Raw genomic sequence first — 288,358 nt, forward strand, 5'->3', positions numbered from 1 at the left:
CACTGGGGCAGAATAGAGAACAATAACTTCCCTTGGCCTGCTGCCCACCCCTCTTCTGATGGAACCCAGGTTACTATTGGCCTTGCACACTGCAAACACACACTGCTCTCTCATGTTAAGTTTTCCATCAACCAGAAACCCTTCTCAGCAGGGCTACTCTCAAGGGCTTTTTCTCACAGTTTTTATACATATCTGGGGTTACCTCAAGTCAAGTGCAAAACCTTGCATTTTGCTTTGTTGAATGAACTTCATTAGGTTCCCAAGGGCTCACCTTTTGAGTTTCTCGGAGTCCCTCTGGATGGCATCCCTTACTTCTGCTGTATCAACCGCACCACTAAGCTTGGTGTAATCAGCAAACTTGCTGAGAGCACACTCACTCCCATCATCTATGTCACTGATAAAGATGTTACAGTATCAGATAGACTCCTGGGAGACACCTCTCATTACCAGCCTCCACCTGGACATAGAGCCATTGACAACAACCCTCTGGCTGTGGTCTTCCAACCAATTCTTTAACAGAACAGTCCCCCTTCTAATACATGTCTCACCAATTTAGAGATGCAGATGTGGTGGGGGACCATGTCAAAGGCTTTGTAGAAGTCCAAGTAGATGACATCAGTTGGTTTCCCTTTCTCCACCAGTGCTGTCACTCCACCATAGAAAGCCACCAGACTTGTCAGGTATGACCTTCCCTTTGTGAAGCCATGCTGGCTGTCTCAGTTCACCCTCTCGTCCCTCATATGCCTTAACAGGTCTTCCAGGTGGATCAGTTCCATGATCTTCACAGGCACTGATGTGAAGCTCACCAGCCTGTAGTTCCCTGGGTTCTCCTTCCCCCCTTTCTTGTAAATGGGAGTGATGTTTCCCCCTTTTTCAGTCCCCAGGAATTTTTCTTAACAGCCACAACTTTTACAAAACCGATGGAGTGTCTTGGTAATCAGCCAGCTCCCTTAGGACCCTGGTATGCATGTCATTCGACCCCATGGACTTCTACACATAGGTTTAAAGGTTTGTTTATTTGAAAGAAAGAGACAGTATATTAGTGGACAGTATAAAATGGTCAGAAGCTGACTGTCTCACTCTGATTCAGTGTCCTATCCTATATTTATAGGCAATTTTCAATGCATTCATAGCTTAAATGAGTAAATTTATTCCATTAAGATTAGTGGCTTATGGATGTTCCAAGTGTTACTGAAGAAAGTGATGTTTCCATGGCAAATGCACACACATTTTCTGTGCAGTAAACAAATAAAATCCAGGTAATCTTTTGTGCTTTGCTATTTCTTGAAGATTCAGAACTAGTACCAATGTTATTTCTAAATATACAGGAAAAAAGGTGCACACTACTCACATTAACATTTGAAATGACCAGTGATTAAAGTCATTTACATTTTACATGTCTCATTTTAAGAGCTTGACAGAGAGAAAATGCAGGAAATGGGTTCAGGGTTTAATACAAAATTTGTAATTATTTAAGAGTTTTGAGTAATGAAATTAGGTCCAGACAAATCAAGGGTATTCCAGTATTTTATTACAAATGTGATATTCCTGACCCCTGACTCTTTTCATATCAGTTCAATATTACTGATTTCAAAATAATCTGTATGTACAAGTTGTGGTTCAGATATTAAAAAGCATGAAGCTTTATTTTTGCATAATACAATAATAATTATATAAGACAACCAATATATGTATGATGTATGAAGGTGAGATTCAGTAATATCCTGTACATTTTAAGTATTATGTTCAGTATTCACCTACTCTTATGTACTTCTTTGCATCTGTTATATGTCTGTCTGATTGTCTAGACATTTTGCACAGACATTACATGCAATCTGTTTTATGACCACCAGAAATATTTGAGATATCTATATTAAAATTTGATTAATAACACAATGTTTTTCTTCAATAAATTTGAGAAGAGTGGGTGACTTATTCAAATATACACTTATTATTGTCCCTATTTGCAAATTATTAAACTCTATATTCACCCAAGCAACCTCATTATGTTTAATGATAAGAAAAGTACCAAATTTAAAACAACAAAATTTTGATATTAAATTTCTTCTTCATATAGCATTAAAATAATATTAGTTTTATGGTTTTCTTGTGATTAAATTCAGAAATTTTTTATGATTATTATGTATATTCTTAGATTCTCACATTTTAAAAAAATCTTCAATTTATTTTAGTCTTTTTTTAAATAGTAAAAGTAACATCAGAGAACAATTTCTTTGTATTCTAAAATAGTAGTTTTTTTGTTGGTGTCTTTAGGGTTTTACATTTTCTATGTAATGTATGTACAATATATATATAAGAAAGATACTTTTAATCAACCTGTGATGAGAACCTAGAAACAATACTTGTGCAACATTGCTAAAAAGTCAGGAATCGAAGAGAATCTCCCATCATTCCTCCCCGAGTTTTAGCACTCTAATTCACAACATGAATCCACACTGGAAAGCTTCAACTGGATACCTACTGTAGGAAACAAATCAAGAAGATGCACACCAGCAGCTAACAGGTCTTTAGACCATGGGAGGAGACCTGAGCTAAGCCAAAATAAAATCCTTGGTGCCGATCTTGTTTCTCTCTGCAGAGATATTCCTAATGCACTCAATAATTCCTAAAGTAGTCTTAGCTGGTGAGTCACTATATCACACATGAATATGACATAATGCTGTACTTTTGAACCATATCCTTGTCTTTAGTATATATGCATGATTTGAAGAATATCTTGGTGATTCCTGAAGAGATAGTACTACAGTTTTGCTTTACCATAGGTACAAAGACAGAAGCATATTATGAAATTTAGGAAGTATAATTCCTTATGAAATGATTATGAAATTTAATTCCTTTCCACATGTTTCACTGTGGTAGCATTTTCTTTTGTAAAAGAGTTTGGCAAGGGCTGTGTGTTTACTTCTAGCTTAATTAGACTGTGTAAATAGTTCAACCACTCATTATTTTGCCTCACTGTTTTCTTCAATTGATTAAGTTTCTACTAATCAAAAATGGTGTATTTTAGGCCTGCTTCTTACTTGACTACACTTCATTGTTAGGACTGATCATTTAATAAATACCAATTGGACAAGCTGCTCAGAATTCTATCTCTCATGCATAAAAATGTACTGAGATTAAAGTAGCTGTGTAAAATTCTGCCCCCAGAGAATAAATAGAAATTTGCAATCAGCCTTACAGGAAAAGAAGTAGGACAATCCCTACCAAGATTTTCTCAAAATGGTGATTGTTTTGTCTGTCAAAATGCAATAATCTTGAAAACTATTCTGTTAGAGTCACAGAGTTATGTGGTGAAAGAGAGAAAAGAGAATATAGTGTGGAAAGAACTCTGCAAGATGTACACTTGGAGAGCTTGCAATGGTTAATAAAAATGAAAAAAAAATAGGCTCTGTTAAATCTACTTGTTTAATTATACTAATAATAGGAAATAAGAGCATAATGCTGAAGTGCTGCAAGGCTCAAGATTTGTTTTCATAGGAGTGCCTCTCTAGGGAAGAAGAATATAATTAAAACTTTAGTTCTTATTGAAAGTGTCGAGACCTGAAGAAAAATAGAGGTTTGAAGAAAAGTCATTAGTCTCAACCAAAGTTATATGATAGAAAATGACATTCTTCCTTTTCTAAATGTTCCTGTCAACACTGTGAGGAAAATGACTATATTAATATTTAATTAGTCTTCTTTTTAAAGACAACCTTTGTGTCTGTTATTCACAATCAGATATTCTAAAATATTATTCTTGAAGGCAATTATCATTATTTTGGTGAATACACCTTTGTCTAGTAATGCCAGTCACTGTGAACATTGTAATGACAGCAGTCAGAATATTACCACCATTTGAAGATGCAGTAAGTCATCTGTCATGACTGCATCTACCCTCTTTTTGAGAGTTTGGACTTGACTCCACCATCTTTGCCTGGTACTGGCTCTGGTCTTTGAGAAAGAAAATGTGATTCAGGGCTTTTCTGTATTTCACAAGTAGTGTGTATGTTCCTAACGATTATCACCAAGGAGAACACAACTTTGAATTTTCCCTGAAGCAGAAATGACATTCATTGAAATGATGACATTTGCATGTTATGAGAAGAGTCATTTCTAAACGTAAGTCTTCTCTGGAGGCTCCAGAACAAGAAAAATTCAATTAGGAACTCAAAAATGAACACAGTATGAAATTGGACTATACTAGACTACAAATATGAGCAAAAGACTGTAAACATCAAGTGAGACCTGCCTGTGAGCTGTGCCTAAAGTTTTTGGATCAGAGGCAGCATGCAGAAAAGTATCAGCTTATTTGTCCTATTCTGAAAGCTACATAGTTAGCTTAAAGCTATCTATAATAACACTTGTGTGGCTGCAGTGTAGGCATACACTTTGATAGGAAGCCAGAAAGATTTCTTACATGAAGGAATTATCATAATTTTGATAGTGCTTTGAAGTGTTTCTCTGATCAAGCAGTGCTGCTCTTCCCATGAGATCACTAGCTACTGAAATTATTGCTGCTTTATCAAGACACTCTGGCCTGAAGCAGAGCACCAGAAGCCAGCAAGAGGTGCTCTGCTATTGGATTTCTTTGTCTCCATCTTACTCAAGGGAAAGTATGTGCAAATATTTGGTAGGACTCTTCCAAAATTGCACTGGACTCTCTTTCAGGCTGTTGTAATGGTCCAATAATTCCCGTGGCAAATCAGCAGTGTCAAGAGTTGGTAAGAGATGACTGTGTTAAGTATTTCCATTGTGGAAATAGATGTCAGCCAACTTTTACATTGAGATATTTGGCAAACTATGGCTGTCAAGCCTTGATGTTGGGAAATTAGGACACAAAACTGTAAACAGAACATAGCCCACCTCACCACAGAGCTCTGTGTCAAAGGAAGAAGTTGTCTCAGCTGTCTTCAGGACATACAGAGTCAAGGGCTCAGCAGCTGCTGTCATGGTCTGATGGAAGAAGGAGGGAGGACAGGGGTAGCAGCAGTTATGGCCTCTCCTATTGCACCCAGCAGCCATCTGTTAGTTGTCCTCTACTGTTCCAAGACTGCTATGAACCCCCTCCCAGGCAACCTGAAGTCCTCTCCTGCCCTCTGCCAGAGGACAAGTATCACAGCAGTGGTGTTTGTTCCCTACTTTGACTCTTCTGGAGATGTTGCTCAGGGTCCCCCTCCAACTTCTTTGTTAAGTGCCAAGATAATCCCTCACTTTAGAAGGCATCTGAGAAGGTCAGCTCTCCAAGTTAACTAAACAGCACCACAGTCAGCACAGCTATACATAGATTTTGTATGTTCCTTTTAAGTAGAGTTATATTCCCCAAGGTCAGCACCTCTGGCAGTGATCAAGTATCTGAATTATTTTCATTTTCTCTGGTGATTTCTATCACCCATTTTCAGAAAATATATTTCAGTATGAATTCTTGTTAAAATGCTATAGATCACAGGTCTTTCATAACAATATTTTGGAACTTTGATTCTAAATACTGCATTATTGTATAAAAATAAGGATGTAGATTTGCAAACCTAGTGAGGATCTTGTTGAATTCACTCACACATACCTCTCAGTCCAAACTTGATCAAAAATAAGAAATCTACAGAGTAGCAGCTATCCATTTATCCATCATTTTTCACATCTTTTAGCTTTCAAGTTATAAACAGAAGTTTTAACATTCATTGATAAAGACATCAAGAGTGTGATGGATGGAGTTCCAGAAACGTGTGCTGAGGGTATGACTGATGTCAGAGATTTACATATGTTAAGTAAAGAGGTTCTATTCAGACTAGTGAAGCCAGTGTCTTGATCTCTGTAGCCAAAGGAATCTCACTAAGCTATGAAGTCATTTATCAGATGATATGGTAATTCAAGGATTGTCAGCAAGTCATCTTGGCAGTCACTACTGAGTACACAGTTCATAAATTTTTGCAGAAATACAGTTGTTGTAGCCAGAATTGTTTGGATGATGGCTGGTGAGCAGAAATACATCTTCTGTTCAATCTTTTGATATAGTTGGAGGTAATCCCTAAGATTTCAGGCACAAAAGCCCTTCTTTAATTTTGAAACAGTACAACCCTCAGATAAATTGAGATTGCTGCACTGTTAGTCAGCGGAAACAGGACAAAAGAAGTTTGTTTCTGAAGAAGAGAAATGAGCAATAGATATCTAGCTGCATTTGAATAGAGTAGGCCTGAATCTGACAATCTGCTTGCAGTGGGGAAGTAGAACGGCAGCTGCTTCAGGCTGGGTGGTGAGCTTGGAGGTAGGGACCACAACGCTGTACTGTGTCCACAGGTGTACCCAGGGCACCTCAGAAGTCTGAGGATCTCATGAAATGCTCCCAAGATGAGCTGTGCTCCTGTTTAATTAAGACTGTTACATTCCTTTTGTAGAACAAATTGTTTTAGAATAACTAGTCTGGGGAGGTATTAACCTTTTGTTCCAGAGATGATATTAGTGATAGAAGTATAAGTGACAATCTTGACAGTACTCAGGGAAATTCATTAGCAGACAGGAGAAGGAAACAAGTATTAAGATTGGCAAGTAGCACGTCACCATCTTCTTTCCCACTACAGCTTGCAAAAACAAAGCGACTTCACACAACTTTCACCAAAGGCTCTCTCAACTTTTCTTCACCTTTCAATACTTACACCTCCCAGTATCCCTTGAGGGGAAAGTAATACTATGAAAAAACTAAATTACTTGCATTCTTCTAAGGACAAATGATTTGCCAACAGACACAGAGCAAATCAGTGGCTTTGATTTATAGCACTTATCTGGCCTGACTGTAGGGGAAGACTTTTTTCTGGATTTGCATGGAGCCCCACCAGAGAAAGAGCCTGTGCAGGGCCAGAATCCAGCAGTCTGAGTATTGGTATTCTTTCTACAAGAAGGCATTCACCCTTTTTCTCGCCCAAGGTATGGCTTTCAGGGTGATATCTGCAATGTCTTTGCATTATGTATTTGACAGAAGAAAATAGAATATAGTAAGGATATTATAACGTGATAATGTATGTTTATAGACACTGACACTCTTCTTAAAATTGTGTTTGAGCAATCTAGCTCTAATATTTCTTGTCTCTATAGAACTCTTCACCGGCTAATTTTGTAAGTGTGTCTGATCGGGCTCATTTAATTCATCATTTTCGTTTGACTCATTAATCTCTGCCTCTCCTTTGAAAGATAATCTGCATTTAATGGCTATGTTATGTAATATGCAGCAAGACAGGAATATCTTGCACACTTTCAGAGGGCAATATTGTAATGTGTCACTAGATTTATCTACGCATCAAAACCTCATTTTTAAGATACCCAAAGTACTTTCAATTACCTGTGGGGTGACTTCCTAAGCACTGCTATAATTTGTTTCTGAGAGAGTTTGAGGATTAGAAATCAGAGTCACGTAGCAGTTTTTCAAAGTACAACTGCAATCACATACACAAAAAACTAAAGGCTGGAACAAATTAAATTATATATTTTATATTTTCTTAACAATGACTACTAACTGCAAAGCCATCCCTTCTGACAATCACTGTACTAAGATTTTTCATAGAGAGATGTATGATTCAAGGCATTGGCAGGGGCAAGGTGAGCTCAAACCCTCACTTTCCCCACGCTCCTTGCAAGTCTTCTCAGGAGCACAAGTTGCTTGCAATCCTGCTGTCAGCAGGTAAGTAGAATTCATTTCTAGTGGCAGATGTCAGTCTGTACACCTTTTAACTTGTGAATGAAGGTGTTCAGTGTTCTTCAGGCATCTCTTAAAGACACAAACTGACAACAGCTGGAGAAATTTAAAGACATGGCAGGACAGTAAATCTGTCCCAGTATTGATTTCAATTCCTTCTTTGTAATATGTTCCCCAGACCGGAGAGTCTAAAGAAATGTTGAAAGAGCACTTGCAGACCTGGATGCTCATCTGGTTATGGTATTTCTTCTCTTAACTTCATCCTATTGCCCTTAATTGGAAGATTCATTGTGACCATTCTAGGAAATTTGAGATATCTACACTGGGATGTGTCTTCTTCCTCCTCTTGTGGCCTCTAAAGGCATGTATCAGTGAAGCTGACGGAAGAATCCCAATATTAAACATAAAATGATAGAAATAACTAAAGATGATATTGCACATACACTCCTAATGGCATTAGGACATATCTTAAGATACAATTTATTTTACTTGTTGATTAATCTATGAGACTGTCTTTCATGGATCCTCCATTTAAGATTTTCTCTGTTAACTTATATCCAGTGTACATTTACACACTGGACACATTTTATTTTCCTAACTACTTTGCTCAGGATTTTGTTCTATTAACAAATAGAGACACCTCATTAAAACAATCAAGCTCCATCTCTCTAAATCTTGTTTTGTTTCTCTTCTTGAATTCTTTCCTATTTTCAGATTCTGTTGGAGAATGAAAAACCGACTGTATTATTCCAATTGTAGTGAAACCAGAAATGGAAAAACATAGATTATAACTCATTGCTCAGTGACAATGTGTATTAGAGTAGTGATCCCAAAATGATGCTAGCTCTTTTTGCTACTGTAACTCATTGCAAATCTGTACCTGCTTTACCCTGCTAAGTCCTCCTGACTGTTTTACACTAGTGTTATTCAAGTCTCTCCATTCTACTGATTAATTGAATTTGTAAATTATTTTTTCCCAAGAGAACAACCTTGCATTTAGAGGTGAATCTTATTTCATTTTTTGCTCATTATTCAGCTCTCTAGGCTCTTGTAATTTTTTCCCCATTCTTAATGTTAACAAGTCCATCACACTGTAAATTTCATTAATGGGAACTTTTTTTTCCTTTCTGAGAAATCATTAATGAACATATAAAACTTGAGCAAACCCAGCTATTCACTAGCTATCTCACCCAAGTCTTACAAATTGCCACTTCTCATTATCTTTTGTTAATAGGTCTTCAGCCAGCTTTAGCCCATGTATGTGCTGAAGTTAGTTCCCTAGACAATTTGAATTAATTTTGAAAGCTGCTATCAAATGCTTTATTAAAATCCAAATAAAATGACAGCCACAGCTCTGAATTCATAAAAAAAACAGCGATATTTTGCATTAAAAAAAACAACCAATCCTGTCTCTCATTCATGCTTTGTAAATACACATTACTTGTTGCTGTTTCTTTCATCATACCCCAAAATTTTATAAAATCCTTTCCCCTAACGCTTCTTCTTTAGCATCCTAAAGATTAAAGTCAAATTTCTTACAGGGTAACATTCTGGTTGCATGTATATAACCACTATTTCTGGCTGCCTTCAACTTTCCAAAGCCCAGTAGTAGGTAATAATTGTTTAAAATTATTTTTCAATTTCTATTCTTCTATTTGTATACTATGTATTTGATAGTGATTTGAAATGCATGTGGAGGCTGTGATGCCTTAAAACTGCTTCTTGTCTGGTCAGAAGAAATATTTTGCTTTTATAGACAATTTCCAGATTATTGACACAACACTGTACTGTTTCATTTCCTTACTTTCCTCTCAATATATTTACTAACTGAGTTGCCTGGTGCTCTTTTTCTGTTCTAGTTTCCCAGTTAAAAGTACTATGCTAAATTAGTTTATTTTCATTGTCTTTATTCAAGGATATAACAGTTTGTGTTATTATTTTATTTTTCTGCAAACTAAATATTTTTACAGTCACCTCATTCATAACTTACTGCCAGTTGCCTTTGCTGTGAAGAAGACAACTGTGCCATCTTCCCTGTCTTATTACATAGTACTAAGACATTGCAAACCAAAAAGACCTGGAGAATATAAAGGCTATTAGACAAGAAGATTTTCCCTAGCATGGTGTCATGGTTTTATGATTTTTTTATCAGTATTCCATATCACAACATCATGTAGAACGCTGGTAGTTAAAGAGTTAATGTGCCAATTACGTGGATCATAGATAATTCTGGGTGTACCTGTCTCAGAAGAGAAGTACTACATACTCCAAAGGTATTTAGTTCTTTACATTTCCATTTTCTGTTCAGATGGAAAGATAAAACTGTTTGCATGTCATGAGAAACCCTCCTTTCCTTCCATTTCTGCTTGTCTACAGTGCACGCTTCCTAGCCATCTTGCCTTCAGCGTTAGAGTAAGGCCTTCTATTTTTGGACACTCTCTCTCTCTCATATTATTTGATTTATTAGCTTCAATTCCAATTATATTGTATTATACTGTGTTATTTTGCAATCCGATATCTTATTTAGTAAATTAATTTTTCTCCTCAGATTGTTGCTGCTATTTAGTTTTCAAGCCTATTTCCCTATCCTTTTCCCTTTAGCCCTTTCCCTTTTCCTGAGGCATGGGTACATGGGTCCCCTTGTCTCATTAGTCACAGAATCAGACCAAACTGGCCCATAAACCATAAACATACAGCATCAAAGACAGAAAGAAATAATATTATTCATGAATAAGGCAGAGATGATCCAAGACAGCCATCAAGTGCTTCACCAAGGGCAGGTCATGCTTGATCAATGTAGTGGTCTTCTATGATGACAACTGTGGATAAAGGGAAGGCAACTGATGTCATCTACCTGGACTTCTGCAAGGCCTTTGGCATGGTCCCCCACCACATCCTTATTTCTAAACTGGAGAGTTATGGGTTTGAAGTCTGGACTATTGAATGGATAGTGAGTTGGTTGGAAGGTCACAGCCAGAGGTGTTGTGGTCAGTACCGCTTTGTCCTAGAGGAGACTGGTCAATAGTGGCGTCCCCCAAGGGTCCATCTTGGAAACAGTGCTCTTTATCATCTTTATCAATGACCCAGACAATGGAATTTAATGCACCCTCAGCATGTTTGCAGAAGCTGAGTGGCACAGTTGATGTCATAGAAGGAATGAACAGCATTCTACACAATATGGACAGACTTGAGAAGTGGACCCATGTTAATCTAACAAGATTCAACAAGGTCAAGTGCAAGTTATTGCATTTGTGTCAGGGTAATCCCAGGTACAGGTACAGACTGGGAGGTAAACTCACTGAGAGATCTGCTGAGAAGAACTTGGGGATTCTGGTGGACAAAAAGCTGGACATAAGTCAGCAGCATGCTCTTGCAGTCCAGTAGGCAAACAGTATTCTGGGCTGCATCAAAAGAGGAGTGGCCAGCAGGGAAAGGGAGGTGATTGTCCACTTCTACTCTGCTCTTGTGAGGACCTTGTGAGTACTACACCCATGTCTAGGGCCTCCAGTACAGAAAGGATGCAGAGCTGCTGGAGTGAGCCCAGAGGAGGGCCAAAAATATTATTAGACAGCTGGAACACTCTTATGGAGAAAAATCGAGGGACCTGAGCTTGTTTAGCCTGGAGAAGAGAAGGCCTCATTGTGGCCTTCCAGTACTTAACAGGAGTTTATAATCAGGAGGGAGACTGAGTTTTACATGGTCTGATAGTGTTAGGACAAGGGAGAACAGTTTCAAACTAAAAGAGGGGAGATTAGGTTTAGATACTGGGGACAAATTTTTCACTTGGAGGGTGATGAAGCAGAAGCATATGGTTGCCTGGAGAAGCTGTGGATGCCCCATCCCTGGATGCGTTCAAGGACAGATTGAAGGGGGACTTGTGCAATCCTGATCTAGTGCCTGATTTAATGGATGACCCAGGGCAGGTGGATTGTGGCTTTGATCATTAGGGTCTCTTCCAACACAAGTCATCCTACGATTCTATGAATCAACAAACCAGAACCTTATACAGTATATAACTCGTATACGAGTTATATATACGTATATATACGTATAATCAGTTACGAGTATATACTCGTAACTGATTAGCATTAAATGGAACATATTGATGCAGAATAACCCTCTCTTTTTTTTTTCTTCCCTGTCTTAAAGTCAAAATGCATCTGCTCTCTGTCCTTCGAATATTTCAGGAACTACACTGGTTTTAGTCAAAATCACAGCTCTGTGCCTTTTTCTAAGTAATGTCATCGAGAAACAGTGGAACTCCAAATACTAACTTAGATATCAAAAGTTACTATTCTACATATCATATGGAAAAAAAATCTGCCTTCAAATCATTCATCAAATTTGCAGCAATGACGGACAATTATCTGCTATCTGTAAACTGTCATTATTAAGAACAGTGTATATGCATTATTACTCTTATTCTGGATCTCATGCATTTTGACAAATTAAGTCTACAAAGAAAAAAAAAGCCCTATTGACACCCCATTGGCTTGATGATTACTTTTTTAAATGCATGTTCTGATCTTCTCCCTTAGTTCATCTTCAATGACTAATTTCTTTTACTGTAAATGAGGTAACACTTTCCAAGAAGTGCATAAAACACCTTGGGTTATGCCTTAAAATTTCCTACTTACATTAACCTACTACTTAAATTAACTCCTGATCTTTTCTACTCACCTTACTGCATTAGTTGCATATTTTATGACAATACGTGATACATTGCTTTTACTCCATATTTACTAAGAGAACCTTGGTAACAAGCTCAGATATAGTCATCTATCCATTAGACATCTAAACTTAGCAAATCTGACATGCATTGTAGGTAACAGACTCTCTGGAAGTGGTGCATTGCACTCGTTTGTCTTAACTGTTCAAATCTCTGTAGCTCTGCTAAAATAGGACTGGATAGAACATTAATTGAATCACTGCTACCAGGACATATGGAAGTCCCAGTCCTGCTCTGCCTTCAGGCCAGTGTATACAATTCCTTTCTCACTGACCTCAGTACAAATTAGAAGTTGGTAGCACAACACAGAGAGAGTGGGTGTACTTACTCATTAAGAAGACAAACTACCTTGCCCAGCTGAAGGTGAGTCCATTCCACTTATTCAAGTCTATTCACATGCCTGCACTTACTCTGCTGCAGTTCATAGAGTCAGTTCTCAATTTCTTGGTTTTAGCAGATGTTATTTTTTAATTTAGTTCTTCAAATGTAACACAGTTAGTATTCTGTACATTTATGCTGTCAGGCTTGTATCTGGTCAGCATAAGCTGCTGGTATAATGTATGTAGGAAGGAAATAGCAGACTCCTGTCCTTTTGTAGCCTAAACAAATCACTTAGACATTGAAAATGTGTCCCACCATTTTATATCCTCTTACAAAGTACAATTGCTGAACACAAATGAAATGCTTTTAAAATCGTAACTGCAATTGCACACACAAGTTTGAAACTATCACCTTCATTTCCTCATTTATTATATGCATAATTTGGAGTACATAGCCTCCATAGAAGTTCCATGCAGATATAACAATTAAATGTTTGCTTATTTTAATTGTGTCATATACTTGCACACAAAAATAGTAAAATGCCTACCTCATATATGCCTTTGAAATTTTGGTATTGGACAAGGTCACAAAGGAATGAATTATGTGAAGAGAGAGACAGGGACAGTTTTTATGAACCATGATCCTTATTTTTTTTTTATTCATCTGACTGTTCTTCTCAGGCTGAACTGTGTTATTGAAAAATACCCTCAGTGATAAGGAGATTTAAACAGAACAAAAAAATTCCTGAGTCAACCATTTATCTGCCACTGAATTCTGTGAACTAATCTTAGCTCAAGCAGGAGCTCCCTTAAGCACTTTGTATATTTTAGTATGATACAATAACTCTGAATACAAGGTACAGCTTGTGGCTTACTCTGTTTCTAAACTAAAGGCAAAAATCTGTACTGCATGGCACATCTGATGAAATCCTCACCCAACTCCCATCCTAGACCAGTCACGGTAAGGCACTATTGAAGTCTTCAAATTTTACTGCTTCTCTACACTGTGAAATTTAGTGACAACCATCATCAGCTATTGATCTTAATTTAGACATAGCTTGTCTTACTGTCACTGATAAGTACAGAAGAATATCTTAAAATGCATGTTTCACTGATCATTGGCCAGTGAACAATGAAAACTTGAGCTCTCTCCTGTCACACTGGTCCCACTGGAGATAATCGTAACTGATTAGCATTAAATGGAACATATTGATGCAGAATAACCCTCTCTTTTTTTTTCTTCCCTGTCTTAAAGTCAAAATTTATCCTAAATCCTCTTTTTTATTAGCTTTTTTCCAGAGCCACGGTCCCGCTTCTCACTTGTGTCTTGTTCATTTGTTCCAGCTTCAGTGGTTGGGATTTTCCTCTGTCTGTCCTTTATAGCTGCACAGATCTTCAGAAAACAGTCAAGAAAGACATCCCTCTCCCTCTTTGCCTTTCCCCTGGTGTCTCTGCTTTCCAAGTTGATGCAATCTCCTTTGGAGTTACTTATTTGCCTTGAGGTTACTCATGTGCTTGGGTTAACCTATTGTGACATCAAATATCCTAAAGCTCATAGGCATTTTGAAAGGGACAGAACTGCTCTGATTTCGACTTGTACATATGGAAATACATGCTGATTTCTGTGTTAAGCCTTCTATTATGACACAATTATGCTAACTACAGAAATGTGTTTCAAATTCAATCTGCTAAGCAACTGAGTAGGATGGAAACAAATGGGTTACATCCATGATTGCAGAGCGGAAACAATACATAAAAATGCCATTTGGGATATTAACTATAAATAGTTAATGGATCTAAAAATGCATCTCTGAAAATGATACCATTTATTGAAATCATATTTGTGAGCTATTTCATCTTTTTAAGGGACCCTCACATTTGTGCTTGTGCTCATTGCAACCTTCTGACAGTTTTATCGTTGAAAAGTTCAAGGTACATCTCATAATTGCACCAGAAACATGCATTTATCACTGGCAACAGTTCTGTGGCACATGAAATGAATTAGTGTAATAGACATGTCATGTAATAGCATCTCATTATCCTCCCCCTCTTCCTCTTCTTTCTTAACCTTCTGCAATGAGCAGGTCAAAAATGATGGTAAGTATAACAAACGTGACTCCTGAGTAAGTTCTAGAAGCATTACTTTGCTAAAAGTAATGGTATAGCAGTGGAGTGAGTAATTAGCACCACTGAAAAAGTACAGAAAGTGCATTACTAGGATTTGAGCTGTAATGCTGCTGCTGATGCCTCTGTAGTTCCACAGATACCCAAGCCCTTCAGTGCAACAGGGACAGCACTGTGCAAGACCAGGGCCACTTAGAACCCCCTGCACTGGTTTCTTTCTTCCAGCCCTCTTAATTACTGCATGTACATGATTACATGCACAAAGTCCAAAACCACAGAATACACCCAGACTCTCTCAGCTGTTCCTAAAGTTGCTGCAGCCTGAGAAGGAGTGCAGCAGGACTGTGACAGAAAAAAGAAGTGATACTTGAGGAACACACCTGAGCCTTAACTTTCCCTATGGCCCTGTTAATGCATTTCTCATTCAGACTTGACAAATTAGCCCCTATTTTACTGTATGTCCAATTGGCATAGGCATACAGTACATAAACAGCTAGGTTCAGTACAGAAGAGTTTCTGTAATTTGACATCAGCCAAAGATACAAACAACAACCACTACAATCTCTTGTAGGCAAGAGATTTTCAGCAGTGTGCCTCTTTCTAACCATTCAGCAATTTGCTTGCTTTAATTAGATGGCGCAGTATATGCATCTGTGTATGTGGCTGTTAACTCAAAGACTAAGCTTCAACATAATGAGGCTTTAATTTCCCAAGCACATCCTCATTATTTCACATCAAATCAACCTTACCTTCCTTGCACTGTTTTGACAACTCTCTTTGTTCTCAGCTTCCCATCCTATCCGTGATACAGCTTTGTCCACCAAAATAGGTTATTCTCAATACTATTCCTCTAAAATGTGGTTTATGTGTTTCATTCACAGAACAGCCAGGATTATCACCAGTTAACAGGATGGTTTCTTTCATCTCATGAGGCATTGATCTTGCTCTGTTCCAGCATATAGGAGTCAAAGTATATCTAATAGCAGTTGTGCCCTGCATGATGGCTTCTATCTAGAAGGTGCTGATTAAAAGAAGCTAGATATTTTTTGCTAAGTATAGGAGGAAGCAGGGAATTAGTCAGGAAACACTGATTTTCCATTATTAAGATAGATCTGAATAAGCAAATACTCAAGTCAATTTACAAACTAAAGTCTCTAACTTCTCTCCCTCCAGCTCAGTTGCTAAGCTTTCAAAGCAAATGAATGTCTTTAAAGTTCTGCTCTGACTGAAGATACTGAGCTGAGAGCAAATAAACAGCTCTTCATTTGGTCTTGTATGAAAATGTTCAACTTGAAAGCAGTTCAGCCACTGACTGAAGTGCTGCTGATTGCCGTGGCTGCACTGGGGAAGAAAAAAAGCATGTTCTTTTTGAAGCTTGATTAGGAGATGTTCTGCCAGTGGGATTTCAGAGGGAAGTACCATTTCTCTCTCTTCACACCCTGCCTCCTCTCCTAAGGATGCTTCCAAGGTGGCTGAGCAGCTTGTCTCACCTGCTTCAACTCCCCCAGAGAGGGCTATGTAGTAGAAAAGGGAAGGATGAGGCCCCTTTTGGAGGCAGTACTCCCTAACCTTTCCCTGTTCATCTGACATATCAGGATCCCTCTTAATGTCAAGCCTCTCAAACCAGCTCCCAGCTCCCAAATCACCTCTTTGGGTCTCCTATATTTCTGCATCAGAACTGAAGTCAGGAGAAAAGACAAGGATACATTTCCACAGTTCAAAGACAGGTGCATATACAAAGGTCACAATTCTGGCCCCACTGTAACCCCATGAAGTGCTCTATGGGTAGGATGCTACATGCTCAAGTAGGACCCAGCTCTTCTTACCTGCGCTCAAAGCGTGTTATGCTTTGCAAAATCAGGTCTGTACAGATTCCTTTCTGTTTTTCAGTAGGCTAAGGTGTGCAAATATAGAAGAAAACATCTTTATTGATAAAGAAAAAAAGACATTCTGTTTTTGAAAGGCATATTCTGAAAAATACAGGGTTGGCTTTTACTGCCAGTGATGTCAGTGTCAAAGCTCCAATTGACTTCAGTGGGAACATGATTTTATCCAATGGGTAAATAATTGCACATATTTCACTTCTCATTGTTACTGAAAACTGTTCTTCAAAAAAGGAAAATAATAGCCTGAATTCAAGCACTCTATTAAAAAATAATTTGATTTGCATTCCAGTTGAAATCACTTTTAGCAAATGAAAAGATCTTTCTCCTTACTCAAAATTCACATAATTAGAAAACCACAAAAGACAGGCATTGCTCTCTATTCTGGTCTCAGCTTAAGAATATTTCCAAGCCCAAATTTTGTATTTTCTCTGCTTTTTACTAGTCTCAGCATTTTAATGCTTTGAAAAATTCCTCTTGTCAAAAAAATACATTTTCTTGCATGTTTTTTCTTTGTAAAACCTTGGTGTATCTATTCAGCATTATTAAACTGTTATCTCAACTGAAATGGGAACATAATCAAAAGGCTGGGTATTATTTATCTTAGCTGTGTCTCCACGTCAGAAAATTAAGACAGTGATGAATTACACATTACTGTACAAAATTTTATTATCAGAGACAAAATTCAAATTTGTTCTGCTTAAAATACAGAAGATAAAGCTTCTCATTAAAAAAAAAAAAAAAAAAGATCCATTTAGTCAGTTCTCGCCATGGAATAAAATTGTATGTTCAACACACTCTGGTCTCATATTTATGGAGTCATTTTTGAAGGCATATCATAGAAAAACACTTTTCTGGTAAACTGTAAAATAAATTCACATATTTTATCTTGTTAGTGGTTTAATTTGCTGATTAGTGTTGTATATTCATTATCTAACATTGTAAGAATAATTTTTGTTCATATTCCCAAATCCTAGGATGTTTCAAACAGTAAATGAAAAACCCTATTAAAATTGGCATTTTTAGATAACTGAGAATCAATTAATATCAATTTTTATGCAACATACATGTTTTCCTATAAAAATGAAAAGACAAGAGCAGTTAGCTCAATAAAAAAAAACTTGTGATTCAAAATTGAGCAAAACCACATTGCTATATTCTGCACTTGAAACCAGTGACTACATCACTTGCCAACTTTACATAATTAGAATGACATGATAACTCCACAGAAACCAGGGGTGCTGCCTACCTTTCTACATACATGGCTGAGTTGTGGTCAACTGCATTGCTGAGCTGAAACATTTGAGTGAGAGGTCTAAGTATGAATAAGCTATGAAAGCTTTGCTGAAGTAAATTGTCCAGAATTAGAAGCTATACATGTATATATATATATATATATACATATAACTGGTACATAAAAACAAAACTGACATAATGCAATGATCTGTGTTTCTTGTAAATGAAAATGGCATTCTGATCTTGTGAACTCTAGTTTGTGAGAAACCATCAGTGAATTGTATCTCAGCTGAGCCAGCTCCAACTATTTGGCAAAGAACTGAATTCCATAAGAGTACAGATTTGAGAAGTGAAAAATATGTTCTTCTAATTACAGTATTCACAATTAATCTAAGGCCGAGAAAGAATTAATAGAGGGATTCATCCATTATTACCAGCATTAATAGCTGCTGGACTTACTCTTTCTTCTTAAGGTGTGAAAAGATCTTACATGTGGAGTCTCTTGGGAAAAAATGCAATTTATTATCAAGCCTTTATTTTCAATATTATATACCATTATGTCACTGAAGTGTATGTAGTGGAATACACCATTACTTTTCAGGGAAATAGTTTATGTATATGTTTATCTTCTGCAAAAATATAGCAACCAAACACCTTTCAGTAAAACATCAGACGGGAGCTGCAATCTCTGTTTTTATAAGGCTGTATGTCTCATCCACACCAAAATCTATTGTCCCTCAAACATAAAAACAACATAGCAAAATTACATTTACACATATAATAAAGCTGTCTTTGTACACGGTAGTTATACAGTAATTACAATGATGTTTCCATTAGGAACTGCTCAGAATATTTTTCCACAGAATGTCCAGGGAACTTCATCGTTGCTGAAACCTACTGTTTGCAGGACAAAGAGAGGGTCACCACCACACTCTTCACAGTACAGTATTCTGCAGTTCTCCAAACATATTATTATAAAGCTTTATCACACTGGAATCAATCACAAAGTATTACTCTAAAAAAAAAAAAGCAAAACAAAACCCAAAAAATCTGTCATCAAATATGTGCTACTGAAACGTACATACAAACACATGAACCAGTCTGTACACCAGCCCAGGGCTGCTCTGACAGCAATGGGTTAGATCCTCAGCTGCAATTCACATCAGTCACTTCAAGGGATCTATCTCACACTGCACTGTCTGAGGAGCCGCGGCCACATGTGTGCCATCAGTTCAGCAAGACTTCATTTTGAAATCACAGAGATGAACAAATTAGCTGTATCAAAATGGATTGTGCAGAACAGAGACTGCATCTCAGTTCTTGGCCTCCTCCATTACACCACTGACATCGTTATCAGGCAAACCCACACAATGCCGAGCAGGAAACGGTGGGGCCTTCTGGCTTACAGCTCCTGCTGTATTTCACTCTCACACTGCTGTCCATCTGCATGCTCTTCTCCAACATCACTTCGTCATAAACAGTGTACATACAATGAGCAAAGTATTCAGCAGTACTTCTTTACCACTCCACACTTACTTGACTCCGTACAAATCAGCAATGTATAAACGCTGTTTTCTGAGAAAAGACACCTGGTCTGAATCCACAGCACTTGTGCAAGTGGGTGGTTCTCCTTAAACACAAGGTCTCCCTGAAATCCTTCCACACAGAAAGGGTTTTTTACAAACCAACCTCAACTGGCTTACAACGTAGGGTATTCTGAGGTGAAGCTGCCCTCCACTGCCAGCATGAAGACAGAAGATGGACTTCAGTTCTACCAGATTCTTCAAAATATACCTGACATTCAAATTCTGCTCCAACCAGGGCATATGGCCTTACTTCAGTAAAAAAAATCCTCATAAGTTCATAAGTTCATAAGGTTGGAAAGGACCTATAAAATCATCTAGTCCAACCATCCTCCTATCACTATCTCTACCCAACTACTAAATTAAGTCCTTTAGCACCTCATCTAAACGCTTCTTGAACAGCGTCCTTTTCTCTCCTTCCTTCTCTTTGAAAAATAAATTCCTCATGTCATCATGGTCTGCTCTCCCAACTCAGGAGTTTTTAATGGATTTCAGTATTGGTCTGAAGATAGACAGGAGCTCCCATAGTTGCATGAAAAACAAAATGGCTCATTTTTTACAGTTTTACACGTAAAAAGGGAACTTCACAGACGCCAGTGCCTCGCAGGTTTGCAAAGACACCTGAATTTCTTTGTATTATCAGTACAGTAAGTACTATTACTAGCACAGTAAATTTGCAGCGTCATCCTTCCAAACCCTTTGCTAGAAAACTGCCTGAACTCGTGGCACATTCTCAACATTAGGAAAAAATATCGTAAGGATTGTCTGCGATCTTATGCTTATTTGAAAACGTAACATATTTTTGAGTGTTTGAAATGATTTCTCAACCACAGACACTACAATATTTGAGACCTTTCCAAAGATTTTGGTCAAACAGTTTCCAGTTGCTGTGACTGCAGTGCAAAGATTTTGATTTTTCAGTTCAGTGGAGACTCGCTAGCTGGACCTGTTTCCAAGGTCGCACAAGGCAATGATGCTATCTCTGAAGACCATCCACAACCTGTAGCCAGCAGAGACATTCTGTCCCTGCCATCTAGCTGACAGAAACTTGGATGGAGAATCTTTGCACTCCAGCTGCCCTTCTGAAGCAAGCATGCTCATGGGCAGTGGATGACACAGCCTGCAGTTTTCAGACTGCTCCACCTAAGGCTGGCAGAACAGCCTGCATTTAGGCTGCTTAGCAGCAGGACAATGCTTTTACTCCTTTGTGCTCATATTGACATTGTGGTTATAAGCCCTGCTTTAGGGCAGGTGCCCTGATATGCTGAGTACTCATAACAGAAGTGGTGGTAAATTGATTATATACAGAAACAGTTTCCAAAGATGCATTGTTTTCCTCAAAGAGAAAGTTCCACATTTGACCCAAAGTCTATCTTCACTGACTGCAGTATCGGCTATGGTCATGTGGAAAACCATGACCTTATTACACAAAAGCCACCCTCATCATCAGTTAGCCACTCTATTCTATCCAAAGAACCAGACTGACTGACATTTTTTGGGAAAATTATCTCTACGGAGGACTTTTCACACACATATACATATGTACACATGACATTTTCCTCTTATTTTTTGCTATTTAGATTTAGGTTTATTTGTATGGTTCAAGATCCTTTCTGTGAAAATTCCTTTCTGTCATCAGTGATGTTATTTCCTTTGATACTCGAAAGCCCAGACAACGTCCAAAAAGCTACATAAATTTCACCTGCAGTTCCTACCATAGTATCAGAATTCTCACTACATTCACTGAAAAGACCATCAAAGGTCACAAGTTTGGAAGATCTTAATGACATACAAAGTTTTTTTCATCTAAATCAGTCAAACTTAATGTTCACAGTACTCTCAGTAATGGCAGAAGTGACATTTCATTTCAGAAGAAAATTTCCTCATTGTTCTGTTCTAGCCGCAATTAGCAGCAACTATCGTTTTAATAGATGTCAGCAGTGGATATAAGAATAGTACTTCTACTAGCTACAAAGTAATAGGTTGAGAATTATTTGAAGTGGACAGTGTTATAAAACTAGAATAGGTTGCCATTATTATGACAGCATAAAATTGTGTCTGTTCTTATGCCTTTCTATATGATCGAGTAAACCTCAGGAATAACAAGTGCAAGGAGTCTCAAGTCACGCAAAGGCTGATTAGAGAAAAAGCCCTCATCAAATCTCTATTGAATGACTTCTAAGATTGAATAAGGGCCACATGCACACAGGTTTCATATTTCACAGCATCTCCTCTTACTAAAAAAAGCAAATTTAAATACTGTATTTGAAAAGGCTAAAAAGTTTTGGATATTTGCTTTACTAATCCTAATCCAAATTATAAAAATGGGCCCACCTTTAAATGAGGACAAAGGAAGAAAAGGTCTGGTAAAGAAGAAAAAATATCAATAAGATAAGTAGATTTTTTTTTTCTTAAGAAGACTATTAAGAGTTTCCCATGAGGTATCAACTATATTTTTAACACACAGTTGTGTGAAAATTCTTATAAAAAAATTCTTAAGACATGCAATTAAATGCAGGGGGTTGAATACTGTAAAGAACAGCTACAATTTTGCTGGATTTAGTCCATTTAAATTTCATCCCAATTCACTGCGAAACAGCATTAAAAAATAAAAAGAATAGAGAATTACAATGGAAAGACTAAGTCAACCTTAAGTAGAGCAGAGTTACAAACATTATAATACAACAATTATAAGCAATATACCAATAGGTATGTATAATAGATACATGTAGGGCTTAAAATTTGTGGCAGACCAGTTGCTCTCTTCATTGTTCTAATGAAGAACAATGGAAATTTCTGTGCACTGTGCAGAATACACAGGCTGAATTAAATTTTCAACTTTGAAACATATTGTTAGTTTGCCCTTTATCAGTAGAAAGGCTAAAAATTTCTATGTGCAGCCTGGAGGTATGTGGTTTAATCTGTGGTGATGAAAAACAAAAGTCATGAAAGACAATCTTGAACAGAATTTGAAATGGGCAAACCATTATTCACCGTTCTCTTCTCTGAAATCCCCTAAGTAATTCATGTTTGAGGGCTCGGCTTTCTGCACAGTCTTTGGATATTGTAACTTTGGGCTTCATTAGAAATCTAAGGAATATTTGGCTTGTTTTTTTTTTTTTTTATAATAACAAATCCATATATGATATAATTCAGTAGAAATTAAAAATATGACACTACGTTGTGGCACTGAGGCTGAGTTTGATCAACCACATAAAATAATACTCCGCACTTCTAAAATTTTTTTTCTTTAGAGGATATTCAAGTGCTTTGCTAACATTAGTCAAGCCTCACACCGTCCCTGTGAGGTAGGTAAAACATAGGAGGAGAAGGAGGATTTCATTCAACATGGACACGAATAATGTCTCTGGGCACTAGGTTCACTAGTACTGCAACACAGCACAGTTCAGGGATTACTGTAAGGCAAAGAGTTAACAGTATAAAAGCACAGAATTACCCCTTCTTTTGGTTATACATAGTCAAGTTAACATACTCTGGAGCAGATGACTACCCAAGCATTTCAGTCTGCAAATAGTACCCTCTGCGCTCCAACAAACACAAAATAAGAGGTACAAAATGGGTGTCCATGATAGTGGTAGGACAGCTTAGTTATGAGATATTTACCAGTTCTTGAGGGAGAAAGTGCCATGAGAATGAGAGCCCAGAAATCAATACTGTCTCCACACAACTTTGATAATAACTGAAGATGGCAGGTTTTGGTTCTTCTTTGCACTAATATTTCAATTCACAAACAACTCACTGAAGATAAGAATCTGATGGTGTAAAGAATTTTGTTAATTCCTATGTCCTGTTGAAGGAACGGCAAGATGAAATGTGTGTCCTCTGATTTGTTTAAATACATGTTTCCAGTGTAAGAGCAATGATGGGATCAGATGGTTGAGATGGGCAGGGCTTGGATAAAGGAACACTTTTATACATCTATAACCTCCCTCTGAAATTGCTGCAACTTGCCTCCAGTAGACTTGATAGTTAAATTGTTTTTTGTTTGTCTTCCTCCATCATGAAGATGGGAGCATTTGACCCTAAGACAAATCAGTTTTATCTTATAGAATAGCAGCAGTGGTGCAGATGGGCATTGTACAACTAACGTTTCCACTGCAACACCAATCACTCTGATTAAAAACTGAGAAAAAAGAAACAAGTGAGTAAGAGAAGTACAACTTATTTAGAACACAGTCATGTGAAATACAAGGAAAGAGAAAAACCTGCTCATGGTATTATACTGTACAAATACATACACACACTCACATACACTTCATTCTCCATATTTCAAAGTTGCATAAATGGCACAATCTATATTTGCAAAAACACTGCCCACATGGAGAATATGATTTGTCTATTATTGTAAATCACTACAGAGGCTGGTCTACTGCATGCAAGACAGCTGTTGGTTAATTTTGTGTCTTTGAATGGAAGATATTATCCTCTTTTTCTAATTCCCATTTAAATCCTATGTCTACTTATAATATTTATACATTATCAGCTGCATAAGTGAATACTGCACAAGTTAGGTGACCCATCATGAACATCACTGCCTTGTAAATTTGCTCAGAAGAAGTGATTCATGGATTCTATAAAATCAGTGCAAAGTTCTCCTTATAAACGCTGACTATGTTCACATTTAAAGTTACACAGTTTCACTGATCAGCAGTGAATAAATTTATAATTATAGGGCATGAATGATGTCCTTCTCTCTCATTTTTTCTCTCTCTTCCCCTCCAACATTATAATTTAAATATGGTAATACAGAAACTGCAGCAACAACTGGCAACTCAAAAAATGATCTGGCACCTTTATAACAATCAAAAGACAATTTAAGTGGTGGACTAATTGGCAGCTAGTGGGAAAGCTGAATTCATATCTCATACTGCCCTAAGTTGTAATCCTTCTGCATTTCTTCTTCCTACACTTCCTTTTGTTCATTGCAACACTGATTGTCGTAGATAAGTCTTTGTGCTTTGTATAATGCCCATCTTTGATGTAACTGGAATTCACATACAAAATGTGGCTGTTATACATAAGCATGCTAGAATACAGGCAGAGACAGTACAAGCATGCACAAAATAGTCTTTGAAGGGTTTTTTGTTTGCTAGTTTTTCTTCAACATTTACATGCACCACTTAATATCATGTTTGGTTGTGTACATTGAGGATCAGATTTTGCAAGCATTCATGACCTCCTCTTCTGAAAAGCTTCTTGACAATTTCATAAGAGCTCAGTGTAAAAAAAAAAAAAAAAAAAAAAAAAAAAGAAAACAACCCATTATTAATAAAAAGGAAAAAGAAAACTCCCTGCAATTTGATCTTGTCCTCATGACTTGAATGCTGAACACTTCTTAAACTTCTTTTCCTTTTGTAGAGCTTCTGATAAAAAGTTCAGCTGGAAAGACAGATCAGTGTGTCAAGGATTTTCTTAACCACTGGAATAGTTCTTCCTTATAAAGTCTTTGCCACCGAACATTGGCTTCCACTGTTTCCACAGCACGAGAGAAAGAGGCAGCAGCTCCCTCCTCATAACTCTTTATAAAGTTCTTTAGCTGGAAACACAAGTTAAGAGGTTAAATTTGCAATAACTAGAGAAAGTAAATATTTCCAGTTCATACAAACAAGTCAGGTATTTAGGACAAATCTCCATGATCGCTATTGAAGTAAATGTACGATCATGTTGAAGTACTTAATAGGAAATGTAATGAGACAGAAGATAGTCAATTATGTATGATGTAAATGCTTCAAATTGCACTGGAAAGTATTGACATGTCAGTGTTGGATCACATTAATACAGTTTCCTCCTTCTCTCCTGTAGTCCCATTGCTGCACTGCACGGATAGCTGATCTGCTCTGAACTTTTATATTTACCTAGGAAACTTAGCTGAGAGCACTGTAAAAGATTCTAATTCAGGTTTATTTGTAAATGTCAGCAGAATGCAGCCTTGATGTCCTTTGGTCTAACCAAACTTTATACCAAATTTATTTGAGGAGTTTATTTACCAGATTGATTTGCAGAATCCTTTTGATAATATAAGTTGGTTGTTTAGAAAAGGAGCAGATGGTTACAGTAGGAAGAGAATGGCAAAAAAGGAAGTAGGTACACATTTAATGAATTCCTGAACCAGATTCTTTTCCTGATGATAAAACTTTGATCTTTTTTCAGCACGGTGAAAAGGCCTCTGCTCTGTTCTCATGTATACCACAAATTACAGCCCTAGCTTTTGGGCTATTATAGCTGATGGCACTGGTGTGCTTTGAATTACTGTTCTTTAAAAGTGAGAGATGCAAGGCTGATCTGCACAGTAGTTTGCCAGTTATATTGACTTGTATAAAATTAGGTAGGTTTAGTCACTGTCATTCACAATTAGTACATTTTTCTTTCCTGGTGATGCCAAATTCACCTTCTGTATTTAAATCTAATTTTCAACAGTTTTTCTATGGTTTAAAAATGAAAAAGCTGGTCCTTTTCACACGTTTTTTCAGCTTTTCTGACCTTAGCAGCTGCTGACACATTCTTGCTCCAGCCCTTTTTCATCCTTAAAATAAAAACAGCCTTATGGTCTGAAAGTCACTCAAAAATTACCTCTCTTAGTTCTTCTTCGGTATTGAGGAACTCTGTGACTCCACTGATAAGCTTCGAATTCATAAATAATGCTTCTCCATACCTGCAAGGGCAAAGAAGATGCACAAAGTTAGTGCAAGAGCTAGGCCAGATGAAAATGAGAAAGTAGTCTTCTATTTAAGCAAGGGAGAAAATGTGGGATCAATTCTGGAGATCCAGGACAATAATAGATAACTTTTGTCAGCCACTACTAAGCAGAATGGGCTTAACCACAGTCATAGATGAGATTTCCAAAGGAGGTAGAGGACCAACTGGAAGAACACCCCACATTTAGCAAAACAGCTTTCCACCTCATGACACTGAGTGGCTCAAAATACAAGCACCACAGAAAGAGAGGAACAGCAGCTATGGAGAAATATTCTGTGAAGCCCTCCAAGCTCTAACATCACAAAAGACTTTTTGAATTGCTGCAGTCATCCCTCTATTTTCGGTTTATTCACCTCATCTGCATTACAAATAGCTACTGGATAAGCAAACTGAATCAAATCCTCTTGTTCCAATACCAGATAATTAAAATAATATGTTGATAGAAAATACTCGTGCTAAAATATAATCCCCTGGGATATCATGTAACATCTTCAAAGAACCAACTTCTCAATGAAAATTCAAAAGTTTGGGCAAAGAATATTTAATAGCCAATATGTAACCCAGTAGGATGTTCAATAACAATCAGCAACAGCATTCTGTGGGCAGCTACTTTGAAACTGGTCATTCAAATGCTATTCTTCCATCTTGTTCTCCACAAGCTTTTCTCCTCTCCTCAAACAAAGCAACTCAAACAATATCGCACCTGAAGTTTTGCATCACATGTTGGAATAGTCTGTGGGATTTTTTTTTCCTAATGTCTTCAGTATGGTGAACACAATTTCATTGTAAAACGAAAGCAATTCTTTTCAAGTTAGCTGTCATTCAGCACAGCAAGAAGCACTTCACAAATAGTTATCTTTACCTTTATCTGCACATATATCCAAAGAAATATGTAGCTAATTTGAACATGACTGTTTTAAAGATATGGAATTCAGCTCTCCTGTCAGACATGCAGAAATAATGCCAATAGACCTCACTGCAATTTAGTTTATCTGAGGGAATAATTCAGTTCACACCCTGCTTTTACAAAATGACCGAATAGAGAAATTCAGAGTTCAAAATGAAATGAACTAGTACAGTCACAGCTTTCTGTTCTGCATCTATTAGCCTGAAACTAATTACTCTTAGATGCCTAGGTACTGTAAGACAGACAGTCTTTCCAAAAGAGAGAGGGACAGGCACAGGGAGAGGAAAAAGTGAGGGGCATAGAGGGGAAATGCTGGGGTTTTTTTGAGAAATTTCTGTTTTGGGGAAGGTATATACTGTGTTGCTCTCTATCTTAAACTTGTGCAAAGGGAAACGCTGCTACAGGAATAAAAAAGTCCTATTCTATGACCACTATTAAATTACTCATGGGTATTTCAGCAAGTACATGCCTCCTTCCAAAACCTCAGCCACACTGGCATATCCAGAGACAAACACCTCCTAGGGGAAGTATGGATTTCATGGTTCTTTAAGCAAGTTTAGGCTTCCTAACAGAGCCCTTTATTATTACATTCTCAGTTTAGAATCATAATTGACTCCTTGGAAAAACTGGGAGCTCCTCTTGATGGAGTCTTTTGACAAGGTTACCAACCCACTTTACAGAAATGACCTCATGAAAACCACTGGTGGGTTTTTATTTTTCTTCCATTCTACACTGTATCCACAGTGTGAACAAGTAGAAAAATTCCTTCCACTGAAAACTATAACTTCATGTAGAACTGCACTGGTTACTAACCATTACATATATATGCTAAAAAGTCAGACACTAATAGCAATTTTGAAATGGGCTCTTATGGCAAAAATTACAGTAAAGCTACACCATTTTGCAAGTATGAAACATAAAAATACATACACATATGTGAGAAATCTTGCAAATATCAGTCTTTACTCTTCACTGAAAAAACAGCAGAACTGTAGAAGCAAAATCTTAAACACTTTAGCTCCCCATAGTCAGGGGCTCTCCACCTGCTCCTTTAATTCTGCAGAAGTGATCCTGAGACTCCTTACAATTGTAGTGCTCTGCATTTGTGTGAATTGAGAGGCAGCGTATTCCATCCACTCTGGACAAATGGCTTCTCAATTACTGATAAATTCCACAAAATAGAGGAATGAATCAGCACATGGCACAAAGGAATGGAGGAATCCTTATAGGTTGCTGTCAAAGTAAATTTTCACATACAGACACTATGTGCACACATGATCAAAATAATTGGTAAGTCCAAGTACTGCATGCTCAGCTGATAGGAATTTCAGCATAATTTTTTCATTTTTCTTTTTCAAAATTTTTTAGAACCTAATTGTCTTAATCCCATTGACTTCTCCCAAAAGATGTACTAGGCATCATAATTTGTTAAGTAGTCTATGTAAAAGCAATATGAGTGATTTTAAAGACTTCAGACACTATTTGTATCTTCTGTGCAAAGTGAATACTGTATATATGTGAAGCATAATGTTTAAATAAGAAGGGATGACAATATCTGGTTGTCACTCCAATTCTTTGATATGTAGCATTTTAAAGTTAGAGGAAATACCATTACAGCATAATTCTATTGCCCTCAGCTATTTCCTATTATCTCATACATCAACATCTCCTCCAGTAAGTTCAATGGAAAATACCACAGAGATAACACCTTATTAAATTAATGCTTATTACAGAGTATTATAGTTTTACATAAAATTAAATGATTAATTATAATGGTAGAAAAAAATGTCTAGAGACAGAGTACACTTGAGCTATAATTCAGCAAAAAAGCTTGCATTTTAAAAGTGTAGTAGTGTAGCAAGCTTAAATCAGAAGCCTAATTCTGCATTTTATTATGTGTTTCTCTGGATGTTTTAAGGAGTGAGGTGTTAAAACAATTCCTCCTTCTGAAATTCTTTCATAGAAGATTTTAATCCATAATTACAAAAGGAAGTTATTTTCAATAAACACTGTATAAGTACAGCTTGTATTAAGTATTTTCATTTCACTTGCCCACACTGCCTAACTCTGACCATGCCTAACATCAGGGTGATAGCTAGGTTGTCAGATGAGCACACCTGTGGAGGCAGGACATGACCTTCTGCGTATGTATTTACAGCAATACAAATTTTGACAAGTTTGTGCCTGAATACTTTCAGCAAAAATCCCTATATAAATCCCTTGAGGAACAAAAAATACTAGCTGCTACCCTGAGCATAACAAATTGCACTGGGTTGCATAATAATAATGGTTTTACCATGAACTTTCTGAGTAAATGTTCAGTTCCAGAATTATCATACCAGAAGTGAAGCACTGTGAATGTTTAAACTTTTCAGTAGTCTTACAGCTTTCACAAAATATGCTCTTGCAATGTAAACTCCCCAAACCAAATTTCAGCTCTAACACATTTTCCTAGTTAAATTTCCTCTGTAACCTAAAAAATATACTATATTATCCAAAACAGCATGAACGATTTTTTTAATCTTTAGAAAAGTTGCAGAGTCTCTGAGTTTCCTTAAATCTTCTTTTGATGATGTGAAACATTGCAAGTTTGCACATCTAGTTAGTAAAGACAAGGATTTAGCTACTTAAAAACAGCATTTTAAATGTATCATTTAAAATATTATGTGGCACAATACAAAGGCTTTCCATGAGTCCAAAATGGAACAGTTCTCCTACTTTATCTGGTGTATCTACCAGTAACACCAGGGTGTCCTAGCCTGAGATCCTAACTTCCTGGACATCTGTTTTTGAGCACTTGAACCTCACTGGAGCCATGTTCCTTTCTAATCTGTCAGTATGAGATGTGGTGCTGTGAAATCTTTCAGACCATCTGGCTGTTCATAAATAACTAAAGAAACTTCTAATTCATTGAATTAATATCGAAATCTTTATAAAAAAATGATTTTCAAATGTTGACTATGAATCTGAGTAGCAGCATGCTGCGTAAGTTCAAAGGATCCGTGGTATTTGTGGTGTAAGGAGCAAACCTATCTTCTTCCTGCTTATTTATATTTAATTCCAAATGTTGTTCTTCAGTTACTTAGAACTCACCTGAAACACAGCATGGAAGGAAAGCACCAGAAATCCTTTTGAAGACTGAAATTTTCAAAAAGAGTTTGGCATTGTTCCCTACCCTCCATGCCCTCAATGGTAGTTGAAGTACTGCACTTGAAAAGAGTTTTTTTCTATCAGACTTAAAAGTGGCTAAATTCTTTTGTGAACTACTTCTTTTTTATGTATGTAGAGTAAAATTGCAGCATGTGACATACGGACAATTCATTAATTGAAGCACAGACACAGTACAGTAATAGATACATATACAGATGATTGTTAAGAGAGAAATGTTTCTAAGTGTGACAATAATTAGAATAAAGAATAACAATAATAAAAAAGAATAAGAATAAATGTATTTCTTACATGTATTTCATATTTAGATACATATCTATCTCTACATAGAAAAAGATAATGGATTTGGTTCAGGAACATACATTAATACATATCTATACAATACTTACACAGACTAGTTAAAAACAAGAAAATGAACATAAATTTAACACATTTTTTATCTTTACCTGGCATTTAATATTTTCCATTTTTCTCTGAAAAACTTCCAAGCAAGATCTCTTCCATGTGGATTTCGAGCTACGTGGATTATCACATCAATGGCATCCTGATCCAGGACAACTTCTGAGTTGAGAGACAAATTCAAAAGTCTGGTAGGAAAAAAAAGGGAAAAAGATAATCCTTTTTAGTTCAGCCAACACATGCTTTAACAACAGCACACCCAAAAACTCTCTCTCTCTCTCTCTCTCTCAAAAAAAAAAAAAAAAAAAGCCACTGCCAAATAGTTTGCTTAAGACTCCAAATAAGTTTTCTGGTTTAATTCCAAAGACTAGACACATCCATGAATTGTAAGTCTTGAGTTTTGGTACTGAATGCTGGTATTTCTAAAGGTAGCATAATGGCAGGGATGCAAAATATTTCAGTAAAAGCTAAGTGGAACCTTTCACGTATATTTTTATGAAATCAATAAGATCTGACTGGTCAATACATTTACAAAAAGAGAACACCAACAGAAAAAAGAAAAGATTATAAGATTTCATACATTCCTAATCAACATAAGGTAATTCAGAAGTGAAATACCGTATTTTTTCATGTTAATTAAAAAAAAAAAAACACATGAAAATTTAAATAGGAACATGTACATAATTTTTTGCACCTGTTAAGCAAATTTCTGTCATCACTGCAAGTTAAGGCTTCTAATAATATTTTCTTCTCAGACACTGCTATTGTAGAATGAAATTTCATCCAAATGAACTCCCATACATCTTCATCCATCAGTGAAACTCCTGTACAGTAGACAATGTCTCTCACATTAAGTGGGATTCTGAAAAAGAAATCAGCAATAGCAGTCTGGTAAATAAGTAGCCTCCTGACACTGGAAACTAAGGAAGAACAGCACTATTTTTAGGAGACTCCCAAATTAAACTGCAACTGTTTTTGTGCAAAACTACACTTACATCTCCTGCTTCCACCAAAATTTTCCCAGACATCTTGATAGATTTTCTAATAGTTAATGCATGCTTGCCGTTCCTTTCATAACCCTGTCATAGTGACAGAAGAATATAAATCATGGTTGTCCAGTTCATCAACATGTAATGTATCAGGCAACCTTCAGGACAGGTTAACATAAGCTCTGCAAATTAGTGGGATCTTACCAGCCTGCTGCTGGGCTCAGTGCCAAAACTCTTCCTTCTTCCCTTAGTACTGAGGTTTTAAAATGAGAGCTGATCAGCTCTCATGGTTTGTGCTGCAAAGTCCTCCAACCTCGTATAGTGACATACAAGTAAGGAAAAATTATACTTGTGTATAATTTTTAAAAATTATAAGTAAAAAATTATACTATGTTTTCAGGAGTAAAGAAATATAGAGATCTGTCCATTTACTCAGCTTATTAATACTAATACAGAAGCCACTATGCTATATGATGGTTGTAAAATGATATGCTACTCCAGTACTCTAAACTCTGACCATTCAGACAGGTTGGGATGTCTGTAGAGATCCCTTCCAACCTCTACATTTCTGTGACTCTGTGACTACAGTTCAACGAAATAACCTCTTGAAGCCAAGTTCAGAATTTGTATAGGATGTGCATTTGTACCATTTTCTTCTAACAAGATCTCAGCTTTCAATTTCCTACTTTGCTTACATTTCCTATAGAAGTATAGAAGTTGAAACATTTGCCAACTGAAGGGTGCTTCTACAGGTAAAACTAGCCCTTTCTCAGAGAAGTATGTCAATTGCAGAAAAATGTGCCCTTCCTTTGGTGGCAAAAACTGTTCCAAAATACTATTCTCTAGTTACTAATGACTGGCTTGAATCACTTATAAAACTTCACATGCAAGACCTCTTCAGAAAATCTAGAAGTACAAAACACTGCTGTCAGTATCTGGGCAGTACTATAGAGAGACAGAGAATGAAATTTCCTCTGTAAAATTTGATATTGAATCTTACACAGCACAAAAAGAATGTTTCATCACAATTTTAAAACTTTCACCTGTGTCTCACACCACAGACTATACCACACCACTCAAGAACCAAAAATCTATTCCTTCATCTATTTGACCTCCAGAAAAAAATCTTTTAACTGAAACTTTCTATTGTCGGCCTTCTTTAACAGCGTTTTTGTATTAAAAATAAAAATAAAAAATAAAACAAAGCCTCAGTTGTGCCTGATCCTTTTGATCACACTTGAATCCATGGAAAATGAAAACAACCTTGTATTTCAAAGATTTCAAAGTTTTGGTTGCTCATCTGTACTTCTGGAGAAAGGAGATCATATACTGGGGACTCTGAAAGGGTAAAGATTATTGGCTCTAAGGAATTAACCAGCCCTAACAACTATGACATTTCTTGAGAAAAAGAGAGTATGGAGCTAAATGAAAGCAAATTGGAAAGAAAAAGTGAACCCCCTTCCACTGGCTGAAAGCCTTGGGGCAATTAATGCCTACTCTTTTTCTGCTCGTCTTTTTTGGAGAAGCTACACTTTGAAGTTAAGACTTTATTCATGTTCTCTGGCAAGTGGTCATCCGAGCTACGGGCACATCTGCAGGTTCTGATGCAGACTGCCACACAAATTTTGCTTATGCAGAGCAGACAAAGCTCAACATAGAGATGCTTCTTGGAGAATATTTCCACAAAGGGCCATCTGTACTAGTACTGTTGAGGTATTTTAGACTTCACAAACTCAAATACTTGTTCAGGAGCAACCTCTCCAAAGAAAAGCTGAACGAGTAGGCAAGTGAAATGCAATATATGATAAAATTCCTAGTACTATGAAACATTTAATTATGCTTACCACATACTTGCAATTCTGTCTTCTAAGGTAAAATTGGAGGTGCAATGGCTCACTTATGCAATGAACCTATACCATCTAGCCAGGGCAGACTAGTGCAATAGTGCAGATCCTGGCATGGCTGAAGATTTGTTTCCTCTTCTCCCACCACCAAATCACCATGTGAGAACAGCCCCATCCCCAGCTGTCCCACATAATCACCATTGTTGGGATATTTCAAACATTAATGAGTCTCACCAGTTCGTTTTTCAAGAAGCAAATGCAGAAGAAACTGTTAATAACAGTCTATTATAGAAAATTAAGACTGTATGTTTAAACAAAAGAAATTGAGAAATACTAATACAGCATATATTTAGGTGCCACCATTGGCTATATTAGTAGAAATGACAGTTCAAATTTTCTTCAAAACTGCAACTCTGTCAAAACATTGGTTCAGCAGCTTCAGTAACATAAATGTGCAGCCACATACACATACACTGCATACAATGTGAAAGTGATAATTTTTATCATCTTCTGATTTTCAGACTCCCTAGCTTCTTTGTCCTTAAAGAACAACTTCTTTACCAGCTAATGCCTTTTTTTTTCTTTTGATTTGGGATTTAAGTTTTAATACACTGGAAAGAGACACAAAAGCAAATGCTAAATTAAAGAAAGCAGGGGACCAAACAACTGTTTGTCCCAAATCTGTCTTAACAAATGCTATCCTATATGAAGAACAACTGAACCCAGCCAAGCCTTATTTCACTGCCAGAAAGGCTTTATATCTTGACACGCAAACACTAAATCATTTTTTAAAAGCACATGTAGTTTTTGCTGAGCTTTGCCAGAAGAAGTACTTTCATTTACTGCAAGAGATGCAATTCAGCCAACGGATACTCCAAGGAACTATAAGGTACCTGGAAAAGGCAATTCCTTTTAGGTTGATTGTGCCGTTAATTCAGGAAGCTGGAAGGACTGCCACTCAGTTTTTGGGTACAGTCAGCAATACAGGTAACTCAAAGCAGATGCTGAACCCCAGAAAGGTTGGCATTCCTCGTAATGTTTACATTTTTTCAGCTTGCAACAAAATATATCAACTCTGTAGGCTTTCCCAGCAAGGCCATCTTAAAGGGATGTCCTTTATGTATATATATAAGGGATTTAAGCAGCACTGCACTCAGAGACCACCAGCTCATCTTCATACTCTGAGGAGGAAGAAGGATGTAGACAAGTGATGGCTCTGATTCCATGCCTGCAGTCTGGTCACCAGGTTTCTTGCTAAGAAAACTTTACTGTGACTGCAACTGAATTTGGGCATCATATTCTCAGCACTGCATTCACTCCAGGGAAAATTTTAGGTCTCTGTGAATAAGCTAAGTCATTAGAACAGTGTGAAAAATATCAACCCCTCACAAACCAAGATATAAAACCAAATATTGATTTTAGAAGTGCTACCTTTATTATGAAACTTACAGCTATGAAAAGCTACAAATTACTCCTCTGGGACTTTCATGATCAGAACTGTAGACAGTGGGTTCTTTTTTGTGGAAATGAAAATTGTTTATGAAAATGTGAATATCCGTAAAGTAATTTCTCCTTAACTATTGCCTCAACAGAGCACCTTCTAATTGAATTTTCTTCACTTGTAGAGATTTTTGCTCCCTCTCCTCTGAAATCATTATGGGCTGTTATTTCATCATTATCTAAACACGTGAAACCTCCCTAGTCTATAGTCCTTTTAAATTTTATAGCTTAATGGAAAATGTTTTTCCAAAACTGCAGTTCCATGGCATTGGATCAGCATGTGGAGCGTTAGTCCCCTGTATTAACTGAATCAAATGGATAAAAATAACTATTGTTTCAGTACCGCTTAAAAAGTAACACTGCAGAACATATCCCCTTGTTACATTAAAACTCATCTTGGCTTTCATTTTTAAAGAACTAATATGATTGATGGATACTTCAGAAGAATAAAAATAAAGATTAACTTTTGAAAGCATCACTTTAAATAGCTTTTATTTGAACAGTGATCCAATTTATTTAACTTTATTTTTCTTGCTTAAGAGATATGACTCTGAGAATGAAATATGTGGCTAGTAGAGCTCATGTTTAAAAATTAAATACTTGGAGAAAAAGAAGTGAAAATTTAAACAGCTAGAAAAAAAATTAATTAAAATCGTGCTGTGCCTTTACAGGGTTTTTTTTCAAGAGCAAATAATAAAGCCCTACAATGAGCTAAGAATAATCTTCTAAGTTAAAATTAATTGGTACACACTTGTTCCTATTTAAAGTATGTTCTAACAATTGGAGATACATTTATAAAATTGAACCATAATTATTTATCTTCTGGGCAAACTGTGTTCTAATTTTTTAAAATGTAATTGCACACATTTTAAGCTTCTTTGATTAAGAGACAAATTTCAATACTATTTAGGGTAATATTTGACAAAGAAAACTAATCAGAAACATTATTCTTTATTTTTGAAACTATTTAACTTTTTACTTAGGTCTATTTTTCTTGATGACTGTATTTATAGTCTTGTTTAACAGGTTACAATGCTCAGATAAGAAGTAACAATGGAACATTATTACTTTGTTTGTAGATATGTAATTCAGATTCTGTTACAAGTAGCAGCACCACACAGATTTTATTTTCAGAGAGAGCAAACCCAAAGTTTGTACTTATACTCACTGTTATAAACTGCATTAGTACCACTGTGTGCACAAAGGAGGGGAATGTCCTCTCCCACAGCACAAATCAAGCCTGAAAATCAAGGTCATAATTTTCCCCTGAAAACCAAAGCACTGGACCTGATATTCAATTGCTTGTCTGACATTGCATCCCTGGGATATTAACTGATGATTCCAGTTTGTTCAGGATACATTGCCCACAGAGACTGAAGCCTCCCTTCTTGGAAACATTCAACAGCCACCTGGTCCTTAGTAATCTGCCCTAGGTGGTCCTGCTTGAGCAGAGGTTGGACCAGATGACTTCCAGACATCCCTGCCAATCTAAAATATTTTGTGATTCTGTTATATGGCTGCTATGAATACCAGGTCTCCTCATTCCCAGTGTGCTTCAGACCTTCAGGAATCACATGGGTCTGACTGATGCCTGCAGAGAACATAATTCCTCAGGTGATGCTTACTGTTATTGGTCCTCTCCCTTTCCACAGCAGAAATCCCATGACTGAACATGGTGCTAGCACACTGAAGATATTCAACACCAATTTCAGTGATATAGCTGTGAGTTAAGCACTGCTTTGTGAGACTAAACAATGAACAAACAAATCTACTTTTGTCCTTTACAAAAAACATATTCTAACAAAAAAATATGGTCTTTTCTGTTAACTGCTTCATAGAATTATGGAGAGGTCATTCCTGAAAAGTTGGAGGAGAAACCGCATAGCTTCTAAGGTTCTCAGAGTAGTTACTGCTAATCCATAATTGAGATATATATATGGTCCTTTATATATATTTATATATTTTTTGTGTGTGTGTGTGATCACACACAGAAGTCTGATAAAAATGTTACCTGAAACAGCTGCCCCATAAAACTCAGTTCTGCCTTTCACAGGACTAAATCCTCCTGCTTTTCAGGCATCCTATGCAGATGGTCTTTCAGAGTGCTAACTTCTCAATTAACTTGTGCACTCGACATTCCTTTCTTCCTCCTTAAACAGTTCTATTGATTGGATTGCAAGATTCTACTCAAATGTAGTAACAAACTATTAATTAGCTAAATCATTTCAGCAACATCGGCTGACATTAGCTGGCAAAGCTCCAATAACTTTTCAAAATGCACGAATAGCTACCCCTAATTTTTTTTCAGTAATTAAAACTTGTAAGGGTTGAGAACACAGAAAAAGAAATGCATTTTATTGTTTTATATTTATCAGACATTCATGTGTGAAAAAAATTAAAATAAGGTTTTTTTTTCATGTTTGACGCTAATTATATCCAAAAATAACTGGTGGGGATCAAACCTGTGAAAAAAGCTAGTCCTTCTTCCAAGCAACTAACAAAAATAATTAACTTGCTGGCAACATTTTCACAAACATTTATATAGGTTGTTACACTTTGATATAAGTTGTTCCAGTATGGTAGCACTAATGCAACACAATTGCATGTCTCAAATCATTAGAGGAAGAAATAAGAGAGAAGGAATAGGAAAGAAAAAATGCTTTGTTTGGAAAAACATTTGATTTTCTATCACTTAAAGCAGACTTCATTGAAATTGATCTCAATTAATGACTGGCAATTTGCGTTATTTACCATTCCCTCAGATCTATGGATAGTATTATTTATAGACATGTTACAACCATTCCTGCAGTCTAATTTGCTTTTTTTTGGTGGCATTTCCATTGAGCAGTTAAAGGTCCATCCAAGTAAGCAGACTGTCAATTTAGGCAGCTGGATTAAGGTGAATCCATTGTCCCTTGCAGAGTAAATACATATTCTGCAGAGCAAGTGTGGGGATTTAGCATTCTCAAATAAGGCTCATTGGTCACTTCTGTCTTTGTTCAAATTATGTGAGGGAAGTTATCTTCATTACTTGCATCTTTCTTACGACTGATAAAGAATTAACTAATGTTCCAAACAATCACAGCAAGGTTTAATAAAAGCCTTTAAAATGGCAAACATAAACCACAGGAAAAACTCACACATGCACTATTACACCTAAAAAGACACTGATTTTATTAGTAACCAAAAAAAAAAAAAAAAGTTGATTTGCATTACATAAAGACACTTGTATGTTTTCTGACTTAGACCTCACAGATGGAACAAGAAAATTCAAGGCACATTCTCCTGTATCTCTAGGTCATCTCAGTACCTTAAAAGTCCTCAGAACTGAGTAGAGATCAGAATAGATTTGAAACATGTGGACTTGCATTCCACATTGTCTGGCTCACTCTGCTTTTCTTTAATCATTAAGACAGAAGAACGCAACTTTAATTGACATATGGTGTACAGAATGGATGCTGACTTCAGTTCATTCCTGTACAGCAGACAGTACTCCACCGCAAACATCGTCTATTCAGAAAGAACAGCTTTTATTTAAAAGAAAAAAAGAAAAAAAGATAAACTTTCTAGAAAGTGTACACTGAAAGTATACTCAGAACTGTAAAGAAGAAAAAAAGTATTAAAAAATGAGTATTGTACATTACCTCTGCTTATGAAATGACATGGTAGTCTTAGTTATGTTTACTGAGAATTAGTAGATTGTTATCAACCTGTCATGGTTTTATGATTTTTGGCATTGCTATTCCACATCATAACATCATGTAGTGCATTTAGAGTTAAAGAGTTAATGCTCTAGCTGCATGGATCATTGATAGTTCTGGGTATATCTGTCTCAGAAGAGAAGAACTACATTCCCCAGAGGACTGTGCGATGCTTTGCATTTTTACGTGTTTCCGATCAGAGGGAAAGAAAAACTGTCTGTGGTCACGGGACACTCTCTTTCCTTTGGGATCAACTCAGCAGTGGGTGCTCGCTGCCGTCCGCCTTCAGCGTTAGCGTAAGGCCTTCGGTTTATCGGACACTCTCTCTTGCTCATTTTATTTGATTTATTAGCTTCAATTCTAATTATATTGTATTATATTGTGTTGTTTTGCTTTCTGATATCTTATTTAGTAAATCAGCTTTCCTCCTCAGATTGTTGCCGCTGTTTCATTTCTAGGCCCATCTCCCTTTTTCCTTTTCTTTTTCCCCCTTCCCCTTTTCTGGGACATGGGTCTGCAGGTTCCCCGCACCAATCGTCATGGAACCGGGTCGAACCAGTCTGGTAAACCACTGACACAACCATAAGGTCAGCATAACAGATCCAAGGACAAGAGATACCAAACATGCAAAGATCAGAATTTCTTTCAATTCATTCAGGGTTAAAATATTGAATATTCCCAGTGTTTTTCACTGATTATATCTGCAAGGAAGTATTCTTAAGTTAAAAAAAAAAATCTGATCAGAGCACTTGTGATACAAGAACTGTAAAACATGTAAAAACTGCATTAAATCTAAAATCTCCCTAAGGTGACACAAAGTCCAGGTCAAAAACTTGAATCTATTAGAATTTTTTCAGGGGTATTAAGGGACCAGGGCAATTAACTATGGTAATTTCTTTCTATTTAGAAGACAGCAACCAGTAAATAGCAATTTTATAGCAAATTTATAACGAAGAAAATGTAAGAGAAAACCAAAGTGGCTCTGAATAGTTATGGGCCTTACAATGGCTTCAGTAGAGTCTTAGAAAAACATCAACATGTAATTCAGTCTGTTGCGATATGGTCATCTCCCACTGCTCACTGCTGCCAATTAGCAAAACAATAGCATCACCATAACCCTAGCAGAAAAAGAATTCAAGGTCATTAAGTGCTGAAAGCAAAATCAGACATTTCAGTCCAAAGCAGCTTTTTCATATGTCCACATATTCACACTAACCTGTCCATCCTCAATATAGAATATCTCCGCATTCCATTTTGCAAGCAGAAATACAGTTGTGGCAACTTGCAGCTAATGGTCGGTAACAACCACTGGATAAAAATCACACCTGCCACCCACGGAGAGGTCTGCAAAAACACGCTTGTGTCTATGGATAAGTTTTTATTTGAGACATCCTACTGCGTATTTGCATGTTAAAGCATTGTTCTGATATCGCCTGTCAGGAGTTTACAGATTGCAGCTCCCTACACATTCTTTCCTGAACCTCAGAAATACACATTTACTCAGTCTATCCAAGGCAGAAAGTCTGAAAATGCTAATCCTCTTAGAAATGTGTTTTTCTTTCAGAATAGAAATGCAGTGAAGGTTAAAGGGGTTAACAAGGATGATCCTCAAGCTCAGGCAGGCATTGTATGGTAATTTTGTTAATTTTTTAGGCTGAACCACAATGCTGTTATATCTAAGGAGTGTGAATAATGTATTTCTTCACACATGAAAGAGTTTCACAGGGATGAGCCCCGTTAAATGAAGGTAGAAGCAAACATCTTAATTTTCAGCCAACGGTAGATTCTCTTGTATAGCCTTCTGCTGTTGACTAAATTCCAGTAACCCTATATTCTCAAACTACCAAGGAAATTTTAATGTGCTTATATGTTTTGTTACTGAGATTATATTCTTCTAAATGTCAGCACAGAAGCTTCAAGTGTTTCCAGTGCATCAGTGCAGGAAGGGCATATATTCCAAGATGGCAGAGCAAAAATGTTAGTCTTTGTATTAAGTCAGAAGTCAATGCAGACTTTCAAGCAAAACGTTTCAGAGACTTCAGCCATTTTAGAAGGGAAAATTTAAATTCTATGACTAAAAAGACAATAGGCTATAACCTCAAATCTGATCACAGGTTTTCAGCTAAAAGAAATTACTGCATCTTTTTAACAACTGTAGGATTAAAATAGAAATTCTTAGACTGGTACAACCAGATGTCTTGTCTCATTAGAGCTACTTATATGATGTTGTATCTTTGGACTGCTGCCTCTAGAGCCAATTGTTTTTTTTTCAGTTATGTTTCTTATTTTCCCTTGTAAAATGGAAGTGAGCAATATCACCTAAAAACCTTAACATAATAAGAAATCTTGATATTTCAGGTGCTCAAAACTTATTCTGTTAGATGAACTCTAATCTTCAGACAGGAGAGCTGAATTATTTCTCTTGCTCGTTAAATAAATCACAGTGACAGAGCTTCAATTAGAGGAGCAAAATGTACTGTGGTACCTTAAGCCAGCCCCAGATATTGGTGGACCAAATGCTTGAGATGAGTCAGCACTGGGAGCTTGTGGCTGGAAGGTTGACTGCATCATGGGCTACATCACAAGTGGGATGGCAGCAGGGTGAGGGAGTGGATTATCCCCCCTTCTTTGCCCTCATAAGACTCCACCTTCACTGCTGCATCCAGGGCTGGGATATACAGCACAAGAAGGACAACAGAGCTGTTGGAGTGAGTCCAGGAGAGGCCATGAACATGATCAGAGCACCTCTCTTATGGAAACAGGCTGGGGGAGCTGGGCTTGTTCAGCTCAGAGAAGGTGCTGGGGAGACTCCATTGCAGTCTTCCAATACTTAAAAGGAGCTTGTAATCCAGAGACAGACTTTTTGCGTGGATACTGATAGGAGGGGTAACAGTTTTACACTAAAAGAGGGGAGATTTAGGTTATATGTTAGGCAGAAATTCCTTACTCAGAGGGTGATGAACAGGCTGCACAGAGAAGCTGTGGGTACCCCATCCCTGAAGGCATTCCAAGCACAGGCTGGGTGGTGCCCTGGGCAGCCTTATACAGTAGGTGGTAACCCTGCCCACCCAAGGGGCATGGAACTGCATGACTCTATGACTGGATGATCTCACAGAGAAGTGATGAGGGTGGTCTTCTGCATACAGCAAAGGTGAGGCTGAGGTATTATACCAAAGCTGTACTGCAGCCTGTTACTGCGTAATCACAGTACTGCTCCTCTTCTGGTGTGTTTGGAAAGCAAATGAGTTCATAGGTTCATAGGTTCATAAGGTTGGAAAGGACCTACAAGATCATCTAGTCCAATCATCGTCCTATCACTATCCCTACCCAACTACTAAATCAAATCCCTGTGGATCTTTAGTGACAATTTTGAAAGGTGTCTGTTGAAAGGACCCTCAACTCTATGATCACAGTTTACATATTAGTGCTGGACCCTAAAGAGGGCTTGTACTCTCTTCACACTCCCTTATTAGGACACTCTTCACTCAGCATACCAACTGCCACCAACCTCATTTAGAGGTTCATAAATCTCCTTGTAGGAAGAGTAAGTCCAAACATCTGATTCTACCCAGTGAGCCAGGCAGCCAAAAAAAAAAAGCACTGCAACACCTAAGCCACTTTACAAATTAAAGACTTTCAAGTCTCTCAGTTGATTTTCACTTTTGTGCACGGAGGCTAATATTGCAGATCATTTTTCTTTACTAACTCCTTAAGAAAAACGGAACTGCTATGGTTGGAATGGAAATATAATGGCCTTTTTTTCAAGTAATGCTGGAAATACAAAGAGGACTTTAGGCTCAGTGTTATAAATGACCACTATTTTACTTCATGAACAGTGGTAAATTATTTGCACAGTAAAGAACATGTAATTACAAAGTACAAACAGTAACTGATTATTATGATTATTTCAGTACCCTACAGTGAAGAGTACCTGGTAATTAATTTCTGGACCTACCAGACTGAATGTAATTACTAGGAACCACAGAAACTGTAGGCATATGCTGGTAAAACAGAATTAGACATCACTGTATTTTTCTATATTACCTAACACTTTATCCGTAATTAAATGATGCAAGTAAAATAAAGAAACATTTCATAAGAACTAAAAAATCTATAGATTAAAGACAGAGTAAAGCGTCATCAATTTTAGAATTTATACAGCATTAATAATTAGGCATTCTGTTCACTCAAAATTTGACTGCAGAAACAGCCAGAGAGTCAACAATCCCCTTCATGTGATTTACTACCTGTACATTTACATGAATATTTACACTCAATATTGTACTGATTTTTTATTGATTAGGATCTTGGGACACAAGCCTAATTCACTAGTCTCATTTTGGAGTCTGTTGTCTCATTCTGGAGTCTGTTGCTAGTGAATTACTTCATGGTATGAAGCTTCTTATTTCTCAGAAAAGGGTTTTGGAGGAAAGATAGGTGGAAAAGTTACAAATTAGTCTTTACTTTTGCTTTCATAGTCAAACTAAAATTATTCCTGCAAATAGAAATGCCATAATCTTGAAAATGTTTCTGGCTTCCTTTCTACATTTCTACACAAAACCTCTCCAACATTTCTTGCTGGAGAAAGTACCACCTAATTCTCTGCTTTATTTTCAGGTCAGTTTAAACTGAACAAAGGTGATACGTGGTACCTCTATTCAGAAGGAATCAGATCTCTGAAGAGTCTGTCCCCTTTCTTCCTGTAGCTTCTCTTTAGATACTGAAAAGCAGGTATCAGATCTCACCAGAGTCTTCTCCAGGCTGAACAGCCCCAGCTCTCTCAGCCTGTCCTCACACAAGTGGTGTTCCATTCCTCAGATCATTTTTTGTGGCCCTCCTCTAGATGTGCTCCAATAGGTCCATGTCTCTTCTGCACTAGGGACGCCACAGGTGGATTCTGTACTCCAGATGAGGCCTTACCACCACAGAGTAGAAGAGCAGGAACCCCCTCCTCATCCTGCTGGCTATCCTTCTTTTGATGCAGCCCAGGTTATGGTTGGCTTTCTGGGCTGCAAGGGCACACTGCTGTCTCATGTTAAGATTACCATCCATCAGTACCCCCGGGTCCTTTTCACCAGGGCTGTGTTCAATCCTCTCATCCTCCAGGGTGTGGAGGTTGCCTCAACCCAGGTGCAAGACCTTGCATCTGGATTTTTTGAACCTCATTAAATTCTCCTGGGCCCACTGCTCAAGCCTGTCTAGGTCTTTCTGGATGGCATTCCATCCCCAGGAGTGTCAACCACACCGCACAGCTTGGTGTCATCAGCAAACTTGCTGAGAAGTTGCACTCAACTCCACCATCCATGTCATTGAAGATATTTAAGAGTATCAGTCCCAGCACTGGCCCCTGTGAGACACCACTGATCTCCATCCACACACAGAGCCATTGACCACCACTCTCTGGATGCTACTACCCTTTGCAACAACTTTTCAATATATGTAGATACTAAATCAATCTGCTCATTTGTTAGTTACATTCAGTATGCGAAACTGCTCTGAGAATAGAATTTAGGTGGGGAATAGAACAAACACTATAATCTTAAAAAATAAATAAAAAACATGTTTCAGTCTTCTTTGCAGGTATTACTTCTATTTATCAGCTGAGTGTCAATCCATATGCTGTAATTACATTATTTGTTGCAGCTATTTTTCAAAAGCATGCAGTTCCTTTGGAGAAATGCACTGCTTTAGCTTAGTAGCTATTCTCTTCCTCTGCCCTGCTGTGATACTTTTATCATAATATTCGTCATATGCTGGCAGCCACAATCTTGTGCTCCTGAGAATGGCCTCATAGAAAGGCTAAGATGAATCTTCAGATGGCTCCTTAAATTTATGCCTTTCCTCTCTTGCTATTGTTAGCAAAGCAATAAGCGTTTTTTGTTTTTTTTTCTTATGACTCCTTCAATTCTCTTGGAAGGAATGAAGACACAGGGTGGGAGAAAGCTTTGCTGGGTGACAGCATCTTAACACTGAATAACCTACAGTTGTCTATGCTGATAGGCAGTGCTAGGTTTGATTATACAATTTTGTAAATGAATATCTAAGTAAATTACTTTTCCAGATTGCTCCCAATTATTCTTTCTCTATAATTTCCTATTTGAACAGTTTCTTATCATTGCTGTCCTAAGGTATATACACCCTACAGTATGTATTTCATAGTAAATATATCTTACATTACATCACACAAGAAAATATTAACCCAAACACACCCTGGTTAAAGGTACATAGTCAAAGTTTCAAGATTTCTTCAGATGTTTCAAGTTCTTAAAGAAATACAATGTCACACCCATTTCATGGCTGTTTTTAAAAAGTACTCAGGTACTCTCAAGTACTACATAACTGGGTTTGCCTGCAAAGGATTTTCAAAGATAGACATATTTTAACTGCAAATGAACACCTGATGGGCTCAGATGTCTTTGACAAATCCTAAATGCCTATATGTCTATCGAGATCCAATCCTTTTGCAGATCGAACACAAGATTAGGACTAAAAAAGTAATACTTTTTTTTTTTCTCATTTTTATGAAAGGGAAATAGTTTATTTTAAACCAAAATGTCAGGTGATTTATTTACATAAACACAAACCTCTACACCAGTATGTCATATAATGAGAAAATCCATTTTTCTTTCTCATGAACTCACAGTCTTAATCTACAGCTAAACACTTCCCATGGCCTGTGTTCCCTAGCCTCAGCTGAGTCAGAGCAGCCTAACAGATTTTCTGTCAGACAAGCACAATGCTCAACACATCAGCTATCATACTACCCTCTGTCAAGCCCTATATGAGCTTTTCCATCTATTTCTGAATCACAATTTACTTCAAAGTCTTCACCTTTAAGTAAAACATAGTATTTCCCTCAGATATATTGTTCTATCTCTTTTCTTACTCCCCAGTCCTTTTGCCTCTAGCCTCTCACACTTTTCCTATGATTTGGCACCTTCTGCTCTCTGCATTAGACAAAAGATCTGTATTTGTCTGCTGATGCAATGCTCTTTTATCTTTCTCCCTTTAAACTCCTCCTTAATATCCTGTTTTTTTGCCCTCTAGCATATCATTATCTGACAGCAAGTTATCAGGAGTGAGCAGAGGCTGTATTGGTGCCCCCTCTACCCAGTCATACATGTAAATCAAATTATTAATTTTGAAGCCCCCACAGATTTTTAATAAAGGCTGATGACCTCTTCATCATCCCATATCACAAAGTTGGGCACTATGGCAGGTCATGAAAGGAAGAGAAGGACAGCTATACTGCCTCTGAGCAGGAAAAGAGGGGAAAAAACATTTATATTCTACTTACCGGTTTCTATTGCTAGAAATCCAGTCTGAAATTAATGTTGCAGCCTGCTGGTGACAGTGCTTATTACCAAAGCTGCAGGCCAACATGATGACTTCCCGACGCAACTCTCTGCCCAAATTAAAGAAAGCAATAATGTTCCATTAATATATGCATTAAAAAAATTACAAATATGCATTTCTTATGACATAGTGGAAGCAGCTGATAGTTGAGTAACAAATCAAAGATAATAATCTAGTTATACAACCAAGCCTACAGCTGCTGGAACAGCTAAAGAAAGGTTATGTATCAAAATTAGATTTCATTTACATTTTTGCAGTCTTTCAAATCTCTTGTGGTCAAGAGTCCAAGCTCTTAAATATCCAGTGCAGGCAAATATTAAATTAATTCTTAACAAATAGTGTTCTTCAAACTCAGGAAGACAGAATTCATCTCACAGCATCTCACTGCTCTCCCTCTAACCCCAAAAGAAAAACCAGAAGGAAGAGAGAGCTAGAAAAAAAATGACACGCTGAAGATCGTTTTAGGAGAGTGCAATATTACAACTATATTCTGTAAAAATAATAGTGATAATTAAAAAAAAATAATAACAATAATAAATAACAAAGAAATGTAACAGTACTCATGTTGGTAGGATGCTTGAACAAGTGATTTGTTTAAATTATTCGTTGGCCATCCAAGCTTGAGATACATTGATGCGACTTGTCTTAAAATATACTCCTGAGGGGAAAAAGAATATTCAGAGTTAACATTTAGTTTTGATTTTTGGTTCAAACTTAAAATACAATTGACTACAGAGGCCTTGTCTGTCTTTTATTTACCCCCAAATAATGCCCCACTTATAAATATTTCGATTTGCAATTAGCAAAGTAGCATATCCACATATAAATTTCCCTTCATTGGTATATTGAGAAGCAATCTGCAGAAAAGCTAATTCATCAGATGCCTCATATTAGTCAGTTTATTGACATAATAAATATAACAACTTACAAAGGGTATCCTACCTCCTATTTTGAACTGACAATACATGACTGGAAAGTTGCAAGAATGTCAACAGCTTTGCATCTAATCTACTGTTAATCTCAACTACATCATGTATATTCGTTTTAAAAAGAATATTGTTTTTATAGCCTTAACCAGGGCAAAAATGGCTCATAGGTACAGGCAATTGACTTCAGAATATTGAATACGTGGCTCCAAATGAGCTTTGTACATTTAATGACACCATATTTTATGTTCAGGTTCTTGGTGTGCTTAAACAACAAAGCCAGCACAAGATGTATTTTAGCTTATTTTTTAAACAGGAGATGTATTTACATATTCTGACCAGTTGTGAAGAAAACAACTGTCATTGTATTCAGCGTAATCTGCCAGCGAAATTCACCAAGTTGAAAAACAGAGTTGAAATATAAGGAACAGCACAGAATAGCATCTGCTTTATTATTACGGATGCATAGGCACGTATATGTGATGTTAGGACAAAAAGAGATTCATACTGCCACTTTCTCTAGCAGATATGTTATTCTGTGACTAAAATGACTTTTTATTTCCTCTACTATCACCTCTGCTTTCAAAGCTCTCATCAGTAGTGATAAAACACAAGCCAGCTGTGAATTTTACTGTTTTTATTTATTAAAATTGTCCTTTCTTTACACAGGCATGTTTAAAAGTGTACCAATGGCAGTCTAGTAAGAACTTTTCTGTGTAGTTAATAACAGACTGAAAATGCAAATTAATTCAATATCATTTTATGATACGGCTCTGATTTGCATGTGGGCCTACAATGTAGAGAGCAGGTAGTTCTGTGTATATATTTATACATAAGCATGGAATTAAACATACTACATATGCCCAGTCACCTCTAGCTTCCTGCTTTCTGAGCATGTGTGAATAAACACATTTACACACACACAAATACATATCTAAGAAAAAAGCACAACTAAGCATTTCAAGCTTTAGAGTGTTCTTTCATTCAAATATCTTTACTAAATTACACAACATTCAAACTATGTAAACTACATACACTTCACTGTATCTTTATTAAACACATTTCAGCATAGCTAGGATTATTATTATTATTTTTTTTCCCCAGGTAAAATACTCGTCACGTCCATCTTAAATACCCATCATTAGTTGCTACTGTGGTCCCTTTGGACCCAATTATGAATGGGCTTCTGATTCAATGGTGAACTAATCCTTGTGAATTAAGGTAACTGCACTGAATTCACCATGGCTTTTTGGAGAAAATAATGACTACAAATCTTTACTTCAGTGGCGTGCATCCTATTAAGTTGTGCCTGCATTTGATGCTCTTGATGAGCTTCTGCATCAATTTAATGCAGCTGAGGGGCTCCACAAAAGATAAAAATCTGCAAATAGATTACTTTGTCTCTTTTAAGTAAAATATTTGTTGTAATATTCTATAGGATAAATAATTACTTGTCCTTCTATTTATCATATGTGTCTCAAACAAGTTCCTACTGTTCAAATGAAAATGAACCAAAGCTTGACAATTGGTATGTTCAAATAAGGAATCATTACAAAGAAAGTTAGTATCTATAGGCCACTTACAGAATCTAACTGGAGAACAGTCCAATTCTTGGTAATAAAAGGGAGTGAGGGAAGAGGGGAAGAGAGAGGGAGACTATGCATTTCTTACACTGAAGATGTTGTAGTTTTCTGTGCGGTCCAGTAATTTATCTAGAGGATAAAGAGCTTGGCTGGCTGCATGCCAAGGTAGAAAATCCTTCTCCTCTGAAAGGTATCTGATAATCTCCAACGGAATATTCTGAGGCAAATAACCAGCTCTGCACAATAAATGAAGTTAGTATTAAATTGATTTTGCTAGAGATACATTATAAGGCAAAAATGAGGGTTTTTTTTTTTTTCCAAATGAAATTAAAAGGCAGAAAAACATGATAAACTCATCACAGTATAAGGACATAAAAGTCAATCACATAGAAAACAGAACACACACACTCCCCCAACACAGGTGGAAACCTACTTACTGGATGAAGGAAGGTATGAAAACACATGAAGGAAAGCTAAATAAACTGCCCTTAATATATACAGATTTTAGTAGCTATAGAAATTATGAACAATGAAGTAACTGACTTTAAAAATAAACTGTCTTTTTTTTTTTTCAAAAAAGGTGCTGCTTTGTTGATGCGTAAGATAGAAAGTTTGTCTGCATAAAATCAACAAGCCAATGTATGTTGTTTCAGAAACTGTTTCAAATGTTCTCGGTCAGCTGGGAAAAACTAATAGCAAATAAGGTTAGTTTAGTTTCATAGTTTTCTTCCCCAAACTTTTCACTCTTCTTCATAGCTGCCTTGTCTTCTAACTGCAATCCATTTTAGAACAACTTTCTGTATTAAACTGAAGTAGCATCCAATGACATATTTTGGTTAGGAGTTTTTCAGCACTTTCCATGTAAGCAATTTTTTTTCACAGGTTTATCAATCAATCAGGTAGAATTTTGCCCTGTTCTTTTACTGACATAAAAAGCCTCTCCCTGAAAGGAAAAGAGTTTAGTAGGGTTTCAAGAACGTTGTTTTTTTTTTTTTTATATTAATAGCTTTAGATTTACAAGTAAAGTGCAATACAGCATTTGGAAGCTGCTTTTTAGATCTAAGTACTGGAAACATCACATTTTACGATTTGTACTCATTTTCCTTTTTCAAAACAGTATTTTTTTCTTAACTACCCAGATTGCAAAAACAAAGTGTAACCCTGTGGGTGTGAACTTGCCAGAACACACAGGTCTGTTCTTCTGCTGATGCATGTGTTTAAATCCCACAGGAGTTCTCTACCTGCCTAGAGAGGAGATAATGATTTTATTTTCATTAAACACTTAAACTCAGGAAGCTGGAGTCCACAAGCTTCAATTTAACATTGACTGCAGTATGATATATATATTTTGTCCTAGTTGGTCACCAACGGTCATCTTAATTTCCATCACATGGAGAAGATGAATACTTGAATGCTTGTTATAGCAAATGAAGAAATTTATAGGTCATAACAGAAAAGAATCTATACATACACGTGATCTTAGATCACGTGATCTATACATAAACTGATCTCAGTTGTAACATCAGTTATTTTAAGAACTACTTTGCTAAAACCTTTGAAATACACTGATCCAAAACCACAGTTTTCTTGTAACATGCAGCACATCCATGCAAATTACTGTGCTTCGTAATCCCCTACCCTACCAGTTCTTGTGGAAGAAATGAGCTCATGTATCATACTTTAAAATTGTCTATGCCGTGTCCTTATTACACACTCTCCAGTGTGCTGTCATCTGTGTTTCCATTTTGTCAGCAAGGCTCTTTTCTCAGCTCCAGTTACAGAGCAGACTCAACCAAGGAAGTTAAGATTTCTTGAGGAGTTCACCAAGACACTCAGTCACTGAACAGATGTGAAAGGAGAATGGGGCTCTCAGAACAGACAGTGGACAGAGTTCAATACATCTAAAACCGGAGAAAGCTTAATAGGCATTACTTCATTTTTACAGATCTTTCTTGCTTCTGAAGCAGGAAAATACCAAGATGAACTTTAGGTCTTAACGCTTCATAACGATGCATAACTATAATCACGGCGCCAGAAGCAAGCTTGATTTGACAACAGAGTTAAACATCTTGGAGGTAACATTAGCAAAGAGGTAAACTAGCTCAAAGTTCCATACACATAATTAGATCGTAACAGGATTTGTGATTATTGTTACTGATAATTTGATTGACATGAGAAAGTGTGGAGCAAAGAACAAGACAAATGTCTCTAGAAAATATGCTAAATAAGAAATAAACACATGAATGTTTATTATAGCTGCACTAATGGACATTTAGGATCATGCCTAAATTGAGTTTCTCTATGCTAATCACAAAAGGGAAATCATCACTGCCAAAGAAACAGATTATTTCCTCTTCTTTTTAAGTTTAACTTCTCCATGAAGAAACAAATTCATTGAACTCAGAGATCTATTACTTATTCAAGAGCTTTTGGCTTTCCTAATCAGCTTTAGAATTGTGATTCTAAGCTGATGCTACTCATCCCATTCACAATGGAAACTGCTGTTCTCATCATCTCACTGTTTCAAACATCCATACTTATCAGATTATGGCAAAGACTGAGCTTTTCCTATTTTGTCCTGAACATTCTCCTCCTCCTGCACGTGACACTTGAAAAACACCTATGCACAATTCAAAAAATCAACTTTCCAGATCAACAGAATCAATGCTAAGAGCAGGTCCTTGTGGAAGACATGTCAACACATTTCAAAGAACAAAAAACTGTGACAATCCCAACTTTTCAGCCTCCGTGACTAAGTCCTGTTCATGGACATTCTATTCTGAATACATTTATTTTCTACATTATTTGCCATTAAATAGTTTCTGCCAAGAAGAGATAAATGCACTAATTGTCTGGCTTTTTGTGTAAAATGTATGATATAACATACATGCTATAAAATCTTTGGTGTATAGTACAGCTTAAAAAGTTTGAGGAAGATTGACATACAAAAAAAAAAAAAGAAAAAAAAAAGGAAGGAGTTTAGTAACAGTCAGGCCAAATTCAAAGATTGCTAATTTTTGGCATTCACAGGATTAGAAAACGGGATAAAAGATTTTACTCTAAACTTAAAAAAAAAAACCCAAAATTTAAAAAGATAAACCATGAACCACAAAATTTCATATAATTCAGAAAACCTAAAATTTAAATCACAGATCTAGGAGCTGTGTAAGCTGTCCTAGTGGTAACAGGACTGTCACACCAACTTGCTCAGCAGAAGACATGAAACAGTCAAAGCAGAATGACTGAGCTCCAGTGATCAGCAGGTTGAGGGAGGTGATTCTGCCCCTCTACTCTGCTCTTGGGAAATCCCAGCTGGAGTACTGTGTCCAGTTCTGGACACTCCAACACAAGAAGGACATGGATTTGCTGGAGCAGGTCTAGAGGAGGGCCACTAAGATGAGCTGGAGCACCACCCCTATGGGGACAGGCTGAGAGAGCTGAGTCTTTTCAGCCTAGAGAACAGAAGGCTCTAGGGGGACCATATCACGGCCTTTTAGTACCTGAAGGGGCCTACAGGAAAGCCAGGGAGGGATTTTTTATAAGTAGCGATAAGACAAGGAAAAATGGTTTTAAACTGGAAGAGGGTAGATTTAAACTAGATATCAGGAAGAAATTTTTTACTGTGAGGGTGGTGAGACACTGGAACAGGTTGACCAGTGAGGCTGTGAATGCTCCCTTCCTGGAAGCATTCAAGGCCAGGCTGCATGGGGCTTTGAGCAACCTAGTGTAGGGGGAGGTGTCCCTGTCTACAACAGGGGGTTGGAACTACATGATTTTAAGGGACCCTTCCAACCCCGACCATTCTATGATTCTGTATCTTCACAAAACTGTGCAGTTATTTCCCAAGCTTAGCATTTTTGTATAATCATAATGCTTTCACTAAAACTCTGTCTGCTGATTTAAAGGCTCCCCTTCCCCTGGTGACACTGAATCCAGCAAGACAATCTGGCTCAGTTGAGCAATGGCAAATTTACCTATTAGCCAAGAAACAATGAGCCAAGGTGTCCTTATATGCTTCTAGGACACTCCTTCACTATCTGATAAGAAATAGTTTCAAAATGGTTACACAGAATGCAGTCAGCACAAGGAAAACATTTGTCCCTGGTAAAGTAGGAAGGAATGGTCAAAAGAATGAAAGTCACAAGAGTTGTGACAAAGACATACCACCAGCTGGCTGACAATTGCTAATTGAAACCACTTGTCTCATTTATGGAGCAGGATGACAACTAAGATGAAGTAAGAAGGCAGAATACAGAACGAGCCTGTTCTGCATTTCTCTGCAAACTCACATTCAGACCTGAAGAAAATTTTAACAGAATGCTTAACAGTTATCATTATGACAAAAAGAAAAGTAATATTAGCAACTTTCCCATCAAGAGGAAAAACATAAATTAATTTCCCTGTCACGTAATAGCCTGGTGTTACTTATTCAAAGGCAGCAAATACCCTACATCAAAGTTTTCACTTTATCCACGCTGCTTGATTTATTAGTCTTTTCCATCACTGTTAGTGAAACGTCAGTGACAAAAATCCATATTTTGGATTTCATTTTCTGTCCTTAAAGTCCAGCAGAAGTACCATCAAATACTGACTGATGTACCAGAGCAAAGAGACGAGGTTCTTTTCCAGCCTAGTCATGTCAGAAGAAAACTGAAGAATTGTCTGTCACTCAGGAAATAACTAATTATAAGCTATATCAAAACCATGTAACAAACATAAATACCACAGCCATATTGTGATGCAAAATCATATGACTGGTCTGAGACATAACTTTGTTCCTCCAGGTGTCTCAAGCAGCCATCTGAGAACAAGCAAGTATCTACAACCACAGTTCTGCAAAGAAATTTGGGATAGTCACTACATGCACACAGCATATAAAACAGACAAAAGTCACTGTTGACTTATAAACAGTGCCTGAATGCAAACTAATATTCAGGTTAAGCGTTTCTCAAGTGAGTGTTAAAAATTTTGTAAAACTACATCTGGAATGAATGTTGGAATAAACATCAGGAACTCATCTAGTCTCTTCTCTTCTGAGGCAGGTTCTTACCAATGCCATTCCTGAAAGCGATCTGACTTAGTTTTTATAGGCCACTAGAGACTGGTATCCTAGAAGCACTACAATTTTGGTGCTCCTCTTCCCAAGGGCATGGTGATATTTTAATTCTGGTACTTCTCTCGGTATTAGCAAATCCATGTACATGTTCTAAAATGAAATGTTATTAAAGTAACTTCACTGTAAAACATAAAAAGCAGGGGTCTTTTCTGCATTCTAGATTAGAAGTTTTTGATTGGCATTACTGGTCACACAGATAAGAGTCCATGTTTAGAAAAAAGCCTCTACAAGCTCTACACCAGCCTTCTTTGTACTGAGTCATTTAAAAAACATGCCTACAAAAGCAAAATTTAATGAAAATAATTACATTTGATACTCTTGGTTGTTTTGTTCCTCTTTATATAACTGTTCTTATCCAACAATTTACCAGTATGTCAACCTTTTGTAGCCACTGCTGTGCAAAACTTTAGCATCAGTTAGAAACACGGCAAAACATGAAGTTTATCTTTTCATCCATGTTCCCAGATTTCACTGTTGTCTAATGAACTAAAGAGGAGAACAAGAACACGGAGAAGCAAAGAGATCTGTTTTAGTCATTAGACAAATTATCTGTAGACTAGCATCCTGGCCCAGCAGGTTTTTCATGCCTAAAGAGGTTGCTGACAAACTGGTGAAAAGGTTATTCTCTATTTTTATGACAAGAGCAGAAACAGATGAAGACCTCTCAAAAGTAATATGCATACAAAGTTGTGTAGGATACTATACAATATCTTAAGCACTGACCCTTGAACAAGCTACTATTCTGCTTACACTGAAGAAACTGTTACAGTGATCATTGCTATAAAGAAAAAAAGACTGAATAGAAAACAACAAATGTGGAAATACTCATCATAAAAATATCCCACTAAAAATCCTATACTGATTCAAAATAATCTTTAAGTGACATGAGCTCTTAGCAAGTCAGATAAAAACTAGAGTTCTAGTCTATATTATGAAACATCAGTGCATTTTGACCTTGATTTGTTCTTTACACTGAGCTGCTGAACTTATGGACAGAACCCAGCACATTCGTTTTCCCCTTAGGGACAAAGTACCAAATGGTAGTGTAATTGCCAAGGGAAAATTACTCTGTTCTGAATTATTTCTACCATAAATCCAGCACCAGTCAAACAGACCCTGTCACAAAACGACAGTGTTGCCTTACAGTGATGAGAATCCCACATACACGTGTACCATCAATCCCTTAGTTCCATCACCAAACAAAGCCATGATAAATCATGTGTTTAAATCAAAATCAGAAAATCCAAGCTGGCAGCAAACTGGTCGATGTTGTTGAAACAATGGAAATGAAGTGATTTACTTGCCACTGGTTTAAAACTCACCCTGCATTATCTGTTTCTTATGAAACAACATATGACTAGCTTTCTGTTTGGATAAGTTTGAAGAGAAAAAATGCAGCTCTTCAGAACATAGATGTGCAACTCAGATTAACTTCAGTTACATTTCTGTGCATATGCAGTGTATGAATAACTGGATATATTCATTAACCCACAACGAGGTATTTTAAAATAAATCAGCATCTTATTCACTGACTCATTCCTTTACCTTTAAGGTCAAGTGTCTGGATTAGTTTAAGCCACTGAGAAACATAACTGTACTTGGCTTTTCCTAGCCTTATTCATTTCTTCTGGAAGCACCAAGGACTGGTGCCCCCATTGATGTATTCAGGACATATTTTCCCACACTACTTTAACAGCAGTTCTGAGGCAGCTCAGTAGAAACAGTATGGTGAATGCTAGCACAGAAGAAAAAGCTTTGAGCAAGACAACCTGTGCAAGAGTGAAATAAACTCCTGAAGTCACATATGTCATCTTCCACTTCTAAAAGTCTGGAAATTCAAATACTAAAACCTTAAGATGTCTGTCACCCATATTCAGGAAAGGAAGCTGGAAAAATAACACCTGCTCATAGAAAGTGGATGAACAACCTGCAAAATAGGCCCAAAGACCTTGAGTGTAAAATCATCACCTTCCACTCCCAGCACTGGACTGACTCAGGTCCAGATGAGGACTCTGCTTTTCTAAGACATCCAAAGTGTCATAATGGAGGCATTATTATTTGTTCCAGCTGTGGACTTCCACATAAACAGGACAGGAATGCACTTTGGTAAGTACAACAGGACCATTTAGCTTACGAGCTCATTGTAAGTGCTAAATTTAATCAGCATTCAACCTCTTTAACATCAAAGGATTCAGAAAGTATGACAATGTTAAGTGAAGCACGCTTATTATTATGTTTTCTTACACGCATAATATGTGAGGGCTTTTCAAGTGACGTTCAGCTCCACACAAGAGCATTTTAAGCATCCTGCACAAAATAGCTCAAATTCAATGCAATTATCAGTGTAATCACATGGTTTAAATTATTTTTCATAGATTTAGAGTTGCCACATAAGTGAAGGCTAGTGTTAATTTTAATTAATCGCCCTTGTTGAAAAGAGCGAGAAAACCCACCACTTTCAAAAAACAGCATTTGTAAAAATAAAACAATGAAAATTTCTCAGACTGGGCTTAGTATCTTTCCTTTCCTCTTTTTTTCCATATGGAAAAAAAAAAAACCAACACAGAACAACACACAAAGCAGAGGAGGAGTACAAGATAAAAAAAGAATGAGCTGAAAATTAACACTTTGCAGTAAGCTGGATAATGTCATGTTTTTCATCACTGCCAAACTCTGATTTTGTAGGTGTGTCTGTCACTTAAATTAATTGATGAAATTTGAATATATTTTGGGAGCTGGTAGAGGTCATTTTCAGATGTCTGGGCTATTAGAAGTGTTATTTATTTTATATCACAGTGATTTTTGAGAGGGGCAGAATAAAAGAGCCCTTCTACTCCTGAAGTTGACAATGAGCATTGATACCTATGAAAGCATGTTTGAGAATATTAAGAATTGAATTTATTGTTACGGGCCAAACATTTTCATATCCTTCTTTCCTTCCTTGTTCTAATGTTTGCAATTTTTGTATGAATCAGACAAGTGAATTTTATGTTTAAAAACTAGGAACTTCATATGCAAAGTACAAAAGTGAGATCTTGAAAACAAGTATACAATCTGAATTTTGTTTGACAGAATATCTACACAGCTAGATATTATTTCTGTAAAAGCAATTCTCTATAAACATATTTATAATAAAAGAGTCTCTGAAATTCTTATAACCCCTCACCTATTCCCTTATCTTCATTTTACAGAGGGAAAACTGACACACAAACAGTTTAAGTGATTTTACCAAGGTCACCTAACAATTCCATAGCAAAAACAGCACCTGAGATTTTTCTAGTCTCTGTCCAGCGCATTACTCCTTACACAGTCTTTCCATTTACTGTTTTACTTAGAGGAAAACACAATTCTAGCCAAATATGATGAAGCCAAACTCATACAACATTAATTCTAAGAGTTACATTTTATTGAGAAAAGAGACCTTACTCTTCTACACAAGCTACCAATAAATGCTAGCATACATTTTCAAAACTTGTTTTATAAAATCACCAAATGATGACCAAAAAACTTGAAAGTACAATCTGCACTTTCAGTTCAGAAGTGTATCCTGGCAGCTATTTGGGTCTCTTCTGCCAAGCAGACAGAACATATATTGCCAAAGATCAAACCTCTTCCAGATGACAACAATCCTGGCACAGTGCAACTGGGTGAGCCCAGAAAGTAGCATAGTTTCTGAGCTCCAAACTGCAGGCAGAGCAGTCAGCCTAAGGTGGCAGATTTTTGTTTATACTGATGTTAGTCCTTTCTAGCTAGAAAAGTTAGTTCTAATTCATACTGCCTTTGTTGGTGCTGTTAAAAAGGGAAAGGACAGGATGTTTAGAGCAGTATTTCCAGCCTCCCCGCTGCAAGGAGCAGCAGGGTTTCTTGTGTACTGTTCTGGTCCTGCCAGACTCTCAGAAAGTAATGGCATATTAGAAGAAGAAGGCGAAAAAAGCTATTTATTGTAAAAGCAGAAGAAAAGGAGGTGGGGAAACAGTGAACACAGCTGCAGGAAAGAAAAAGGGCATTATAGATGTGAGCAGAGCAGAGGGAACAAACATAACTAAGAAGAGGACAACAGAACCCTCATAGAATGGCAGAAGTTGTGAGGATGGACAAAGACTTCCCCTGCATCACAAATACAAACATTTTATTTGCATTTTTCAGCCCCCTTTCCACCCAAAGTTTCTAAGAAGCCTTCAATGAGCTCTACTAGTGCCACCTTCCTTGTTTAACCTGAAACACCAAGCTGAGCACCAAGGTGTAATTAAGCACTGTTTAGATTAACCCTCCCAAGGCAGATTTTACAGACCGTTCCTCTCTCCTGACATCATGCAACAGTCCACAGCATCTGCACTGCAACATGAATACACCCATATCAAGATAATTTCAGTAAGCATCTTGAACAGACCAAGAGCGTGAGTTGAAAAAACAACAGGCTGACAGCCAGCAGCTAAAAATAGCTCTGGCACTCCTGTAAAACTACTGTCATGTTTTCCTGAAAGAGTTTGTTCTTGTCTTCTGCTAAGGATTGAGTTAACATAGGTTACAGGACAAAATTATTGCTATAATCATACAAGGAATAATCAATACATAGGCAAATTTTGTGGGAATGTGGATTAACAACATCCATTTCTACAGGACAGACTCATGTTACACCCAGACCTATCCACTGCACTAAACTCCCTACAGAGAACTGAGATCTACAGCTTCTCTTTTGTGCATTCCAAAGACTCTTATTCAACTTCTTCAGCTGCTCTCAATAGGTTTTTCTATTCTCCAGAATATGCTCTTGCAGCACCAGTGATTCCCTGAAATGTGTTGTACAATTTGCTGCACTGCTCTTATCTACACAAGAAAATCAGATGAGAGAGTGATACATAACTCCAATAACAGAACTGACTTTTGGAATGCTTACTGTCAAGAATCAGTTTGATTCTTTTTTTATGAACATATGTAAACATAAGCTGAAAAAAATATATCTCCATGTAGAGCAGATATCAAGGCTGTGATATGTCGATGAACATATGGGTTGATACACAGCATATGGAATGAATGACGGCTACCTTAAAATATTTGTGGCTTTCTATTTTCTCTAAGACAGGTACAACTGCTGTGGCTCATTGAAAAAGTATTTATGTCAAAGGAAAACCAAAAACTCTTGTAGGAAAACATATCTAAGTCAATTGCTCATGTGTAGAACCATCACTAAAATTTTCATGACAGTGAAAAGTTACTATGGTATCTTCTTAAATAATTTTAATAAGGCCTTATTTATTAAAATGCTAAGACTATATCACTATTAATTAAGCATGATGTAAACTGTCAATCTGATACTTGCTCCAGTAGCTAGTACTCAGAGGCACTAATTAAGGGAGCTACTTAACGTATCTGTTGTTTTTCTGTGTTGAATTACCACCAAATGGTATCAGAAGTAGTAATAAGAGCTGGAGTTTAACTGCACAGTTTATGCATTTAAATGAATTAAATATGATTGTTTATGAATGACTCAAGACAAACACGGTCAACAACCCTGGATATGGCTGCTGAAAATTGAAAAAATTTGAAGGATAGTACCTAGGCTAGATGAGAACTTCTATCTTTGTCGCTTACTTGTTATCTAGACCCAGAGATTTAAATGGTGCCTCAAATGCCTTGACATCATTACACTGGACAGGACTTTAACTAACACAGTCAAGTGTAAATCGGAACTAATTATCCTAGACATGCTGGAAGACTTACTACAAATGCCACCATAAATGAAATCTTCCACTGTGGAAAACTACAATGAACAACACTTCATTAATTTTGACAAGCTCATATTTAATAGAATCACAGAATATCTTGAATTGGAAGTGATCCATAAGGACCATCAAATTCAACTCCTAGTTCCTCACAGGACAACTCAACAATCAAACTCTGTGTCTGAAAGCATTGTCCAAAAGCACCTTGAATTCCAGCACTTTGGGCCGTGGCCACTGCCCTGGGCAACCTGTTCCAGTGCCCAACCACCATCTGATGAAGAACAAGGGTTCTTCCCTTACACACAACCTGACCATCCCCTAACAGAGCTCCATGCCATTCCCTCAGGTCCTTTCACTGTCACCAGAGAGCAAAACTCAGCACTGACCCTCCACATCAGTAGGACACCATGTGTCCTCCCCTCACTTCCCCTTCTCTGGGCTGAGCAAACCAAAGGACCTCAGCTACTCCTCACACATCCTGCTCTCCAGACCTTTCACCATCTTTGTAGCCCTCCTTTGGACACACTACAATAGTTTATGTCCTTTTTGTACAGGGGTGCCCAAACTGCACACAGTGCTCAAAGAAAGGCTGTAACAGTACAGTGTACAGAAGAACAATCACTTCCCTCTTCAAGAAAATATTTTTCCAAATTTTCAAAGAATTCTAATTTCATATGCTTTCATATGAATCAGAGCATACAAATTAGAGATTAAGTTACAGGATAACTACAGTCAGGATTTCCACTGGTCAGCAGTTGCTTCTATATAGTACTGCCGTACTGTTTTTCTGCATTTTACTTCTGGAACCAACCTCACAGTCAACTACCTCACCTGTTAAACACAAATGTGTGTCAGTGTAAAGAATCTGGATTTATTTACTAAAATTCAGGTTGATACTGTCCTTTCCCTTACTCTCAGACTTTTGGTTTTCTAGAGCTAGCAGAACTTAGAACTTGGAAAGAAGAAATTGATTAAAGGCAGGAAAACAACCACTGTAACTTGTTACCTACCCATACCAGGCTCCTGATTTTGGTCTGGTGAATGAGATTTGGAGAGGAACTTATACAAAAGTCAATTGAAAAGGGAAGCTGCTCTTTAGTTTACAGGTAATTGTGAAGGTGTGTTTCTTTGCCATTGCTTATTTCTGACAGAACTGTCTGTAGTTCTGAAGTCAACAGGAGGTTTTGCTGTCCTAAAAAGAACTCAGACTGGAAAGACAACAACTCCCTCACCTCATAAGCTGTGAAATAGGCACTACTGCAACACGGTCAGGTTGCTTCTTCCTCTGCCAGTAAGAACAGCTTTTCCTCACTTGTACTTATTTACCCATCCACTTACTCAAACTCTGAGTCAATGTCACACTGTTTGTCATCCCTCAGTTAAATAGATACTAGGTTTTGTTTTCCTCTGCTCTGTGTTGATTAAGGTCATACAGACCTTTTCTCCTCCTAATACTCAAAAAGGGCTCTCAGAACTGAATGCCAGGAAAAGAGATTTATATGGGCAGTGAAGCATCCCTGCAATTGAACAATTAGTTAATAACACCACTTCATGATTTTTCATGAATCCACTTAAGAAATACTGATAGGAAATACGCAAAATCTACCACCAAATTTTATCTTTGCCTTTTGTTAATGTGTAATCAATGAGTTTATTCTTAGAATATTCCATACTGTCACTAGGCAATTTGAACTGTCTGAAAAATCTGAGAATCCAAAGTACTACACAATCTCTTCAGTGGCAGAACAGGAGGCAAGATATTGATCAATAGCAGTGCAGACTGTCAGCATCAGAGCTTCATTCCTGAAAAACTGTCCAGCAAACCAAGTAGCTATCACCTTAACATGACTGTGATGGAAGCAGGAAAGAGGGGCATTAGATACACTTTGGGTTTCAAGAGACAATATAGGTGCCTTCTTCCAGACAGGAAGGAACAATATGTAAAATGAGAGTAAAATAGGTATCCACACTCACATCTGATCATCTGATTCAACACTGATTAGCACTGAATAAAAACAGATGTATTTCTTTGACATAACATTGGATTAATTCAACCAGTTTAATGAGTGTAAGTGAATATGAAGATTTAGAGCTCTGCAAATAAGAATTACGGGTGGCACAAGGCTACAGACATCAGGAGGGTAATTTATTCAATTCTGTTATTAAGTCGCTTTGAGAGGTCAAGTGCACATTTCTCTCCATTATCTGCCAATATAGTGAAGGATGATGAGCTCAGATTTACAGGTCTACCTTCGGGATGTCTAAAGTAAAGTGAGAAGCATCCCATCTCACATATTCACTGATCCCCTACTCCAAGAAATGAGAAAAACAGGCAACCTGACAGCATTAGTCACACTCTCAAGTAACTATAGGATCTTTCCTCCTATAACTCTGCTTATTACAGCTCTCTGAACTACTTTTGCTCAATCAAAGCTTGAGGAAATATACAGTTCCATTTTGTCTTCTCCTGGCAATCTCAGTCTAATATCAATACACCCAGCTCATTTAATGGAATCAACATCATTTCAAACTGTTCTGAAATCTCACACAAAACATCCCAAAAAGATAAAGGATCGTCAATGAGAAGGAGAGTGCTAAGGTTCTGTTCTAGCTCAAGAATTTTTGGCATATATTACCCTAAGTGATGTCGCTGCCAAAGCTACAGCACTCCAGATCCTCAGGGGGCATGTATGCACTACAGCTGAGAACAGAATTATGTTTAAAAATTTTGAAAAAAACAAACAAGTTTCTGAGAATTCAAGCACAGTGGGCAAGCTGTAGTTTTTCTTTATTGTTACCATTCATTTCAACTCTGCTTGATTGATTTTATGGCACCAAAATACACCAAGAAGAAAGAAGGAATACATTTACACAGAAAATGGGTAAAGGTTTAGGAAATTAAACTCACAGAACTTAAAATATTCCTTGAACTTCTCAATTCTTTTTTTTTTTTTTAATCGTTATGCTGGACAATAATAGGATAATAAACATTTTGGAGGAATAAAATCAAACACATCTTTTGAAAAAGAAAAAAAAAGTTGCTCCAAAATAAATTACATTTTTTCAGCTTTCTCCGGATTTCAATATGTTATTGATGATAAGAAATGTACATGTTTCAGAAGCAAAATCAGTTTGCATTAATAGTATATAGAAATACCACATTAGGACTTATCATAGTAGGACACTGGAAAATTAGAGTTGAACCTTTCTGCTGTGGAGTGGACATTATCTGTATCAAGTTCAACATCTTATTAGGGGTTACTTTAGAAATCTCTAAGTAGAGTCCATTTTAAAGAAATACAGTATTTAATACAGTAAAAAACCTGCTTGCATTGGAAATTGTTTTTAAAAAGATATGTGTAAATTTAAGAAGTTATATTTTCATTTATACCTTATTTTATAACTGAAAATAATATCCTTGGATTAATGTAAAAGTATAAGCTCTAGAGCTCTCTCCTCTCTCAAAATGTCTGTGTTTATAGAGGTAGACAAGAAGATAACATATCAGTACCACTAGGGACTACATCAGAGGACAGAATTAGCCTTAAAAACAGCAGTCTTCTCCAAAGTCAGGTCTAAACTGCCAATTACTACTACTGTGCCTGGTCAATAAGGTTACTCACCTTTTCGTATGTTGCAGTCAGAGACAATTGTCTGTGTTTAATCTCCCTATCACATAACATTATATGGAGAGGGAGAAATACACTCCGTGGATCAGACACTAGATTGAATCAGCACTGCATTCAGGTAACATCCGCAGCACTGCTCTGGTAAAAAGCAAAGGAACTTTCTACGTAGTGTCTTACAGCCAAGAGTAAAAAGGTAGGCTGCTCTTAGGCTAATTGTGGCCTTCTGAACATGGACTTTCTGAGGAAACTGAGAGTGTCTGTGTCAGTGTCTGTGTCAGGTAGTCCTCAGAGCTTGTTCTGGAACACTGCCTTGCATCTGACACAGCAAGGCCACTGCACTGTATTGTAGGACAGCTTATGACTCCCCACCTCTTGCCCCCGCAAGAACTTCCAGACATGCTTTTGTATCCCCAGAGTTGCTCTGCTATCAAGGAGTGTCCCAAAACAATCCTAACACTCAAGTGCCTCTCCAGTCCTGCACATGATAAAGGAGCAGAGCAAGGAGTAGGCCTGCCCCTGGTCTTTCTTTGTCTCAGAGAGGACGAATACAAAAAATACTGAAGTCTTCTTACAAAGCTATACCAGGTAGCTGGCTAGACAATAAGAGTATCTTAAGCATGATTATAATCAGTTGTGAGTTTGTTTGTTTGTTTTCTTTAGGAAAAGTGATAGATGAGTGAAGTAAAAAAAGATTAACAATACAGACGACATGCCATGTTTATCCAGATCCTAACTTACTGCTACTCTTTGATTATAGCCTATAAATTTACTAGTTGCAAACAAGCACATTTCTACATCTTTATTTCAACGAATTCTGTCACAGCAAGACTGGATTGTAACATATATATTCAAGGTAGACAGGAGTCTGTCCAAAAATTTAAAATAAGCAGGAATCTATCTGTGTATCCCTGTTAAAAGAGTATTACTGTTTAATTACAGATAAAAATGGGTAGACAGTGCAAATATTTAGCACAACTACCTGAGAAAAAAAAAGTGGATCCAATATTATCATTAAAGTGCTTTGGAAAGCGGATTGGGAATGAGCTTCTTATCCGTGTCTGTGTTTTTAGGTAGGAAAGATTCGCCAGATTATTCAGGCTGTGACTTCAATCAAGACCTTGTCTTCATGTTTCATGACGAAGACATTCTAGAGCACTGGCTTGGTACTCAGAATAAAAACCCCAACCTACAAGAATCAGCTTCAGAAACAGTTTTTCAGTAAAGTCACATCTAACTGCATTCACTTCATGGAAAAAGAAGAAAGCTACACACTGATTCTGTACAACCATAAATTACTTCAGCTTTATTAGACAAAATGCAGTTCTAAGTAGACAAATAAATAAATAATAATAAAAAAGCTGGTAGTGATTGTTACATTGCAGAGCACATATTAGTTTATCCAGTGGTCTACATATTTTAGAATATTCTGCAGTATTCTTCTAGCCAAGGAGTACATAGGTCACAGTCCACTGAAAACTGAAATGGTGACCTACTTCTAATCACACAGCAATGCCAATGAGAAGAAACTACAAGACAAGAACAAAAAGCGGTGCAAAAAGGAAAAGGGTGTTCATCTCCCTGTGATGCCTTCTTCTCTACTACATCATGAGACTGTTAAATAAGGGCTAATTGCTAGTTTATGTCATATATTCAGGCCAACACTGGCAGCAGGAACAGAGTGGTAGGGCACACAACTCCAAAGAAGCTGGAACACTGCAGAGCCATAATTTGTGTGACATTGTGCCTGAATCTCAAAAATCTCTGATGACCACTTCTATTGAAATGTACCTCCATCCTACCAATTCTTTCAAACCCCTGCTCAACTATGGCTATAAATACATGGGTAAACGTAAAATCCAGTAATATCAGGAATTCTTCTCACAAAGACTTTGACATGACAGTGTTTTATTGATGCAGTGTTCCCAGAGATCTCAAAAATCTCAGTTTGAAAAGTTCCTCTACTTTTCTCAATTTTTTCTCTTTGACTACCAACGTAATGAATGTTTTGACTTCTAAACAGTGATAATTCAATTGCCCCAGTTCATAAAGAAAGCATGAACCAGCACTGAGTGTGTTAATTTACACATCTTTAGTCATAATAAAACACAAAAAGCTGCATAAATTCCAGAAACAATCAACAAAACTCAGACTTTCCATTCCATGTGAAGAACATAATGTAGAAAAATAGTCTCTTTTAAGATATTACAAAAAAAGAAAGGTATTGGAAAAATGATATAACACCATAAGTCAGGGCAAAAAAACCTCCTGGAGCTTGAAGGTGCTTTCCAGCACAAATAAAATATAGAAAAAGGGGTCGGTCCCCTAGAAGAAAAAGAAAAAAAAAGAGGGAGGAGGCTTTAGGGAGAAAAAGAAGAAAAAAGAACTTATTCCTTGTTCATTTGAGAAAGTGGAAAGCGATTATTTACTTCCAAAGTGTTAAATTGAACTCGGTGCAAAATTGATCAGACCTCTCCAGACTGGGAAATACCCTACAGCAATTATTGATCAAGAGCAGTGAATGTGCTACAGACCTTGTTTATGCACTACACACACATACACATACAAAAAAAAAAAAAAGGAAAAGAACAAAAGTGTATTTAAAACATATTTAGCTTCAAAACACACTCTACTGCTGAGTTAGGGATTGCATGAGTTGTTGCAGGAATGTGTATGAAGATAGATTATCTTCAAGCAAACATACCTGGCTAGATTGAATGCATCATCGATCAAGCCTGCTCGATCGCTGACAGAGATAACCTATGAGGAGCAACCAGAAAAATGGAACCATTTACAGTGATAAAATAATGAAAGTTCACATATCAAAGCAGATTTTAGGGTCGAGAAGAAGAGCTTACCTCATGGTTCCTTGTCAGCTGATTAATCAGCAGCCTCCAATTTCTGATATCATAATTAACTCTGAAGTAGCCAGTCTGGTTGATGTTCCCCAGCAACCAACTTGCCTCTTCCAAAGCAGGAATTCTGTGGTGTTCTGGAAACAAACAAGAACATGGGAATGGAATTTAATGTTATCTTTAAAAATTCTGAAGACATATTTGTTAAATTCTGTACTTCTTTAAATACCCATAAGTTAGTACAATTGACTTACTAAGTTAGTAAGATAAAACAAAATCATTGGTGTTAGTAATTTTTTTTAATCAGTACTCATGCAGAGACACCAATTGAGGTTCATATAGAGACCCTCCAACCACAAAACTCTACAAGGGCTCCTTTTTATTGGCTACTAATATTTATCAAAGACATGCCCACTTAAATCTTGTACCCTGATGCTAACCATGCTACAGTAGCTTTGTACAGTTCTAGTAATTCAATGGATTTGCTACACAGAGAAGATGGAACTTGTGATTAAAAAAATAAAGTTCTTAACTATTTCTGCATGTAGTCAATGAATCTTTTGTTATTGGATTTTCCAGTTTTATAGTTTCTAGCTATGAACTACTGAGAGGCTCTCCCCTAGAACTGTACCAATTAACCTTGCATTATTAACCTGCTCTTCCTTTTTCCCCTCTTCTTAAGCTATCACCTAGTGATTGAAAGCATAACTTTATTCCAGTACTTTTACAAGCAGGAATGCAGCCATTCCATCACTATTTGCAGAACTAAAGATGCCAACAACAAAAGCACCCTGAATTCACATCACATGCTTCTTTCACTATGGGAAGAGTCATTATGGAGTGAAACATCAGACATCTATGTCTCTTGAATAATCTCTCAATTCAGTAAATTATTCTGATAATACCTGATTGTGAAACAACTCTAAAAATTTAGCAACACCTTTTTCTACTATCATAAAACTAGCATGCACACTCTTGACAAAAGGAACAGTCTTGTCATGAATTTAAAAAAAATAAAAAAGGCAAATTTGTTTTCAATGCAATTCCAAAAGGAAATTGTTTAGTATGCTTCAGTTCTTTGAAAGTAACAAATGGAAAAAGAAAAGTTTACAATACGGTCTTAACAATTCAAATACACTATCTTATACCTAGTCTTACTAAAGAAATGGATTTGTTTACAGCCTTTCTTGGAAAAAAAGTAATTTTGGAGGAAATAATAGATGATTAGAACTACAGATAAAAGTTACGGTTCTCTCTTGACTAAATAACTGTATCAAACAGAAATAGCTATGGTATAAAGGTGCAAAAAATGCAAAAAGCAACGAGAACCAATTCTAAAAACACCAAATTATATGTTTATCTTTACATCCATGGAGCTGTTTTATGCATGTGATAAAAGGCTGAAAGATTAAAAATGGAAGTCCTCTAGGTTGTTCTGACATCATTAAAATCTCCTCAAAATGCCCTGATTAGAAATATTATACCTAGAATAACTCAGTTGTTGCCTGCTCAGTTTAATTTGTTACTGTTTTAGGGTTTGTTTAACTGATTTGCACTAGCTCAGTCTAATTATGCAAATGATTGAAGAAAAAAAAATATCAGATTCTTGTTTTTCATTAAAATATTGACTACATCCACTTAGTTATCTTAGATAAAGTACCAAAACACTCTTTATGTGCTGAAATAAGACTAGTTGAAACAAAAAACTGAACTAAGTCATAGAATGGCTTGAGTTGGAAGGGACCTTAAATCTCTTCTACATTCAACCCCTGTACAACCTCCCACTAACCCAGGTTGCTTGAAGTCCCATCCAGCCTGGCCCTGGTTGGCATCCTACAACTCTGTGTGATCACCAGCCTTGAAAAGGGCAAGCAGGGTTAGGTGGAAGAGACATGGCTGGCTAAGACTAAAAGGTACAGGGAAACTAAACTGTATGAGGACCTGTACCAGTTTACTAATGGGATATGCCAAGCTCCAGCCTTCCAGAAGTAACACGGCATCTAAATCCAAACTGTACACATATGGTTCTCCAGCTCAGAATTTATAACCCATGGCCCTGCAGACTCCTGGTTTCCAGAGTACAAAGTGTATAAATGCTAAGCTGCTACTGCAACAATCTGATTTGATGTCTTCCCTTTCTCAGAGGTTTGAACACTGGGCTGCAGCTCAGGTCTAAAAAAACCCAACTCTCTAAGACTGTTCTACTGAGGTTGTTCTTCTACTTAAATACACTGAATACTGGACCTGAAATCAGAATCACCAGCTGCTCATGTCCAGCCTCCTCACAAAAGACTCAAATCCTGGTTCCTGGTTAGATTTGTATAAGATTCAATTACTTTATACAAAGAAAAACATATGTAGAAATTCTGTAAAAAATTGTAACAATTTACACCATAGTGCTAAAAGTACTTCCTTTAAAGGACTTGTTTCAAATACCTGCTATAAAGCAGAGAGAGGAAAAGGAATTTGAATCTGGATCTACCCCCACTCTATTTATTATACGCAGAATGGTGCTGTGAATAGTCTATTACTGTTAAATCTCAGCTATGTCTTGAATCAAACTATTGGATTTCTTAAAAGCAACAGCAGAAATATTCACTTCTTTACCTTGGAGAGGCTGCTGAGGGATACAAAAACTTTTAGACTTTCCCTGGGTCTTCAGGGGTGTACTGTATTGCAGAGTTAAGAGGAGACTGCTCTAACATGGCAGAAATTCATCCTGTGCTAGTGTTGTGCTGCTTTCTGTCCAAGTTCTTCTACCACAAACTAGCCTTTAAATGCCACCACAGCTGAAAAGAGCTACTTGTAACTGGATAATCCTTGCACCTCCCTGACACCTAAAAACCCATCAAATGGGCTATGAGTGCACAATAATCCATTCTGGGTAAAAAGAAAAATAAACAAACAAACACAAAATATAGAATTTTCAAGATCAGATGAAATACAAAAACCACGTACTTATATTTCTTCTCATTGAGTGTGTGCATTGTTTTGCACTCTGCTGTGAGGAAATTACTTCTGCTTTAATACAGTACTGAATGATACTTGCCAGTCAAACATGAAAACTTTAAAATAAACTATCTTATAAATAACAGCTTGGAACTCCTCCAACACATACTGCTTTAATGGAGAATGGTATCATTTCAGAACCTGATGGCATTATTGCTGTTTTGGTCAGTTTAAATCCAACCATTACCACTTGCTATTATTTTTTGATAAGACCATTCAAGTGTCTCAAGTCTTACCCCCCAGAAATATGGGACAAATATCATTCATGCCTTTCCACTTCATGTAAGCAAGTAGTTATTTTAAGGGACTGTAGGATGCATGTACTTCACATAGTTCTATATAATTTACTGGAATTTGATGTTTCAATCTGCCAATCCTCATGCCTTCTTATAAAAAAAAAAATCTTTCTTTTGCTGATTACAGCACAGAAAACTTCTATACACCTGGGCAATTTCTCCATTTATCACAAACACATTTATTAGTTTCCCATTTAAAGTATCACTGTTAGGGAAAAGGTAGTCATTCAGTGTTAAACCCTATATTAAACCATTCATGACATTCTAGATAGTGACAAAGATTTCATTTGGGAAGAAATCTATTTTTGATGGCTTTAGTTCACCTTTTAAAATTTAATCTTAAATATATATACAGTATTTCAGTTTAAAGGGATTTGTTTTTAATCTTCTTCCATCAAAAAGTGTTTTCCCATGGCCATGTTTTGCGTGGATACCTCAGAAAACAGCACTGCTCTGAAACTTGCATTTTTGACTGATATGTGCATGAGATATTTAGACAGAAATAGTTAATTCTTACAATATTAGTTTTGAAATTAAAAAAAAATTGGTTAGGGTATGATTCTAATTTTTTCTGCTCTGGAAGTGTGAGACAGTGCTCCAGTGGGTGTTAACTTCAAGTTTGAGTTCTCACAGCACTCCAGCAACTTCCACTCCATTAAGAGCAGCAGGCGTGATGGAAGCCTGCTTCTTCAAACAGCAACACGAGGCAGCTCCGGGTGAAGGGCACCCTTCTGCAAGAAACTACTCCTGTGCTGACAAGAGCGTGGGCTAAACACTACCACTTCAACTGTTTAGACTTACAGTTGTTATTTTCTTTTAACTTTTCATTTTATATAACCCTTAGCACACTAGGAAATTGGTTTGTGCTGGTAGAATCACTATTGATGGAGCTGACTCCATTTTCTTGTAAAAATAGCTACACAAGAATAACACAATTTCATGCCAAGAACAGCAAGTGAAATTTTTCTGAGAAAATGTTCCATAAGGAATTTCATCACAATAACTTTATTTTATGTGTGAAGATACTGATACTAACTAAATTCTGCAAAACTTTTGGCAGAATTCATACAGAGGTTCATAGAGGATTCAACTTTTATTGGACAGAGAAGGCAAACAAGATGAGAATGTTCTTTCCATCTCAATTGCGACATTGCCTCAGTTCAATGTAGAAAAGAATATTTTAGTATACCAAACTTTATAGTAAATGGATTCTATCAGCAAATATGATCATGTTGTTTCACACAGTCTTACCTCAGACTATCCTTTCAATTTTTAACATTCCTATATAGTGGAACAGCTAACATCTAAGGCAGTGTTACAAAAGTGTAAGGAGCAGACTCCTGTTAGGATCTTCATTGTGATAAAGGGGGTAAAAGTTAGGATAAAGGGATTAATTTTTTCCTCATCCTGTCAAAGTTGAGCAAGGGTTGTAGGTAAGTTGATACTAGCTTATTGGAAGGTAAGAGTCCTGCTTAACGATCTTTCCCCTAGCTGCTGGCAATCCTGCACAGATAATCAGAGGAGTGTGAATGACTCATTTTACCAGAGGCAGAGAGGTCCATCAGAGAACTGCCTCCCTTGGACATTACAAATGAATCAAGGTACAGGAGGTGAGAATGGAAATTTTAGACAGTTCAGCAGCATCTCCTGAGTCTTATTTCCTAGCTGGAACCTGACTGCCAAAGCACTGATGGCCAGGAAACAGCAAGTAGTCCTTAGTCCACAGCTTTGCTTTCCTAATTGAAATGGATGCTAGCTAAGCCTCCTCACTTAAGACCACTGTCTATGCTTCTCTTGGATATGCAGAAATGTAATGGGTGGAACTGTTCTTTCACAGTTAGTACTCTTTCAAAAAAAAAACGTCCTGAATCTTTCCTTGATCCTGCAATGCAGTTGTCTTGCGGTGACAAGATCAAAGCTGATTCTTGATTTTTTACCTAATGTACATTATTACAGAGAACAGGAAAGAGGGCACTTACTTAGGGGAAACAGAAAAAGGCCCTAGATCTATGATAAGAAGTTCGTGTTGAGAAATTCTCCAAGTGAATTAGACAACAATAAATATAAGCAAGAGAACAACATCCTTGCTATACTCATAAGTTTACAGTCTCATTTTATATGAGACATAGCAAGTAAGGGAGAAAGTAACAACAAAAAACACAGGTAACAGCAAGAGATCACAATGGCATTGACCTGCTACACTGGAAACTGATGACTTAGAAAGTCTCCTCCTTAATTTCTATATAGCAGCCACACCAAAATGATTGCTCTCACTGGTCATCATTCTAATTGTTGATTTTTTTGAAGGCATTCCAATGGGAGTAAGTAGATCTTAAAAGAGTGGGTAGAGATTTTATGATCTTGTTCCTTCACAGCACTTCGAAAACAAAAGGCAACTGTGCGGATAATAGTGATATACTGAATTTTCAAGGCAGGAGTAAAGGGAAAGAGGCATCAAGGAGGCATCAAAAAGGAATCAAGGAGTCATCAGGAGTACAGTCTAACGAGATGAGTTGAGAAGATCAACCCTCTTTGAAGTCAATGGGAATCTTTCTATTAAATTCAATGAGAGTTCAGTCAAGTCCTAAAGGACAAGAATGGAACAGGTCACTAAGGTAGACTGTGAAAGTTCAAAGACGTTTTCAAGTATTCCTTGGGTGTTCATATAAAGAAGTATGGCCAATGCAATATACTTCTACAAAGCAGAACAGCGTCTAAGTATACTTTAACTAGAGAACGTTTCCCAGTTAAGAAAAGCAGCCTGGACCCAGACACATTTCTAGACCATTACATCAAACATGATACATTCGGATGGGCTGCAAGTGGTCAGGTCAAAGAAACACATACTTTATACCACTAGAAAATTGATTTATTCAGATTTTTATCAATCTTACACCATTCATTTCTGCTTCTGTTTGTTGCTAAGCACTATGTGACTACTACCTTTTGATGACTTTAAAAGGGAAAAAGGAAAAACACAGCCACACACAGGTTTGACTCATTCCTCCCTCCAGTTAGATATCTGTTGGAGGGAAAGCTTTACACCCTTCTAATTTTATAAGGAGGAGTATGTTCACCCTTTAGAATTCATGTGTCATGGGAACATATGGCTATTTCTTTTCCCATGCTTATCATACTCATTTTACTTAAGTTTCCACATTTGTTTCCTTATACATTCCAGTTCCAATCCAAAACTGTCAGCTGATGTAGCTGCTAAGGAAATAGAGAAATATTTCATGAAATTTTTACAGTGGGATTCCTTTTCTTAGATGACAAAAAAGAAACACTGGTACCCAGCCCTAGCTGTTCTCAGGACAGTAACCATTATGATCGTGTAAGAATAGAGAAGGGAGAGAATAAGCGGTAAGCAGAATAAGGCAATTTCAAGATCCAGTACGTGGTTATTTAATAAGAATACAAAACATTTTGGCAGATCAATATAGAAATTTTTTAGTGATAGTAACTATTTCTTAGCCCTGGTTCAGTCCATGGATTGGAGTTACAAAATGACAGAATTGTAAATATTTTGCATTCACTAAGTCATACTCATCAGATGCTTTGCTACGAAAACATTATATTTAACTGTCACAAATCAATAAATTGAATTGCATTCGTCAATAATTTGATACGTATTGCTAAATACAAAATATTTAGCATTGAAGTTCACATTTCTATGTAAAAACTTTGCACTATACTGTCTAATATCTGTGATAATATAAATCTTGCTTGCTGCTTATTCTTCATTCTTCCTCCCTCCCTTCCCAATACTTCCTTAGTAATTCATTTCACGCAGCTAAAATTGGGTGCAGAGCAACTGAACAATTATCTAGGATCAATTCCAAAGAAACAGTTGAGGAAAACACAAGTATGCTTTATGAGATTCCACTGGGAGGAAAGTTTAGTTTTACCTGATTTGTTAGACACCCATATAATTGCCTCTGATGAGATGTGGCTCGTATTTCCTACTGCAATTGTTAATGGAATCTGCCACAAGTAGCTGCAAGACAAAGGAGGGGGAATCTAAGAACAAAAATACTGAACTGATTCTTCTCACAGCAATCAGGGATCATGTCAAAGAAATCAAAACACAATTTCAGTAGCAGTGTAAAGATGTGGATTCTAACAAGTTATTTTGATTTTGAAATGCATTTGCTATTAGCAGTAAAACAATGAAAAAGTCATTCTTTTTTTTTTCTTTTAAAGGTATTTTACATTTTTCACACACTATCATTATATGAGGACTTTTTTGCAAGGCTTTCCTAATTTAACAAAAGACTTCACAGAAGAGGAAATAATGATATCCTATAGAATGAAGAAACCTTGTTATACTTGTTTAGAAAGAGAGAACTTCCAGATAAAACATCCTCGGATTTATAGGGACTTCAAAGTTTAAAAATAACATATATATTTAGCAATTTCTTAAATAGCTATGATGGGCATTCATAGCTGCTGGTTTATAAAAAAATAAACACAATTGATTCTTTGCTTCTGTGCACTGTTTGTTATCACTGATATGTTTGCAAGCTGGACAAAACATGCTAAATGTGGATTTGGAGATAAGCTGGTATAATCACAACCACAACTTCCATCCAGGGTATCAATTTTTTTCTCATTTGGAATAAATGTTATAATTTACCTTTTTTATAACATATTTATCTCAACAAACAGAAATTGACTGCAAGCAGTCAATCTTTTAAGGCTGATGGAAAAGAGGAACTCTTGCGTGTCTTCATCATTATCTCTGCTCCCGAACTACTGTGAAAGAACAAACACCTCCCTTACAGGGCTGCTTTGTCATTTGGTATACTGAAGGAAGACACTCAGTAATGGTTTGTATGATCCCTGTATCCAGGGAGTACATCTGCATTAGTAAGGCAGCACAGCAAGAAAATCATTCCAACTCAGATATCACTGTAGATTACTGCTTAGATACCAAATAAGTATATCACTTTAGCTTGACAATTATAATGTTGCAAAGACGAATGTGGGCAAGTTCTTAATGACTACATCAGCTTCTCTCTTGCCATTGCTGCAGATAGCCTACGGTAGCTAAAAAGTTGGGTTTGCTCACATCTGCTTCATTGAACTGTAAGCACTACCCAACTTTGCCATAATCAGAGCCAGAGTGCACTGGTCTCCAAGGATTGTGCCTCAAAGTACACCTGTTCATGGAAATGAAATGGGTCATTCAACATGAAACACTGAGCTCCTTCTGTGCAGATTCAAAGAGAAACAATAGACTACTACAACAACTGCTATTCTCTCCCAAATTTCATCAATAGCACAAGGATTATTCACTTGTGTTATTTCAAAGGCCAGAATCAGCATGAACTGTCATATATGGGTAACTGCACACTTCATGTGCACACCCTGAGAGCAGCTTTGTTCTGGGAGGTTTGGCTGTCAGATGTTGCGGTCAACGTCTTTTCCAGCCTGGTGTCATCTCCTTGGATCTGTCCAGTGACCTGGACTCCAGGATGAGCCTGGATGCCACTCCATGCCTGTCCTGCAGCCTTGCTGAGGTCCTGGTTCCCAAAGCCTTCACAAAGAGACAACCCTTACTGTGCCCTGATGCCTGACTCCTCATGCATAGGGTTTTGCAGCACGCAAAACTGGACTGTATATGTTGAGAAGCAGTTTTCAGTACAGCAGTGATTCAGCAGAGAGGGGAAGAAACATTTGGAAAACTGCACAGCTGAAAGAGATCTGAGTGACACAGGAAAGAAAAGATGGCATTTATTGCCATATGGGAGAAGAAAAAAGTTTCAAGTGATTCTGGGTTGTCTGAATATAAGTATCATGACACACTGGGAAAAGTAATAGATTGACTGATGCACCAAAGATGCTCTTTATGTAAGCACATCCTCTGGCAGATACTTCCTGGATAATTAAGCTGTGGCATCTGAAGATGCTATTGCCCACCCATCTCTTCTGCCAGAGATTATCAACTTCTATAGCAGAGCCAGCAGAAAAGGATGTCCATGGGTACATTCACTTCTCCAGTTCTCGATCTAGGGTCTTCATATAAAGTTAGCTTCATTGTTGGCCTAATATTTTGGACTCAGAACTGGACTAATAAAGCAAAAAACATACTCTGTTCTGATGCTTCTGTTACAGTAGTAATAGCTTCTGGGTTCAATAAGTGAAGGCAGTCAGAAGATGCTGTAAACTGTTGTAGTGGAGAATATGCACTACTCTCTTAAGCAGTTTATACCTTACTAGACACCTATATTATATTAAGAGTCCGTCTTTCCCAGAAGTATTTTAGGAAATACATCATCTTTAAAAGTACACAGAGTTCTCAACAGTTAGGTTTCCAGAATGAAAAAGATACTGACAGACTACGATCAAGAAAAATGAGGCAAGATTAAGCACAAAGCCAATAAATTGTTTGAAAGAAAAGAACTTTGGAATATGAGGAATTTGAAAGAACTGCATTTGCATGGTATTTTTATGACTCTTGAGATAAAACATACTGAAAAATTGTATACTACCAAATAAAAGATACTGAGAATTGCCTACATTGCTGATTTAAACACATATAAATATATACTGATACATGTGTATGAGTATATACACCGAAACTCATTATTTTTGAGAAGGAACATAATAAAAAAATATTTTTTGCACACTGTGGTAACTATGCAAAGAAGAATTTTAAACTACCTTAGACTACTGCGTTACCTCCAATTAAGGAAACTCCCAGAGAAATCTCTGGAAAGAGATTTTGCTATGGAACTGGTGTCATGCAAGCCACACGTTCTCAGAAAATGTGTGGAATTGGTTGGAAAGAATAGTGTTGGTAGATTTAACTTTTATATGCACCTCATCAAGATCTGGGAGCTCCTAATATTCTTGACACTCCCCAGAACATCCAAATCTCATCTTCTTAGTTACTGATTTAGCAGGGGAACCATAGATTTCCTTTCAATGGATCTCTCCAGGAGCCCATTTTTCCCTCCTGTAGTGCTGCTCTTCCCTGCATTTACCTTTTTTTTTCCTTCCATTCATATTCACTCCCAGAGAAACGTCTGCTGCTACAGAACAAGTCTCAACAAACTGTTTTATTTATATGTAACAGAGATGCATCTGGCTCATCTGTCAAGTATTCTTGTTAGGATAGCTTCTATATGCCATCTCTGAAGGATCTGTGTGGACTATTTTCTCCATACTTGGAAAAAGAATATTTTTTGCAGATTTACATTGGTATTCTTCTAATTTAAAGAGGGAAGAGGTCCATTCACCTCTTCTCATGGTTTGACTGGGAGTAGTAAACATCTTTTGATTCTGTCACATTCTGGGAGCACCACCAGTGTCCTCTATGTAGATATGAGAGCTGGTCTAAAAGTAATGCCTCCTATTTTAGTACATTGGACCACGACATCAGAGGCAGACATCAGATATGGCAGCAGAGGGGCAATCTGACAGAATGGAGTCTAACATGGAAGTATGTATCGAGCAAAGGTGTGTAATTGAATTCCTCTGTGAGGAAAAAATTGCACTCACCAGCATTCACTGTTACTTCTGAACATTTATGGAAGCCAAACAGTGAAAGTGAGCACAGTGAGGTGGTGGGAGGTACATTTAAGCAGTGACAACAGCAGTGTGAAAGACAAGCCACATTCTGGACAGCTATGCATATTTTTATGAGTGCAGCATGCAGGCTACTGATCACTGATGGTGAAAATGCATTGATAATGGTAGTGGCTATGTTTAAAAAATTGTGCTTTGTCACTGAGAATGTGTTCCATCAAACAGTTTCATTTTGCTCTATGTATCTGTTGTAGTTTCTATATAAAAAAAAATAGAAGGCATTACTTTAAGAGTAACTTACATATCTGACCGGGGAAAAAAAGATCAGTGTTCTCCATTTTGCTGCCTGCTCTGATAAGAATCCAGTCTTGATGTAGTGGGATTGAAAAAATCCATGTGGTCTTCCTAGCCTCAAAAGTACATCTGTAAGAATTGGATGTCTGTCAAAGTAGCACAGAGTCCCTGGGTGACATGAAGTTAAGAAATGATGCATTCAAACTGCCTGAGATATTGCACGGCTTCAGAGACATCTGTATATAATGTTCCTCAGGATACAAAGAGGATTGCCCTAACAGGGAACTCAGTGCAGATCTCCTAAATTTTGAGGAGTTAAGGGCTATTTCAGAAAATTAAGGAATTACTTCTAAGGGTGAAGGAGGCATTTTAAATTCTAATAGATACGGTCTATGAATTACGTTGTACATAATACTATTCAGCTATATATAAAGAGATGAAGGAGAGGGGAATGGTGTTAAAAGGCAGTATAAAGCTCGACATGGGATAACGATCACAATTAAAGGGAAAACATTGGTGTCTTTTATATTTTTGATGTATCATATCAATACATAACATCAAAGCATGTTAGTAATTTGTAAGTATTTTCATTAAGCTTACACAGTAATTCTGGGCAACTTGCTTCATTTAGCAATACAATCTTGCAGCTGCCAAGATGTACTTAATGTCAGAGGCTAAATAATTATGCGCTGCTTGGATTACAATAGCTTTCTTTTTTTTCTTTAGCTTTACATTGTGACAATATAGCCTGTACTGAGGTATCTTACCTGCATCAGAAAATGACCATATTTGTGACAAGTTATTGCTTATACCTCAACTTCCAACAGGTGAGAACTGCAATTCCTTTGCAGGTAAATTCTGAGTCCATGAAATATTAAGCAATCATGTTTCACACTCCTTCCTGTGATAACTGGCAGATTTTGATTTTCAGTAGAACATTTAGCTGGCTTCTTTGTAAGGAGTCATGCAAAGCTTAAAAGGGGCAGTAGTTCATTTCATCAGCCAACAAAACAAAGATCCTAGGTCATTAAAGAGGAAAATAGAAGGTTCCTGGAGTTTCAGATTTTACACATCTCTTCAACTACTTTTCCACTTTGACAAACGATTTTGCGGAGATGTAAACCCAGTATGTTTTCAAGAGACATCTTCCCAGTAGCAGGTCTCCACCCACTGCCTGTAACGAATGCTGCGTTTTTCTGATGACATTTCTCCTGCTTCCCCCAGACTCAAAGCTAATCACAGAAGTTCAGTTGCTCCTAGTCATTACTCACAGAAAAACAATAAAGGTATCCACTCAATATTCAGAAGCTTATTGTGACGGGCTGTATTATAAACTGTATACAAGTAATATGATTGCTATACATAAGCAGAACTTTGTATGATCTAAAATACTACCAGAGAGTTTAACTAACCTGTTTTTTGAGTTGGAGAGAAAGTGAACAATCACATCTTTCTTTATAACAGACTTCTACTCCCTAAAGCTATCTTCTTCTCTGGGTTAAATATTCCAGATTAAAGTCTATGGACCATCCATATCACCTGTGGATGATCCTGCCCATGTAAGAGGCAGCACAAAGTCAAAGTACCTCAGGGCTCCTCCAGTGGCACCAGTTACCTGTGCAAATAACTGAACTGGCCTCACCATCTGCTCAGTGTTGATAACTACACCTTCCACAACTAAATGTGAGTTTTCCTGAAAATGGCAAATTTTCAAAACAAAGCATTTAAGGAGAAAAAGAAGTCTTCAACATATATTTTCAATGATAACATTTAAAATAGACATCGCTCAAATGTAACTACTGTTTTAAATAAAAAATTCCAATTTGCTGATTCAAAATCTTGGTTTGAAATACATCAAAGAGGAAGATAAAATAAAACTGAAGTGTAAGGTACTGACATTACAGAATTGAAATGAATGTTCTAAACCATTTCTTTCCCTCAATCTTTGCTTTGATATTTGTCCTTATTCAATAGAGAGAAATGTTTTGATATGTTGAAAATTTCTGTGGGATGGGAATCCATTTCTCACTCATCTACAACACTAACCAATCTTTGTAAAGTATTTTGAGAACATAATAATCTAAGATTGAAAGACGTGATTAAAGTTATTTAACACAGAGATAAAGCAAGGCATAAAAATAATTTAGAAGTATAAAGGATAAGAAGAATATCTGAGAGTAAAACGGGTTGGTTAAGACTCCTGCCTCCTTAGTTTAACAACCAAAGCTTATTACCCCAAATGCCTACCCTGTCTCTTCAGATAAAGACAGAAGTGGAATATCCAGAGTGGCTGAAACTGAGAAATGAGGAGAAAAGTCTACTTGGCAGTCATTTTCCATTCTCTGCAGATGGAGAACGCTCAGATTTCATGTACACAGAGACATGACGATTGGGTAATCAGTGCTGAGTCTGAGAGGGCAACAACCTCTCATGGTGGTCTTTGCCAATAGTCTCAACAATTTGAGTACATTATGATGCTGACAAGGGCACTTCCTACAGAGGGAATACCTCCCTAGCCATCTACATGGACTGTTAGCATTTCAGAAATGAACACAAAAGCAAAGAAATGAGAAGATGTGACACTTTGAAAGCAAACAAGTGTTACAGAACAAATGGAAATCCAAGAATTAAAGATTTGTATTTTTGCTTCAGATGTATATTTGGCTGATTTGCAAGACAGGCACAGATAACAGCAGGAAGAAGAAGCATTCAACTGCAAAGCTGAGAAGTTTCTGACTAATAATCTTAAAACCTATTGTAAAACAAAGGACATGGAAAGTTGATAACTTGTGAAATAAAGGATAGCATGTAGTTTGGACATCACATTAGGGTAGTAAAAGCAGAGTAGAGATCTCTCATTTTTTCTCCTTTCCAACACCACTGCTGCTTCTATTAGAGAGGCAAAAGGTCTCAGTATTACACATATTTTGAATATTAAGATAATGGAAAATTGAAAGAAAAATTGGTTAAGGAAAAAAGTGAAAGTGCATTCAACTAATCTATGAAACTACGAGCCTTGTTGCTGTGAAACCTGGAGGCATTTATTACTAGGCTGACAGCATAAGTAGAGGCAAGGTGGTGAGTGAGAAACAACTAAAGCTGTTCAACAGCGTAACAGCTTTGGAGCTTCTGTATACAGAAGGAGATTATACATGAAGCAGAATTCAGCAGTACTGGGCTAAAATTTTGTAAAACACTTATTCTAGGCAGATAGTTTGGTGAAAGGCAGTTTAAAACATCAGAGTTTTTTAAAGTTGTTATACAGTAGAGCATCTAATTCAGTAAAGAGTATTTCAGGTTTCAGGGGAAGCTCATGTGAATATCACAAGAAATTCATGTACTTTTCTTAAGCGTGATTCTACACTGCGTTGGTTCTGTTTAATGGAAAAGGAGATGATGATACATTCATGCTGTGAATATCATTCTCAGAAGAATGCAAAGATTTCATTAGATTTAATATGTGCCAGCAAAGTAATTGTAGGCTGTGCCCAGAGGCACAACACAACAGAAAAGGATTTTATTCCCACTCACACAAGCATTACACATCCTACACTGTGCCAGAGTGTCAAGGGATTCCAAGAATTCAGCACAGATGATGGCAGATAGGAAGCGAAGGTAGCACTAACTTTGTAGGAAAGACAAATAAAAGATGAGAAATGGATACAGGATAACAATTGGAAAGAATTCAGTATACTTTAGAGCTTATTTACAAGTCATTTGGATATGTCCAGTGTTAACTCTTGTGTTCGCAGCAACAAGGAGTAGGTGAAAAATGCTGGCAAAAGTAACTGATTAAGATACATTCCCTTACAAGGCAGATGAAACAGCAGACAACAGTAAACATTTTAATCAAATAAGAAGTCACAATTAGCCAACTTGAATTCTGAAAGTACATAGGTTTTATTAACTGGAGAAAGCCTGCCGGTGTCTGAATTGAACAGGACTTCCGCAATACCAGTGAATGAAAAATTTATGTTTAAAACAACATCAATGAGGGAAAAGATATCATGACATGGTAATGGAACCAGACTAACTCTGGGATGCCTATGAATAATTTTATGGATTTGAAGAAAATTGGGAACACATGGTGCTAAGGCTGGGATTCTTTTCCAATTAGAAAAAGAATGCAATAAAAAGATTGTGGAAGTGTTCATTCCAGGATTATCCTAGGCCATGCTAGGCAGATACAATTCCAGCTCCTTTGCAAAAGCAAAGGATACTTGCTGCAAATCATAGGGCTGATGGATCTGTGTGGGCTTACCCACTCTCTGAGCTCAGAAGAGTTACAGACCTCACTTTTTCCAGAGAACCACAAGCTGTGAATTTTATTAGATGTGGAATTCTTTGATGCTTCACAGATGACCAGAAATCAGTAGCTAGGTCCAACTACTTTTTCCATTTAAATGGAAGTAAAACTTGAGGATTTGGATGGTATTCAAAATTGTGGGCCTGTTATCATTTTGAATATAAATTATACTTATCTCCATGCATGAAGGTGACTACGGATCATATTTGTAAGTTGGAGAAATATTAAAAATTGCATGACAGGATGAATAAGATGTTTATATTCTAGTCTTGAAAGACGCTAGCGCTTTCAAGAAGACTTACTTCTGCTGGTAAGCCTCTTTATTTGCAGTTCTGCCTCAATTCAGCAGCTAATTTTATATATTCTTCTATTATGCATGATTTCATTTAGAAGTTCATGTTTAAAAAGGCAATCATATTGGCACACTGTAGAATAAGGCTTGATTGTTGTTTCTAAAAGAAACTATTTCTAGGATAGATAATGGATTGTGTGCTTTTCCTTTCTGTGTAAGGATCTAAATACAAAAGTATGGAAGTAAAACAATTTTCACTGTCAATATAGTATTGCTGAAAGCACCAAACAGATCATGTATTTTAATACAATCATTGACACTAGAATTAATCTGTAGCTAGAGCAGTAATTAGTATGGCTAACAGCAACATATTAGAGATGCAGCTTTCGAGGTTCTCCTTCAGTCCACCATAGACATAATTATTCCCAGATTTTACAAGAATTTATGGAATATTTTTCATTCATAAAGTATTATGTATTATAGTTGGAACAGGGAAAGCAATTTACATTCTTCAGGATTTTTACGCCAAATATAATTCCCTTACCAATGCAGTGAAACCACTAATTCCCAGATATAAAGAAATGTTTCATTGCACCTTAACACAACCATAAAAGAGCCCATGTGTGTTCCTGTGCTGTAGGATTGCCTTGTGATGAAAGCACAAGTTAGAAAACAGCTGTTTGTCTTTGGCCATCCTAGATAAACCCTATTCTCCCTTGGTCTGATAACTTTTTAAGGGTCAAGGCAATTTAAATTAGTTAATTTCAATTGAACTATTTAATCTGAAAAGAATTATATTATCTGAAAATAATACACTGTCATATGATTATAATTACAATTTTTGAATCAAAAAAACACTGATTGGCTTAGGTTTGAAGGAAACTTAAAGCCCATCCAGCTCCAACCCTCTGCCATGGGCTGGTTGTCACTCACTGGACCAGGCTGCTCAGGGCCCCAACCGTCCTAGCCTTCAGTGCCTCCAGGGACAGGGCACCACAGCTCCTCTGGGCAGCCTGTGCCAGTATATCACAACACTGAGTAAAACATTTCCTCCTCTTTTAGTTTAAAACCATTTCCCCTTAACCTATCACTATCAGACTGTGTAAAAAGTCAGTGCCCCTCCTTAAGTAGTGAACAGCCACAGTGAGGTCTTCTCATAGCCTTCTCCAGGAAGAACAAGCCCAAATCCCTCAACCTGTCTTCATAGGAGAGGTGCTCCAGCCTTTTGAACATCTTTGTGGCCCTCCTCTGGGCCCTCCCCAACAGATGATCATCTTTCTTGTGCTGGGGCCCCAGGCTTGGATACAGTATTGCAGAAGAGGCCTCACGAGGACAGAGTAGAGGGGGAGAATCTTCTCAAAAACCTTCTGCAAAGGTTATCTGTAGTTTTAACTTAACATTTCATACCAAAACAAATTACAAACAAGATGGTTATAAATGTTAAGGGGCTCTTTAAAACTGACTCATTTCAGTGTCAGCACCAGTAGAGAACCTTGCTGAATTTAGAAAAATGTTGTGGGCAAAGAACAAATACTACAAATTCTTTCTCCTCCCTACATAACCTTTTTACATCAGAACACAAAAGACTTCATTTTTGAAAGTGACAAGCAATTTTGGGTGCTGAGTAAGAGAAGGATAGAAAAAAAGCTGGTTTTAAGCAGTTTTAAGTGTGTTCTCTAACAGCTGCCTCTTTACCCTCCAGTAAAAGCTCTTGATCTCTCTCTCCAGCACCCTGTGTTCTGTCTTGCACCAGTGTAAAATGTCCTTGCAGAACTGCACATGTGGTGCTGACCATGCAACTCCCTGTCTCCGTGCTGTACTTTACTCAAGAGCATACAGAGTGCAGATCTGAGACATCTGAACATAATTGTGAGTGGAAGGATGTTTTATGGGGTGAGTATGAACTGGTACTGCCTGTGATACCCTTGCCAGCTACAGGAATATGAGTATCTATGTCCATAGTCCTCCGATATGTTTTCAGAAAATGAAGTCCAAACACTTTCTAGTGTATTCAAATGTTTGGTTTTTATTTTTCCCCAGAACATTATAAATTGAACCAAGATTAAAATATTATTCCTATGGCAGTTTCTGCTTCCTTAGTAAATTTCCCTAACAGCCTAAATATCTTCTGAGATATCTCCTAAAATCTGAGATTCTATTATTGACACTGAGGGTTCAAACACAGAGATAAGTTCCTAATAACAGATTTTTTTTTACCCTTAAGACTGCAAAAGGAAGAAGTGGTAAAAAAGGAACAATACAAGTTATTTTATCCTGTGATGAGCTAAGAGGAATCTACATCTCTGATTTTACAAACTCAACGAAGTATTACATTTATCCACCTCCACCGTTCCCATTACCTTTCCAGCATCCAACTGCTGTCAGTGCTTTCCTCAATCTGTTCTTTGCTTCAGTAAAGCTACCATCTTGACTGCCTTCATTTCTCTGGTTCACTTTGCCTAGGGCAGCTCCACCATTTTAGTGCTCCAGGCTGTGCCTTGCCACACAGCATTCCCTTTTCTTCTCCTTGAATGTTGGGCAGCTCTCCACTAACAGTCACCTAATTCTTCAGTTCACCTCCCCATCTCACTCTGAATTAAAATACATGCTTGCACTTTGACTTACACTCCTTTTCTCACCATGAAATTGATCTAATTAATATGTGTTAATTAACTTGTTTGGGTACTAGCAATTCAAAGGAGTTCCTATAAGCAAATAAGATGAGAAAAAGGACATAGTCTGTGGCAGTAATAAAATACACTAGCAGCTTTTCACTGTCAGCCTAACTTCTGCAGGGATATAAGTGTTGCCACCAATGACACAATATCACAATTTTATCTTTTCTAACATTCAGCAAATTATAACACTGACTGCTGCCTATATCCTGCACATCAGAGCAGCTTGGATGCTTGCCTAGTGAAAGTGTTTCTCATAAATAGAAGCTGTGAAACAGTTTTGGAAATAAAAGTGTTAAATTAAAATTGGCATTTCTGAAATATTCACTAGCAGCAAAATCTTGCTTAAGATACATCAGCACAGAAAAAGACAGGAACAAATTTAAAAGCATCCTCTACTCTGATTTAATAATAATGCTACAAGAAGAGTCTCCAAGAAACAAAGGGGCAAGACACAACACTGAGAACCCTTCAGTAGCTGCCAAATGTAAATAAATAAATAAATAAATAGAAGAAATTTTGCAGCAGGCTAAGTGTGTGCTACGACTATTGGGCTAGCCACCACTCCCACAGGTACCCAAGACAGGTAGGGTTCCTCTGGGTACCTCACAGAAGCAGTGCTATGTCTGCTGGTTTTGAGGAGAAGGACTGCAAGCGCCATGCTCTGTCAGGCTGTTGAGGTTAAGGACTGTCCCTGCACATATTCAAAGACAAAATCTGCTGGTGTCATAGAGCTGTCCCCTACACTAGTGTACATGTAAAATGAAGAGCTCCCCATGCTTTTTCACTCTTCTGTAAGAATAAATATTTTCAAGTACCCGTTTTACCAGCAAAGAAAATGGTTAAATCAGTATCTGGCTGTGTTCATGGACAGTCCTGTGCTTCACTAAGGCCTGTTGATTCTTTAATCTTTTTTTGGTAATTCAATTTCCTCTGTCTCTACTATACAAAGTACCTTCTTCTCCCACAGCCCCATTCCCTTCATTGTTATTACAGCTGATAAAGAGACATTCAGGTTAGTCAAGATGAACCAGGGTACCACATCTACTCCCTAGGTAACAGCACTCAAGTGGTTTCTAGTAGAAATACTGATATAAGCTTATTTTTCAGGTATAGCAAAAAGGAAAGGTTCAACAAGAAAAGACTCAAAGAACATGAGAAAATGAAAGATTAGAGAATATTTCCCAGAGATGAGGAGGTCTTTCCACTTTAGAAAAATATTTGGTAAATGAATCCTCTGCTAATAAAACAATATGGGCCATACTTCTGTTCCTTTCTACTACATAATTAACATTACATATGTTACTTTATGATTGCTATAAGACCTCAAAGATACTTAGCACTTGCCTTGTGCTCCTAACATTTTACATTTAACCAACCCCTCAGCTGATAAATGGACAGAGTATTTTCCCCATTTCTGTTCACTATAATGGGATACCAATAAGAATACACACAGCAATACCTAAGCACATCTAGGCTTTCACTATTGAAATAAATATCAGTAAAGGGACAAGCACAGCCTTTTTCTGAAAAGCTTGCATATATGAGCTTTGTGCATGAAATTCAGAAGAGAATTGAAAGGAAGTAAATTCTGTAGTTTATCATTCATCTTGGAGTGGAGTGATTGCTAAGCAGCTCTGCTGCCAGCTATAATGCCTTTCAGTTATTATTACTACATGGTTCTAGACACAGGAGTCCAGTTTTGCTGGTTACATCCCTGTCTTGCACCATTCCACTAAATTTCCCCTTTTCCAACCACGTGGAGAAAGGCACCAAGGATTACTGCACTTCAGCAGGTATGACTCGGTACCTTATCATGAACAAGCAAAGATTGGCTACAGAAGTAGTGTGCATGATAAGAACTCTATATAAGTTAATATTAGCTTAGCAACGCAAATTATACTGATAATATTGAAAAGGTTATTTCTCCACTTTTGAGGAGACAAGCTCTTCATATTTTTAAAACACAAAACATATTCATTACTAAAAAGCTTTGGTCTGCTCTTCATTACAGTATATAAATGGCTTATGGATTTCATCAAAGCTGATTAGTTCATTGTCTAGACCATAGATTATTTTTCATAAGATTTCTTGTCATATCTGTGAGCCATTCTTGTAATGATGGATGAGTCTGGTGCCTTAAAATCATAACTTTCTCTGTCAGGAGGGAAAAGCACTGAACCCTGTCAGATGGAATATCACCTCACCCCCTGTAGCCTCCCATGATGTAAGAGAATAATCCATTCTCAGAGAGGTGTACATGGCTGCAGGATGGAACCTACACATACCAAAAGGATTTTTACTCAGGAGAAGTGTATGAACTATGTATCTGTTACTGGAGTTTTAATTTTTTGCCTATATAAACTGAAATTGCAACGAAATTGTTCTACTGCAGACTTCAACGTTTAAATAAAGCTCAGAGACCTTGCTCCTTCAGAGGAATGTTATTCCTAGAAATGGTGTCTGTCATTGTTAGCATTTTTCTTCACAAAATGAGAACACTTATGATGTAAAGGTATGAATGTCAAGAAAAATCTATGCTTAGTTTGCAAAGAAGTGAAGCTGTATACCTTCTGTAATCCTAAACTAAGCATTAGAGCTTGGAATGCCATACAGTCATTTCTAGGCACACAAATAAATCACAGTAGATGCCTATGTGTGTTATCTTGAAACACGCTTTTCTGCAGTTACAGAGAGATGACAATTTCAATTACACGCAACATGGAAAAATCAACTATATTTAACTATATTTTAAACTATATTTAATCATTCTCTTCCATAGTAAAATTAAAGACACTTGTACTAGTAAATTAGAGGTAAGACTCTGTCAAGGGTATCAACAGTTTTTATTTTAACTATTTCCCATTCAGAAAAAACTGCTTGTGTATGTGCCTCTATATGATTTTTCTGGCTTCACACAGGACCTCCCAAAATCCAAATCCTACACCAAGGGGTGTTCTCCAAACATTTCTTGAACTCCAGCAGCTTAGGGCTGTGCCCACTGCCCTCTGGCGTAGACCACTTCCCTGACCCCCAGCTGCCCTTGCTCTGACACAGCTCCATGCTGTTCCCTGTCCCAGTCACAGAGAGCAGAGCTCACCACTGCAATTCTGCTCCCTGTGAGAGCTGCAACCACCATGAGGCCTTCCTTTAGCTCCTCTGCTCTGGGTTGGACAAACCCTGGGATCTCAGCTGCTCCTCGTATGTCTTACTGTGCAGACCCTTCTCGAATTTTATATCCTTCATTGGATGCTCCTTAATAATTTTACATCCTTTTTTCATTGTGCTGCCTAAAGCTTTCTAAAGGAAGGCAAGGTTAGATTTCCCTAGAAAGGGACTTAACAGTATTGCTTTGAAGGTAATGGTACTGACAGAATCACAGAATCATGGGATCACAGAGGTTGGAAGGGACCACTAGAGATCACCAAGTCCAACCCCTCTGCCAAAGCAGGTACCTTACAATAGTTTGCACAGGTAGGCATCCAGATGGGTCATGAATATCTCCAAAGAATGAGACTCCATATCCTTTCTGGGCAACCTCTTCCAGTGTTCTGTCACCCTCATTGTAAAGAAGTTCTTCTGCATGTTTGTATTGAACTTCCTATGTTCAAGTTTTAGGCCACAGCTCCTTGTCCTATTACTACACATCACCAAGAAGAGTCTGGCTTCATCCATTTGCCTCCCTCCCCACTTCAGATATCTAAAAACATTAATCAGATCCCCTCTCAGTCTTCTTTTCTCCGTGCTGAACAGACCCAGGTTACTCAGCCTTTCCTCACATAGGAGACGCTCCAGACCCTTCATCATCTTTGTCACCTTCTGCTGGACTCCTTCTATGAGATCCCTGTCTTTAATGAACTGAGAAACCCCGAACTGGACAGTGTATTCTAAATGTACCCTCATCAAGAAAGAGCAGAGAGGAAGGATCCCCTCCCTCCATCTGCTGGCCATGCTCTTTTTAATGCACCCATTTATTGATGTGCCAAGCTTAACTACAGCCCCACCTCTGGATAATTTATGACTGCGTGGCAGATACACAACCTTAAGAGCCTTCCAAGGAATCCCTCAAGCCTTCCAATACATATCACATTGTCTGTTTAGATGATAAACTCCTGAAAAGGCTTGCAGCAGTACATTTTCTGTATTTTGTACAGTTTTACTATTTACATAGTTTAAAATTATAATTATGATTAATCCAGAGATAAACTATCCTAACAAAGCCATTGTCACATGCTCTGCAAGAGTAGGGCCCAAAATGTGGCATAGATGCAATCTGCTCCCCACTTTTTGCAGTGACTGTTATGGCTCCCCAGGAAGCCATGCATCTAAGACTGAATTCATGGATTGCTTAGGGAAGCTGAACACTGATTTTACTGGACTAAGAGGTAGGCTGCTGACACATAACTCCCGGGCTTGCAGTTTCACATTACATACATCTCTGTGCTTCCCGTAACACCCATCTGGGCTATCTAGTCCCACCAAATCCTTGCAGCTCCCTGACCATAATGACCAGCAGACTCAGCCAGAATGCTGCACTGAGTGTCCATCAAAGTCTTGTTTCAATTCCAGTTATTGACCCACATTGTGAACTTGCAGAAAAACTAGCCCCTTCTATCACTTCTCACGAGATCCAGTTCTTGCAAAATTAAAAAAACCACGGGGAATAATACATCATGAATTATCAAATGACATCCCATTAATGCGATTTTCTCTGTCTACCACTTTCACAAGAATCAAAAAAAGAGTGACTTATTCAATGAAAAAAAGAAAAAGAACAGCAACAACAGAAAGAACTGCTATTGTTGACAGAAAGATTAAATTTATGTTCAGTCTGTCAATCTTGCTTTTCTACTTAATTTCATGGTAGGAATGGACATTTAATGACACAAGGGCATTGTGCACATCAAATCACATGCACACCAGTAAATGGTAAGCTCATTTTTCTAACACCTTTGACTCTTCTATGTAACTAAGCTACAAAACTTTAATATAAAATGGTGAGTGATTTTTGAAAGATGAATGGAATGGGAAAGTTTCGTCTTTTGCTAAAAGCGTATGGCTTCTGCTATTTGGTATGTATATTTACACAAAATGACTTTCAAATAACTAACTGAGAGGTAGCAAACTAGCTCCATCATTTAACTGTCTGAAGTAAACATTTCATCGGCAAAGCCTTCCCTAGGCAAGGGACTTCCTCTCATTTGTGGTTAGAATACCATGGAAGCACAAAGAAAAATAAATCTGAGGCAGGAAAAGAACAGTAAACAGACTTGACAAAGAAGATACACATATGTATTGTCTGGTCTTCTTGGACAATAAACTCCTGGCAGAGCCCATTCTGATACCTTCATTTTCTGTGCTGTATATTGTACTGAAATTCACATTGTTTAGAACTCAATTGTAATACAATTTTTAGGCAAAATCAACTAAGAAACTCAGCTCACCTTTCTCTGTTAGTGCAAAACATTACCCATCCACATTATTTCCAAATACAGTCTGAAATTTCATAAAAAGAAACACCAGGTGGTTGTGGTGGGTGACTGTCTTTTAAAAGTGACCAAGGCTCCCCTCTGCCAGCCTGACAGGGAGACTCAAGATGTCTGCTGCCTCTCAGAGACAAGATTCAAAGCACTGCTGAAAGAGTGCCACAGTTCAACAACAGCACAGACTACTATCTCCTGTTGCTGTTCCATGCAGTACAAACAGCAGAGAAGAAGGTTATCAGTAGTCAGTGAGATGGGTTGAGAGCTGGTTGACTGGCATAGCTCAGAGAGTTGTGATCAGTGTCATAGAGTCTAGTTGAAGGCCTGTATCTAGTGGTGGTCCCAAGAGGCTGATGCTGTGTCCAGTCTTGTTCAACTTCTTCAACAGTGACCTGGATGATGGGATGGAGTCCACCCTCTGCAATTTTGCTGATGTTACACAGCTGGGAGGAGGCTGTGCTGCTGTTCAGCAGAACCTAGGCAGTCTGGAGAGCTGAGCAGAGAGGAATCTTACGAGGTTTAACAACAGCAAATGTAGAGTCCTGCACCTAGAGACAATTAACCACATGCAACAGTACAGGTTTGATGGTTGGACTAGATGATCTTGTAAGTCCTTTCCAACCTTATGAACCTATGAACCTAGGTTAGAGGATGGAGAGGAGCTCTGCAGAGAAGGACCTTGGAATCCTGGTGTATAACAAGTTGGACATGAGCTAGCAGTGTCACCTCGTTGGGGTGCATTAAAAAAAGTGAGGCCATCAGGTGCAGGGAGGTGACTTTCCCCCCTCTACTCTGCTCTGGTAAAGCTACATCTGGAATACTGTGTCCAGTTCTGGGCTCCTCAGTTCAAAAAGGCCAGGTCTCCAAGAAAAAGTCCAGCAGATGGCAAAGAAACTGGTAAAGGGCCTTGAGCATCTTCTATGCAAGGAAAGGCTGAGATACCTGAGTCTGTTCAGCCTACAGAAAAAGAGACTGAGAGGGGATCTGATTAATGTTTATAAATATTCAAAGTGCAGGAGGCAATTGGATGCCTCTATTCAGTGGCATGTAGTGATAGGACAGGGAGCAATGACCAAAATTTTGATGTTCCACGAAAATATGTGGAAGAACTTCTTTATAGTGAGGGTGACAGAGCATTGGAATAAGTTGCCCAGAGAGGTTCTGGAGTGTTCTACTGTGGAGATATTAAAGACCCATCTGTATGCTTACCTGTGCAAACTTTTGTAAGGTAACTGCTTTGGACTCAATGATCTCTAGCGGTCCCTTCCAACCCCTGCAATCCTGTGATTCTGTGAATTCTGAATTAATTTCACATGTGAAAATAAAACTATTAAGAGTCTACTTCTCACTCCTAATATTCTACCATATAAAACGCTTTCATGCCTGGTAGTGTTTACACATGAGTTACAGTAGCAGTTAATACAATCCATGCTGAATACCTAACAAATATATTTGAGAAAATCTCCACAATACTTAAGAGGCTTAACATCTCTGTTTTAAGATATCAAAAAATGTTAATATCTGTTTTTTCTGAGTAGTAAATCCACTAATATTTTATATGAAAATACACAGGTGCAGAAATTAAGTTCTTAAGTGAAGGGAGAATCGCTCTTATACTGCACTGAACCATGAGTCAAGTTCATTTCCAACTGTCTACAGTAACTTGTTTTATATAATATTGGAGGTCCCTTTCAGCCTCTACAATTCTGTAATAGTATTCACAAGCCAACTTGTTTCAGCCCAAGACTTAAACATATGCTTTATACCATACTAGATTGTTCCAATACAGCCAGGAAAAAGAAAAAAAATAAATAAATCCAAGTTACTGTTTCATGTTTGAGTTCTATAATATTTGTTTTATAAAAAAACCCAATGAGTTAGTTATAAATATTTCCCAGTATATGTAATTATAATTTTAGGCAGGAATATTCTATAAACTTCAGATGTGTCAAGCTAAATTCAGTATTAATGATTTAAATCTATAAGACAAACATGGAGAACACAAGGTTCAGAATATGCCTTCTTTCACACTAAGCAAGAAGCAGTGAATGTGTAAGCTTCTAAGGATGAAGTGTAATTTTCTACAAACATCTCTAAATGTTTGACACTAAATTATTACAGCAGAATTGCTTTAAACAAGATGAGGATTCCCCAGCACGATCAAGGAATATCAGTTTGTTCCTGGGACAAAGGAATTGGGTGGAGTTAGCTTGACAGTGGCAAGGAATCAATCTAGGAGGTGGAAAAAGGACACAGGTGGAGGTGTGTAAGTGCTTCCTGATTTTGGTCAGTGGAACAGTCCCTGCAGGACCAGTTCAACTGATTTAAAAAATGGAACAACCACAACTCCCTGCCTTCTATAGCAGTCCAGTGCAGCACTTGACTGCTTCCCAGATCAAGTGAGGTATCTAGCCAATATATGGTTACATCTTCCTACTTACTGTATGAGCATGGAGAGGTCTAGACCAAACAGTTGCTTAAAAAATATCAGACCTTCCAACCGCGTTCCAAGTTATTTCACAGAGTGTGACAAAATCAAAAGAGATGAAGAGGAAACAGATGCATGACATAAGACTGCTAAGTCAGAGATAGAGCTGTCAGAATGCAAATGGACACATTAAAGCTTTATCTTGTTCTATTTCTCTAATGATTTCGGTTAATTCTTTTAACTAGCCTAATCTTTAATAAAGTTCAAATGGAAGTGCCACAACATGTTATTGATTCCATGCAAAGCACAGAGTTTTCTGCAGAGGCAACTCTATAAAAATACACAAAAAAGCAGTTAAACTACTACACACTCTTGAAGATATTCATTGAGAAAAATAAGTACCTGTTGTCTCCAGGGCCAAAATCCTTGGTTTTAGTATCACTATCATAAACAAAACGCTCTTGGGTTATTACTATGACACTGTCCGTAGTTTCATTTCCCAAGATGGTGATAACAGGATAACCCATCTGTAGTGTCCACTGATCCATTACTTCTTGGATATTTACAGATTTTCCAACCCTTTTTAAAGCCTTCAAGAAAAAAACAGAAGTTTTGGTATGTTGAAGCAGTACCACAATCGAACACGTAAAACTGTTTTGTCTCCGTTTTTTGATTTTTTTCTGTCCTAGAAGAGCATAAATAATTTTAGTGGTCTAAATAACTATCATGCATGCACACACATTCACAGTTATATTCAGTAAATACACACGAACTACAAAATTACACCAACACTGTGTATATTAAATATTGAGCAATTTTCCATAGATAAGAGTCACAAAGTCAACATTTTTACAAATCACTCAAGCACTGTTGCTGTAAAGGAAGAAACAATCTACTTTTCAGGGTCTTTACACAGGAATCAAAGAAGTACTGGGTGGCTATTTCCAAAAGCTATTCCTGACCAGACAACATTAAAAAAACCCATGTATTTTTAACAGTATTAGTTGATTGCAGGTATTTGCAGTAAGGCACATTTCAAAATGCTTGATGTCTGAAAATATAAAGCTTCTCTTTTCTGAAAATCAAATGTCTGTCCTTATTTGAAAACCCTGTCCCTCCTGTCCAAAGTGAGACCATGCATACAACCATATACCCCTAGCTCCTTCAAAAAACTGTATGTCATGATACTGTAGGATTAACATGTTCATATTTGATAAAGTATGTCAATAAAATGTTGATTTAGAGTTGGAATCACATTTGAAATAAAAAGAGATGCTACAGCTTCACGGGAGATGAGACCAGATATGAGAATGACAGGCACCAGTTGCTATTCAAGTGACAGAAATATGTGTAGCTGCTGAATAGCCCTTGATCACAGATGAATTAACCTCAGTAGAACCCAGCAAGAAGTCTTCAGAAATGAAGAAGCAATTGCAGTGTATTAGGAACAAAAAGGCTGGCAACAAACAGGGTTATAGGTGAAAGAAAAAAGTAATTATTAGACTTCACAATAGAATTAAACATGCAATGTAGCCCTAGTGTTTAGGGTCCAGAATGAAGTCTTGTTTTTGTTCTATTAGTTATGGGTTCTTCTGTTCTTTCAAGGGTATGACCATCCCATTTCCCTCCCATTGCCCAGCATTTCCCAAAAGGCTTTACCACAGGAAGATACCAGGGCTCATTTTAAAGCAGCTGGTGGTTCAGGTTCAACATCTAGTGGCTAGTCAACTGAATCCTTGTCTATACTTTTCTGATTATACTGACTAGGTTTTTGGGACTCCAGTCATTCCTATTTAGCAAATGTCAGTTGAGATATCCTATAATATTCAACTGAGTCTAGAAACTAAGCATTGGTAAAGCAATGAAAGGGAACTTGGACATAAAAACTAGAATTCTCTGCAGGACACCTAATGTTACAATAAACGGTTATCCGTTTAGAGTAAACTTTTAAGCTTTTATAATTTTTTCTTTCACACAAATCAAACTCCATACAAAAATCAAGAACACACCTGATGTAAACGCCAGAGCACAGTATTTCCACGCACTTTCCAGCTTTTGGGCCTCAACCTTCTGCCCCTAAAGGCAATGATAGTATGTTCCACAAACTAACTTCTACTGCACATCAGTGACACAATGCAAGCAAAGAAATATATTTCAACATAATAAAGATCTGAATACTGAAAAAAAGACATGTTTCAGTTTTGCCACTCTGTTAACACTAATGGAATCTCCTTGCATCAATTTTTAAATTTGCTCTGGGGTCTGAGGATCTCATTATGCTCTATTCAGACTTAAGCTCACCAAGAAAATATACCACAGTACATTCCTGCTTCTTGTTCAGTGCAATAGATTAATGCATTTTACCTTTGACAACGTGTTCCAGAGATCATTTCTGGCTGCATTGCCATACTTGTGAATGGTTAAATAGTCCTACAGAAACAAAATGAAAATACAAATCAGCATTACACAAGCCAAACAACTACAGTCGTGAATCATTGCTAGTATAAGTTAAATCACATTAATGATTTCATTTGTCAGAAATCCAGAAATATACAATATGTCTATCCTAAGGGAATAAATAAACAGTTTCTTAAGCTAGTTTACAATGCAAAAATTGTTGCTACGAATTTCATTTACAGCATTCAATGTTCTTCTTTTTCGTTGCAAGTCACTCTATAAACTAAAACTTTTGAATATATTTATTTTAATAATTGCCTGTTCTCAGAATGGATTCCTAGGCAATTGACACAATGGAAAGGAGAAGCTTCTGAAACTTAGTTAGAATAGTTATTTTAGATGGGGACATTCTGTGTCTAGTATTAACAATATGCTCACTTTGATGACAGATTTGTAACAAAAGACTTAACTGAGCAATAGGTTATTATCAGAACTACAAACTCTTATGTAGAGAGACTCTGGTGTTTCAACATCAAAATACCTAATATTGGTAACTCAGGGTATAACAGTTTATCACAAAGGTTCTTCACCTTCACAGTGAAAAGATGTGGTGGAAAAGGGCTGGCTGGAACAAAACATAGGGATACATTCAGTGTTTTCACTGAATATACAACTGAAGGTCTGAAAGGAATACAAATTGAATGCTTTCACTTATTCACAGTTCCAATGGCTGAGGGTCCATTCTTCTCACATAGCAGTTAGAAATACAATGCTTGATAAGCCATAATTATAACAAATTAACTTACAAAATTAATAGTTTAAGCATATCACCAAGTTGAGTCTGGCTTATTCAGGCACAAGATGCCTGTATTTTTTTTACAGTCATCTGGAGAAACAACACTGTTTCTTACCTTCTTTTGTAATTAGAAAACAGCTCATTCAATTACAGTAGTGAAATTCAGCAATGATAGCTTGAATAACATATTTCCAGCATTTTGATTGGAAGGATTAAATGTAAAAAAAACCCACTTATCAGAAGTGGTAAATCAATGTATTCCACTGCACTTGAATTTTCACAATCTTCACTTTCAACAATGGTAGGAGACAAACCCTAATTTACAACACAATGATAAAACTGAGACAAATTTGCTGACTCTGTTATCTGTGTTTTGTGTGAAGTAAAACACTTTGGGAATAATTAGTGTTTGGAAAGCAAATTTTCTGATATACAAATTGTAGCACCTGTGACAGATTTAGCTTTTGTCAGACGACTCATAGTACAACAGGCAGCAACTCCCATTTAATCACAGACTAGGAAGGCTAAATGAGAACACTGACTCTCTAAATGCAGTGCCTAGTCTTCACAATGTCATGAGAATAACTTAGAAGAAAGACAATACAATACAGGCTGCACCTACAGCACGCTGTGCTTCCATTTTGTCTAAAAATACAGTAATCTGAGACATAGTGAAATATTCAATAGCTTTCAAAGCTGAAAAAGTTGAATTTCAAATTAAAAAGCTAAAATAGGAATAAACAAAAGTAGGGCAAGGTAAATAAATAACAACAACTGCACACGTGCACTCTAAGTTGTGCTAGAAAATGCAGCATGGATTGGTTCTTCTGAGAGTTGCTTTCAGAATTGTTACAAAGCAAAATAAAATGAGTGGGACACTTGAGTGGATCACTTTATGTGATACAGGCATTCATCCTTTTTACCAGTCTACCATTTAGACACTAAATATGACTTTCGCTTTTTGTATCTAGAGAAACTGCAAATGGATGAAATGCTTCCTTCCTTTTATTTTGCTTTTTAGCTATCAATACACCAGCTGCTAAGTTTAGATATAGATCAACACTGACTTTTAAAAATTCATTATCCGCCAATCTAACAAGTTGATTTTATTATGGAAAACAAAAATAACATTTATCACAATCAAAAACACAACGTAAGAATACACAGTCTTGATAAAGGACAACTTCACTGTAGATTTTTTATTTCAGTAAAAATACACTTAGATCATATGCATAACAACAACCTAGGAGTGGTACCTAATACATACTATACAAACAGCAACGTTAATGCATAAATCTCAATCACAGTGTGCAGTTTTGGATGCCATAACATAAGGACATAAAACTATTAGAGAGAGCATCCAAAGAAGGGCTACAAAGAAGATGAAGGGTCTGGAGGGCAAGATGTATGAGAAGTGGTTGACGTACAAGAGAAGAGGAGGCTGAGGAGAGGCCTTATGGTGGCCTACAGCTCCTCAAGAGTGGACCAGAGGGGCAGCACTGATCTGCTCTCTGGTGACAGCAACAGGATCTGAGGGAACAGCACGAACTGCATCAGGGAAGGGTGAGACTGGGGATCAGGAGAAGTTTTCTCACCACAGGGAAAGCTGGGCACTGGAACAGGCTCCCCAGGGCAGTGGTCATGACCCCAATCTGCTGGAGTTTAAGTTGCATTTGAACTCTCAGACATAGGGTTTAGATTTTAGGGGATCCTGTGTGGAACTGGAAGTTGAACTCAATGATCCTTCTGAGTCCCTTCCAAATCAGGATATTCTAACTATGATTCTGTGATTTTGCAAAGATACTGAAACAAGTAAAATCAAAAGTCTTCAGCTATTAGTCTTCTGCTTTCAATAATAACCAGTAGCAGACAGCAAGAAAGGGTATAAAACTGGACAAGCATCCAGTGATAGTTCACCAATATGCTCTGCCAGCATCTAGCATGTCATGGCACAAACAATTCTGCGTAGATTAATCTTTGGTTTTAAAATCATCTTTCATGAATTTGGCTAGTCACTTTCTGAACCCATATAAATGTTCAGCATTTGCAATATATTATTAAAAAAAAAAATCACACTGTAGTGGACTACTGTGTGAAGGTAGCTTTGTTTCAACCATCTACCAGTCTGCTGATTTCATCTGCTGCTGTCTAGCTTTGACACCAGAAGAGACAATGAACTGCTGTTTCCTATTCATTTCTCTCTGTATCATACTTGCTTTTACAGATCTCTGCTATAAGTGTTCTCGTACCAGAGTTTGATTTTAAATTGTGGACTCCATCAGGACTCTCAGCTACTTTCCACTACGCTGCCAATTTACAAGTCAAGCTAATGGCTTCCAACCTAGCTAGGGTTACCATGACCAGTCTTAACTTTCATTAACAAACTGGTAGCCCCTTTTACAGTACCTATCATAGATACTCCCTTAACATAAAATAAGAAGCTTAAACACATCTGCATCAAATACATTCCACAAAGTATTAAAATTGGAGTCAAAGTGCATACCCTACTTTTCTGTTCTAAGGATGGAACAAGCAGGAACATAATCCATTTTTCCTGCTGAGGATCCATATCTAAGTCTTAAGTAGCTTGCAAAGGGGCAGAAGACATTCTCATCCACTGTAATTCTCAAGGGCAAGAATACTTCAACTCTACATTGAATAGAAAAGACCTAAAGAACATGAAAAATTTGGCCACAGCTGTTTAAATATAAGCTGTGCTCAGCACAGCTCCAAAGGTAGTAAAGTTACTTAAAGCAACTTTTTAATATCCGCATTTGCCCAGAACCATCTGGGTGCAAGGCTGCTTCTCATCACAAAATTCCATGTCTATCACCTACAAAAGCTGTTCTATCAACTGGAGTATGCTGGAGTACGGAGAGATCCTTCAGCCACTTTCCTAACTTTCAGCTATAACCCTAGGGTGTACGTCAGAAGAAAAGATGGCACAAAAACCTCTTTTAACAACTCAAGATTCAAGACAGCTCTTCAATACATCCACCTTTCTCACTCATTGTAAGGCCTCCTCTAAATGTTTTCTTAGTCATGTGGAAAGTAGAAAGCTCCTAGACCCTGACACAATGTCACTTAACATGAAAATTAATCACACACACCCCCCAAAAAATATAAATCATAGAACACAATGCCTTCACCTCTATCATTAAAATCATAATTGGACAATGTGGGTTTGTGACACTAGTTTTATGACTTTTAATATCAGATAGCAAAAAGAAATCCAAAATCCATTGTGCCATGAAAACAAATTCCAACTATTACATAAGTAGAATCAAAGATCTATCAAAAAAAAGTCCCAACAGATTTAGACTATTATGTAATGTTTTGTCAAAGACTAATCTTAATCTTTCCCCAAAAAATAATTCAAATCTATTTTATTACCAGAATTTATTTTATTACTTGAATATTGAAGCAGATGGCTTGAACAGCAGTAAAAATGAGAACATACTGAAAAGTGCTGAAGGATTTTGAAAGATGTTTTCAGTAATATTTTATTGATTAAACTTACAGGCCCTTCCTTGCATCAGACTTATTTTAAGAAAAGGAGATTATTTTAAAGGAGAAGTTTTATCCCTTTGCAATCTTACTTCCCTCAGTACTCCTAGCATTGAGCTTGGTTTCAAGGAAATGAACTACCCCACCATCCAAATATGATAACACTCACAACTAATAAAAGGTAGTTACTGATAAATGTGAAGAGGTTACAAAACTGTAAGGGGGAAAAAAGCCTCCAAACATATATCATACTTTCAGGAAGACTTCAGATCTATAACTGGGACCAAATTCCTTTCTCAGCTTATCTGTATAAGGCTTATTATTTGACTGAACTAATCAATAGATCCTGACTTACATGAGTGGTGTTGAGATCTAAATCAGATTCACACTGAATAACGTTTTTTCTCCAAAAGATAACCGTGAAATTCTGCTTTACAACATGAATGAGGAAAACCAGCAACATATTTCATAGAACCATCCTTCTGAATGCCCTTGTTTTTCAAGGCTCAGGAAACAGTAGTCTTTCATGCCTACTCCTGGATCTGTATTTTCTTTCCTTCATACTACCATGTGCTCTTGTTGAACATTTTTATATCTATCTGCTGTATCTGACCAGAGATTTAGAGTAAACAATAAAAATGTTTAGTTCAGGTGGAAATCAGCCTTTAACATTATGGCTATCAAATCCTGTGAATTAGTTTTCTAGGAATTTCTGTTCTTAGGCCACCAGATGTCATCTAATGGATGTTGACAATTAGATGCCACTTTTTTTTCCCTCTGACCTCACACCACTAATATTGAAATTGCTATCTTATATTACCTTGACATCAACTAACATTCAGATAAAAAGCTTCAGCAAGGGACAGAGTAGAAGATACCACATATGATTTGATAATAGGAGACAACCAAGAGGACTTAAAAAACTACAGTAAAGCATTGATCAGTAAGCTACAAAGAAGTAAAGATTCCTGCAAGAGAGAAAGACCACCAATAGAAAAGCTACATAAACTACTAGTCTTGTAGTATTTTTGAACTGTACAGCAGACTAACCCTTGAGAAAGAGCCTGGTCGAAGAGACACCATCACTCTCATAGCTAAGTAGTCAGATAGGGATTACAAAATAAGGGGCATGTATGTTCACCTTACTGCTCCTGGCAAACACTGTATCAGGCAAATTAGACAGACTTTGACACTATTAGTGTCAAAGCTACCTATAAACCAAAAGAACAGGTGTAAAAAAAAAAACATGTATCAAAACAGCACTGAAAAGTCAACAACAACAACAAAAAACACTCGGAAACACATTTTTTCCAGGTCACATAATCAGAGTAACTCCTTCATTTCTACATCACTTATCAATGCACGAAACTTATTCCAGGTAGTCTTGTCAGAAACTCCTCGCCTACAGAACATTCTGGAGTCATAGAATGTATTTTAGATTTCAAGGGTGAATTCCATTGAAGGATCAAAAATGTTGACATCCTTCCTCCACTTTAATCTACTATTACATTAAAATGTGTTCCTCCAACAAAAAAAAATGTAGCTACTCTTTGGGCAACGATCCAATAATTAAATTAAATACACAAACAAACATAAAATGCATTTTAATCTATAGTAATAAAGGCAAGCATCAAAATGATACTGAAGTGGCAAGCATATAAGACCATGACTGTTTACACCTAGTACTAAAATTCTCACATATGTTTTATAAACAGACACATAATGAATTTTTTTTTTGCATTTCCCTCAAGCGACAGTTTGAAGACACTTCAGTAGAGTAGTAAGATCAAGTGCCTTCCACAACAGACTGCTTCTCCTTGCCCAAATCTCTCTGGTTGCAAGGCAATTTTGTAAACAAGGCCTCTGAAATGACCTGAATAGGAGGTAGCACTATCATTCCATGACAAGGACACTTACTTCCTTGACTAAGTTTACCAGAATGAACTACAAAGTCTTCCACCAGTACAAATTTAAGTGGCAATGAGTGATTTTACCAGGACTTACCAGTAACACTGATAAAAACAAAGAGAGTTACTTCATGAAGCTACTGTCCTATGAAACTACACTCTGAGTGTAATGAAAAAGATCAGACAAAGGAAATATGGTGGTGATTTTAGAAGACAGTTAAGAGAAAGATGATCAATGAAATAAGAGGCTTGCATCAACAGAGCTCTAATATTTAAAGGAAAATTTTACCTTAAAATGCCTTTCTCTAAAGATGTTCAGACATGCTTTTAATACTAATGGTTGATGTTACCATTCCATATCAATACAGCAATTTATACAAGTAAAAATTTAATGCATGTTAAACCTTATTTATAGACACTCTAATTTAGAACTGAAAATATCAAAACTCAGTAACATTGAGTCACATTGTTTTGCCTTCTCTTTGGGACAGTATCTCAGGCAATACATAAAAACCTAGAAATGGAAATCAGAGGAATCTCATCAATGTATGCCAGCTGAAATCCAAGTCCTTTATTTTTTCCACACGTAACCATGATAGAATGCTCACAGTCATCAGCAACTGGAAAACATCCACTGTTAATGTCGTATATACAATTAAATCATTATAAATCATTATAATTGTCATTATAATCATTATTCTGGGGTGTATTAAAAAGAGTGTGGCCAGCAGGTCAAGAGATGTGATCCTTCCCCTCTACTCTGCCCTGGTGAGGCTTCACCTGGAATATTGTGTCCAGTTCTGGGCTCCCCAGTACAAAAAAGGCCAGGATCTCCTGGAAAGAGTCCAGATGAGGGCTACAAAGATGATAAAGGGTGTGGAACACCTCTCTTATGAGGAAAGGCTGAAAAACCTGCATCTGTTCAGCCTTGAAAAAAGAAGACTCAGAGGGGATCTGATCCATGTCTATAAATATCTAAGGAGAGATAGGAAAAGGGATGAGGCTAGACTCTTCTCAGCAGAATCCTGCAGAAATGTGCATGGGAACTTCTTCACAGTGCAGGTGACAGAGCACTGGCAAGGGCTGCTCAGAGAGGTTGTGAAGTCTCCTGTAGAGACTTTCAAAACCCACCTGGATGCCTGTGCAACCTGGGCTGGGGAGCTGCTTTGGCAGGGGGGTTGGATGAGATGATCTCTAGAGGTCCTTTCCAATCACTACAATTCTGCATTTCTGTGATATGTGAACAGTAAGCTGTAACTACTAATCAGGAAGAGTGATACTGGAACCACAGACAGAAATAAAACTTAATTTTCTCTAGAACCAATGATGCTGAATATACCAGCATAATTATAGTATTTTTTTCTTTTTCTTTGTAGTTCATTATTCCTATGTGTTATAATAATAATCAGATCAGCAGAACTGACATTTTTAGAGCTATATGGGTCAGTGGGACTAATAGCATTAATTTCAGTGGGAAAAGAATTAGGGCAGTGTTGAGAATATTTCAGCCATGGTGTTGCAAATGTGACATTCATTTAAAGGATTAAGCCCTGTCCTAAACAGCTCCCTATTCAGGCTGAGACCCAAGAGAAATTAGTAAAAGAAAAGAGAAGTAAAAAAGCCATCATTAAATGATCGGGACTATTTGCTTTGCTCTGCTTCTTGTTGATAAGAGGAGGCCGGAATTGTAAATCAGAAGTAACCCAACTGAAATCAACATAGACTTGTCATTTCCATTCCAACAAACAGAAGAATCAAATCTCCAAATACCTTAAGATACATGGTTTTATAATTAATAAATCCCCTGCTTTACAATTCAGTGAATTCAATGTGAACGAGGCACGAAAATAAAAGATTCAAAATTTGCACTCAGGCAATTTTTCAGAGACAAAATTTATCCTGCCTTGCTTGGAATCCTTGCTTGGAATATTAAAAGATCATCATTATTATATGGGGAGCTTCATTCACCTTACTGAATTCAGCTTCACCTATTAGCTATTAACACAAAGAAGGAAGTTACATTTTGAAATACAGCAACAGCAATCACAATGCAGTGGCAAAACAATTTGCATTAGAAGTCTAAAGGGAACTGTTGGAAGGATTGCAGTTACTGCCTAGCAGAGTCTGAAAGTGTCTGCTACACAGTGAGACACCTGCTAGTATATTAAGCTTGGCTTTAAGAAGAAATGCATTTGATGTATTATTTGGTAGTAGTACTAAACTACTGAACTAAGGAAAAACCTTACAGGAATAAAGTACTCTGTGAAACTGAACTGCTTATATTTGTCTGAATCTGTTCATTCATTTTAGTTCTGCCTTGTTTGGTTGCACAATGCATTCGAACCTAAAGCCAGATATTGCTCAATAAGTATATTTACAATGAAAACAAACAATGATGGAACTTGTTCCAGAGATATTTGGATGGTACCTGCTAATTGTGACAAGTTGGCTGCTCATTCCTCTGCATTAACCTGAGATACACCCAGGGATTGCTAGCAATGCAAAAAGTCTGTGTTTTTTATTCCACAATATTCTTTTCCACAGAAACCCTCAAATCAGAAAGAAATCAATACTACATACTCCAGAGGAGTCACCATAACTCACTTGAGAAAACTTATTATAAACATGATTTGCACGTCACTGTATCTAGATCATAAGAACCTGCAACATTTGTACATTAACAGTGAATAACAGATGGGAAAGCAGTAAAAGCAAAGCTTCAACTTTGCTATGTTTCATGTTGTTTACGTTGATCTAGCAAACTTGGGACAAATGACTATGGTACAGTACAGCGACTAAAGCTGCATTTAATTTTGCAAAATGTAGACCCCTTTAAAAATCATTATAATTTACATCTGTTTACATGCTACTATGTCTACCAATTCTACTAATTCTATTTGCTTCTTTAAAAATCCACTTGGTAATCTTCATTGTTTAAGTAGAGTGCACTATAACAAGTAGTAAAAACTGCTACACTTCATTGTCATATTTTTATGTCTGTGGCCTTGTTACTTCAATTTACCTCAACAAATTTGGTCCTCAAAATGTAGTCAAAGCACATCTATAAACAAAACTCTGTTCCAGGTCAAGTCTGTGGGGGTCCTCAGGTAGAGAGCCAGACAACACAAGTACACTTGATACTGAAACCTCCTTTTCAGGACGCTGCTGAGTACACTGCTTAAAGATGCTAAGCTGGGAAGGAAAACAGCAAGATCCTGTCAGGAACACGGTCCTTGCTTTTTCTCACAAGTGTTCAAATCAAAATTCAGCAGATGACAGTGAGAGTGGAACATGAGCCTGGAGCAGCACAGGAACACAAGTGAAGGCACAGAGAGTACTTTCTGGCATGGTTTGGAGCGCTGCCCTTCCTTTCACTGGTTGGAGTACAGAAATTCCATCTAAGACTCATCCCTAGATTTCTCTTGCTGTGGCATAGATATATGATGGGCTACTACAGTAACTTAAGTGAGGGTAGAAAAAAGAATTTCAGTGACAGTCTCTTTTACCCAGTAGAGATTCAGCTTTATTTTGAATGTCTTCCATCGGGTTAAATAGATTTCATTTCTTCTGTGTACTAAATATTAACTTGGAGTTCAGTCCTGCAATCTTTGTGCTGGAAATATTCCCACTGACTTCTAAACAGCTAATGGAAATTTTGATTGCATGAGGGTGGCAGAATCACAGTAAAACATGTACTTTCAGCACTGTGTAAACTCCATTGTGCTGCTTCATAGCAACAGAGGCGAGGTTGCTAGTAAGCTTGTACTGGGAAAACAGTATAATTTTATTCCAAAAGAAAGCATTTTCTTAAGTAGCCACTCAGCCTGCTGATGTTATCTGAGAATTCATACCTGTAATTCTTTCTCTTAATAATTCCTATAATAAAAATGGAGAAAATAGCCATAATTGAATTTTCCACACAACAGGAAATAAAGCTTACTGAAAGCATACCGAATGGATATGTATGCATGACATGTAACATGGTTGATTGTAAAGTTGTAAAGGCTGATCAAATTCTGAGGAAACATTTACTAACTTAAGCTGTGTTTATATTAATTGTTCTTGTTTTTGGAAGAAGTTCTAACAATGGAGAAATAAAGAAACATTTTATGCTAGCTGAACAAAAGCATGATGTGCCCCTAATGAACATGACACATTACTATAACTTTGCTCTGACACTCAACACTGGGAACATCACCTGTTTCTGAGGTTTAGCAGCACTTGACATTAAAACTCTTTACATGTAGCACTCCCTGTTGTGACTTCCAATTTGGCCAAAACATAATTGCTTGAGCTGAAATCCTGTCTTCAAAATGTTTGTCCCAGATTGAATTCTCCAAAATTTCAACAGGAAGAAAGTATTGGAAAATAATTAGTTTTACCTTTTCTTGACACTTCCTTTTTTTTTTTTTTTTTTTTTTTAAAAAAAAGGTCTACCATCCCCATGCACTGGAGCCAAGAAGGAAAGTGATTTTATTTCACAGATGTGATTTTTCTTAACATGATCAACTTTAGATGATCTTGCAGCAAGAGAGAGTTCATATTCTCTCTTCATCAACAGTTCACATTTGTTTTAGCTTAGGATGAGGTTAGACCCTTTAAACAGAAACTGAAGAGCCTATCTCCCCCATCTTTTAGCAATTCTGTGGACTGAAGGCACTCTGACAGCCTGGGAAGAAAAACATATGATTCAAATGCACAGGAAATAAAAGGGAGATCAGAAAGTGGGTAACTGAGTTAATTATCAAAAGGGAATATTTTTATGATGTAGCATTTTAGGGAGCATTTTTCTCTGCACTGCACTTATGGGATACCTCTAGAGGGTGAGCTGTAGCCATATTGAGTTCCAGCAGCTGAAGATGAAACCAGTGAAAGATGCACTTTTACATAAACTGTTCTGATCTGTAAGTGATGAGGGAAGTAAGTGAGAAAATGCTGTTTTGGGCACCTCTTATTGAATATTCCACAGTTATGTACCCTTAAAGTTACATTTCTGTGGGCCTAGATCTCCTTTATAAGTAGGCATCTAGCAACACCCCACTCTTCATGCAAGGCTGAAGTCTTCTGTCCACTAACTGTTAGTGGTACACTATGAAACCATGCTGGATGGTTTCATAGTGTACCACTAACAGTTGGCATTTAAGAGAATCATAGAATCACAGGGGTTGGAAGGGACCTCAAGAGATCATCGAGTCCAACCCCCCTGCCAAAGCAGGTTCCCTACACCAGGTCGCACAGGTAGGCATCCAGGTGGGTCTGGGATATCTCCAGAGAAGGAGACTCCACAACCCCCCTGTGCAGCTGTGCCAGTGCTCCGTCACCCTCACCATAAAGAAGTTCTTGTGCATATTCATGCAAAACCTCCTGTGCTGCAGTTTCTGTCCGTTCCCCCTTGTCCTGTCTCCACACACTGCTGAAAAGAGTCTGGCCTCGACACTTTGTCCCCCACACCTCAGATATTTATAAACCTGGATCAGGTCCCCTCTCAGTCTTCTTTTCTCAAGGCTAAACAGACCCACTTCACTTAGCCTTTCTTCATAGGATATGCAAAATTGTATGCAGTAGTTACAAACAGGGACAGAGAGTGAAAAAAGTTGGGGAAAAGTAAGCATAGGACAATTAAGTTAGCATGGTCCACTTATAAGTTGTATCAGACACTGTCATCTGAAGAAAATACTAGGCAATTGCATAAATAGAAGCCCTGGCTAAGATGTAGAAAAAAGAGGAAGCAATTAACTTTAAATTAACTTTAGCATTTTTCAATAATTCTAATGTTTAATTATGCATCCTCAACTATAGTATTTCCTTAAATGGAATTATTTTGCTATATATGTGGAATACTATGAATCCTCCTGGAACTAGAGGAAGGACTTCAGTTTTCTGTAGAAATATGGGTTGGGCCCTTATTACTATGGTGCACATCTTAACGCTTTCAATGAAAAAAAAAACAATAAACAAAAAACAGAAACAAAAACAAACAAACAAACAAACAAAAAAAACCATAGTGACCTGCAACATACAAAAGATTCATTAGGTAAACTTTCACTGAGCTATTTAATTCATGGTGCAAAACACTACAGAAAAACTTCAGAGCACTGAATTCATTTAAAAATGTAAACCTGAAATCCAGAATAATGTAAAATAGAAGAACAATAGATGCTGAGGGGCCAGAAAAGGCAAAAGGTGTTATCAATCTCATATGATACTGCAGTGTAGAAAACAGTGATGTCAGCTCCTACGAGATTTCCTATGACTTCCTATGTCCTGCTTTCAACAAACTCAAGCTGTCAGTAAAAGTGAAAGAGTTTAAAAAATAAAGGGATCAGTAGCAACTTAAGTACAGGTCATAGCCAGTATGACCCATGATGTTTGTCAAAGTGCTCTTCTAAACCCAAGCAAATGGATGCTGAATTAGCTGAAAAGTACTTCACTCAACATCTATTAAATGCACCAGACAGCAGAACTGCAACATCTGAGGACTGCCATCTGTGTAGGTGCCTGGTAGCAAAAGTTGCATCTCCTCACTGAGATGAGGAAGACCGCAGAGAATTCCATGTTCACTGTTGTTCTAGGGAGAGCATCACAGAAGTCTACTTCATTGAACCTGATCCTAAGGTGCCTGACTTTCTGCTTTTACAAAGAACTCAATAAGTCTTTAATTATGTCTAATTTTAAACAGTCTACAGCTGAATTGGGTATAAAAGTGTAATAAATAGGCAAAATAAAATGGGTACCTTTAAGCCTGCTTAATCTACCATATAAAAGTACTAGGATTTTGGATAGAAGCAGTGAACAATACAGAAAGTATCACATTAGAGCTCTATTTTAAATCTAGAAAGTTTTAGATAGGCTTCCACATTAAACGCTGCAACAATTCAAAGAGTACAGGCACTCATAGAGGTGTCTAAAATGTAGGAAATACTAAGCAGTGTAAATGAAAGAAGCTCAGCCTAACTAGCCAGTTTTACAACAGTAAAAAGTGTCTGAAATTTGAACCTTGCTATATTTAACAGCCTACATGCCAGATTTCCCCAGTCAGCTCTTTTGAAAGGTTGACCAATTTGTTTCAATATAGTGACCACTCAACAGCACCAAAAAAAGACAGTGTCTCCTCAAAGAACTGCATGGAAATTTTTCTTCACAATGTGAAGCCTGAAGTACAAAAGCAGTTAATTTATCACAGAAGCAAGGATTCCTTTGGTAACTAATTCAAACTGCTGATGATGCACTAAATCAGAGTGAGTGATGAACACATACATAACAGCAAGTGAAGTTCAAAAGGATACAGATCTGCGTGATCAATGAGCTGCCACGTGGCAAATGAAATGCAGTGTTGACAAATACAGAGTAATAGAGATGAATCTCCAAAATAATCAACCTAATATAAAAAAAATGTAAATTAACTCCCGCAGAATGGTCTCTTTACAGTGTCGAGGGTGCTTCTCTCCATATATCCAAGTACCAGACCTTCAAATCTTTTTCTCTATATTTGATAAGAGAAAAAAAAAAAAACACTGATAACTTTAAGAGGTGTCTTGTAGTAAAGCAATAAAACTTTCCTAGAAACGTAATATAGTGATGCAAGTTAAGTAAGCAGTAATTAATTTCAAGCATGTAGATTAAGAAAAATAGCCTACAGATGAAAATCCCATACAAATCTAAAATTATATTGCATATTACTGCCCTGAGTGATGACTGAATGAAAAGACCAGCTTTGGTGCCTTCTGCTGACCTAGCCTCTCCATCCTCCAACACATATTCTAACTCATTAAATGGCCTTTTGATTGAAAAGCAACACTTTGTAAGAAGAGTACTGGTATTTAGTGACATTCACCCTTTCAGTTTCCCTGGAGCATAGCAAACTTGGCACATCAAGAAAGCTGTCAGGACTTTCAACAAGAAATATAACTCCCAGTACGAGAAGGAAGAGGTCATTAGATTTTTTTCTACAGAAAGGATAGCTGTGACTTCTTTGTTATTCAGTCATTAAATATAAACAGATCTCTCTTGGTTTTGTCTGCGGCGCGCTACCTGAAAACAGCGAAAGGATCTGTCCTATTTACTAAATCATGTGTATGATAATGTTGCATGATTGAAGACATCCTATGTTTTTGAAGGGCTTCCAGAAAACCATATCTTCACTAACATGTTCTTTTTGCTGCACTTCTAGATCGGAAGCTCTAACACAACATATTTATTGTATATTTACAGTGATAGAAATGGGCCACTTATCACAAATAGATATGAATCTCTCCAAACCATATATTCTATAAAAATGTAATTGCTAATATTTTATGTCCTCAGAGTCATCAATAAGATGGTTTGCTGAATTCTGGGCATCATGGGCACCTTTGTACACATTCTTCAGTTCAAGCTAACTATCAAACAATATCCAGCAATGAGCCATGCTTCCCTTCACCAACTTTTTAGTTTCCTTTTTAGCATGATTGTTTTCTTTGACAGGGTATCTTGACTTCTTTGTAATACCCACTTTCCAGGTGATAGCATGTAATTAGATTCAGAAAAATTTAAGTGGCAAGGAACAGAGAAGGTAGATACCCCACTAGCTTCTTGCTGTAAACTTTACCCTTTTCTCTCCTTAACCCAAAGGCTTGTTAGCATTGTATAAAACTCTAATTTTGCAACTCTTAATTAGATGATGAGTCACACCTTGACTTTTATGAAATTACCAGCATTCCATGCAAATGCATATAAAAGGTTACTCATTTTGGTTTATGACGGTGTAATAAGATGACACAAATAACTCTTCTTTATCATCTGTGAAACACTAAAGACATTAACTAATACAGAAGAAAGAACAGAAATAATGATAATATTAACACTGATTTGTTTTACATACTGGAAACTAATACCAAATAAGGTCAATAAGATAAGGTGAAGGTCATTTAGAATTTAGTTTCTCCGAAAGCCAATTAGAATAAGCAGGAATTAATCAGCTGTACATCTTTGTATTTTTGTATTTCTTACTTGAAGAGATTTCTAAATAATACTAATGATGCTTTTCTTTACATACAGCAGTATGTGAAAAATGTCATTTTGTTGAACACTGGAATTCCATAATAAAACTGGATTCAAGGGAACTTAATGCTAAATCTCAAGTAATTAAACTGGGGCTAAAGCAGTAAAAAGCCTTAAAAATGATAGAAAGGGTAAATCAGTTATCCAGTTTCCCTTACAATTAGCAAAGCTAGCATCTCAACTCTACAGAACATAGTGAATGCTATTTGGTTATATTCATAAGGAATCAAAGGAATTAAATGAATGACAGCAGTTTCCAATTACATAACTTGTAGCTTATGAACAAGCTCATGAACATTGTGCTTCATTTTGTTCAACTTGGAGTCAGACAAACAGAAAATCTCCATCTGGATTTCAAATAGTTTTTATAAACAGAAGTAAAATATCATCATACTGAACTGATGCCAAAACTTGCACTAGTTAGATTTTCCCAGATTTTTCTTTGGTAAAGGAAGAGTTTCTATTAGAGTAGAAACAGTGAAAAGGAAAAATAATTATTTTGTTTGATCTAAAGTATTTTTCTTTAATTGATTCCAGGACAACTTTAACACTGTTAAAGGCAAACAGAAAAAGGAGTTTTGAGATATATGTATTAAAGCATTCCCTTTCTCCAAACCTGACTGAAACATCCTTTTAGTAAAAGTGAATTTCCTTATAAAATGTAGTTGAATATAGAGTTTGCTACACTAATGACAGAAGTCTTACTGGATCAAATGAGATGAGAATTTCAACCTCTACGTATACAAGATTTTATGAAGAAAAGATCTGGATGAAATTAACTAAGGCTATAGGTAAGGACATGAGCTAAGTGGGTCCCATACAGAAGTTATCCACAAAACATGAACGTCCTACAGACTCTTCAAAAAACTGTATTTTTCCCCTTTCCTTTAATTGCCTATGGCAATGAAACACCTCTCTGCAATATAACTAATGCATTTATGGAACTTTGTTTTGTATTTTTGTCTTTCAATTCATTCTGGTTAGATGTAGAATTATTGTGTTAAAAAATGACCTGATCCCAGACATAGTTTATTTAAATTTCAAAATGAAAAGCTTACTAAGAACAGATAAGATTGATTGCTCTTTCCATCTTAGCATAATTGTATTTCAGGTGAACATCAATTTACTTTAAAGGACACTTCTAAGTAGCAGGCTGCATCATACATAATTCATCAATCACAGCTGCCTGGAACATGATTTACTCAAGCAGAATTCCATGAAATAGAGGGAGTTGAATTGTTTTTTAGGCTTTGGCCTGTTTGTTTTTAAATAGTTTATGAAACACTCATTTGAACTGAATTATTGCTGAAAAGAATTCATCCTTGTAATCAGCACGTTGCGTTTCTTCATACAAAATTGTTACCTCTTCAGATTTCTTTAAAAAGGTAAAGTGAGTTTTCAAAACATTAAGTTAGAGAGCACTCCATGTTTATCAAAGGTGAAAATAAAGCTCAAGGATTTTTTATGTGTAGGGCAGGGAAAAGCAAAAGTATTTATCTGAATAATATAAAATTCCATAAATTGAAAACCTTCACTAGTTTCAAGGGCTATGTATTTTCTAGCCGCCTTGACTTTCGTATCAGCATGCAAATGTAATTGAACAGTAGTAGCTCCATCCTCAGCTAGCCCTCCACACAGTTGTCATATGGCTAAAATGGCCTCTACCTGGCAATATACACTAACAAGACACAAAATAGCGTGCCAGCTAAAGTGCAAAATCTACATACACCATGAAATAGAGGTGAAGCTTTCATTTACAGGGGCAACACCTTGTACTCTATACTGCCCAGCATTTTCTATCAAAGTCAGCTTCAGGGATACGTTGGTGCCTCAGACAGACCTGAATTGAAGAAACATTTCCACAAATAGATAAGAATATAGTTTAAAAAGAAGAAAAAAAAGAGCAAGTGAGAGCAGCTGCTAGAAATACACACTTGCACAAAGACACAAATATCTTACTTACTTGCAAGCCCGTTTGAAACACTGAGTGACCCATAAAATTAGCCAACATTCGAATTAAAGCTGCACCCTGTGGGAAATAATTCAGAAAAGTAAGTTGTTATTGTTGTATAATATTGATGTGCAAAACTATTAACAACAATTTGAAGAATGCAATTGTATCTAACAATATAACCTTAGAAACTTGTGACTATTATAATCTTTAATTGCATCAGAATGAAGAAAAAGGAGAGAAAAGATAACACAAGGATTTACAAGGAAAAATGAATACATTGTATGCGCTTAGCACTACTGAACAGCTTTCAGTGAGGGCAAAACATAATGTTCATGATAAAATATAGAATAATAATCATTTATAATATTCTTATTTTAATTTAATTATTGTAAATCAGAATTTACTGATAATATTATCCTTCCAAAAAGCCTTCAAGATGTGGTGATCTAGAAGTGAATTTTTTCATTTTTATTTTCAAGATGTAGATATCCATCCTTGACTTCATTAACATTCAGTTTCTCTTTCACACCGTCTTCCAAAGATGTAAGTATTTGTATAATATGCTTACTGTACTTACATCAGTTCTTATCCCTTGTCCCTCAGGCAAAGGACTGAGATCTAAAAAACTTTTGTTTTACAGGTGATTCTTATTGTCAGTATTTATATCCAGAATTAGACACACACTTGCCAGACTAGCTTTCTTTAAGGCATCCCATGTGCTTTCTTACTCCCTCTCAGTATGACCACAATTTCTGTATATTTTCCCCTTGCACAAGTGTTCTATTTCAAGCAAAAATACCTTTGTAGATCAGCTGATTTAGCTATAATATCCCACTTTGCCATCAAATCATGAAAATCAGCTTCCCAATCCCATTAATCAAATGTTATACATAGGAATGATCACTATATGAGAGGGAGGACACTTTTGATTTAAAAACAGTGAATCAAAGGCTATGAGAAAACACAATATTAGAATTCACCAACCTCTGCTACAGATACAGGTTCAGGAATTAAGCTAATGCTAATTAGAAAAAAAAGTTACATTTCACAGATTCAAAAATTATCAGGTACTAAAGCCAAAAGGACTGTTCTAATAATATAATCTGACTTCCTGCATTAATAGAGGTCAAACAGCAATCTACGTGAAAACGTTATTGCTTCTCTTCACATAACAGCATCAAAGATTCAAGAAAAGAAAAATGTATCACGGTACTACAAAGCATGTGAAAACTAATGCTTACTCCAATGGTTAAAATCTGATTTATTTTCAAATTTGAATTTCTCTAGCTTCAACCTTCAAAACCCTATTTAATGTCTTTTTCTGTTAAAGTTCAGATTAGTTTTGGAATTCAACAGTTGTCAAACCTTTAAACTGTTTAACACATATTTTACAATTTTCTGTGCAGCGCCTACATCTGAAGTAATGAAGCACCTGTAATTATCAACATTTTAAATAACAGTATAAATCAAAAAGATTAGCAAATTGTTAGTAATCATATGTTCTACACATACATAGCAACAAATAATATGTAGCTCATAAAGTAAATGAAGGGGGAAACAAGGAATGAATTCAGGAAATGTTGGTAATTGCTTATTAGAAGTGAACACTGGATAAAGTCAAAGAATAAAAAAATAAAAAGATGCATCATTAACACTGTGCTTTGCTTTTATGGTGGTACCTAATCTTACTGAGAGAGCAATCATATCAGGAACACACAGCAGTATGGAAAATTCTTCCCATCCACACAGATTATTACCTGAACAGTCAAGACTATAGGTCAGGAAGTGTTATTACCCTCATTTTACCAAAGGAACTGAGTGAGTAAAGTTCTCCGAGATGCTTAAACAGATAAATTGCAGATAAATCTATGTAAGCAGATAAACAGTAGACAGAAAAAAAATCTAATAAATAGATAAATCCAATTTATTTGGTAAGTAACTTAGGAGTGCAACCCAAAATAACTGAAGCAGAAACAAAAAAACACAATATATAAAATATATCAGTCCAAGTCATTAACAACAAACACATCCTTTTTCCCCACTCATTTTTCAGTATTCTGGGGCCCTTCTGTTCATTTATCAGAATCTAAATTTTACGTAGTAATGGTTGATGGATATTCATATAGGCATCTTAGCTCTACCAATTTCTGTGAGAAGTAAGCAAACAAATACCTGTGATCTTTCCCATAGAGTCTTTTCTATCCAGAGAGAAAGAACTGTCAGAAAGACATAAAATAAATATACAATTGCTCTCATAGCTCTCATTTAGTCACATCATAGATGAAACTGTGACTGGCCTTTACACAGCAAATAAAGTAAAAAAGCGAATAAAGATTGAATAGGAGTTCTAAGATACAAAGACAGGACTACTCTCTCCAGATCTATTCATTTTCACAGATACTTGAGAATTTCTTTCTAATTACCTTCAGGAAACCCAGAAGTCCATTTATAACATCCAGAACAACAATGTGCTTGTCCCAGTTCTGCTATCTTCCCCACACAGCTTGCCTATCTGGATGACTTATTTGCTGAAGAACAATGTAGTAAACGAGAGAGAAAGGATAGAAATTCTAAAGGAAAGAAGAAAAAGAGAAAACCAGAGAACCAGAAAAGGGGAAAGAAACAGAAGAGCAAACGCAGTCCTTGGTGTGGAGTGAAAAGAGATGGGGTGAAGGAATGGGAAAAAACATTTTTCACCTTTTTTTTTTTTTTAACTTCAAAAGGAGGCAGAAGAGAGAATAGGGATACATTCCAAAGAACAGAAGCAATTGATACATTCCCAGATCCAAGAAGGAAAAGACAAAAAACACAGATACTGACTGGATAACAAAGAGAAGAAACAGACTTGCAGAAAGGATTAAAAGGTCAGAGTAAGTAAAATAAAGGACTTCCTAAAAGATGGGCATGGAGGATGATCCTAATTAGAGGGTCCTGAGGAGGGAAAGTACAGTATCTTCAGCTACAGGAGCAATTGAACAGGGTAGCCTTTGTATTATCTGAATGGCCCAAATGCTGGCATTTTCACTGTATATTCACCTAGCGGGCAGTAATTTGCATTTGCTTTCCCTCAAGGCAGTAGATGACTCAGTGCTCTGTCAAGAGGTAACGTGCGTTGGTTTTATCAGGTCCACTGGAAAGTAATTATTTCCTATTCACAAAATTTATCTATGTTCCTGACAATACAAAAGCTTACTCATGCCAGGGAAAAGCTATGTACCATGCTTTAATAAAAGTTCACTCAGTCAATGAGTAATGGAACTACCTGGTTCTGGTGAATTAGAAGATTTCAAAGTGCTTTGTGACACTCTGATATCAATATCCTTCCCATTACATAAATGGAAACCGAGCAACATCACAGTAAAATCATATCAGAAGGATCACCTAGCACGTTCATCCTACAAGCTGTGACACAGCTGGAGTTTCCTCATCTTCAGCATTGAGACAGATGCTATAGGGAAGGAAGGTTGAAGATCAGCTGTCCCACAGAAATTAACTGCATGTGCACTCCTTTTCTGCAAAGCACTCCTGGGTAAGCAGGCTCATGGGCAATTAGCCAACACTGGCTAAATTGCTGTAAGTTTGTGCAGCAAATGTTAAATAAATTTCTTTCTGTGAAGAAACTTGCTTGCAAACTTACACTATAGTAAAGATCATCCATTATTAAAATGAGGATCAAAATTAATATGTGAGCTGAATTTGTCTTTGATATCCAGAAAATGCAGACTCATAGTTAAGGCATTCAGTCTAATTCCCCCACATAAACAATAATAATAATATTCATAATTTGATTGCAACTTTGATCTCAGATTAAATGAATTTAACTTTTAAAGATTCACTCCAACATTTTGTGATCCTGTAGCATCACTATAGATCATAAATATTGTAAATCAATTCAGTCCTCTAATTAGGTGATCTGATTTTACTGAATCGGAATTCTTTAACTAATTATTTCACTTGTAATTTGCATCCTGTAATCACTTCTTATACAAAAGAAAATGATAAATGGAATTTTCTTCAGTAAGGAAAACGAAAGCAAAAAACAAAAAAAAACAACCATGTTTTAAGTTTGAAACCACAAAAATATCACTTGCTTACTAAAAAGTAGTAAGCCAAAGAGCATGGAATAGATCTGAGCAAATGCACATATCTTTAGTATCTCTGTCTACAGTTAGTTTAGTTGTTCAGACTTCTAGATGCTGTCAATTGACAGAACCAGTCAATTCTGGGTGTACTTTATCTCAAAACAGATGAGTTGTACCCTAAAGGCACTATCTCTTCCATTTAACTCCAGAATGACCCTTTGGTGACTAGCTTGGATGTATCAAACAGTGCTGCAGACTTTTAAAGTCAGGTGAGATTAATTCAACTGCACTGTTCAAAAAGGTCATACGTAGATTGATTCCCCATTCTTTTACAAGGGTTCTATACTAGTAAGTTGTTCCCAAGAATTCCTGAAGAATTAAGATATAAAACTGGTGGGATACCATCCTCTCACAGAGAGGCAAATAACAAATCATTTCTCAGTTTATCATACTTTCTCATAAGCAACCCACAGCCAGATATTCAAGAGAGTGCCCTGAAGATAGGGCAGAGTGCTTTTTAGCTGGAGGTGGATGTTCTTTACCAAACAGGCAGTGAATAAAAGTAATAAAAATAATGAACTAATGAAGTCATTCTGGACAAGCAGATACTATGAAAAGTCAGAAAACCAGTACACAGAACTATGCAGAAGCTAGGAGTCAAAGACAAGGGGCCACAAGTGAAAAGGTACAGAAAATTGTAAACTCATTCAGCATTATTACTTTAAGGACCAAAAATTATGTCAGTATTCTACAAAGAGAATACATGAGAGAAAAATGTCACCAACACAGAAAAGGAACTGTGAACTACACTTGAATCTCAGAAGAGTAAAATAATCTATCACTTCGTACATGAGCTCGAGTAGGGAAAGAGAGAGAGCATAAAAGGCTAACCAGCATAGCTTTTCCATCCTCATTCCCTCCAAATCTCATCATTTTTTTCTCTAGAATATCTTCTTTGCTTTCCTTCTTTCTGCTTCTGCTTTTGTGAGTTTTTTTGTTTCTTTTAAGAGTAGGATGGAGATTCATGTGACTGAACGCAGATGCCTACACTGTAGCTACCTAATGCTTACTCGGTTTTACACAGCTGAGCCAGCTGCATAGACTCCCTTTAAAGGCAATGGAAAGAGAAGCAAGCATTTCAGATACTTTTGATTCATCTCAACTGAAGAAATAAATCTGAAATAGCACAGATAAAGTGTAAACAGTGTAAAAACACCTCCCTGAGTTTGTAAAGTCTGAGACAGTATCTTGCAGCCTCACCTATTGATTTATTTCAAGTAACATCAGATATCAGCAATAACAATCATGCAGAACTCAGTATAAGTCTTTCTCATCAAATGTCCACCTTACCGTGTTTGTTTAGGGATAAAAGCCAAGCACTTTGACATAAATACTAAAATCAGGAAGTATCTCGTTATGGAAACCACCACCATAGTACCCATGGTATAAAAGTGGAGTAAGACACTGAGGAGAGGAGCACTGGGCCCCCAGCAAAAATTACATAACTGAATTTCAAAGAAAAAAATCTAATACACCAATTTTCTACAAAACCTCCAATGACTTTTTGCTTTTGCTTCTCTCATTAAAAAATAAAAATAAAAAAGTCATATTATGGTTAGAGCTTTTACTATCAATAATAATCTCTTGTACTCACCTTGATCTTAAGTGATATTAACAAAGCTCAGATCACACACAGGCACTAACAAATGTCCCATTCTTTCCTTAAGCTACTGATTTAAGATTAGAATCCATACAGTTTGATCACTTCTAATCTATACCTAGTATATACCAGTATTCTTTTTGTTTTTCTTTACATGAATCAGTTACTTTAAACATACACAAACATTTCCTTCCTTAAACTATTTACTCTGTGTTATACTACAACTGAATATAACTGAAAAAGTTTTGAAAACAAAGATTTGAAGGAATAGCATGGAAAGACACACCACATTTTGGAGAAAATGTTCTGTGAATAAGTAGATAGGTAGGAGAGAAGGCCAAAATCTGTATTTGTTCTGAATCATTTGCTCATTTCATTTCCAGTCTGTAGAAGACCTTCCTCCAATCTGCAGCAACACTGACTGCATTGCAGCTTCATGTAGGACAGTCAAAAGGCAAGGTGACTGGTCAAAGAATTCCTGAAAACCCAGTGTCTCCTAATTTCCTATAAAAACCAGAGCTGGACAGGGAGACAATCTCCTTTTGCAGAAGTTAACATTCAAGCAACATAGTTATAGATGTACTGAGTTACTTATCCTTTACATACTCTATAGATTGCACCTTGCTGGAGTAGGAAGCTGAACTCATCATTCTATAGAGAATAGGCTCTAGGAGAAATTCTAGGAACTAAATTGTCCCCAGGAACTCTCTGACAGAATCTGTTTGCAAGGACAGCCTACTCCCCCTTTCCAGAAGTTTTGCACTCCACACTTGGATACTTTCAGAACACGCAGATTGATGCAACTCCAATCTTCAGACTTTCTAACAACTAACTTAATTATTTGGATTAGTATTTCCCATATATCTACATCAAACTGATAGTTCTTGCAACCTGTTAGAAAGAATAAACCCAGCACGGGAATGAAGCAAGTCCAATACAACTAATTCATCACTCTGCTGTACCCCTAAAAATCTGACTTCTCCTTTTACATCTTGGCCATCAAGTGATCCCTCACCCAGTAACCCCGAGGCACGCCTGCCATCTGCACTCAAGGCATGAACAACCTTAACAAAATCAGTGAAGATCACACACAAACTGAAGAGGACACTTTCAAATTCTGACTAGTATAGTTTGCATACTGACCAAAACGCACCTCTTCTTCATGAAACATGCTGAAGAAAGAGATTATTTTTAGAACTCCAATTCTAATAAAAGCAGCATTTTATTTTCTTAAGAATGTTGAATATATTTTTACAGTGCTCTATCAAATGAAAGCCTAAGGATACCCACAATCAAATAGCTTTTTGAGAAAATGAGTATAATTTCATTTCACCTTGAAGTTCCTGAATTCATACACTATTTCATATTTTTCAAAATACAGAATAGATAACTCCATGATTCAAGGTTCATTTAAGATACTGAAAGAGCGTGTTACAAAGCACTCATACAAAGAATGTACATTTGCACATTACTTTTATAATCTGAACACTAGCCAACATGTAGTATCCAAGCCACGTTTTTCAAAACAATCATTCTTTGTTGGTACTAAGCAACCACAGCTGGATGCTCTATGAAATTTAGCTTATTGGGAAAAACACAGCATGAATTAAACTGAAAGAACAATGCACATCAGAACATGTAACAAGAGTGTGACATTTAAAAAAGAACCCTTACAAAAAACCCTTACAAACCCTTAAAATTAGGAGCCAAAATGAAGTCTGTCAAATGTCGCAGAATATCTGACATAAAAAATATGTTTTGACTAAGTCACATCTGCAGAATTTGTTCCATTAGAGATACAGAACAGTCTGCATTTGTGTAAACAACTTTTTAAAAACCTTCCAGTGAGGAAAGGAGATCAGTATAAGCAGAATATAATACAAGTACAAGATATGACAATGTGCATCTAACACTAGTGTTCTTAGTCCAGGCCATGGACACAATGAATTATCTTAAAAAGATAAGGAATTTAACTTAAATTCCACAGCTTACACACAAAATTAAACAACTACACAACTGTCTCAGTTTGAGTCTGATTGATTTCTATGATCTCAGTAATAATTAAAAAGTGTCGATCTTCACTGAAAGCTAAAAAACTACCTAACTTTTATGACACAAACTAAAAAAAAAAAGTATTTTGCTACTGCATAAAATATCATTTCCAATTGCTATTTGCTTATCAAGCAGTGCATATCCACAATTTAACATGCTGCCGATTTTCATCAATAGAACCAGGACAAATTTTAATAAGCAAGTTAATCTTAATCTGTTTTAAAATTTTACTTGCAGTCTAGTTGAGTCAGTACTTTTAAAACAAGCAACTATACCTATAAACCTGTAATTTACTGTACTAAATCATCTAAGATGCATAACAGTATCTTATGTTCTTTTTATAGATTGTAAGGCTGTTTATCTGATGTCAAAAGCAACATTATATTCAAGGAGAGCTTTTCACTGGGAAATCATAATCATTTTCTGTTCTGACAAACACAGCTGTTCTAGGCCTGGATAATATCAAAATGGTCAGATGGCAAGATGAGCTTTGGTGAAATGTTTGTCTTAGACAAAAATTCTCTTGTAAATTTTAGGGACATGACACGGTGGACAAAATTCAGGAGTAAATGACCATAACTAATCACGTTCTTCAGGTGTTGTCATATCACTTTCTTTGAATAATAAAATATACCAGTTGCCTAGACTGGGGCTCCATTTACAACTGCAGCTTTATTTAGCCTGGCCACCAAAATCTGTTCTATGTGTTGACGCTACCACCAAGGAAAAATAACTTCATCCTTTTTCATTAAGAATGAGGAAACCTTCAAGAAATTATAAGCACAAAAGGATGAAGACATTATTTACATAGACAGGCCATCATCATAATACAAGTAGGCAGTGAATAAACCAGTGAGTTTTAAAATTCACTGTATTAAGAATCTCTCCTAATGATAAAAACTGGCTCCACAGTTCCATATAATCCATTAGAAGTAATTTATGAAGATTTTCCCTTTTATAATGGAACATTCACAGAAACGTTTCTATAATCACTGTTGCTTTACTTTAAAGAAGAAACATATCACCATTTTGCCAAACAACTCCATTGAGAATCTAAAAGCAAATTAAGTAAAATAAAACTAAAAATTTGTGACAATTCTCTATCGGTTACTAATGTGGAGATCAGCATTATCAGATAGCTATCTATTAATCCAGACAATGTGTTCTGCAGTGATACCACATAGTACTATTTTTCTAGTAGAATATTTTGCTATAATAGAACGGAATTTAAAAATCTACGTCTCTACAAAATTTATCTTTACCAGCTGTACAATTAATCTTATCAAAGATTGAAATCAGGTCTGTTTGACCACGTTTATTTTTATAAAGCATGAAGATTGACATTCCTTCATATTTTTAGTTAAATAAATATCACCTAAGCATCTCAAACATTTGTCTAAAATGGACTGATTTGCAACTAACTATAATAAGGCACGCCATTCTACTTCTCCTTTTTCAGTACATCCTTCAGGCTTTAGAAGTTCTATAATACAACATTCCTTTAAAATAACAAGAACAAAACAGCAAGGCTAAGATTGTTCCAGACAGCTCCCTCCTGAATAGGGGTCCTCCAGGCCAGCAAAATCTACAAGTAGTCTGTCATATGCAAGTTGTTCCAATGGTAATTTCTTCCCATGGAAACTACAAAGAGCACAATAACACTATTTCATAGAGCAAATTCTCAGCTACAAATCACTATTTCTCAACACAATCACCACCTTTAGCTATGCATTTTTGCCAGCAATGACAGAGCACCTACATGTCGCACACGTAGAAGTCTGCATGGTGTCCAAAGCTTGACTTGTCTTTCATATCGTCACTACTGCTGAAACACACCACCCACCAGTTTGCTGCACTCATGTCCTCTATTTGGTCTCCACAGACGTTCAGCAAGCATAAATGAATGCCACTGGATGCCATTTTTCTGCACGGAGGAATTCAGTGACACACAATTTCTTCAAACACACTCCCATAACAGACAACATTCCATCAGACTGCCCCTCTGCTGCCATCCATCACATGGCAGCAAAATCTAACAGAATATTGGCAGGAAGGTGCAACCTCTACTTTCATTACCACTAACATCTGCCTCTGACATTATAAGCCAATATAATAAAATAGGAGGCATTATTTTCCGACAGCCCTCATATTTTTTGTTAAGTTTTTCTTTCTGTTTCTCTATGTAAGTTACCTACAATTTCTTTCCTCTTTCCAGGACTTACAATTTGTACCAGATTACTTCAACATTTGTAATTCTTGCCCCTTTTTTCACTAATCTGATCTGGGATGAGTATCTGCAAAACTTATCCTTTATCTTCACTGTGGAAATGGGTTTTTTTCTTTCTCTTTTTTGTCATTATCAGGGAAAAATACAAAAACTATCTGTGAAGGCTTAAGAAAGTACTACACTAAGCTTTCTGTTTTGCCCTTTGCTGAAAATTACCATTAAAAAGCAAAGCTGGGGAGACAGAAAATCTAAGTACACTTCAGGAACTCCAGTGTATAGGTGGGTACTTGGTGCAAGCCCACCTTCATCAGCACTTATGCCATGAAAACATCCACAGCTACACAGTTCCCCTCCTTAACTAATTCGGGACAAATGCATAACAAAAGATGGCAGAGTATGTCTTGAGACACTGATACAATTTTTTGCTTTGATCAGCTGCTCCAGGCCCTGAGACCTGTCACTTGCCATTGCCTTTGAGGATGAGCAAGCAGGAGACAGTCATGTACTAAAACAGTTTGGCTATTCCTGATTGCTCTGCTTTGCATTGGCCTAACTGAGCATCCTAGTAAAATGTGCTTTTCTTTAAAATAGTGTTTTGATTAACATTAATTTTCCATTGTTATTATTTCTTCTAAGATCCATGCATAATTTCCTCCAGCATGGAGAAACTAGAACTCATGAATCACTCTAGGTGCACAGCTATCCATATATATCATACAGTGGTTTCTATGGTTCTTCTTCAGAAAACACTACACAAGCATATGTTTGGCAATACTGTAGCTTACTGACTGTTTTGAGTTAGGAAGGTGCTCAAATGTACCTGCTTGGCTTTACACACCAGCACCTCATTGAGCTGGAGTAGGATCTCCTGTATACTTGAAGTCAGGCACTCTTGGAACTACCCTGAACCTGAAGACTTCACCAACTTCATATTTCAATGGCTTTCATACTGGAAGCTGTGAAGATCTACAACATTTTTATCTAAACAGAAAAATTGTTTTCTTTAAAAGATACATCCTCTAATGTAATACATTACCCTCAAATGTCTCTTGGAAACACCTCCTGCAGTCTGGCCACTGACCTTCTGAGTTAGCAAGTCAAGGGACAGTCACTACCATCAAACGTGCACAAATAGCTTCACGACATTCACGGGTGACATCACAGCTAAATTAGTCAGGAAGAACAAACCTTTACACTGTAGTAAGGGGATGGGTTGCAAAGTGACCTGAAATTTATTGTAAGAATTTTAACTAGCTAGCTGGATGCCATAGCATGTTCCTGATTTAGTTATGTGAATAATTAAAAATGTAATCTGTTTTATCATTTTATTATTTATTTGTTAGCATCTCCCTAGTATTTCTTAAGTGTTCATGAGCTGTTCTTTCTTTCAAGTAGTCACTAAAGATATATCTCACATCTATTTTGTTAGGCAAAGACTCACAATCTCATTTAAGAACTAAACATATTTCATGCCAATACTAATATTAGTTTCACTGGTCAGAACAGATGTTTGGGGTTTTGTTAATTGATTTCAGAGCCAGGATCCTTCCAGTTTTCTGAGGAATAGAAGTGAAAAGAATGAAGATTTTAGATTTTAGAACTGACTGTTCTTGCAAAACATGTTACACTGAATTTTCAGAGAGAAATATAGAGTAAGCCAGTCACTACTTTCAGTTTCTTAAATCCTCTTTTGCCCGAACTGTTTCTTGCAACATATGGGAAAACTGATCATTTTTCTTTGTGTGGATCACTTGCATAGTTCTTCTAACATTGCCCTTGGGAAGGTTGCCTCTCTCTTCCTTTATAACTATTAGAAATTATATCCTCCATACATCAGACTTTTGCAGAAAGCAGGTAAAAGCTTTTTTAAAGAAGCAGCACAGAGTTCCAAAAAAAAAAAAAAAAAAAAAAAAAAAAAAAAGAAATTATACAGACAAATGTTCAGGAAATAATTAATTACTTGGGTTGCAAAGTCTGGACCAGTAACTGATATCACTACAGAGTCTCATTTTACTGACAGAGAGGGAAAAAAAAAATGAATATTCTTCTCTATTCCAGCCACACTCTTCCTTGCTTTGATTATTACTTGTCACTTGCCAAGACGCATCCTGCTGGGAGTACACTTTGATAGTTACACTCCAGAATACTGGTCTTGCCTGCTCTGATTGCTACCAGGATCTGCAACCAGCACACTTTAAAGCATTCAGAAGCACGATGGAAACAACTTCAGATATTATCTAACTCTCTATACTGTCCTTGGTGCCCTTTCATCCCTTCTCTTATCTGGCTGTGACTGCTCATGTAGAGTATGACTTCTTTACTTCTATCTGGGATCTCTCTCTAACACTGTTCTGGGTCTGGTTGCTCCCTCTGTGATGCAGCTGTCTTGTTTCTCTGTTTCATTACAGCTGGTTCTTCCTTGCTGATTGTTGTTCTTCGTGTTATCCTTGTTGCACTCTCTCCTCTGTTGATGTAGCTCTCCAGGGCTATGATTCCTGCTGTCAGTTATTTCTGGTGTGGAAAGGCTGTCACGCTTTTTGCTTTGATTTAATAATTCTCAGATCCACTCTTGTGTTCAACAGGCTATATTTCCCGCTGCACTTGGGATATAACCACTTTTCCTGTCATTGTGGGAGGACACCCTCTTACTTCCAGCTGCACTAGGAAAATATATCCACTCTGATGTGAGCTGAGAGCCTTGAATCATCTACCACTATTGTTTGCTTATTAATGTACTATCAAGACTTCTTGTTTATTTCTACATATTTGTGGCCTTAGGGGAAGATGACATGCTCTTATGTGAAGGACTGCTATGATAGCATTTGGCTTTTGAAACAGACAAGCACCACTGTCAACAGCATAAGTGGAAATACTGTGTGCTGCAGTGCCTGTTTCATTCTGCTAATGGGATTACCTGAATACCATTCTTTGGGGGTTTAGTCATGAACCTTTTAACACATGCAATCATTGAGGACAAGAAAGTGGAAATGAAAAATATATTCAGCTCCAAGGCATTAAATAGCACAGTCTCGGTGGTTATCTCTGAGTATAGAAAGAATAATGACAGCTGAGTGTCTGTCTCGCAGACACAGGCATTTTAATGGTTTCTAATTGATTTATGCCATATTGATGACAGTAAAGATAATGAAATGACAATGACAATCTATGACTGTCATTTCACTGCAGAAAAATGAGATGGGAGAAAGTTTCACCATTTCAATTTCAGATAGAAAATAATAGAGAGAAAAGAGATCACATGGACAACCTAAGGTCCCAGGGAATAAAAGGTGGATATTTTGAAAAAAAAAAAAGATAATGCAATAAATAAATAAATAAATAAAGCCAACATATAGGGGAAAGATACTACATACATTGCTAGACTGTTTAAAAATTAACTTTTTAATAAAGACAGTAGAAAATACCTCACTAATGATCCTGACAAAAACTTTACTAGGGTCAAAATCAACAATTCCCAAGAACTTGGTATTTTTTAGTAATGTAAAAAATAAGTCAGCAATCAACTAAAAAGCCCTGCATGAAATACCAGCAATAAAATCCCTTGGTCAGGGCTCACTGTGTAAGGAGGTCTTTGACTCACTGGAAAATATTTGAACAAACACCTGACCAGGTACATTTTGGATTTTATTGACATGCTATTCATCACAGTATTGATATTGGCAGAGATTAGAGAGCTAAAAGGATAGCAGAACTTCTAGCTATCTCATAAAACAGTTCATTTCATCAACAAGAGAATTGATTTCAAGTGCAAGCTGTGCATGCTTGCATACAAGATTACATAGGAATGAAACAAGAATGCAAGATCTACAAAACTTTAAGTTTGTTCTAATTTATTCTCAGAAGGAAACAGTGTCAGATGCTTAGAGGAAAGTACAGAAACAAGGAAAAAAAGCAGCTATGAAGCCAGCAGTAAAGTTTCTTCCTATGCGAGACTGCTTGTATTCAAAACAAAAGGATGAATGGTTTGACAGAAAAGAAAATGGAAAACTTATTAGACAGCAAAACAAAGAATTCATTGGTAAAAGTGTCTGTGTTTCTATCTCCTCGCCTAAGAAAGTGCAAAAGTAAATTCTTCCATTGCCGTTTCTCAGGTTCATTGGCTAGATCAGGTAAATGAGTTAAAATTTGCAGGATCAGGCCCTGATATGAATACACTCAACATCACCTAAGAGTTCTGAGAGAGCTGGCTATCTGAAAAGCTGACTGGAGATGCTGCCATACCCACTGAACCTGGCCACTGTTACAGTAAAAATGAACCTTTAAATAGATACAATATGCAGACTACTCTAATTCACAGAGAAAACAGTGTGATCCCATTGGCCGGTACAAAATAGCTAACACTATACAGATGTGTCTTAGAATCCCATTCATCATTTCAATGTAAACAAAAAATTCCTGGTGTTTGTAAAATGTTCATATAATGAAAAGATTAGTGCTAAGTATTACAGTGTATTGTGTGATATTACTATTATCATATTAATTAGAAAAAAATAATTAGCTGGAGATATTAAGATACGGATGTGAGATAAACCTTTGAATCAACTGAGGTTCAGCTATCACCAGCAAACATGATTAAAATATTTAAACAATGAGAACACTTCAATAATGAAAAACATGCTGGTTATTATCACTTAATTGACCGAGAGTAATATTTTCTAAGGCAGCTAAAGTATTTTTGAAAATGTTATTTGTGCTCTTGAGCTACTTCAGTATTTTAGAGTATTTTCCTATGTATTTTATGTTCAAATATTAAATTCTATATCCATTAAACATTTATACACAGACACTCTCATCTGTCCACCCCTAAAGGAATAAGAACATCTAACAGAAGATGAACATCTTGAATTTGTTGCTGATGGGAATAACTGGTGACTCCAAGAGAGAATACACTCTCTTTTAGCCCTAAATATCTGCTAGATAAACTGGAAGCTCAGCAGGCAAGTCAGTGTTATGCTGCAACTGTCTTGTTACAGTCTGATGCTAGGCAGCTAATGATGCAGAAGGAAAATATTATCCACTACAAGGGTAACAGTCAAAAGACTTACTGTCTGGAGCAGAGAGTTTCAGTACAACCTTCCTAGTGGAAAGCTGCAGGAAACAGCATCTGCATACCACATCAAGCACATTTAGTCATGAAATGAAAGCACAGTATCAGACACCAAACCACACAGCAGAGAATCATCATGTGGTATGATGGAAGTCTCCAGCTTTTGGATCACAGGCTAACAGCAAGTCCAAAGGGATGAGGCTGAGCTCTACTCAGAGATGAGAGGTGACTGGATGAGGGAAATGGCCCCAAACTGATGCAAAGGAAGTTTCACACAAACGTGCATGAGAACTTCCCAGTGCAGTGACGGAGCAGTGGCACAGAGAGGTGGTGGAGTCTCCTTCTCTGGAGACATTGCAGACCCGCCTGGACGCCTACCTGTGCAACCTGGGCTAGGGAGCTGCTTTGGCAGAGAGATTGGACTCAACGATCTCTTTAGGTCCTTTCCAACCCCTACAATTCTGTGATTATGTGATTCGGTGAATTGTGCATCTCTCCCTCTCCTTCATAGAAGTCCCAAAGTTAGTTGAATCATTCCTATCACTGAAATACAACTTGAAATTGCCTGAATTAATACATACTCCTTCCCCACACCAGAATTCCAATCCTCTGCTCTTGCTCTTCCATAATGACTTGTTTTCACTGTTGATAAGAAAAAAAAAAATCTCATATGTCAAAAAAAAAAGGAAAAATATTAAATTCAGTACTTGAGAAATTTTCTGAAGAGTTCCAATAGGGTGAAGACTCCATATATTTTTGCTTTTTAAAGCATTTAACACGTTTCAGACACTGCCACAAAAGGAATAGTAATTAAAAGAACATTTAGTAACACTGTTCTATTGAATGTCATTGGATAAAATAACTGTAGTGATATGCTGTAGTATATCCCAAACATATCCCACATAAATTAAAGTAGCAGTAACCATTATGAATGTATCCTTGAGCATCTGTTTTACAGCCAGAATATGATTTTCTAATAGCTACTGACAAATCTATATAGAAATAGATAGGTTTAATTAGACCCACCTTTTTATATGCGATCCAGTCAAATACCCTGTCAATGTCTGTGGCTTGCTGCACCTCCTGGGATACTGGATGCGAACTGGCCAAACCATCCAGCAACATCACTTCATGTAGAACATCTGTCAGAAATCTCTGCTTTTCCTGAAATGCAGCATAAGCAATAGTGTCACATACACATTTACAATAATATAGAAATGACAACGGTTACCAGAGGCAGCCTCTATGTGACAGTTAACTAAAACCTGACCTTCTGGTTTGAACATAAGCCACCATCACATCTTAAAATCTTGAACAGGTCTGCAGAACAGACAGGAACTAACTCTAGCATCAGAGATCCCTCTGACTTGAAATCATTTGCAGAAATAAGTTAGTTGAAATACTGAAGACTATTAAGTGAATTGAAATGTATTTATAGGTGCAAACTGCAATTCTGATTACCATAACTCTTCACTCCCAATTACCAAGGCCAGGGACAAAGGAGAAAGCAGCAGTCTTCAATCACAAAAACCTATGGGTGCTACAGGTCAGCACTCAGGAAGCTTATTGCATACACAGATACAAATGATTTTGACAAAGATGAGTAAATACAATCATTAAGGCTTTATTGTTATGTCAAAGGTATAGTAAGATTTAACTAACTTGACTCAGTATCAAATTCACAGAGCAGGTCAGCATAGGACAGACTGATGAACAGAGCCCAGAGTGTCACAGCAAATACCTGCATCTTCCATAATTCATATTAAGAAACAATTTCTCCACAAGAGCTCATTTGCTCTACAAACATTATCTCCTTTATTTCACAGTTTCCAATCTAGAAAAAAATCACTACTATGTCTCTTTACAAGTGAGACTACAGCTACATGTAGAAGTCAAATGACATAGTCAAAATCACTGCTTCATCAGAGGCAGGTGCAAACCCAAACAATATCTAACATACTACTGATTCATTCCTATATCCTCTATAAATATGTATTGCAGAGGTACGTCAGAACTGCTGCATATTTACTCTGGCAGCAACATTAATTAAATGTTCAGATATACTCTATGAACTGTGGTGCATTCACTTTTATAGTACAAGTAGATGTGACTTTTTCAGTTGAGAAATGACATGCTGTAAAAAGTCCTCATACTGCATTCATATAGATGTCTCTACTCCAACATGCTGTGTCAGGAAATAAGAGCTTCATTTCCTTGGTCTTTAAAGGCACAAATAAATGCAAAGTGTGAATTAAAAAATTATGGAAGAATTTTTCACTCCCTGGAAATGATATATTTCTCAAACTTTATGTAAGTATAACATTTCCTGAATTAATGCTACCTTAGTGCCATACTGTACTCTACAAAATGGTGCTTTTTTTTCTGTTTTGCTTTTTTTCTGCTTTTTTTTTTTTCCTCAAAAGCTATTTGGATGTCCACAGATAGAATAGTCACACAATTACATAATAAACTATGTTTAATTTCTTGGGTACTAAGGTATCAATGTGTTAATTTAAATCATATTTATAAGAAGCTGAAGAGCTGTTTCAATGTTGATCCATCTGGAAATAAACCTCTACATTAAAATTCATTAGAGCACAAGAAATGTACCTTGAGTTGATTGTATATTTAGGCAATTAAAAACATAGGATGCAGGAAAACCAATTACCCAACACACATTTAGTGTTCTCAGCTGGCTGCATGAGGTAAGGTTTGTGAAGGGAAAAGTAATGTCTTGTTCATATTATTGTTCGTTACCAAATTTTCTCAGGCATGCACAGTTAGTAACTCCTTTTTTATGGGAAAACAAAAAGCATAGGGAAATAAGTATTATGACAGTCTCACTCAGGGGAAAACCACTGAGGTAGAAAGGATTGCAGATCCTTTGGTTACACCTCAGTCACGTTCTCTATTACTAGCAGAACACCTATTTCATCAGAAGGATAATATGTAACAGGTACGAAAACACACAGGTACAGATCCATCTCCAAAATTCATGTCTGAATATCATGGTTAATGAACAAGTGTACAAGTGTTGCTCTTCAGAATTTACTCAAAAGGATATTTGTTAATTACACAGGAATACTTTGAGTATAAAATGTGGAATCAAAAAAACGAGCATAATGTGAAGCTATAAAGAATATGTAAGATATTAAAAAACCAAAGGATATACTTTTGTTTTCTGTGGTGCCATCTTTTTTTCTTATGTTAGCCTTTGACGAGCAGGAAGGGAGCATTTTAGATTCATCACAGTTAATTCAAATTACCATAACTAGAAAGTTTTCCTTAAAATTTATGGCAGACCATATCACTGGCATACAACAGAGATATCAACTGTGTCTTCAAACATGTTTGCATGCATTTTAGCATGAATTAGGAAGATTTTTTGAGCTATAAAGCTAATTTCTTTGAAATAAAAATTTCTAAAGTATTCCCACCTTTTCCCTTCAATACACAGTCTCTGAGAGTAGGTTTCAAAAGAAGACTAACTGCAGAACTCCAGGGAGATACTGAGAGAAGAGTTTCCCAGTTGAGAGCAGGCATTCAGCTTGAAGAGACAACAGAAAACTGAACTGCAGAAACAAACTAAAACCACCTTAATCATTTTGTTGAAGAAACACCACTTCAGCTATTAGAGTCATATCAGAACATTAAGGGGAAAAGGGCAACACACATGACCAAATTGCTTATAATGATAGAAATGGGGCCTTTTATCCCCTAGTTATTTTACCTGATGCAGTACAGTGGAATTGATCTGATTTAGCATGATATCTACCAGACTAAAGAAACACATAGCACAGAAAAGAAAATCAATTTTGGAATGCATTTAATGAGGCCAGTGAGCTGTCAACCTGGTAGGTGACATGTTTGCAGCTAAACATGAAACAATTACAAAATGTTGTTCAAGATTGCTCTCCTCCAAGGGAGTTCAGCTGCAAGAGAAAAGCCAAAGACTGTGATTTGCCTGTAACAGAAAGAGGGCTTCAGATGAGTCTCTGGGGTTTTACCAGTAAACTGTCAGTAGCTGTAGATAAGCACAAGGCAGTGCACTGAGCAAGAGCTGGTAGGATAACAGCAGAATCCTAGTCTGAAATAAGACTGAAATAAGGACAGAAACACTTGCACTCAAGCCTGTGTCTTTCTTTAAAGGCAAGCAAAAAGCTACTCCACTTTTCCTGCCCACCTGGCATCCAGCCTCTTCATTTCCTGTTTTCAGCACCTTCCTGGAGCTGAGAGTAGCCAAAGTCTGGAAGGCCACATTCTCTTGCATTGAGAAAGAAAAGATATGCTCATTACTTCCTGTTCATTTCTTCCTTGAACTTCCGGATGCACAGACTGAAATGTTTCTCTGGGGAATGAAGTTCTTCTTCTCTTCTGAGACAGGTATACCTGGAACTATCGATGATCCACAGAGCTGGAGCATTAACTCTTTAACTCTAAATGCACTACATGATGTTATGATGTGGAATACCAGTACCAAAAATCATAAAACCATGACATTCCACCCCTTATTCCACATCACTACATCATGTTTGATATATACGTATAGAAGAACAATGATTAACATGCATTAAATACACACAACATATATATGTATATACATGGAATTAACGACCGCACTCCCCCAACATCAAATTCCCTTGTGGTACACATTGAACATCCCCATTCTTCTGCATCACCCACCAAGTGGACCCAGGTCCTTGAGCAAAAACAGTTCCACGGAGAGGTTTACCCTTTCCAGAAGCTGGAAGGACCCAAACTGTTTTTCCCAACATGTTCTTTACATGTACTACAGGGACCTTATCTCCCTCTACAGTAGGTAGAGATCTGGATTGGGCAGGACCATCGCGATTGATGGATCCTCGAGTGTTGACCAACCAGGTGGCTTCTGCCAAATGCTTCTCCCAGTGCTTAAATGTTCCGCCACCCATTGCTTTCAATATGGTTTTTAACAATCCATTGTACCTTTCAATTTTACCAGAAGCTGGTGCGTGATAGGGGATATGATAAATCCACTCAATGCCATGATCTTTGGCCCAAGTATTTACAAGAGAATTTTTGAAATGAGTTCCATTATCGGACTCAATTCTTTCTGGAGTGCCATGTCGCCATAGGACTTGTTTCTCAAGCCCTAAGATGGTGTTTCGGGCAGTAGCATGGGGTACTGCATATGTTTCAAGCCACCCAGTGGTTGCTTCCACCATGGTGAGCACATAACGCTTACCACTGCGAGATCGTGGCAAGGTGATATAATCAACCTGCCACGCCTCCCCATATTTATACTTTTGCCATCGCCCTTCTCCCCAAAGAGGTTTCATTCTCTTGGCTTGTTTAATTGTGGCGCATGTATCACAGTCATGGATAACCTGTGCAATAGCATCCATAGTTAAGTCCACCCCTCGGTCTCTAGCCCATTTATATGTTGCATCTCTTCCTTGATGGCCAGAGGTCTCATGGGCCCATCGAGCTAAAAATAATTCACTCTTGTGTTGCCAGTCCAAGTCTGCTTGAGCCACCTTAACTTCGGCAGCTCGATCTACCTGATGGTTATTTTGTTGTTCCTCAGTTGCCCGGCTCTTAGGAACATGAGCATCTACATGGCGCACCTTTACAACCATATTCTTTATTCGGGCAGCAATGTCTCTCCACAGTTCAGCAGCCCAAATAGGTTTACCCCTCCGTTGCCAACCATTTTGTTCCCATTGCTGTAACCACCCCCATAAAGCATTTGCCACCATCCATGAGTCAGTGTAAAGATAAAGCACTGGCCACCTCTCTCGTTCAGCAATATCTAAGGCCAGCTGGACAGCTTTTACCTCTGCAAATTGACTTGATTCTCTTTTTCCTTCAGTGGCCTCTGCAACTCGTCGTGTGGGGCTCCACACAGCAGATTTCCATCTGCGGTGCTTACCCACAATGCGACAGGATCCATCTGTGAACAGGGCATATCTCTTTTCATTGTCTGGTAGTTCATTATATGGTGGGGCCTCTTTAGCACGTGATACCTCCTCTGCTGGTATTGTTCCAAACTTTTTACCTTCAGGCCAGTCCATGATCACTTCTAGGATTCCTGGATGACTGAGGTTCCCCATCCGAGCTCGCTGTGTAATCAGCGCAACCCACTTACTCCAAGTGGCATCAGTAGCATGATGGGTAGAGGGAACCTTTCCCTTGAACATCCAGTTCAGCACTGGCAATCGAGGTGCCAGAAGGAGCTGCGCTTCAGTACCGATTACTTCGGAAGCAGCTCGAACCCCCTCGTACGCGGCTAAGATCTCCTTCTCAGTTGGAGTGTAGCGCTCCTCAGACCCCCTGTACGCCCGACTCCAGAATCCAAGGGGTCGGCCTCGGGTCTCTCCAGGAGCTCTTTGCCACAAACTCCAAGTGGGACCTTCCTTTCCAGCAGCAGTGTAGAGGATGTTCTTTACATCCTGTCCCGTCCGCACTGGCCCCAGGGCCACGGCACGGGCTATCTCCTGCTTAATTTGCTCAAAAGCCTGCTGCTGCTCAGGGCCCCACACAAAATCATTCTTCTTCCGCGTCACCCGATAGAGAGGGCTCACAATGAGACTAGTTTGGAACATGCATTCTCCAAAAGTCCACTACACCCAAAAAAGCTTGGGTCTCCGTCTTACTAGTGGGTGGAGACATGGCAGTGATTTTGTTAATCACATCTGTAGGGATGTGACGACATCCATCTTGCCACTTTATACCTAGGAACTGAATTTCCTGTGGAGGCCCTTTCACTTTGCTTCGCTTGATAGCAAAGCCAGCTTGCAGAAGGATCTGGATTATTCTCTCTCCTTTCTCAAAAACTTCTCCTGCTGTATTGCCCCACACAATGATATCATCAATGTATTGTAAGTGCTCAGGAGCACCACCCTGTTCCAATGCAGTTTGGACCAATCCATGACAAATGGTTGGGCTGTGCTTCCACCCCTGGGGCAAACGGTTCCAGGTGTATTGAACGCCCCTCCAGGTGAAAGCAAACTGTGGCCTGCATTCTGTGGCCAATGGAATTGAGAAGAAGGCATTAGCAATGTCAATGGTGGCATACCACTTGGCTGCTTTTGACTCCAGTTTGTACTGGAGTTGTAGCATGTCCGGCACAGCAGCACTCAGTGGGGGTGTGACTTCATTCAGGCCACGGTAATCTACCGTCAGCCTCCATTCTCCACTGGTTTTACGCACCGGCCATATGGGGCTGTTAAAAGGTGAGTGAGTTTTGCTGATCACTCCCTGGCTCTCTAGCTGACGAATCAGGTTATGAATGGGGAGCAAGGAATCCCTGTTGGTTCGGTACTGCCGTCTGTGCACCGTTTTTGTAGCAATCGGTACCTGTTGCTCCTCCACGTGGAGCAACCCCACAACAGACGGATCTTCTGATAGGCCAGGCAAAGCAGACAGCTGCTTAATGTTGTCTGCATCCACAGCAGCTATTCCAAAGGCCCATCGATACCCTTTGGGATCCTTAAAATATCCCCTTTTGAGGTAATCAATACCAAGTATACATGGAGCCCCTGGGCCAGTCACAATAGGATGTTTTTGCCAGTCTTTACCAGTGAGGCTTATTTCAGCCTCCAACATGGTTAACTCTTGGGAACCCCCAGTCACCCCAGAAATATAGATTAAGTCTGTCCCTTGGTGACTCGAGGGCATTAGAGTGCACTGTGCACCAGTGTCCACCACTGCCTTATATTTCTGTGGTTCTGATGTGCCAGGCCATCGAATCCACACAGTCCAATACACTCTATTATTCCTTTCCCCCACCTGGCTGGGGGGCAGGGGCTATTGTGGCTGGTAGGTACCTCGCTCAGTTCTGAAGGAGTACCGTTCAGACAGGAGGGTGTCTCGCTCAAACTGGAGGGTGTCTCTTTCAGGTTGAAGGGCGCCTCTCTCGGTCTGGAGGGCTTCTTGTTGAGACTGGAGGGTGTCTTTCTCAGTCTGGAGGGCATCTCTCTCAGTCTGGAGGGCATCCACACTGGATTGGAGAGCTTCTTGTTGAGACTGGAGGGTGTCTCTCTCAGTCTGGAGGGCGTCTCTCTCAGATTGGAGGGTGTCTCTCTCAGTCTGGAGGGTGTTTTTCTCGGTCTGGAGGGTGTCTCGATTGGACTGGAGAGTCTGATTGTCAGTTAAACGACTCTCTTTCTGGATCAGGAAACTGTCCCTTTCGGCTCGGAGACTCTCTCGCTCTATTTCAGAAACTCTATGCCTCTCTGGGATAGTATTGAATAAGGCCCGGTAAGCATAAGCCAGACCCCAAATAATTTGGGCCTCCTCAGATCTGTTTGAGCCGCAACATCCCTGTCTCAAATATCTGCTTAAGTTCTCAGGATCTTGCAGGTGTTCAGGAGAAAAGTTCCATGACACCGATGATGCCCATTTCTCTAAAGTCTCTCCTAAGTCCCTCCAAACTCCCTGCCAGTCAGTATTCTCTGGCTCTGGAGAAGGTTTTCTCAAAATATTATAAATACAAATACTGAGTAAAAGTACATTCAGGGAGACTGATACCACAATCATAACAAGCATTGGATGGGCATCCAGAAAACGCATAATGAATTCAAAGGAGTGGCCAGGAGTCTGTTTAAAAATCACAAGTTCCATAGAGTTAGCAACTTCATCTGGAGTTACTCCCTCTGGAACTGAATGCAACATTGAATACAAAAGCCAGGTAGGTATTTCCATCAGTGTTTTTAGTTTATCATACAGAGACCAAGCTCCATGGATCAGACTGGCAAACTTAATTAAGTCCCAGTACGTTCTGAGCATTACAAGGGAAAAACCAATGAAATGCAGTCCCTTTAAGACCAGTTTAAAAAGAGAAAGCATTTTTTTTTCTTTTCTAAAACTAGCTGGCAGTACCCAAAAAGTTTACAAATATCCCAGGACAACTGGCAGTACGCCCAGACTTCAAGGTCGTGTTTTGCCGTACAGCACCTGCAGTACAGATAAGCCTGCTAACGAGAGACAGATTCACTCTAAAAGTATGTCTCTGCTCGGCTAAGGCAGCTGGTCGTGCCCCACGTTGGGCGCCAAAAATGTCAACAGTTTACGGGCAGGTTTGGCCCGGTTCCGTGACAATTGGTGCGGGGGACCCACGGACCCACGCCCCAGGAAAGGGGAAGGGGGAAAGGGAGAAGGGAAAAAGGGAGATGAGCCTAGGAACAAAACAGCGGCAACGATCTGAGGAGGAAAGCTAATTTACTAAATAAGATATCAGAAAGCAAAATAACACAATATAATACAATATAATTGGAATTAAAGCTAATAAATCAAATAAAATGAGCAAGAGAGAGTGTCCGATAAACCGAAGGCCTTACGCTAACGCTGAAGGCGGACGGCAGCGAGCACCCACTGCTGAGTCGATCCCAAAGGAAAAGAGAATGTCCCGTGACTGCAGACAGTTTTTATCTTTCCCTCTGAGCGTAAACACGTAAGAACGCAAAGCATCGCAAAGTCCTCTGGGGAATGAAGTTCTTCTTCTCTTCTGAGACAGGTATACCTGGAACTATCGATGATCCACAGAGCTGGAGCATTAACTCTTTAACTCTAAATGCACTACATGATGTTATGATGTGGAATACCAGTACCAAAAATCATAAAACCATGACAGCAGATCAATGCACCTTTTGAAGAGTTACTCGTTCAGATTATTGCCCACACACCAGTGGTCACTAGATTCAAGTATCTGACTCTTCACAGGAATGACTTGTAATCTTGGCTGTACATGGTTGTGTTGAAACATCAAGTCCTTCCCTGCATTTTCCCTTCCTTAGCCAACTTTTAAACAATATGAATATTCAAATTGTACTACTGTGGGGGAAAATGAGATGGATAACATGGTCAGAAATTGTACCTACAGCAAGTATAGCAATAAGAAGAAGAAATAAGAGACTATTTAACCATTGTTTTGTTTTCATCTTGTTCCAAGGAGGAAGTTTTATGGAAAGGATTTGGTCACTCTTTGTGTACTACCCTCCCCAACAGGCTGACCACCATTCAAATAGTCCATCTCTAAATGGAAAGAAAGAAACTGTGAAATAACCTTTTTTTTTTTTTTTTTGACAGAAAAGACTATCTTCAAGAGCCAATACAAATGGATTGTGTGTAACAGGATAACAATGATGGAATGGAAAGAGATCGCTGTGAGTGATTTAACATTACTATATTGAGACATAATGTACAAGTTAGTTAGCAGGACAATAATGTAATACTTATTAGTCACAAAAGTAATTTCTAAAAATTAGTATGAAATAAAAGGGAAAATAATTAAAATGAAAAAAAAAAAAAAAGAAAAATAAGAAAACATCCAAGAGCGAAACAAAAGGAATAACACAATAAAAGCAAAAATTGATAACTACTATGCAGAAGAGATCAAAGGCCTCAATATTAAAGGCACTGCCTTTGTTCTGAGGCTGCCACTCAAATCATGTATGGACTGAGAAATCTACATGAATAAAGCTTAATAATGGTGTGCAAGCGTGCAAACAATTTCCCTGTCAAACTTGCTCAAAATATCTTACCCAAACTTTACTAGCCACCAGCGATACAAAGGAGATGAGTGATCTCTCATGCCTGACAAAAATCAGCATTTGCAAGATGTGGTACTTTGGTTTATAGGGAAAGTACACCCTTGGGAAAAAGAAATAGGGGCAAATATCGAAAGCAATCAAAGAATTCTAGCATACACAATACCAGGAAGTTGCAATTCTAATACAGTACATTTTAGGGCGAAGCTTAACAAGCTGCAAGGGAATATAATATGCAAGGAAGCCACAGGTTCAAAAAAATATCTTAAGGCCAGAAAAGATCCAGTGGGGGCCAAAATGAAGCTCTCCCTTGTCTATATATTTACAAATACTACATTGTCATAGTGGAGGATGTCTCCTGAGTACTTGCAAGTCTCTCTCTCTCTCTCCCCTCAACTGTATTTTGAGATTACAGACAACTTTTTTAATTTATATCTCTGCACGTGTGCCTCAATTATGTGCATAGTTTGTTGGAGGAGGCCTGCAGCACATTCTACCTTTATCAGCTATGAATATGTCACAGTTCTATGTCTATCTCTATAACTCTCTTACATTTCAAATTTTCTTTCCTGATATATTTTCTTTTTAATGAAATGCCAAACTAGATAATCATGACCCCAGGTGATATATTTATAGTATACTATTTATAGCATAAATAGTACAGATACATAACCTAGGAGTTTTTGTGCAATTTCACCAGCTACTTCAACTGCAATTCCTGTCACCACTCTGTTTTTCAGATATAACTTTAATTCAGTTGTATACCAGACTCATTTTGTCAAATATGGACCTACAGAAATGAAGGACACAGCTCAAAACAGTAAACACTATGAAAGGAAATATCCCCTTCTGACCCAAAATGCTTTAAGGAAAACTGCATTTACTCTTTCATTCAAAGAACCTGCTTTGCTATCTTGTATGTAGTTGCCTTTAAAGTAGTAAGAGTTGATCAAAAATAAGATATTAACACAGATTTACTTTATCTTCGTGTATTTGTCCCCATAGCATTTTAAAATGTTAGGCAACAAGGTACAGTTTGTCTTTCAGTGCAACATTGGGAGAATCTGTAAGAAAAAATCCTCTCACTCTTAAGCAGTGAATATTACCAAAATAAAACATCATTTTGAGATATGTTTGGTACGTTGAGGCAACTTCCAGCTACACCTGACAAAGGTAATAATTAATGAGAATATTTTTCAGGTGCTCTAAAATTTGCATGGCATGCCTAGATTTTACCATCCTGAAAGTGAGCTGAGCTTTGAAGGCACAAACCATCTTTTGGAGACACTCCAAAAAATATATATATTCATTTGTATTTCAAGTAACTGCATACTGCACACAATTTTAAAACAAAACGGGTAGCACGTTTACAACACATGAGAATTCAAAAAGCTGTCTTTCAACAAGGATGCCTCTTGCTATACATCTAATTGCTTAGCTACTGAACTTCCCACACCAACTATATTTCCTATTTTCCCTAAAGTGAGTCCTTGCCTTGATCTTCCTCCTATATGGAAGGTAAAAGTTATCAAAAACATTATTTCTCAAATTACTGATGACAAATTGGTTAAAAATTCAAAATTATGTGAAATACAGCAAGTTCACCGAAGTTTATTTCTGAAATCTGAATCTAAACCCTGAACTCAAGAGAATGAAAATCACATGACTTAAAAGATTTCATAATTATGTAGTTTCAACTGCTTTCTCAAGATGAGCCAATAACAACATGAAGAAGGGGCACTGACATTCTCCAAACCTGTACTCAACCTCTTGAATTAATGTTTCATCTAAATGTTGATATTCATTTATGTCTGATCTCTAAACGTTAAGAGTTTAACTATCTAAAGCTAAGAATTCCAAATACTAATGCACCTTGCCAGAGCATACAAAGAAAATTTAAGAAAGATCACTTGAAGATTAAAACTTATTTTCATTGTTATAAGCTAAATTTAGCATAAAGATTTCTGATCTCTTATACTTAAAAAGAACAGGTAATAAGTAGCCAGAACATCTTACAGTTTACCTTGACATACCTCTTTTTTTCCTTACAAAGTCAATTCTACTTGAGATACTACTTAATTTTACACTGAAACCTTCCCCTGTTCTGAGTTACAACAGAAGACTATACAACAATTGACTTCAATAAGTAGTTATTGGGGCCAAAACACTCCTCGTAATAATAAAATCTTACTTCTTACAGGCATTGGGAGCCTTTAACCAAAAAAAAAAAAAAAAAAGGAATGATAAAAGCAGTTTTAAAAACAACAGATTGAATCTCTCAATGCTGAGTCAGAATGATAGTTGAGTTAGAAGGGTCAAGCAGGCTCCAGCTCAGATCTGAATTGCCAAAATAATAATGAAATAAATCAAAAAGGTACGTCTTGAGTCTACTTCAAAACTGATAATGATTTTTTTGATTTTCTCCAATGTCTAAAAATTGTCAGGGAAAACAAATACTTTAGGAAGCAACATAGCACATTAAAGATAAGCACGTGTTTAATGACAATATATGCTTTCATTACTTCAATGCCAATAAGAAGGATAGGCAATTATGATCATTTATCGAGGATTTGGGCAGAGTGTTGCATGATATTCAAAGTACTTAATGAAATGAAGTTTAGTTAAATAGCTTTCTATTAACTTTCCAGGTACAGGAAATTTCTTGCATTTTAAAAGCAGAAATGTTGATATGCAACATTATTATTTTCAGCTGCCTGTAGAAATAGCAGGCAGCTAGAGTGTGGAACCTTTCAGTGTGAATGAAGTACAATTCATTATAAGAAAAGTGAAAGATGCCCCTCCAGACAGACAAAATTTTACTGTATTTTTAATCACAGTTGTTTAAGAAAATCTTTGGCAAACATGACCATCCTTGTCTGTAAAAGTAGTAAGCACACAAGAAAGTGGACAATCTTACCCCAGAATTTCAACTGACAGAGAAGGCAAGGGATTCAAAACAATCACAAATGTACTACATCATCACCCATCCAAGTAAAGTTTTCACCAAAGCCAACCTTCATTTAATAAAAATAAAAAATAAAAAAAATAGAAGGCAGTGAGGTTCTGTGAAGTGCTTTCTCAGCATCAAGCAGGGTACTGACTGCTAAGGTATTTGACACTCATTTGATGGATGAAAAGGAAAATTACATGTCAGTAATTCCTGCTGTCATAGTCCTCAATACCTAACCCTGTGCCAGAGTATTTCAAGGACAAACATGATGGTTCCTTCTACTAGTAAATAAGGAGGCAAAAGATCAGTCAATAAATTCATGGATCTGAAAGTCTCTGGTGAATTCCTTCCTTTACACAACCATATACAAAGGAGTTTAATATAACACCAGAAACAAGAGAGGAAGAAGGAATATATAGTTACAGTATGGCCTCTGAAAGGAGTAAGATGTATGATAAATGGCAGGTCTAAAAAGAGCAAATTGGCAGTGCATAATTTTTCATTTTAATTTCTCCTTTCTCTGATCCTAAAAAAGCAGAAGCACCTTTCACAAAGGTGGGGTTTTCTTTTTTGGACAAGTCAGAGGATCTCACACCTCAAGAACTTTATAGTCAGCTGCTACTCCTTTTTATGGCATGAAGAGATAACCAAAAAGTTATACAATATGCCTCCAACACAGAAACCTCATCTCTGAATTTTAAAGCCACGAAACAGCAACAGTCAAGACACTCTTAAAGACATGGTTAATTGATTAAGCAATATTCTCTAATCATTGGGGAAAACATCTTGCAGTGCAAACTTTCTTTATAAAACAGTCTTGACAACACAAAAACAATGTTTTAAAATTCAAAGACCTTGAAGAATGAGACTTTAGAATAAGATTTTGAAACAGTTGAGAAAAAAATTTCAAAAACCACTTCATTTAGGGGTACAGACAAGGTAAAAGGCTGAAATGGGAAGACTATTGCAAATGACTAATGACTAGGCAGTAGCAATACATCTCTTAGAAAATTGAAGGTACCTTCACCTTCAAGAAGTAAAAAGAAACATGCTGGGATTTTTTAGCTGAGGGAAGGAAGACTTTCTAGTTTTGACTTGAATTAACGTAAATTTTAAGAAGGACATTAAGACCCATGGTGAAATCATGAAATATCTCAGTACAGAAAGCTCACCTTTCTGTTTTGAAACTAGCAAAATTTTGTCCACTTCTTCAGGATAGTTCCGATGTACCTTACATTAACTGCACCAGATAACAGAAGCCTGTGTCAGAATGACCCTTCTCATTCTGTTCTTGAAACTGTTTACCCAAAATTTTAACACAATGTAAGAATGAAAAGAGTTTATTAGAAATTAGACTTCCCTTCTCATTATGATTACATATCCCAGTGAAGTATGTAAATGCTTGAGGACATTTCCGGAAGGCTCAATAAGGTGTAATAACTCATTCCATACCAACTCATTGGTAATTCTGCTATCTAATTATCTATCCTCTGATAAAAGAAGAGTTAATAAAACAATTGAGGGAAAAACAATAAAACTAAAAACCTTACAGAAAGAATCATTTAAGCAAGATAAAGAATGTAGAGAAGAAGAAAACGACACCAAAACCACAAATTTCACATAAGAAGCATGCTACAAAAATTACTTAGCTTCACTAAAGAGTTGCATCTTTAGACAAGTAGCAGCAAAATATTAGGAGCTATTAGTATTAGGACATTTCAACAGTAAAAACTTACGTGTCTTTGGCCTATAAGCCTCCTACAATTTAGTTAGAAAGCTGTTGATATTTACTTCAGATGTATCTATACTGTCCAGGTTGCATTCCTAAACAAAAGCCCTTTTTGGGGCTTGTAGGCTTCAGTGAAAATATGACAAATAATCTCTAATAAACAGAAATGAAATTGAATTTGACATTTCAGTTTATGGGCTTCTTTAAGAAAGTTCCAAGAGTAAAATTTCCAAACTGCAAGTCAAAAAAAATGAACTAGCTTTTCCCGCTGATTTGAAAGGAAAAGCATTTTGGCATAGCACTCTCCATTTTCTGTAAGCAAAGAGCTCTATTATCATACACCACAGCATCTTTTATTTTTATTTCACAAGTATGAATAACTGCTGACAAAACATGAACTAGAATGTTGGAATACTGTTCTGTTTAGTCAATATTATAGAAAACAAGCTTCGTAGTTCTTTTTGCAACTGAACTATGAAGCTTGTATCCTTCATTTTTGGAAAAAAAAGAAAAAAAAATAAGTTGCTTGGAACAGCTTTTCATTTTATAAACTCTCATTTTTTGTTTGTTCAACTTAATAAAAGTTTGTATGACCTAAACAGCAAATTCACTTTTATATCAGCTACAAAAACATCCAGCGAGCCAAATTCCAGTTACAGTAGATTTTGCTTCCTCTTCTTACAATCTGTTTAAGGCTGAAAGGCCAGAATATTGATTTCTGCAAAAGAATGCAGCATATTTAAATGTTTAACTCAACAAGTATTTCATCTTAGAACCATTTTTCTAATTACTTATTATGTCAGTATGGGTTTTTTGTTTGATTGTTTTGTTGTTTTTTTTACATCAAAGGTCAAGATAACCAAACTTATGAAAAGTTTATTTCTACCTTCTTTTTAATATGGGGGAAAAAAAAACAGTATTTTTTCAGGTACAGAATATTACTTGAGCTAATTCTAATTTATGCAGCATGTGTCTGATTTCCAAGTCTAACAGTCATACCTTGTTCAACCTATTCGTTTTGCCTGTATCCTGATAATATACAAGGACTTCAAATGATGGGCATGTCATTTACATAACAGTGAATATTACATTCATTCAACAGAAATCTCAAGAAAATATTCTACATTCCATATGACTTCTAAAACAGTTATTCTGCATTTGTTCAAGTGATTATGTGAAGAACAAATGATGGATGATTTGAAGATAAAATTTAGTGTATAAACATTGTCATCTGCGACATTTCACTATGCTAATAGCATAAAGGACTGCCAGATTCCATTGCATTCATAATTAGAATGATTACATTGTAATTCGGGATGTGTTTTTCATAAAGATTAAGAGAATGAGTTTTAATACAGCCAAAGAAAGTCAGGTCAACTAAGTTTACCTATACAAGACAGATGTCAGTTCAGATGAAGATTTATTTTCCTGTTTCCTACTTACACCTACAAGAAAATATTAAAATACTGCAAAGTATTTGAACTGCACAAAAAGCATATATAAACAAGATCACCCATCTACAACAAGGGTAAACTTAAAGAGAGAAGAACAGAATATTCTAAGAAAATATATTTCCAATTTCACAGTATGTTTTAGCCAAACATATATTATACATTTTTGTTCTGGTTTAAACTCAACATTCTGTCTATTCTCAAAAACCATCCACATTAAATCATAACTGCTTTAATCCAAAATGTTTCTCGGCAAAGAGACGAGAGTTATTTTAACACTGGGTTATGGGAGACATGACCTTACTTCTTTTGTAATAAATTGCAGATTACACTTTTGGAATGCTTTCAAATTATTTCACACCTTGTGATTTTGCTTTATTGGACATCTGATACTTTCATGCATCATTTCTTATTTTTCAGCAGTCCCTGTCTATAACAGGAGCAGGAGTATACCAGGAGAGAAACCGTGCAGTGGAGTTTCAGTATTAACAAAATAAAACAAACATACCATGTTCCATCCTGGGTAGAGGTAGTCTGTCCCGATAAATTCAAAATAGTGAGCAAAACCCTCTTTCAACCACACATCCTCCCACCAAACTGGAGTCACAAGGTCACCAAACCACTGCAAAGAAAGTTTAGATAAAAAAACTTTCAGAAAATCGTGTTTGCATATAACTCACTTCTACAGAGAAGGTTCTTCATAGGTTTCAATAAAAGCAGTAGTTTATATTTGCCATTCAGAGGACAAGCAGATTTTTTTTAATATACTGTTGTTATTACTACTATGAATTAAACCTTTTTACAGAATGTACATAATTTACTTCAATATAATATTTGAAAAGAACTAGTAAGGGAAAAGAAGCACTGAGGATAGTGTGCATGCTGTTACTTTACTTATCTAAAGTAGATGCTCACCTCAGTTTAAGGAACTAACCCACACAAAGAGAGAATAATGTTCCTAGATCAAGTAAGCTGATTCAACACCCGGAAATTTCATTATGTATTGGATAAATATATAAAAACTGGAACCATAACCTCCCTATTTGAGGTTCTAAATTTTAGCACTGCTTTCTCTGTAAGGTCTGCCCGTTAACGTTTACAACACTATTGATATTCATTGGCCAGTTTCCTAAGGAAAGCCATTTTATGCAACCCTCTCTGTGGGTAAGCCTCAGCCGTCTCAAAACAAAGAGTTCAGCTGAGGTGTAGCCACAAACCCAGCATGGCAGAGGACACAGATGTCATAAGGATTTTAGTCAGAGATAGGGTGATCACTGGGAATAGGGATGGGAACAAAAAAAAAAAGCAGGAAATCAGGCTTCATCAATTCTACTGCTCACAAATCACTCTGTATAAATGATTGTAATGACTCTGGGCAAACTGGAATATCTTAACACAAGTGACAAGAGCAGAAACACACACACTTATAATGGAAAGCTATTTCACAGACTCTCTAAAATCTTTCACCAAAAAGTAAACTTCTGTTCCTGGAAACAAACTTATTTTTAAATGTTATAAGAAGGGAGTAATTAATAATCAACAGAGATAATTTTGAGCTTATTTGTAGCTTTAAGTTGATAATAAACAGAAAGAGAGCAGAAAAGTATTCCAGAGGGAGGCAACATGTCTGAGGGCAGGCACTGCTGCTGACACTTGTGACAGAAGAAAAAGAAGGAACATGGGGTTGGCCAAATAAGCAGTTTCTTTTCATGATGATTGGCACATCTGAAGGTTTTGTCCCACATCTCAACGAAAGATCTTGCTTCTGTACACATCTTTGTTGAGGGAGAATAGTGCCCAGGGAGGATCAGTGTCATGACTACAATCCTTCATGAAATGAACACACACAGGAGCTCCAAAGAACAGACCACAGAAACAGAGATTATCAGACTGCCACACGACGTTCAGTAAATAGGATTTGAAGGAAAAATAAAGCGAAATGTGAAAATGAATGTCACTGGCAAGGAACTGAAGAATTTCAGGATAAAAGATAGGGTTGACAAAAGTCATATTCACATGGTAAGTGAAACAAACTTAATGGACAGTTGAACGTAACACAGTTAAAGGTTATTAAATTATTTCTCTACAGGACCAAACGAGATAGAAATTCAACTTAAGAATTTTATCTGTAAAGGACTACTGAAAATGTGTTTATGTATACAATGCACAATTTCAAAAGTTAAAGTAACGTTACCAGAGTAGTATGAAAATTATTCTAGAATACATCATCTAAATGATTTCTAATGCTAGAATGGTTAAACAGAACATCACAGTGTTTATGTCTTGAATTACCAGAAAACTGCTGAAGAGATTAGAAACCAGTAACAGTCAGGGTATACTATGACTATTAAGAGAGATTTAAACAAGAGAAGTTATTAAGTCCATAATACAATTCTTGCAAGTAAAAACAAATTATAAAATTATTTGTTCAACAGTGAAGTATTTTAAAGTTAGATATAAATAAACTTAGGAAGAAACCCAACTTTGGCATCTTAGCTGAAAAGTAGAAAATAAGAATTCTGCTGCATTCCCAATGCTTGATGTCACAATCAAGCATTTCCTTTATTCTTCTGGGAAGTTACCACGCTTAGTAATGATACAATTGAAAGTTTTCATTTAATCATCCATCTAAAGAAAAATCATTTAACAGGTATTAAAATAGTATACGATACCAGAATGAAAACATAACAAATTTGCCTAACTAGTCTTGAAAATCATTGAGAATATTACTTAGAGAATAGACTCAGAGATCACAATTAATGAAGACCAATATTCAAGCAGAATTGTACAATTATCTTCCTAGGTGTTACACATCTGAAAGGGAAATGTTAAGTGAAGTGTTTCATTTAAGTAATTGCTCATTTATTTATTTATTTGAATGTTTGAAGAGGGACACTATTTGACCTGAGTGATGATGACTATTTCTTTTCATTTTTGAAAAGAAAAATGAAGTGTATTGATTACATAAATTGCTCATTTCCCTCAGCTACTGTGTTCATCCTGACATAAAAGACACTAATCTTCATTATAGAAAAGGTACTCCTTCCCATGCATTTTACTAAAACAAAAAAAAAAAAAAAGAAAAAAAAAAAGGTGGCTTCAGGTTTTTTAATTTTCCTTCTGCAACGCAAGTTTTGTGCTTGGGAAAGGGAGGATGGGGTGTGGAGAACTAACAAAAAATTATGGTGATTGAATTCAAACAACTTTTTCTTCAAAGGCTGTAGGTGGGGTTGATCTATGATATGCAAATAAAATGCATTGCTACTTTAACAGAATTATTTTAATAAATTATGGTAATTATTTAGAGCTATTAAGATGCTATAAATATACGTGTATTGAGTAATACATCATTTGTGTTCTGGGGCTCAGAGGGAAGACTTTAATGCTGAAATATTCCACCTTCTGCCAATTATTAATTTTTTAATTAAATACTTGAAGTGTTCTAAAACATTCAAGCTGTAATATCAAGCACTACTAGCCTAAAAATAATCAAACTAAAGCTAGCTGCATTAAATATGTCCTTCCTAAAACTTGTAACTAAAATAACAATCTAGTCAAGCATTGCAAAGTCACCTGTAAAGAAATCTGGCATAAAATTCTTTCTTTCATGCTTTGCACGCATACTTTGACAACCACAGAATTTCTTAATCATTCTGCAATGATGCCTCTCTGTACTTCACTTCACAACCAAATGCACATAAAACGCTCAATAGGTTTGGGAATTCCAATTTTAAACAGTCACATTAACAATCCCAATTCTTAATATTTATCCAGTTCTTTGAATCTCGGGTATACCATTAGTAAAACAATTGCTTTGTTACTCTAAAGGACAAAGGTCTCATATGGGACAGTTTTATACTGTACTAAGATATTTAAACTCAACTTGGAGACATACAGAGTATATCAAGGGACAACAATACTTATTATACTTATTTCTAGAAATAAATAAGTAAATTATTTCCTCTTACTTGAAATCTTCAAAAAATATATTAAATCTAGAGATGTGGAATGCCAGTAGAGATTTTCATTAGTCTCTGTTTTTCAACATGTAAAAAGGAGTGAAGCAATATTCCTGTACCACAAAAGTTTAGAAACTTGGCTATGCACTAGAGAACAAAAAATAAATTGAATAATTAACAATTAAATAGCAGAGCCAAGAGATCTTGGATCCAATCTGGCCTAAGTTCAATATACTTTCAGCTAAGGTAATATCACTTATACTCCTGTTCTATGCGAGCCAGAGTTATAGTTTGCTTCAAGAAACTGCAGTAGAAAAAATATATATACTGTCTTGGCAACATCAGTGTTCTGTGGCATGTATTTTTGGAAGGTTTCTTCCTTTAAAGTTTATTTGCAAATGAATGATCCATATTCTCTGTAACTCAATCGTTCATCTAAAAGTGTAGAAATAGTACTTATACCCTTTGAGTATTAACTATTGTGTCAATTTATCCAGTAAAGTAGCTGAGCAAGGCCTTGATATGCACGGTACGAAAACAGAAACTGCAGCAACAAAAACAGAGGAAGATACTTCTAATTAAGTGAACATTACAGGAAGTAATACGAGAACAGACGACAAGTAAGCTTCTCATTTGCACTTTTAAGGTCACTTAAGAGCACATAGCTACCATAAAATGAACTCAAATAAAGCTTTCACCAACTTTAATATCTCCTGATATTCCCAAAGCAATGTAAGAGAGGCTCAACAAGAATCAGTTTCAATGAAAATCAAACAAATAAGCTTGGCAAGGTATTGACATTATAATTGCCCACATACGATGCATAAATTGCTCTGGAAGGAGAGGAAATTATTTCAGCAGTGCAAAGCATAACTGGAAAAAGGAAGACTTATGCAGAATGCAAGGAAAAGGTTATAAATTGTTGGATTTAATCAGTTAAAGAAAAGGTTGAGGGAATCAGCAGAAACCCTGCAATCAGGAACACTGAACCCAGCACTAGAAAAAAAACACTATATGGAAGAATGTAATGCTAACTAGAGTTGGGATTTGATGACCTAATATGTATTTTCCACACCTGATTCCTAAGGCACTGTGATTTTTCTAGCTGAACAGTGTGCTACCCTATTTTACTGCACAATAAAGAGCATATAACAAAATAAGATGATCACACTGAGAACAAACCAGCAATAACTTTCAATTAAAATGTCATGTTTTAGTTGAGGATTTAATATTCATCTGCAGATTTAATGTGAAACATGAATATGAACCAAGCATTATTATTTCCAGGTTCATCTACCGTAACTCCATTATGAAGGCTCCCTTTTATATGGTTCTTTTTATTTGCAGAAAGTGTTAAGAATATGCACTGCATTTTAAAGAACACTGTGTAAAGTCACAGATGTAAGCCATGCTGATTACACAGTTGGATTTTAACCTGAAGGCTATGATTATGCCTGCTATGAGTTTAAGAAAGGGTTTACTGGCCCTCTAGCACATTCCTTCAATAACATTTGCATTCAACCCAGTATTACTAAACATTTGTAATGTGTTTAGTTGGAGATAAGATGGAAGAAATGTGATACAAATTGTAATATAGATTTATTACGAAGGGTTTTTTATTTTTTATAAAAAGGTTTCTAATCCATATAAAGACTCAATTGTCCATCATGAGTGAGTGAACAAAGGGTTAATAACAAATTTAAAAAAAAAGGAAAAGGGAAGTGTGTGTGTATGTGAGAGGAGTAAGACTATCAAATTGATTTTAGTCAAAGCATTTTTTGACATGAACATGCAATTTAGTGCAACTCTGCTATAGCTCTGTAATAAATTCTTTTCTATAGTTATTTATGTTTAAAATCTATCAAACACCACAAAAATACATAGGTCAAGATCATACAGAAGATAAAATTAGTAACAAAGAACTTGCTTATTTTTTATCCTTATTCTGACTTCCTTGTTTTTGCATTCTAGCTACGTATCTCACAGATCCTTGTATTATTTGGACTACACTCATAATAAAAGTTACAACTGTTAGTGCAAATTCATTTCAGTTTTGAAAAGGAATTCATGGTTTCTGATATATAGTATTTATATCTGAACACTTCTAATACCTGATGACACAGCTCATGTACAATGACCATGGTGACATCCAGCAGGTATGATATAGAAGAAATGCTTGGATCCAGTAGTATCCTTTGTTCCACAAAAACACTCAGTCCCCAGTTCTCCATAGCAGCATAGGGATGTTTAGGCACAGCTAACAGATCTGAAAATAAAGAAAAAATACATTAACGTCCTGTGAAAGTTATTTTGCTGAAGAGCTTTTATAGACAAAGCCTTAAGCTATTATTAAAAACATTTTAAATAACAAATGTAAAAATAGGACTGTTCATTTCAGCTTTCTAGCATTTCTACTTAGGAAATGTTAATAAAATAATAATGTAAGAACAAAAATTGCTATCTGTTAATTATTGTTATTTCTGCAACAGTATTTGGTATTTTTAATTGAAGTCATCTATACAGAATATAGATTTTAAAATACCTTGATGCTGATTTACTGCTGAGCTTGATGCTACTTTTCATGTTTACTACACCATGATCAAAGCAGTAACACAGATTTTAACAAAAATATTGTTTACCTTTTCATTACAGAGACTCTTGTATGAACATCTTACAAGTCAAACTATACAAAAGGATTTACATAAGGGGTGAGAACTGAAGAAATCCTGTTTCATAACAACCAGAAAGTTCACAGATGGTTCAGAATCCCCTTGCAAAAACAAGGCATCTTTTAGTACACAGTATTGCTAGCAGCCCTTCTGAGGTTGGAGCTGCTGACAGCCCTGTTTCAGCTCCACAGGCTGGAATAATGGTTCTGCATGCAATCAAAGATGAAATACTTTGGCTTAATATCCAGTAAGAGATAAAGAGGACCTTCCCATCATCTTCATACTGTCTATCTTATTAAAAAAAAAAAAAAAAATAGAACGACAGGAAGTTACTCTCAGTGCCAAGAGGTTCAAGAAGACAATATTACCCATGGCTATCCAGGTGCTAGTAAAATCTTACAGAAGGTGGCTGAGAAGAAACTCAAACTGACCAGTCTGGAAATAAAACAGTAAATTTACATAAGGAATAAACAAATACACAGTACTGCTCCATTGCAAAAATATCTGAAAGAGCCTAGGAGCAGCTTGTAAGTCTACAAGAAGCTCAGTGCAACCTGTGTACAAACCAGCTAGAAATTTGGAAGCTATACTGTCACATCAGCATGGTGCTCTCTTCCAGTTGAATTAATTAGCCTGGCTTCTTAATTAATTAGCCTGGCTGTTGTACTCCTCTCATTTGGCTATGTTACTTCTGGTTGTAAAGTATGTTCATTCATAATCAGCGTAAGCAGATTTAGGTGGTACTACACTGGGTGGGATGAATGGTGTCTGGATTGACTTCTCCCAAAGAAGAAAAATTCAGACTTGCTTATAGACAGCAATTCTATTACAGCACACACATCTCCTACATCTTCCTGATCACTGATACACGAGGTAGGGTTAGCTTGGAGAACAACCTGACAGCAGTAACTCTACTTCAGGATTCACAGAAAGCAGCCACAGAACTATAAGGAGCAAATAAAGAACTCATACATATTTCAGTACCTGTCAAAAGGGGAATAGAAAAAAAAATTTTGCAATTAGTAAAAAAAAAAAAACCAAAACCAAACAAACAAAAACAAGCAAAAAAAAAAAAAATCAAGCAAAAATCCAAAGCATGGTGATCAAGAGAAGACTGCCAGTTAATTCAAAATTACATGCTTTAATTTTCTTCTTCAGTTGAAGCTTGCATCATACTACTCTTATAGAATAACTGCAATTTATTATTACTAACATGAAAAATTCCTGTCTGCCATACAAAAGAAGGATGAGCATTATAAGAAGACACAAAGGCTACAAGGTGAAACCACTGAACTTAATGGGAAATATTCATTAAATTTAAACAGTGATCTTTCCTATTCTTAGCTCCGTAAAGAAAGCCATGACTTTTCCTGCAGTGACTAAACTTTCATTTAAAGAAGTATCTTCAGAAGAAAACAGCAAGACTGATTCTAATTTACACCAAGTTTTCAACAACTCCTTTCAAATCAGCAAAGCGACACCAAAATAAAGCTACCACAAAAGAAAAACGATTTCATACTTGTACTGATTGTTTTGTTTCTTTTCTCTCTTTTGCATTCATTTGAAGTTCCTGGTCTTCCCTCTCAGCCATAACAGACACATTTTGTTAGTGTCTGTCAATAATAAAATGAAATAACTCTGTGGCACTGGGAAACTGAGGTATCGCGCTGTTCAGAAAAGGAGTTCATCCCCACCTAAATACCAAGGCATTTATTTATCTTGTTAGAGACTATTTCAGTATTTGTTTCATTGGTATTGGTCTGCTGGCTTAGATGGATGCTTGCTAGCATTGACATACCAGTAAAACCCTCCAGTCTGACGGATGGCTAGCTGCCCTCCAGGCAGACAACAGAAGAGAAATATTCTATATCTCCTTCCTCCTGCACAGTGCTATTGCTCTGCAAGCCTTGACATTCCTTTCACACATCAGCTAATGCACTGTAATGCCAAGAAGACAACTTTCTTAATCTCCAACAACTGACAAAATGGACTCAAATATACTTGTTACTACAGCATGATAATTCCTTTTCTTCTCATTGTCCACGTCTAAAATGAGAATCTCCATTCTACGTGTTAAGTTAGAAACAAAATTTTTCAGAAGTCAATCTTGACTGCTGCTCAGATTTCTATCACCTTTAAGCAAAAACAATAATTTTGATCCAAGACATAATTAGTAATTACTAAAAAAAAGTAGTAAAAAATATTTGATTTCAGAGGAACAATGTTTGATGTTCCAAGTCTTGTCAAAGGAATTTGTATTTCTCTCTGCCTACCACACTACTGAAGAACTGAGGAAGGATTCTAATGATCCTTGAGGTGACACCCACTGTGGTTTTAAGGTAATTTTTGAGGAGCAAGATACAAAAGGAGGGGTGATGATGAACATTTTGATATAAATATTATTCACACATTGTATTGCTCAAAAGCATTCTATACCAACTGCAAAAATGTGAACTACTGAATGTACAACAGCTTGTGCACATGCTGCATCCAGTTATTCTGCACACTATTTAATTAAATTCTTTGTAAAGCACTTGTGAATGTTTGATTATGTAGATATTGCAGAGGAAATAGAAGTGCTTGTTATTGCTTTCAGAGAATAATATCCTCATACATCATAAAAGCGTTACTTGAGATTTCCTGATACAGCAGTGCAGAGTCCTGTGTACCACTGGAGTAATAGAAGGCTTCCACCTCTTGGCTTTCATGGAGTTTAAATTCATGACTCTGAAGTAAAATCTTAACAGCTAAAATAAAATAACCACAAAAGCCATCCAGAGACATCGGAACGTCACATTAATGTATGTAAGTGGTACAATTACTCACATTCAAATTATTGAAATACATACGGATTTTCTGAAATATGCTCCTGTACGAAACTCATTTTTCAGCATTTCAGGTTACAAGAACTGTAAACAGCTCAGCAGCTCCTTTTACATCCAAACATTCAATTAAGGCATCATAACTATGTGAGTTTAAATCAAAATATAATTGTCTAACATTATTAGCAAGTATCATCATAGTGCAAAATAGAAATTACCAATTCATCACCTAACTTGGTTACAAAGAAAATCCACTTTCAACATGACTACCTATTAATTTAGTATTAGTGTAATTTGAAGAAATGATGCTGTTTTTTCCCTTTTTCTACTCTTTTACAGTATTAAATTACTTAGCTTTAACATTAAATTAGAACTGAATATGCAAATCAAGATCTCAGAGTACCCTGAACTTCTGACACATTTACATAATAAAATTAGGAAGCATACAGAGATTAACTGTTCATTTAGTGAACTCCATAATTTTCCTTTCTAATTCTCATACTTATTTAAAAAATTATACTAAAACACATCTGAATTTACATACTTGCCTCTCAGAACATTGTTTTCACACCTTTCCTCAAGATATCAGACAGAATTCTTGACACTAGGCATTACATTTTTCTGATAGTGACTTAAGGGAATGTTTGTCTAATATCAGGCAATTTTAACCTTGACAGATGAAAATCTCAAGTATGTTTTTGCCCTTTCATAATTCTGCATAATGCAATCAACAGATTTATTAAATCTCCCTAAAGGTCTTCTGCAAATGAATGCTGTTGAACAAAAATACGAACTATTTAGTAAAAGTTTATATTTATGCCACTCAGATTCCTTAGTCAAAGGCATTTCTTTTATTAATAGTAAGTAGAATGTGCTTTTCTGAAACAGAATACTATTCAATGATCTAAGGAAATTCAGTGCTTTTAAGGAAAAAGCCAACTACCAGAAGTAACAGTATGGGTTAAAAATCATTACACCAAACAGTAGATAGCGTAAAGAAATACACAAATCGGTGACTCAGAAAGAACTACTGATAATAGCTCTCATAAGAAATGAGAAAATTCACTACTCAAAAGCTTTCTTTTCTGTATTGTTTTCTTGGTATACGACAGAAATTTGTACCAGAGAAAGAAGGTTTTCCTTATATACGTTCTCTAAAGACCTTTTAAAGGAGTGAAAGTAAAAAAAAAAAAAGAGCCATTCCAGGCCTAGACAAAATCTCTCCGAAGGCAGTAGGAGGGTCTCCGTCTGACTTCAACTGCAGAACAAAGCACAACTAATGGATTCCAATGTGTACTTCAAGACACTTTAAGGAGACTGATTTGAGGATATGCTAAGTATATGTTTCCTGAAAACTAGACCACTTTCATTATGCACTTTGAGCACTTAGGAGCTGGATACCTTAAACAAGCTGTCTTTTTATTTTTGTTTAAATTACTACTTAATAGTATTCCAATACTTTCTCTCTGTAGGTGAATTATTCAAATACACAGAAGTTGCAGACCACCTGGATGACAGGTGACATGGGAACTTTTTAAGCAACACTTTGGTATGCCCAAATGTTTTTCCTGGCACTGATTTTATCTACAGGGCTGCAGCACTGATGCCCTTCTGCAAGCATGACACTTACCAGGTGGATGTGAGCCCGCAGAGTTAATGCAAAGGTCTAAATATGTTTGCCATTATTTCAGTCAAATCAAATGGCTTGTTGTAGACCCTGAGGAGAAATCACTGACACACAGCAGTTTATTGCTGGTATTTTTATTGCTTCATACTGTTGTACAAAGTATTACTTAATGTTAAGTGACATAAACAAAGGATGGATTTCCAGAGTGGTTGATGTGAATAGCGGATGGTTAATAAAAAGTGAATACCAAAGGTTCCAAGAGGGAAAAATTAAGTGGGAGAGAAGGGAAGAATAAGCAGAAATATAAAAAGAAAACTGCTATTTCTCAAGCAATGGAGCCTTGACTCTGTTTGATGGCTGGTATACGGTTCAAGAAAATAAAATAGAAACTCGTTGATTTTATTTGACATGCATATTATTAAATTGCTTTCAATTTTCATAATCTCAATCTATAGATCATTGCTTTGTTATTTCAAAGTGTATCAAATGGTTCAATGTTGAAATGAAATATGAATGCAATAGCCCATTGAGGCTGAATTATGTATCATCTTGGTTGTATCGATCTCTACATGAACGGTGCCTTTCGTCTAAATAATACCTAGACAGATCATTATGAATTGCTGCACAATAACAAACAAGAACAAAATATATATATATATTTAACGAAGTTTCTAGTAAGGAACAAAACAACATCTTATATAAACCTTTATTTTTTTTTCTCCTCTTCTCAGCCCTCAGCCAGATGTGGACATACTAAACTCCCCTCATACATACACTGGAAAAAAAGGGTTAAAGAGAACTAAGAGACAGAAACAAACTCAGTAACTCAGTGTTCTGTTTCTCTAAGTCACTGTTCTAGGTACATAACATATACTACATATGAAAAAACACATTCCTATTCTCAACACCAGAATATTTGGAAAGAGAGAGGAAAAAAAAAAGACAGACTTCTGTTGCCTTCATAAATACTATTTCTAACGTAAATACTAAAAGCATTGACATGATGGAAAATTGCCAACAGCCATTTTCCTAACACCACAGTTAATAGAGCATGAGAACTCTATAGCTGAAAACAACACACTGCTGATTACTGAACACTTACAGTATGAATACTGCTGCAAAGAAAATGATCAAATGCTGCTGCTTTATTCTTGTCATCGCAAAACCAAGGTGCAAATACACAGAAAACTCCAGAAATTCTTATTACTTGAGAATTATAACAGTGATGCAAAAAAAATTTTCATCTGCCATAAATGACATAAAACTGATTTGCATCACAATGATAAGGACACCAGTATTTTCATTAGTAACATACTTTCTATACATAGGTTTACTTCTCCTGTTTGCTTCCAAGTGAGATCATATTCACAGACAATGGGCACATTTTAACAAAAAAAAAATGTGTATTTATATGTATATGAATAGGGATTTGGTGAAGATAAGCAGGTGTGTTGCATTACCATTGTCTCAAAATATGTATCACAACATACCACTTAGAGAGCAAATTACAGTGTATCTGATCATATGCACTACATCTGAAGGCAACGTTTTTGTGGATAATGTGTATCATTTCTCTTCTCCCCTACTCTGGAAGAAGACGAAGAAATAAGAATGGATGACCTGGGACAAAAACCTCAAGGATAGCTACTCAGATACTGATTTTGATCTTGGTGTTTCTCATCAACTCTAAAGTAAATTTTATCTTATATTCCTACACAAATTCTTTAGACAATATATCATCACAATAAATTTCCACAATAAAAATATTTGCTTTACTCTTGCTGAATAGTTAAAGCATTGAATGTATTATTAGAAAACTTTTATTTTTAAAGCAAGCATGTGTCTACCTACTCACCAGTTTAATACAAGAATCAATACCTTTCTGCAAATTATCACACAAAAACATTATCCTGAAGTCTAAAGAAATACCAGTAACAGAGGACCAAATCATTCTGTTCTCATGCAAACCCACACCATCTCCTCCTTTCTTCTGCCTTAGGATGTAACCACTTACATTAAGAATTGGGGTAGAGTTGATATTCACCCTTACAAGAGGTTCACAGGAACACCCCAGTGAGCTAGTAGGACCAAAAAATAAAAGTCAAAGCTGAATTTCTTGGTGAATTTAGATTTCCTGAATGCGTTTATTCATCCATTCTCTTCCAGATCAGCATGAACACAGGCTACTAGCAACATGCTGTGTGCACTGATACACATCACACACACAAAATCATGGTGAAAAGCAGCAGTAAAAGAGTCTAACAGAAAAAAAACAAGAACAACATTCTCCACACAGTTGTTTGAGATTTCTCACAGCTCTTGAAGGGTTAGAACCTGAACTTTCAAAAAATGTAGCTTCACTGATGCAGCAAATGCAAAGAAATAAGCAGAATGGGGAAGGAGGAGGGGAACAACAACAAAAAAAAAAAAAAAACAAAAAAAACCACAAAGTACCTGAACTATCATTTGGGTCTGAAAATCTAACAATGGAAAACAATGGTAAGAGATTTAAATGGTACCTCATTCCATGCTTGGAATCAATAGGTAAAGAGAAAGAAGAGAAAGACAGTTGTGGTTTCAGATATACACAATGCATTTAATAGTTTCAATTAACTCAGTGTAGAATTGAAATATGAAAAGTGAAAACTCATTACAAAAATGAAAGGATACTGCAATCCATATGAAAACTAAGATCTAGAAGGAACACATTTCAATCCAGAGTTCTAAGTGAAAATATGCTATAGAGAAGCTGGTGACTAATACAATCTTAAGTGTGCTAATGAAGCGTAGCAAGGAGCTAATAACACCTGAGAACAGAAGAGGCTGTATTAGAACTTGAAATGAGGACACAGAAATAAGGAAATGTTGAGCCTGCCATCAACAGGAGTCATATGAATAAAGTATATAGAGATGAGAGACTTCTGACACAGTGAATAAGACTGATAACCCAGTAACCCACCAGAAAAGAAATCCAAGACAGAAAATCATGCAGAGCACAGAGAACACAGGATCTGTGCACAGTGACATACACAGCAACAGTCTGGATTGTAAGCCAGAATTGCAATCAGTTTGAGTGAAGAAATATCTGAAAGATTATAGGTTAAGTCATTTCATGGATGAAACGAATATGTACTGTTGACAAATGGTGATGATGACAGCAACACCAACTAGCCTTTCCTGGGTACTTCCTTGATACCTAAATGCCCTAGGGTATGAAACTGTTACACTTCATCATAAGATAATGCCCTGCTAGTTCCATTAAATCATATTTAAGCCAAATTAAGGTCAAAAGCAAGTAAAATTTTTCAATAACATTCAAAACAGACAACACTGTAACAAATACTTATGATAGGCTCAAGCCTGTTCTCTTTAATATCTTTATTGATAACCTGGACAAGGACATTGAGTGCACCCTCAGTAAGCTTGCAGATGACACTAAGTTGTCCAGAAGCATCAATCTGCCTGGGAGTAGCAAGGCGATTCAGAGGATTCTGGACAGGCTGGATCACCAGGCTGAGGCCATTGGGATGAAGTTCAACAAGACTAAGTGTCAGGTCCTGCATTTTGGCCATAGCAACCCCAGGCAACACTTCCAGCCACTATACCTCAAGCCTGTAGACTATGAAGAGGAAATGGATCTGGAAGTATCAGCGAATGTTTGAGTGAACATGAGCCAGCAGTGTGCCCAGGTGGCCAATGGCATTCTGGCTTGTATCAGAAATAACACTGCCAGTAGAAGCAGGGAAATGCTCATCTTTCTGTACTCAATCTTAGTGAGAGCACACCTTGAGTACTGTGTTCAGTTTTGGGCCTCTCACTGCAGGAAAGACATTGAGGCTTCAGAGCACATCCAGAGAAGGCAACAAAGCTGGTGAGAGGTCTGGAGCACAGACCTTATGAGGAGAGGTTGAGGAAGCTGAGATCACTCAGTCTGGAGAAGAGAAGGCTCAGGCGTGTCTTCACATTCCTCTATGTTTTTTGGTTAAACCACAACAGGCTTTTAGCTAATTTTATATTAGAAATGTTTCCAGGATACAAATAGAAGGACTTGAGATGAAAGATTGCCCATTTCTCAAACTTCCAAGACACAGTATGTCCATTCTTCTTAAACATACTTATTTACTTCCAGAGATATGTGAATACCTGCTTGTTAGACTAAAAATTATCTTCTATAAACTGATTATTAAGTAGCTTTTAAATTCAGCAACTTCCATGAAGGCATAAAAACACTGCATCCTTCCTTCCCTAATTCATTTGCATTTTTCAGGATATAACATGATTTTCACTGGAGCTAACATTCCACATCAATCTCTATATTATGCAAAGATCTAAAAAAAAAAAAAAAAAGTATGCAGCTCATTACTGGCTGTTAACTGAGACCATAAGCAACAGTAACGAAGAACTCTGGGACAGCAGCAGGCTTGCAGCAACTATCCCCAAGCAAGCCCATTGCTCTCAGTATTGGAGAGTTCAGTGAGAAAACTGCAGGATCTAATAAGTAAGACAACAAAAAATAATGTTTCTTTGCTTCACGTCTAGTCCACAAAAAAGATACTGTTATTCCTTGGAAGGATGTTACAGCTGACCAGATATGTGCAAAATATTTTAAAAAACCACAACTATTAGTACCAGTAAATCTCACGTATGGAATTGAGAATCACAGAACTGTCAGGGTTGGAAAGGACCTAAAGAGATCACGGAGTCCAACCCCCCGCCAAAGCAGCTCCCTAGCCCAGGTTGCACAGATAGGTGTCCAGGCAGGTCTTGAACATCTCCAGAGAAGGAGACTCCACCACCTCTCTGTGCAGCTGTGCCACTGCTCCATCACTGCACTGGGAAGGAGTTCCCACACACATTTGTGCAGAACTTCCTATCCCTCAGTTAGTAGCTATTTCCCCTCATCCTATTGCCACACACTGGAGAGTTCAGCATTGTCCCTTTGCCTCCCACTCCTTAGATATTTATAGACACAGGTCAGATCCCCTCTGATTCTTCTCTTTCAGGCTGAACAGACCCAGATCTCTGCCTCTCCTCATAAGAGAAGTGTTCCACATCCTTGATCATCATTGTAGCCCTCTGCTTAACTCTTTCAAGGAGATCCCGGTCTTTTTTGTACTAGGGAGCTCAGAACTGGACACAACAGAAAAGCCCAAGATAAGGCAACAAGAATTGAAAGTGCTAAATAGAGGTCTCCATGAATTCCAGCAGCCAGATCAGAAACTGTATGACAGGAAACAAAACTAAATTGGTCAAGTACACTTAATGGAATATCAATAAAATGGTCTAATAAAATACCTGAGGTTGGAAGGGATCTCTGGACCATATGGTGACCTCTTGTCATGGCACTGGGCTCCAATGAAAAATAAAGTCATCTCTTAGCCATTCCTTATATGAGAGATGCTCTAACCTCTTAATTTCAGTGGCCCCTTAATGAACATTCTCCAGTATCTATCATGAACAGGAAAGCCCAAAACTGAACACAGCCTTCAGGTACAGTCAATCTGATAGCACTACTCTTTCCATGCTTAAGATACAACTAACTTTCTTTGGTACAAGGAGACAGTGTTTGTTCATTCAGCTTAGTGTTCACTCTGCATATCACTTCTGCAAAGCTTCCTTCCAGCTGGGCAATCCACCACAACATGTGTACACCATGGTTTTGCTTATCTACAGGTGAAGGGCTTTGCACTTCTCCCTTGCCAAACTTCACGAGGTTCCTGTCAGCCCAATTCCCATATCTAGATTTTTTTCCCCAGAACTTTATCTGTACATGGACCTGCTTCCCAGAGAAAATTATCACATGGCAGCATTCACTCAATGTCCATTTTCTAGTGAGAACAGCAAGTTTTAGACACATATGAAATTAAGGCATCCTAGATTTAAAAAGATACACACAACAGATGCTTTCAAATTTCAACTTATTGGCCAAAGTTCTTCCTCTAAGACATCTTTTGGTTAATAAATACTGGAGGCTATATGCCTCCTAGCTGGAGTCCAAGTAGTTGAAAAAGCAAATACTAGCTCACCAGAAAACTATCGGTTTTTAATCAGCAGCTATTTCTCTGTTATTCTTCCAAGCCAAGGTGCATATTCTGAATTTTTATACCTTTAACCTTTGGAAGGGGAGACAGCAGGCAAGGGAGTGGCAGAGATGAGATTTATCTGAAGCGTGAAAGAGGAAATGAAGGCAGATGACATGAGAGTGCCAGAAGTATTTTCCTGCAAGTTGCTTGCAAGCCTGGGTTTCTCTAGACAATTGCCTCCCCATAGAGGTATTTCTTCCAGCTATCTAAGAGAATGCATTCTGAGTATGTATAAGATACAGACGCACAGTGAAGAGATTACAGGACTGACCTCTGTCCTACCATTGCAATTCCCAAAATCATTACAAGTTCGAGAGGTTGTACTTTCACATTTTTAAGGAGAAAGTACTCAAACTTCCACAAAGAGGAAGTCGTATGGTTTCTCTGATCAAATCAATCCTATTTGTATCCTTCTTCCAACTAAAATTTTTGCAGCTTGAGAAATTTCTATCCAGAGTAATATTTTCTTTAAAAGCAATTATGTAAGAAATGCTGAATAACATATTATTTACCAGATGATACACAGTTATTTTAGTTTTGTTTCAGTTTTTTCTTTTATTTTTATGTTTTCTATTTAATTGGCTTTGAATAGATCGGGAAAAAAACCTTAAAATGCAGGGAAATAACACAGCATGAGTTTAATAAAACAACTTTAAGTATGATATAGACAAGGAGAAAAAATAATACTGTACTCATTTAATAAGCACTCTATTATCTAAAGTACTACTTATTACAGATGTGTAACGACATCTCAAAATTTTCCTATATTGAGAATTTTAGAAGGATCACAGAGCTATTAAAAATTTGAGGAAGTAAGAAGTATGTTTGAACAAGGCTACAAATAGAGCCAGGGTCTCTCGTCACTGTTAAGGCTCTTTCTCCTCCACAATCTCATTTTCCCACAGCTGAGACATGGCCCGCAGGAAATCCACCCTATGCTAGAGACTTCAGCACAAGTTCACTTTGCAATCTGTGGCTATGGCCCTCTTCTCCTGACCTCTTTCTTCCAGCACAGTTTCCAAACCCAACATTTACTTCTGGGGAACTGATTCCAAATATGCAGGAAGGGAACAGACTTGGAGGAAGGTCAAGTAAGGTACAATTATAAAGACACAGAGATAAGATCATTGTAACTAAAGTAGCTTCAGCAACTATGAATAATAATTTGGAATATGGAATTACCTACATCTGGAGATGCAATACAGTCACACTATTGATGAAGCACCCATCACTGCTATCTACAGGATATAGATTAAACAGGTTTCTTCAGTCAGCATGTTCTTCTTGATTTCTGAACTAATAAATCTCACCCCCTCATAATTTTTTTCTTCAACAAAAATTGAAAAAGGAGAGTCAGCTTTCCTGTTTTTTTTTCAGCTCCAAGTTGAACAGAGTATGTCAACACAAATAAAACTTCTTTCTTCCAATAGTACAAGAAGCTCTGACTACCCGAAACTGATATAGCACTTCAACAATCTCTATTTTATGGGGTTTCTCTAACTATCTTCCCATATTTAGTACTCCAATATTCTTTAAAACGTCAAAGGCAATACTAAGCTGTTATTATTTTGTAATAATTAATATACTTCTAATTTAAAACAGCAAGAAAGGAAAGAACATAAGTCAGTCAGGCACTGACTAACTTATGATCAGTTAAAATGTCATGACAATATTTTGTTTGAAATTCAGAATTTGAAAATTAAATGTAATGCTTTAGATTATAGCACTTTATTCACTTGTACTGCATCTTTGTTGTAAAAGAATTTTGTTGCTGAGCATGTTTTATTCAGAACATTATTTTGGACAGTATACAAACTTCTGTAAGGTTCATATTAAATTACCTTTTTCTGTATGCAACATCCATAACAATTGCAAAGAGGCTATTCTTGCATCTTCTCCAATTAATCTGTGTTTCAAACATTTTTAAGCCACAACCATAGAGATGAGAAGGTAGCTTGGAACACCAGAGAACACCAGTTTGAGCCACTAATCATTTAGTTGATAACAAGTTCTGACTGCGTGAAGATTTTAAAAGAGGCAAAATTCAAGAGTACCTGAATTGCCACAGAGAAGTTCTCAGGAACTCTGGGAATCAGTATAACCTTGGAAGGATGGTAGCCTGAGGATTACTGAAGGAACAGCTTTACACAGTGAAGTTATATTTGAGGGAAAATTTGTATATACAAAAGGCAGTGACAGAGAATGCAATGATCACGTGAGCAAAGATGTCAAACGAAATATTGACAGTTAAATTAGCATGACTAGCAAAAGAAGCCAAAAAATAATAAAAAATAAAAGCAACTAAAGTAAAGCAGACAAATTCGATACTACCAACTGCATCTACCAGATAACAGAAGCTGAAAAGCCTTCTGATCAGTTCTTTTAGTTACAAGAAAGACACTAACACGTATGTTATTCCCCTGAAAGAGCATTCCAAGTTCAATCTTGTCCATGTTCAATGTTATACTACTGAGTTACAAAGACCAGGAGATAAATACCTTCTCTCAGTACCAGTAGCTCACTGAGTGCATAAACTTTTCCAATCATACAGAAATCACAGTGGTTTCTCTGAGTAGAATTTCATTCCATGCAACATAGACTTAAACATTAAAGTTATATTAAAATTATATTAAAGAACTATGACAAAATTAGGTTCACAAACCTCATCTAGATTTGATAACCTATGAATAATTTACATGAAAATAATAGTTTTCATTTTAAAGTGTTTCCTTTATGAAGATGTTTTTCTTTCAGAATCTGTTTTTTCATACCACCTTGCATCATTATTATTTACAGAAGAGACAGTTTCTCAACATTCCACTTAGAATAAAAATTATCCAATTAAAGATTTCCCTGCATCACCAGTATTTGAATGAAAACTATTGAAGAGCAGAGCTGTCTTTATTTCCAGACAATATAAGAATAACTTGCATGATGAAATTATTGTAAAATCTATTAGGAGATACAAGAACAACTTGCTAGATCTTCAATAAAATGACACTAGGCAGCTCACTGTCCATTTAAAGTGTGACTTCAAGTCTTTACATAACAAGTCTTTACACAAGAGTCACACATGCAAGAGTTCAAACAGGGTACCTAAAGGAGTAGCCTCTTGAAGGCCACTTGCATTTCCAGGCAGCCATTATATTAACACATTTTGTTAACACAAAAAAATATATATATTATGATCACAGTATCACCATTATTAAGACTCTTCTGAAACTACAAATTCCATCTGTCAGCACAGCTGCAGGCCCTTCTGACATATGAAAGGCAGCTAAAGAATTAGAGCAACAAAACATAACAGAAGACACCAGAGTCATTTATGACTTTTAAGTGAAGATTAAGAACTTGCAGCAAGTTTTATCCACACAATTAATTAAGAGAAGTCTGTTAATATAATGTTTTTGGATTTCAGCAAAGTCTTCAGTACTATTTCTGACAGTATTCTCCTGGACAAAATGTCCAGCATACAGCTAGGCAAAAAGATAACACAATGAATGAACAATTGGATAGCAGCTCAGATGCAAAGAGTTACAGTACATGGGGCTACATCAGGCTGGCAGTGGGGTTCCATAGGGCTACATTACAGGGCCAGTTCTCTTCAATGCTTTCGTCAATAACTTGGTTACAGGACCTGAATGTATACTAAGGAAGTTTTTGGACAATGCTAAACTGTGAGGAGCTGATGATGCCTTCAAGGGTAGACAGAAGTTGAAAAGACTTCTTCAAAGATTAGTTCTGGGCAATTACCAGACACACAAATTTTAACAAGAGCAATATCAGATTCTGCACCTTGGACAAAGCAATCTTGGCTCTATCCACAAATTGAGAACAAGAGGCTGGAGAGTATCCCCACAGAAAGGCATCTAGGGGTTCAAGTCAAAAGCAAGTTAAAATATGAGTCCATAGTTAGCCCTGGCAGTTGAAAGGGCCAACCATACATTGGGGTGAACCAGGCCCAGCACTGCCAGGCAGGTAAGAGAAGGGGTTGTACTGCTCAGCACTGTGCAGCCTCACCTCGAACACATAGGTTCATAAGGTTGGAAAGGACCTACAAGATCATCTAGTCCAACCATCCTCCTATCACTATCCCTACCCAACTACTAAATCAAATCCCTTAGCACCTCATCTAAACGCTTCTTGAACAGCGCTAGGGATGGTGCCTCAACCGCCTCCCTAGGCAGGCCATTCCAGTGCCTGACCACTCTTTCAGAAAAAAAATGTCTCCTCAGGTCTAATCTAAATCTTCCCCGGCGCAACTTGTGGCCATTCCCTCTCGTCCTGTCATTATTTATCAGGGAGAAGAGGCCCACCCCCTCCTCACCACAACCCCCCTTCAGGAAGTGGTAGAGTGCAATAAGGTCTCCTCTGAGCCTCCTCTTCTCCAGACTAAACAATCCCAGCTCCCTCAGCCGCTCCTCATAAGACTTGTGCTCCAGACCCCTCACCAGTTTTGTTGCCCTTCTCTGAACACGCTCCAGGGCCTCAATGTCCTTCTTGTAGTGAGGGGCCCAAAACTGAACACAGTACTCGAGGTGCGGCCGTACCAGAGCTGAGTACAGGGGGATGATCATATTAAGCATATGGAAGATCAAAGCCTAGTACTTTAGTGGGAGCACAAATAAGACAAACAAAGATGTATGAAGACAAACCAGGATACTTTCTTATGATTTAAAAATCTACAGGTTTAAGTGATACAATTATATCAGTTGAAAAGACATATCACCTCACAGTTTTATTTGATGGAAGTAATATTACAGTATTTCCATAGAAGAGTTTGTTTTGGTTTCATTTTTTCCCTGCTATTATTTAGGCACTCCCCAAGAAGATATTTTACTCTTAAAGTCAATTTTGCTCTCTCTCATTTAGAGAACATTGATTTTTTTTCCTGTTCACATTTCAGATAGGCCTAAAACAAGATGGGCTGGTTTTGTTTAATACTTTCAAAGACTCTGAAACTCCTCTGGCTATATGACATATAAATTCACAGCTGTGATTTGTTCTTTTTGAGGATTCCAACTTCATTCCACCACCCTCTCCACATCTCCAAATGCGTCAACAGCTATTTAAAATAAGTACAATGCATTCTTCTTCTAAGACAATAGATACATACTGCATTTTGCATTACCATACATGACCCCAGTGCTTTCCCTGCTGCCTGCTCTGCCTTAGAGTTCAGCTTGACATCATCCCACAGGTATTGCAAGGATGAGCAAAGACAGTCACCCACAAAGATAAACTACTAAAGACTTCAAGAAAACCAGCTACTCTGACAGAAAAAAATAAAAATAAAAATAAATAAATACAAATACTCACTTAATAACACAAGTTTCAATGGATTTAGTTATATACTTGACAGTGTTGAAGAAAAGATTTAATTTGTTCTTTCAAACTTCGCCACTTGAAGTTACAAGTGAAAAATTTCAGAAGCTTCAGGCAAAAGATGAACAGTCCCTACCATCACTTCCCAAAGATCACATTCATTCATTTAGTGTTCAGTAATGAACAGAAACACACACTGTATTGCAATGGAAAGCGTACCAATGACACCAGAGCAACAGGGTCCTAGGATACAACAAGTGAGAATTTACTCAAACACAACAGCCAATAAGCACAGAAACAAAGGAAAGAAGCCACTTACCTTTAGAAGACCTCAGGCATACAGTGATCTTATTGGAGAACTCTGCCAACCTTTAAATGAGGTCTGGGATGGGATGGATCCTGGCTCCACCCCTTACAGTCACTCATGTGCATTGCATGCACCTGAGCTCCGCTGGGTTGGCCCTGCATTCTCACCAGGTGCTCAGTCACTGATTCAGGCCCTGACATAGCATTTCCACTATACACGGATTAAAGAAATACATTCTAGCAATTAATGAAGACAAGGAACCCTCATGTAAACAAAAGTTATCACAATAACTTGCTACTTAGGCCATACAATAGTATTCCCTCAGTGGCGATAATAGCTGTTGTTCCTACAGATACCAGCTATTCAAATATTTTTTTTTCAGAGTCAAAGAAATGTCTTTATTTGTCTATAGGCATATCCATTTTTCTACTACACCTGCAGAAACTACAAGCTTTTCTGGATATTCTGGCCTCCTCATGACTCTCATTGTCAATTCCAGCATCTCTCTTCCAGTTCATTTTCTTTTTTAATTCCTCTCATTTTCTAGTACTTCGATTATGCTTCCCTATTGATCGAAATTCTGTATTACCTTTTTGTTTGCTACCTTTCACATCCTTAGGTGTTTTTTCACTATTTCAATTTACTATGTCTGGATGCTAGCAGAGAATGAAGAGAAAACTGAAAGAAGAACTGAACCTTGTGAAAAGCAGTTGCATCACCAGCAGGCTTTCTTCCATCAAGATGGGCTTTCCTGCACTGCCATAAATTGTCACCACCTATTTAATGACAGCTCCTCTTATTGAGGGAGAGATCTGCATATGAAGCCTTAGCAAATGTTAGGGATTGTTTTGTAATAAAATAGCATGGCATTGTCTCTGTGAATTTACCATCAGCTAAGATATAAGACGTATGCACACAGGACTGATGAATCAACTTACCTTCTTAAATAGTTTCTTGGAGCGAGTTTCAACTGAGATAAGGAAGAAAGAGCAGGAGGGTCATTTGTCCTTAATTTCAGCCACATTTATGCAATCATACACATGAAATATGTGTACGAAAAAGAAATGAAGTATACTGCAAGCAGCTGGGAGGTATTTAGTGGTTTCTTATGGATTAAAAAGCTATTAAGTAGTTACCCATAATTACAGGTGACTAAATTCATTTGTTTGATTGGTTTCTTTAGGATCTGATAATTTTCTAACTCTTGCTCTATTTCCAGTCAGGATATGAAAAAACCATAGATATGTATATGATGAGATTTGAGGTTGAAGGTTACACACTGGCATCAATGTAAGACTGCCACTTTCTTGGCTTTATACACTGTTAAGGTCTACTTTTTTCAGTGGGCTACTAGATTTGCAGGAGTCTGTGTGTTCCTTCAGTTGAAGCAGAACCACTGATCTTTATTCCTCCATGGCAAGTCTAAAAGAGCCATCCAGTTGCAATTTGCTTTTTCCTTACTCTTTATGTCAAGGCTCTGTACAGGTACACGAACAAAGACACTGTTGGTGAAGTAGAAGAGATTAACCTAAGGTATTCAGGAAATGCACCAATTAAGCACATACTTGAAGCAGCATCTGCCTGCACGGTTCCAGGCTGTATCAATCCTTCCTTGCCAGTGAAGCCACTTGATGTAGAGCTATGCCTGCCAGCCCACATATAAAATGTGTTGGAGGTGATTGAATGGCTCACCCAAATATGCTGAACTGGCAGGCATCGCCATCTCATTGTAATTTTGCATGAATAAATCAACAGTTAAAAGGCATATAATACGAGGTGACTTGAAGTGGTGGTCATTAATTATGTTCTACCTTTTGCTTAGTAACCACCACAACACAGTCTTCAATAAAACTAATCCTAATTATGGTTTGACAAGTTTCCCAAATTATGCTTATGATTTACTTTACCATGACAATTTTGGAAACTACAAGAGCTGCTCATTTCTTGTTTATTTCATAAGTATATCGAGTAGAGTTACAGTCAGAGATAAACAAAAACATAAAATGTGCTGTTTGAACCAACCAGAAAACCAGCAAAATCACTGTTAGAAGACACTAGTATACCATGAAAATGTTAAAAATTGTATAACTACAATCTCCATTTCAGAAACTAATAAAATAGTGGAACTCCTGATTTCATATTGGAGTAAATTAAACAAATTCTCTTATAATTCACTAGCAATTTTGTAAAAAAAAGTATTTTATCTGTTTTAAATCAATCTCCTATCACTTTCAAAGACCATCGCAAGTAGTAATTCCCCATGTAGGACCTGAAGGCTGCATGACTTAATTTACAGCCTTATTCTTCCCTTTAATATACTCAGTGAAGGGCCCCCTTTAATAATACAGTTAATACTCTCAAAGTCAAAACAGTTTTGGATAAAATTAGTGAAGACTGGAAAGAATGGAGAAAGAGAATTTAAGCATCTTTTTTTTTCATTTTTAATTCCTTCTCTTAGAACAATTCTTATTTTGCAACACTTTCCCCCTCAAAAAAATAAAATAAAATAAAATAAAATAATAATAATAATAATAATAATAATAATAATAATAATAATAATAAAGAGGTTCTGGAGTCAGTGCTGAAAGGTGCAGCCAAACTTGGAATGCTGTGTTTATGTAACACAGTTCTACAAACCCTGAAAAGACAGCATATCAATTAGCTTTCTAAACTCATGTCGATAGGAAATAAACCTTCACTCTCTAAAGCGGTTTTCCTGAATAGAAGTCATTGGAATAAAAACATTAGATTCCTATGCTACAAGAAGAATTTCATAATCACATTTGAAATTCCTGAGTATGTAGCTAATGAAGGAAGTGGAACATCTCTCATATTCTCTGGTCATCCATACCTGGCTCTGCTCTGTGCCTTGAATTTACACACACTTGATTGCCCTTCTGCTCTCAACTCCAGTAGAAAATGGCATAATTTAAAAAAAAACAAAAGATTCTATTTCTGAATTTTGAAGTATACACATTCTAACCTCTTCTATACATTTTTGCCTTTATCTTGTCATTTGTCTTAGTGTGGAATATACTGGGGAAAAAAATATACAGGACTTTAATTCATAACTTCAACTCTAAGATTGATTCCTAAGTGGTATCAGCCTCAGAAAACACTGATATTCTTAATGGCTTACTGGGAGGTTGCAAGAAAGTTGTGTGATTGGGCTTTTTTTCTCAGCAGCCTGCTCACACCAGTGCAGTGGTTCTGAGTGTTTGCTCTGCTTGTATTGATCGTCTGCTGCTACCTAATTTGGGATATCACAGATAATGCCAATTACACAGGCCTCAGACTCCTGCAACATTTGTTGAAAAGCCTTTGCTTGATCTGATCCCCAGCACAAGAAGGCTGGCACAACTTGTGATCCACAGTGAAGCAACAGATGGAAAGGAGGAGAGAAGAAACAGAGTCAAAGCTGCTCCATGTTGTTTAATCAGAGGTTGCCAAAATAGGCACTGACAATAAGTAGCCATAGGGAACTGAGGGTAGCTTAAGTTCTACGTTCTCAACAGGTACAAAGCACAGAGATAGCATTTGAAAACACCCCTCTAGGAAATCCTCCATTTTTCCCCTTTCTGTTCCTTTTTTTCCCTTTCTTCTTACACAATTTCATTCCCGGACAAAATTGCCAGAGGCTTTCAATTTACAGTAACAACCTGGAGGCAACAAATGAGTACTCTGTCAACAAAGCTAATCCTTAAGCCAAAGAGAAAATACGTCAATTTACAGCTGTGATTGTTATTCATTGGTATTGGGGTTTTAGTATCGTTTTTGTTGCCGTTTTTTTTTTGTTTGTTTGTTTCTAAGTAGCTGATTTCCCGCAAAGTAGGCCGAGGAAATGTAAACAGATGCAATCAGACTTCTGAGGTCTACAAGAACCTAGAGTTCTACATTTGCTCCAGCAATGCAGATATCTTTGTCTCACTCTGCCCGCCATGTGTACACATTATGCTTGGGATGCATCTCACAAAAATCAGAGAATCACTCTTTGTGCTTCAGTATGCAGACATCTTCCCTCATTATCACTCATCAGTAGTAGATATTACTCCCAAATCAATTATTCAAAATTATCCAATGCATTGAAGAGAAGAAACAGCTTATTCAATGCCCTTGAATACAGAAGGTAGATATTTTATTGATAGGGTACTCCAGTATCCAATTTTTAAGAAAAGTTACATGCAGTAGGGAGTTCTATATTGATGTTACCCAGCTATCTTTAAATCAGCTTTATAAGAAGTTAAAAGAAAATAAAAATACTTATTTTCTAGATTCAAGCACCAGTTCACAGTTTGTATATATATATATATACTCACACATACATATATAAAAAATGATAACTTAGAAGAAACAGACTCACCTCTGCTTTGCGTTTTAATCATCTTGAGAATTTCTCCCACATTATGATTCAGTTAGTAAGTGACTGTATTTTCTGGCTGAATAGTGTGGTTTTCATGTCTCCCATTTTCTAGAGTAGTTTTCATTCCTCTCCAGAAAAGAGCCTAAATAACAAGATCCATTCATACCTCTATAACAAAAATTTAACTTTGGAATCATTACCATTCCAGATCCTGCTCTCAACTCCTTATTTTGCCAGGAAATGTAATACTTGTTCACTTAAAGCCAGGCAGGAAAAAACAGTATCTCCTCTTCTCGTTGTGCTATGTCCTACATTGGAAGTTCGACAAGTGTTAGCTGCCTGGACTGACAGTGAGTGAACCCTGAACAAATAATTTGCTTTGAGGACTAAGACTACTTCCACTTGAGCAGGAACCACTCCATACTCATACCCTGACACTAATGGAAACATGTTGATCTCTCTTATTTTAAGGAAATAGACGCCAAGGAGACATCTACTGTCTACACAAAAGTGTGTCTTCTTACTGAAAAGCTCTTATTGAGCTGTGGCAGTAACAAGTCCCTTTCAGATGACAATGAGCTTAGGATGTATTGATTCTAATTCAGCCAGGAAGGGCACAGTAATACCCTAAAATATATCTTACACCAATTTTGCACCCAAACTGAAATCAGTCATCATTGGAAGTGACTACTTAACTCTCACATCTTGCTTTAGCCAAATGTCTCAATGAATAACACCACTGGGAATAAATCACTGTAAAAAATACAGCAAAAGCTTTTCCCTTTTCACAACTGCCATCCTCTCTCTCCTTTCCACCCTTCCTTCCCTGTCAATCAGCAGTTGTGTTATGTGCTGAAGCAGGAAGGTTTACATCTTACAAAGTCTCAGACAATCTACGGTAAATTAATGCTCATATGACTATTCCTTTTCAAAGTGCCTGTAAGGTTCTGGCCTTGATGAGAACTGGAAGCACCAGGTTTTATAAATGATTCTGCCTCTCCAGCTAGAGCATAATTTTTCTCAGACCCAGCCTGTAGTAGTGCTGGCCATGGCCTCAACCAATATATAACGAAGAAAGAACTGAATGGATTTGGAAAAGATACAGAGCTTCCTAGTTTGAAAAGGAGAAAGAACATAGTACCTAGAGAATATACACTTAAATCAACATTCTAGTATTCCACAAAACAGAAAAACATCACTGATACAGTTACTATTACTTCCAGACATGAGTTGCAATATCTAATTTAAGTGCCAAAAGTAGGACATCTGGATTTTGTCTTTCAAGTTTTTTAAGCATCTTGTAGTCCTGGGAAGAAATAGGTTACAATATCATACCTATATTCTTGGACTTCCCCTTTTTCACTGACTTGTTTCTCATTTTAGCTCCAGTGAGTCAAAAGGACTCACTTCAAATCAGTGAATTACTACATCAGGGCTAGGTTCAGTCTTTCCTAGTCCTTACAGACTAGTGATGGCTATTGATTCAAAATACTAAACAATTTACTTGCACAGTTCTGCCATTCCATTCAGAATACATTTTCTGTGATAGGAAAATATTATCTTCTCAAATACATACTCACTGGTTCAAAATAATTGTTTAATTTTTCTTCCAAGATGATCTATAAAATTAAACATTTAAGACCATAATGAATTTTGGAGAAACCAGACAAAGAATCCTATTGGCCACTGCAATAGTGTCTACATAAAACTAGAATTTAGACTCCACAGTATTCAATTCTGTCAAGCAATTGTAAATCCACATTATACCTCCAGTGAGATATCAGAAGCAAAAAACTCATAGAAGTCATACATAAAGTGGAGTTTGAAGAGTTGCTGAAATGTATTTTGCAGTTAGACACAAAAAAAGGACAGACCTCAATGACCCAAGGGGTCCCTTCACATACTCTACCCTTATTATGCAGTTTATCAGTCTGGTCTTCACAGTCCTTGCATGTTCTCTGCAATCTGAGGTGGTCTCACAGCAAGCCCATTTCTACTGCTTTGAAAATAAGCCTACCTAATTGTAACTGGTGTACAAGCGATCTCTCTAGGGCTATTGCCCAAAAGAATTTTAGAAGTATTAATATTGAAGAGGAGAGGAGAGAAAAATAAATAAAAAAGGAAAAAAATACAACCACAGTGGTATTCAGAGATAAAAAGCTATTTCTGTTTGTTTATGCAGTCTTCCCAGTCATTTACCTGATGGATGCCAGTAGTACGTATATGCCAAGAAGAGTCAACTGAAGTAATCTGTAGCCTGTTGGGAAATCTGATACCAAAAGGTCTGTTTTACATTTTTTGTTTAACACACAGAGCAAAAAATAACAGCATTGATCCTCAATATCCTGACCCATAAATTTAACCACTGATAAAAGCCACTTTTCTACATGGAAAGCAGGCAAACATTATTAACACTTGTTTCCACCACTTGACATTTCCCACAATTTGCAACTGTCCCCCATCCTTGACAGCTGTAGTCTGGATGCTTACATAAACACTGCAAAAATGATATATTAACAGGTGATGTGAACTCTACTTTTATCTTTTTCAGTTCTTTTAATGCCTTTTGAAAAGATACTGCACTAGAGAACATGAACATACTACTTGATGTTCAGAAGGAAGTGACAGATAGGAGGAAGCACTCACTCAGCATTTCCCCAGATAAAATAACCTTTGACCAAAGAATCTACTAGAAATACCAATTCACAGAGCAGCATGACAATCTAGCAGCAGCAGCAATGTATGTATGGCACTGGCTTTGCATCATAGCTCAAGAAGGCTCTTGTCAGTTTGGCTCACAATAGCTTGACAGCAGCACCCGAACAGTAAATAATCTGTCCTGCAAAGAGACTTTTAAGCATATACTCTCCGTTCTGTAGCCCATGCAGAAATCCCTAAGCTACTTCCCCAGTTCAGAAAGGAATTCATATTCACCGATAGCAACTACAAAATTAAAGCTGGAGCCAAATTTGCAGTAAACTAGGATTCAGCAAAGTCTGATGAGGCTTCATGATTTATGCCATGTGGTCTCTCCGTGTTCTATAAACTGCCTCTATCAATATTTGGAAGTACAATATTAGTGTATCCCAGGGCAGCCCATCAGGCACTTCATTTTCACAATGCCCATCTAGAACACAAAAGTTCAGTAGAGTTATTGCACATGAGCAACACAAGCAGCTGAGGCGGCCTACCTACCAGGAGCCCAGCACGGGGACCTGCTCACACACTGTCACACTGTGGTCTTAAGAATCCTTTTCCCTGGTCTAACACAAAAAGATAAAAAAATCAATAATTACATAAAAATAGTCTCTTTCTAGGGACTTTTGTAATGTTCCCCTGCAGTAGTGTTTTTAACCATAGAAAAAGTAACAAAAGCAAAGCAACATTCTTTGGTCCAGATCCAGATTTCTTCTTGTGAAGAAATTCTGAATTTGAAACATTACTTAATGGAAGAAGAGTGTGGGTTTTTTCACAACAGAACTGTTGCAAGAAATTGGCTTGTTTCTTCTGCCAGCCTTAAGCTTTGAAATGATGATGTCTGTGGATTCCATTTCAGGTTTTTCCCGCTGACTCCACTGGGCATGCAATCACACGTCAAACAGCCTGTATAGCTAAAGCTCTAATTATCTGGCTGTACCTGAAGATTATCCCTTGGGCTTTTCTCTGCAATTGTTTCCTCCAGATGCTTTTATTCTACTCTAGAAATCATTTAACAAAATAACACAAATTCTCCACAACACTACAGAAGAGACAATTTGCTTTCTCAGACAGTAAAAAGTCAATGGCAAATCATTCTCTCTCTTTTCACATAGATTACTTGGCATGCAGTAACTTTTGATGTACAGGAGAATATAGCAATTCTCCAGGGGACTACAGCCATATCCTTCTCAACAACCTTTCTCACTGTTATCTTGTCAACACCGACTTGAAGAAAGATCTTGCAAACAGAGAGAAAAAAATCACAGAGAAGGAACATTTCTCAGCTGATAACAACTTTGTACCAACAACAACTTATCCCGTTCCTACCCCAGCTACTTTAACATCACCTCAGACGCACCAGAAAGAAGTGACTCACTTCAGGCTAATTTTCAAAAGGAAACAGAATTTTCAACTCTTTTTTTTTTTTTTCTTTTGCAAAGAAATAACAAGTTACATAGGACAAAAACAAAAAGCCAATATAATACCTTTTTTTTTTCTTGGCAGAAAGCAAAACAAAATTCACAGGAAAAAGCTGACTTGTGGAAAAAGGGCTGTCAAAGAACCACAACATATTTATATAAGTAGTTTAGATAAAAGCTGACTTCTGTCCCTTTTTTTCCATTCTGAAATAACAGACTGCAGACACTCCTTCATGAAATATTGTCCCATGTTAAGGTGCAAATTATTGGGGGAGGTTAATTATTTCCTCTAAGGTAATTTTTTCTTCATGTATCTTCAAAAAGTGAAGGTGTAAGTGTATCCTTTAAAAAATGCAAATGTCAAAGGGAATATTTCCAGACAGCTTCTTTTAACCTGTGTCGTTTCAACATGCTGATTTACAGCAATATCCAATTAACGGTGTTAATGGCCCACGTGGGGGAAAAGCAGCAAACAGTAATGGACCGAACAGCTTTGTAAGCCAGTACACTGAAGCCAATACATGATAGAAATACAGTCTGAAATAAACTGAGAGGACACAACAGGGAAAGTTTCCTGGACCATAGATTCAACAACTCAACTAAAAGTCCTTTAGTCTGGAAATTAAACTGATTTTTAATTAATTATCATCTGTATTTGAGAAACATAAGATTTGGTCCTCAAGCCAGTAATTTCAAGGAAATCCATGTGGCACTGAAAAGGCCTGCTGGTCTGTTACTCATGCAGCTAATATATGTATTTCTAGGGAGGGAAAATCCTAACAGCCAGACTACAGTAAGAGCCATGAAACGTAGGATAAGCTTCAGTGTAGTCAGAGCCAAGGAAGGTAAACACATCCATTTCTTCAAAAATGAAATCTCTTGCAAGTAAACAAATGTTCTGTTTCAAGTTCCTCTTCATTTGTATTTTGTTTTTTGAATTTTAAACATTTCTTCTTAACATCTTTTAGCTACCAAACTTCTGTAAATTTAATACCACTAGTGGTAGAAGTCAACTGTTGGATTCTACCAGCTACGCATTTAAAAGCTTAGGGGCGGTTACATTTTCAAACATGTTAGTAAAAATAATCATGTACTTATTATAGTCAGTCAAATACATGGCTTGTTGAAATAGCTCCCAAATTGAAACTTCCATTGCCAAATCATTCAGCACAACACAACTTCTTTTCTTCTATAACAGGCAAAAGTAGCTATTTCATATGTCCATTGAGGGTATGCCTGTTAACTGGTCCAAAGAAAACACTAGATACATTTTAAAACTGCCTTTCTTCCAAAAAAAAGAAACAAAACAACCTGACATTTGAAAAACTAAAATTAAGTATTATTTTCAATTATAAAATAGAACATTTATTCAATCATTATTCAATAGGGATGTTTTAAATATATTTAGATATCAATCTTCACTTCGTTATCCATTCCAGAAAATCACTCAAATCACTTCTTATAAATCAAATTTGCGATAAAAGCTATAAAAGTTACAAAACCTACAACCTCAGAGTCATCACACTTCTTTGTGATCGGGAATATCTGACATTATGAAGTTCTTCCAGAATTACCCATAACTGTATGAAAATATATATGGGGTATAATTTTTTTCCTGTCAATTTTAGTATGACATAAGACTTTCATTTTGTAAATATATACTTCATATATACTCAGTAGATAATATACAGGAAAAAAAATCTGTGAACCCAATTATGCAATTTAATTGAAGAAAAAATGAGCACAAATTAAATTGTATAAAATTTAGTTTAGGTAATAGTGAGTGATGACAGATTTTATGACAATTCAATGCTAACTTAATCGTTTCACTTACTATTTTGAAGCCAGTTTGGATTAGAGTGGTTTTAGAAGTTGAAGATTTATATATAATACAAACACAACTTACAGTATGCTGGAATTTGACCATTTCAATTCCTCCCAAAGTGTACAATTATTTTAAAGCATGATGTGTTGAAGGATTTATTTCACTTGCATTTCATCCAATGGCAACAGAATAATTGAGCTGATCAGAAGCAGAACATCACCTACTGAAATAAAAAGACTATCTTGCCAATAGGACAGCCTCCATGCAAATTTTGATCTTCCTAGTCCTATTTGATTTATAATAGCTGATGGGATTACAGCCTAGCTGAGGAAACCCACTATACATAAATGTGCTGCTAGTAGCTATGGTACATTAATCAATGGTGATGACTGTAAAAGTTTAAAATACTCTGATGTTATGCTTTTGCTCAGTTTCAGTACACAATAATGGGCAATTTAAGCACAAACCCATGTGCACCAATTATGTATCTTACCTGTACTGCAATACAGTACTTCACAAAGCTCTATATCTACATACAATGCAGGAAATGAATGCTCTCCAGTCTCAACTCCAAAAACTGTATAGCATTTTTGCTTTGGATTGTTAATAAAAGCATAAGAAATTAACTTTTATTAGTAATATCAAGATTTAAAAGAAATATAAAGGAAATGAATGAAGTCTCACTAAATTGAATAGACATCTTTAAATGAAAAATTCCAAATATGTACGATAACCCCAAAGCCTAAATGAGACATCATCCTTTAAAGATCAAGCAGAAAAAACATTATCTTCATGTCAGAAGTCATTTAAGTTTTTGTACAATCCCTTTTAAAAACATCAACCCGGTATGTATACTGAGGACCAAGAACAACCAGCTGGCAGATCACAAGCAAAGTCAGGTGTTTCATATTGATTTTCAAACCTGCAAGCTGCTGGCAGCTCTCCAGCCATGTGCTGAATTTCTAGTCTAACCTCATCTGGGACTTCCAATCTCACTACTGATCACCATGCATAAAAACACAAAGCAAAGATGTCAAGTAAAAATTGCTGTCATGGAAAAGAGCTGCACATTCAAGTTTAAAGACAGATGAGTTCAACATTAAACCAGCTCCAGTGACACAAAGATAACATTGAGAGCAGAATAGGTAAACAAAAGGTTATTTATATGCTGTTTAGTTTTTCAGCTATGCTGCCATCACGATCATGTTGGCAGGGATGCAGAACTTTACACAGTAACACAGAAGCTAGTATTATCCACCAACCATTCAGTCTACCTGCAACAAACTAAACATTCAAGGTAAGATTCAACTAAGTTCATAAGCCTATGTGTCAAAAGCTAAGACTTCAGGTGAAATAAATAAAGGAAGATTAAAAAAAAAAGAAAAACCCACAAGCTATTTAAACTCTATTTTAATTACTAATGAAAAAATCTTTCTAAGGAATAAAAATTATCTTCTGAAATCAATCAAAATGTTTTTATGTTTTGTGTGTATACAAATTTCAAATCTCAAGTAAATCTCAGATGGTAGCCTCCAACAACTGGGAAAAGGATTTAGATTCAGCTTCCTATCGGCAGAGTTTAAAAACCACAGTACACCACAGGAAAGCATCACATACAAATGACAAAAAAAAATCAGCTCAGAGCTGGTTACCATCCTGAAATGTCACTCACATAAAGACCAGAGAAAGTCTATAATAAAGACCAGCAACCAGTCTCTACAGTCAATCCTTCTCAGGAAAGCAGAGGGAAAAGTACTGCATTTTGAGTAAAACTCAGCAATCGGCATAAAGACAAATGTAAGCTGGGTGTCTAATATTCATTATAAAACCCAATTTATGCAACTGTCATTTAATTTTCACTACCTCTGCTAAGGAAAGAATCTTCACTGGTACAACTTTGAAATGTAAATGATAGAAAAAATGCAATCAATTCGAACTGAATTCTTCATGAATGAAGTCTTCATTTGAGAATGTATTCCTTGTAACTGATATGTGAGAATGAAGAGGATACGTTCCCCTTTTTTTGTGCACTCTATTTACACATCTGGGAAATGTCAATCAGAAGACAAGAAGAAAATGCATCTGAAGGGAATACACAATGCATCATCTCCAAAAAACAGCAAGAGATAGAAGCTACTGATCTAACTGTGAGAAACTTCAAGAAATACCACCAGCAAATTAAATTCATTACCTTTCCATGGCACAGCATGCTTAATTTAAGGAGGAACACACAGCTAGAGTACTAGGACAGAGAAAAGACATTCCTACATTTGCAATATGCAGTAGCTATTTATGTAAATCCTATTTTATAAGGGTCTATATGAGAGATGAGTTTTTAGTAACCTGAAGACAAGAAAAGCACCATTCCATATAAGTGATAATAGATCTAAGACATCCAAAAAGCCTTTACATAAACCTACATGCAGTTTTGTATTTTAATCGCATGAACTAATTCAGATATTACAGATATTTCCATCTTCACACAAAGAAGGAGTAATACTGCACTGCCTGGACTTGTTTATAATCCTCAGGTCAAAATGCCTTGATCCTGGATGTGCAGCAAAGGCAAATTCCTAGCTAGGAGTGTTAAAATGAGTTTCAGCAAAGCTCACCAGTCTTAGAGATCAAAGAATATGCTGTCACAAAACTGGTTCTACATGGAATTACCTTCCAAAATATAAAATAGCTTGGTTGTCAAGTCAGAAGTTTTGATATGGAGAGAGACATTTATATTATCTTCAGTCCTATTATCTCCCTGTGGGAGCCCTCTTTGTAAACATGATCATTGAAGTGAAACAAGTTTACAGCTTCTGCATCTGTCGACTTTTACTTACAGGCTACCCAAATATAGGAAGCAAACTGGTGGCACAGTATGAGACGGTTCTTCACATCAGTTGATTCGGACATCTTTACTTTGTTATCAGGTAGCAACCAGGGAATATGGTGATGAGGTCCCCTGATTTTTCTAACACGCACATCACACACATATTATTTACAAATGAATTTTGGAATTAAACTTATTCATCTGTGACTATAATTTTCCTGAAGTTTTTGTGAACGTTCACAGCAAAGCTGTTTTAAGAATTTCCAGATTACACCCTCAGCCCAGTCACTATCTTTGCACTGTAGTTCACTTCTGCTCAGCAGTGCAGTTTAAACTGAAGGACCAGCCTGAAAAATAGATCTCCGGAAAGAGTTACATATAATCTTGTAAAAATACAAGGAAAGAAGATAAGTTTATACCACTGAAGTAGCAGCTCTATGAAACTCCCCATGTAAAACAGAGACTTAGACAGACTGCTTGCCTCATATTTCTTGGATCTGATGTGACAGTAATCCAAGGACAGGCTATATGTGGAAGGGGCAGCTAGGAAAAGGTAACAGGCAAAAGGAAAGACTACAGCCACAGCTGTAAACAGGATCCATCTTCCTCATGTGACTTCCAGATAAGGGCCTGCAAGAGGTCACACTCACTATTGACTCAGTTCTTAATTATCCACGGCTCCAAACTCATCTCATGATTAGAAATGAGATTCTCTGTTCCCAGACCCTACTACGCAACCACATCTGGCTGTGGAATTAGAATCCCCCCAACACGTTCGATTTTGATCACGTGGCAGCAGGAAGATAGGAACTGTGACCCAGGAGAGCCTCCAGAAATGTGTGGTTACCTGCTGGTTGGAATATCATCAACAAAACAGTATTTATATAATCTTAATTAACAGGACTAATCATATTATATACAAACAGAGCCGAGATAATGAGTATTTCTTTGCATCTATCTATATATACATATAAGCATGGTTGGAAAGATAGATTAATGTTGAAATAGCACTCAGACAAATGTATATATAGAGTTCTTGAGAGACAAGAACTACTTGTAGGGATATTTTTATTGTTTAAAGCTGCATAATATTCGTATGTACTGTTTTACTTCTTCACTTTACAATTGTAACATTAATTTTCCCTTTGGCTTTTACCATTTTATATTTTTTATATTATTTTTATACTTTTTATATATTATTATATTATTTTTATATTTTACCATTTTATATTCCATATTCACAAATAATAAGAGTTGCCACACAACAATGGCATTTTGACTACAAAGAAAAAGATCTTTAGTTTTACATTATTTTACTTAAGAAATGGACTGGTGAAAATAAAATACAGTGAGTTTTGGGATTAGACCTTTATCCAGCTGTCTCCTAATGCAATACAGGCATTAGAGGAAGCTGTCTGATCACTGTTCCTCTGAATGACTTGCAGAAATTCCTGATATACTTTGGCGTCATCCGACAATATTCTTACCTGTGGAAGGTTTAATTAAGAGCTCCAATATAACATTCTGCTATCAATCATAGTGTGTACAATTCAAATCCTCTTAATCACTTTTAAACTGACAGAATTTCTACAGAAATACCCAGAGAGATGTCATGCACCATAAGACTGCATTCCTGGTGTATACGGTTATTATTCAGTAACAGCTATGCTTCTTCACAAAACTGTTACCTGTAATTACCTTAAGACAGAACTGAAACTTGAACCATTTCAAGAATATGGATAAGAAATGCCTAGGAAATAATTTATCAATTAACAGTTAAAAGACACATAATTTGCTATTGGTATTTTGCTATGTATGTCAGTTGCAGTTCTGACAGTCTTATGAAATTTTATGTATTTCCACACCTGACAGTTAGCACCCTATGAAGAAAAACTCTCAGACTAGTTTTAAGGTAGGAAATACTGGAGCCACATTTATGTCCCTCTCATGAAACTAAATAATCAATAATTAAAAGAATTGAAAGAATGTTAAATTCCAACTACCTTCTGATTCTTTTCTCTTGCAATATACACTCAAATCTTGTCTGACAAGTTAACCATATGATGGTCTGATCAACAAAAAACATATGACAGCCTTCAACTCTCAGCACTATGGCTTTCCAGTGCGTCTCTCAATAGTACAACTGATCCAAAAAGTGACAAAGCCATAGACTCAGGAACTATTCTGACATGGTTTCTAAAAGTTTACCTGCCATCAAAGAGATAGCAGTAGCTGCAGACATTTGTGACAGCAGAGGTCTTCAGAATACATTTTTAGGTTCTTGTCTTTCATGTGTCCTTGTGTAACTTTCCCCTTTCCTTCTCCTTCCACTTTCTCTGGGATACAACCATCCCACAGTGTAAAATAGGGCAATTGTGTATAGCCATGCCAAAGTGGAGCACGCCATGAGAAAAAAGTGACTCAATATCTCCAGTCTAAAATATTTTCTAAGTTTAATTTCCGTGAGGAGTAGCATATGACAAGGAACATATTTTTGAGCTGAACAGTGGGAGTTGCTTTAGCTTAACACACTTTCTGAAGTGTGTTATCACTATGACAAATATATATCTTCATGAGGACAGCTTCACTAGAAAGTATTACTGATAAGAATCACAGAGAGAGGGAAGGAAAATGCAGCCTTCGCAGACCTGATCCTGAAATCCTGAATCTGGAAATGTTATGTTTTAAATACGCGAGCAGATGGAATTTGAATATATTAGATGCAAAGAAAGGGGGAAAATTATATATACAGGCAGGGAAAACAGGAGAGGTAAGCTTAGCAATATCTGCCAGGGACCTCCACAGCTTTTTTTTTTTTTTTTTTACTCAAGTGATTCTTCTAATGTCCATATACCATTTTAAGAAGCTTTCTGCATGCATTAAAAAAAAAAGTATCTGCAGCGACAGTTCACTTGTTTTAATGAAAGTTGTTCAGCCAGCTTAATATTTTCATCTTTATGCTGAAAATCATTGGTTTCTTTAATGCGAAAATGAAGTTGCTTCAGGCAAGGTGCTGCAAACGTAGCATACTTGATTGCATTAGGATATCTTTTCAGTTACAATATCCTTAGCGAAAGCAATAAAAGGTGAGCACATACATCCCTTTGAATTTCTGTAGCGTACAGAAACTACCTAGTACAGGTGGAAGGTTCATAACTAAGCCAACAGAATCTAGGCAGCAGCGATAGGTTTATTCAGCTCAGTAGTTACACAATTCTTCACATCTTTTGTACAGACAGAAATCTGTGGCCTATTTAAGTCCCATTTTAATGTGCTATAATCTTTTCCATGACACTGTCATAATCTCTTGAAAGAAACCCCTTATGCCCTTTGATGATATATGAAAATATCTGCTTTACGTCTGAATCTATGCTTTTTTACAGCACAGAAGAAAGATGTGAAAGCTCATTTTATACATCTGCATACAGACTTTTAACTATTTCTAACATTCAGGATATCAGTTACTTTCTTGTGACTCTCGCTGCACTAATACTGCATAACTCTTAAAAAAATAAAAATAAAAATAGTAATTGTATAGAATTTTTTGTGTGCTCCCCTCACTTATTTTCTTTGCGGCACATAATATTCTCAGTGAAGAAGAATGATTGCTCTTGGTAGGACAATTAAGGACCTTGGTGTTGCAGTAAGCGTGAATAATGTCAAAATTTTAAAATATATATGCAAATCTAAAGCTAGGCATAAAAAAATGAACAAATGAAAATGCAAGTCAGATTAAGTGAGTCAATGGACAAAGTGCTTTCTCATCCATTTTGCCTAGTGAAACTTCTGTTTCTCAAAGTGTTAAGTCTAATGCCTTCAAATCAGCATCTAATGGAAAGCAAACTTTGTCACAATACCATATGGAGAGCGTAACAAATCCCAAAGATCAATCCTTCTAACACTGAAAACATAGAGAGCTACCAGGAATGCTTCTCTGGTGCTGCAGGAAAAAATAATAATAATAATAATAAAAGTAACTTGTTTTTTATTTTTATTTATAAATGAGATTGATTATAAAAATAATTAAAATCACACATTCTTACAAATCCTAATCAGCATGACAATGATGGTAGTGTTTTCAAAATTGCTGTGAAATAAAAAAATAAAAGGATACAGTGCAAGTATTGCTGTAATCTCTTTTTGCTCTTATCTTTTAGTCTTTCTGCATGGAAGTTGTCATTCCAGCCACTAAGGGCCTCTGAATAAGTAGAAGTTACAGAGCATCTTTTAAAATACAGCAGAGCTCTAAAACACACAGCTAATGACTCTTCAAATGTTAGATCTACCCTAGGAGAAGGAAGATGGAGCCAGGAAACTATTAACAGCTGTGAGTACTGGGAGTGAGGGGAAAAGGCAAACAGAAAACTCCTCAAAGCCTCTCTAGCCTGAGTGAACTAAGAAAGTAGTCTATACTTGTGTTCCTCTGTGAGTTTTAATCTAAATAAATTGTGCATCTTAAATAAGATTCTGAACAGGCTTTGGCATGGCATTAACACTTTCAGGTTTGGACAGCCAGTGCAGTAACCTACAGCATTCAGCAAGCACTGACACCAGACAGAGCTGAAACAAGTATGGAACAAACCTGTTTAAATGAGACTGAATTTCAGAAAGACTTCATTGCAAAAATTTATAACTCCTGATAGACGCATTTGAACTTTTTTCCATTTCTGGCCTGAAACTTGGTCTTCTTCACTTTCCAAATGAAATGCAGGAGGCCTGATAACCATTACCACAATGCTGAAAGAAAAGACAATACCACTGAAACAGACTGCTGCAACCAGACTGCTGCAACTACCCATTCCAATCAATTCACAACAAAAAGCTCAAGAAAGAAAAAAAGGAAAATCTGCATTAAAACTGAAGATATTTAAAATGTCTGACTGAGATGTTTTGGTGTTGGATGTGGACCAGTATGAAACAGCAACATAATCTGACGTAGCTTTTCTTATTTATTTTACTTCGTCGAAATACTTTGATATCACTGATCTTCATTTCTGATGCAGGAAAGACTCTATATATAGTGCAGAAAAACCCCAACTTGTCTAACTCAGCCTAATAGTCTTGGTTTATCCCCACATTTGTGATTGCTGGTTTATATGTAAACTGGAACTCTCCAGACATTAAGCTTTTTTTATTTAAAATTTATCATATGATTTTTCCAAGTTACAGCAAGGGAAGTAATTCCTCAGAAAACTTTTGTGTTTACTCAAACAGCGCCACTGCAAACATGCTTCTGTTAGTCTGTTAGCTGTGTTATACAGTTATTCTGTTGTGGATACACAGCCATCTTGCTTTTTAAACGCTATTCACTGCAAAAGACTGCAAAAGTGAACCATTTGTTTCATTAGGTCAACAACAGTCTTTTCCCTTTTCCACCGGCAGACAATACACTCAAACACATTGTATAACACTTCTGCAACATATTCCACATGTAGACTGTCATGCATCTAACCCTCACATCAGACTAATTCCGAGAAAATAGACCACTATGTTCTTTTACATTCTCCTCACTGCTCTAATTAACTGATCTAGACCAACTGTGTTATCTACTTCTATTCAAACTATTATAGCTATGATTTTTAAAAAGAAAGTCCTAGTTTAGCACTTCCTACTGCAAATTCAGTCTTCCTGCATACTAACCAGGAATCCATATGCAAACCTTCATGAATGTCTTCTGATTCAATCACATCCCCGTTATATCATTTTCTCTTTCTTCCAAACACTCCTATACTTGTTTTTTCCTCCACACATCTCTGATCTCTACATCCTATTTTTCGAAGCACCATGCTATGCCCATAAAGTAGCTCTCCTGGTCCTAGGAATACACAGTCCCTATTCCATTATAAAAACTGCAGCTCCCAGTGCCTATACAAACTTAAACCCATTGTGAGGCCACAGCCTAAGCTTCTTTTCTGAAAGTTTCTTTAAAATATAGCAAAGTTACTGGTAAAAAAAAAGGTTGTAGTTGCTGGTGAATGCCTGATGAACTCTCAACTCTCAGATTTAGCGTTATTAACAATCTTCAGTGGGCCCTTATTAAAAAATAAAAAAATAAAAAAACTTTGTGTTGGACACGGTCAAGAGGGTTCCTGTTCCAACAATGCTATCTTACAGCAGAAAACACAATTACCCTTGAAAATCTGATATTCATAAGTGAACATCTCTGGTGAAGAACAGTATGATTAAGCTAACAATCATTTGCAGCCCTGGAGAAGACAATCACAGATGACAGCTCTGCTGTAGCAGAGTGAAAAGAGCAATAATGAAAACTACTTCAGCCACGGCTATCTGAAAAGTATTTTAGATTCCTGAGTTTTTAGACAGTTAACTCTCTCTTACCAAGCTGAAGTTCACACCATTTCCTGTGAGTTGACACAATTTCTGTAGAGTTTCTGCATCTATCAAACACCTTTTCACGTTTTATAACTTCTGTGAAAGGATTCATCCCATCTTTCAGCCATCTAAAAATCAGACATCAGATTTAAACTAGCCAGATTTCCTCACTCTGCAGCTAGCGGAGATACCTCCACTGGTACCTCTGCACAGATGATTCATTTCTGCTAATTTGGGAGGAAAAATAGCATCTTTTTTCTGAAGGCGTCTATATTTCCCACAAGGTACAGTACTTAGAGTAGACACTGCCTTCAGATGGCTAAAGTTCAGTCCACTTGTACATAGTTGCCAACTGCTCGAACGCTTTAATTATAAGAAACACAGGAAAAAGTCTCTTTAAATGTACATGAAGTATTGAGCATGATGCATTCTCATAACTCAAATAGCTCTGCCATTTCCATAAAGTCTCCAACAACGCCACATTCTGTAGCAATCTCATAACAGCACCACCTTCTCCTATTTTTTTAATTAAGCATTTGAAAGTCAACTGATTTCATAAGATGATTTAGCTTAGTAGCCAATGGGGATGCTACCAGACTTGGTCACCCTTTTTTTTAAAACTGAACAGCATTACTGGCTATAATGATACTACTGAGCATTTTCCTTTTTGAGAGGTTTGGATTCTATTTATGTCCTAATCAAGAGGGGAGGGCAATATCTACATAATGAAAAGAAATCAATTCCCTAGAAGAGGATTATTTCCACCAATGCCTATTCATCTTATTCTATATAAAGCTGCTTTATTTCTCTACACCATTTTTCTTGTCTCCCGCAAACTGTATCAGATTCAGGCTTGCATCATGTCAAGTCATGGAAGAGAGATCAGCTCCCTCTTAATAAACTTCTAAAACCATTTTCAATGCCCATTATGATCTGAACTGTACTAATTACTGGAAGGCATTGGCTTACCATTTATCATAGTTTATAGCAATACAGTACGACGAAGTTCTATTATTTTTTCCCTTTTTCTCTTAACATCATACTGTGGTGATGTTTGTTTGTTTCAGTTTAGTAACTCGCAGGTCCTTTTCATACTTCAAAGCACTGTTCAGAGAAAAACACGTTATTTTGCTAAGGCTGGAACAGGAATTTTTCCCTCTGGAGAGCTGACCAGTTGCTGCTTTGAAGCACTCAGAGTTTAGCAATGTTAAAAAAGAAAACCAGTTTCAAAACAGAAGCTGCAAAGGTCAAGGTAAAAGTGACATAGTTTGTTCTGTGTACGAAACCTCTATATCAACCAAAATGTGAGCAGAGCCACCAGACATGTTTCAAATAGCCAGTCAAAGAAGGTTCTGACTCTACTGCTTAAATGTGGATGACAACCCCATTAGAGATGCTTAAAGGTATTAAAAATATCCATGTGGAGCTGTCAGGCATGAAACTGCCATGGACCAACAGCATCTCATTTGGAGTCCATTAGGAGCAGGAACTAGAGGTATTCAGGATATTTCAAGGCATTTTAAGCATTGCCAGATAACTATGTTTAGGTACGTGAATCAAGTACTTAGTGCCTGCCCTCCCACCTTTCTCATTCCAGAAATCAAATGTCCCACTTACAGGGCATCGCTCTTTCACTTCTTCCTCCAGGATTCAGAACACTCATTCAGACTTTATTAAGTTTACTGTTCCTTTCTCTTTCTCCTGCAGGGTTGTGATGGATTGTCTCTCAGTGAAAGACTGGAAATATTTCAAAAAGATTATGTGCAGCTCAGATAGAAACTGTAACCCTGATCTCATAAGAATGCCATGAAACTCCAGAAGCCCTTGGCTGGAGGTTAGATCAGATCAGCATTTCGTAAGTTTTCAGGTTGGCAACCTCTCAATCAAAAGGGAACCAAACAAATAACTGACGATCATTTTCAACTACCGCTAAAACAAGACCAGAGAAGTATTGCTTACTGTTTTCATTTTATAGATAGAAAAAGAAAAATTAGCTATCTTACTTGGTGTAATACAGCAATTCCACATCAGAGCTGGACAGGTGGTAGGAAGAGGCTCTCTTGTTAGGGACAAAGACAAGGGCAGGAATTGTGCAGCTCAGTAGAACTAACACAAAGAATGAAGGCAAGAACATGGAGGTAGGTTCACCCAAAAAGAAGCAAGAGACAGGAGGAAGGATAAATAAAGGAACGTCAGAGAGCAGTAACAGCAGAAAAGAGAGAAGATGAAGGGGACAGTAGGGCAGAAAGCAATATTCCAATGAACAGGTTGGGAAAACATCAGTCAAGGTAATAGTAAAGCAATCAAATAAAAATAATCACTTGGCCACTCTACAGCAGCATCCCAACATTTTATTCTGGATCTCCAATGCATCACACTGCAAGAGGCAACATCACTTTCTTTCACCAATATATTCACTGTCAGCAATCAGAGAACGAGGAGATATACATGAATTTCAAAACGGTTCCCCTTTAAAACTCTTCCTTACATGGCTGACCAATTTCTTACATCACAGGAAACAGTATAAATTCTTCCATAATACACTTCAGAATCTGAACTGTGTTCTTCAAAAATATTCAAAGACTAAACATTAATGGCCCAATCTTATCTTCCTCTGTGCATCATATTCACTGAACTTCTTGGAAAAGCATTTCCTGAGATTGCATTCAAAAGTTTAAAGTGTTTCGTGCTGTATAACGAAAACAAGACTGTATCATCTTTACACAAATAAGGTAATTAGTGCCTTGAACATACCTATTAAAAAAAAATTAAATTACCCTAAATAACCTCAAAGCTGTCATGAAGCAATTCTGAAGAGAGATTTCCTCAACTTCTGAAAATATATCATTGTTTTAAGACATATTTTAACTCACACACCATATTATACCATCGATAGATTAAATACTGATTTATCTCGACAACCCTCAAGTCAAAACAGCAAAATTATTCACCTTCTTCTAGACTTTTTTTGTATCTGAAACTTGATTCATCGTTTATCCTTCCACTTGTCAAGACTCATACAAAGGCTGCTCCGAAAGTAATGCCTCCTGTGTTTTTATATTAGCCTAAGATGTCAGAGGTGGATGCTGTAGGTATGTCAGCTGAAGTTGAACCTTCACACCAATATTCTGTTACATTTTGTTGCTGCTTGACAGATGGTAGCAGAGGGGCAGTCTGGCAGAATGGCATCTGACATGGAAGTGTATAGAAAGCAAAGGTGTGCCACTGAATTCCTCAAAGTGAAAAAGTGGCACCCACTGACATTCATTGCATACTTGCTGAATATCTGTGGAAACCAAGGAGTGGATGTGAGCATAGTGAGGCAGTGGGTGGTCTGTTACAGCTGTAGCAACAGCAACATGAAAGAGGAGCAATGCAGATAGATGGCCATGCAGATTTTTACCAGTGCAGCATGTAGGCTTTTATTCACTGCTGGCAAAAAATACATAGCTAATGGTGGTGGCTATGCTGAAAAAATAGTGTTTTGTAGCTGAGAATTTGCTCTATCAAATAGAATTATCACTTTGAATCTAATGCAGTTTTCACTTAAATAAATAGGAGGCATTACTTTCAGAGCAACCTATGTACTTGTTCATGTTTTCCTTTGGACCTGTGGATTACATCTACAATATATTTTGATAAGTTTTAGAAATCTACCACATGCCTCAGTAACTGCAATCTTTTTGTGTTCTCTGTACCTGCCTCCTGCCAACCCCTCTGCATGGCCCTTTATTCTTCCCTGGAAGAGACAGTCGGCCACTTCACCCCATATCATTCACAGCTTAAAGAGTCACAACTGTCCAAGCGTGAAAAGCTTCTGCTTACCTAATCATTCCCCAAAGGAAAACTATCCCAGTCTCAAAGATCCCTGCAAGAAAAAGCTGTGCACATATGAAGAAAATGTTTTGTGTATGGCAAACTGGATTAAAACTAAATATGTGACACAAATACAGAAATGTATTTTATATTCAATATCCATAGAAACACAATTAAAAACCCAACAGCATATCTTTTCAGAATTAAGTAAAATCCAATCCCTTATCCACCCCTCATTTTAACTACTGTTTATAATTATATTATATTGGAAATATCTGTTGGGGTTTTAAAGACTTGAATTATTTTTCAGAAATGAAATTAATACAAGAACTATTAGTTTAAAACCCTACATGATCTTTTTCAAGTTCAGAGTATGAAGAAAAGCGCATATCTACAAGCTAAGTAGAACTCTAAATGTGAAAACCGGTTATCCAAATGAGAAAGAAAAAAAAAACAAAAACATTTCACATTCACTACCAGAATTTACATCAGTTGGCAAACAAATCTACTGTCCCAGCATATTCAAAAGTCAGCAGAGTTCAGAGAAGTCACAGTCAGAGTAAGTCCTAGATATGTCTGTCAATGGGTGACAAAATATTTTGCCTAGATTCTCCAGTTTTAATAATCATAAACGCTGCCAAGAACTCAGAGAAGCCCACAGCAGACAACAGCAACCACAAATATCTGACAGCAAATAAGTTCAGCAAAAAAAGCCTGGTCAAAGGACAGGCAAGTAGTCAGAATTGGCAGGACAAAATGGTTCCTCTGTACAGAATCCTAGCTAGTTTACTACAATCAGAGATGATGGGCAATAGCTTTATATGCCAAGTGACTGTGGGAAAGGACCTCAACGACATAAATTTACAAATGAACACAGGTGCCTCTGATAAAGCAACATTTTCAAAGCCCAAAGGGCCTCAGATATGCCCTGTAGACAGAAAACTTGAAGGACACAATACTTTGACAGAAGTATACCAGGTGACAGTCCTGAAGTTCTTTGCTGCAGAAAGTACAGGCATGTTTTCTGTATCAAAGCGTTCTCCCAATGAGCAATCCCTCAACAGCTGTAGACAATGTTTTTTTTTGCCTTGTTTGACCCCTCAAATGAACTTCTAAAAATTACCTAATACTACTGTAAAATCTCTATTGTGGAAATACTGCAGTATTTTCATCTTCTATTCATCTGCCATACTATTGCCTCCACACCTCCATTTTCCAGTAGAAATAAGTAATTAAATATCAGCACTCAATTGTGTTACAGACAGTAGTATATTCTTAAATTTAGTGATCTTACCATTCTCCTGAACTGGGAACAAAGTACTCTATATTCAATTCAAATTTTCAAAAATATTTACATCAGTGAGAGTGTGTTAAAATTTTTCGTATTTTACATCACATTCCTTTTCATTAAGTAAATTTCACTCTACTGTAGCATAATAAATTTTGCCAACTATTTTGTAGTGATACTATATGATAGCTCAAATTTTCAAGCAGTACTTTGTATTAACACAATTTTACTATGAACACGAGAGAAAAGAATATTTTCACTTGTGATTGCTATTCTCCTGTGCCATTACAAAAAGATCCAAACTTGAACATACTCATTTCCAATGAGATAGTTTTAAAGAAATGCAACAGCATAAAGATAACCTATAAAGCACGCTGAGTAGAAAGGACATATGCTGTTATTGTGAAAGACGTTCTCAAACAGATACAGACACTACTGCCTGCTGTTACCTGGAGTCCACAGTAAACTATCTGAAGTAATGATCGGAGTCCCACTGCTCTTCATTTATATTCAGAGAAAAGTTTCTGTTTATACCTTTCCTTTCAAATTTTTGGTACCAGTAAGTCCATAACTTACAGTATGAAGTTACCATTACATACCTGAAACTGTGTATGAAGGGATACACAGGAAATCTAATGCACTTGCCATGTTTAAATCTGTTTGCATATACCACCAGGAAACCACTGCCTGTAACCCATCATTTAAAGAGAACAAGAAACAAATGCCAAAGCATCCCTATAAAAAATTCATGCAACGCCCTCATCTAGCAACATCAATTACTTTATCTATCTCCTGCATTGTTAGTTGTAAGTCTAATAACACTACTCAGCAGGCAAAGGATTTAATGAAATAGACCCTGAGCTCCTGGGAGGATCACCTGTGGTTCCAACTCTAACACTTCTGATCAAATACAGGTTTCCTTCCTGCTGTTGAGCAATAGGCTTTCCTGGATCTTGATCAAACATGCCCCTAAGTAGAGCAGGTGTAATAGTACAGCATAAAATATTCAAGTGTATCAAGGAATACATGACTGTGGTGAAAGGGAGGAAGAGAGGAAACTATTTAAAAAATAAGATAAATTGACAGCTTCTACTTTCGGTAACTTGAGCTACAAAACCAGCTTACACCAATTATTTCAGCAAGCTACAACACAATTAAACATATGTTAACCATAAAAAACAAATTACGTGAACAAGCATAGCAAATACTTTTTTACACACTTAGAGGTTCCCAATTTCCACAAATACTCTCAATTCTGTTCCCTATCTAAAACAAAGACATCAAGATATAAATATTACAGAATAAACGACTCTCAATGGCTTCCTAATGAAAGTAAGGCTCAAAATAAACAACATTCAGGGGAAAAAAAAGAAAGAAAAAGAAAAAACTCATCAGTGAAAGTCGGCAAGTACTCTTCCCAGTGCTTCACTGCATAACAAGTACAAGTCACTGCATAACAAGTACAAGTGATGTCTGCTTCCTGCTCCTTTCAGTGCAAGACCACAGAGGGGACAATTTGACCTCTTTTCCACTCCAGGAAAGAGAGAAAAATTCCTTACTTACTGTTCTTTCTGTATTAGCCCAAATATTCCTTACTTTGAAATCTAGTGCATTCCAGTCATTAATTTCCTTTAAATAAGCAGACATCTTCCTGGGCTCTAAGTGAACTTCACATTCTAGGGAAAATCTTACCTAATTTCGGCAGGGAATAGGGTACTTTAAAATAATCTTCATAAAATTCAATGAGTCGTCTTGTAATATTTAGGGCATAGTCTCCTGATCCTCTTCGGATTGCATCAGGCCTTGCATACAGTCGTACCTGTTAAGGAGCAAAGTGAAAGACTGATCATCTCAATGCCTACAGAGGAAAGTTAAGCTACCTGCAGAGGTGAACAATTCTAAGGTTGTTGTGAGGTGGCAGGTTTATTTACCTATCTCCAAATGTTACTGTCATACATTTGTCAAAACATTCTGCAGCTGAAAATCATAATGTATACAACTAAGGTTAAAAAGTTTAGAAGTCAAAATCTCCTGCTTGTTTATGTTGCCAAATAAAAGAATTAGCACTTCTTGCATCAAAATACTCAAAGAAAACACTTACATGTGTTTGCTAGAGATATGATGGTAGAGTGGATTAGTATAATGGTTCTCTGCCTACACTGAATGTAGGCAAGATGCAGTGGCTCAGTAGGAGAGAAGTTCATGGTTTGTTAAAGACACATTATATCAAACTCTGAAAGTATTAGCAGACTGTGAATGAAAAAAAAAATCATTCTCCTTTCTCTTCTCTGGCAGTGACACAGCTAACCTCGATGAGCTACATAAGATTGCAAAAACAACTATTTATAAGCTCATTCAGGTACACAAATAATTAAAATTCCCCAATCTTACATGACTGCTTCAGGTCTCTGCCTTTCAGAGAGCAGTAAGTTAAAGCTGCTTATACAAGCCACATCCAGCTGTGTTCAGTACAGAATTGCTCACACAATGGTGCACCAAATGTGCTGATCAGCTCATGTTCAATGAACAAGGTAACACAAAGCATCACAAGGCTATCCATTATTCCCAGTCTTTCTGTTGTTTAATGCTTCCTTATGGCAAAGACAACATATAGCTTATGACAAGTGTTAACCAAAAAGGCTCAGAAAGGAGGGCCGCTTTTGATACTCCTCCCTCACACACAGCCCAACCATCTCAGCAATGATGGGGGGAAGAGCACTTTGTCTGTGCTGGCTGGGGCAGAAGGCCTCTCCCTGCAGTTCATAATGACCAGACAAAAATGAGCCTCTACAAAATGACAGTTCTAATAAAAATACGAGTCTCTATTACTTCCCTTGGCAGGATTAAATCCCACCCAGGGTTCCAAGGAAAGCAGCAGGGCAGATATGAGAAAATACCAGTGCAAACATGAAGTGGAAATATCAGTTTTGAAATATTTCTAAATGCTCTATTCTAGACCAAGAAAAACCTATGGGATTTTCAGCTTCAGTGAAAAGCATTACTAAACAATTCTTTACTGCTCATTTTCTGAACCAATTCAGTTAGCCAAGTAGGAATCAGATGTCAAACCTCAATGCACTGTACCTGTCAATTCTGCTTTAATCCATGCTCTCTTTTTGGGGGTATTCAGACACATCACTCTTTGCTGCTAACTATCTCCATCATTATATTTCTACCTTTGTTCATATTACAGAGCTAGTGCACAATCAGCCATACATAGTTATGATTTGTAAGGTAAAATGGATAACACTATGTAACTTAATGAGACATGTAATAACACAGACTTCTCATAATCACCACCTGAAAGCACATAAAACATTACCAGAACTCCTCCAAGTCACTACTTCCATTTATTGCTTCCTTACAAAGTTTGCAGTGGCTTTATTTTAGACATTCTCTGTCTGCTAAAGCATATTTTCTGAAAAGAGGGATTAACCACGGTTACAAATTAAACCTTGAAGCCTTTAGATTACGAAAAGATGGTAAGAACTGCAATTAGACTTGTGATGAACACTGTCTTGTATCATTAAACCTTTATACACATTTTTGCATAATTGCTTTACTGGCACAGTTGACTATCAGTGTATTAGAAAAAGAAGATTCAGTCAACCAAGTATGCAAAAAATCATTCAATTTGACAGTGGCCAAATGTGTCCATTATGAAAAATAGGACAACAGAAGGGAATCAAAAAAATAAGGACACACAAGAAAAAACAAAATTCACCGTACTGCATTACAATGTGTGGCAAATGCAGAAAAGGCATTTAAAGATGTTTAAGATACAGCCAAATACCAAAACTCAACACAATGTTGCAAATTTTCATTTTCTATCTACTTAATGTTGAGCATAGTTTTATTTTTCCTGTAAAGTTTCCTCGTGCCTCTTTGCCTGCCTAACACAGCTCCAGACTGACAATGCTGCACTGTTGAACACAGAGATCACACCTAAGCTTGAACACAGTTCAGAAATTATCTGTATCTTTGCCCAGGTCTCTCAGGGGCATTCCCAAGGCATGCCAGCTATCTTCTAATGCCAGGAGAGCTCCACACACAAAATGCAGTTAATGCTGATACTTTCCCGTACAACACATCTTCTTTGGCTCCTTCACAGGACAGTTATTAGTTTGCTTGCCTAGAACCAGAAGAGGCCTGATTTTAACTTCTCTCACTTTCTTAAAAAATTCAAAATTGCATATCCCAAGACAATACCCTAAGCACCTCTGTACAGGCTTTTCTGAACAACGGGGATACATGATGGTCTAGTCTTCATTTAACACATCTGATGGGTGGCATTACCAAGAAAATAATTCAAAATTCTGCCTGAACAAGTGTGAAAGGAAATGAAGGAGTGAAAGGCAACCAGGCAGTGAGGATACTCATGCCAGAAGGGCCCTCACTCTACCAGGAGCTGGTTACTCTTCTTCCTTCCACCCTATTGCCTCTGAACACAACATGTATGAAGGAACCCTAGACTCACCATGGTCGCAGAAAATTACCTGTGTTAGCAGAGTGAATAGAGACATTCTAGAGAATTAAGCAGTAGACTGTAGTGTGTTCAGATACTGCTCTAACAAGAAGTTTCAGCAGATAAAACAGAACAAAGATTAAGACACTCGATTTGTGTTTAGCATACTTTTTTTTGTTTGTTTGTTTACTGCCTTCATTTCAGAAGGCAGATAAGCTGCACTACTTTTTAAGTCCGTTGGACTGAACAACAATGCATAATTATTACATATTTTCCCACAGGCTGTTTGATCATTATGCTAAGAATTTGATTTTACATTAATTTAAATAATAAACAAGAAATTTTTCTGCAGGGTCAAACCTAAACATGAATAAACGTAGCATGTTTCCTGCTAGGAAAGATAAAGAGGATTCTGGCCTAGCTGCATAATTCATCAAATATTGCAATGGCACAAGTAAGAGTATAAGGACCATTTAAAAAGAAAGGGTTCACAGCACTGATATGTCCCTAGAAATGTTATTTTCTGATTTCTTCAGCTTTCTTCTGTATTTTGGTTCCCTTAACCAGACCTCACACACATTCTTACACATGTAAATCTGAACATCATTTAAGACTTGATACAAAGAAGTCTAGTCCATTTGTCAATCCAAGCTGGTGCTCTGGATGCATGCTCTATTTTTCCTTCCAAAGAGTACATGTGCACTCTGTGAGTAAAGAGTGAAAGATTCCCTAGAAGACTCGCAAAGACTCTTTCACAGTAAGGGTGGTCATCCAAACTAAACTAGCAAAGTCTCTTCTTGAGTGCTTCAAAGGCATCTTTTTATCTTCCTAACCTGTAGTAGAAACTCAGTCACTCAATTTAAAAGACCATTTTAGTAGAGACCTAAGACAAAGGTACAAATTAGCTGTCTATGTTAAATATACTCACTTTCTGTTAGTGACCTTCTCTTCTACCAAAATTAGTAGAATTAACTCACTTAAATCTGACTACAGATCATAATGAAAGTCTACACAGTGCTACAAACTTTTCAGTGCTCCCAGCTTTCTGGAGCTTGGAAATGTATGGGCAATGTTATGAATAATTTTTCATGCCATTAATAACTACAAAACACAACTGTAGAAAGCTACAGCTGTGAAGTTAAAGACTTTAAAAAGTTTATAAAGGTTCATTGTAAGACAATCCACACAACTAATTTTCTCTTGCATACCTGTGCAGTCCTTGGTTACATCATCACAGTATCTTTTACTACATGACATTTGGCTCTTTCAAGAATAGTTATTTGATTTCCTTTATTACCCTTTTTATGTGGTAACCTTTGAGTGTGCTACAACCTTGCAAATATTACTGAAGCTCTTTTCCACAAGCTCTGCAAGATTAAGTGATATTATTACTTTCATGTAAGAAAGCGAAGAACAAAGGAAGACAGAGTTATACTGGGTACCCATCTTGACACCTCTCAATGTCAAGTATACTTAACATTTTTATTGCACACACTTAAAGCACTGTTCTCATTGCATCTTACTGCAGTAGTGAACACTACACAGCTCTGAGTCTGGTCACGGGTGTCTTCATTCAGGTATTCAGAGAATTAATAACACATGATTTGTGACTAAATGAGACTGTGTCAGTTTATGTAATTCACTCAGAAGCAGAGAGAGCAAGGAAATTCAAAGACAGTACTCAGCATACCGACCAACTGACAGTCTGCACCAAGCTCCTTCCAAGCGTGGTGATGACTAAGTTGAGGACGACTGATGCAACATGCATAGTCACTACTCAGTGCTGCATTGCTCCTCCTGTGTGTAAATGAGGTAAATGTAAGAAAGATTTTATAGGGGACCATTTTAGTAATGGTACCATCGTGATATTGTGATTATGTGGACAAACCAAAGTTTACATGGTCAATTTTTTCTTATCTCTTCTCCATCTATATTTGCCACCACTAGCAATTTTTTAACTGAACTTTTGACTATTATGAAAAAATTCCAACCCCCTTATAAATATCTTGAATGGAACCACAGTTTCCCCCCTTCCCAACGCCAGTTTGATTAACTAGGTTTGCATCTTCAGCTCTACAGTCTTTCTAGCATTTATAATATGCTGTTGTTTTTAAGCAGCACAGCCCTGAATGAAAGATGTGACACATTTTCATTTCTGTGAATAGCAGAGCAAGAAGTTAAGAGTTCATAAATAAAATTGCTGCACTGCATATCCTCCCATTCTTTTCTAGATTGAGCAAAACAGCATTGCTTCCTCTAGTTTCCTTTCAGGAAACTCCAGGCTAAACTCATTAGAACTTCAAATAATGACAGTGAAACAGCCACAATCAGATACCACCATGGAAAAATCATCCTTGAAGATTAAATTTAAAATATCAGTTACCTAACTAAGGTTTTTTGAATGACTTCGGTAGTATTATCAGTCAAAATATAAAATTTTCCTGAAACTTAGATGGCAAATTTCATACAACTGTTGTCAGCACTCAATAGTCTCCACCTCTGTTCTTATTCAAAAGTGTTTGTTGTATAAAAACTTCACTTTCAGAAATAATTTCTATATATTATGACACATTACACAGTGTCTTTTAATATTTCAACATTTGATACTTCAAATATATCAAAGCAGTTTAAAAATATCTGTAATGCAGGGTCATCAAATTAGATAAATTTGGTTGTAAAATGAGAGTTGTTTCCCAGAGTGATGAGCAGTTGTGATATATGCTAAGAAACATGTAACAGATTTAGAACAAACCACATCTAACCAAAGTTAGGCTATTAACTACTCTACTGTGTATGAGAAAAATCTTCCTGTCTGCTGCAGAATTATTCATCAAAAAGAAAGTCGCCACTTAAAAAAGACTTGTTCTTGTCTTATCATTTCATAGAATTTCAAAGAAGACGTGAATTACTAACTACGTACACGGTACAATGGACAAATTCTTACAAGTACAAATTGTAAATAGCAATGAATATTTTTCTGGTGAATAGTGTGTTCACTAAAAAATGTTTCCAATGTACCAAAGACTAGTGATAAATTCAGTACATAATAAACAGAGGAAGGTATTCAGATGAAGTGGAACTGTTCTGTTTTGACATTTAAAAAATGCAACTCTGCTCTTTTTCTTTTTTTTTTCATTACAATTGAAGTATGTTAAGAAATAAAAGGATGAAAGGGATGAAGAATGGTAAGGAAAAAAAAATTCCCAACTCTGTAGAATATTTTAGGTCAAACTGAAGGCTTTGTTCAACATGGAATACATTCATCATTTTAGCCACACAAACAGAGAATCAAAATATATTATTTACAGATATCTAATTGAAAAGGGACTGTTGTTCAACCTCCTGCCTTTATAAGAATCACCAAAGATGAAGGATGATCAGAAAGAATCTAATTATGTTTCTCCTCTGGCTCTAGTGGAAGACACAACCAACCGTCGCTAGAGGTGCCAAAAGACTGAATCTGTTCCCCCAGGGAATTAAGGAAGCTCTCAGCTTGACAGAAATCAGGATGCTACAGGAAGATGTATGCAGGCCTGAAGTGTGCCACCAGAGCCCAATGCTTACTTTAGAATCAAATATCCACTTTTACATTTAAAGCCTGCTCTTAAATATGTCATTTTTTCATTCTGTGTGCATTTCTTTTGAAAAAATTTCACTCTCGCAGTGGTATTACCTCCCAACTGGAGTTGCACCTTTCTTGATTTCAAGATAGACTGGTTGTTCTGTTGGGTTTTTTATTATTATTATTTAATTTATTGTAACAGTATGGAAATTGTGCAATGAGGAAAACAGCTCTCTGCTGCTTGTAAGTATCCTGACATAGAAGTGACATAGTGATAAGCATCGCTACATCTTTGTCACAGCAGTGTACAAGCTTACAAATCACAATAATACCACATATTAGTTGCTCCAAAAGCTTCTAGATTCAGTTTTCAAGATCTACAAACCCTGAAATAATTCTGAAATTCATCTTCTCTTTAAAATTTTATCCATCTTTTCTGTGATTTAAAACTACTCCAGTTGCCATCACTGTCTTCTCTGATGCCCCGGGGGAGAGTTACAGCTCACTCAATGAGAAATAATGCTCCAAGGGAACAAGATGCACCTCTGTTTTAACAAGGGAAGGCTTGTGAGAGCAGATGGCTCATTGGGCTCTAATGACCTAACACAACACCTGTGGAACTCAATGGAACTACTTCCATTAACTACAGAGGTTCTAAATCAGGAGGAGACAAGGCATGACCAACTCAATCTCTGAGGTATGGATGCTTTCTCCAAGACAATCTTCACCAACAGCAGATGCCCTGTTTGCAGTTCATGTTTCCAGATCATGGGAGAGAAAGAGAAAAAAAGAAAAAAAAAAAAGAAAAAACACAGCCCATCTTTGAAATGCCAGAGATTGCTTAGGCAAACTTGACACCCAGAAGGCCATAGACCCTGATGGGATGTACCCAGGAGTACTGCAGGAGCTGGTGGATGTTACTGCTAGGCCACTCTGCACTAGCTCTGAGAAGTAATGGAAAAGAGAAGAGATATCCAAAGACTGGAAGGAAGCCAATGTCACTCCAGTCTTCCAAGAGAGCATGGAGGAGAAAACTGAAGGCCAGCCAGCCTTACCTCCATCCCAGGAAATGTGACAGTACAGCTCACTTTGGATGTCATCCCTAAGCATGTGGTGCAAAATAAGGTGATCAGGAGTAAATGAGATAGATTTACCAAGGGGAAGTCATGCTTAATCAACTTGATAGCCCTCTATGATGGAAAGACTGACTGAACAGATGAAAAAAAGTAGAAATTGCCTGTACTGACTTCAGTGAGGCTTTTGACACTGTCTTCCCTAACATCCACATAGATAAGCTCAGGAAACATGGGTTCAATGAGAGCATCCTGTGTGACGTGCTCTAGGTGACTCTGCTTAGGCAAGGTGGTTGGATCTCATAGCCTCCAGAGGTCCCCGCCAACCTCAACAATCCTGTGTGTCTGAGTGCTAGTTCTCTGGTCATGAACACTGATCATTCAGATCATGGGAAACACGATCACTGGTAGATATTATGTTTATATCGCACATTACATGAGGAAAATAGCTCTCTGCTGCTTGTAAGCATCCTGACACAGAACTTACAAACAGCCATTGATTTGTCTCTGCTACGGTATCAGGTACAACAAGACTAGCTTTGATGCCAGCAAGGGGAATAAAGATATCTAAAATCCCATCACACCATCTGATTCCCTAGACATTGCCACACAAGGAACTACACAAAAACACTTCCTATAATACTCTCACACACAGCTTTTGCCTACATCACATCGCATAAGGCTATGGGTCCACATGTTATCTGAATTTCCATCTTTCTCCTTTAACCTGGCAACATTACAGTGCCTTTCCTAGTGAACATGGCTGATTTTCCAAGGATGGAAACCATTTTGCTGTCTTGTATAATTCTCCCATTTTTTTTACCTTTGCTCTGAATGGACTGAGAACAAATGGAAGTAAGAAAGTTGAGCGGAGGTCAGATATCAGCCTTAAATCTTGTTTTCTCAGACAAACATAGATTAGGCAACTTAGTATCAATGTGAAAATCCACAGTTAAGGATAGTTTCCCCTCCCACCAACTTCAGGCAGAATTAAAAGTAACTTTGTCAGGTGTTTTAAGCAGTTCATAGTGCTTTCACATTACAAAACAGATGTTTCTGCACATCAGCTGGTATCAGCAGTACCATCCTGGGAATAATGTTAGTTCTTTAATCTCTTCCTCAAAGCTAGCAGACTACACATAAAGCACAGCTTCTTGGAAGGCCTCTCCAAACTCACTCTCATCATCTGTGTGGCTATACCCACAGGCTTAGACCAGCACTTGTACATCTGGGGTGTAACTCACAATGATTTAAAAAATCTCAGTTCAGGAAAGTACTTACGCATATGTTAAACTTTAAATGGGTCTTTAACCTTAAGCATACACTTAAGTAACTCAGCACGTTCTAACATTTCAATAGAGCAGCAGCTTACAAATTTTATAAAGGGGGAGGAAATAGTCTTATACTCTTTACCTGAAGATCTGCAGTACCACTGTAGCAAGGGAAAGCTGCAAACATGCAATTCCTCTGTACTTAAAAGCCTTTATCAATTCCTAATTTGAGATCCCTTATTTTGCTCACTGGTAAAGGTATTGTTTATATAAATGTTACAGAGAAAAATGTTTACATTTATACATTTAACATAACAAATCTCACAGAACCACAGAATCTTAGAGGGGTTGGAAATGACCTCTAGAGATCATTGAGTCCAGCCCCCCTGCCAAAGCAGCTCCCTAGCCCAGGTTGCACAGGTAGGTGTCCAGGAGGGTCTTGAACATCTCCAGTGAAGGAGACACCACCACCTCTCTGTGCAGCTGTGCCACTGCTCCGTCACCTGCACCATGAAGTTCCCACACACATTTGTGTGGAACTTCCTATTTCCCTGTTTTCCTTTCTACCTTCTTCACTGGGTCACTTCTGCAAACTTAGCACTGCATTCAAGTGAGTTCTAAAATCTGATAAATTCAATAGAATTAACACATTGATATCATCTTCTCTACATAAGCAAACAAGCTACAAGCCAAGTTCCACCAAGAAAGTATGAGTTATTTCACTTTCATAACTCCATGAATTTTGTGTGTTCAAATGCAATAAATTTTACAATGGAGCACGGATAAACTGATGAGTGAAGGAGAAAATGAGAGAGGTAGCTGTAGTGAACATATTTAAACTTGATAATGGGGAAAAAAAATGACAGGAAAAAAAAATGCCTTGTTTCAATCTCTCATTCATTATTCATCATGGACAATACCCAAAAGAGACTGTATAGTAATGAAATGTGTTCTCTGAATACCAAAGGGACAGATCATCTTTATATGATCTTCCTCCAAACTCAGAGTAGACACACTCATAACTACTCTGAGCCTTCTCAGATAAAATATTTGTAGTTATAAGTATACTACCTCTATGGGGTTTTTTTTATTTTATTTTTTAAATCTAGGTGGAAACCATGACCTGTTGCTTTCTAAGGAAACACCATTTTGCTGGAGTCTGGATGCAACTGTTTTGAAGTAGACAAACATCATCTCTACATCATCATTCAAGGCAGCTTTAAATGGCGTAATAAGCCAACAGAATTGATCTCTAAAAACAATGTTTGTATGAGAGATACAATCATAGCTGGAGTTATAGTAGTAAAGAGGTTTTTCTGGAAACTAAATGCAATCACAGAGATGCCTGAACATTGCTGCAGGACAAAAGAACGGAGGCACTGAGCAAATGTGACCCTGAAAGAGAAAGAAGCAAAAGAAATTCCTGAAACAGCTCAGCTGCTGCTGAGAAAATTAGAACAATTAAGCAAAGAAATTGCCATGCATTTTCATAGTAAAAAAGACTTTTGTGCATCTCCTTTTCAAATAAACACAAGTGTATGGGAGAAGCATCTAGCTGCCTCATCAATTTCTCATCTGAAGACAACAAACCCAAGTGTTTGTTGACTCTTAGCACCAAAGGTGCAACAATATATTCCCCTAGAAGGCAAAACTGTCATGCAGACATGCTACAATTTCTAACTTGAGAAGAGATCATAAAATACTTTCAGAAGTTAATGAGCTGCACTCGTATATAAATCCAACCAATGCTCAACTGGCATAAAATAAAATACTGACTATGTCACTGACCACAGTGTCATTAGATTAATTTAGAGCACTCAGGGTCTGTATCGTACTGTTGAAATGGCTCAGGGACAGAAAGAGAACATGTTAACAACTAACGTGTAGCAAATGTAATTACAGGTGCCATTTCAGAGAAATTTAAGTCAACCAAGACTGCCACTATCCCACCTCTTCCCGTAGTCATTCAGCCTTGTCTCTTCCTACACATATATATCAGCACTCATTTCATCACAGAGTAAGCTTTCAGCCAGATGATGATTTTTCATTGGTTATTTTATACTCAAAGAACTGACATCATACATCATTCATAAGTAATATCTCATCTGCCTTGTGAAAAAAAAAAAAAGCAGAGTTAGAAAAGCACACAAGTTTAGCAGAAGTACTAAAAAGTGACCTACAACACCGAACAAGCTATAAAGTATAACCAATCACACCTTTTTAGATATTGCAATTCCATTTGAAATTATAATCTGCAACTATTATAACTACTGATTTACATTTTGGTATTGTCTGAAGGCCATCAACATGACAGCAAGCCTCCACTGTGCTAATCTAGTTACATAAATAAGAGCAAGCATTGACTGCTATTCTCTGTCTAAAGAGAGGTTCCCTGATTGGTATAAAATCCATGACAAAAGCAAAACCAGTTGACATCAATAAGAGCAGCAACCATATTAAAGCAAGAGGTTCTTCAAGCTAAAAAACTTGTCAGAGCAGAGACACAAAATTTGCCAGTAAAAGCAAAATCTATAGATCATGAAATAGGGAATTTTTTTTTCATATGACTATCCACTAAAATTTACTTTTAAACAACTTTTGAAACACTCTCCTTCTCCATGGAAAAATATAATTTAAAAAAAAGGAGAAATAAAAAAAGAATATGAAAATCTGGCTGTGTTAGTAGCATCCAAATATTTTTACACAGCTAGCCTCTGACAAAGCCACAGGCAGAACAAGCACTTCAGCCACAGAAGATAAATTGGTAGAGGTGGTTATCTATTAATAATGTCTCAAGTCACAGTTAGAAGGATTCCAGCCATATTCTGGGCACACCAATCTCAGGGTAAAACACAGGAATTAGGGAAGGAAAAAAAAATAAAGGAAAAAAAAAAAGAAGCAAATTATACTTGTAAATAGAGAAAGCAGAATAGATGGCCTGAATGAATTAGAATACTATTACTATTTGAGGACTCCCATTTGAGAAAGATCAAGGCCACAACCAGGGATCAAAGTGATTAACCACCTAGCCAGCAGAGACACAGATGAGAAGCGGCAGATCATACACAAAGAATGTGAATTGGGAAATAGATTATTTTCTCTGCTTAAGAGTGAAGCTGCAAAATCCAAGTACTCTGACATATGCAAACTTGGACAAAGATGATAAAGATGGCTAAGATCTACAGAATACATAACAACATAGTGTTTATATTAACATGAAAACAACATAAAATATTTAACTGCGGAGTTAATCAAATCCCTTCCAGTATATGAAAAGGTCAGATATTTATGACTATGAAATATCACTTTTGCACATTTTGTCATTCAAGTTATATTCTCCATCTCAAAACGTCCATTACTTGAGTGGTATATTTCCTATTAGAAAGACGGTAATTAATCATTGTTATCACATTCATATCAGTTGATTACTGATTTCCTAATAATTTCTGATTAGATATAGCACAAGTGCCACTCCTGGCTTACACCTGGACAACTACCAGTCAGCTCACCAGCTGACATCTTTATTCATAGTGAACTGTTAGTTAACACTAGATGAATAAAGTTACAAATAAACAGGATAATGTCTAAGGAAAAAAATAAAAAATATATTTAAAAAGAAAAAGAAAAAACAGTATTAGAACCACTTTTTGTGATCCCTGAGTTATTCCTTCTTGAGAAAGCTAAATTGCACAAAATGGGGTCCAACAGATCATAGTAAGATGGAATGAAGAAAAATGCTTCCCAAACTAGTGTTTCCAAACTTGCTGCAAGCAAGGCAGACACTGTACTGGTCAAACCTGTAAACCGATCAAAGTGTTAAAGAGTTAATCAGGCAAACAGGAAGCCAGAATTGTGTGGAATTTTTTGCTACAGTCATTCCTTTACTTCCAGTACAACAAAACAGACTGCACAGATACTTTCCTTTGCTGGCACTGGAGCAGATTGCTCTTGTTTAGAAGTCCTTCCTTCCCTTTTCTCAGCTGCATCAGAAAGCTATTCCCCTGCTTAGCTTCCAGCTGACACTCACATCAATGTAACAGCTTCATTAGTCTTTCTTTTTAACACTTGCTTTGAGCCTAAGGTAACATTGCCTCTCAGGAGACATACCCTAACCACACAGTACAAAGCAAACCTTTAAAATGGCAGGCTTTGTTTGCTCTCATATCTGCACCCACAGATTAAACAGTGTTTACAGCCAGAGGATTTGCACCTCCAGGTATCCATATTAAAAAAAACTTTAAAGCGAGTTATTACAGGCAATACCAAGAGTGTATGAGCAGAAAGCAAAAGCATTTCCACACTTGACCAACTACTGACATGGACAAATGCAAAATAATTTGGAAGCTTTCATGGAATATAAGCACTGTAAAGGATAAAGTGGGGACTTCATAAGAAGGCTTTCGCCAGGTTTAGGGTGCATTTCAGAGTAAAACTCCAGTAGATTTTTTCTAAGTTTCTTGTGCTCAGCTGCCGACGGCAGGACAGCTGGTGAGAAGGGCAAGTGGTCTGACCTATACCTCACACTCTATACTCTATAACTATTTGCTTCAAAGTATCAGTGAGGAGCAGGAGCTTGCTCTTGAAAATTTGATTTCTCTAAGACTCAAACTGCAACTAATGCACTGGGATGGGGGAAGGTTATTAAAAAGAGAACAGGGACTGAAGGAGTTCGGCAGAGAAAGTATAAACTAACATGCAATTGAGAGGCTTCAGATCAGCCACTGAAGTGAAGGAAACTGCTACCAGAAGCTTCTAAGGAAAACATCTGCATAAATACCACTGACTAATATTCAGCTGCCAGTTTTGCCTAAAGCTCTCAAGCATTTTAGAGGCAGTAACAAGAAGCTATCTACTGTGCTTTTCCCAGGAGGGTCTTTGAAGCCACAGTCTCCTATTAGACAGAGCAAAGAAAGAAAAAAAAAAAATGATGAGGGAGCAAAAAAGAAATCCCATGGAAAAGCATTGCTGCTGATTTCAGTGCTCATAGTGCTGAGTGATTCCTTCTTAAATGAAAGGGCAAAGTGGAAAGCTCTCCCTGGTTCAAAAACCAGACAACCTCACTGTGAGTGCCCCAAAGGATGAAGATGAAGCCTATGAGCTTGATGCTGCAGTTGGCATCCAGCTGTGGTACTTCAGGGACTCCCAGCCAGCTGCTGCTCCCAAGTGTCTCCATGCATTACCCTTTCAAATCCAAGCAGGCCTCCAGACTTTTACTGCATTTGATCTTTGCCCAGCTTACTCATGAAAAAAAATCAGCAGGTTAGTAGGTCAGAGATAATGTTAAACGACTGCCTGGATACTTTACCTCTGATTTTCTTCCCAGCAAAATGAAAAGGCCTCAGTAATGGCAAAAAAAAAAAAAAAAAACCATGAATCATTCTGGATCTGTAGATGGTGAGCTTGGTCTCAGAAACCAATAAGCTTTCGGAACAGAGGGCACTTGGACACATGAGCAACTGCTGCACAGCAAGGTGCAGAGGAGTAGGCAGGCAGGCTGCCACTGCTGCATCACACAGCACTGCACTGCACAGACATGCAAGTGCAAGGGTAGATCTGCGTCAGAGCTAATGAGCCTCGACACACAGCATAGCAAATGGCCTAGGATGTGTCGCTCTGCTGACATTGCTATCCCACTCTGTTTCAGAGGCAGCTAAATCAGTGCCAATTAAGGGATCACTGTGCTGTACTTGAGCTGTATTCTGATGAGGATTACTTATCATCCCCTACAAGAACAGATGTGCTTTATTCATTTTACACCAACACAAGAATGGGGTCAAATATGAGCTATACAACAGCTGCAAGTCAGCTCAACAGACATAATTCTCCACATTCTTTTCCATCACTTTAGCATCACTGTAGCATCTCTATATGATATCACAAACTCTGAAGCATCAGAAAACACCGCTCCATTGGTCCTCCCCAAAGCAAGTTTCACTGATGCATTTACACACTTTACCAAGCACACTCACATCAGACCCCGAGAAGCAGCTCTGAATTATGATTTTCACTTGGTTGTTACTGTTGAGATTGCTAAGACTTTTTCAGATTCTCAAGAAATAGGCATTCTGAAATCTCTAGGATGGTATCAAATATCAGTTTAATAGCTGGCCTTTGAGCTCATAAAAAATGAAGTATCTTCATACATTAGAAAATGTGGGTATTTTGGAACGAACTTCTAGGTCACAAATTACAGAAATAAGTCACTAGGTCACCCACATAAATGAGCCAGTAGTAAGCATATCAATGAAAATGTTTTATATCCTTCAATCCCTTTTAGTCCTAAAGCTTAGAAAGATGAGCCAGAAAAGCAAGTATAACGTGAAGGAATTGTCTGCACTGGACACCGCAATGTTTAAAACTTGATCTGTAATGTGTTTACTCCTTTACTTTATGCAGAATGATCATAATTGTACAGACTCTACAATTACATGAGTGGTGTTTCTGCACCTCACCTTAGTGGGTACATTACCTACCCCTGCTGGTTTTATATACCAATAACTCTTCTAGCTGTGCTTTGCACTGCATTCATACAGCTGTATTCAAAGATTTAAGATCTAGAACAATCATTATCAACTCAAGTATTTAAGAAGAACAGGAATGGATAGAAGAATGTGACAATTCTGTCTGAACTGTAACTCCCATGGTAGAGTTAGTGGTGTTACTATTATTAGTGGTTATTTCATTCTATGGTCATGGAATGAATGCCTCTGACAGGTTTGTACATTTCAGTCTAATCAGTTAAAAAGAAGGGAACAACAACTCTGGTTCCGAAGTTTCTTGTACACTTGTCAATTTGGAGACTTGTTTACTAAAATGAAAAAGCCAAAAGGAGCAACTCAGCAAACAAGTGTATTTCCAGTTGTATATGGGGTTTGGAGGCCATTCACAGTTTTATGTGAGCCATGATAAACAATATAGTACATTATACTACTATGAAATGCTATCCAGAACGCTGAATTTTAACTGGGAAGGGACTTCATTATTGCTATTATTATGATTATTGTATTACTATATTGCAAATAGGTACTGTGGAGACACAGCATCAGTGATTATAGAGTCTGATTCCACAGTCAGCTACTCAAACAGAAAATCCCAGCTTGCAAACAGTTTGCAGATGTTCAAGACTGAATTCATTAAAAATACACAGTCAGATTCAATCAGGAACAAAATGCAAGTTTGCAAAACTCTTTCAAAGTTGTTGAGGATTCCTTTTTGTGCTTTGACTCCAGTATAACCACATTCTTGAATGAATTACGTTTCCATTGTGTATTTCCTACAAACAGTGTAGCAATTTGAACTATGAAAATTATTTGCAAATAACACAGAGAATGTATTATTAAGTATTTTGATAAAATCAAATTGATAATAAATCCGTTCAAATAATTTTACACTAGAAATACAATACAAATGTAGCTTGGCCATGTGAATACTACCACTATAACCCTCACTAGTAACTACTTTCACCATCCAGGTATTAAGCTGCCTGCAAGCCAAGGTCCAGCTCTGATACCGCCTACCTTGTGTTACTAATGAAGAAGAGCTACAAGAAAGTCTGTAGGCCGATAAAAACTGAAACTTACGGACAGAGGTAAGATTATCCAGACATACTGTTAGTAGATGAGGGACTCATGAAGAAAACACCAACACATGATGGCATAAAACGGTAAGAGTTAAAATAAGAAGAGAAGATATCTGGCCCTATTGGGAATCAACATCTCAAGCTTTCAGTGCCATCAGAGCTGGTAGAAGATGGCAGTTCAGCAACACTTACAGTCTGCTGAAAGGAGCAATGCAGGACAGCCCTTCCCTTGCTGCTGCCTGCCTGCCCTGCAAAGACTCATTAGGTACCTGTCAGCAACGGTGAGCTTTTCTAATAACTCATTAGCTCCTAAGTATCTCCTTGTGCTTTCTCAAATTAATAATTCTTCTACATTTTTAAGATATCTCCTATTTGCAGAATACCCAGTTAACCATGCCCAAACAAACCAAAGAGGGGCTATAACAGGCCTTGTATTTACAACAAGAAATTCTATTATTCACAAAGCTGAAAACTGAACAGACACTAAACACTGTCACACAATTTTCTCACTACTTTACAGAATCAGGACCTCTATTTTCACTGCTATCAACTAATAAAAAAGTCGTTTATCTTTGTATGAATATGAGAATAAAATATGAAATACATATATTTCACTTAAAACCTTGTCTGGGGTTAGCCATACTGGGCAACTGCACATTGCCAAGCACTGATTTGATTTTCATTATGCTGCACTGACAGGAAAGTCATTTATCTTTTTTCAGCTCCCAGTCTGCTTTTATCTCTCTTTCTTATGTTTCTGTATTTTTCCTCTATCCTGCAGGGTTGCTGAATACTGATGAGCAAAAAATGGTACAAAACCACAGACAGACTCTTTCAGATGAGAAGTTCAGGTATGGAAGGTCCAACTTTTTTCCATTTTGGAGTTCTCACAGAAGCTGCATATTTTGCATTGTCCATATACATAGGGATTGGTTAAATACTTCACTAGCTCTCCTACTCCAGACTAGAAAGACTTTCAGACAAAGATAAGACATTTCTTTCATAGTTTCATAGTTCTAACATGCTCTCTGTTAAGAAAAATCTTCCTCACTGTGTAGCTGATGTTGTAACAAAAAAAAAGGAGGGAGGGATCAATACAAAAATTTTATACACTTCAAAAACATACTTTTTTTTCTTTTTTTGCCCTCTACTTGATATATTTGTAAATCACTAGTGTTTTCTAAAATCATGAAAATAAAAAAAAATATAAGAACAGGAATCCTCCTAGTGTGATAGCATCTCACTAGGGATGTGCAGACAACTAACTTTTCAGTTCACCAACCACATGTGCCATTCTTAATTTGTCATGACTGAATTCAATTTAGTAGTGCTGCTTCCCACCAAAACAAAGGAAAAGCATGTCATGTCAGGCATCCCTTCTTGAAATAAATGAGATTATTTCATTTCTTAGGATTGGTTCAAAAAACAAATGTGACAATTATAGTCACGACATTACAACTTATGGTTAAAGTGAAGTTTCACAAAGTGAAACCCTCAGATGTCTTTCAGGTCCTAAAGGACTCTGTGATGTCTGCATACAAGATGATGTTGTACCACAATACATCAACACAGAGAGAAAATTTGATTCAGAATATTCCAAAGCACCTGCATCTGGGCAGTTGAATCTGACTAAAAAACGCTCAACAAAGTACTACAGATTTCAGTTACAGCAATTGTCTTGCAACTGCTAATGTTACTACACTTGGTACAAGGCAGTGATGTGAAACAATAACTTCCAGTAGCAAACTTTTCAAGGCCATGTAGTATTACGCTGTCAAAATCTTTCTCAGCAAGACTTCAGTAAGGTTGTCTGAAAGCTTCTTGCCACAAAACAGAATTCACAACTGGCATTTTCTTGCTAGTCACAAACTCTTCTGCCACACCATCAGAGATAAGCAATAAGGAATGCATCCAGAATTGGCTCAGACGTATAATCAGAAAAGTGTGCAGCCAATACAGAGTGACTTAGAATAGTCATAGGTACAAAATAGTACAGGTGGACCTCATGATACTGAGTGACTGGCTGATAAAATGGCATATGAAATTCAACATTGGTAAGTGCAGAGAAATGCAAATGGGGGAAAAATAGCCATAACTTTACATACACAATAATGGAGACTAGATTAGCTATAATTCAGGGAATAATTATTTGAGTAACTCCCTGAAAATGTCAACTCAGTGTTCAGAAGATATTCAGTAGGCAAACAGACTGTTACAAATGATTAAGAAAAGAATAAAAAAAGAAACATCATTATGCCACAGTACAAACTTAAATCTATAAACCTTGAGCACTGCAAGCAGTTGTGGCACCACCCCACTCTCTTGTTCAGCATATCAAAACAGACACTGTAGAACTTAAAAGGCAAAGAGAAGGATGATAAGAATAAGAAGAGATGGGAAATGAATCCCATACAAAGCCAGATGAAATATTTTTGAGATCTGAAAAATGACAGCTAAACCATTTATAAAATCAGGACTGGTACACAAGAAGCAAATGAAGAATGACCAAACACAGATCTTCATAATGAAAGAAGAGGGTAGCCAAGGAGTAAGTGGAATAAATGCGCTTAAGTAAATGAGACGTGTATGTAAATTACACACCTTGTCGCCACCATCTGTCACAGAATGTAAAGTGCAATAGCTTCCAAAACATGTAACATACATGCATAGAAAGCAGGTCCTTTGGCAGCCCATGTATAACAACACCAGGTCAAGGCCATTGGTAGCCGGGATCTACTCAACTGGTTGTCATCTCCAAACTGGCCTCCACTCAGGGTGTGACAAAATACAATCCTGTGTGGCTGTTTTTAAAATAAGAATGTTTTTGAAAAGACTGAAAACAATCTCTCCGTGTGATCTAACAAATGACTTGAAGGCCAGCTCTATCTGTGGATCCTTGCACAATACCTCCTTGTAGTGAAGAATAAGGGTTTTTTCCCCAACTAACAAGACCAAGGCAACTAGATTCCAGGAAATAACTCTAGTGGGCTCTTCATAAACAAGAATGTGAGGTACAAGCAAAGAAAGTTGAAGAAACACTTCACTCCTCTGGAGGGTCTCAGTTGTATTCAACACACACCAAGCATCTGGCATTAACTTCTTGAATAGAGTAATAACAGGAGCAGCCTGCACGTGAAAGGATGACACCTCGAGTCAGATTCCCCAGATAACTTCATAAGCAGTTTTATGTTGCAATTACTCTCCAGTTATGATAGCACATCACTAAAAAAGACATTCACACATTTCCACCTCTTCACAAGTTGGGTCCGTGGGCTACCTACACACTCAATAAGAGGGTTAAGTCAAAAGGTTATTAAACTATGGCTAGTTCCTAAAATTCAGAAGAGAAACTTCTGGCTGCTCAGGGAACTGCTGGATGGGATCTCCTGGGAAACTGTCCTTAAGGGCGTAGGAATAGAACAGAGCTGGCAGCTATATAAGGACAACCAGTGCAAGAGGTCTCTATACCCCAGCAAAAGAAACTGAGCAGAGGAGGCAGTCAAGTGGCATAGCTGAGCAAGGACCCGCACTCCCCGTGTCTTTCAGGACCATAATCTCTAGGTGTGGGTGAGAGAAGTGGATTCCAACCCACTGTAACAGTGGAACAAGTCTGAGACCTCCTCATGAAACTGAATGTATGCAAGTCCATGGGGCCAGATGATTTGCATCCCAGGGTTCTGAGAGAGATGGCTAAGGTGGTTGCTGAGCCACCCTCATATTTGAAAAATCATGGCTGTTGGACGAAATCCCCTGAGACTGGAAAAAGAGAAACACTACTCCCATTTTTACGAAAGGATGACCTGGAGAACTATAGGCTGGTGAGCCTCACCTCTGTGCTTGGGAAGATCATGGAGCAGATCCTTCAGGGTACCATGTTAAGGCACATATGAAACAAAGAGGTGACCCAAGACAGCCAGCACAGCTTCACCAAAGGCAGACCTTGCTGACCAATCTGGTGGCCTGCTATGATGGAGTGATGGCACCAGTGGACAGGGGCAGGGCAATGGATGTCATCTACCTGGACTTCTTCAAAGCCTTTGACATGGTCCCTCATCATATCTTTCTCTCTAAATTGGAGAGGTTTGAAGAATAGACTGTTCAATGGATTTGGAACTGGTTGGCTGGTCACAGCCAAAGGGTTGTGATCAATGGTTCTGTGTCTGGGTGGAGGTGGGTCACGAGTGGTATGCCCCAAGGGTCAGTCTTGTGACCAGTGCTCTTCAACATCTTTGTCAATTATATAGACAATGGAATCAAGTGCACCCTCAGCAAGTTTGCAGAAGACAACAAGCTGAGTGGTGCAGTCAATACATTGGAAGGAAGTAAAGCCATCCAGAGGGACCTGGACAAGCTGGAGAAGTGGGCCTGTATGATCCTAATGAGGTTCAACAACGCCAAGTGCAAGGTGGTGCACTTTGGCTGGTGCAATCCCAGGTATTTATACAGACTGGAGGAAGAACTCCTGGAGAGCAGCCCTGTGGAGAAAGACTTGGGGGTCCTTGTGGACAAGAAGTTAAACATGAGTCACCACTGTATGCTTGAAGCCTGGAGAGCCAACTATATCCTGGGTTGCATTAAAGAAGGGGTGACCAGTATGAGGAGGAAGGTGATCATCCCCCTCTGCTTAGCTCCTCAGCTCTTGTGAAGCCCCATCTGGAGCACTGCATCCAGGCCTGGGGCACCCAACACAAGGAAGGTACAGAGCACTTGGAATGGGTCCAGAGGAAGGCCACCAAAATGATCAGTGGGCTGGAGCACTTCTCCAATGAGGAAAGGTTGAGGGAACTGGGCTTGTGTAGCTTGGAGAAGAGAAAGTTCCAGGGAGACCTCATTGAGGTCTTCCAATACTTGAAGGGAGTGTATAAACAGGAGGGGGAATGACTTTTACACAGGTTGATAGTGATAGGACAAGGGGGAATGGTTTTAAACTAAGACAGGGGAGATTCAGGTTGGATGATAGGAAGTTTTTTACTCAGAGGGTGGTGATACATTAGAACAGACTGCCCATAGAGATTGTGGATGCCCCATCCCTGGAGACATTCAAGGCAAGGCTGGATGTGGCTCCGAGCAGCCTGGTCTAGTGGTTGGTGACCCTGCCAATGGCAGGGGGGTCAAAACTAGATGAACATTGAGGTTCTTTTCACCCCACACAATTCTATTACTCCCTTTGGATTAGTGAACTGAAAAAGCTTGCTATTCAGCCACTGATCATTAGATTACAAACTATACAATAAAAGCGTGCAGGGTAAGGTAAGGACAGAAACTCCTCATTGTGTTACAGCATGAAGCTACAACCTAAGGTTCAACAATACTACTTTAACTTGTTCTGCTTTACAGAAAACACAGGAGTACTTGGACTTGAAGGACAGAGAAGCTGAAGTGACTAGATACTACAAGGCAGCCATAGAAGAAGACAGACAAGCAAGTGAAAATCTGTGGTTAAGGGTTAGGTGGTAGAGAAGAGTTTGTCCAAGTTTAGCTGAAAAAGCTCAACAATCACAGGAAAGCACTTAAACTTGTAAATGCATACTGAAACTGTTATAGCAATTCAGCTTTATGAAAACACTGCGGCATTGATAAATATCCTCTGAATTTTAGAGGAAGCATTTTTCAGAACAGACAGATTTTCTACAGAAATTAATTTTGTTCCTTTCTAGACTTCCTCACAGAGGTATTTCAAGGTACTGTTGACTTCAATTACAGAGTAGACTGAATAATTAAACGTGTTTAAATACGTCAAATGCTACTGAAGCACACGTGAATGTACAAAACAGTACTCAAGATATTTCTTCTCACCCATCAAACCCTGAATAACAGAACTATGAAACTATGCAACTCTACCAGCTGCACTATGATTCACTGATCCTTTTTATCCTCACAGTACTTCATGGTAGTATAATCATTTCCAGTCATGTGTGACTCATCGAAGTATTTTGTAGTAAAGACAAGTGTTAATAATATGCCCTATTGTAACCACACAAATTACAAATCCTCATTTCCATACCTAAATTATGCTTTCCCTGAATTTTTTCTGCTGTTCAAGCAGCAATTAGGTACAAGCTAGTTAGGTGTTTTAAAATTCTTTCATAGCAAGGAGAAGCTGAGAAAGGTTGGGACTTTCTCAGAATAGGCTCTCTTTATCCTTTCTCACTTTTTCAAGTCTTGTCATGCTATCCACATGAAAGTTCTGAAAAGGTTCATACTAGGTTTTTAACTCCAAGCTACCACCTTATCTCCTCTGCATGCCTTACAGATTTCTTGTGCCAGAAATCAATGCAACTTCATTTGGCAGACAACTTATACAATACATCCCATATCAACCCAAAATAACTCTCTGTAGATCATCACAAGCCATATAACAGACAGAAATAAGGAAAAGAATAGATGTTAAATGTTGGTGGGTTTGTTTTACTATTATATTTCTGTTTATTTTATTTCTTTTTATGTGTTTTTATTCTGTTTGTTTGGTATTTTTAAATCAAGCATAAAAAGCAAATAGCATTCCACATTTTGTGATAGGTGAAACAGCCAACCACAATAATGCTTACTACTACTGACCACAACCCCGTGGGGAGCATTAACTACAGAGAATTTGAGAGAAGTCTTTGACAGTAGATAAGAAATGTATGCACAAACACAATTTTCACACAACCTGAGCATGGGATCTTAGCAAGACTTTGAAATATAGGCAGACTGCTACTATTAACTTTGCTGTTGCCTATTTCAAAAAGGTATCTAGTAAAACTCTGTGGTCTGAACCATATCTGATATTACCTGCAATTCCTCTGTTATCTTGCTCTAGAAACTGCATTCTTAACACATTTTAAACACATGGAAATGACAAGGAATAAAAAGATTAATGAAGAAAGGAAAACCAAGGCTGGGCATCACTCACTTTCCATCACCAGAATTCAGTTAGTAGACCTGCATTAAGATGAGGAAAATCCTTAGGTCTGGGGAAAAAAAGTCTGACAGCAGCAGCCACCAAAAACATAAGTACTTGTTTTATGAATGCATATACACTCACACATATGACTTTTCATGAAGCAGTACACGTTATCACTCATTGACATCCCAACACACAGACTTAGGCTTCTATCTGAATTATTCAGGTAAGACCAAAAAAGTAAAGTTTTCTCTCTGCGTATAGATCAGCCTCCTTTTTCTTCCCATGGTATTTAAAAGGAAACAATGAATTTACTGCAAAACAACATTATAAAATATTTAGCATATAGGAACAATCTTCAGTAAAAAAGTCGGCATGATCTACTGCTGTTCAACCATGAACTGTGATCTAATTAGCTAGGGGAATGGATTGCTACAAGAAACACATATGAAGCACACAAATGATTCAGTAAGTATACTTCTTTTTTTATATACCATTCCATAAGAATCCACTTTCTTTCTTCTTCTTCCACCTTTTATTTCCTTCTTTTATCTTTACTAACCAAGGTATTGGTTGCTGTCCTAGGGAGATGAACTGTAATTGAGGTTCCAAGCTGCTGTGACTTGTGACTACCAAACTACTCACTGCTCTTGGGGAAGTAGGATGGGAGGGGAGAAAGTGCAGGTACTCCCAGAGGTGCCCAATGAATGCTAATAACTACCTTTTGCTTCTTAGGCCCTCCCTAACTGAAGTCATTTCAAATAATACATTAGCCTTCACACCCTGTCCTAAACTGCCACACAGCTCTGCTGCATGCTGTTAAACAAAACGTGCCGCTAAATATTTTTCAGGATAATCCACTGAGGGATAACTTTTTTAATACACATTAGGTCATTTACCCTTCAAAGAGAAACATAATCTGCTTTCAAATTATGCTGCTCCAAGTAAGAAGATAACGGGCTCGGTTCTCAACTCTCACTGCTCTTGCTATGTCTCAACAGCACAGAGCAGCCAGAAAGCTGCCAGAAAGGAGCAATCGAGGATTTCCTAAGGGCATCGTTCGGTGGAACCAAGCCAACGCAGCTGGTTCTCTGCCACCTGTCCTCATCCCACTGCTCAGGAACGGTGCCAGGGGAAGGGGCTGCATGCAGTACTCTGGCAATTCAGCAGTCACCACAAGATGTAATAGACTCAATAATAAAAACAACTATCTACAAGGTAAGCAGGAGTCACCACAGCTATTCCCACAGTGGTAGAGCTTAGCCCATGTAAATGACTCCCTTAGAGAATAGCAGGTGGAAAAACGGGAACAGCTGCAGCCAGTCTACTCCAATTCTGCTCTATGAAGTCTTGCCATTATGGCATCTGATAAAAATCTTCCAAATGGGTACCTGAAGTGTTAAAGCACCCAACTGGAAGAAGCAGAGTACTGTTAATGCTATGGACACCTTTATGTAAAGTCAAATGTACTGACTGGATCCTCTATCAGCACAAAATCACAAACTAGAGAGATATTCCCATACTCCAGGCAGAAAAAAAAAAAAAAACAAAAAAAAAGCAAAGATGACCTTTGTGGAAATTTTCTAACACAAAAACAAACAACAAAAAAAAAAGTCAGGTAAAGGCAAACCTAGAAAGTAAATGTTACAGATACTTGACTGTCAGAAAATTAGGGGTTAGACTGGCGAGAGTTATGAATCTCTGAAATGAGTGGTTATTTTCCCACCACTGGCTATAAAAACTGGAAATAAACAGGCTAAATTTCTGGTTTCTGTAGGAAAAAAAATACATTTAAAACTTAGCTAAACCCTGGAGGAGAGTCTGGTCTATAAATAAATAAAAGTGCACATCACTCTCCTCCTTCACAAATGCTGTATCTGTCACTCAACTAGACGTCAACTAAGACACCTGCCTCAGTAATCCTTTTTCACTCCACAGAGCAGTTACTATGGTGGGTATATAGGATAACACTGGTTTGACTGACAGATGCTCAGGCTGGTGCTGGAATGTATGCACCTTTACGCTGTCCTGCAGTGAGATCCTACAGATTATCTGGCACTTCGTTTTTGCTCTTCTGAAAAGGGTAGGACTCTTAGAGTAACATGCTAATAGAGTCTTACTACTTTGATGAATGTCAGAAAGAAGAACTGATGTTGATGACAAGGACAGAGATCTTAACGAATAAGTTAATGAAGTCAAATATGACAGCAGAACATAAGAGTCATAAGGAAACATGAAAGAACATCATACAGAGCAGAGCACAGCTAGAGTGCTAAGGCTTCACACAATACATGCTACTACACATATGCTCATTAGGACATGGAAAGAAAATAGTCTTTCCTTCTCCACCTCCTTGCTTCCCCTGCTTACAATACGGGAAATGTAAGGAATTGCAGAGACTCTGAACTATTCCTATAAGGACATAGCAAAGGAGTGGAAAGTACCAAGAGTCCTGGATGTTTCTTTACATTAGCCAGAACAGACCCTAGACAAAGCAATGTTCTTGAATTGCAATCAAGCTCCCAGGCTGATGCTCGCCACAAGAGCAATCACATGAGCTACCTCTCTCTCCTCTCCTTGTTATTGCTAGACTAAGAATTAGTCATGAATTAAGAAACTAATTTGTGCTTTTCAATTAAGCCCTCTTGCTGTACATATGAAGTACATCACTATCACAAGATACTTGATCTTGTTAGCAAAAAAAAAAAAAAAAAACAAGACATTCCCAAACTCAAGCTTTGCAACTCAATAATATTATCTACAGAGTATAGCTGAGTTTGTTAATGAAATAAATATCACATTTAAATATTGCATGTACTACAAGTGCTGACCAAGAGTATTTTTTTAAAGCAGTAAGCACAATACATATACAGTATTTTCCTAGGGCATTCGACTTGCAAATTCAACCAGAAATCAATAACAATGGACTGCAAGTTTGCAATTTATGTTTTTAACAGATTGCCTGGCATATTCAGTTTAGCACGGATGCTGATCGCACAGGTTTTTGTTTGTAGTATATTTTGTAGCTACAGTATTTAAAAATTAATAAAGAAAAAGTCATTTTCAATATACAAGAAACAGAATAGGCAAACAAATATTGATGTGGTGAACCTGGAAAGGCTACAGTTTCTGTGGATTAGTAATGTACGAGAGCTTCCCACTTAACTAAAACAATTCACAATAATAAGCACCGAATTGAGCAGAAAAGCACATGTAGAACTAACCTTTACTGATGTTACTACAGAGAAAATTTCACACAAGCAGAAGAAAGCACAATTAATCTGTTCATATTTGTATATTTTTCTAGCTCAATACTCCTATCTCCAATAATATTCTTTGTGACATACTTTTCTTTTTTTATAATTGTTGATGAAAGCTGCTTGGGGTATGCAAGGGTAAGATATTTGTAGTGACAAAAAGAAAAATTAATGAGTATCATCATATCACTATCACAGCAGCATTTCAGGACATTAAATGATACAATTTGGCATCAGGGTTTAGAAATATGTCCGGTGATTCCTGCATTGGCTGCTTATCAGATACATGTGTGGCCTCCCAGTGGTGAGTGGTGGGCTAACAAAAGTTAATTTTTACATATAGGTAAGTTTAGAAAGTAAGGCTCAACCCTGAAGCCAGGCAAAACTCAGGCTGCAGAGGAAGAAAATTTTAATTGAGGAGTAATTCTACTTTTGATAGTTAAATCGGTCTGCTGTAACCAATTTGCTCATTCACAAAGAACTATCTGGTGTATAATTGCTTCAATACTGATTAATAAATAATAACTGACGGAGAGACTATTTGCTAACAGTTAATAACCAGCAGCAGAAGAGAGGACCTAAGGCACAGCCTCAGGCCTTTAACCCAGGCAATCATTAACTGACAGAAAATGCCTGGTCTTGAGGTCATTACTGCTATTACATACAAATATTAATACATTTTTCAAATGCGGAATAATATTCTAAAATCTACAGGCTAGGATGTACAATAAGTATGAATTTATTTTAGAGAGAACTGATGGGTTTTTTTTAGCATCTTATAAGTTCATAAGTTCATAAGTTCATAAGGTTGGAAAGGACCTATAAGATCATCTAGTCCAACCATCCTCCTATCACTATCTCTACCCAACTACTAAATTAAGTCCTTAAGCACCTCATCTAAACGCTTCTTGAACAGCGCTAGGGATGGTGCCTCAACCACCTCCCTAGGCAGGCCATTCCAGTGCCTGACCACTCTTTCAGAAAAGAAATGCTTCCTGAGGTCTAATCTAAATCTTCCCTGGCGCAACTTGTGGCCATTCCCTCTCGTCCTGAACAAATCTAACAAATGACAGAATGAACAAATCTAACAAATGACAGAATCCACTGGGGAGAAAGTTATTCTGAATAGCTGTTCAACCTGATTTTTTTTTCCTTTTCAAACTATTAATGAAAGTCAGCTCTTCAGTCTCGTCAGACTGATCGCACAAACTGCAAGGAAAACTGCACTGCAGATAAGGAACTGCCCAGCATCACATGGCTGGTCAGAAGCGTGATTCTGTTTCCAGTCTTTCTGACCATGCTCACATGGTGCTGAACCTAAACTATCAATTCTTGTGTGATGCTGGCTGATTGTGATCTATATCTACTGATGCAACTCCATTCACTAGCCCCTCCTAGGTAAAAAGGATTTTTTACATTTGCAGAACCAAGTGTCTATCAGTGCACTGATCCCGTTTTAAGATCTCCCTCTGTATTTGTCTGATGCCAAGCCAAACTGATGGGGGCTCCCAAACACAAGCCTAACAGAATTCAATGCAAGGACATTGATTCAGGCTCCCTAGTTAGCACTACAGAAGCAGTAATTATCTTATTTTCCTTTAGCCAGATTTTTGCATCACCTTCTCACTGGCCAGGATAAGACTAAGCTATGCAAAAGTACTGAATTAAGATCTTTAGTAACTGGGAGCTTGTGATCCCTGATTATGTCTTAGAAAAAGTAATAACAAAATAACAGCAGTGCAATAAAGGTTGCTCTTATTCTGCTATAACTCTTCTCATAAGATCTTTCTCAGCCTGAAGCTAAGAAAGGTCTTTCTCTGTATCATGACAAATTACTCAGCCCTGATGACTGCTAAGTAATGTTTAATAAAACTAAAACCAAGATCCACCCAGCACTAGAGCTCTCCTTAAGATGTAATGTGCATGGATTCCAATACTCAGTGGAGGTCTTGCCCCACACAGTTGACCAAGCTCTAGGTTGCCCCACATGCTGCCATGTTCTTCAGTTCATGCCACCTCCATTTTGGAACAGGAGCAGGAGTAGCCAAATTGAAACCACACAAAATTCTTACAGCACCATCCTCTGTCAGCATCCTTCTACCCATTCATCACCATGTATTCAGCTAGCTGCTTTCTACTACTATTCCTCATTCTCACGAGCTCCAGCACTGCCTGCAACATTCTTCTAACCTGTTCACCCAGAACTTTTCCTGAAACCACACCTTTACACACCCTTTTCCTTTCTAGCAGGTATTTGCCCTGACAAGAGTCATATACTTTAACGTTGCAAGTTGTTTCTTCATTTCTGTAGTTATATCCACATCCCATCCCCGCCGAGAAAAAGATAGAAGATGAATCTCCCTGAAACATCTCTTCCTGGCAATACATTCATCTCCACTGATAGACTCTGTCCCCGAGCATTCACTCCTTTTACTAACTGAAAGAATAAGCTGGGATAAAAGCAAGGAAGAAAAATAACCTGAGACAGAGGTGAAGGAGATAGTAAGTTTCCATGTCCACCTGACAAAGGAACAACAAGAAACAGAGGGTTTGAAGAATAGAAGCACTGCTAAACATGAAGTAGAGTAAACACCAATCCAGATAGGGGAAAAATGAGTAAAAGGCCTGATGAATGGGAAAGACAAATAGAGACAACAAAGAAGGAAAGAGACACAGAGGTGGTGTGACAGATATTACAATACAGACAGCTATATTTTGCTTTTAAAAATTACTGACAAAAACATACATATGAGGTATGATTAGCAAACACAATATGTGAGTAAAAGCCAGTAAGCATGTGAAAGTGGATTTGCTGTGATCATTTTACTGTGCAAAAAATGACAATACACAGATTCTATGAGTTCCACTGACTAAAGCTTGCACTGCTGCAGTGCAGTATAGAGCCATACAGAGATCAGCTAAACCTGCCTGTGAGGGTGTCCCTGCTCCTTCAATATAACATTACCTCAGGGAACACCCTGGTAGAACTGTACTGCTCCCCAGTCCACAGTGGTAGAAGTATCTGCACCATAGTCTCTTCTTCAGGAATCAAGCTGCACTCACACACAATGGCAGTACTAACGATTTGAATCATTCCCTGTAATCCCAATGAATCTGAGCAACAAATTATACTCTTGTAATGCACCTAAGAAGGCAATTCTGCTTTTAAATTACCTGCTCTGGAAGGGATTCTGATCAGACCCATACAGACTAAAGAGTTATGCAAATGATTCACAGCCACTGAACTGTGCTCCTACAAAAGCACTTCTTAATTCCTCTTTCAAATTGATTGTAATGTATGAAATATACATCTCCATGTCTGCAAGAATAACACAGGATATATCAATATTATTATTTGATTGGCTACCTCAGTTCTCCAAGTCAGTTTCTATTTTTAACTTGGTATGTATTTGAATCTCATGCATGGATTAAAATTAATTTTGAGGTCAACGCCATTCTTTGACAAAAACTGAACAGCTAAAAGGTAACCATTTTTTAAGAACAAACCTGCTTTTAAACTGTTTTGTCTACTCCACAGAAGGTTTATCTACCCTTGACCACAACAGTTCACTAAGAGTGGTCACCCAGGAGAGAGATGAGATCTGAAAATCTGAAAGGGTATCTTTAAACATTTTGTGAACCAAAATCAAGTTTGTGAAAGTACAAAAGCAAAAGTACATGCAAGCTGAAGTCTTTCAGGGGTCTATTACATCCCATTAATTGAAGGAAGGCCCTTTAATCATAGAATGGCTTAGATTGAAGGGTACCTCTTCATCTAGTTTTAATCCCCTTGCCACAGGCAGGACTGCCAACTGCTAGATCAGGTTGCCCAGGATCCCATCCAACTTGGCCTTGAACACCTCCAGGGATGGGAGCATCCACAACATCTCTGGGCAACCTGTTCTAGCACCTCAGTACCTTCTGAGTAAAAAATTTTTCCCTAACATCTAAACTAAATCTCCTCTCTTCTAGCCTAAATTCATTCCCCCTTGTCCTATCACTATCAGACCATGTACAAAGTTGGTCCCTCTCCTGCTTTTAAGCTCCCTGCAGATACTGGAAAGCTGCAATGAGACCACTCCAGAGCCTTCTCTTCTCCAAGCTAAACAAGCCCAACTCCCTCAGCCTCTGTTCATAGGAGAGGTACTCTAGTCACTTGATTATCTTCGTGGTCCTCCTCTGGACCTCTTCCAACAGCTCCACATCCTTACTGTGCTGGGGGCCCCAGATCTGCATGTAGTATTCCAGATAGGACTTCACAAAGGCTAAGTAGAGGTGGGCAATTGCTTCCCTCTTCCTGCTGGCCACACCTCTTTTTGATGCAGCCCGGGATACCACTGACCCCCAAGGCTGCAAGAGCACAGTGCTGGCTCACATCCAGCTTTCCATCTATCAAGACCCACAAGTCCTTCTCTGCAGGGATGCTCTCAATGTGTTCTTCTCTCAGCCTGTACTCATATCTGGAATTGCCTTGACTCAAGAGCAACACCTTGCCCTCGGTCTTGTTAAATTTTATTAGATCTTCATGAGCCCACTTTTTGAGCCTGTCCAGGCCCCTCTGGATGGCATCGTTTCTTTATATTGCATCGGCTCACCCCTCAGCTTGGTGTCAACAGCAAACTTGCTGAGGATGCATTTGATTCCACTGTCTACGTTGTTGATAAAGGTCTTAAAGAGCACGGGTCCCATGACACGTCTGAGGGACACCAGTCATGACCAACCTCCACCTGGACATAGAGACATTGACCACAACCCTCTAGCTAAAACTATTCAATCAATACCCAACACAGTGTTTCATCACAGAGGTTAGGTTAATTTTCTTCAACATTCATTTATTTCTAGAAGTTAACTTCATTTTATGTCGACCAGCTTACAACTCTTGAGGGTGTTTTTTGATGAATAGAGGACCTGTCAGAGTGAGATAATTTAGCAGTAATACACATGATGAACTTGCAAATATTACATCGTATTAGAGCGGAAAGAACATGAGACTCAGTTACTACAGTATATAGCAAAAACTTCCACCTTATAAGAGCTACAGGAGAAATACAAGTAACTGCTGCTTTCTGAAGCAGGAAAATATGAGATCATTCTAAGCTTAAGACCAAATCCTTCACTAGGAAGGACTACAACGAAGAAACATTACAATGAAGATCATCAACTCCAACATGGATAGAAGTCTGTTTCAGTACTGATTGATAAGAAGAAAGAAATGGCCTGAAATCTCAGCCTGTTCTACTTAGGTCAGTCTTGCAACTATTACAACAGCCTGAGGCAGCCAATTACTCATCCCAAGAGCAATGCTTCTTGTACAGACAATCAATCTAAAGGTAGCAGCACTAAGAACTAGGCATCAGATCCACCATTCTCCCCTTCTTACTTTTTTTCACGGGCACTTATGCAGTCCTTTTCCAAATTAACTCAACTCAACTCACTTAAATGACAGGAAAATATCTTTGCTAAAAATGAAGAAAAGTAAAAAGGAGAGAGTAAGATTTCATTTTTCAAGCTAGTGAGTGAAATAACTAATAGCTCAGCTAGCCCCATAGCACAGAGCTGTTGCACATGGAGAAATATCTGGTCAGAGCCAGAAAAAGCAGGGCTTCCTCTTTCATTAACATTGAGCTTCACAAGCAGCACAGACACCATAGGTAACCAGTGAGACTACAAGCACAGCCTCAGCATTTCCAACATTATTACACTCCTTAGGGGAAATTATCTCAGAGAGCCAATGTCCTTCCCTTCAGTTAAGCCAAATGACAGTGTCTTACATATGTTGGCCATTAAATGACAGGGCTGAAGAGGAATGAAAGCCTCTCCAGCGTCCTCCCCAACAGTCCCAGTGCAAAAAAAAATAAAAATAAAAATAAAAATAAAAATAAAAATAAAAATAAAAATAAAAATAAAAATAAAAATAAAAATAAAAATAAAAATAAAAATAAAAATAAAAATAAAAATAAAAATAAAAATAAAAATAAAAATAAAAATAAAAAAGTAGACTAATTTCCTCATGAATTCAGTATGGCAGAGCGGTTGGACTAGATGATCTCTAGAGGTCACTTCCAACCCCTACAATTCTGTGATTCTGTGACCCAGGTGAAGGCCACCAACAAAGAGGGCTGGGTCTACATTCCTTCATCTTCAGGACAGCCTTGAATCCTTACTATGTCTCAGGCAGTCACACAAAAGGATGGATCAAAGAACCAATTTGACTGAAAACACATTCACACATTTTTATTTATCTTTTCAGGTCAGTTCTCAGAGAATTGCATAGGGTTGTGCAGAGGTGAACGCTGGCACAAGAAACCAAAGAAAACTTCTGGCTCAGAGAAGGTGGGATCAGCTGTTTCTGCAGCAGCTCAATGCTCAGACTAGCTAAAAGTGATTACCGAGACATTCCATGTCTTGATCAACAGCAGAAAAGAGGCAGGTGGTTCTTCCTCACGTTGCCAGACTACAGCATAAGTAATTGAGCATTTGCAGAAGCATAAAGGTAAAAATGCACTTTGCTCAGGCACACAGTTAGAACTCCAGCCTAGCCCTCAGCTTCCAAAAGTAGATCAATTTTGTTATTCACAGAAACTAAAAAGAAAGTGTTTCTCTGAACATACACCTGAAAAATCAAGATGACAGCACTGTGAAATACTCTATTAAGCTGACAGCATTTCTTGTGTATGTTTTGGCTTGTTACACAGTTCTGTGTTTGATATTTGTAAACAAAAACAGAACTGACATAAATAAAGGACTTCCTTTTCTTTTTTTTTTTCTTCTCCTCCCTCCACAGCATAACTGCTGGAATCACTGAATTTGGAAACAAGTGCTCCAGGAAGTCAGTGCTTTCACCAACAAGAAACTCCACAGGAACCTGATAGAGTGTAAAGTCCTGCTTCTAAACAAGTTCTAAGATGAAATACTTAACCAGCCCCTCAAGCTAGCACACAGCACACCAAGGGGTATGTCAGTACTAAAAGGAGACTAGAAACCCTTCCAGTATTACTGTACCACAAACACTGGTACTGAATAGGCTGTAGGATGTTTTCTCTTCCTTGTCCTATGAAAACAAAAGTGAATTGAAAAAGATACCCAAAAGTTTAACCTTTCATCACGCAGTACAACCTACTAAGCTTAACAATTAAAAAAGTATTGGGAGAAGAAGAAAAAAATAAGGTAAATCTTTAGAAAATGCTCCAAACAATGCACACCACTGTTAAATAAGCCGGCAAATTTTAGAAATGCTAAGCAAGAAAATTCTTAAAGTACTTGACATTACAATCCTCTGCAATATAAATAAATAAATAAATATTCTTTAAAAAAAAAAAGATTTTCAAAGTAGCAAAATGTGTCTGGTAATCAGAAATACTTACAACTACTCCACTCTTGGTGACAGTTTCCCGATAGGTAAAATTGCACACTGCCCAAGCAAGGTAATATGTGGACATGAGAGGGGTTTGTGAAAAGTGATCTGTAACCCATCCATCTTCTTCAAAAACAGAAGTTTCAACTGGCATGTTGGACAAAGATATATAAGTTGCTTGATGCTTGATGCTGATTTTGAAAGTGGCCTTGTAGATGGGCTCATCAAAGCAAGGAAAGGCTTTTCTGGCATGAGTAGGAGAAAACTGCGTAACACCAAGAAACCTGGAAAAGAAGCAAACAAAAACCAACACAGCAGTTACTGACTGTGACCAGCACTCTATTCATGGGCATAGTAAATAAGACATTGCTTGACTATTGTGGTTTAACAACAACAACAAATGTAACAGTACAAGTATATGGCATTTGAACACTGCTTTATCACTGTGGCCTTTCCTTCTTGACGTGAATTCTTACTACCTGCACTGTAACACACTCAACATAAAATAATGGCCTATAAATTTTGTACAAATTTGCTGGCATCACACTGATGTTAAATAACCCCTTGTCTTCTATCAGACTTCAGGATCTCGCGGAAGTTTAGTTCTATATATGAAAAAAAAAGTTGGCCAATATTGGTCATAAGCAAGCACTGCCTCAGTTAAAGCCAGGATTTAGTAGCCTTCAGGGAGCTTGCTCTGCCCTGAGACATTGACAGCACGCTTTGCCTTTCTTTGGACATTAGAACTTACACCCACACACTGTACTCAAGGGGGTCATTGCTTTCTGCTGCTGATTACTTCTCTGAAAGTGGCATGCAGGTCTGAGACACGCTGTGCTACAATACAGCAATATTCCTACTGTGTAAGACCAAAAAATAAAAATAAAAAATTCAGGGACCTTTGCAAAATCACAAATATAACCTAACAATTACACAAGCACAGAGTTGTTTACACTTTTTCTACACATGCTTTTCTTATGTGGTGTATTTTATAGAGAGCAAATATATATCAGTTCATATGTCAAAATATTTGAAGATCACTGAAGAAGACATTTATTAAGGCATTGTGTAAAATGGGAAAGCTTTAGTTCAATTCAATCACAATAAAAAATATTGATAATAATAATAACAACTGTGGTCCTTTTCTTTATAACTAAGCAAATTTTAATGCAGATACAGAAGAGGAACCTTCGCAGGTACAGGCTTTCTCCCAATTTACACCATTTGGAGAAAACCCCACATATGATGATCGCTTTGCAGGAAGAAGGAGCTGTACTTAAAAGGCTGAACTGTAGAGTTCAATAGAATATTTTCTGAGGCACACAGAAAATGACTACAACTTAACTACATAACCAAGTGTGGAGGCTTTTAGAGAAGTATTGAATCATGTCTCAATTTTCAAGATTCCATCAGTGGAACTCACCATGCAATTTTAGATAGCTGGTAAACATTTATCACAATTTTAGAGGTCGAATAATCATCTGCTACTCCTCTGGGGGAAGAGGGCAGGTGGAAACATTTGATAAAATGAAAATGGTGGCACTTATTATTCATCAGTCCACAAGCACTATTCTACAATACAATCATATCATATTCTGCGATATCTGATGCTCTCAAACACTGAGCAAGGAAACAAAAAAAAAATAGGAAACCTTTAAAGATAATTATTTTTTTTAAAAACTGATTGGGTTTTTAGAAATATTTAGCATTATTTTATAAAATTCATAAAGAAAAAATCGTTGAAATGTTGCATCTATCTCCACAGAACCAGATATAAATTTTTAGGTGAAACAATCAACTCTTTATGAAAGAGTTTTTCATAAAGATTTTTCATAAAGATTTTTTTCCACCACTGAAGATTTTAAAATTTGTTTTTTTGTCTACAACAAAAAGCTTTATTAAGCAAATCATTACCGAAGTATTTCATCACATTGCATTTGTCTTGCTTCATTATAAAACATGGATTAGTTACATTGTAACTCTGAGTAAGGTTGTTCAATGCAACGTAAAAAGCTGGTGCCAGGTATTCCAGTGTTAATCCAGGAAAATTCCATTATTATCAGTGGATTTGCACTAGTGCAACAAAGCCAAATCAGCCAATTAAATGAAGCAAAGCAACTTAATTTATATGCAAAGTACTTCAAGTGGTCCTGATTCTGCATTCTAGGCACATGTTGGAGAGCTATAGACACCAACAGTAGCTTCAAGTGGGCATGGAAACCTGCATCAGCCTGTTATTAATAAAGCCAGAATGATGAACTTTCATCTGCAACTAACAATCTTGATGAGCTCAGATATACATGTAAATGCATAATTAGGGAATTCTGCATATATACTGTCACTTTCTAAAAGGAAGCACTTTTCCACTTTTTGGGTATTCTACCCATAGTCTTGTTAGGTGCTAGGCCATTGAAACAACCTCTTCACCAGTGACAAAACCCAGTGAAGTCTGCATCCTCTGTATTCACACAAAGGAATAGATACGTCCACATAGACATAACTTGGCAAACACTGGATGGTCAATATTCCATACTAAAAATACATCAGCTACCAATAACAGTGGCATTTATAACACACGCATTACTATCAAATATCGATTTGCTTACTGTGCCATGAAGTAAAACAAACATAGTTAAAAACTTCTTCCCAAAGACTAAACTGTTTAAAATAAAATAGTCTACGATCTTCTATTCCCCTAAGGAAAAGAACAATCAGTGAATCTTCCACCTCATACCAAAAATAAAGAGCAGGTTGAGTAATTCAGCCTTCTCTTTAGATACTTCTCTGGGCACTGACATTTTTACTGCCAATTCCCAAGTATATCACCACAAAAAGTTGTACTTCTGGGAATGACAGCCTTGCAGCCTGTCTGCTTAGCATACCCACAGCAGTAATTTGCAGGTATTTTAATTCCACCTCATCTGTTAAAGGAAGACATGTGTTTCCTCAACAAGCTATCTATTTTGACATTTTAGTAGCAATGAGATGGAAGAATGTGTCTGTTTGTTTTGTCTGAATAATGTAAGATTTTCTTCTCTTTTTCATTTATGCCCAAGGTGGATGTTCATTTAAATTATGTGTGCATATTACCATGGTACTCTACGGGAGCTCTGTATTAAATGTTTGTTGATTCAGTAATCAGCAAATTCTAGCACATAATGAAGAATAAGTTTGTAGCTTATCACTTGAATTTCAGTTTTCAATTAAAGTCGTGCAGATTGCAGTAAGAAAATGAATACTTCATGCTACTGTGAACACTTTAGGCTAATTTATGACTTTCACCTATGAAGGCCACTGTAAACAAACTAACTTTACAAAGAATTATGAAGTGATGGCACAGTTAACTTGTTACTCACTCCTCACATACAATGAAAGTGAAAAATGATCTTCTAGACCCTTTTACAGCAACTACTTCTCCAGCAAAGTCACAGTATTTTAATCCAATATAAAGATGTCAGAAAGCTGAAATTCTGCTGGAACATCAAGGTCCCTAAGAGCAGGAGAAAAACCTTGCTGTCTGTCATAGCAGAAATCATCCACATTTCAGGACTGAAAATGATCATTTGAATTACACTAAAATTGGGACATTAATCAAAATGCAAATTGCTACATTGCAAGTGGATGCTTTTAATGAAAAAGTTTCGTGGTTTAGAATGTGTATTACTTGTTTTATATCACAGTGAGTCATTAAGTTTCTGACAGTTCAAGAGGAAAAAAGAGTGCTTCTATTAAACACCTGAAACTGCAACCCTGAAGCGATTTCAGTTTTAAGAACAGCATTTTACCGAAGGAAACATGTGAGCTGGTGTAAAGAAAAACAACAACAATGCTACAATAAAGAAGGTAAAGGTCTTGCTGAACATAACTTATATAAGAGTGCACTAAATACAAAATATATCCCAAAAGTGACACACACAGTTGTGGAAATCACATTTTACCACCGCCCTCCACTCCTGTGCCTTAAACTCTCCTAATGACTCTGAAAGCAAACAGATTTTCCTCTCATTTTTTTCCAAATCACAACTGGAGCTTTGGCATAGAAACACAGGACAGTAACTTTGAAGAACTGTCACAGCAGAAGCGGCTACTTGGCAGCTCAACTATTTCCATGGGATGTTTAAACAGGCAGCAACAGTAACTGCTTAAATAACTTCTTGCTGCTTTTGCAAAGCGAATTATCCCCCCTGCTGTCAGCAGCCTTGTCGCGATCTATACACAGGTCTGTAGAAACTCTGCATCCTTTCCTACAGCCGTGCATTGTCCAAACTTTCCCTTTATTTCACTGCAATGACACATGGCTCAGCCAATTTCAATCCCACTCTCAGCTCCAGCATATGACGGGTGAATACCGCCAATAATCGCAAGCAGCAAGAGCACGCTCTAACTAACGCAGGGACTGTCGATGGGAAGTGGCGAGTGCTCTTTTTCCGCCTGACTTACTTTTTCGGCCAATTCGCAGCCTTCCTCTCGGCTGCGCTGACCGATAAATGCTTACTTCGGGAATGAAAGAACCCCCACTGCCCCCACCACCACCACCGCACACCCACAACCCGACCGCCGGCCGCCGTCGGCCCCATCCAACTCCGTCAGCTCCGCCCCCCAGCGCCAGCTCTCAGCGCGACTCCTGCCGGGTCCTAGCGCCGCCCCGCGCCGCCCGAAGTTGTGCACGGGCCGCCGCCGAGGGGCGCGGATTGAGGCGTGCCGCCCTCCGGGCTCCTCCCGCCGTACCTGCGCTCGCCGTGCAGGACGTAGGAGCTGCGGAAGAAGCCGAGCAGCTCGTTCTCGATGAGCGCGTTGTAGATGATCTTGAGGTTGTAACTCCGTTGCACCTCCAGGCTGCGGTTGAGGACGACGACCAGGACCTGGGTCTGGGGGTAGAGGAAGGACCGTGCCACCCGCACGGCGCCCGCCAGCTTGTCCTCGGCCACGCGCACCGCCTCGATGTGCATGCGGTGGGCGTGCAGCACGATGTAGCGGCTGGCGTTGCGCACCTCCAGCTGCACGTTCACCTCCCCGCAGAAGGTGAAGTTCTCCATGAAGGCGCTCAGCATCAGGTTGTAGTGCAGCGGCCGCAGGTGCCGCGGCAGCCGCGGCCGAGCCCAGGGCGGCAGTTGCCGCCGCCGCTGCCACTCCTCCTCCTCATCCTCCTCCTCCTCCTCCTCCTGCTGCCGCTCGGCCGCCTCCTCCCCGCCCCGCGCCTCCTCCCGCGGCTCTGCCCGGCCGCGGGGCTGCCCGGCCGCGGGTCCCGGCAGGCTCCCGTTGTTGGCGGCCCGCGGGGGTCCGTCGGCGGCGGCGCCGCACTCCTCGAAGCGGACGCTGAGCAGCACGGCCACCATGGTCACGGCCAGCAACGCCAGGATGGAGACGGCGAAGCCCAGCACCAGGCGCTTGTGCACGGCGATGTGCCGCTCCGTCGTGCGGGGTCGCGGCCCCGCCGCCTCAGCCCAGGGGCCCGGCGGCAGCCCCCGGCTGCCGTTGCGCAGGGCTGCCTCCTCCTCGATCATCATGGGGGTGACGGGCGGCCGCTTCTCCCGCTTCTCCTCCAGGGCCATCACGGCAGCGCCGCCCCCGTCTCCCGCGGGGCCGCCGCCCCCCGAGGGGGCCCCGAAGGCATGGGAGGCAGAGAGCCGGGGGGGCCCGGGCGACGCCGCTCACATCGCCCGCAGCCCCGACCACAGGGACGGGACGGGTTCGGGGGGTGGGGGCGACTGCGGGCTCTCCGCGCCGTCCGGCCGCTCCGGCAACTTGTGCGGCTGCTTCGGGGCACTTCAGCACATGTCGGGCAGTTATCCCCCCTAGCGCCGCCTCCGTCCGCCCGGAGCTCTCCTCCCCGCGCAGCCCGAGCCGCCGGGGCCGGGGTCAGGCTCCGTGCCCGGCCCCGGCAGCGCCTGAGCCATGCGCGCCCCGCGCCGCCGCGCAGGGAGGGGGGATGGAAGGAGGGGTGGAAGGGAGATCGGGGAGGGCCGCCCCCGCGGGGCTCGGTCGGCACCGGACAGCGGCGCCGGGCCCGTCCTCCGCCTGCTCTTCCTCCCTCTGGCCCTGGAGAGTCGCTTCCTCGCCGCTCCGCTCTTATTTTGCCTTTTCTGTCTCCTGCAGGTACAGAGCGCTCTCCCGGCTGGCTCGGGCAGAGGCAGCTATATATAGGCACCGGGGAGAGGCGAGGGAAGGGAAGGGATGGGAAAGGGGGAGGCGGGCAAGCCCCGCCGCCCCTCGGCTCAGCGGCTGCTCCGGCTGCCGGCGGTGACAGCAGCGCCCCGGGGGAGCGGGCGGGGGCGGGAGGAGGGGACAGGGGAGGTGTCCCGCCGGGTGACACGGCGGCTCCGGGGGGGCTGCGGGCGGGGAGAGCCCCGGCCGAGGCGGATATGGGACGAGGCACGGGGCGGACGCAGCCATCCCCCACCCCTTCCACCTCCCCTTCCCCGAGCCGTGGGGTTCCCCCGGGATCGTGCGCCTGGGAGCTCGCTCGCCCCGTAAATCTTGAACGCGGCTCTGGGTCGTATTTATGTAGACTTAATAAAGAGAACCGCCGACTGCACGTTTGGACAATAGTGCTGTCATCCGAACGCGGGGATGGAGCTGAGAGAAAGGATAAATACTCCTACTTAAATCGATGGGATTAATATGCCGAGAAGAATCAGCCTTTAAGTGCTGACTGCCGCTTTCCCGAGAGCCCCCGGACGGCGCCCCCTCCCTCCCCATCCCCCTCCCGGCCCTGCCCACCCCCGGCCCGCGCCGCTTCTCCGTTCACAGCCGCGGCACACGGGGGTGTGTGTGAGTGCTGCCCGGGATGAGCACCGCCACGCGGCTTAACCCCGGCAGGGAGCAAGGATGCCTGAGTCTGAGCCCACTTCTCCCGCCTTCTCCCCCAACCCCAAACTTTTGCGTATAGGGACTGTGAAAACGCAGAATTAATCTGCGAAGCGGAGATCCAGATCAGTGTTTGAAAGCATCCTTCCTCTTCTCCTTACTTTGCTCACGTACTTCAAAAACTACCTCCATGCCGGGTTTCTTTTTTGTTTGTTTTTGGTTTTTTGGAGCTCTTTATCCCCGATCTCATGAGCAGTTAAATCTAGCTGTTTATCCACAGCATTCGGTGCTATGAAATATGTGATGTACTTCAGTACATTACAGTTTGCAGAATAAAGGCCTTACTTTCCATGGGGAAAATACAATAACAAAGTCCTACACTTCTTTCATAAGCGTAGCAAATCTGCACGGTTCAATGAGATGGGATGTATTAGCCGTTTTCCCTTCTGAAGGGATGCCTTCAGAAGCATTAATGGTAATTAATGCTCTGAGTGTTTGTGTGTCCTAAGAGTGTCAAGACAGCCCTGTAACTCGCACTCATCGTAGTTACGGGGGTGTTATTTGTCTGCTCACCTGTTACGACAGGCCGAAAAACGGAAAGATTTCACTGTCTGCAAATACCCTTCATGATTTGTTGACTGAAGTTTGAGGCAGAAAGGTAGGAAACCATTGTTACGTGATATGAAGAAGAAAAAAGAAAAAAAGAAGCAAACTGACATTGCAAAGTAACATCCAAAGCTGCGGTTTTTTTTCTGTATGTTTCATTAAACCCTTTAAAAGTGGGCACAAAAGAAGCGCCTGAGATTTTGTATGCAGCTGTCAGCATCAGGCAAGAGCAGAGAAAGCAGTGTTTCCCTCTATCGCTTTCTGCAATGGGTTATAAGTTGTGTTTGTTCCCATCAGGGAGACAGTCAGGCAAATATGTGCTTCAAGAATAGGAGCAGGGTAGAATGAAATGGAACAGCGTGTCACTTATAAATATTTTTAATCATATTTTTTAATTGAATACAAGTGAAGAGTTGCAAATCTCACAGAGGAAGGGTTTTGTGAAGCTGTCTCAGAGAAGTGCTGAGCTCTGTGCCTGGCAATGGGGCTATGCTTGTTCGCCAGCTCTGCCAGTGTCAGGAGGGATACATGATGCCTGTGGCAGCATGGGAGTGTTGATCTGTTCTTCTTGCTGTACAGATAACAAATACAGAACTCTCTGGGATCTTCCAGCACCAGCTGAGGAATTCAGTCACACAGCTCTGCTTTGACAAGAGCTGTCTATAAATTGAAGGGCCGATGTCAGAGAGGTTATATAGAAGATTTAAGGTGCGTGCTAGTAAGAAGCCATGAGACTAATTTATTTTAAGCCACATTAAAATAGCACAGGCAAAATACTGGAGTAAGGCATGGGTAAGCAAAGTTAAGGCTGCTTATATTCACGTCCAACTTTGGTCCCATTACTCAAAGAGAGCAGCGAGAGGTTTGCAGCCCCATGGGATCCTTGTCAGTCCAGAGACTTACGCTGAGAAGGTGCCACACGGTGCTGTGCTAAATAGCTCCAGTGCTTCGACTCATCTATCACTCTAAAACTGCACATTACCAGATTAACCTCTTCTTCGTATTAGTAATGACGGGTTTCTAAAATTCAGCTTGATGAGATACAGGTCAAGGGAGGTATTAACTTATTAATTTGTTCTCAAATGCTGCTCTCTGCAAGCAGTTCCATGTACACGTTGTTATATATAGCTATTCTGATGAGACATTACAGAAGATCACAAACGCATTGAGCCCTCACAAAACAGTTTGTGCATGTTTGGGAAGGATTCTTGTTTTTTCATTTCTTCACAGTTCTAAGTGCTCATATGGACTTCCTGGCTAGTGCTCTGAAGCTCGCAGTTCCTTTGGTCTTTCTGAGAAGGGTGTTGGAAAACACAGCAGATCATGGATCATTTTTGCAGCAAAATCGTGGTAATGGCTCCCAGTTGTTCAGAACTTCCCCTAGGCCATCAACATCTTGTATGCAATCACATTTTATGAGCTTATAGGAGAGGGTGTTTCAGGTACTCATACAAAATAAAATAGCATGTCTTACTTTAACCAAATTGCTGTGGTGATGGCCCTCCCTGAGTAAGAGTCAGGAGAAACATGGATAAACTTCACACAATGCAGTTTCCAATTCTGTACTGGCTTATACCATGGCCAGCAAAGAGCTGATGAGGGACCCCAATAAAGCTGTGCTTTATGTTAGGTTAAGATCGCACACAAACACCACTCGGTATTCACAATGGTACTTTACGGTCTTGGCAGAAAAGCTCTATAAACGAGCAACCGAATTGTATATCATGCAGCTGGGTACAGTTCCTCCAAAGAGAGAATCTGCTTTCAGAGGCTGTGTAACTTTTTCTGCTTTTTGACTTGGTTGATCCATCCTTCATTCATCCAGGCATATCAGAGCTTTACTGACAGATCTATATCTTACCGATCCCCCTAAAAAAAGAAAAAAAAGAAAAGAGTCTCAGAAAATGTCATTCTGTGCAAAGTCCAAAAATGACTGCCCCCTGTAATGTATAGAGGGAAGAATTACAGGGTAAAAAGACCAAGTGAGCCCACATCAGTCAGTGCTCCACTGACCCTTCCAGCCTCAATCAGGCATTTCTGTGGTCATAGCTGGACTCTCTGTGTGTACTTCAAAGTTGAGGCTACTCATAGCATTTCATCCCTTCTGTCTAAGTGCCAAAGCAGACTGCTAGCATGTTGGTCAAAACACATAAATAAGGTGACTTCCTGAAATATTGTGGACTACTTACACACTTCCCACGGACCCAGATTCCAGGTGGCAGTGATTTCTTACTGTATTTGGGACTGAGTGGTACTTAGGAGATGGCTTTTTCCAAGCACAACAGGCTGTCTACAATCTGCTGGCTTTACAAGTTACTCAAACTTCCCAAACGAAGCACCAGTGCCAAATGGATGGACCAAAAGGAGCAAACTGGGACAGAGGTCCTTCATGGCTCCTTTATGTTTTCCCAGAAGACATTTTCAGCAGGTTGGCTTGTTTAACTTACTGTATTGCTCTGGTGAATATATCTTCTGTTTGTTTAAAAATTGTCACTAAGAAAAATGCTAAGAGAAAGACTTTCTAATTAGAAGTCTAAACAGCTAAAACACTGGATTGTAAAACAAGCTGACACATGGTGATTTGTTCTGGCTTAAATGCACAAAGAAATGAAGTTTTTCTTCCATTTTTTCCTCTGCTCCTTCAGAGCTGTACCCTAACCCTCCCCACACCACCTGTATAAATAACCATGCTTACTTGAATCCAATGGTGTTAAGCATAATTTATCTTTAGTTTATAATTAGAGATGGCCAGATGACTAGATACAACTTCAGCTTGGGCACATTTTATTTTCCCCTTTCTAAAGGAATAGACAGAAGAAGAAAAAGCATGGAGCTGTGTTATGCTGTGGCTAAAACCCTGTATCGTGAGAAGCTGGGATTTTGCCACAAGGCAAACAAGGCATCCCTGGATCCCTCTCCTCCACTCTCCTTTTCCTATCATCATCTCTTGCTCTTCAGTTGCCCCCTGGGATAGAAGGAACAGCTGAGGAGGCACTGATGAAGCATTGCCCACATACCATGCACCGTGAACTAGCAGCCCCAGTGACCCCCTGCTGCTCCCTTTTCTCTCTGTTCTTTGACATACTACCATCACCATCCTCTTCTGTGCCTTTTTTTTCTTTCAATCATTTTAATCCTATTCATTACTATCCTACCAAGTTCTGGAGTATATTTTACTTAAAAGCCAGTGTTTATAATCTTAAGTTTTATGATAAAAATATCTACTTCTGTATGAGAATCAAATGTTACTTTACATTTTCAAATCATATGGCTGAGATGTATTATTTTATCCAGATGTTCAGTTTTCATATTTACCCATATCTATTCACCATCTGATTCTTCTTTTTCTTCCATTCATTTCCTTTTCCTTATCTAAGCAGCAATTTAAGACGGGAAGTTAACTTGCAAGTTTTAGTTCAATATATTTCAATCCCTTTACAGGGTTGCTTTGTTTTGTTTTCTCAGTGTTTTAAACGCAGCTTATTGAAGAGTTGTTTTTTTCTTTCCAACTATGACCCATTTCAGTTTCACCCATTCAATAAAGATATGTTGCTAGTAGTAGGGTACAGAGCGTAGAAATAAGAGTTTATTTCTGTCACTTACAGCTGGCTAATTGGAATTAACAAACAGTAAGAATAATAGAGTCCTAGAATGGCCTGGGTTGAAAAGAACCTCAAGGATCATCTAGTTTCAACCCCCCTGCCATGGGCAGGGTCACCAACCACTAGAGCAGGCTGCCCAGAGCCACACCCAGCCTTGCCTTGAGTGCTTCCAGGGATATGGCATCCACAGCCTCTCTGGGCAACCTGTTCCAGTGTGTCATCACCCTCTGAGTGAAAAACTTCCTCCTGTCATCCAACCCGAATCTCCCCTGTCTTAGTTTAAAACAATCCCCCTTAGTCTCAAGGAGAACTTAGGAACCAACATTCCCCCACCTAGGTCATGTCTTACCTGCTAGTTCAGCATCTTTCACTGAAAAATACAAAGAATGTGGTAGATGGCAAGCCAAGGGTTTATTTCAATTAAAACATATTTTAGAACAATTATAGATTAGATAGAGATAGATAGATAGATAGATAGATAGATAGATAGATAGATAGATAGATAGATAGAGAAAGTGTTCTTTGTCCATCTACTCTGTAATACATGTTCAGGTTTCTGGTATCAGGTGTCAATGCAGAAAGAGTCTGGTGTGTTTTGTAAATCACTGTCAACATGCTGAAGTCTTTTCTTACTCTCAGTATCCCATTTTACAAGGAAATAATACAGAGGCCAAGTTAAGTGTTCTCCTGACACAGCCAAGCTGAGAAGTCTCTCATCATGCAAGAACCCGTGTTTTACTTCATGCCCTGACTCAGGTCTCCTTTTCTGTCCAGCTGTCACAATGTGGATACATCAGTGTATTCATTCAGCCCCACCATCACCAGCCACAGCCCATTACAGGCTCCCGGGGTTACTGTAAGGATGCACACACTGACCCCTTGCTTTCCCAGTCAGGATGCCATGGGGGTCTGTGGCTTGCTAAATGCCCTGGATAAGTACAAAACAGACAATTTTGGAAGAAATGAATAAATTTAATGACTGAGGGGAATACACATTGCAACTGTCCTTCAAGAGGAATGGGCTGTTAAACAAATAACAGATTTCTGCAGGATCACTGGGAGTTTCCTCAGCCAAATTTCTGATTGATCCCAAATGCTCGCTGGACAAGGGCTGCACAGAGCAGGTCAGCACATGCTTACAGCTGCCACGCTTTTATCACTGATTCCAACAAAGCACTTTGGTGCATGCTGAGATGTGGCACCCCTCTGGCCAGCCTTAAAAACGGAGCACGTGCTGAAGAGGTGTCCTAGAAGGGGGGTACTACAGCAGGGAGGGGTTGGCTGGGTGGGCAGAAGGCTTTCCTCTGCTGCTCTTGGTCAGAGTTTGCTTTTACTGGGATTCTGAGGAATAGATGGTTGTATTTTCTCATCCAGTGAATAATGTGAACCAATCGAACAAGGTCTTTGAATGTAGAGCACCAGCTATTGATTGTTTTTAAAAAATCTTATCTGTTTCCAGTGAGAGGTCTATTCTTAATGCAGCAGCAGCATGTAAACTTTAACCAATGTTTAAAATCCCTCGTAATCCTAGATTCCATTCTTTCAAGCTACACATGGGTCGCTTTGATTCCCAAAGGCTCTTAAATCTCATGAAGCAACAAAATACATTGACAACACATCAGATCATTTGGTGGCTCCCAGAGCACAGTATTCAATAATGCTGCTCACCTCACAGAAAAACAGCTTTAAAAACATTTAAAGGATTTTTTTCTTAATACACTACTACCATTTTAAGTATGTATCTGCAAGTAAACTCCTGACCCCTATCGCCCTTGTGAGCACTGATCCCATTGGCATGCATCTCAGAAGGAATACAAATAGCTGGACTGATTGGGAAAGGTTCAGAAATGGCATCACTTATTTAATTATGCCACAAGCTTCAGATCAGCTATCTGCAGAACTGTCCATGCTGGGGATGGCTGTTGCTTTCTTGTCAGATAAGTTCCAATCTGAGTGTTCATTTAAACTCTGAGCTTAACAGAATTTTCATGATTAAGATGTTTTTAGTGCAAATCCTTACTTGCTATCAAACCAGCGAGATTTAACTCCTATTGGTAGAAAATTCACCATCACAGAGCCATGTTATTTCAGATACTTGGTTTATAAAATAAGCCCAGAGCATTCAAGGACAGAGTCATAAAAATTAAACAGTCAAAACGTTCCCATAGAAAACGCATTCCTACAGCAGACGACAAATAACTGCTGGTGCCGTATCTCTAACCAACATGACTAATGACTGAAAAGAAGATTTCAGCTTTTAGTTCATTTGAATTCCTTTCTTCCTTAGAGAAGAAAATTAATTAACTACATTTTGATCACAATTATCCTCCTCCAGATTCCGGAGCTGTGATAAGGCGATGGCCTGGGTCTCAGCCATTCTCTTTAAAACTTAACTTTTGATGTAGGATGGGGGCAATGAACCATTTTTGTCGCCTTATGGCTTTAAGGCTTTTTCACGAAATAAAATTCAACTGACAATAAAGGAAGCGTGCTCCTAATTAAAATAATATTGATTCAGCATATGGTATTTTGCCGTTGGTTTTCATTTTTTATTAGGCAAGTTGTCACTTTTCTCTTTAGTGCCACCTTGTGGGTCAGCCGGCCATAAAGCACAGCGATGGGTCCCGGAGCCGCGATGTGGCATTCCGAGCACCGCGGGGAAGGGGGAGGCGGTGGGGCCGGGGGCTTCTTAAAGAGAAAGAACAACGGAGAAAACGTTTTCGATACATTTATAACAGGTATGCGAGGAGACAGAACAATCTCTCTGGGATTGAAAGTAATGGGATCTGCAGAAAAAAAATCAATGCTAATTTACAGGATAATCATCAAACTTATCTTGGAAAATGTAAGCGGCGAGCTCTGGCTTGTGTGATTTTTGCCGCAAGAAAAATGCTCCTGTATCTCACTGCCATTAGTTTTGCAACAGCTTTCCTTGAGAAGCAAAGCTAGATAATTGTAAACTCCCACTAATCCCACTTTCAGAAGAGATGGATGATCAGATTCGATACCACAGGACACTTGCCTGTGAAATTCAGGCTGGATTTCCACACAGAAGCTTTAGATTCAGCTGATGATAAAGCATAGGCTCTCAAAAACATATAAATGCTGAAGCATCAGGGAATGTACGTAGTGTGCAGGGCAGGGCGTCCAGCCCGAGCCTCGTTGGGCTGTGCTCAACAAGGGCTGCTCAGTGACCCTGTGCTGATAGCAGCTGCTCCAGCCCTACAGCACTGAGCCAGCCCGTCCCCATCCCAGGAGGAGCTGTGCAGTGATGTTTGGTTTGACTTCTTGGAAGCGGCACAGAGAATGTTTTTGACGTTTCTAATTCTTGAATAGACTTTTTCTTTTATTAACCTATTTTGTTGCTTTTCTCAACTTAGGAAGCTGCAATATAGCAGGTCTTTTTCATTATTATCCCCAAACAAAGCATTCTATGTTTTCTTCTACATATGCATTAAAAGCAGCAAAACACTGTAAGGGTATAGATCCTATACTTTAGCTGGCCAGCTCCTCTATCTTCTGTCTTCCTAAATACAGACTTATAAAGGAAATAAGTCATCCCTGAAAATCTCTGGAACTAAATCAACTTGTCTTATATCAGTTCTCTTGCTGGTAAGGATGGGGTCATTTTAAATGGTAGCTCTTCAGTTTTACTGAAATTAGATTTCATCCCTAAGACATACGATCAGGATGAGTGAAGGAATATAAGACAGCAGAAATGCAGTTTCCCATGATCAGGTGTAGCCATTATTTAGATGGAAAGGAAGCAGGCAGCTGCACAGGCACTCATGCCACAACTGAAGCTGCTCGGTGAGATTCAGGGAAGTTCCCCAAAGATGATCAGCCCTGTGTTCTCTTGAGCTGCTCTTATCACACCTTCCCCACCCAAACCCTCTAATACCCTGGACTAGCATCAGTAATCAGGTAAGTCTACATATTTGCTGGCACCAGAAGGCAAGGAGAGGCTATCTGCCTCTCTGAAAGTCAAAATGAGGAATGGCCACATGCCTAAAATTTGACTTTCAGGCTTTGTGCTTTTGCCGGGTTTTTCACATTTTTGAAGTCCTGAAATGCTGCAAAGTCATCAGATGAAGTTTAAGTGGGGGGAGGGAGGGGAGTGGCATAATAAAAACATTCCAAAGTAAAAATCATGGGATGCTCAGGACTGTGACCATCATTCACACAGAAGGTTCTCATGCTGGCTTTGGTGAAATACTTAACAGAACAGCATCTGCTTCCCATGAGGGCGTTTTAGGTTCTGCTGCATTAGAAACAGCATCTGTGCACCTAACCTACACTCTGACTAGCCCACAGGTCAGCTGGTGGCAGAGCCCTCAGCCACCGCTCTGCAGGGTCTTTCCACATTTCTGCCCCACTGCTCAGACAGACTCCCACTCAAGTACTCCCCTGCTGAGGAAACTGCACAATTTAATTTTCTGAAAAATTATACATGTGAATAATTTTACCTGTCCAGAGTTTTGTTCCTCTTCAAAACACAAGTTCTCCAAAGCACAGAAAAATTCAGTTTTACCAGTATGTGTTTATGCAGGTGGCTAACTTAAGTTTGCAGGGTAGAAAAGACTTGCAGAGTCCCCTGCTTCAGTAAACACCTGAGCCTTTCTTTTGTAGTGTTTTCGCTACTCTGATTAGTAAATACCTGCATATCTATATGGTATAGAATCATCTGGAAGAGCTGTGATCCAGGTGGGCAGAGGGGGCTTAGCTGCTTTAAATACTCTGATTTTTCATGCTGCTCCAACACGTTTTTCAGCAAGACCATTTGTGACACAGAACTGCCACATAGTGCTGCTTTTAGAGGCAGCCCCAGGGGCTCTATACATCCCTGAGCTGAATTCAAAGGCAGGAGAAGCATGTTGCACACACTTGCAATGAAGTCAAGCATCTCATACTGTTCCCTCCAACCACATGCCTTCAGAGAATTAATCCCCACATACAAAGGAGAGCTCAAAGTCACACGCTGTGGATACGAAGGTTTGAACCTCTCCACGAGCCCCTGCCCCAACCTCAGGCACCCTCGTCCAGCCCATTTGGTTGGGCCAGAGATGATCTTTCCTGCCAGCTGCAAAACAAGCAACTGCAGAGCATCCCACCCTGTCATCTCTTTCTTTGTAGCTTCCTAGCTCCTTGCTTGACAGTTTTCCTGTCCACGTTGCTTTTTCCACCACTCCTGTCAGCCTGTGTCTCTGAAGGCTCTGCAGGACAGCCTGCAGCCTCACCACCTGCTGCCCCACGATGCCATCTCTACAGCAGCTGGTGCAGAGCTGCTGCATGATCTCAGCTTGGGGAGTTAATTAAGGCTCTCTCTAACCTTCCCAGGGCTGTGGGCAGGCACAACGCATTCACCCCATCCCAGAAACTACAGGATGCAGTAAGTTATATCCCTGCATATAGACTTGCTATAAAGCTCAAGTGCTTTGCAGACACATCTTTATCAGGAGCAGAAGGAGGGTTAAATCCAGTGAGGTTTTGGAAGGAATGTGCTTTCTTTATGAATATCCTTTTGTCCTCCACTCTCCCCAGAGCTGACACTTTTTGCTCCAACCACTTCATCCTGCTTAAACTCCCCTGTCAGTTCCCAGACATCTCACCTCGGTTGTAGTCTCCATCCCTCAGGCTTCTCAGTGCAGCATCAATCTCCCGGAACACTTCGCTGCTGAAAATCATGACATGACATTTACAAATAAGATTTTTATATGAGATTTCCAATAAGTTCTCAGATCTCACCATGAGAGCCTAAGTCTTTGCTCAGCTGAAATGTACCAGAGCAAATTTTGCTTCTGTAGTTTTGATTCTGAAATGCATCACAGCAAAGGACAGTTTAAATATAGGCAGAAAACATTACTCCGTTGTAAAGCCTCTCAGAATTAACTTTCTCAAAAAATGTTTTTAAGGCTGACAAATCATGTGCAAGGTCTTTTCCCAAAGGAGAATTTTTCTTGGATTCATTTAGTAGTTGAAGGTTGTGTCATATGTCACTGGAAAGGTAATTTTTCCTACTTTATGAAAAATGCCTCGAATTTGACTTTGCTGTCACAAGGGAATAAGGATATCTGTACAGGTAATAAACTGGCACACAGAGATTGTTGTTCACAGCTTTGCAGGATGTTTACAATTTCATAGAGGATGATAGGAAGTAACAGGGCAAATTAATATCAAATATGCAATTTATTTATACAGTGTCTACCTGACTCAGGTTTCCAGCATTTTTAATACTCTTTTAAAAATTAATATTTAAAGCAGAGCAAACACAAGATCATTTTAGAAGAGCTAATGTAGGGCTCTGTAAACTCAGTAAGCAATGGTTATTATTGTTCCCTTTTATCTTCCAGACAGAAAATCAAAGCTATTTAAATTAAAGAATGCATATGAAATCAATGTATGTTGATAAGGTATGCACATTAACATTAGTGTTTGCAAACATTCCATGTAACTCGTGTATATAATCTTCTCTTCCCAGATAGTAGGGTACATTAGCTGAGAACATGTGAAGAGCTCCTTAAATTATTTTTTTTTTGCCTTTGTTTTATTTATTAGTTTCTAAGCCCATAGAGCAGAAGCTTTGGGCAGGCTCTAGCAGCGTGGTACTGCAGCAGCGTGGCTGTGTGTGCATTCAGGGCAATGGGCTGCATTCATGCAGTGCACCCTGTGCAGGCTGAGGCCAGCAGCTGAGGAACCTCCTGGTTCGTGGTGTTGTGCCAAAATTCAGGGGCTGTTGTATCCAGCACACACTCTTCAAGGCATAAGCACCAGAGAGCCATGTTCCGGAGCTGTCCATGGTAAAGGGGAACCAAGTGTATGGTGGTGTAGGGTGAAAGACAAGTGAGAGCACAAACATAGACTGTGACTCCTATCAAGCATGCAGTGTAGGCTCAGCTTAGCTTAGGAAGTGATTATCAAAATCCTATGTGATTCACTGAAGGCACAAATCTGACTCATGACAGCTGCATTAGAGATTTAACAATCTGGAAAGAAAGAATAAACTTGTGATTTAATTTATTTTTAGCGTTGATCCATTCATCACATCCACACTTGTACCCACCTTGTCTTCTTAAACCAGGTGAAGGATTAGCCATGTAACCACTGCTCATTTTAGGAGCAGTTGCCTAGCCAAACCTTGTGACTGTCTCTCCAAGCTCAGCCCCAGTATTTACCATATTTTGCTGTGCTCTGTCCAGGTGGCAAATTCCCTACACTCAGCTTGCAACCAGACTTCATTCAGAAGAGTCCAAAGACTTGATTCTGATGCAGAGCATTTGTCCCTAGCCCCCTTCCTACCAAAAATATCCAGGAAGGGAGGAGGAGAGAAGTGAGATGGTCCTGCCAGCTGGTAAGCCACTGAGTCAGAGGGAAGCTTAAACACTTTGAGAAACCACTGCTAGAGAATCTGAACAGAGGCTGGCAAGTTTTGGTCCCCCAAGAAAAACATATTCCAAAGAAAAAATATCAGAATGTCCTGAACAGCCACTTTCCTATGAACAATTCCAACTTAAGAAAACCACTGAAGTTCTATTTATCAGTGATAACGAGTAGTCAACTGTTAGTGAAAATATCTGATATACCATATTTATTTCTCAGTGAGATGTACAGGTAGCAAGAACAGTTTTAATGTGCTTAAATGTCATCACAAGCTTAACAAATTTATTTCTGGGGTAATGAGGAATGCTCCACCTTCTCCCAAACTTTAGCTCTGTTACAGCAGCAAAATACCAGATCTCACTTTAGAAAGTGCCAATTTAAAAGATGCAGTCTGACAGGAGAGTTGAATCAGCCTTCCTGTCCTTGGCAAGGAGCCTAATGAGGTACAGAGAAAAGGGATACACCTGTTTAGAGGCCAGCTGAGCCAAAAGGCTTTTTGCAGAAATAGAAGGGGATGCTCAGTAAGAACGAGAACCTAGATCAGTATTGTCAGGAACTTGACTGGGTGCCAGGAACAGGGGCACAATGGGAAAGTCACAGCAACATCTAATGTGCACCATGGACAGTGGTTTGTTTTATTGTTATCTTCTTGTACTGCCTCCCAAAACTGGAGATAAACATAATAACCATCACCTAAAAGAGTATTTTATCCAGTGCCAAGTATTGAAAATAATTTCTTGTAAATGGCTTCTTGCTCAATAAAACTTAATTAAGGAAATGATGTAAAAACCATCATCTCAGGCAGAATATGATCAATGTAATGAAAACCAAGAGAGATTCTGTTGAGGATAATCCTGAACTCCCCTTCTTGCAACTGATGTAAGAGGTGTCACTTACACAGTAGTGACAATATTACCTTACTGAAGTCTCTTGCAGCCCATGGGCACCACATGGAGCAGTGGTGAATTTAGTTTGCTTTTAGTTCTCACTGCGTCATTATATTAGTCTCCCTTATACTGACTCTGTTTTGCCTGTGACAGTAATTAGTGAGTGATCTCCCTGTCCTCATCTGAACCCTCAAGTCCTTTTTCACTGTATTTTCATTATTTTTTTATCCGCTTTTTCACCCCACACCACAATGTGTTAGTACATACTATGGCAGAGTCCAATTTCAAAATCAATTTGAGCTTCACCAGTAGCTTCAATTTGAACAGCCATGCACAAAACTTAATATATTGACATTTAAAGTATGCAAGGATGCACCCATCTTACATACACTTTAAATCCTTTATTTAAAAGGAATTAAGTGTAAGTATGAACTATCTCACTTGTTTTTTTCCAAGACTGTTTCAGAATATAGAGAATAACTTACAGTGAAAACAAAATGATTGTATGTCCTTCTTTGCAAAACAGGAAACAATTCACAGTACGTGATACTATGAACCTCTCTCTGAGAGAATTTGTTGTAATTGCTGTAATGATATCTGTATCTAGCATTCAGTTATAATTTATGTGCTTCTTACTCTAAGAAAATACAAATGGATGTTTTCATGGAGGAGGGGGAAAGAAGAGAGCCAGAGTTTGTCAGAGTTAGTATATAAAAAGGATGTGTTATAAAATAGCTGCAGACTTGATTAGGGCTTCTTGGAACTACAGCATGCATGTATATAAGTTAATAATACTAAGGAAAAAGAAATCAAACCGGTAGTAAAATTCACTTTTATCTTCATGAATTGAAGTATTTCCTCTCCTGTGCTTTTGTATTTGGTCCTTCATACATTTTTTTTCCTGAATATCTGAGTGGATTACCCATTTCCATTAATTTTCTAATTTTATCTGTCACATATACTCTCCAATTTCCTTAACTTTTTAATAAGACTACGCATGAAAATACATCTCACTGGAAATTGCTTCTGCGGGATGCTATAATAGATGCTTGTCAGGTATATTGTTCGAAAAAGGTTTTATTTCTCAGTGTAAACTGACACAATTAGGATCTACAAATTAGAATGTAATTCATGTATTATTCAAAGGTCCTCTGAAGGAGGAGAACTCTGTGCAACTTCTTACGATACAACACAGTATCTGACTTTTTTTTTCTCTGAAGCAAGCTCTTATACGTTGACTACTGAAAAATATTTTATATAACAAGTATTTTCCACTCGACAGGGTTAAACTATATTAGCCTTTGGTAATGGTCTTTTCTGAAGGATAATTAATGTGTGATCAGCAACTGCTCCAAGGAAACTGGACATCATTTTTAATGTCTAACTGAATTACATAAATTAGCCTTTATCTTTGTGAGCAGGCTTCTCATCAACACGCGTTTCATTAGCCGTCTGCATCCCTTACTTGTCAGCTGCCCATTGATCACCCTCTGGAAAGGACCATTGGAATCATTTAAGATGGGCTACTTCTCAAGTGAGATGGTTCTGAAATTGGAAATAGCGAATACGTAATTCTCCAGACTTCAGAAGTTACAAAGTGCCAGGAACCAGACTGAACTACCCTTGAGCAGTAGAAGGAACAAGTGATGCTAACTGAGAAAACTTTCTTCATAGATACCTGGTCCAAAACCTTGTGGGCTGGAGGAGAATTATTGTGAACTGATCATTGCACTGTTTCCTTGAGAAATAGCTTTGCATGTTTGGTCTGAGTGTAAGAGGGTAAGCAGGATCCCTGTAGCTAAACCCACTGGGATGCATAAGAAGTTCATCTGGCTCACTGTTGAATCTGGTCAATGAGGAGTGAGGAGCAAAATGATCCTCAGCATGACTGAGTAACAGGCCAGAAGTTCTGAAGAGAAACAACGTTCAATACCTATGAATGCATTAGAAAAGCATAAAAGCTTATTCTTTGCTTTGTTTTCATGACTCCAATTCACTGAACTAGCAAAAAAAAAAAAAGTGGTAGATTTCTTTTATTCGCTCAGAATTTTCAGAAGAAAAGTCCATGTAAATACATTGGCATCCTTTAAAAATACTACTTCAGAGTTATAAACCACTTTAGAAATCTGAGGATCTGAGCCAATTCCCATATTGGACTTTTACAACACCCACACACACCTACCTTTTCCGCTATTTGATACAGTGGCTCCAAGGCAGTGTAGGAAGATAGAAACAATTGCTATTTACTTGGTTTACTTTTAATTGTTTGGGTTTTTTTCCCCCCTTTCTCTTTCAAATGAGCCTTTTACGATTCTGGGATATGATAAGCCACTTTTACAACTTTAAACTATCTCAGTTCATTCCTTTTTTCTCCTAGTGGTAAAACACATTATACAAGTAATATGCATCACAGAATATTAGGCAGCTCTTTATTTCTTTGTTGGGTTCAAGAATGATATACTTTTTCAATTTCTTTTGAATGAATGTTAGAAAATGACAGCTATATTTGTTTTTCACTATGTAAAGTGAGTGATAACAGTTCACAAGCTGATTTATTTCTTTCTGTTCTTTCCATACTAGGCTATTTCAGTTGCGAAATATTGGCCTGTTTTAGCTTGGGCAAAGTAGACTTGACTATAACAAGTCTTCTGCCTTTGACATTTTAAAATAAATAAGTAGACATAATGTTTCAGAAAAAGAAACTTTTACAAAAGGTTTAAATCTCTACAGTGTTATCCAAACTATCCCTTACAGGTGTCTAGGAGTAAGGCTGCAAAGAATGAGATGCTCTACAGGGCTGCCAGGATTGCAGAGATGTTAGTCTCTCTCCAGAGAATTAAGCATTGTTAAAAGTAGAAAAATGTGTCTTTTTTTTTTTTTTTTTAAGAAAAGTTTCAGAATTGTTCTCTACTAGTGCATCAGTTTCAACCAGAATGATACCAGAGGCTTAAGTCATGAGATGTTTGAAATATATAAACTACTCCAATAATACATGAGGTGTGAGAAGAGGATGTGATGAGAATGAGGAGGGGCATTACAATTACTTGTCAGAAGCTCTTCCTGCACAAACAGTTATGTTTGTTTCTCATATGATGAGACCAAAAGCTACTCCTCCACAGCAGCTTTTTCAGAAGACTTGCAGATATCAAAGGAGTTAAGGTAACTAAACCAAAGTTAAAAATCATACTGACTTTGAATGTTGAAATATAATTTGGCTGGTGTGAAGTGAACAGGTGCTATGTAATCATAGGCTCAGGAAGTCTCTAACATAAACAACAGCCTAATAAAATCTCACCAAACCATTTCCCTTAAAACAGGAAGAAAGATAAAAAAAATAAAAATAAAAATCTACATGAAGCTTTTCCCTGAAGTGCGTGGTAGGACATAACGCTTCCACGTGAACATTAAAGACCAGTAGATCTGACCATATGTATTTTTTCCAATCACATTGTACTATCAACTTCACAACTTCTGTGTCCATGAAATTCTGACCTAGATACCCATTCTGCTCACAAAAAAGCAAAATAGCTTCTGATAGGTTCTTAGCAATACAAGGCAAAATAGTCACAAGTAGGCCAATAGTCATATACAGAAAGGAGTGCTGAACTCACCCAACCAGCAAAGGGACTCTCTGGCTGCATAACACTCCTCTACAAAAAGTAACTAAGGCCCCAGAGATGCACTCTTTTTAGTGGCTGGCCCTTATAGGAGCCCAGTATGGCTCCACCCTGGGTCCACCCCTTCTGGTCTCATGGGGAACATAGGAGCAAAAAATCTGCCTGTGCTCGCAGGACCAGCAACATTCCTTCACCAGGTGCTCAATCAACAGTTTAAGCCGTGACCTAACCATACCTCTGAAGTACCCAAAAGATAATTTGGGTGCAATCTGCATGCTTAAATTTAAAGCTGTGATGTTAAAGTCTCACTGTCACAGGTGGCGTATGGAAATGTGGTTCTAAATTCATTGGGAGGAAAGGAGGCCCTGCCTTGTGTTTTCAACTTCCCAGCTATGGCCCTACCCACTGGGCTGCAAAATGCAGAGCAGTCATTCTGATCTGAAGAAGAAGAAGAATGGGAAGAGTGTTGTGATGTAAAACACATGCTGTTTGAACTCCCACCCTCTACATTTTCCTTAACAGTTAACTTTACTTTCAACTAGTTTATCAGGTCTGCTGCAGATTTTGAGAATTTACCCTTTTTTACAGTAGAGTAGTCCAAGCATCTATTCAGAGCATTTGTATAGACAGTCATTAGCAAAGAGTGAGGTATTCACTATCATGGCAATTTCTGGTCATACCTTAATATTTTTTTCTTATCTATTTGTTGCTTTTCACCAAGTGACTTCATCTAAATTTATGTCAATTCCTCAGCACTTCCATTAAACCTAGTGAGCAGTGCTGATCCCTGCTTGCCAGCCAAGTTTTCATTAGTCTTCCCCTCAGCCAGCTGGCAATGGTTCAGCATAAGAATGTGAAAAGGGGCTCAGAACCAAATGTAAAGAATAGTCTGAACAACAAATGCTTGGTGCTTGGGCTTCTCAAATATTTATTTTCAGGCTTAAATGGAAATCTAAGCTAAATACTCACAATTGTTTCCAAATGTGTAAACAAAGCACGGGGATTACTCTGTAAGGAGGAGGTCATGTCAACATACTCTGAGTGATGGTGTAAACATCATTTGTGTGATATGATAACATGCAAAAAGTATATTAGTAGGATCCAACAAACATGCCTGTCACTGAAGCAGCATGTGTCACTGATTAAATTGAAATTTCTAGCCTAAAAAACTAACTTTTTAGAACTTCCATTATAAAGGCTCTATATTTATATCCCATGTGTTGACAACTGTCAGATCAGATCTGCTTAAGCCCCAAAGAAAATTTATCTCCTGCTAATGGGCAACCCTGCAAAGTCAATCTGGGAGCAGAAAACCAGCTTCCCTTGTCCACCTTCACGCATCACCAGTGATAGGAGCACTGCAGCCACTCCGCTGATGAAGCACAAACTGGGGATCATTACCCTCACACTTCCTTGGTAATGGTGGCTCTCCAGAGCTAGCAGAAAAAGTAGCAAGTGTATTTTAGTCAGGAGTTATCATTTACGACTGAATTCACAGAAGGGGGAGTTCAGCTCCTCCTGTTGCACACTTCGTTTCCAGTGACCTTTGACAGCTGAGCATTTAAAGACTGACTGGAGCCTTCACATACCCCTGAGCCTGCTTATTGAGGGAAGAGCCCTTCATAGAAACACAGAGCTACAACACAGAAGGCTGAATTGCCAAGAGCATGGCCTGAGGAATGGGATGGGCTGCATGATAGTGGCTGGAGACATGGCTGGATGCAACCAGGCCCTCTCCCCAGAACTGTCTGACAGGGGCTTCCCTTGCTCCTGGATGTCCTCTCCTGGGGCTCAGCATGTCGCTGAGGATGGTGAGGCTTTGGATCCAGCCCTGCCACATAATCTGGGATACGATGGGCCCAGCAGGGCTGAATGGCACGGCTGTTGCCCAGAAAGACATGCACTAGCAGTTGCAGAAAATTGTTTAGGATGCCACAGTTTCTTTTGTTGTGGTGTGAAAATCAAGACCTGCTTGTGGGAGGAGAGCAAACTCCACAGGTTTCAGCTTCTTCAGCCAAAGAATGGATTTAAACCAAGTATGGATCAGAGCTAAACAAGAGCCACAACAGCCTAATTCTCATAAATATTTAAGAATACTTTGTTCCACTCTGTCAGCATAAAAAGGCCTTGTAGACTTAGTTGACTATTTTTGCATTTACTGTAAATGCTTCTGGTATTACTTACACAGAGTAAAAAAGCATTCATATTAATAAGAGTCAAGACCTAAAACACAGTCTCTAGAAGTCTCTACGGAGCAAAAATAAGTTTTAACAATGATTCCATCCTACAGGATAGTCTCACATCTTTGCAATTACCTTACTGCCTACTGTAAAAAAATGTACCTCTATTGTAGCAATAATTAATACATCAAAGAATACAGAATATTGAAGTGAAGAGTCATTGGTATGTGTCTGTGGTGCAAAGACTGGCTTGAGTTTGACTTCATCTTTAGTCAATTTAAAGTTATGGGATATTTCCCCACATTATTTTTTTAAGAAACAGTAAACAATAGTGAAAGCTGTAAAGCTAACTGATCTTGTTGACTACAGGTACTTCAAACACTGGGAGATGTACATCTATCTCTATTTTTAGCTGTGTTTTGTTTTTCCAACTTTGGAGGACGTGTCCTCTGCACTAGGGACACAGAAATTTTTTTTTGCTGGACAGCAGCAGGAAAAAATTCAATCAGCTGTTATCAACAGTAAGTCAAAAGTGCGTTTTGACTGGTGGGATTCTCACAAAAATATTGAATGTCACTCAAGAAATATATGCCAGAAACCATTCTAGAAAAAAAAACCCTTTTTCACCACTGCAGGATTGGTTCATATTTCTTCAGGAACAGGTACAAAATAAAAGCTGCAATGCAAAAGTAGGAAAAGGAGAACAAGGAGGGTGCAAGGGTTGTAAGAAAAGAGAGAATATTTGGTATATACCCTTTACACTCCTCCTTTACGTCTCCCCAAAACTGAAGAGGAAACACTTCAGCTGCCAATGCTGTTCTCTCTCATTGGACTCAGCAGACCTTGCAGAGAGGAGGGTAGCCCCTCTGCTCCCCAAAGACTGGTGCAGTTTCTGGCCTGCCCTCTGGAGCAGAGTCTCAAACCTTGAGTAAGAGCTGGGGTGATCACCTTCGGCAGGCTGACGTTGACTTCCACCATTTGCCTGGTACATGAATGAATGTCAAACCAGAGAATCAGACTGGAGATCTGGTTTCCAGTCATGCTCCCAGCCCAAATTAAGCATGGCAGCCTCTCTGCTGTTGTAGTAATTGAAGGATAGGCTGCAAAAACATAAAGGTGTGTAATTTTTATATATGTCATTTTAAAATCCAGTGATAGTCACACACTGAGGAAAATGCTGCATTTTATGAGTCATCAGCCCTTTTTATGAGACACATTTTGGAATGTGTATCACTGTATTGCAAGGGGAAGTATTTCAATAAGATTAATTAGTGGGTGTTTGCAAAATGTTTTGAATCTGGGAAGCACCATATAAATGTGAGCTATTATTATTGTTATTTATTGTAAGGGAGATGCAAATCCTTTCTAAATGTTGACTAAAGCCTTGCAATTTTTATGGTCACAACTTTGTCAAAAAGATTTTTATCTTCCTAGCAGCAATGTGCTACCAAAGATGTTGAGCCTTAAATCAACAGCTGTTACACCTCAAGCAAGTTATGAATTTTCCTTGATTTACAGCAGTTGGGTTTTTTTTTATTTTTCTTCTTAGGGGCTAGGGGGGAGAAGTGTATGTTCTTGCAAGCACGTAACATAAGGCCAAGAATTCCTCAGAGAAAAACCACACTGGCCCCCTATGAGGCTGCAAAGTCCACATTAGGCACTCAGCAAATGACCTGTTTTTCATCACACAGAGAAGCAGTTCCCCCTGAATATGCTCTGTGAGCTCACATCCTCACAACATCTCTTACTTGCTCATCTCATTCTGGCTGGAAGATCCTCCCTTCAGGTACCTGCTAGCTTGTTTTTGTTTGGTTTTGTCTGTCTTAAGCTACCTGCTTGTTTGCTTTAAATCCCAGTTCATCACCCAGTGAGAGCAGTGTGAATACTAAGGGAGCTTGAGTTATTCAATCAAGTCCCTGTGGAGGAAAGGAAGCTGCCTCCTGTTTTCCCCAGAGCCCTGCCAATTACCCTCATCATAAACAGAATCCCTAAGGGTAGCTTCTAGCAGCAGTTCTATACCCTCTTAACCCAGTGCAAACAGTGACATGTATGAAAGCTGAGGATAGATAGCTAGCCTTGGACTTGAGTATAAACAGGATTAGGATCCCATTTCTTTCAAACTCTACTGAGTTCCAGCATTAATAAAATGGTGACTGGAAACTGAGGCTGCTCAGCAATACTGAAAAATAACCTGAAAGAAGCAAAGGATGAAATATGTGATATTCATCCGTTAAGATCACTTGGAGAGGAGCTCTGGAAAGTCCTGACTCTAGTTAAAGAGAATGTTTCACATATTCCATATGTGTGCATGCAGCCTATCCATTCAGTTCTGCATTTTAATAGGTAATGTTTAAAAACAGTGGCTTCTCATGCACCTGCAGTGTGGCATTGTTTGCAAGGAAAGAAACTGTGTATCACACCTGTTCTCTATCCAGGATGTTGTTCTGTAGAACATTTCCAGCCAGCAGTTCACTTTATAGGTCATCAGCAGAGAACTCATCAAGATTATTGTTGTAAAAGCTTTACTCACCGAGAGGGCCACATCTGTTCCTAAAGGCAGTAAATCCCATCATCTTAACAGTGAAGCATCTATTTTCTTCCCTTTGGACATGAGTGTCGAGAGCATGTTCACAGCCCTGCTTGCCTTCTTGTGATCATATGGGTCCTTTGGGACCTACGAGAGAGTTTTGTCCAGCTAAAGGAATCCTCTGCAAACTCATTCTCACTTTGATCCTGACACAAAGATCCATGAACCCTCACAGGGCTCCTGCCAACAGCTGAGTGCAAGTTACTGTAACCTACCCACATACTGGCATTTTAGGGTAAAGATTGTCTGGGGACATACCCTGCCAATTTTTTCATACAGTTGGCTCCAACTCAGCAGACACTGAAGTGCACTTCCAGGGTAGGGCAGAAGATATTTGAAAAGCTGCCAGTTTGTGAATAAGACAGTACAACTATATGGAACAACTAGCCATCCCCTGGGGAGGAAAGGAAGGTGACAGTAAGGGATACAGGGATCTCATGAGGATCCTGCTTGCTTCTCCTACTCCGCTGCGTCAACTCCTCGCCCACAGAGACTGCCAACTACAGGTTCTTGAATTTGGCCCATAAGTAGGACTTCAAAGCATTCATGAAACAAATGTGCACTTCACTGCATTCTCTTATTTCTTTTTTGCCTGCATACTGTAGCACAGATATTTCAAGACAGACACATTATTTTTGCCTAAAATAGGCAACTTTTAATTAAATCCTGCAGTAAATAATGTTATTTGTGCTTCAGGATTGCCAAATATTTCATTTTTAAAAATCAACCTAAAATAAATACTTACATTAAAAATGTTGTATTTCTTTCTTCACTCCAGTTTGAATCTACAGCCATACAGAAATACATGAATATTTCTCTCTGACACACATTTGGCTAGGAGGGTAATATTTTGCTCTAAGTGTTTCTCACTAAACACTGTGACAAAGTTATGTTGATGTTGCTCAGCAATTTGATATTTAAACTGAAATTTTAAAGCTGCTTGTACATGCATATCTTCACAATTCACTGGATTGTGCCACAAAAGCCTCTGTATCTCAGTATTCTGTGGAATCCACAGCCGCATGAATTTGTAGACATTACTTTCCTTGTGTGAGAATCACCCATTAAATTGGAGTGACTGAACACCTTTATGCTGTGAGTGTGGTTCAGGAACACAGCCACTGTGGCACAACGTAAGGGACAAGGTCTGTGGCTCCAGACTTGAAAACTTGGCTGTACAGTGCAATGGAAGAGGCAGCTGAGAAGTGAGCTAATTCTTCAATTCTTCTCTACTCCCTTTCCACCATTCCAGTTTAGGGTTGTTTAAAGAATGGAAATCAGTCTGGCAGAATCAAAACCTCGCCTCTGAAGCTAAACTCTCATCTTACACCATTGGATGTATCTAACAGCACAGCCAAGCAGTGGCTGGAAGAAAGGCTTGTTGCACTGAATGGGCATGCATGACTAGTTGATCTGCGCAGACAACCTGCCTCACAAGAATCCAGCCTTGTCAAGGGTGCAGCAAATGAGTTCTTCCACCATTGCTGCACATCTCTTCTATTCATACATGCTTTATGCATCTCAATATGGCCTCGCAGGTGGAGACGTACAAACTAGGGCTACAATAAAATCTTCTAAAACCTTTGTTACATTATTCTTAAAATATCTATAGTGAATATAAGCAGCACCTGCACAAGATGTATCACTTGATTGAAGCTTGATCTGCTGCTGCTGCAGGAGACATTTCACAAGGGAGGCACCAGCTCTATTCTCAAATCAGTTTTCAGGCCCAAAGCAGAATGATCTTTATATATAATTTCCCTAACTGGTTACTTCCCATTAAACTTGGGCTTTCAGGTTAGTTTTATGGCATTCACAGATACGGGCCCCAGCAGGATGGTTACATTCATACCCACCTGAGTAGTCTCACTCTGTTCCATTACTCCTGACCTCCAGAATCAGCACCAAAACCTGATCTGAGCACCAGAAACTGAAGAGGGAAGAAAGAGCTCGGAAGAGTCCTTGTGCCTCACCTTGCTCTCTCTAGACCTCAGCAGGGGTCAGGAGGACATGGTGTAGAAAGTGAGGCTGTCGGCCAAATTTATGCAATCTCAAGAAGAGATTGCTAAGGATGGGTCTTCTTGCTGTCTTCAACGACCTAATAGAATTGTGTAGAGAAGGCAGAAACAGACTATTCTTAAAAATAGGATGAGAAGCAAGACGCACAAGCTGCAAAATAAGAAATTCCAATTAGAAATCAGGAGAAAAAATATTCTCCAGGAGGATAGTCAAACATTGGACTAGGTTGACCAGATGGGATATAGGATCTTCATCAACTGAGAAACTAACAATTTGACTGGATAGGACACTGAGCAATCTGATTCTAGTGATCCTGATTCAAGCCAAGTCTTGGACCTGATGACCTCCAGAAGTCCTTTCCTCACTTGGCTGTTCTGCAATTCTAGAATTAGAGGCAGCCTACCTGCCACAACCAGCAATTTCCTGATGGTTTTCTCTTATTTCAGATCAGAAGTGAACCTAGCCTTCCTGTTGCGCTCTCATCCTCAGGCGAACTGAACTAAATGTTGATATTGCACACAAGGGGGAGCTTTGAAGATCTATCTAGATTTCAAGCCTCAGAGCTGAGTTCTCACCTGGGTTTAATAACTGGTGAAGATGCACCTCACCAAGCACCCAAAACATATGCTGATAAAGGTTTGCATGCATTTGTTCTGTAGGTGCCTACTGAAAGACTTATGTGTTAATTTGATGCTTTATGGCAAGTGCTTGATTATAAATGAAGCAATCAAAACCAGAGGAATATTCAGCTAGGCAGTAGCAGGGAAGAATTACCAGGGTCATATGTGTCATTATCCCCTTCTCTGATTCTTTGGGAGTTATTTTGAACATTTCAGCCTCCATAGCACAGACATTGTCCTCTTCCTACTCTTCACTCTTCCAGATTCCATTGCGCTGTCACAGCTCTTGACTGTAACAAAATTAGAAAAGCAGCCTTGTTCCCATGAATGACGCAGTGATAGTGCAGCCTCCTTCTGCAGAGAAAACTAATCTTACTTCCTATTCTTGTGATCTTAAAGTCAGCAATGCATGCAGAGAAAAGTCATCGTTTCCTTTCAGTGGTGTACCATGGGAACAAGAGACCAATAATTTGTTATTCATTGTGAGAAATGCACCTATCCATGATGAAATAAATAGTAATTTACACAATAGATTATGTGGATTAATGGAAAACCTCAAAACAAATGCAACTGGTCCTGACTTGGCAACAAAAATCTGGAAGTCGCATTACCTTTGACATTGTAAATCAATGAGCATCAATTGAAAAACATATGCAAATATCACTAGAGTAAATTCCTCCTTCTCCACTAAAATCTGTCAATCACAACAACATTGAATATCACTGGACAACTAAATTTGGAATGCTCAGTACATTTTGTACTAATTATAGTTTTTTATTATGTCATCAAGTAAAGGAAAACTGTCAGTGTTCTCAATATCTGTGTACACAATGAACGCTTGAGAGATTGTTGCCATGAGCATTATCTGTCAAAAAAATATCAGTGCCTCAATTATTGTTTTCTTTCAGGAAATACAGAATCAACCCACAAAGAATGACAGTGGAACAGCATTGGCACCCTTATGCTCTGGAACTCTGCCAGGGAGCAATTTAGCCAAACACCCAGATGGTGAGAATCCACACAGCTCCATTGACTTCTGTAGAATTAACCCCCATTAGACCATCTGAAGACTGAGCCTGTGGAAATGACCAGTAAGTCATTACCTGTGCACAGCTGTGTGCACTGTAGTTCTGGTATTTCCCATGCAGTGCCACCATAGATAGGGAATCTCACCTGGAGCAAAGAATACTTAGCTTCTAGTGTAAGTGCTTGAAGAGAAAATCCTAGCACCATACATCTAATAAAATAATTAATTAATTAAGAAGAAGGAGGAGGAGGAGGAAGAAATCTGAAGGTGAATATTTGTTTCCTTTTTGATCTCCTGTTTCCAAACCAAATCTCCTGATATTCTGGCACAGCGCTGTCCTGCTATGCTCTTTTGACTACTTAGGAATTAAAGTAAAAAAATGAGTACATCTTATTTAATTTCATCCTATTTTCTGCAAGAAGCCAACATGTACTTTAAGCCATTTCAATCTTTGGGATGTTTTTCATGACACTTTGTCCCACATTTCTTCTTAAAGGACATAGACTACTGTAGTATAAACCAGGGTGACTCCGACTGAACAGTGTTAAAGGAAAGTGCAGGCCTAAGCACTAAAAGGACTTTGTGAACTTCTGTTGAGTGTTGCCCACAGAAGTTTGGACAAATTTGTCAAATGGCTTTGAAATGGTCTCCCTGAGTAATGAGGTGTCTGTCACAGAACCACTGTTGTCTGTTCCTGTGGCTTTCTGCCATTTTATAATTAAAGAATTTTTGAGCTGATTAATTTTTTCTGTATTCATTAAAATGATACAATCAAGTCATTTGGGCCAAATGCTTAATAAGGGTTTTTAATAGGGAATATAGTCTTTAATTTTCTTGCTGCTGAATAATTATAGAGAAAAATCAAATGAGATCTTGTTTACATAGAAAAAATAGAACAGCTATTTTACTTTCATTCACCTCCTTCCTTAATCCTAAATAACACTCAAAAAGACCCGGTATAGTGAGTAGGTAGAACAATGGCATTTTGCCTAGATAAATTTTATTTTCAGGACCTAAAGCAAGTGACTCCATTTGTTTTGCTTCATTTTAACGCCTTAATAATGAAGAAGGGGCATATGTTCCCACCCACATGTAGGCCTGTTCCATTGGCATATTCCAGCACCATTACAGACATTGTCAGTCAAGTATTCATGCGCTGTGTGCATGTTTGTTTAGATGCGGGGGCATATACAATACTTTTGGATCAGATACATAATGTTCACTTAATGTAGCTGACTGCTGTCAGATACAGGTCTCCGTGCTACGACAACTAATGAAGATTTTTTTTCTGGGCCAGGTGGTTTTGGATTGTATTTCTACAGTGTAAGGCTTTTCATTGTATTCAACACCGTACGTATCCTAATGAAAGATTCTGTTATAACATTTCAAGGTTTTTCAAGGATTCATTGGAATACCTTTGCACAGTCTTGCTTTATTTAATGTATTTAAATTTCTGTCCTGAATGATTCAGGAGTAACCCCTCAATTCAATTTCATCCCCTCAGATCTTTCCCACTTGATTTCCAGCCCTGCCTGAGGTCAAGTTCCAGTAACAGGGCCAACAACATCCTTATGAAATTCAACAAGGACAAATGCAAAGTGCAAAGCCATGTCTCTGGGGAGGAAGAAGCCCTTGCAGGTGAGGAATGGATCTGTGGAGGAGACCCTGGGTGTGCTGGAGTGCCATGATCTGAGGATGGGCCAGAAGTGATCTCTGGAAGTGATGAAGGCCAGTAGGACCCTGAGCAGTGTCATCAGGCACAGCCAGCAGAGCAGGCAAAGTGGTTGTTCCCTGTACTCAGCAGCTGTTAGACCACACCGAGAGCATTGATCTTTTTTGGGGCTGCCCCATCCAGGAAAGGCACTGACAAACCGGAGGAAGACAGTGCAGAGCCAACGTGATAATGGTGCCTTTTGCACATGTCCCGTGAGGATGGGCTGTGGGATCAGGCCTTGTTCTCCAGTAGAAAGGACAGCTGAGTGGACCCAGACACAGCCCCTCAGCACCTGTGGGGAGGTGGAAACAGGTTCCTCACAGCAGTGTATGTCCAGAGGCTGAGAGGCAATGGATGTAAGCTGAAGCAAGAGAGATTCAGACCAGACAGAGGAAATGTTTTCCCCAGGGTACAATCCAGCAATGGAGCAGGCTGCTCAGACTGCTCAGGTGCAGTCTCCACCACCATTATTTAGACTTCAAACCCATGCTGTGGTACAGCCCCAAGCAGCCTGCTCTGATCTTTTAGTGGACCATGCCATGAGCACGACATCGGGTTAGAGGCCTTCTGAAGGCCCTTCCATCTCAGACTATCCCACATTTCTATATGTGTTTGAGGAGAATTAAGCCAGGCAATATGATCCCTTTTTGACTGGGGCAATAAGAAATGTCACCAATGCCCTTCAATCCCTTAATATGTGTATTGTTTTTATAAATCTTGCAGCCATGCTACAAAGCTTATCTAAGCAAATGCTGGGAATAATATGAACAAAAATCTTATTTTGCATCTGAAAGTTATGAAATATGTGTCCAAGATGAAGTAATACTTCACTAAAAGCAGAATAATTTACAGCAGCATTTAATTATATAGTTTAGGAGGAAATAAAGCCCCAGTATGAAGTTATGCTAAGTGCAAGGAGCCAAACCAAGTTTGGGCGCAATTCCTTGGGGCTTTGATTAAATCACTTGAGAAGAGAATACAATAATGCATTTGAGTTCTCCTACCACATACTAGATTCAGTTCTGTCTTGGAAAGATTAGAAGTTGAAGGACTTACAAAGAATTTTGGCTGTGGAGGAATTGAACTAAATTTCATAGATGCTTTTACATACCGATATGTCTACAGTCAAATGTCTCCTCCAAACACACAGAGGACAGAAGACATTGAATTATGTGCAAATGTCCTATCTGGTTGCCTTGGATATTTTTACCATAGATTTCTGGTAAAGAATTTAGCAGTCACTGCCTTTTTATTAGATTTCTGAAGAATTATCACTGGAAAATTTAACTGTTACTTTTTATCATTATTAGCATTCTTCAATATTACTATGAATTCTGATCCACTGATTTTTAGCTTTATCTTACCAGAATCCAGCAAGAATCTTGAATCTCAACATCATCAGCTATAGATGAGCAGAATCTGTAATTGTCGTGCAAGAGCATCTTGTTATTCTCCAAACAAATTAACCATTAAGTATAAGCTGTTGGAAGCAGAGGTCTTTTCATGCTAGCTAATATTAGCATTCTTGATACTCAGCAAAAATATTAAAACAAATATAAAATGAAGTAAGAAAAAACAATATGTAACAAAACCAATCTTCTGGACCTGTCAAAGATAGTTAAGTGCTCAGCAATCCCAGCCCTTACTGCTAATGGGATAAATTTAAAACCTCATTGTTAATTAATTAACTTATCCCTGCTTCTCAAAATTAAGAAATCAAGTAAAGATAAACGTGCAATTTTCTTCCATGCTTCGAATTCTCAAAAGTGCTGTGTATAGCTTTTCTGTGAACAGCCTCAAATGATGCAAAAGGTACAGTGGATAAATACACTCAGAAATAATCCTTTAAACACTGTTTCCTATTAGTGTAATGGAGGAAGAAGGAAATACTGAAACACAGAGGTATAAAAGAGAAGGTGAATATAATCTGTTCCAGACAACTGTGACCACAGAATTCCCACTGACATTATTTCTGCACAGAGGGAGGTACAGATGGCATCTTCCAGCATCCACTCAATAAGAAGTCAAATGATGCTTCCCCTGACACTCAACCCCAGCAAAAATGTAAAAACCTACTTTTCATCTGTTGACAACACTCATCCTCCTCCAAATCCTATGGGCACTTGAGGCCACATCTGCTAGAGTCAAAAACAGGAGATTTGCAGGGTGATTGACAAAGAAACAGTGAAACTGGGCAACCCTCACCTGAACAGGAGGAGAACAATTGCTGAAGTTTTCACACAAATCTCTCCCATTAATTTCATATTTCAAGGAAAGAGAAAGCTGTCAGTCCCACTCCAAGTGTAAGAATTAACCAGAGGAGACAAAGGTAAGTTGAGAGTGGTGGTGCTTTTCTATCAACTTCATTATGTTGGTCCACAGCATCAGAGGTGGGTGTTGGTGGCATGGCATCTTCTCACAGATACACCATTACATGTTGTTGCCATGTGACAGATGGCAGCAGAGGGGTAGTTTGATAGCTAGCATCTAACACATAAGTGCATATGAAACAAAGGTGTGTCACTGAATTTCTCCATGAGGAAAACGTTGCACTCACTGACATTTGTCGACACCTGCTGAATGTTTATGGAGTCCAAACAGTGGATGTGAACACAGTGAGGTGGTGGGTGGTGAGTTTCAGCAGTGGTGACAGTGAGATTCTTCTGATGATGCAGATTTTGATGATCACAACATGCAGGTTCTTGTTAAGTGCTGGCAAAAAATGCAGAGCTGATGGTGATAACTATGGTGAAAAATAGTGTTTTGTAGCAGGGAAAATGCTCTGTCAATTAGTGTTATTGTGCTTTTTGTAACTGTTGTAGTTTCCATGGAAATAATCAGGAGGCATTACTTTCAGAGCTTTTTACTTTTCAGGGAAATGTTGTGTGGGAGTCCCGAGCTTTTCCCTTCAGGAATGGGGAACCAGATATTCCAACAGTAGCAACATGGCACCCCAACCTTCACTACTTGTGTCCATTACTGACAAGAAATTTATATATTCGCACAGGATTCTGTACCTAAAACTCAGAAATACCAATATGGCACAGGGAAGTACAAGTACTGTGATATTATTTTTTATTATTATTATTATTTTTTTTTTTCTGAGGGGACAGAAAGGAAGATTATGGGGGAATAGCATTTGCTTATGCCTGGATAGATAATCAGACAGAATGGGTTTAAATGTGAAAATTCAGCTGAGGAAAGTAAATTCTTAATCTATCTAATTTTGACAAGATGTTGGAAAGTATTCTAAAATTTTTTCTTCAGGCACTCCGTTTGCCATTTATTCATCTCACCAGAAACCTCTGTGTAACAGTGGTTATACTTAAGGTATATCCTTATCTTAGAGAGATCTACCACTGCCATTTAAGGTATCTTCCTGTCTACCATACAGAGGACAAATCTAAGGCACGATTTTGTTTGCCTGAAGCTGGAAGTCCTGTATTTTTCATTTAAGGTGAGTAAATAACCAATACACCTCAGTAATTACAACATGGAACAGAAATTATTGCACATTCTTTTAGGAATTCTTTAAACCTAAACCTATCAGCCCAGCAAGGTATTTGGACGACACAGTGTAAAGCATATGAGCTACCCTAGGATTTCATGTGATTTAGGCAACTTCAGTTCAGTTATTAAATTTGGCTGGCACGAAACACTAATCCTTCTCTTACCTCCCTCTAACTTGTATCACTGTGAACTACAGGTACTCTGTTTCAGAACTGTGCACAGAATTGCAACAGTAGTTATGCTTTTCAAAGAAATAGCATTAAAAATGATGCTTGGGCATTATTTTACCTGTTGCTACACTTAAAAATGTGACATAAAATTATACCATTAATACCTAGTATGAAACTTCACTGCTTTCTTGGGAGCCTCTCCACCTGGCCTTGGTGTCCCTCAGACTGGGAAAAAAGTGCTGAGAAAAAGGTCCAGTTAAGCAGATATTTGTTTGTTTATTTATTTATTTACTTATTTATTTTGCAGTGATGAGTAACTCTCATTTATCACTAGACATAGGCACCTGTTTCTTCACAAATCTTTTTGGGCTGTAGCCTGTGTCCTCCTAATAGCATGCAATCTGTAAGGTATTTTCAAGGTCATCATAGCTAGATTTGCTTGTGTCCACTTGTACCTACTTCTCAGCCACTGGATGCTATGTTGCTGCAGCTCTGGAAGAGATGCCAACTAGCATTCTCCACATACAGTGTTTTTATAATGCGTTCATCGCAATGTCAGCAAACTAGATGAAACAATAATGAGAAAAATGAGGAAGAATCTCAGTACACCTGCTCAATCTCTCTTTGTGCACTGCACTACAAGAACAATACCCCAGAAAAGGCAAACTATCATTGACAGTTACATCTCTGCTTACATACAAAAGCTGAAACTGGGCCAGAACCCGATCCTGTCCCCTCTCTTGTGACATTGAACTGTTTGGCCGGTCTTACCGCCCTCTTTCCCTGTAGCCCCACAGCATGACTGATGATTCTTCAGAAATCTAATCAACATCCTTATCTTAATATCCTTGACCTGCCATTGGGGACTCACACACATGCTCAAGTCCTCAGGCGAATGAGATCAGATTATTCATAGAATGGCATAACCAAGCCCTGCAGAAACAGATGTACACATCAGCTTTACCAGCCTTTCTTTTCCTCCTGTGTCTCCTCAGAAAAACATCTGCATATTTGCACCACAACTGAAGGGGACTTCTCTTTTCATCAATGGAAACAGAACTGAGCAGAATTCCACGTGAATCACATCACTCTTAATAAGTGCTGGCCACTTAAGAAGAGAATTTAAAGGATGAAGTAAATGGAGTGAATTTATTAAAGCAAAGGCTCTGAATTTTCAATTAAAGCTGTTTGACACCCTGCAAATTGTTCATTTTCTGAAATACATATTAAAAAGTGTCTTCAAAGAAATTGTTTGACAGTTCCATTTGTAAGTTTCTAAAATTATGGCCCCCAGACTTATCTCTCAACCTTTATTTCATTAACAAAAAAATAAAAATAATTAAAAAATGAAAAAAATTGCAGAGCTTTTATTTTCTGCAGAGGAATAGAGTTTATACCTCAGAGTTTATTTTGACAAAATAAGATTCTAATAAACAGTGCAGAAGAGCCCAGGTTTTTGTCCACAGAAGGGGAGGAGGTACTAACTTGCTAAAATGTGACTCCTGTGCTGCACATGAATACACTGACACTGGACACATTATGTCATGTACTTCCTCCTTGTCAGGTATGAGAAAGTGCCTGCCTCTTCATGCACATGAAAATATTAATATGTTTGCATCTTGCTTCCAAAGCAGGTGGGCAATGGTAACCCTAAAGTAATCAGCAAAGCAGAAAATGCTCCACTATTAAGTTTTCTGTTATTCCATCCATGAGCACAGTTTACAATATGTAGTAAGTGCATAAATATTTATTATCGTTTTATAATTGCACATTTACTATGCGGTTCACTGGCACAGGGCTTGGAAGCTTTCTCTGTTTCTCTGCTTTCCATTTAATAAAATGTACAGCAAAACACTATCCTCACACTGAATAATGCTGAATGAACTGAGATGTACAGACACTTATGCCTGGCTCTCCATGCACTACATAAAATTGCCATGGAGTATTTACAAGACAGAAAGAGAGCATCTCAAAGGAACTATTCTGCCACATTTCCTAACAACACTGCACATTTGTTTCAAGTTGAAACCTTCAACACTTGACACTTGCTGAAGAACTGTTAAATATAGGCAAACAAGTTCAGTAATGACAAATGCTGCCTTCCAAATTCCAGTCATATCTGTTCTTAGTTACTGCAATTTCTAAAAATAAAAATAAAAAAAAAATCTGCAAACATTTTGGAGTTATTTAGACACTTATCATTTTTAAGACTTCGAAATACAGAGCTGGAGTAAAGCCAGGCACTTGAATTGTGGAGATGTCCATTCAGAGTATATCTCTCACAGCGAGCATTGCTGACTTGTCAACAAGATCTACTGGCCTTCTCCAGTTTCTTTACTGCTGAAAAATAATTTTATTTTTCAGTATTTATCCGGATCTTTTTATAAGCTTTCTGCTTTTGTTCACAGTAATATTTAACCTGCTCTCCTAAATACATCTGAAGGAATCTTAGCCCCAGAACCACAGTGACACTTGTATCTCCTTCTTACTTGTACCTCTTCTATCCTTTCAGCTGGAATATCTGATTTCAGACTGATTGAACCAAACTCCCAAGTTTCTTGTGACATTCTGAACCATAAGTTCTTAATGAATCTCTTTGCCAACAAGTGAAGAAAATTCTTTAATCCTCTCTGATATGTATTCAGAGAACAGCAAGCGTGTGTGCTTGCCCTGCTCAGAATTGGTCTGAAAAGGGAACATATAAAGCATTAAGCAGTTTCCAATCTTTGTATCAGAGTCCAACAGTTCATGATTAATGACCAGTTGTAAAAAGACCTCTGCTTTGCACCTGTGAAATGACAGTGAGCAGAGAGGTGTCCCAGCACCTGGCTGCTGCTGCAGTAGCAAAACGCCTGTCTTCACATGCAGGTTCTAAATGGCTGGACAGTTTAGTCCAAAAATAACCTCAGTGAACAAGAAAAACGGTGAGGAAATGCGAGTGGATGCTGTGGCAGAGGATTGATGTAGACTAGGACTCCTGGAATGTGGATTCTATGCGGATGTTTAAAAATGAGAGTCTTAAATTGCTGTAAGGCAAACCTGTTCTTGGAAATTGCTGTTTGCCAAATACAGAGAATATCCATATATCTTCAGTTTCTGCCTTGATTTTCTGTTAAATTAATAGAATACATTAAGAAAAAAAATTAAAGAAGTAAAGTCTTAGGGGCAAAATACTTATACTGCATCCAGAATGCTCTTAAAATTTAAAGATATATGAAAAACAAAATCATAGCAAAGCACAGCAGCAAAAACTCTCAATTCCTTTTTAAAAAGGAATTTCAGCCACAGTACCTCCTTCCATGTATGCACACCTGCTCCTTCCAAGCAAGAGCCAGCTGTGGGTCACTGAGCTGAACCAACCTGTTGAGGAGTGCGGGTGGACAAGCAATCCTCTTTTACACACAAACCACCTATACTCTCAATAACCGTGTCTCAATGAACATATTCACACTACTTCAAATGTTTTTATACCTGGCTTTATATATAGGCACTGCATAGCCATTGCAAATGAATGACTCTTCTACAGGGAGGTGCTGTGGATCTCGCACACAGCTGCAGATTTGGAGGAGCCTGTTGGAAACAGCATTCACAGATCTGCCAGACCCTCTGCCAAGTCATTATGAGTGAGGCTGGAGATGTCCTTTACCTAGTGCCATGGAAACTGTCTCCAGTTACTTATAAGTTCATAAGTTCATAAGGTTGGAAAGGACCTATAAGATCATCTAGTCCAACCATCCTCCTATCACTATCTCTACCCAACTACTAAATTAAGTCCTTTAGCACCTCATCTAAACGCTTCTTGAACAGCGCTAGGGATGGTGCCTCAACCACCTCCCTAGGCAGGCCATTCCAGTGCCTGACCACTCTTTCAGAAAAGAAATGCTTCCTGAGGTCTAATCTAAATCTTCCCTGGCGCAACTTGTGGCCATTCCCTCTCGTTCCCTGTCACTGGTTTGGAGAATGCACTGGCTGACTCTGCATGCCTCTTGCCCATGATATTGCCCTAGAGTTGTCTGAGCAGCTTCAAGGCAGCCCGTAAGACCAAACACCTGGCCTTCAACAACAAGAAGCTGCAAAGGCAGGCTCAGGTGCATTGAGGTCTCTGGGTATACAGGATTTCATATGCCCACATATGACCAGCCAGGATGAACCAGGCTGTCTGCAGAGTGTCTGTGGGACAACAATGCACTCATTGTGTCCACTATGGATGGCGAAAGCACCACCATTCTGTCTCATCCTTACAGCAATAACCTCATCTTCCTGTTCCAGCTTGCCACCAACTCCTGATCATCCTGTCCTCTGGGGTTTACAGAGACTAGTTCAAGAGCCAGGAAAAAAGTGGAGGTTGAGACAAGTGAGAGGCTTGAAGTGTGGGCAGTTGTTATAGTACTACAGTAGCATCACTTTTTGCTCCACAGCCCCAGATCTACCAGTTTCACAGGAGGGAACTGGACAGTGCAAAGCATATAACTTATACTACCCACAACCCTGAAAAATCAAGTATTTCTAATGAGCGAACAGATGCTCTGGATAACATGAGGTCTGCTGGGCCAGACAGACAGTGTGAGATGGACTGCATAAGTGAAGTCATGCAACGAGGCCACTGCAGGAGGAACTACTTGGGTTTTTTGGGCTCCCACCTTCCCACTTCACCTAGTCTTTGCAATACACAGCAGCTGCTGTCCTTTTTTATGACTACAGCTGATGGTAGTTTTAATTTTGCTACACTAAATTCTTGCTTATCAACCTTGATTTCATCAGTCTTTATATTTTCCTCAAAAAAAAAAAAAAAAACACTTTTAAATGCATTTTATCCACTAATATTATGATTTGCAGCAAGAAGTTCTGTTTTGATCTTGGGATTTCTTACAGTCCTAACTTCTCGTGCTTCCTCAAATACAGTTTTAATTCTACACTTGAATAAACATACAGTGCATATAACATATAGTGCAGCACGCATTTTGGTGATGGTATTGTCACAAAACTCTTTTTGAGCAGTGCTAGTCATTTAAATCATCTTTTTCCTTTGAAACAAATTATTCTTTCAGTTCTGCTCAACCCAGCAGAGAAAGCATTTTATTTAGCATGAATGAAGTATACACAAACAGCACGACCTGCTCAAGCTAACTATGTTTTTTACTAGTGTGATTATAGAGAGCATTTCCATCCCTTCCTCCTTTCCTTCATGCTCTTTAATCCTTTTCTTCAACAACTAGCACCATGTTTACTTCAGTAATACTTACTGAATTGGGAAGTACATGAGAGTTCCACTCAGCTGTAGAAAACTGATGAAAAATACCATCTGACATGTTTATAGCAGCATTTAATTGTTTAATCAATTTAATAACAGAATATTTAAACCAGCATTAAAAAAAATCACAGTGCATAACCAATTCTGTCTATAAATCAGATATTTTGCTGTTCTATTTTCATTCTTCAGTTACATTCTGTGAACTAATTGGCAACACTTGATGGGAACGTAAGATGTAGACAGACTCTAACAGGTGGAGCAATCAGATCTTCACAAGAAAATATGTTTTTGCTGCCACTATTACCCTCTCAAACACACGTTCAGATTTGCACACACAGCCAACCAAATAGCCCTGAATACTGTTAATTGTGATAACAGACAAATGTCACAGAAGACTTCATAATCTTCACAGCAATTATATCCACGTTTTATTCTTTTTCTTTTTTTTCTCCTTTTTTTTTCCTTTTTGACATTATCTTCAAAATTTTCAGAAAAGCTTTTCCTTGGTTTTCTTGATTTGAGAGCAAAACAGTTGTCTTGCACACCGCTATTCTCACTGAGCTTATTTTAACTTCATGAAAACCACTGTTAATTTCTGAATTGAATAAAAACTATGTCAAATATCTAAAGATGGTTCCCTTGAGACTGAATAAGACACTGTAGTGCAAAAAGAAATAATAAAACGTTTAAAGAATATTCCATCAAGACTGATTTTCTCCCATCATGTATCTTCAATTCAACCACCCAAAATCCTTACTTTTAGAGACAACGCTACTTCTTGTGTCCAATTTGTCAACGTTGTACGAGAAAGAATGAAGCATTTATTTTTGATTGAAAACAAAAAGCCACAAACATTCATCAATTTGGTAATTTCTTCAAAGGCTGCTCCAAAAGTAGTCTCCTGTTTTGTTATGCTGGCCCACGAAATCATCAACTCTGTCTACTATATTGCAAAGCTGACTAAGTTGAATGCTTTAACTTACAGGATCAGGCCAAAAGAGAAGACAACCTTTCCCTTGCAACATAATACCTCCTGGTTCTCAGACATTTTGAAGGCTGCTGAGCACACTGCCAGTCTTAGCTGGACTGTCCCACCACACCCACAGTACTATTCAGATATGACTTTTGACTTTCAGCTCTGCTGTGTCAATAGTTCATTGTCCTCCAAAGCACAAATGGAGAGCCTTAAGGTCACTGTCAGGAGAAAAAAATGACAATATTCTCTTGCAATGTCATGCAGATCACATGTACCCTCATGGCTGTGTGACAATAAATATAGATCATTTGCTAGGAGGTAATCAGTTTTTATAACCACATTTATAACTAGTGTTGAAGCACCTACAGAGAAACAAAGCTACTTTTTTATTATTATTTTTAATTTTATGAGTATGAAAATGTGAAAGAGTACATTTCGAACTTGAATTTACAGCTGCTGCAGTAAAAGCCTTTTGTTTCGCTTTCATTTAGGCTCAGAAAGGGATGCAACACCACCAACCTAACTTACTAAAATAACTTTTCTACTTAATTAATGGCAAACAGAACGGCTGCAAGTGATAAATCATCCAAAGCCAGGAACATAGAACGAAGTCTGACATGGTGTCTCTGCTTCACACCATTAAGTTTTTGTCACAGCTTTGAGGGCTAGGGACTGAGCATCTCTCTTCACTTTAAAATAGGAAATATGTCTCATCTTTCACATTGTTTCAGCTTAGCCTTTGTATTTAATTGTAGATTACCCTTCTTATGCAGAGAGCTTATAACGGTTTTCATTTTCTCTTGTTTATATTTTCATATCATTTTTTTTCCCACCAATCTGCTATTTAGAGGCTGCTCAATGCCACTGATGTTAATAGAATATATTATGCTTCTGTTCCACAACAGTGCATGTTTTTTAAAAACATAAAGTGCCCATTTTGCAGATGCTCTGGCAGTCATGCTCTTATCCCTTTCTCCAGTCCACAGCTATACAGAACCTTGAGTTATCCAACAGGGATGTCTAGAGACCAAAAATATCTTAATGAATACCATCTAAAGTCTTCTGTCACTGTCTACAGCTCAGATGGAGGGTGATTATCCATAGTCCCGCTGATGCAAACAAACAGCATCCAAAGAGCTAAACAAATGTGGAAGAGCAGATGTTGACAAGAGGAATTATTCCCTAATTTATCACTGGGTAACTATCCAGCATCGTGATGTCACTGGAGATCACAGAGGTGCTGTGGAGGAGATAAGCAGCAGGATTGTCTTCAGAACTTAATATTCCAGTGACGCCAGGCAGGGAAAGCTGCAGTGTTGTCAGGAATAAGGAGATTTGGATCTCACCTACTCTACCTGAGCTGAGTGATTTTCCTGAACAAGCCTGGGAACACACACAGCTGGCAATCCCACTGTGCTTTATATACCAGAGCGAGGGCTTTGTCAGGCACTCACAAAGCTTTTCTGAGAATTTGTAGAAGTCATTTCAGAAAAGATCCTCATTTCTTGGTTGTTTTTTTTTGTTGTTGTTGTTGTTGTTTTTTTTTAATCTCTGTATGAGGCCAATACAAAGGGTCTACAAGTTGCTTGCTACAATGAGGACGTGTGCTGAGCTGTCATGCTAGCAAGAATGGGAGAGCTTTTGCTGCTCTGACTGCAAAGCTGCAGGACTGGGCCTGGCCACAGTGGGAAAGCATTCAGAAGCCATTCCAGGGAAAATAAGTGTTGGTCTTTATTGTTCTTTTCCTGGAAAAGCAATTTCTTGCTTTCTCCATCAGGAGTGGATACAGCTTTCAGTAAATATTTATTTCTTCACAGAAGCCTGAGTTTCCTGATAATCTGGAGTAAACAGTGTAGGAGTAAGGGGCTGCTGAGAGGTGAAATATACAGTATTTCTGTCTGATCATTTTTCATCACAAAATTAAACTCCTAAGAATTGATATATTTTGTCTTAACCATTAAAATTCAAAGTTCATTCTTACGCTCAATAATTACTGAAGCCCATCCTTCAGGAAAGTCTGTCTTTTTTGTCTAATCTTCTCAGTATAGACTACATAGATCCTGCCCCTTCTTCCCTCCTGACACTTATCAGAAGGAGTGGGCCCACAGAAGACAGATTTACTCCAGAGAAGTTGGGATTCAATTTTCCCACTGTCAGATTTGGGAAACAAGTCGCTTGTGCACATCACTACTACTACGAGGCAATTTGGCTGACAGCAGATCCTAAAGATATTCATTTTCCCCTCTTGTGAAGAAACCATTGGATTGCATCAGTGGTTCAAACTACAATGTAAAATAATACTGCGGAGAAAGGAATGCAGGATGCATGGACAGACCAAATGTTCTCCAAAGACTTGGTCTCACCTCCCGTGAAAGAAAATGCAAAATTCCAGCTGTGCCAGCACTGATCAGGTCAAGCAGGAGAAATGTTATTTACTGCTTTACTGGTTCAGTTGCACATTTTTCATAATGTTGCTCCAAGTATGAACAGCTGCCTATGTATGTTCGCAGAGGGCTTGACTGTTTCTCAGTTTTCACAGCTACCTGCAGCTGAGGAACACAAAATTACTGATTTAACAGTGATTTGCACCAAACTGCCCTCTGCACTAAACAGTCTGATTCTCCCTCTTATTTTTTTTTTTAATTACTTTTGAGCTTTGGTGACACTCATTAGAAGCAATAATCTAAGACAGCCTCTGTTTAAGGTTGCTCCAGATAAGGGTAACTGGTAGGTATTTATTTCTTTCAAAATTCAATTAGACTATTACCCCTACTACAGTAGAAAATAAAAAAATTCTGCCCCACAATTTTCCAATCCTCCATTTTTTTCTTACAAAACTAGCACAGACAAAGACAGGAGAGTGATATAAACTGGTCCACCCACTACATCAAGACATAAACACTTGATGGTGTCCTACAGACAGGGCTATTTTAGGCTTTAATTATATGAGTTGTCCTTGCTCATTAACGATATACTACTGAAGTGCAACAAAAGTAAGTGATTCATTGCTGACACATGGCATTTCATGAGCAGCCATTAATTAGTGGAGTAGCACTTGGATATAAATTGGTGAAGAGCACCAGTAAATGGAACTTTAATCAGGATCTCCCTTAACCCTCCACTTCTTGTGTGCCTCACAGGATTTCAGAGGCTTAGCTCCCATGGAAACACATGTCCCTACAGCAGCAGAGCAGTCACCACCAGTGACCACCAGTGGTGCCCCAGCAGCTGCAGCTGGAGCTGTGCTGGTTGATGCCAGCCAGAGTTGAAAACCTGTTGGGGAGAAAAAAATTCCCAAGCAGGAATCAGAGTGATTTCTCAAAATCCAGAGAAATGCTTTCGTGTCAGTGAAGTTTGCAGGCTGGGGTAGAAGGGTTGCAGTGTGTTCACCAGCTGCGTGTGGCTCTTTGCTCCACCCAAAACTATTTGAGAAATAGCAAATATTTTCTTTCCATGGTGTATTTGAAGTTTTGACATAAAGTACTCTGAGTTCAAGGGAAGAAAGCAAGTAGAAACCTTCATATTCTACCACTCCATATTATTTACCATGTACACAACAGTGCTTTAAAAAAAAAAAAAAATTGAAATGTAGAATCAAGAGCACAGGCAGAGGACTTTCCATGTTGTATATGACCTTCTTTAATAATATAAATGGATTTTGATTTGATACGTTTCTCTGCTCTGGGAATCAATGATCTGTCAATTCTGCTACAAAGCTAGGACCAGTCCCTATTTTGTTCTCCAGTCCCAAGAACTGGAAATTCTGATTTTTTCAACAACTGAACTTTGTGACCCCCTCCCCACTGGTAAATCAGGCTTTTATTCACGTAACAGACTGCAAAACCAAAGTGTGTCATGTACCTGCATGCACAACCCTTTAAGGTATACTCTCAAAGCACACTGTTAAGTTCATGCAACGATTTCTATGTGCTGCCGTAGAGCGTGTACCCACCTCAGGAGCTGTATTTACAAAAGATACATGAAACCTGTGCTGGTTTCAGCACAGGCTGATTATGCATTCAGGATATATTTGTAGACACCCAAGGCTGCTGGTTATTAAAGCAGAAAAGTATAAAAATCAAATTCTCTTCCAAAAGTTACTGTTATTTTTCTCAGCTGGAACATCAATTTAACATTTTAGGGGAACTGCTTTCTTTTTAAAGTGATGCTGTGAGGAGAAATTTCCACCAGTAGGTGACTGAGAGCAATTTATTCATTCGGTAATGGCTATGCTAAGTTCTAGCACAGATCAGGAGTTATTAGACAGCAGATCCAGGGGACACACTTCCTGGAATGGACCTTCACTCTCTGCAGGACTATGCCTTAAATACTGAACTCACATTACTTACAAAGGTATTTTAGAGACACCTTATCGCATAGAAAATCCAAGGGAGATTTTTGAGGAGTCATGAGGAGCAGGCATTCCTTTGAAAGAAACTACAAAAACAGAAAAGAGCTCCTAATCTGAGCAGGGATTTTTGGTGATTCCTGCCCCGAATCCCTGTGTACATACTACTGTATTACTCTGAGCTCACAAGGGAAAGCAGAAAATATTTACAGATGCCACAGTTCACCAAAGGCAAAGACAGCTTTGCTATTTGAGAACTGTACTGTAAACATAAGTTGGTGGATCTACATAGCAGAAATACTTAGAGGGACATGCAGGGAGCTGTGGCTCATGAGGTACAGCAGTGGAGCCCCAGGCACAGCTGGGAGAGGAGTCCCACATCCAGCCTGACATGGAGGAGAAGGAAGGGGTGGAGATGCTGTTTTAGCTCCCTTAGCTAGGTCAGTTTAAGTCCAAACCAGTTTGGTATTTACCATGAGATGCAGGTGGGTTTTTTAATCAAGTGGCCCAATCCATGAGCAAATGCAAAACCCTTTCCTTTCAGTCAGTCAGTTAAATTCTTGTTTCAAACTCTGCCATCAGATGAACCAATTCTTTCTTCTGCCTTCCAAGAGAGTGGCTTGAAGTCAGCTTCACAAACAGCAGCAACGTCAAGGCTGAAGATCCCTTATGGCAATTTTAAGCTTGAAGCCAAAGATTTGATAAACATGACACTTCACTTTTAATAGTAGCTAATGGAGAATAAAGGTGAAGTTAAACAGCCAGGGATTTGTTCAAACTGAGTTTTCTTGCAGTGTTATCCTTCTTTCCTAAACTGCCGCAGTATAATTCCTCTTCATGGTTAAAGAGAACAAACTGCTAACTCCCCAGTAATCCCTACAAAAGCCAATGCTAAATAGGAAACACTTATAAGAAATGAGGTAAGATTTTTTGCTTAAAACAGACACACTGAAGAGTGAATTAAATTACTACATGCACAGTAATGACTCATCAAATGGTTGCTATATGCTCCTGTACAAGAAATCTTCCTTTTATTGTGCATCTCCAACCTCAAAATATTAAATAACACACACCAAAAAAAAGGGAACATTTTTCTGCAACATAATGATCAACTTTGTGAAAATCTAGGGAGGGTTATCATGGAAGGATCACATTAAATGAAAGGTGCTCTGCCCTTCAGTACAGTCTGAGAGACATTGAAAACATCAATAATAGAAGACATCATTAGTCTCACTGATAGGAAGGACCAGGAACACTATCAGGTCACTAATTATTTAAACAAAGTAATAAACAATACAGAATTTAGCTGACATCAAAAGAGTTCAGTTCTAAAGTTTGCACTAAGTTCTTAACTAAGTTTAAACCACTGTGTTTTCAGTCCTGTGAGAAATGCACCATATACTGAGTAAATTTCAGTGCATGTACATTACAGAGTGTGTTAGTATATGAATCCATCATTTAAAATCACCCTTGGAATAGCTCTAAGAATATTTATACTATTAAGATAAACAAATCAATTCCAGAGCTTTTAGAGGTGACAACTGACTTACTTCCTTCTACTGTGTATGGGCTTCTAATCTATTCTGGTAAATTATATTTGTGTTTTGTTCTGCTTTATCTATTTCTGCATGTCAAGAACCAGAATGCATTTTATAAAATAAAGGCCAGAAAAAAATCAGTACTGTTTAGTGTTTACATTTTTTTTTTTTTTGTGGGAAAAAATCATCAGCTTGTGATTGAGGCTGAGCATATATCACATTTCAAAAGGTATTTCTCTACAAATGTGTAAGGGTTTTGCTGAAGGTACTTAACAAAGAGACATCAAACATTCAGCTTTAAGGTTGTGCCAGTCTTACTGGCGTGAGGCACTGCATGGGATCCAAGTCCCACTGTTTGCTGCAGAACCACTACACCCTTCTTCCGAGTGCAGGAGGCAGAGCACACTGCTATGAATCGACTCTGACGCTCTCGTGATCCTACGAAAAATCAATAATGGTTTCCATAAGCACATTGGATTAGTGTGTCATAAACCAGCCTTCAATCACACATGGAATAAACCACAAGCATCCCTGTGTTCGGCCCTTGTTGCTTGCTGGGCTGCTCTGGCAAAGGCATGGATAGGAAAGTCTTGCATTTAATGATCTACCACAGAAGTTCAGTGCGGCTCTTCTTCCTATCGCAAAGATCACATGCGACCTCAGGGAGCTCATTTACTCTGTCTGTGCTTAGGTTCTCTATTTGTCAGACAGAACACAGCATCCCATACTGACACCTGGAGACTGCAGCCGCTAAAGTACTGTATATATTATGAATATAAACAAGAAATAAGGAATGTGCAGATTTCAGTATGAGTTTGTGCGGGGTTTCATTTAACAGTGAAGTATCCATTGCTTTAAAAACCACCATATATTTAATAAAATGTATTAGTACTATACAAACATATTTTAGGTAGAGCAGGACATGCAAGCACAATCAGCTTGCATTCTTTTTTTCTTGCATGGTAAACTTCACGATTTTAGGACTCGGAACATTCATGTCTAACCTAGTACCAGAAGCTTAAATCTGTCCCTTATGCATTTCTTTCTTTCTTGACTACTCACAATGCCAGCACTGCCACACTATGGACAGGTGGGCTCAGCAGTCACTGGTGGGACACACACTCAGGCTGCAGCAGCAGCTGGCTAACGCTTGGGGGTGCCTCCAGCACCTGCCACCACTTCAGATATTTTTTTTGCCCTCCAGGTTTTGCTATTTTTTCAGTAAATACAGTTAGATAGCCTTAGCTCTCACATAAATCTGTGTGTCTGTCTGCAGCAGGCACAGCACAGCTGAGGAGACCCAGATGTCCATCCACAAGCCCCAATGAAGACATTAATATACAGTGGCTCTGCTTCTCAGAAGACAAATGAAGCAAATACCAGAACTGCCCATATCTTGGTGCAGCACTTATCTAAATACATATGCCATTTCAGCCACACTACTGAAGATAGCAGAGTATAAATATAAACAGGCAGATAGATAAATGTGTCTGTGATAGTCACAGTGATTTCTAGACAAATAGATTTAAAAGGCAATTCCTTCACAGAACACAATGCCTGTGAAAGCACTGAGAATGTCTCACCAGAGAAGAAGACCAGATATGTAAAACAGGAAAAGATTAGAGCACAGGAGAAAACTGAGCCAAGAGCTCCTTCTCTGAAATGTGCTTATAGCTACATCTGAGCTAAGAATGGAGAATTTCAAAGGAGAAAGAACAGTGACTATGAAATCAAATAGAGAAGGAAGAAGAAATATGATTTCCAAATAAAGGAAACGAGACTGGCCCTGATGCATAGTAGATACATCTATTTTATTTATCTGATGAAAAGCTGCATTCCCTCAATGCATAAAATATTTTTAAACTCTCCTACAGACAACTGATTTGGATTATACAGAGATCTCCAGGGTATATGTATTGTTTCTCTTCTTCATTTTTGATGTTTATATCCTTATTTTCATTGGTGATGTAGGAACTGATGTTCTGAGAAGCTAGATTTGCCACTAAGGGTCTATATATTTACTGGCTGCATCCTAAGAAACTAGCATCTATTCCCCCAGCCTCCTATTTAAGAGTGATTGAGTATCTATTGTAATTCATCTGTCCATTTTGTTTTTTTCTTGTTTGCCTATTTTTATGACATTATTTTGTTAAAAGAGCAAAAGGAAACCACACTCTTCCAGCACTAAATTACCTGCTTTCTATTTACATATACATAGAATAGTTGCAAATGTCTTGCTCTTCCTTCTGGGTTTCAAGTTTTATCTCCATATAGCATCTGCGCATTCTGAATTCAAGATATAATGTGACCTTTATTTTCTAAGTCCAATGTGACCTCTGGGATAGAACTAGTATTCTTCTTCTCACAAAACTAAATCTGGATGTTAACTGAGCTGGATAAAGCAACTCTCATAAGTAAACTGAAAAGGCATAGATCTCAATCAGACTCATTTTATGAGTTTATAGAAAAAAAAACCACTATGGAAAAGTTACACATTATCTGTTACTAAAACAGTAACTATGCCCAAGCAAAAGAGCACAACTAACAGAGCAGATCACAGGTTTTAGAAATGCCTAGACCCAAAGCCACCAGACGTGATGAACTGGAAGCTAGATGCAAATGACAAGATTTTATCAGTGCCCCACAGAAAAAAAAAAAACAAAAAACAAAAACAAAAACTGACAGATGCTCACCAGAATCATTACAAATTTTTCTGGCTAATCTCTGCAATTTCAAAACAGATGCTAAAGTCTCTACTTTAATTCGCTCTGAAGTCAACAATTGAGGACATACTAAGGCTGGATCAGGTGGGTATTTAAAAGCATAAATCATAAGATGGTATGTCAAAGTGCTGTTTTCCCAGTGGTAAGAGTATAGGAAAATATAATAGCAGATAAACGAGTTGTGTGGAAAGAAGGTACAACACATAGTAGCCAGCTGCCCATAGACATTAAAAATGAAAGACATGAAATGTAAATGAGAGGCAGCAGAAAATGGGAAAGCACCACATTAAGAGAGGCCAGAGACCATTTCATTGGTGGTTTTGAATTTTCCACAGTTTCTTTCTCCAAAGACTAAAAATAATACAAGTCAGTTACAAAACATTGTTAAAACATTTCAGCTCCTGAAAACTGTTTCTCCTGAGTATCTTTTTTTATTGGCCCACAAATATTTCAATAAAACTTCAGTAGAGGCATATTGAATGATTTTACCAGCAACAATGGGAAACGTATTCATTTGAAAATGGGCAAAATGAGAATTGTCAGTACTTCTTTAGATTTTCCTGATGCCACATCAGGTTTTGAACTAGTTTCCCAAGGAAAAACACAAATAAAATGAATGGCTTCCCCCTCAGCAGAGGCAGAGCCACCAGCACTGGGCAATGGCAGGGATCCCTTAGGGCTTGCCACGCTTCTTGTATTCTTCCCCTGAGGATCCTCACAGGCAGGAAGTTTGGCACTCTTTCCTTCTATCAACACCATGAATCAGTAAGGTTGACTTTATTTTTTTCTACCTCTGACTCCAAGAGCCAAAGGGTGAAGTAAATAAGCACTGAACTGCAGTTCTAGCCAACAGATTTGAAACCATCTATACCAAATCTATTTCAAGAACCTTGTTTTGATCAAAATGCTCTTTAATTCTTGACAAACCATCTCCTTTTCTAAACATACTGCTCCCGGCTTCTGCTAGATCTCAAGGGGAATCATTCTAGGATGTTAAACCACACAGACTAAACCTACAATACTTTTCACTAACAACATAAGAAGAGGACAGGAAAAGAGAAGAACACATACTAATTCACAGTTCCCTTAGGAGAAATAGCCCCAGCCTCCCCCATAAATATTACTACCTTGAGGATTGTCTTCATTAAATTGTCAATGTAGGCAAAGAGACCAATGTTTCTCACCACTGGAAAACACATTTGAGTTTTACAGTATGGAAATGTTTAGTTAAATTCTTCATCAGATCATTTCTAACTAAAGAAAATCAAAAAAGAACAGCAAATAAACATTCTGCACTATATTTCTTCATCTTTTAGTCACTAGATTTATAAAGCTGCCACATCATTAAACACCAGAAAAAGTCATGCAGAATTAGTATATTTCTAGAGATACATAGGTCAAGAAAAGGTTCCTGAAGGAGAATGTTCACAGTGTTTCCTGAAGAACTCTTCATAACTGGATGGCATCTTCCACTTGGGTGCCTGTTTCCCTGTTAAGACTGCACAAATCTCTTCCAGTAAGGACTTAATAGGTGCCTGGCTAGTATGGTGGGAATAAGAAAAGCTGAGGCTGACCACAGCACTCACGTTGACCCATCTTCGGTTTGAACTCCTGCAGACCACAAGCAGGCAGTTTTTGAGTTTGAATTCATTCATGGAAAGAGCAGTTTGGGATGGCTTAGGATTCCCTTTATGAAAGGTTTTTATTTTAATTAGTATGAAACATACAAGAATTGTCTTAGTTCTGGTCAGATTTGGCTGCTCTTTCTCCATGACCTTAAAAGCATATCTATTTTGAAGAGCTTTTCTGGTCACATGCATGGTAGATATTAAACACAATCAGAGAGTCCGTCTGATGTGAAAGCAAAGAGGGAATGAGAGACCTTAGATTGTGGGAATTCTTGAGTTATTGCACAAATGTTCGACAGCACTGTCAAAATATAGATTAGTCAAAAAATACCACACTGTGAAGCCTGAAATTTTCCAGTCAAAGCATCTTCCTCTTAATCCAAGAGGGTCCTCTGAGATTGGTCATCTGACTGCTGGCACACCTGCTCCAGGCTGGAGATGCTGGAAGCTGTGGGCTGATCCACTGGTGGGTGCCCCCAGATCCCATTTGGTGGCAGGAGCCAGCAGCTGCTCAGGGAAATTGGCATCTCCGTCCACTTGTGCTGGAGGTAACAGTAAAAGTGACAAGAGCATCAGTCTCACTGAGCTGAAATGCCCTGTCCTGGGAGCTTGTCATTTGGCTGAAATTTCAAAACCAGAAAAATACTTCTACTTCAAATAACAGTGAGATCAAACCTGGAAGGGGAGGGAGAAATGGGGGGCTACTTCGTGATACAGAAGCTTTTAGGCTATCTCTTCCTGAGGGTGACAAAAGACTCCACAGTACCTGTGGTCCAACAGTGTGCCCTCTGCCTGGCCCCACAACTGCCTCGCCCCACAACTGCCTCATCATCTTTCAGTTTTCCACTTGACCTCCCCCTCCAAGGACTCCAGAGTTTTGCAGCCCGTCACAAAATCAGCATGGGCTCTTCTGAGTTAGTTTGGGTACAATGCATTCCAATTAAACAGAGCTTCAAATAAATATTTCAAACACTTCCTATTGAAGACTGTGATGAGTAAGAATGGCTGGGAAGAGTGACAGAGATCTACTTTGGGAATTCCTCCTGCAACAGAAATAAATGGGAGGTTGTTAGATTCTTTTGCACTGCATAATCAGTTCACAGAGTAAGTATCCCCAGATGTAGTGCTATGTGTTTAGAGGGTACTGCAGCTGGGATCATTCCTCATCACCTGCAGCAGCATCTCACTGACTCATTTTGTAAGAAACCCAAAGGAGAGAAGAACAGTAGATTACAAAAATCTATGAAGTTCCTGTCCCCCCCCCCCCCAGAGTCTGACCTCTGCAAGTAAAAGCTCTCTCTCCTGCACCTGATGGTTAATAACCTCCAAACCACTATCTTGCTGATAAGGATGCTCTCCTGGAAACTGGAACTTTGCATCTTTCCTCAGCTCTAAGGACCATTTGCATGCAGGTAAGTAAACAGAGACATAGCAGGAGGCAGAAGGAGTGCCACCAGCATCGAATCCCCAGCAGTCCTCTCTTCCTGACGCATCTTCCTTCTCCACCACAGACCCACAGGGCATCACCCTGTTTTCTTCCCTTCATTTAAGCATTAGCTTTGATCCTCCACTTCCCCAGCATTCTCCTCCTTATGCCAAACACCTCCAGAGGCAGGAGGCTCCCACAGTGAGCATGTGCATCCTAAGTCCACAGAAGAAGCATCCATATGCTGCAGCACAGACTGAGATTTCAAAGCAGAAGCTTGTCCTAAACTTTATTTCAACTCTAGTGCAGAAGCGTTCTCTGATGCAAGAACCTCCACTAACTGCAGAGTGCAGAATCAGTAGGAGATGGTCCAAGTCTTCCACCAACATGAGGCATAACTATACCTCCGCAAAAATATTCCAGATCTATGATGTCATTTACCCGTATCTGAAAAATACTCCCACTTCATGGCATTTGAATCATATCTGTCTTCATAACACAGATTTTCCTCCTTCCACATCAATGCATCTAATTATTCAGTGTTCTGGTGTCAGTAAGGACATTGTTTAAAATTGTTACAAAACACATCAGCAAAACATATGTCCATTACATAAGCTTATATGGATACAGTGGAACTAAAAGCTACTCCATTAAGCTGGTTCTATTGAGAGCACATACATATCTGTGCACATTGTGTGCATGAGTGTAGCTGTAACAATACAGCAAACATACATGTGAAATTCAGCCCTCAGCATTCAGTAGTAAAACACTTTGTGAACACAAAATTATTATATGTAAGATAAGCTTATACGTGAAGAGATTTATAGGTTTTCTAGCCGAGATCCTGAAGACCACCAGGAAGAGCTGACATCTAAATTCCATATGGAATTTCAAAAATATTCATTTTCCTTTGACAAAATATGTGTGTGTGTGCACATTGACTGATAATTAAGGTGACTATTTACAATTGCAGCTTGCTATCAAATTATCATTTATCAAAACTACATGTGCACATTTATACAAAGCTTATTTATGATCACATTTTCCTAAGAACTACAGCTCTGGGTGCAGATGTACACTTCCCATCCTGATAATTCAGTCCTTATCTTGTACCTATTCCTTATTCTTTCTTAAAAAAAATTAAAAGCTATTTTTTTTTCTTTTTTTTTTGCCTAGACTTCCCTGGAGCAATATCCAAAATACACCATTGGTTTCATCCCTGATGAAATCTTGAAATAAAACAAGCAAACCCCTCAGATGAACTCTCCAGGCCTGAGCAGATTTAGTTTAATTTGTCACAGTCCTCTGTGGAGCTGCTGTTCCAGGGAAAGCAGCAGGTCTTGATCTTGGGCTCTAACAGATGGCCCCAACAATATGACAGTAATAGTATCTGACATGTGTTGTTTCAATGATCTCTCTAACTCTGGGAGAAGTATGCAAGCGTTACATACCGTGTGCTGCTTCAGATTGTTATTTTTGGCATGCTTCTGTTGGCATATGTTATGATGAACCATTCACAACATCTTACATTTCCATCATAAAATAGAGGGGGGGGATGGGTGGGAAAAGAGTAAGTCCATAAGCCTATCGTTTAACCTTGTTCCCAAGGTAACATTTCCTTTGCATATGGGTCGGCTCCATAGAAATCAAAACAAACTGTATTTTAAGGGATTAAGCTGAGTTGCATGGAGTGGATTCCTGGGGACAGTGGAGAGACAGGTTGATGGAAATATTTATGGCCTGACTCCCAGGGTGTTTCACAGTGACACATAATCAGTGCTTTCTACAAAATGCAGTAAACAGCAGCAATCTACAATCTGACTGGCTCTTGGTGATGAGGTACAGCACCTGGTGATTAGAGAGCTGTGGGGAGGGGACAGAAGGGACAGGGTGCTCCTTCAAGATGCAGCCTTCCTGCTAACTGCAAGGGAAGAGGTGAACATGTCCTCTCTCAATCCCAGAGGGTTCTCTTCAAGAGCTTGTGATTATACTCATTGCCAGGTTCAGCTGCATAGGAGTTCAGGAAGCAAAATGCTTTCAACTGTGAGTAGCAAGATCTAGCTAGAGTGGGAGCATCAATATTTTCACTGAGTGCAAATCATTGAAATGTCTTAACATCATAAACTACTCTTGATTGCTTTTCTACCCCCTCCCTCACAACCAAGCCACTGTCAAATAAAGGACGGACAGCAACAGGGAAATCCATCTCAGCTGCTTTCCTCTTCAGTTTGCAGTTACATCTCCTACCATTTTCTCCTTTAAAAGGTAATCCAGATCCTCACAAAATTATTTATTGTTATTTCTATGTGGGCTGTTTATCCAGGTGATGAAGGACAGACCCAGCAGCCTCCCATCAAGGTCCCTACAGGTCCCATCTCTCCCTGCAGCTCCCCATGCCCTTTTCCTCTGGCATGGCTCAGATTTGCCCATTGAAGCAGCACTCCCTCCCAGGCCCATCTCCCCTTCACAGCCTATGCCTTCTCAATCACCTCTTCTCCAAGGAAGTGAAGCCCCACCTACTGAATCTTGAACTTTCACGTCTGTGAGGTTATATTAAATACACATAACACAATGGAAAGCGTAACAGCAGTAGCATAGTAGCAAAGCCCTAGGCTACAAGAGATGATATGCTCAAATGCAACAGTCACAGGAACAAATAAAAGGATCTGCTTACCCTTTGAAGGCCTCAGGTACACAGGGATCTCTAGCAAAGTACCCTTACCTCCAGTGCCAACCCCTAGATGAGGTCTGGGAAGGGGTGGATCCTGGCTCCACCTCTTCTGGTTACTCAGAGGCATCGCATGCACCTGGGCTCCCCTGGGTCGGCCCTGCCTGCCTACCAAGTGTTCAATCACTGGTTCAAGCCGTGACTTAGTATTTCTGCTACAACGTGCATTCACATCCAAGCACTATGAAGTTACGTTCAGTCTTTGTGGCTTTCATTACTATCGACATTTTTCTACAGCTCTGTTTGCGCTTACCATTTGGTAGCCATCATTTACATGTTTCCAAGAAATTGCCCCTCTCCTCAAAACACAGGTGATGTCTCAATAAATTTCAAATAATTTGAGGGTATGTTCTACATGCAGCCTATCAGAGACCACATGTGGCAGAGTATTGGACTTGTAGTGCAGAAATCTAAAAGGCAGAATATAACTCAAAAAAAAAAAAAGGCCAAAATCTATCTATCTTCTTCCTTCCTCCCTTCCTTCCTTCCTTCCTTCCCTCCCTCTCTCTTTCTCTCTCTCTCTTTCTTTCTTTCCTTTTTTCTTCTCTCCTTCTTCTCTCCTCCCCTCCTCTCTTTCTCTCCTTCTTTCTCCCATTATTTCTCTATCCTTCTTTCTTACTTTCTTTCTTTCTCTTTCATTCTTTCTCTTTCTCTCTTTCCTTCTTTCTTACTCTCTCTCTCTTTCTCTCTTTCTTATTCTTTCTCTATTTTTTTTTGTTTTTTTATATGCTTATCCTTCCCAGCATGTCCTGTCACACCTGCCCCTTCCAAACCTTCTGATAAAACACTCAGCAATAAAACAAATAGCACTGACATTGAGTGAAGCCAAGGAGTGTGAAGTTGACACTTCACTGAGATGAATGGGGTGGAAAGGTTCACACTTTCCTGTTAAGGCTGTCTGCAGGCTCAGACAGACAACATTACATTAATTAGTCTGTGAGAAGGTTTTCTTGGCAAACAAAATGGTTAGAAATGCACTTGTTTTAACAGAAGTTAAGATTTGGTGCTCCATGACTCTGTCACAGCAGTCTTGTTAACTCATCAAATAGCCTGATACTTGGATATGAGGAAGTTATTTTACATACTATTACAGAGAAGAGCTGCAGTCTTTCTCTAAATAAAGAAACTTTTCTAGACAGATTTGATCCATGCTCCAGTCTTTACAGTTTAGTACTCTTTTAAGAATAGTTCTAATCTGAGAATTACCTTACCAGGGTAAGACAGTAGTGACATTAATTCAGGTTCCTGCTGTACCTCTGGTGGGAAGTCACTCAAAGCAGTGGTTGCTAAGCTAAGAGAGAAAAAGTAAAACTTGGGTAACTATGGCCTAACAGTTCATCTGGCTGGGATGTTCCACCCAGGTGAGAGGTGCTTGGCCTGTCTTCTTTCAGGCAGAAGACAAAAATCAACATATGGCTTTGGTCAGTTCTGCTTCCAACTGTTTTTTTTTTTTTTTTTTTTTTTTTTTTTGAGGGAGGGAGATGGCTTTCCCTGCCTGAGCTTTGAAAGAGAAAGATCACGCACACCTGATTTTGTGAAATTAGTCTTCCTGATTCCAACTTGATTTTCACTTTCAGAGGATTTGTTCAGGGACATGTCAGACTTAGGCAGACATCTAGCCCCGACAAAGGCACTGGTAGCTGTTTCCTGAGATATAGACATCAGTGAATGCAAGAGTCTTTAAAGGAATTCAAATACCTCTAGAGTGTAAGCAGGAAAGGAGCTGGCAATGTCCATGTTTTTGACCTTAGCTATCTACACTTAGTCTGATTCGGACCCTGTTTTTTGGTCCTAACACCTAAATTCAGGGAAAGACCTGTTGAAGCCATTATATTTTCCTACCAATCAGCTTCTGCTTTAATTAACTCTTATGAGGATGGAAAATTGACTGCCTGACATCATCTCTGACATTAATAATATCACCTCTCCATCCTATGGTGAGACTGATACACTCTAATTCAGTGCCTAGAGAAGGTCAGAGAGCAGACAAGAATAGGAGGGTAGAAAATGAAAATGTTATTGGGAGAAGCAATCAAGGGGTACGACAAACAACTTTTGGAAAGAAGAAGCAGCATCACTTTAGTTTGCAACCAGAAGGTCTAGGTATGTGTCCAGCCCACACTTGATGATCCCATAGCTGCAGTAGTTGGCATAGGGTCTTACAACTCAAGCTGGTCAGGAGCTTCCAGAATTGCTGTCTGTTACATGTATTACTTCCTGACTGTTCTGTTTATAACACCCTGTACCCAGGGAGCCCATTGGAGCACCCCAGAGACCAGGATCATCAAATGCAGCTGTAGTACTGTGGAAGCTCTTACTGAAAGTATATGCCCTGGACACTCAAGGACCTCAAGGCAAGTTATTAGTTTTCACCTGTAATTATCAGAATGGCTTGGTGTCTGTCTAAGAGACACTTATCTGCTGAGGTGATCAGATTGTCACAGCAGCACTCAGAGGAAGCACTCATGCTGTCACTTTGCCAATTTAAGAAAGACCTACTTGCAGTGATTTTACTAAGGAGGGCTCCAAGCTTTGAGATATGTTTCTTAGCTTAACAGGAAAATAAAATTCCCTGGAAGCTCTTTACTTTTGCAAGCCCCAAAAAATCCAATAAAAATCTTGTAGTGATGATAGCTGTGGTAAAGAGGGGGTGTACAATCAGTATTTGTGAGTCAGATCATTCTTGGTCTATGTTATGGTTTTGTGATTTTTGTTGTCAATATTCCACATCATAACATTGTGTGAGGCACTGGGAGTTCAAGAGTTAATGCTCTAAGTCTGTGGACTGCCAAATTTCCAGGTACCTGGTTCTCAGAAGAGAAGAACTACATACTCCAGAGGACTTTGCGTTCCTGTTTTCCACCCGGAGTGAAAGATAGAACTACACACAAGTCCCAGAGACTTCCTCTTTTGCTGTTCATCTCAGCAGTGGAGTTTCCCTAGCCATCTCACCTTCAGCTTTAGCATAAGGCCTTAGGTTTCAGACACTCTTTCTCTCATTTTATTTGATTTACTGGCTTCCATTCCAATTATATTTTATTGTTTGCATTCTGATATCTTATTTAGTAAATTAGGTTTCCTCCTCAGATCGTCGCTGCTGTTTTGTTTTTAGGCCCACCTCCCTACCCTCTCTCATTTCCCCCTTCCCCTTTTCTCGGGGAAACAGGCCCATAAACTGTTGACCGTCTGCATTTTGCTTCCTAGTAGTGACTTTGTAAATGAAAAGTATGCCATAGGAGTATGCATTCAAATAGGAATAAATGAGGGAATGTATCTTTCTGGAGAACTTTAAGGAGAGTGGAGGGATGAAGGGAATATCAGTCCTTGGTAGAAATAAATGAACTGTAAGAAAGACTTGCACTCACAAAGAGATTTTGCATTTCAGACTGGGACAAGCGAGAGCTCCATGTTTTCACTAATAAAAGAATTCCTGACCTACTGTTTCCAAAATACATACTGCAGTGTGGAACTATGAACCCTGGGACAACAACAGAAAAATAGCCTGAACTTAAATTTGTTTCATTTTTCCTTTGGAAAACATCACACACCATCTTAGCTTGAGATTCCTTTTTCCTACAACTCTACCTGATTTACATTCACATGCCAACATACCTGCTATCAAATTTGCTCACACCATCTCCTCGTAGACCCCAAGAGCTAGCAAAGCAAGTTAATGTTGGTTGTTTAATGCCATGAAAAGGAGAATTAAAAGCTGTTCTCCTGGCATCAAATTAACCCCTAGTTTGTTTGAATATAAAGCAAAGGATGCATCCCTTGATTCTTATAAGCAGAGTGAAATGTGTTCACATGTACACAGATTGAGATAAGCATGAATTTACAAAAAAATTGTGAAAAATACAATCCTGTGAGGAAGAAGGGGCTGTATGAGGGAATGAAAGCACACACATCATCCACAGGCCATTATTTGATCAGTAGAAATGGCCATGTTTGTTCTGTGTTATGGATGAACATCGGATTTACTGACTGTACTTCGACAACAATTTCAGAACAGATCTTTGAAACCAAGTCAAGACTAAGACAATGAGGTCAAAGAAATAGAAGATATATGACCTTAATGATAATAATTATCTCAATTTTCACCCCATCCACAAAGCCACGTCTTTGGCACATGTCCTACTTTTTATCACCTCCAGTAGTTCAAGAGAACAAGTAACCATCTATGATTCACCAGAAGTATCCCCAACCCAAGAGATTTCCATTACCCTCATAGCAGAGCAAAGTGGCTTAGTCTTTGAACTTCGGACACTGACACCTAAAGCACCAAGAAAATTATTCTGATCTTTGTCCAGAGTGGGAGACTTTTCACTGGAATTCTTTGCTGTGTTGTAGAAGCTGTCAGACTCTGGCTTTTGAAGCTGCAGAGATGGAGTGTGCAGCTCACTATGAGCTCCCATAGAAATAAACTTACAAACTAAACAACCCTCAAGCTGCTGGTTTATTTTGCAAAGTTGCATTCCTCCAAACTGCACGAGGACAAAACATATTCTCTGTTTTGCTTTAAACCATCCGTGGGAGATCAGAAGAGATCCCACTCTGTCAGGAACAGTGCTTACTCACTAATGACCA

General features: G+C 38.1%; 1 protein-coding gene across 1 annotated transcript; it reads right to left on the reverse strand.

Moving 5' to 3' along the window:
• Window positions 1–24,969: 24,969 nt before the first annotated feature.
• TRHDE (thyrotropin releasing hormone degrading enzyme) lies at window positions 24,970–231,982 on the reverse strand. The gene is made up of 19 exons (XM_065741352.1): window positions 231,159–231,982; window positions 226,441–226,714; window positions 192,676–192,802; window positions 149,698–149,852; window positions 144,136–144,249; window positions 127,995–128,132; window positions 111,892–111,957; window positions 94,647–94,712; window positions 92,685–92,872; window positions 73,180–73,268; window positions 65,970–66,103; window positions 65,816–65,871; window positions 48,735–48,882; window positions 46,698–46,795; window positions 46,079–46,186; window positions 31,442–31,609; window positions 30,795–30,935; window positions 26,148–26,229; window positions 24,970–25,113 (listed from the first exon to the last, which is right to left on the reverse strand). Exons 1-19 carry the CDS (start codon window positions 231,980–231,982, stop codon window positions 24,970–24,972), a joined length of 3,120 nt encoding a protein of 1,039 aa, XP_065597424.1.
• Between the last annotated feature and the right edge of the window lie 56,376 nt (window positions 231,983–288,358).

Source organism: Cyrtonyx montezumae, unplaced genomic scaffold (genome assembly GCF_038088225.1).
Source record: "Cyrtonyx montezumae isolate F1298 unplaced genomic scaffold, pur_monq_1.0 scaffold_3, whole genome shotgun sequence".
Taxonomy (NCBI): Eukaryota; Metazoa; Chordata; class Aves; order Galliformes; family Odontophoridae; genus Cyrtonyx; species Cyrtonyx montezumae.

What these genes read in the sequence shown, in the direction of transcription:
- TRHDE (XM_065741352.1), bottom strand. Translation starts at nt 231,982, where the DNA reads ATGGCCCTGGAGGAGAAGCGGGAGAAGCGGCCGCCCGTCACCCCCATG. An exon ending in CTATTCCCTGCCGAAATTAG is followed by an intron (nt 149,853 to 192,675) that starts GTAAGATTTTCC and finishes CTTTATTTTCAG; the next exon opens with ATCTGTTAGCTGTGCCTAAA. An exon ending in TGGAAAATATTAAATGCCAG is followed by an intron (nt 26,230 to 30,794) that starts GTAAAGATAAAA and finishes TTGCCCTTGCAG; the next exon opens with GTATGGAGAAGCATTATTTA.